This window comes from Lynx canadensis, chromosome C1 (genome assembly GCF_007474595.2).
Source record: "Lynx canadensis isolate LIC74 chromosome C1, mLynCan4.pri.v2, whole genome shotgun sequence".
NCBI classification, from domain to species: domain Eukaryota; kingdom Metazoa; phylum Chordata; class Mammalia; order Carnivora; family Felidae; genus Lynx; species Lynx canadensis.
The window spans coordinates 175,548,639-175,808,232 of NC_044310.1; the positions used below are offsets into that span (position 1 = coordinate 175,548,639).

At 36.2% G+C, this 259,594-nt stretch overlaps 2 protein-coding genes and 1 pseudogene across 2 annotated transcripts; 1 reads left to right on the forward strand and 2 right to left on the reverse strand.

The window, feature by feature from the left end:
* The first annotated feature begins 11,643 nt into the window (after positions 1-11,643).
* Positions 11,644-51,823, forward strand: COL3A1 (collagen type III alpha 1 chain). Its single transcript, XM_030326568.1, has 51 exons — positions 11,644-11,857; positions 22,182-22,384; positions 22,869-22,919; positions 23,360-23,473; positions 24,939-25,019; positions 27,037-27,090; positions 27,737-27,790; positions 28,585-28,638; positions 29,283-29,336; positions 29,504-29,557; positions 30,237-30,290; positions 30,713-30,757; positions 30,895-30,948; positions 31,414-31,458; positions 32,029-32,082; positions 32,485-32,583; positions 33,128-33,172; positions 33,327-33,425; positions 33,625-33,678; positions 33,768-33,875; positions 34,090-34,143; positions 34,746-34,844; positions 35,156-35,209; positions 35,368-35,466; positions 35,841-35,894; positions 35,999-36,052; positions 36,384-36,437; positions 37,211-37,264; positions 37,595-37,639; positions 38,227-38,325; positions 38,413-38,520; positions 38,780-38,833; positions 40,567-40,620; positions 40,707-40,760; positions 41,456-41,509; positions 42,085-42,192; positions 42,629-42,682; positions 42,909-42,962; positions 43,138-43,299; positions 43,418-43,525; positions 44,449-44,556; positions 45,707-45,760; positions 45,856-45,963; positions 46,398-46,451; positions 46,833-46,940; positions 47,240-47,293; positions 47,390-47,497; positions 48,360-48,657; positions 49,728-49,915; positions 50,406-50,648; positions 51,402-51,823. Exons 1-51 carry the CDS (start codon positions 11,779-11,781, stop codon positions 51,546-51,548), a joined length of 4,401 nt encoding a protein of 1,466 aa, XP_030182428.1. The 5' UTR covers positions 11,644-11,778; the 3' UTR covers positions 51,549-51,823.
* A 15,828-nt stretch (positions 51,824-67,651) lies between these two features.
* Positions 67,652-214,886, reverse strand: COL5A2 (collagen type V alpha 2 chain). The gene is made up of 54 exons (XM_030324729.1): positions 214,597-214,886; positions 141,560-141,784; positions 138,565-138,578; positions 134,273-134,305; positions 132,928-132,960; positions 131,906-131,959; positions 126,657-126,767; positions 124,983-125,060; positions 122,650-122,694; positions 121,644-121,697; positions 120,946-120,999; positions 119,809-119,862; positions 116,870-116,923; positions 113,687-113,740; positions 112,489-112,533; positions 111,994-112,047; positions 109,030-109,074; positions 107,877-107,930; positions 105,537-105,635; positions 105,005-105,049; positions 104,789-104,887; positions 103,515-103,568; positions 103,118-103,225; positions 101,998-102,051; positions 101,338-101,436; positions 99,648-99,701; positions 98,835-98,933; positions 98,673-98,726; positions 98,509-98,562; positions 97,063-97,116; positions 96,228-96,281; positions 93,883-93,927; positions 92,996-93,094; positions 91,882-91,989; positions 91,513-91,566; positions 89,255-89,308; positions 88,983-89,036; positions 88,510-88,563; positions 87,994-88,101; positions 87,823-87,876; positions 87,240-87,293; positions 86,365-86,526; positions 85,392-85,499; positions 83,729-83,836; positions 82,214-82,267; positions 80,218-80,325; positions 79,667-79,720; positions 77,490-77,597; positions 77,068-77,121; positions 75,942-76,049; positions 73,742-74,033; positions 72,831-73,018; positions 70,111-70,350; positions 67,652-69,351 (listed from the first exon to the last, which is right to left on the reverse strand). The coding sequence occupies exons 1-54, from the start codon at positions 214,691-214,693 to the stop codon at positions 69,205-69,207; spliced, it is 4,500 nt and encodes a 1,499-aa protein (XP_030180589.1). The 5' UTR covers positions 214,694-214,886; the 3' UTR covers positions 67,652-69,204.
* On the reverse strand, positions 115,060-116,368 carry LOC115521517 (annotated as a pseudogene).
* Positions 214,887-259,594: the final 44,708 nt, after the last annotated feature.

Here is a 259,594-nt window from a genome sequence, read left to right on the forward strand (position 1 = left end):
AAGTGAACAATGTCCTTGAAAATCCAAATTTACAGAGTGAAAGGAAATGGCACATCTATCAAATGATAAAAGTATAAAAATGAAATAAAATTTATGGGGCACCTGGGTGGCTCAGTTGGTTAAGCGTCCGACTTCGGCTCAGGTCATGATCTCACCGTCCGTGAGTTCGAGCCCCGTGTCGGGCTCTGTGCTGACAGCTCAGAGCCTGGAGCCTGTTTCAGATTCTGTGTCTCCCTCTCTCTGACCCTCCCCCGTTCATGCTTTGTCTCTCTCTGTCTCAAAAATAAATAAACGTTTAAAAAAATTTAAAAATATGAAATAAAATTTAAAAATGAAATATAATAAAAATTGGAATTTGGTTAGCTGCTTTAATTTATTTAATTGTTAATCCACAGCTGTCTCCCAGTTTGTTTTATGCATTCTTCACTTGCTTCTTGTCACTAATAAACATGTAAATCAAAATGAAAATTTCTCTGAAGAAAAAATTTTCTTTGAAGAAATTGAAAATTAAGCAAGCTCTTTTTTGAAAAAATGATCAAGAAAGAAAGTGATAAAGAGAAGGTCAAGTTGAGAAATGCTGGAAAAGTCTAGGGAATTCTGTTGTAAAGAAAAACCTATGATCCTTTGGAAATATTTGTCTAAGTATGTCATTTCGGGACAGCTCCTGCCACATATGTAAGTTTGCTGGAAACTGTTCATTTCTGCACTGTCAGGATGGGATCATCTTGTACAGTTTACAACGTGGACAGGGCCTGAGGGGAGGGAAGGCCTAATTTTTCACTTTCTGGTTTTGCTTGGCTAATCCTAGCTTAATATTGACTACAATAAACTTGGACTGTCCTAGCAGATTCGGAGAAAAACAGAAATAGGATTAAAAATATATCATTTGGTAGAGGAGTGAGACTCTTCTCACAAACAGACCTCTCACTTTACAGACCTCCTCATTCCGACGTATATTCACACCATCTCAATACAAGACAGTAGGTTCAAAGAACTCTTATACTGACTTAAATTCCACAGAGCACTGAGATTTTTTTTATCCTTTCTCTCCTTTTCTTTTTACTAACACAACAGAAAGGATACATCTTTGACTATATCCTCACATTATTTTTTAGAAAAAACACTTTTGGATCTACTCTATGGGATTATCTTTGGAATAATTTTAGGAGACATGCAAGAAAGTTGGAACTATTACCTTATATTCACATTAAAACAAATTTTTTAAGGTTTATTTATTTTTGAAAGAGAGAGCATGAGCAGGGTAAGGAGCATAGAGAGAGGAAGACACAGAACCTGAAGCAGGCTCCAGGCTCTGAACTGTCAGTACAGAGCCTGACACAGGGCTCGAATTCATGAATCGTGAGATCATGACCCTAGCCGAAGTCAGATGCTTAACCGACTGAGCCACCAAGGCGCCCCTCACATTTTGTTTTTTGATGCAATTTCACTCAACTTGTTTACTCCCATTTACTCATCGGAAATTGCAGCAAATTGTTTTTGGTAGTCTAAAAAAAAGAAAAAAAAATTAAGCCTGCCCTTAATGGATCCGCCAATGGAAATATTCAAAATAATATATTTCTAACAAGTATGCAATTGAGAAAAAAAGCTGAACTAAATATAGTTACCCAAAATATTTCATTGAAGATGAAAACACTCATTTCAAGTTTTTGATCTCTTTCAAAGAAATTAATGCTACTCAATTCAATATAATATATGGGGATAAAAAGAATGCATTCCAGAACCAGACTTCATAGGTTTGAATCTTGCCTTTGCGTTCACTAACCGGGTGATCTTTGGCAGGCTATTGTACTACTCATCTGTAAAACAGGTATAAAAGTATATGCTCATAAGGTGATAGTGAGGATTAAATGAAATATATATAATATTTTTATATATTATATCTGAAATACTTTAAATATATATACAGTAAAACCTTAGATTGCAAGTACCTTGTTCTGCGAGCGTTCTGCAAGATGAGCAAACATTGCTAATAAATTTTAACTTGATGAACAAGTGATGTCCTACAAAATGAGTGGTACATGACGCCAGAAGGCAGATGACAACAACTGAGCCAATGGTTCTTGAAATTTACTTTGATACACAAGTGCTTTGGATGACAAAAATGTTTCCATAATGAATATGCCTGCAAACCAAGGTTTTATTGTATAAGAATTGATTTTATTATTTTTATTAAGAAAGGCTTTGTTTATTGTTTTAATGACAGACAACCATCCACAATTATTTTTCCCTGACAATACCCTTCTTCGTACTAATAAAATAAAAACGTGTAAACCTGCTTTATAAGTCATTCATTAAACAGATATTTACTGAGCACCTACATGCCAGGTATTAGGTATTAGAGATTTAATATTTTTCAGATTTTATTATGAGATGTTTGGAGCTCTCTGCTTAGTACTTTTTGGGGCTAAGTGCTTAGACGACACTGTCAACAACAATGTCTGAGAATATTTTCATTGTGGGAGACTCTCTTCCTCTTCTTCACTCAACCCCATTCCTTGCCTTTATCTGTGCAAACCAGCACTAAAGGGCCAAGCTTTTTCTTATAAGGCTTTAGAAAAATTATCTCTTGGATACAGATCCAAAATAAACAGTTCAAATAAGATATGCTTTGGGAAAATGTTAATAAACTTGCCTCAGGCAAATTATTTGAGTTTCCTTCATTTCTTCCATTTGGCAGAGATTTTACTTGGGATTAAAAAAAGAAGAAGAAGAAATGAAGAAAAACGTCACTAGATTTTATAGATGAATACTTTTATTCTAAAGTGATGACTTTCTTCTAAAACCACTATTCAAGGTTGAGAATTGGGAGGTCTTTAATTTAAATTTAAATTTAAATTATATAAATTAGGCCAGAAAAACAGTGAAATCACCAAAAAGCTTAGAGTCATTGGCATTGGACTAGATTCTCAGCATCTCCTCAGTGTACAGGTTCTTAGGGAGAGCCTTCCCTGTGAGACTGTGTGCCAGGTGCTAGAGAAATGGTGACCACAAGAACAGGCACAATCCTTTCCCCATGGAGCTTGGTTTTGCAGGAAATATAAAATAATAACTATGAGTGATCAAGTAAATTACCATAATAAATAAACAAATACCAGAAAATAAATTAAGCAGTTTTGGAATGTGATCATTCAATATGGCACATACTTTGGGATTCTTTCTCAATACCTCAAAATCCTGTGTCTTACAATTTCTTTACCCCAAACTTTTGATGCCAATTTCCCCCCCCCAATTCTAAGTTGTTGAAAAGAGAAAACAAGAAGTGTTGCCCTTATCTTTTTTAGCTGAAGATGAGAAAATTTAACTGCACTAATGTAGTGCTAGGAAGAACAAGAAAGAAAGGGAACACCATGATGGGTACACAGAGACACTAGAGATGGCTGACATGACTGCTGTTGTTTCTTTTAGTTCACTTGTCACCCTTTCTTCTTGTGAACAGCAAAGAAGGATTTTGCTAACTAGTATTGGCCTCAATCGTTAACAATTTGGTGAGGTTCCAAAATCCACAGCCCCTAGAAATTTTCCTGGATCCCCTACTTGGAGAAGCACTGCAAGCAACTTACAGCACACTAAATCAGAAAGGTTGGCCTGGAAAACCATTTATGTAATTTCTCTGCCTTTGTTTTGGGGAATCTTCCAAAAGAAGTGTCTAGAGAATCAGATATAATTTTGAGCAGGGTATGCTAACGTGGCTTCAGCAATGATTTTACTTTTCTTGTAATTTTGCACTCGACATCATTTTTTCCAGTGGTGTGTCCCAAATGCTGTCCCAACTGACTGTCTGGCCATATTTTGCTCCATTGTTTGCTATAGCAAAAAGTGCAGATATACAATTGCCTTCTTCAACCTGATGTTAATTTCAGTGAAGTCTCCCAAGATGTATCCTCTCCCCTTTTCCCCTACTAAATTTACATGATTTCAAAGAGCCCATTCGTTTTTTATTATATTTTGAATAGGAAATAATAACTCTTTGGTATTTTAAAACAATCCAAGAGCCTTATTTTAGCTATGGATTTCTTCTTATTAACTAATCATCGTAACTAGCAAACATATTTTTTTCTTTTTTCTTCCTTTCTCCAGCATAAATGTATGTTGCTTACACCACTTCAAGCCGGGAGATGGAGAGAGTCAGGGAATTGTCACACAACCCTACTCAGTTTAATCACATACTGACTCCAGCTACTAACCATTAGCTACTGGCTTCCCATTGCCAGTCACACCCTAAATGGAGTTTTAGGAGTGACTGCCTCAGTTCATACCACCAAGAGTGATACAACGCTGACGCGGAATCTAGGTCAAAGAAGGTGCCCACTTGTGAGTTAACCTTGCCCCTAACGACCAAGAACTGGATTCCAGTTCCCACACACAAGGGACCTCTTGAGAATACCATTATCTGACTTCTATCTATTTTTTGGCATGCTCAAGTAACCATACTGAAGTTTCCACACTGCTCCACGGAATTTAAACCAATAGAGCAAGCAATATAAAACAAAGAATTAAACAGTTGTGTTACATTTTGTGTGGGTGTTTGGATTTGTGGCAGGAAAGGGAAATTTCAGTATTTTGATTTGATATTTTACACTTTTTTTTTTTCCTTTTTAAAATTTCAATTGCAAGGAAATTGAGTCAAGGGAAGTAAAACAGCTCAAACAAAAAAGTGTGAGAACTTCTTTTTCAAGTATTTTGTTCTTATGATACTCATTTATATGCCATTTTTTTTTGTTTTTACACCCCCCCCAAAAAACACGTTAAAATTGTGATGAATTTCTAGTTCAATTATTTAAATTCATTGTGAAATGATGTATGGATTTTCTGTCATTTTCTCTTACAATCCTTGGTAAATTACCTGTGTTTCTTTCCATTGTACAAATTACTTTTTTTTAGTGGTCTCTTACTTGTAATACTTGTGGTAAACACAGAGTTTGACTGCTTTCCATTTGTTTGCTAACCACTTCTATTGTTTATTTTTTCTTATTCTAGAAATAAATTAATAACATCTGGAAGTTTTAAAAACCCATTATAAATCCAAAGACTTCCTTTGCTGGAAAGAGTGACCTTTCTTCTTTCAGAGTGATAGAAATACTGGGAGTTATTAGCTTTTTGAAAATTACATGAATTCTAAAGAATACAAAGGAAATAGAGTATTTCATATGTATTTTGTTGAATTAAGTGTTTCATATTTTAAATCACATGTCACTTGATATTTATTAATCACCTACTGTATGCAAGATTCTATAACAACTGCTATGGGGTATAAAAAGATGAACAAACCTAAATCTTACCTTAGAGTAGCTTTTCATTTAATAAGGAAGATAAAAAGCTGTAAATCAAAAGAAACTAACAACCATGGGAAAGATCAGGGAAGTTAGGGGAAGAGGAAAATATTTCAACAGGGTGTATCAGAGAGATTTCCTATATTAGGTGATCTGTGGGTTGAGTCTTAAAAATGTGGTAGAGGAAAGATCATACAGAGATGCATGTACAGATATAGGAAAGATCATGTCAGACAGAAAGGCAACACAAGAAAAAGCATGGAAACAAATAAACATAGGTTAGATATTAGAGAAAGAGAGCTATTCGATTTAAGAAGGCAGTGCCTAAATCAAGATAAATTGCAGATTGGAAACTATCTAAGAGAATTTGCCTCTTGTTGGGGTGGGGATGGGAAATGGAAAGGGTAGATGGACTTGAAAGAATAGAAATAAAGTAACAGTAATCTATTCAGTATCATCATCCAAAGATTAGCGCTTTGCATAATCATGATGGCATAATTTTTATGTGGAAACTTTTTACTTGGAGTGGTTATTTTCATTAGTCAGATGTTTTGATTTAATCACATCATGAAATGTATCTAACATCTGTAAAATGGTGAAGGGTGGAAGCAAATTCTTAATATGATTCCTATAAATTTTAAGAAATACTTACATTATTAAACACCTAAAATTTTTCCACACTTTTATTTATTTACTTTTCAATAAGTTTAAATCCTTGAGGGGTGCACCATCATACAGATTCTGTGTCCAACGACCTTAGCAGGAAGATTGCTTCAGAATTTGGCAGGAACTATGCCTCTGTTTTCACTGGCACCTCTCCCCAGATTACTTTGATTTTGTTTGGTTGGCCACCAGGAGTCACTGTGTTGTCCTTTGTGTGCCTAAGAACATTTCTTGTCCAAATAGAATTCAGTTTTATCTCAGGGATAAGTGCCTTCAATTTAAGAAGAGCTATGTGCACCCTCTGGTTCTGGAGACTCCACTTAAACCATCAAAAATGGTCTTGGACCATACTCTTGCAACCATACTTTCATTTTAGAAATCCTGTTCCCAGCAGGCTTCCATAGGCCCCAAAATGGCAGGAAGAGAATGCCTAATATTTTAAATACTCCATTCCAATGCCATAAATTTTTTTCACATTTCCCAATACCTATTATGTTCAAGGGACTGTGCTTGCTGTTGTGTACGATTTTAAAAAGAAGATGGGGTAATAAATAAGAATGACCTATATGTAGGAATAAAATAAATACATAAATAAATGTAAATATAAAGCAAAGCTATTAAAATAGTGTTGCCACATGAAAGCTAAGATTCCAGAAGGCTGAACTTGGATCCTTGAAAACAAAAGGAGCCCATTTGCCATAGCTCCCTCCCACCAAGAATTTAATGTTGGTATTATTTCATAGACCAATAACATACCTAAATACAGAGCTTTTTAAAACTTGATTTAAGGCACAGTCAAAAATAAAGTCTTTAGGGGCGCCTGGGTGGCGCAGTCGGTTAAGCGTCCGACTTCAGCCAGGTCACGATCTCGCGGTCCGTGAGTTCGAGCCCCGCGTCAGGCTCTGGGCTGATGGCTCAGAGCCTGGAGCCTGTTTCCGATTCTGTGTCTCCCTCTCTCTCTGCCCCTCCCCCGTTCATGCTCTGTCTCTCTCTGTCCCAAAAATAAATAAACGTTGAAAAAAAAAATAAAGTCTTTAGACAATTAAAACAGGATATTTTTTACATGAACACTATAACCTGAAGACAGGTTAGCTGTATAAAGTAATAGTCACAAAGTTAAACAAAGAAAGGCCACATTTTCGTTCATTTTGGGAAAGGGAGGCCAATGGCTTAAAATTTCTGTGTCCTAAAGAAGAATTATTTGGATCAAAAGATCCTAAATCTAGGCCCCCTCTCCCCCAGTGAATATCTGAATATAAAAAAATTGATAAGAATTAAAGTTAGTCTGCATTTGAAGCATGCAAATCCAACAAGTTCAGCTTTGGCCTATCTAATGCTTCTATCTGTAGATCGTGATTTGGGCCTCCTTTTTTTATCTGTAGACAGAATTGGCTACGTTTAAAAAGCTATTGCAGCTGTGTTGGATATTGCTGAAAATTCCTAAGTATGACTCAAATGACAAATTATATTTGATATAGAGTCTAGTGGGATTTGCAGAGAAGAGCTTCAATCCTGAGAATGATTAAGTTAACTGAAGACCCAACAGGGAACTCCTAAACTACAAGATGTTGCATCCAAGCCTCTGTCACCTTTGTGGCAAAATTTATAAAGTAATCACACTGTTCTGGATGAGTCAGTGTGTTAGGTAATGAGATGAATTTCAGTTTTCTATGAATTTTCAAATATAGTTACCATAATAATTATGATGGCAAATGAATCATCACTGAAACACAAGTATATAAAGACTTCATTCAAGAGGACATACTGACAATGCTTCAGAAACTTTCACATGAATTAAAATATGTATATTAAGGCAATTTCCAGGAAATTGCACTTGCTCAAATTTTTGTCAATCCTTAAAAGTGTGTGTGCATATATATATATATATGTATATATATACACACATATACATATACACATATATATACATATATATGTGTGTGTGTGTATATATATATATGTATATATATATACACACACACATATATATATATAAACGTACACACAGACACACATGTAAACACACTCAGACACACGTGTGAATTCTCCTGCATGTCCTAAAATTGGACCCCATCATGCAGTGTAATGGGGTTATACTGAATATAGTATACAATATTTACTCAAAAACTTTTAAATTATAGCAATGCTGGAAATTACATAAAATTACATAAAGGTTAAAGACAAGCCAGAAATCAGAAGAATAGCAGTTTTTAGATTGGCTATTAACTCTCCAACTTCATTCTGTCTCTTCTTTCCAAACTTTTACAATCCTCCATTAGAAAACATACAAAATTAAGTGCCAAATTTGTGTTCACCCAATTCTTAAATTGCATAAAAATATCTTTACCACAATCAGTGACTAATCCAAGTGGAAAACATTTGAAAAAAAAATTGGAAAGTGTGCTATTTAATTCCAATCCCAATGAGTAATTTTGAGAGTCGTGTAACCTCTTTGAACTTGGGATGATTTTCAGTAGAAAAACATAAGGATAGAAATGCAGAACCTCAGTCAGACCAGCAAAGGATATAAAAAGAATAGATTTGAATAAAGCTATTTAGTGTTTCCAAAATGAGCGTGTGGTAGCACACTTCATTTTACTAAATGGCAAGGAAATCTGAGTCTTGTCCAAAAGTAAAACTTCAAGGCTAGAGAGAACAGGTTATCAATATAGTTCAATGGGAACAAGAATAAGAAGACAAATAATTCTACCTTGTGCACTAAGAAGAAATTAAAGAAAGGAATCTCAAAGAATTAGTCTTAGTAAATCACTCAAATATTTGTCTGTCATGTGCCCTACCAATGTCATTGCTTCAATCTTGGATTTATCTATGGTTAGATATGCCCAAGTTCTTTATCTACAACATGACATTTTTTTAGCATTTATTTATTTTTGAGAGAGAGAGAGAGACACAGAGACAGCGTGCGAGTGGGGGAGGGCAGAGAGAGAGGGAGACACGGAATCCAAAGCAGATTCCAGGCTCTGAGCTGTCATCACAGAGCCCAACACGGGGCTCAAACTCATGAACAGTGAGATCTTGACCTGAGACGAAGTCGGACGCCAACCGACTGAGCCACCCAGGCGCCCCACGACATGACATTTTTCAACCATATTTCTAGCTCAACTACACACATAGTGTGTATTTGTCCAAAATTTTTTTAAAGGGACCATAACTCTCCAAATGTGTTTTCACACGTGTAAACTAAATGAACTGATCCATCCCTCCATAAATAGCAAAGAAAATCTGCATTGTGTTTTACAATTGGATTACAAATTACCCTATCGTAGGGTGCAATTCTGCTATGGATTTGGTATGTTTTTAAGTGAATCCCATCATAGATACATTTTAAAGGACCTTACAGTGATTTGAAAGCACATAGAAAATGTCCATAAAAATCATGTATCTCCTTGGCTTAGAAAAGAAAATCACACAATGAAGCAGTACAAGTAGGAGACAGAGTTCTCCTCCATGTGTTTCTCATGATGGAGATAATTGATTTTCTTATTGCAATTGTAGAGAGCACTGCTGACATTCACTGGTCTACTGAGTTCATCACAGCTGTGTTGATGCATCTCTCCCAGGCTGCCTTTTCCACTGAACTGGAAAAGATTTGAATTTTTGGTTGATAATTTGCCACACCCTCATTTTGCCTCATCTTTCCAGTCTCTTTGTTAAAGGAGAGCCACATTAATCAGTGCTTTGAAGGGTACAGGTGTTTAGATTTGTGTTAAAGCTCCAAATGTAATCCGGAGAACAAAATGACATGTCTGTGTGAGCTGGTTAATATCAGTGGATCCAGGGATGTATGGAAAAGAATGATAAAATACAATAGAAAGGGTACATATAATACTTGAAATAAAGCATAAAAAGCATTATTTAAAAAATAATATAATTTTTCACACCGCAAAACGATTTTAATGAAGAAATTTAGCAAATTTCAACTTTTATTGACCAAAGCAGTAAGATAATAAATATAGATACATGAATTTTTTTTTCTGCAAGTTTCAGGGGCACCTAGAGAAAGATGAATCACATTTCTGGCTTAGTTTGAATGCAAGGTCTTTTTTGTTCTGTTTTGTTTTTATTTTTTAAGTATAGGGTGAAGGTTATTGGAAGACACGAAGATGTATGTAATAGTCTTTTCCCCAACATCTTCACAGTGATCCAGTAAAACAACTTATTTTTTTTCCCTGTTTACTTTTTTTTTTCCCTCAAGTGGTGATTCTCCAATCTAAAATCAGAAGCCTCACAAGAGATTGGTCCAACCGGTTCTCTTTTCCTGTCATCAGATTATGTCATCTACACTGGGACATCTCTGTGCTTTTTGTAACTGGGCCTGGGATTCAAGCCTACCACTCTCCATCCTTACAGAATAGATATATACCTGGGAATATACATATAGCATGTAAATTGAATAAAAGTTGGGCAACATGAATCGAGAGAAAGAAAGAGATGAAGGCAAGTTTAAAGAAGGACAGTTTTGAGCTGGGTCGTAGAGAAGTGACTTCCATGAATTGGTGTGAGATGGAGAGAATTTTCTGGGCACATGCACACATGGAAATGGCCACAGTTGAGTTAACACGGAAAAAATAAAATAAATACAGAGGATCGTGACTAGAATTGAAGAACCAAGATAGAATATACAGGTGACTGGTGATTCAGGTGTAAATAAATGTCCTCCTTACTAAAAATATCTGGATACTGCAGACATGCATGTTTTTCTGGCAAAGATTTATCAAAGACTTGCAGATAGTATTTACACCCCTTTCAAATATGACCCAGAAATTACTCTTTAGATCCAGAACTGCATTGAAAAGCTATGTTAATGTGGCCTGGAAATTGTACGTATGAACATCTAAATTTAGAAACTTATGCCCATCTAGATAAAATGAGAACTTCTACTGGTACTCTTTTGATATTCCATGAGATAAGCCCTTTCCCTTCCTTTTTCTTACAAAGTCAAATCATGAAAAAGCTAAATGTTTCTCTAGAAAACTCTGTTCTGGCTTTCACAAGCAGCATGAAAATTTGAAATCTCACCAGAAATCACTCTTTGGCTTGCCAGAGACATTTGTGAGAAATAGAAACAGCTATTGGTAAGTATCTAACTTTTAAGATGCCACGCAAACATAGCTCAGATACTTAGTCTTTTGACATTCGCCTGAAACTGAACTTCTAGGACCCAGAGTGGGTGGATGAGAAGGGACAAACAGAGGCTTTTCTTCCAGTTAATCTCTTACAGTTCCCTATTTAAATTGAATGAGGGTGGATTCTGGCAAAATCCCAATATAAAAAACTTCTAGGAAGATAAGATTTGCAAATTAGCCGTGCCCAAGAAAAGGGCATCAAGCAATTTCTCAAAATCAACCAGTTGTTAATGTTGTCAGGGGAGATGAAAAATATATACATTTAATTCTTTCATCAAAACACAGGGCAGAGCATGTGGACATACATTCTTAAGTTATACAAACATATATGTATATGAATAAAATATGTAGCAAACTTGTACACAAACCGATGCACACAAACTCCAGATGTATTCTTTTTCTTACTTTGTGGGTTGTGTCTTCTATAAGGGGAAAAAGACATATTAATCACTTCTTTTACTGCTAAGGGGATGGGTGCTGCTCTCATATTTCAGAAAGGGGCTGGAAAGTGAGGGAAGCCAAACTTTTTCCTATTTAAGGCCAAAGCAAAGGAATCTCAGTGGCTGAGTTTTATGACGGGCCCGGTGCTGAAGGGCAGGGAACATCTGATGGTGCTACTTTGAACTGCTTTTCCTTTCTCCTTTTTGCACAAAGAGTCTCATGTCTGATATTTAGACATGACGAGCTTTGTGCAAAAGGGGACCTGGTTACTTCTTGCTCTGCTTCATCCCACTGTTATTTTGGCACAACAGGAAGGTGAGTAGGTACTGCTTTCAAGAAACTTCATGCGGTTTTTGTCTTTACTTCTCCGTACAAACAGGTATAAAGGGGAAATTAATCTCCGAGAAGTTAATTGCCTCTGTAAGCTCCTAATTGGGGAATGTAGAACGGACTGTGATGGTGCTTTTTTAGACTTGCTTAGGAAGAATGTTGTCATTTTTGTATTTAAAAGTTTTCTGGTTGTCTAAGATAAAGATGTTCTGGTACTAACTCATTTTCATGTCAGCGGCACTGGAAACTTTTTAAATGGCTTTAAAAAAAAGTGCCCCTCCCGGATTGTTAACATCTTGGAATGCTTCCTTAGGCAGTCTGGAAGTTATTGGTCTCTTGTAACACTTTTACACTCTTTTGTATGCTGGATTCTTTGTAAGGATAGAATACTGAGCATTGTTTTCTCAATAAGATAATGCATTTTAAGGACAGCATGCATTTAGAATAATTTAAAGGAAAATAGGCACTATTAAAGTTATTGAATATATTTCTGTAAAATGGCAACAAGTGAGTATCTTCAGTGTTCTTTAAATGGACTCAAACGGCTAAAAATGTTTCATCATTCCTATATTTATTCTGTTTCAAGCACTTACACGGTCGATTAATACATGTTTTCTAATAATTTATTGCTAAGGGTCTGGTGTTTTCCACACGTCCTACATTTTAACTGCATTTGCATTAATGAAGAGAATATTTAAAAAAATGTTTTCAAAAAAATGTTTTCAACAGGAATGTTTGACTTTTCTGCAAACAAGGTAAAAAGATACTGGTACTGTTTGAATTCAAAAAGTTGATTTGTTTTATTTTCTAACAACTGCAAACAATGGTTTTTCTGCTCTAATTCCCCCCAAATCACATTTGTTTTCATTATTTGATTGTGTGAAAATATTTCTTTCAATTCATGTTTCTCATAGTCATGAAAATCCTGGACGCATTGGGATACAAACTTCCACAGAAATAAATATTTAAATGCTAAATTTAAAGATGTTAGAAGAAATTATTACACATCAATTTCTGTTTGCACGTAATCAAAAGGATTAGTATTTCAATCTAGTTTTTGCAAACATGTGTCTGAAAATAGTTTTTGTGTTTAATTTCAAATCTTTGATGTCCTTGAAAGTCATATATAAGTGGGGGAGGGGGTGGGGGTGGGGGTGGGGGGAGACACCCAATGACATCTCTTCAGTTACAATCAGCCTGTGGCCACGAAAGAAAAGAAACATCCATATTGCTTGTTCCTCTCATTTCCTCTCCCCCTTATTCCTCTTTTCCCTTTCTGTCCCCTCCTTCTTCATCTCTCCACCCCTTTGGCTCTTTTGCACCTCCTCCCCCTTTTCATTCCTTCACTAGTCACCCCCCTTTCCTAGGCAAGCCCATGTTTCCTCATCTCTCCTCCCTCTCTTCCTCTAGCACTTCCTCCCTGGTCCCCATGTGTCCTCCCTGTGCCTCCATCTCTCCTGTTTCTTCTTTCCTCTTGCCCCCTCCCACTGTCTTTCCCTAGGACTCTAAGTCCTCCTTCCTTCCTCATTCTTCTCTCCTCCTCCTTCCCACTTTGTCCCTCCCAGAACCTGCTTCAGCTCCTAGTCCTTGGTGAGGGTACCAAATGCCTCCTGCCACATCCCTAGCCCAATAAAGACATTTATCTCTTTTAAAGCTCTTAAGTTCTCCTGATTTGGTGGGGGGAGGTAGGTAAAAATCACAGAGTTGCCATTTATTGGAAAGACTAACAAACCTTTGGTGTTTAGTTCAAAAGACTGACAAAATATTTGCAGTTGCCCGGTAGTGACCATCTTATATCAGCATTATGGCTGTTTTTCTTCTCCATCCAACTTTAGAGGGAAAATAAGTGTTTAATACCTTTGTTATCTCTACATCACACAAGTTCTTTGCATTTTTCCTTTTCTCTTTAGCTACAGAAAACAACAAATTGTTATGAAATTTGCCATTATATTTGTGTGCTTTTAAGCTCAAAAGAAGTTGAGAGGGATTTTGGTCAGCTTACGATTTTTGTTTGTCATGAAAAAAAGTTTAAGTATTTTAAGATAGTAAGTACTTTTTGCATTCCCTATAAATTTAACAAGAAAATTCTGCTGGTAGATTAGCTTTGGGGACAGTACAGACGGTGGCTGAATATACAGCAGGCTGAGAACAGAAAAATTCAGTTCTGGGATATAGGTTTCTTATATCTGCTCTGAGAATTTCAGAGACAAATAGCCCAACCCGAAAGAATACTAACTTCTAATCCACTCACACACGTTTTCTGGAGCATAAAACATCTCCCTCCCAAATAATTTTGGTCCCTTTACAAATTTATAAAGTTCTATTTAATTCATGTATTTTATTCCACCAATGGAGAAATGTGGTCTGTTTTATATTTCCTGTAGTTTATAAACATGCCAAATTTGTAGCACAAAGACTCGCCACCTAGTGGCTGACAGTGTTACCATTTACACAACCAATGCCAACATAAATGTTACACAGCTGGATTCCATATTTTAGAATGAGATTTAAAAATATTACATGTGCGAATTTTAAATATGAAACATTACTTTCCTAAGGAAATAGTGTATCACTGATAAAATATTGCCAAACACACATACACACAAACACATGGTAGCAATAGTCAAAGACTGGAAATGAGCTTGAATGTTATGGCCATTTTCAAAATTCCACATGTAACTATTCCACATATAACATATAACTATTTTTTTAATATTTGTCAAGTTTTTTATGTAGTCCTTATTTTACATAAGTATTTTGGTCACTTATTAGATGGATAAACTAATAGATATTATTAAGTAATATTGCTTCTTTAGGGTAAGGAGATAAACTTTATTTTAATTAAAAATGTTCTAATGATTGAACGTATATTTTGCTACCCTGATAATTCCACTGTGATAATGAACTGTGGGACTTTAATTATTTTAGGATTACAAAATAAATGGACTTAAGAGAACCAGTTCCTCATTACAGGTTATGAGAGTCTATTTTCCATTACGCTTAAGGAGAGAATTTGTAACCCATAAAGTAGCAATCAAGTTTTCTGGTTGGTGCTGCTCCCCAAGTTAAACCTATCTAATAAATAAAATATGGCATAAAATCACAAGAAACACTTCTCCCTTTAAGAGGAGAGAAAGCATAACTGCTCATGCATTTCAGGGTCAGTAATCTCACATGAATTTAGTGCTTTAGTTGAGATTATACAACTAGGAAATGACAGGGTTAAGACTAGGATCAAAACTCTGTTAAATCTTAGGCAATTAGAGAACACAAAACATACATTAATTCTAGAGCATCTAACTTTGCTCATTCTTGTAACTTTGTCATTGAAAGGGAATACTAAAAAATTGTATATTATCCTAGAAAATATATGACAGAATGCATTTCTAAAGGGGAAAAACAGTAGATTTTTCTCTATTTAACACTCAACGTTGAATTGGTAACCCTATTTTTAAACAAGAGAAGCAAAATCTCAGTTATGATTTAACCAGAAATTATCTTCCGTTCTGTAATAATATAAATTTTAAGTAAATAAAGTATTGATACAAAATTTTGTGTTTTTCATTCATGATACCTTGCATTTTTTACCATCCACAGAGTATTCAACATCAGATGATCTAAAGACCTATGGGTAATTAGATATTCTGATTAAATTCTGGAATTAAACAACTCAGTGTCATAAGCAGAAAGAGCAAAGCCACTGGAACAATTCTGGGAAAGAAGGAAATACTGTGATAATGTGCCTAATTTAACTAATTTAGGTTCCTGGTTTGATGTCTTACCTACAGGCTTATATTAAAAGGTTAAGAACTGTTGGCTCCAGGAGTTTTCCAGGAGTAGAGTTGAGACAAAATAAAAGAAAAAGCCCCTGTTTTACACCTACAGAGTCACTTGCCAGACCTTGAGTAGTCATTCAGAGAAGAGTGCCATCTACTGAAACCTCATGGTTTTCATTGCCGATGACTGGTGCAGAGTTCCAAAGGTTTTGTAGCCCAGTCTTTTATTTTGTAACATCAAATGATATCACCGCCTTGAAGTCATTAAAGTGGATTGCTTAAGAGTTAAAGTTTTAAAGATGAAAGATGTTATTGCCTTTGCTGGACATGAAGAACATTTGTAAGGTTTCCAGGTCTGCAATAACCTTCTGGAAACGTCTCAGTGGACTGTTTCTTGTAAAACAGTCTTCCCTGGAAAAAAGCTCAGTCCCATTGTTTTCCACACTCAAAAAAAAAAAAAAAAAAAAAGAAGAAGAAGAAGAAGAAGAAGGAGAGGGAGGTGTAGTGTAAAAAAAAAATCCAGAGTTTTCAAAGGGGAAACTGCCTGTTTCATATCAAAATGACAACGGAAAAAATGAGATAGCTACTCTTACACAAATCATTTGTTAACTGCAGCTTGAGGAGTTACATGAACCACTAGAATGTCTGTCTGTGTCTAATGAAAACACAGCAGAAGTGGATTCCTTTCAGATTAACTAATAAAACCCTTGTATTTTCCATGGCTGAGGTCAAGAACTGCCATTTAAAATGTAAATTAATGAACAAAATGAAAAGTTCAAAGAAGAAGGCAAAAGTTAAAATGCCCAAAAGATCTAAAAATCAAAGACAAAGGATCCAGAACCTATTAAAAGTTAAATTTGCTTTAAAAACTTGCATTGAGAAATTCCTGTTTCAGTGAAATGGCATTTATTTTTCTGAAACTATGCTTTCTATCGTATTTGGTGTGGAGGATGACAAACAGGGAATGTGTTTCTCAAAATTAATTAAAATCAGAGGAACGTTCTTTGGAGCTGAAGAATATGTTCATAATGTTTAAGCTTAGAAGGGAAGCTCTAATGAAGTTAGGAGTTCATCAATATGAAACATTTAGAAAAAATAGATTTGCAGAATCATTATCTTAGTGAGACACCCTAATTATGATTTTTTTTTTTTTTTGCATTGGATACTTAAACCTTACTGTTTGTGGCTTTTGCTGTGAAGATAAGGCTTCTCTGTATACAGTAAAACGTATGCTGGGTTTCCCAATCACACATTAATCGTGTTGGTGGTCTGCATGTCATTAGGGTGGCCTTGGAGATATATCTCTTTTTCCTAAGGTCAGGAGAAAATAAACATCAGAATTGAACTCCAGATGCTATCTTCTTGTTTTGAGACCAGATAGAAAAATATTCTGCAGAAGAATGTTATCCCTTAAAAAAAAGAAAAAAAAAACAAAAACAAAAACACTGTCTTGTTAGACTCTGCTTTTAAGCGTGCAGGGCTTAGAAACCATAATGGGATAGGGTTTGGAAGTTGCCCTTGAAATTGCAGGAAGAGTTAAGAGTATCAAATTTAGAGATAGCTTTTCCAGGTTCAACTCTTAGCTTTGCTTCTACCATGTAACCTGGGAAAAATCACTCAGCTTCTCTGGGTCTCAGATCCCTTATCTGTAAAATGAAGATTATAACAGCACTCAGCCATAGGGTCTTGGGAAGATTAAGTAAAATAGATGTGCAAAGCACTCAGAACAGTGTCAGTGACATAGGCAATACTATACCCGCACTGCCTAGTATTAGTTTTACTGGTAGTGCAAAATAAAATTACTGTAAGGAATTAAAGCACTTAGTGACTTAGTGATAAGTAAAGTAAGATATAAAATCTTGGTGATGAGATGCAAAATTTGAAGATGTTTGGCAACTGTAATAAAATAAGTAGAATATATTTTCTTCAGTATTGCTATAATTTGTCACTAATCAGTTTATATTATAATGAGATTGCTGATTGTTAGATACTTTTAATTCTAATTCTCTAATTATTTTTATTTTTCACAGGACAAAGTCTTAATCACCTTAAAGGAAATTTCTAATGGGAGACATAAAAACTCATATATCTATAAAGAATAAAACAAGGAAACATCTAGAAATGATGATTCATAAAGCTTTTTGTTTTGTGGTTTTTCTGATGGGGACAAGAATAATCAGGATCCACCTTGGCCATGTAAAACAACATTTTGAAATTGAAGTTACCCACCTATATAGGTGTATAGATATTTCCTTGAAGATCTTTTTGTTAACTCATCTAACATATTTTAAAATATTTTGGTAGATGTAAGTAGCAGAAACATATTTAATAAAAACGTGTGCTTTCCAAAAAGTATCATTTAATAACAGTTGGAACATTTAATAACATATTTCAGTTGGAAACTATATAAACTTTATATATTCACACCATATTCAACTTTCTCAAGTAACAGGGAAATAATGTTATGATAATTTGCATATCACATCTGCTATTTTTAATTTTCAGATTAAAGAACACCTTTTCACAGAAAAGAATTCAGTAAGAAGAGAAGAGAAAAAAAATGAAATCTATCATTCAGGCTAAATTAACAATTTGATTGGATGCTTTGGGACATATTACTTTTACTCCAAAAGTGGAATTAAGACAAACATAGTTTACCTTATTTTTTTAGTTACAACAATAAAACTCTAGCAAATCATCATAAATTAATGTTTACAGAATGGAAACAAATACAATAAAAAGGAAAGTGTTACACATATCTAAAAATATTAGATTATGTTACTTGATTTTTTTTTTCTCTGGAGTTTTGAAACAGAGAGCTAAGCAATAAAAGAAGCTAAGAGTGGATTATGTCATTTACTAACTTCATTTTGTTTTATAATTTTGATCCCAATAAGGAGATGGCTTAGTCTAATGCATTGCGTGTGTGGCCACAATGAATTTATTTGAAGACTGTGCTTTGTAATAAGGAACAGAAACATCAAGTGACATGAGAGGTGGAGTTTAAAATTAATTACATATTGAAACAGGGAGACTTAGCTCAAGCAATAACAATAAAGGAAGTAACTGGAAAATCTATTTCTTGTTCAGTAGAAAAATGAGATTATTTGTCTTTGATTTACCACTTTGAATTTCTGAATCCCATTTTCTAAATGCTGCAAGTGACAAACTAGAATATTTTATTCCTCTTGAAAACAAAACATTCTTTTTCCTGACTCTCCCATACTTTTCCCACATACAATCAAACAAAGGTACTAACATTGAGGGCCTTGAGTCATCTGTGTAAGAGGTTTAGCTTCTGGGAGAACATATTGCCAACCATATTTTGTCATGCACGGAACAAGAAATTAGAGGAAACTGCACAAAAGTCTCCATTCTTTCAACAAAGGTGATTGAGCTAGAGTAACAGAGAAAGGTCTTTCAACCACGTTTCTATAGAAACTGACTTCAGGAGAGCCAAATTTCTTTTAAACAGATGTGAAATAAGTTATGGCAATAAACAAATTGCATTAATTCTTATTTTTCAAACATCCCAACTTTCTTCTTTTTCCTTAGAACAATATCACTTATTAAAAAAAAAAGAGATGTACAGTAAGGTAACTCAACCTTTATATTGGGACCTCTGTGTTTTAAAAAGCATAATAAGCATAGTTGCTAATAAAATGTGGAAAAAAGAGGCAAAGTAATAATTTTCATTTAGATAGCATTGGGTTTAACCTAATTCTAGCAAATTCATATATACAATTTTAAAAAGTCAATATTGTGCCTACTTAATAGTTTACAGAGCAAAAGGAAAACACTGTATTTTTAGTGATGTGATGATACTTTCTTTCAATGAGACATAAACATGGGAGGATGAATACACAGGGAAAATTTACGTTAATTTTAGGGCAGATTAAGAACATAAGAAAAGCTTTCAAAATATGAGATGCTTGACTCTCACTTTAACTGTTATCATTTGTGTTTAATAAATCATTAGTATTCAATATCTATGTTTTGTAACATAGGTCCTTTGTTACATGTAGAAAGATATTCCTGATCCAGAGACAAAGACTTGAAAGAATCATTTAAATAAATTAGTTGTATTCTTTTTTTTCTCCCCCACAGTTTTATTGAAGTATTATTGACAAATAAAATTGTATGTATTTAAAGTGTACAACATGAAGATTTGATAAAAATATACACTGTGAAAAATTACCACAATCGAGTTAACTGATAGTCACCCACATAGTTACCTTTTTTGTGTGTGTTGGGTGTAAACGCTTAAAATCTACTCTCTTAGGAAATTTCGAGTATACAATACACTATTATTACCTGTAGTCAACATAGTGTTCTACACTATGTGGCATTTTCAAGAAGGCTGGGGAGCCTGAAGTCCACATTATTAAAAGGGAAATCTTGAGCTAAAACTAATCTTTTGGAATGTGACACATAATGTTAATTTAGAGAAAGTTTTAAAATGATTCATGTGAAGAATGAGAAGCCAATGCTAAAACCGAAGAATGCATTTCATGCAATTTTGCTAAACAATCTTCCATCTCATTAAAACATTCAGACTTTTTCTGAAAAATAGTGAACTTAGTCCCTAAATATAAAATGTCAGTTCCACTTAGAGAAAAATGAGTTTGATACCTCTATCTTTTAACATTATTATTGTTCACAATAATATGAAAAGGATTATGCTTTTCTGAAGCATATCTTTCATAACACCATTTAAATAGACCTACTTCATTTGCATTAGGTAAGTATTTTGGCATTCAGCTTTTATGCTCACTAAGTAGAAAAGAATGTTCCTCCAAAAGCTTAGACAGTATTTCTTTCCAATATTCTCATATATCTGCTTCAAACATGGAGGAAGAACTAGAATAACTTTTTAAAATAAACAGATTCTTGCCTTCTTAAAATTGCAATTAAACAAACGTGCTTTCTTTTATTAGCTGTAGACCACGTTGGGTAATTGTAACACATTGAGAACAGACTTCTACACTTCCTAAATTGATCAAGGATATTGCGCAAGATCATGAAAGTTGTATCTGCACACAAAAATGGAAAGGAGGAATGGAGGCAATTTCAGTATGCTATAGAATCTATAGGTTCTGCGAGGACCGTTTTTTGTGCGTGAACTTTTGCTAAATCAGCTAAACCTCTGAGCCCAAAGTATTTAGCATGAACCTAAATCAATATTACTTCAGATATGAGAGGATGTAGAAATGGGAACTTATCAAGGTGATCTTCATGGCTGTATGCAATATCCAGATGGAAAAACTTCAGCAGCCCCTCAAAGGCCTCCGGGCCACAAGGCAGCAAAAAATATGGTTGTTAAACCACTTGCTTCCTCCCAAGCGGGCCTCTTTCAGCAGACATTTTAAATCTCTTGGCTCTCAGAAAATAAAATTTCACTGTTTTACAAAAATATAAATCCTGAACAGTACATCATTTGTTGTTTGCAAAAATTTTTGCAGATGTTTAGAAACTTCTTACTTATTTACTCAAGTACTGGCAAGCTATCACAGTAATCCTCAAGAACTGAAGTTGTATTTAACCACAATCCACAGCTAATGCTTTAAGAATTGAGAGCAGGTTTTGTTTTGGCAATCCCTGAGCTGATTCATTGTTAATGGCTGCTGAAATGTGAGTACCTTACATATAATTAGGAAACAAGTTTAAAACTTTGGTTGAAGCAAATTTTTGACCATGTTAAGCCACAAATACACATGGTCATGATTCATATGTTTCCCTATTATTCTTACTCATTCCTTGCCCATATTTATTTTTTAAAAACGCTGTTTATTTTTAGTGATTTGGAAATCTCTTTACATTCATATGGGATATACGATACATTATGTCATATCATCTTGACCTACTAATGCCCAGTGGAGTGGCAGTGATAGTCAATACATACAATAAGCTTTGCTAGAGCTTTCCCAGGAATCTGGAAGAGTGTTGTGCAGCCAGGAGTATCTGTTTTCCCCTGGATTTCCTAATTAGCTTAATAAAATCCAGAAAGTTTTCAGAGTTAGTGACAAAATCATCATTATAGTTTAATACTCTTATCTACTGTTAAAGCAAAGGATAGTGATGGCTAGAAAGGCTTGTTTTCAATCACACAAGGAATAAATAAATGTTTAAGTGCTTGGTGTGATTTCCATTGGTATTAAATTCTTAGCTCTAATTGAAATTGAAACACTTATTGGCCTTAAGGAGAATTTACTATGATGTACCATTTTGAAATTAATAAGCAGATTTGGTATTTTAAGCAATCTCTTACCAGTTAGCAAATTATGTAGAGAGAATGTGATGCTCTTGGTAATTTAATGTGTGGATTTTTGTGTTTTTTGGGTTTTTTTTTTTTTTGTGTGTTTTTGTTTTGCAAAGGCATGCTTATAAGAACATACAAGTTAGTTTACTAAAAGGAAGAAATCCTTTGTTTCAAACTCTCTCCACTTTGGTTATTGGAAAATCATGATAGTGTAACAAAAATCATATTTCAGCAAAACATAAGATAACAACACACCATCTAACTTATTTTCCAGCTGTTGATGGAGGATGCTCCCATCTTGGTCAGTCCTATGCGGATAGAGATGTCTGGAAGCCAGAACCTTGCCAAATATGCGTCTGTGACTCAGGATCTGTTCTCTGCGATGACATAATATGTGACGAACAAGAATTAGACTGTCCCAACCCAGAGATCCCTTTTGGAGAATGTTGTGCAGTTTGCCCACAGCCTCCAACAGCTGTGAGTTTACCAAAAATCTGTACATCTTCAAGATTTGTGTTTTTTTTTTTCAACATTTATTTATTTTTGGGACAGAGAGAGACAGAGCATGAACGGGGGAGGGGCAGAGAGAGAGGGAGACACAGATTCGGAAACAGGCTCCAGGCTCTGAGCCATCAGCCCAGAGCCGACGGGAGGCTCGAACTCACAGACCGCGAGATCGTGACCTGGCTGAAGTCGGACGCTCAACCGACTGCGCCACCCAGGCGCCCCAAGATTTGTGTTTTAATACATGAACAGTTCCTATATCATAGGAGCCTGAAAGGAAAAGAAAGTAATGTCTGCCAAACAATCATGTTGGTATTACAAGTAAAAGGTGAACATTCTGGCTTAAAACTAGGGATTGGATGTGATTGGGATAAGAAATAAATATGCAAATTGGGGCACACTTCATGGGAAAGATGTTCTTATGTCTTATTTAATATGTATCTTTTCCATTTATTAGCCTCCTCGCCCTCCTAATGGTCATGGACCTCAAGGCCCTAAGGGAGATCCAGTAAGTAAACATTCTTCAGGGGATTGAAATGAGTTCCTTAAGTAGTTTGCTTTTTTTCTTCTTCTTCTTCTAACAGCCTTTTCATATTTGAGCTTTCATCATTCAGATATTTCCTTTACTACCATATATTTAAATGACACAAAAGAAGGCAAACAGAGGATCTATAATTGTACATGTGAATATTTAAGTTTCCCAAACTTTAATAATGTCTTCATCCCCAATATCAGTTTGAAAAATAAAATATACGTCAATATACAAAGAAATAAATCATACTGAAATTATTCACATGATTTAGATAAAAGTGTATGAATTCGCAAGAAAATATGTATCACGTATATTGACTCCTCATCTTATAAAGTAGAGAGGCTACAATTCGATAATGATTCTGAATCACTAGAATTTTGCACTGTTTTATGAGTTTTTGTCTCTGATTCTTTTAGGGCCCTCCTGGTATTCCTGGGAGAAATGGTGATCCTGGTATTCCAGGACAGCCAGGTTCCCCTGGTTCTCCTGGCCCCCCTGGAATCTGTGAATCATGCCCTACTGGTCCTCAGGTAATAAATTCCAGGACAAAAAGATCCTCCCCTCTTTCCCCCTTTAAAACTACCTACTTCATTTTCTTTTCTTTAGCCTATGTTACATCTCACTTTTGTGGATTCCTTATATCTATTCTCTGACTTTATGTATTTAACAAATCCTTATTTAGTGTTTATGAGTGAGGAACAGTATTTTAAGTGCTTCATAGATTTTACTTTTCCTCATAATGTCAATGCTGCTGCTATTATCTTTGCAAAATTTCCCAACTTCTCAGCAGGCATATATCACTATGGTTGTGAAATGAGCCATTAACTCCCAAAATAATTAACCTAGAGTATTTAGGAATTGCTGCAACTGTGCCTTATTCTATTCATAACCTCAATGGTGAAGCCTCTGAAAGTTTGGACAAAAAGCAGTTGAAGAGCTGCAAACACTCCTTGTTGACTTCAACAGGATTATTCAAGCTTATGCAGCTACTCTTGCCAAGCCTTCAGAGCACATCCTGCTCCTCATGAAAAACATGGCAACCAACTACCTCTGCATTTAAAGCATCTAACCAAAACAAATAAATAAGACAAGATTTCTGCTACATGGTGTTAGGAGAAATAAGAAACCACATATGCACAAATCACTCTGAGTGCAAAAAAAAAAATGCTGTACAAAAGTCAATTCAACAGAAAGCAAAGCATACCATCTAACTTATTCTTATCCTGGTACCAAATATAACCCATTTGTAGGCCTGGGATTCAAAACAAAATAATCTGCAAAGAAATCCAATAAGCACATGAGCTTTTCTATTATTCTTGTGCCTATTTTCTGTGGGGATGTTTACTTGGGGGGTAAATTTGTTAGGCATATTTATTCTTATCCTGGTACCAAACATAACCCATTTGTAGGCCTGGGATTCAAAACAAAATAATCTGCAAAGAAATCCAATAAGCACATGAGCTTTTCTATTATTCTTGTGCCTATTTTCTGTGGGGATGTTTACTTGGGGGGTAAATTTGTTAGGCATACTAACCAGAAGCCAGGCAACGCAAATTTTACTTGCATCATTAAATGTTGGTAAAGTAATTTGACTTCTCCATTTTTTCTGCTCAAAATGAGAAGATCAGACTATATGATCTCAAGACTCTTTCAGCTTTCAAATAGTCTGTGATCCTGTGTTTCTAATGCTGCAGATATCACTTAGAAATAATAATTTGAGTAAGACCATATAGAAACAAGTTATTTGGAATTAACATTGCATAGAGTTAGTTGAAAGATTTGTGCATTACATAAGCAAGTATTTCTGTAGGGTATCTACTATCTGAAGCTACAGACAGGATAAGCAAGATAATTAAATAATGCATACCACATCCTCTGGCATGCAGAAACTTTTTATCAGTGAATAATAGATGTTACATGCACCTCTTCTAAATGCTTTTGGAAACAACTATAATCTATATGTCAAAATGATCATATCTGTTCTCTTTGCTGCAGAACTATTCTCCCCAGTTTGAATCATACGATGTCAAGTCTGGAGTAGTAGGAGCAGGACTTGCAGGCTACCCCGGGCCAGCTGTATGTACAAATGTTTCTCAGCATTTTAGAGCATTATTTTGCTTCCAGTTTGTTAATTCTTGAATGGTTGTTTTTCTAGTAATACATTATTATTGCATACTTGTACAAAATAGCTCATTTTCCATTAAGGCTGGGAATGCACATGGTAGGATTATCACAATCCTTCCATCCTCGCTCATTTTTTCCTCACTCCCCTTCATCCCATGCCTGTTTTGCCACCCCTTCCTTCTTTACACAAGCACTCCTACCAGGGGCCCACCTGCCTTCATGATTAGGTCTCAGACTCATGTATTTCCTCATTTTAACCCAGTTTTGTTATTTTTCCCTTTCATTTTCCCTTTTGCTCCCTAAATTGTTCAGAATCTTCTTTTCATGAGCTTTCATCAGTTAAATGCTCCCTTCTAGATGACAATCCGAGTGATGAATTGTCCAAGATTACAATCTGCCTTACCTCAAACCCTAAAATCTAATACAAATATTTCCAGAATGTATTGAGCCTTTAAGTTCTTCTATTACAAATGGTAGCTATTCACATTGAACCCAAATGGTTTCCCTGAATGTAAATGACCTAGAGTTTTAACAGAAGAAAATAGAAAAAAATCACTGAAACCTGGGCACCTTGACATGATGCATAGCGTCCCGGGTAAATGACCCTTATCATAGAACAGGCTGTCAGGAAAAGCAACGTGGGGAAGATTATGGTTTTACTGCCAGTAACAGGTATGTAAGTGTAAATGAAACAGGACACTGGATTTTCAGGGATTATGGAAGATTGCCCCCCGGATTATTAGACACCACGTTTGTGACTTCCAAAACTACAGAAGACAAAATTTTAACTAATAGATCCAAATGACCAGTTTGGAAAGACCCTTAAATTTGATATAAGTTATAAAAAGAGAATTTTACAAATCTCTGAAGTTTTGAGGAATGTGAATTTTGTTTTTGGTTTTCAAAGCCAGAAGGAGACCTATTTTTTTTAAGTTTATTTACTTATTTATTATTGAGAGAGGGAGAGAGAGAGAGAGAGAACACAAGTGGGAGAGGGGCAGAAAGAGAAAGGGGGAGACACAGAATCTGAAGTAGGCTCCAGGCTCTGAGCTGACAGCAGAGAGCGCAATGCAGGGTTTGAACTCACAAATCTTGAGATCATGACCTGAGCTGAAGTTGGATTCTTAACCAACTGAGCCGCCCAGACGCCCCAAGATGGAGAACTATATTAACAATATAAATACCTGGTCTTACTCAGCTACATTGAAATTACGAATTCATTTTCCAATCCTATATACAGTTTTTACTAAAAAACAAAAACTAAAAAGAAAACACTACTTATTAACATTCCAGAAAAGCGGTTACAAGAGAAAGTTTAATTATATCCTGTAGTTTTATATCTTTAGTGTCAGTATTTAGATACAGCATGCTACAAAACTGAAGGTTTTCTAATGTAAGCTGTATTTCTGAGAAATGATACATCGATTGGTTATAATTGTAATGTATCATTGTCCCACGTATGATGATTCTCAAATACACATCTAGACCTTCATATCAACATAATTCAGTGACGTAGTTAAGAACTTCTGGGTTGATTTACATCATTAGTTTTAGAAACTTGGATTTACAGTATGCAGATAAATATTTTTCCACAGGGAGTTGGGCTGGCAGGCAAAAAAAATACTTCTTTCACCAGTACCAGTTTAATCTTAATATTGCAGGGACTCTCTTAGCATTTTGCATGGATTTTTCCAGATTTTGAATCCCCTTTTGGAGGGATTAGCAATAATTTTAGCAATGATTTTTGTTGATTCTGTGGAAATTCCATTTAGAGTGATGTTTTTAGTGATATCTTTACTGTAAACCTAATAAAATTAATCATATCCTTGAATAGTTACCATATAACAAGGTATGCTATTCTCATTGTTTTAAATGTATCATTTCTAAACAGAGGCATCTCTTTGATGCCTGAATAAAGTGTATTTCAGATGCATTTATTTTATATTTATCCCTCAAATTTACATTCCAGGGTCCCCCTGGCCCTCCTGGTCCCCCTGGGACATCTGGTCATCCTGGCTCTCCAGTAAGTATAGCCATTAGTGGTGCTTTCTATTTTCATGCATATTATATAAATCAAGGTAACACAGACCTTGCTGTAATTTCACCATTCCAGCATGCATAGTCACAATTAAGTACAGATATCACATCCAAAAGACTATCATTTCTTCAAAGATGTTGGAATTTCATATGTAATTCCGTTCTACCAATAACTACGAGCAATTAAAACCTTTGTAAAATTAAGTCATAGGCTTTTCAAAGCCAGAAGGAGAATTATATGTTGTTCTTAAGTTTGTTTGTTTGTTTGTTTGTTTGTTTATTTATTTTTGAGAGAGAGAGAGATTGAGAGAGAGAGAAAGCGCACAAGTGGGAAAGGGACAGAGAGAGAGAGAGAGAGAGAGGGAAACACAGAATCCAAAGTCATAGGCTTAATGTGCATGTGTTATGGCTCCAAGTTCAAAACAATTCAATTTCAATGGAATGGAGTGGATAGAATGGAATAAATATGCTTTATTCTAATCTGAAAAATTTTGGTTTCAGTATTTATAAAATGGAATAAAATTCACTGACTGCCTACACGAATCCTGATTTCACACTGTCTTCAAGATATAAATGTCTGGTATGAATATTACATTACTTTTAAAATATTTACACATTATTCTACTCATTAGGGTTCTCCAGGATACCAAGGTCCCCCTGGTGAACCTGGGCAAGCTGGTCCTGCAGTAAGTAACAATTATATCTACATTTAAGAAATTGACAGTTCTACATAGAAACCAGCTTCATTTTCTGAAACATAATCACTATAATGTCCTATAATGTATAGATTGAATTTAAGCTCAAATTTTAAAATAATAACTGATATTTTCTTATGAGAGTTGAACTGGTTTCAAAGATCTTTTGGACTCATTTAATGGCTTAGATTTCTTAAGGATACTTGCTATTTATCTAAGAATTCCCTGGCTAATTAGCCACCACAGTAGTTCCCCTCCTAGTGTGGATGCAAATCCTCTATCTCTTAAATATAGATTTAATTTTTCTGTAGCCACTCAGTCCACCTTAATATCTACTCAGATATGTCAGAAGACATATAATTTTTAAAAGAAATTTTTAAAAGAAATAAGCACAATCTACTTAGAGCCCTGTGAAAAAACATGCTGTGTAAATAAGCAAGTGAGGTGAAGTTAGTTTAATATTTCAAAATATTTGGAAATACCTAGATATCAAAAATTCAATCTCTTACAAAATGTAAAAGTGCACATTGGTGTATAAATACTTACATGTGATGTAAAATACAGGTATGCGATATTTTTAATTCCTATTAAAAATAAGTTCATTAGAGAGTAAAAACTTGATATAATATAGGTGTAATATTAACTCAATGTGTCATTATCATAATGAAAACTGTTGAGAGAATTTCCTAAAAGGAGGTTCCTTTGAGGAAAACGCATAATATATAATCATAAATTGTAACAGAACAACCTACAGATATATTTGTATTTTATTTCCTTATTTTCAGGGCCCCCCAGGACCCCCTGGTGCTATAGGCCCATCTGGTCCTGCTGGAAAAGATGTAAGTTTTTAAAGATTGAATGGGGATATGGCAAAATTCAAGTTGGCATATCGTAAGTGGCATATGGTGTGTACTAGGCTCAGAAGAACCTCACTCAAAGAATCATTGCTATCCTAGTGACATTTTAGCTCATATGAATCTTTGAACGTATAGTATTTGTATAGCTATAGATACATCATATTTTGAATTCCAAACTAACAGAACCCCTACATGTGCTTCTTCACTGTCAAGAGGGCCCATCCAGTGAATATATCACTCAACTGGAGGAGAAACAAGTATCTTCTCTCTGCCTCTTGTAATGGAGAAACTGATATCAATACTTTATGATCTTGGACACTTAAAAGCACCTTCAATATTGTGCCATTCTTCCTTTCCCATTTAATTTCCAATGGCAAATTTTTCCCAGTGGATTGAGAGAGAGTCATAATGTTTCAGCGAAGAGTAATGCCTGCATTACTCACAAGTTCATATGGAGACGGGAGAAGCCCTCCCCGTTCCTTCTACCAGGAAAGCTGTCCTAACAACATATGCTTAGCTTCATTTTCATGAGTCTTTGGGGAGAAAAAAGCTAATTGGTTTGCTACTTGGCTACAATGTGTTTACTCTTACACAAGCACCTATGTATTTTTTATTTCTCCACCTAGGGGGAATCAGGAAGACCTGGGCGACCTGGAGAGCGAGGGTTGCCCGGACCTCCAGTAAGTCTTCAGCATCTAAAGAAATAGTTGGAGTAATCACAGTGATCTTAGCTTGAAAATTATGATATAATTAAATGGCATTAAACTTAAAAATAGAAGACATCTTACTACTTCATTGTGATTCTATTTGAAAATTCCTTAATAACTTTTCTATTCCTTATTTTTAGGGTATGAAGGGTCCAGCTGGCATGCCTGGATTCCCTGGTATGAAAGGACATAGAGTAAGTAGAGTTTCTAAATTGACTATAAACTGTTTCATTTCTCTGTGTTTACTTGCTTAACCAATTTTATTGGGCAATTGAGTATGTGTCATATATATATATATATATATATATATATATATATGTTTGACAGCCAGTTGATTAGATTTTGTAAGTCCATCAACTTTGTTGACCAAACCAACTAATTATTTTACAGATAGTAATGGGACTGTTTTTAAATGTGTGAAAAGGCTTGGGAAAAAAATATTTAATTTTCTTATCATCACTGTCAGAAAAAAATGAAAATATATTATTGAGAACTATATGTTATTCATGGACTTGGTAAATGTAATTTACACTTGAATGAAGCAACTTTATTCTATGCAAGCATTAGGTACATTCAACCAACCGACTCCCAAATCTAACAACTTAATAGAATTAAATCTATGAAGCTGATATTTGCTATAGTTAAGGCAACTTCCTAATTGAACTAAATTGTACTTGCTAATTAGTTCAGATTTTTTACTATAAAATCAATGTCAAATGTCTTCAATCAATTTAAAAGAGCTTTAAATTATTTATGTCAGTGTTGAAAATAGTGCTGAGTGGTAAAAACTAGTTATGAAAAATTCAATTGTTTTCAACCATTCTGGATAGTTAACAGATCTTAATATTTTTACTACTTTTATACATTTCCTAGGGCTTTGATGGACGAAATGGAGAAAAGGGTGAAACAGGTGCTCCTGGATTAAAGGTAAATCAAAACAAAATCACATTTTCATAAGCAAATTCATTTAAATGTTATAGCTATAATTAAGATTTAGATTTTGGGGTAAACTTTTTCTGAAATTTACCTGAATTTTGTATTTTAGGAGCTGAATAACAGTGACTAGTTCAGATGGTCTGTTCAAGCTTCCATTAAAGCAGATAACCTGAACTGTCTAGATTAGAAATGATTGTGCATCTCTGAGTAACTCATTGATTACTTCTGTTTCATCCTAAAGTTTTCAAAATGCTGACTGGGATTTATGATAAATAAAATGCTAGCAAAAGTTTGATACTGCTAAAACATACATCTTTTTCTTAGGTTCTGTAATATTCTTCATAATACTTCATAAAACTATAAATTGCTCTCCCTGTTCTACAAAATGGTAACATATTTTTACATATTTCTAGGGGGAAAATGGCCTGCCTGGTGAAAACGGAGCTCCTGGACCCATGGTAATTGTATTTCTCATGTAATTTTCAGTTTTATTTTCTTAACCTCCATCTAAAATTAAACTCGCCTTACTCCTTCCCCAGCTGTTCTTACACAGGTCGGTTTAAAGTACGACCATTGTTTCCGTCTTATTCTATAGGGTCCAAGAGGAGCTCCTGGTGAAAGAGGACGGCCAGGACTTCCCGGAGCCGCAGTGAGTATAGCCACCCACATTGCACAGTTCCAGCCCAGATTCCCAGATAAGGGTCTCAGCCAAGTTTTCAGGCTGTGACAATCTTCAGGAAAATCTTTTCTATAAAATAGCACTTAAAGACGCCTCCGTAAAATTTTAGTCTTAATGGTAGGAAAACAAACAAGGGTTTTATAGTTATTCTCTCTTTTGAAAAAAAAAAATTTAAGGGTTATCTTTGCATATGCTGTTAGAACCATTAATTCACATTCAGTTCTGTTAAATGCAGAATCCAGTTCTTCCACATCAGATCATCTCTGTATGCATCAGAATTTTAAAATTTTGACTCTAAACATATATAATTGGTAAGCAGATTTGAATACACTGGAGGAAAAGTCAACACACTGGAGTCAGCATTTTAGTCAGAACATTATCTGTGACTAGCTTTTCAGAATTAAGAAGATATTTGAGACAAACTTCTCTTTTTAGGGGGCTCGAGGTAATGATGGTGCTCGCGGAAGTGATGGACAACCAGTAAGTAACTTTTGATCTAACCCTGAGTTGCCTCAGGGTAATGACAGATTACATGGTATGGAATGTTGGAATAATATGAACTGTAGACTCAAAGCTCAACGCTGTTTATAAACATTTCACTCAAACTGACACTAACTCCATAAACAAAATCTAGACACAATGTAAAGAGACTGAACCCAAAAATAGAATTCTGATACTTTCTATTATACTTGGCCAATTACTAACATCTGTATAGTGCATACACAGTCAGTTAATAGCCAGTACTGGACATGACAATTAAACGGGCCCTGCGAAACAGATAATAGTGTTAACTCGATTTTATAAACAAGAGGACGAGAGCCGAGGGCTAAGAAAATTGCACAAAGTCACAGAATTTGTGGCAGAAAGATTTTACTCTCTAGTTTACCACATTGTTTCTCCACATCATATTCATCCAAGAGTGACAAATACTATTTTGTCTGCATAATTGTCTTCAGTGCTGTGTATGTGCTAACTTATTACTTACTAGTTGGTATAGTGTTAGATTTTGTTTACTCAAGAGCTCTTGAAATTGTATTTAATTTTTTTCAGGGTCCCCCTGGTCCCCCTGGAACTGCAGGATTCCCTGGTTCCCCTGGTGCTAAGGTAAACATAGTATTTCTATAATAGAATATAAAATAGATCTTGGAGAGGACAACAGAAAATCATTGGATTGCTTCTTGAAAATAATATTTTCTTTGTTACCCATCAAGTAGATATATTTTTACCGATTCAGTTTTTTAAAGCCTTATGTTTTTATTCCAAAAAGGGTTATCCCTGGCATTCAACTATTCTGATATTTCTTTTCTCTTTCCCCAGCCTCTTTCTAGAAAGCAGATAACATAGTCACACACATAGTTACCATTTTTCTCCGCCTTTGTGATTCAGGATTCTTTGCTTGTGATAAAGTGTATTGTCCTGCTACCCCAGCCTTTGGGAGATGGGTTTGAACTAGCTTAGTGATTAGAAATGGCAAGAGAAAATGACTTCTCGGGGTTTATCCCCTAGGGTGAAGTTGGACCTGCAGGATCTCCTGGTTCAAGTGGCTCCCCTGGACAAAGAGGAGAACCAGGACCTCAGGGACACGCTGGTGCTCCAGGTCCTCCTGTAAGTAACAAATACAGCCATTGTGAAGAGTTGCTACACTCATTTCATGGAACCATATGTTTTAATGTTGCTATCAATTAAAATATTTTTTTGAGAAAAAAATGTTGCTTGGTCCTCTGAAATGACTTTACTGTGATAAATACTGATTGGATTAGTGCTAAAAAATCATGTCTTTTGAGGTTTAAGCTCTTCTAGAATTTATGAATTATCTGTTTATACGACTAAGTGAAGTTGAGGATGTCGAGTTATCAGATACTTCAAAGAATGTGCCCCAACTAATCACCAATTACAGAACTTCAGAGAAGAAACAGCATTAAAAACTGCTTCTATATATTATTTAATAATTTAGACCATATACATATGATCTTTAATTTATTCAGATTATGATAATTCTTTTGCCTACATTTTATGTGTTGTGCTGTAGTTGGAGGAATCACGAGGAATCACCGAGTCTCTATAAAGCACAACACCCACCAATATATTTACTTTACAAATGTATATTCACTATTTGCATTATTTTTAATATGCTATTTTTCCCCTCTAGGGCCCTCCTGGGACCAATGGTAGTCCTGGTGGTAAAGGCGAAATGGTAAGGTGCCCTCACCCCTCACTCTTATTGCATCCACACACATTATTGGCCTCCCTTGCATTTTGCATGAGAAGACATTTGCGATGTTTAAGTTAGCTATTCAGAAAAGAAAGTTCAAGTTTGACTAATATTAGTGTCCCTCGGCTATTTTTAGGGTCCTGCTGGCATCCCTGGAGCTCCTGGACTGATAGGAGCCCGGGGTCCTCCTGGACCATCTGGAACCAATGGTGCTCCTGGACAGCGAGGTGCTGCAGTAAGTTGCCTATTTTTCCTTCATTGCCTGACAGGTGTGGTTTAACTCCCCCAACAAAAATACAAACAGCAGACTTTTTGTACTTGTTCAGCTGAATTTATGTTGGTTTCACCCCGGTTTTATAATTGGATCAGCCGTTGCTGCTGCTGACTTTGTAGTCTACTCTCCCTGTTTTTACACCAAGATTTTGTTTCACTAGGGTGAACCTGGTAAAAACGGTGCCAAAGGAGAGCCAGGGCCACGTGGTGAACGTGTAAGTATTTCCCCAACGGAACTAGTTATTTCTTACTTCGGATGAAAATTGAGCAACCAAATTATCCCTTTGGTGATATCCCCTCATAGGGTGAAGCTGGTTCTCCAGGTATCCCAGGGCCTAAAGGTGAAGACGGCAAAGATGGTTCGCCTGGAGAACCTGGTGCAAATGGACTTCCGGGAGCTGCAGGAGAAAGGGTATGTTTCCCAGGAACATCTAAAAGGAGAACAACATCACTATCATCCACATAGAATTTCACCTTCATGGTGAGACAACCGTGATTTTTCTCGAGTACTCTATCTCAAATACTGGTTTTGAAACATTGTGTAATATGGGAAGATATTGCTACTCAAAAACTGTGAAAAATTTTTAATGCTTTGGGCTGAAACATTTGCCTGTCACTATTTCCAGGGTGCTCCTGGGTTCCGAGGACCTGCTGGAGCGAACGGCCTTCCAGGAGAAAAGGTAGATAATTTATTTTCTATTTTGTAAGTGCTGCTACTACAAATAGTTATATTCTTCCGTACAGTTCCCCATTAACTGAAACCTAAATATCTGAAAGAAATATATTAGAGTTTAAAAATAATAAAAATTCCCAATATAAAACAATGATTGCAGCCCGGCTCAGCCGTTCTCCTAGCTCTGTAACTAAAGCAAATCACTTAACTTCTATGAGAATTCTTGAGGTTATCTGAGAATCATTTATTTCAGTATGATTGCAAGAATAAGAGAAATTAAAATGCCTGAAAGTTCTTTGAAAACCCTGAAGTGCTATACAAATATGACTTTACAACATCAAAGATATTTGACTTTATATGCACAGAAATATGTCGCTATGCCCACTGAATATTGCTGGCATGTGATGTGCATCAAAGTTGCCTCCAAATATTCCCACTATGATCATCCAAGCTAATAGATAACAGTGATTTTACACAGGGCATGTAAGCAGCATACCAACTCTCTTTAAGAGACAAAAGGAAGTGTTCTAGTTATAACACCTAAATATGGTCAATGTCCAGGTCAATAAAAGTTCTTTTACATATTTGCTGATTTATCTCACCTCTTAGGGCCCCGCTGGGGAGCGTGGTGGTCCAGGCCCTGCAGGGCCCAGAGGAGCTCCTGGAGAACCTGGCCGAGATGGTGTCCCTGGAGGTCCAGGAATAAGGGTACAGAGAAACACTCATTTGATTGACACAGCCATTTAGTAAGAAGAAAGGCAAAGAAAGGATTAAAGGCAAATCAAAGCAAACTGTACTTTTATAGCCTCAAAACAAAGCAAAATACTCTTAAGATAACTTAAGGTTAGAATTGATGGAAGAAAAACGGAAAATAGAACACTTGACTGAAACACTTTATAGGCAGAAAAATATGTGCGAATAAAAGGCTGCACATGAAATCTCAGAATTTTACAGATGGTTATATATATTTTTTAATTATCCTTTTTAAATCACCTGACTGACTGACTTCTTCAATTTAGGGCATGCCTGGAAGCCCAGGAGGACCAGGCAGTGATGGGAAACCAGGACCTCCCGTATGTACATTTTGACATCTCGTTTTATAAGCCCAGTGAATAATGGAATGCACAGTTTGGCCTAGCCTTGATGTATACTGTATAGCCTTTATATGTATATTGTATATTTTGATGAGATCTTTATCAAACCTCTATTAATGTAATTTTTTTCTCATTAGGGAAGTCAAGGAGAAAGTGGCCGACCAGGTCCTCCAGGCCCATCTGGTCCCCGAGGTCAGCCTGGCGTCATGGGTTTCCCTGGTCCTAAAGGAAATGATGTGAGTTCCTTCCTTTATTTCTTCAATAAATATTTGACAGAAGGCTTTTACTTTCCATATGGGAGTGTGGAGATGGCCAAAATATGATCTTCACTTCAAAGCACAGAAGAATATATGAAAATCAAAATACCATGTGAGACAGGGAGCTTTGTGGGGTTTTCTTTCTTTCTTTCTTTCTTTCTTTCTTTCTTTCTTTTGGGGGGGAGGGGGTTCTGGGGGAAGAGTGGCAAATTTATGGAAATCAAGTTCTGGAAAGTTGTTTTTGGTTATGGATGTATGTATGTGTGTGTGGAAGAGGCAGATCAAAAATAAAAGGGAACAAGACAATGAATGATTTCTTTTTGAGAATTATTAACACCTGGCCACTTCTTTAGGGTGCACCAGGCAAGAATGGAGAACGAGGTGGTCCTGGAGGTCCTGGCCCTCAGGTATGTAGCTTTCATTAACTTCTTTCCAACTTTCTATCGATGCATTCATCTCCAACCTATGAGTTCTATTATCTCTGTGACCTCTTCCCTGCTTGATTTTTTAGGGTCCTGCTGGGAAAAATGGTGAAACTGGACCTCAGGGCCCCCCAGGACCTACCGTAAGTTCACTCGCAGAAGGTGAAGGAAGTGAGTGGGAGTGGGGCGGGAAAAAGACCGCGGGAATTGTATAATCTTTGACACTAACTACATCACTCTAGTTCACCAGAGCAGTTATGAAGTTTGGTTACTTAGCTAGCTGAATGCTGAGGGACTAGAAGTAAATATTAGATTACATGTCTCCTTTGCATCAGTTCCGCAGAGCAGACTCTGGCCTGCTTCCCTCCATTAAGTTTTAAATTAAGTAACGAGCCTGTTGAAAGGAAAACTGTGTCCGCTAAATATAAAAGGGTATTTTGTAATAGAACTTCTCATTATATCTTTCTACATTAGGGGCCAGCTGGTGACAAAGGAGATGTAGGACCCCCTGGTCCACAAGGATTACAAGTAAGAACTTGCTATTTAAATATCACTTGGCTCCTGCTTTAACCAGACAATTCAGTACTTTCCCTTGAGAGCTATATCTTTGTTGAGCTAATTGAGTTATTTTTTTGTGACACTACTAGATTGTAATACATCTGAAGATGTGTGGGTCTGTTTTCCACCTTGAAATAAAATGACAGCCAATGTTAATAGACAGGCAAAACTTCCATGTCTATTCCAGAATTATTTTTTTTAATTAAGAATGCATAATTCTTTTTTTAAATATTTTTTTAATGTTTACTTATTTTTGAGAGAGAGAGACAGAGTGTGACGGGAGAGGGGCAGAGAGAGAGGGAGACACAGAATCTGAAGCAGGCTCCAGGCTCTGAGCTGTCAGCACAGACCCCAACGTGGGGCTTAAACTCATGAACTGTGAGATCATGACCTGAGCCAAAGTCAGATGCTTAACCGACTGAGCCACCCAGGTGCCCCTAAGTATGCATAATCCTTTATGCTTATACTTAATTTTATCATAATTTAAGTTCACATAGCTAAATCCATTTCACCATACTCATTAATTCATTTTTATATGCAGGGAAAAATTAGAGGGAGATAAACATAAGTTTGGAAGATATGATTGTCACATCTCTGCCATTGAATTTTGAGAGCCACAAATATCCTAGTCTTAAAAAGATTGCTAAAACCATTTTGAATACCTTGCAGAAGCATACATATGAGAAGCTTTTCTGTAAGCAGTGTTTGAAGTGATTACACAATACAAATATGATCCCTTGTAGGGCTTACCAGGAACCAGTGGACCTCCAGGAGAAAATGGAAAACCTGGAGAACCAGTAAGTTGCATGCCTTTTTTTCAAAACTCAGAAACCAAAAGAATAAATCATAATCATTTATCAGTTATTAACTTTTGCATTTTCTCATGCCACGGTTTCTGAGTTTTAACATTAAGCTTTTAAATATTCATTAACAAAATAAACAAAAATTACTTAATCATAGCTATCACATGGAAAGTTTCAATTTTACCATAAAATAAAAGAAAGACTACATAGCTCAAGATTTAACAAATTGTACAAAATGCAAACAAATCAAATGAGTACTTTACTTTTACATTCATGTAACATGCATTCTGATATAGGCCTAATCATATAATGCCAATCTTCTAGGGTCCAAAGGGTGAAGCTGGTTCACCTGGAACTCCAGGAGGCAAGGTAAATATCTCTATTTACTTTCTAATTTCGTCAGCCTGTTATAGAGCAATTGATTAGTGATTCATTTTTAGTATATCAAGGGAAATGGTCTTTTTTTTTTTTAGAAGCACAACATTGCAAATATCTGGTGAATACATTCTGGGTAACTCAAGACATTTCTAGTATATTAGATTTGCTTCATCTGGAAAATCAAATTTTCTGACATGAATAAATGCTACAGAAGCAACTAAGGGCCTGAAGTGGCAAAAGAAAAATCTTTCCAGTGCATTGATTCTGCAGAGGAAAACCGTTTTGGTAGAAAAACTTTATTAAATATTCGCCCTTGTGAATAAAATAATAAGAACATTTTCAGAGCAAGCTCATCAGATCAGGAATCAAAGTTACCTCGTTGACACAGACTCTTTTCTGGTTTCCATTTCTCATTCAGTTGATCAAATGTCTTTTTGTAACTATAAAAATTTCCATATTGTTCAAAAATATACAGTAAGAAGCGAGAGGTGTGCATCAGAATAATACAATTCAGGGTGGTTTGTTTTGGTTTTTAGCATTGGGTTTTCTAACAGAGCTATTCCATTTTCCTCCCACAGGGTGATTCCGGTGCCCCCGGTGAACGTGGGCCCCCTGGAGCCTTGGGGCCCGCTGGACCGAGAGGTGGAGCTGGCCCCCCTGGTCCCGAAGGAGGAAAGGTAACTCTACATCGTTCATTTTACCTAGATTTCACAAAATGCACTCGATCTCCTTCTTCTGGTTTACTATTTGTCCCTTAATTTCAGGGGCCTGCTGGTCCCCCTGGGCCACCTGGCGCTGCTGGGACTCCTGGTCTGCAAGGGATGCCTGGAGAAAGAGGAGGTCCTGGAGGCCCTGGTCCCAAGGGTGACAAGGTACCGACATAGCTGCTGTTAATTATGTCATGAAACAGACTTCATAGTTTGAAGGAAAGAAACATTGTTGTAAAGTAACCTCTTTTCAAAACTAATGTTACCGTTTTAATAGTAAATGAAAATTGAGATGTATTGCCAGGACAACTATTAATCGGAACACCTACTATACATCACAGCAGACCTTAAGGGTTGCTCTTCTTCTTGACAGATTTTCATTGAGGATGCTTCTAATGGGATGACATTGGCTTTTATTTGACAGGGTGAACCAGGCAGTTCAGGTACTGATGGTGCTCCAGGGAAAGATGGTCCAAGGGTGAGTATTCGCACTGGCGAAAAATAAGACTTACCCGTATGTGACAAGGAATAGTTCCTCTCCTCAACCTATATTTGCTCTAAGAACTCATCATGATAACTTATACCATGTTTTGCCATTTTCTGGCCATTAGGAAGGCCCAAATGACTTGACTGTTAAAATTCCTGTTTTATATCTATCATTAGCTGATAGTTCAATAGTGACCTGAGAATAGAAAAATCTCAAAATTGTGATAAAGGTTACTTACAAACTAAAGTCATAGTGACTCACTAAAATCCAAGATAGTCAATACTGCTCATGATTTTATGAAAATTATAATTCTGTGGTATAGTCATACCATGGGATACTACTTAGCAATAAAAAGGAATGAACTAGTCATCCATGCAACAACTTATACAGACCTCAAGGACACCATGGTGAGTGAAAAAAAGTCAACCTCAAATGGATACACGCTGTGTGATTCCATCCATGTAACACTAATGAAATAACATAATTAGTGATTGCCAGCAGTTAAGAATAGGGGAGAGGAAGATGGGTGTGACTAAAAGAGGTGATGTGAGGGAGTTTTGCAGTGATGGTACGTTTGAGTATCTTGATTATGGTGGTAGTCGTATAAGGCTGCACTTCATAAAGTTGTGTAGAGCTTAGGCACACCCACCCTCACAAGTGAGTGCATATAAAACTGCTGAAACCTGGGGGCGCCTGGGTGGCTCAGCCGGTTGAGCGTCCGACTTCAGCTCAGGTCATGATCTCACCACTTGTGGGTTTGAGCCCTGCGTCAGACTCTGTGCTGACAGCTCAGAGCCTGGAGCCTGCTTCAGATTCTGTGTCCCGCTCTCTCTCTGCCCCTCCCTCGCTCATGATCTGTCTCTCTCTCTCACACACAAATAAATAAAACATTAAAAAAAAAAAACTGCTGAAACCCGAATAAGCTCTATAGATCATACCAACATCAGTTTCTTGGTTTTGATATTGTATGATGATTGTGTAAGATGTTAACATTGAGAGATGCTGGGAGACAAGTGCACAGGATTTTCCTGTAAATTCTTTTGCAACCTCCCAGGAATCTATAACTACTTCAAAATGGGGGTTAAAAACAAACAAAATGAAAAAAAGTTACCATCAATATATTCACATTAGCAAACACATTGTAGAAGACTGCAGCAAATAAGCACGATAATTAAGTCATTACATAGATGTTACATTTACTATAGTTGCCTTAAAGAAGTTCATAAAAATTTCACTTTTAATAGACTTGGGTAAACCATCATCCAATTAAGAAAAAACTAGTGTCTCATTTATGTAACATGAGTAAAACTTCAATATTTGAAAATGTCAATCTGAAAACTTTAATATGTGTATTGATACTCTGCGTAGTTAAATTAAACATTTTGGATTATCAAGCAGTTGTATAAGGCAATGTACCTTAATTTTAAAAAGAGATTACTGTAAGATCTTACAGCACATCATTTATCTTCTGCAGTGGAAAGAAAAATGAATCAATAAATGGTCACTGAATCTTACAGTCTTTTAGAGGCATCTCCAGAGAATCTTATATTTATTAAGGTCTGCAGTATTTACACTCCAAGTGAAGCATATCATTGGAGTCATAAAAAAAGTCCTACTATCTAGTTCGGTAGATGAATGTTATGTCTGTATTCTCTCTGTTTGATTAACAGGAAAAAGGATGCTTTTCATCTTTAAAATTAAAAATGTATTTCTATTTTCTCCAGGGTCCTACTGGTCCCATTGGTCCTCCTGGCCCAGCTGGCCAGCCTGGAGATAAGGTAACACTTAATACTTCCTAGAAACAAAAAGAAAATATCCTCGGCTTTTTGGATGCAAGGCAATCCTTTTTCCCTCTTGTTTCCAGGGTGAAGGTGGTGCCCCTGGGCTTCCGGGTATAGCTGGTCCTCGTGGTGGCCCCGTAAGTGTTAAAGGCATCTTCGGTGTGCTTGTTAACCCCACACGGGCAGGCGGCTGTGCGGGCTTGCTTCTTTGGCAATTCTGCCCGGGCCGCTGAATCTCAACGGCGGGATACCGTTTTCTTAGGAATCATACGACGTGCCAAGGAAGGCCAAAGTCCTTAAATCTAAAATTCACAAGAGACAGTTTTAAATCACACTTTCTCTCCGAAATAATCCTGGAAAAAATATAAAAAACTCACAAGTAATATAACGTTTGTAAATAAGTATTTCTCAAGCCTACGGGATTGTTGCCTGAGGCACCTTCTAGATCTAAAATTCTCTACCTTCACAGTTTGCAACTCAGGACAGATATATACTAAATGGTTTTAAGTGATTAATCGATTTATCATTAACTCTTTTACTACATTTTTAAATACTTCCATTGTTTAGAAGTTCTGTGATTGCACCTCAAAATTCTCAAATTACTTTTCTTGCAAATAGTAGAACAATCAGAGGCAGAAAGAATCCAAGGTTTTGGTGTTGTCCACTCCTAATGTTGTTGAGAAATGGAAAAGTCTTCACAAGTTAAACCATGTCAGCTAGCTTGGCATACTTCCTGCTTGAAGGAAAGAAAAGGTGATACAGAGGGTGATATAGCATTGTCCCTTTGGAAAGATGTCTTCACTGTGACCAATGAGAATATTTTTCACTTCAGGGTGAGAGAGGTGAACATGGGCCTCCAGGACCTGCTGGCTTCCCTGGTGCTCCTGTAAGTATGAACGCATATGAGTCACACAGCCCAGAATCACTCTCTTGCTGGAAAACACACGTTTGAATCTGGATTCTAGTCAAGCCTCAGCTGGTCCTTCCCTATAGCGTTATTTTGCCCACCCCTTTTTGTTTTTTACTTCATTCATACTCTTTAAAAGATGGAGATAAAAATACCTTCCCTGCCTTTATGCCTCATCAAGGAGGCTCCCAAGATACCCTAGATTTTAAAACACTCTGAAAATTTTTAAAGTTATTCTATTATAAAATGATACTAATTAAAATTCGCTCTAAACCTTATCTTTCTCAAATGAATTTAGGGGTGCTTATTTATAAAGCATAATCGTTGGAAAGACTTTCTCCCTTAGGACAAATAACATACATCTTAACATTTTCTTGATACTTTTATCATGGAAGTATTTTGATCGGCTTTGTTTTGCCATGTCTTCAAAAAACCTTCTCTTCCAATTCTATTTCACCATCTCTTCCAATTCTATTTTCTGAAGAAAGAGTATGATAGGCCAAGTGTATTGTGAAGGGTGTCAGCTCACAAATGCTTGTCATTTCTGAATGCAGGGACAGAATGGTGAGCCCGGTGCTAAAGGAGAAAGAGGTGCTCCTGGTGAGAAAGGTGAAGGAGGCCCCCCTGGAGTCGCAGGGCCCCCCGGAGGTTCTGGGCCCGCTGTGAGTATTCTCCTTCAGTGAGCTTTTGAATAGAAAGCCCTCGGGTTCCTGGATAGTCTAATACTTTGTACTGAAGGAGATTCTCATGGTGACAAGCTTAGAGTCTTCCTTGGAATATAGTTCGGAGTTTGAAGCTTGGCTCCAACAGCCTCAATCAAGTTGCTTTAACCACCTCGTGGTTACTGTCTTGTTGATTTGCGTTTGTTTGTTCATTTGTAGGTCTGCTGTAGCTTTTTTCCACAGTTTTATTTAGATATAATTGACAAATAGCAGTGTGCCAGTTTAAGGTGTACCACACAATGATTTGATACGGGTTCACGCTGCAAAATGATTATCATTATAAGTAGAGTTAGTGTTTTTCAAAGACCTAATGCTTCTGTGAAATTTTGATTTTGGTGCTATTCTGATCAACCGTGTCTACCTCTATTCTATATAGGGTCCCCCTGGTCCCCAGGGTGTCAAAGGTGAACGTGGCAGTCCTGGTGGTCCCGTAAGTATTGATTCTCTTAAACTGGCATTCTCTAAACTCTTATTGAAAAGCAAGAATTAATATCAATCTGTATAAAAACTGCATTGAAAGCACTAGATCCCTGTAGAGGGTGTAAAAACTATAATGCAGAACCTAGCACGTTTCTCACACTTGATATTTGTTTTTAGCAGTTTGTTAGTCATTCTCCTTAACTTCTGAAATTCACAAACATATTCTCATTTCCCAGGGTGCTGCTGGCTTCCCCGGTGGTCGTGGTCCTCCTGGTCCTCCTGGTAATAATGTAAGTATTTTTTAAAATATTTTTTCTTTATTCCATGAAGAACATTCATATATGCCCAGAATGAGAAACCTACCCTTTGCAACTTTTCTGTATTAAGTCCCATATAAAATGTGAGAGGGAAGACAAATCCACTTTTTCATTAGAAAATACTCAAGTTTCAAAATTTTCTTTGTAGGGGAACCCAGGCCCCCCAGGCTCCAGTGGTGCTCCAGGCAAGGATGGGCCCCCTGGTCCACCTGGTAGCAGTGGTGCTCCTGGAAGCCCTGGAGTGTCTGGACCCAAAGGTGATGCTGGCCAGCCTGGTGAGAAGGGATCTCCTGGCGCCCAGGGCCCCCCGGTGAGTGGTTTAACGAAATACTTTCTTGATTGAAAATACTGTTTTCTTTGTAATGACGAATTCAGTAGAGGAAAACATAGTCACACAAAGAACTAAGGCTTTATTATTTGCTCAACAGGGAGCTCCAGGCCCACTTGGCATTGCCGGGATTACGGGAGCGAGGGGTCTTGCAGGACCACCAGGCATACCAGGTCCCAGGGGAAGCCCAGGCCCGCAGGGCGTCAAGGTGAGTGTGGCCATCTCTCACGCAACTCTGGTTTCCTTTGGTAGCCTTTGGAGAACGCTTAACCATAATAAGTATGTAATGAGCAAATTTTCCTCTCATAGAAGCAAATTCTTGATCTTTTCATATTATTAAAAGGCTGCAGAACACAAAAACAACACACATCATAGGGCAGCCTTGAACGTAAACACAAATAAGTTGATATCACAGAAAATATCTTGCCATCTTAAATACTTCTATCAGATTTGTGAGCATTCTTTCATTTGCTGACTGTCAGTTTTGAAGAGGGAAATAGTTTATAGATCTATGAAAGCCTTTAATTAATACCATTTTTCCATCAACTCAATTTATTTTGCACTCCTAGTGCTTAGCATCTTAAATACCCATTTAAAAATGGGGTAATATAATTCAGTATTATTAGGGCTCACATTTTGACACTTTGAGTGCCTCTTTAAGTAAAATGTCATATAATATTGTAATGAAGTTCAGATATAACATTTAAGTGGATTCAATTTATAAGAACATATCTGATAAATGTATATTCTTTAAATAGAGCAAATGTCCAAAATACCCTAATTCTAATGGTTGTTATAAACCTATAATTTCATGATGGTTAATCATTATTTTTTTCTTACAATGGTTATGTCTATTTATACATCTCATATTGGGATGTATTCTGAATAATATAACCATGTAATTACTTAGCTGTTTGGTATCCAGAGTCACTGCGCAATGTGGAAAATGCAGGAAACTTGCTTCCCTACAGCTTTTCCTCAATGGTGGGGATAGTTTTAGGAAAAAAATCAATAGAATTTTAATAAAACAAAGTTTTTCCTTGAAAAATAAGGACATCTCATAACATTATATTGATCGATTGCTTAAGATAAAATAAGAAAACAAAATGTCTTTGATTTCTTTGTGCACAGGGTGAAAGTGGGAAACCAGGATCTCCTGGGCACAATGGAGAACGTGGTGCTCCTGGACCCCAAGGTCTTCCTGGTCTGGCTGGTGCAGCTGGTGAACCTGGAAGGGATGTAAGTGCTCTTAGTAGATATCCAATTATCCAGATAGTATTTGGCAATCTATTTAAGCAAGGGTCGAATTGTGCCTTAATGTCTAAGAGTGTAAATATTGCCAAATTCCAGAGTTCTCCTTTCCTTAATAACAATATAACCTTTCTATTACAATTTAGAATAATCTTAAATGCTCCTGTTCATTAATATTTACCTGATGAATGATCATTAATGTAGAAGCATATGAATGCTAGCCAAATAAAGAAACAAGTTGAGGATGGGGAGACCCCAATTTACAGCATCCCTCCTGTGTGAAAACGTGCTGTGTGTTATCCGTGATTAAGGTTCTTCTTAAATTGTAGATTTCCATTATCAGCTTAAATTACTATTTCTCAAGCTTTTTAAAAACAATTTATTTATTTTGAGAGAAAGAGAGAGAGAGAGTGAGAGAATGTGAGTGAGGAGGGACAGAGAGAGAAAGTGAGAGAGAGAATCCCAAGCAAGCTCTGCACTTGTCAGCGCAGAGCCTGATGCAGGGCTTGAACTCACAAACCATGGGATCATGACCTGAGCTACAATCAAAAGTCAGATATTTAACCGACTGAGCCACACAGGTACATCAGCTTCTCAAGCTTTCTCTATTATCTCTTTCCTAGGGATCCCTTTTAGACATTTTTTTCCCTAATCACTTCTCCCCTTCTCATCTGTGAAATTTTAGTGACATAGGTATACTGCTTATCTATTTACACATTGTGACCCTTTGAAGCATCATAGCCATTGGAATATCTAAGATTTTTCAGTCCTAAGCAAGAACCAGGTTTAAAACAAATTTTTTTTACTGTTTATTCAGTCTTGAGAGACACAGAGAGAAAGAGGGTGAGCGGGGGAGTGGCAGAGAGAGAGGGAGACACAGAATCCGAAGCAGGGTCCAGGCTCTGAGCTGTCAGCACAGAGCTCGGTGTGGGGATGAACTCATGGACCTTGAGATCATGACCTGAGTCGAAGAGGACCACTTAACCGACTGAGCCACCCAAGCACCCTGCTGGGAACTAGTTTTTATGCTCTTTGGATGCTGTTGCTACCATTGAGAATACATGGCTTGGATAGTATTTGAATGGTTCCAAAGAGTTTGATTTCTTTTCTCCTTTTTTTGTTTTTTTTTTTAAATCAGGGAAACCCAGGATCAGATGGTCTGCCAGGCCGAGATGGAGCTCCTGGTGGCAAGGTATAATAAACCCATAACCCAGGTAATCCAAGTTCGTGTACTTAAAGCAATAACTACTGATCATATTTATTTGGGGTCTGTGAATTTGTCCTCAGGGTGACCGTGGAGAAAATGGCTCTCCTGGTCCTCCTGGTGCTCCTGGTCATCCAGGCCCACCTGGCCCCGTCGGTCCGGCTGGAAAGAATGGTGACAGAGGAGAAACCGTGAGTTCTAATGAGCACTCTCTTTCTTTGCTTACCGCCTTTCCTCCAGATCTGCCAACCAAACGACCTACTATCATTCATTTCAGTTTTTATCCTAGTTGTTCCTTAGGTAACTGTGGTAATAAAGGTGTCTGATAAGTTTCTGGCAGTAGTCAATGAGGAATTCATTAGTAAATTCAAAGCAGCTTTAATCAGACCAATTGTATATTCACTGGGTGAATGCAAGGCTGAATTAACAAGCCTTTCTTGGATTTCCTGTTTGGAGCCCTTGGTAAAGATATACATAGGGAAAGCTCTTTGAAGGAGAAAATGGCACTAACTTTCAATGCTAGTGTGCATACTATTCTTCCATCACTGTGAAACTATTCACTTTTAAAGGAAACAAACCTATATCAATTAATAAACAATTCCCTGTGTGTTTGGTTTTATTTCAGGGCCCTGCTGGTCCTTCTGGGGCTCCAGGTCCTGCTGGCTCCCGAGGTGCTCCTGTGAGTTGTTTTTGTTTTTGTTTTTTAACTCATTCCACGGTATAAGAAGTGTTCTATTTTCCAGCCTGTTCAGAAAAGGAGATGACAAAACACGCCACTATGGGACAGAATTTTAAGTTTCCTTTCATGATACAGAAAGCAGTTCAGGATCTAAAAGTTTCTTGGGGCCAAGGACTTATATATCAGACACTGGAGTTTCATGCCATTATCCATCCAGAAATGAAAGTTACAAGAACAATCTTTATTGTTGCATGTATGCAGTGTCGATGGGATCTGTAGCTAATAGAATGTCATCAAATAGACTTAATTGCTATAAATTCTGTTTTGTTTTACTAATATGTATGTGTGTTTATGACCTTAATTTGAAATGTGTTTGTAAAGGGTCCCCAAGGCCCACGTGGTGACAAAGGTGAAACAGGTGAACGTGGTTCTAATGGCATCAAAGGACATCGAGGATTCCCTGGTAATCCAGGAGCCCCAGGTGCTCCAGTAAGTGCATCCATTTTGTTAGAAAATCCCCTTCGGTGTGTGTTAACTGATGAGATAGGCAAATGGTAGAGACCGAAAGTAAAAAAATGCCCATCTTTAAGAGAAGATGCTAACAGAGAGGTGAGAAAGGGTTCAAGGGCTTATCTGAAATAGTAGTTGGCGTGAGACAGTGGGGAGATTAAGGAAAGAGAAAATCATATTCCACCATGATCCCCATGTTTCTTGATTTGATCGTGAGTGTACAGTTTCATAAGTCTTTCAGAAGTCTTCATTTATATCCACCCTTCTCTTCCTTGCAGGGTCCTGCTGGTCACCAAGGTGCAGTTGGTAGTCCAGGACCCGCAGGCCCCAGAGTAAGTGCCACAGAATGATATTGGAAAATCAGTGTCTTTAAAATGTTAGCACTGGAGAAAGATATTCTAGCACTGTGATATCATGACATTTTTTAGGGACCTGTTGGACCCAGTGGGCCCCCCGGCAAAGATGGAACAAGTGGACATCCAGGTCCCATTGGACCCCCGGGGCCTCGAGGTAACAGAGGTGAAAGAGGATCTGAGGTAAGACATCTCTTACAAATATGTCCATTTAATGTGCTGCAATCTTCATATTTTCAGAAACACTTTGCAAGACTTTAAAACTGAGAGAGTGAGTTAAACACAATGTAAGCATCCAGTTTAATTTAGAAAATGAGCAATGGCTTTAAGACATTCTCTACCGCATTAAGACTTTCTCCAGCACACGATAGCCACAAGAGAAAAAACCTTTTTGCAGTTTGATCGGAGAGCAGTTGTATCAGAATAAAGGCAAAAGCCCAAGTAACCAAATGAACTCTGCCAGTGTTGATTTCACACTAGAGATCTCACAATCACGATAATCATAATAATTTGCAAGCGTGTGGTACATCTCACTTCTCAAACAGCTGCCATGACTCCTGTTTTGCTACTGGTACCGTCATTCCTACTGCCTTCCTATCTTACGTCTTTGGCATAAGTGGAATGAAACCCTTATCCCCCCAAGTTAACACATGTGGTAATTGAAACGCAAATAAGTCATCAGCCCAAAGACACAAAGTTAATGACAAATCCGGGGGCAGAATCTAGGTTCCTGGTCATATTTCCTCTGTCATGTCAGAATTAGAGTTGTTTACATCATTTATTCAGAAGGAAACATGATAGAGTAAAATTTGTGCTCTAACTCCACTGATTCGTATACAGGGGAGCACAATAAATTTCATGACAACAAATTGAATGTATTATAATTCGGTTATCATTTGATTATAAAACAACTCAAATAAATCTTTCTTAAAATAATTTTGATGACATAACATGACTGTTTTTAATGCATTTTATTGGCCTAACAACATGTTCTTTCAGCAAAGACCAAGTACACCTCAATGATGCCTGTTCTTACCCATCCTAGGGCTCCCCAGGTCACCCAGGACAACCGGGTCCTCCTGGACCTCCTGGTGCCCCTGGTCCATGCTGTGGTGCTGGTGGGGGTGTTGCCTTCGCTGGTATTGGAGGTGAAAAAGCTGGCGGATTTGCCCCATATTATGGAGATGAACCAATGGATTTCAAAATCAACACCGAGGAGATTATGACCTCACTCAAATCAGTCAATGGACAGATAGAGAGCCTCATTAGTCCTGATGGGTCCCGTAAACACCCTGCTCGGAACTGCCGAGACCTGAAGTTCTGCCATCCTGAACTCCAGAGTGGTATGTTGGGGAGTCTTTTGTATTCATGGCAACAGGACTCCAGAGAAAGCTGCTTATATTAGAATTGGGGGAAAAGAAAACTTTCACTGAAAATAGAAAAAATGTTATAGCCAAAACAGTACTTAAAGAATGTTAGTTGAATTGAAACTGCTTGATATTTTAAGAAAATAGAAACTGAAGGTGTACTTTGGCTGTAACATAAATGCCTTCAAAATATTCCAAACGTGGGAAAATTTAAAGACAGTTTTGCAGAAATTTTAATATAAGTCATAGTTTGGTATGTTTCCATATCATTCCAAAGTTATTTGAATGATAAAGCAACATATATCACAGTGTTTTCAGGATAAAATTTATATAACTTGATAACAGACATCATTTGCAATTTAATTTTTGCAGTATTTATTTAATGCAATTAATTTTTAATAAATCTAACTATTAGATTAAATCTAGATTTTTCATATTAAGAAACAATGAAATGAAAAATCTCAGACTTATATAAAATAAAATCAAATATTGTAATATTGTAAGGTTTTGCATATATTGGGTTAATTCTTTCTGAGAGGCAAAGATTATTTCAGGCTTTCAAGTATCTCGGCAATGGAACATTGTCTTTGTTAGGAGTCATTTCTGAAAATTACTTAAAATAGAGACTAACCATCAGTGGGTTAAACCTACTGGCAAAGATCTAGATTAGACCAAAAGCTTACATTAGTTAGTAAACCCACATTAAATAGATAATCATCTTAAAAGAGAGGGAGAGAGTTCAATAAATACAAAATACCAATCAAAATGTCTTGGCTTACTATATCATTATTTTTCAATATCAAGATGCTATATTGTACATCAGTGCTTTTTAATTATCATAGCTAACTCTTTACCTCAAGAATTTCAATCTAAAAGTTTCTATATTATATTGTACTATAAAATACGAATGCATTAGCAGGTAACATTTTGCATGCCTTACCAGGTAAACAAACAAAATCATTCTGGCCCAAACTTCATTACTGGATTTTATAACCAATTCCCATTCTTTTGTGTGTGTGTGTGTGTGTGTGTGTGTGACTATTCAGGAGAATATTGGATTGATCCTAACCAAGGCTGCAAGTTGGATGCTATTAAAGTATTCTGTAATATGGAAACTGGGGAAACATGCATAAATGCCAGTCCTGTGAATGTTCCACGTAAGAACTGGTGGATAGATTCTGGTGCTGAGAAGAAACATGTTTGGTTTGGAGAAACCATGGATGGTGGTTTTCAGGTAACAGAGGATATTTTTTTTAACTAAATCATTCCTACTTACCTGACTTTTCTGGTTCCATCTACTTGTTTATCACAAAGCTAAGTTAGTTAATAAATAGAAGAGCCCAAATGATTTTATGTATTCAGGTGACTAATTTTATAACTTTTATAACTTCTCTCCCAAAGCTAGGTTAGACTGAATTATTTTTTTTACTTTAATTTTATTTTTTTAAAGTTACATCCAAATTAGTTAGCATATAGTGCAACAATGATTTTAGGAGTAGATTCCTTGTTCTTGTATGCAACCCCCTTTCTTTCAATTCTTAACACCTTTTTTACTCTAGCGTTATATGTTATACATGCAATAAAACATATTTGTATATAAAATATTCATTCATAAAATATACGAATAACCTACATTATAATCACCATATTATACTGCATGAATCCCTTAGGAAATATGGTTGCAACTAAGATATTCAAGCAGTTTTGTTTGTTACCTTCCACAGTTTAGCTATGGCAATCCCGACCTTCCTGAAGATGTCCTCGATGTCCAGCTGGCATTCCTCCGACTTCTCTCCAGCCGGGCCTCCCAAAACATCACGTATCACTGCAAGAATAGCATTGCATACATGGATCAGGCCAGTGGGAATGTAAAGAAAGCCCTGAGGCTGATGGGTTCAAATGAAGGTGAATTCAAGGCTGAAGGGAATAGCAAATTCACATACACAGTTCTGGAGGATGGTTGCACTGTAAGTAATAACACTTTTATAAGCAAGGGTCACAATGATCTCAGCATTTTTAGTTTAATCATGCTATTTTGAAAAGCAGAAAGGAAAATAATGAGGGTGAACAAAAGATAGCATTTGGTGCAAGTCACATAGAATCTACTGATTCGTTGCAGGGAATGTTCAATACTACACAAAAAAAAATATATCTTCCCAACCTCCAGGTGAAATCAGTTGAAATGAAAGCAATTGAAATTTAAATCCATAACATAAACTTTATCAGATAATCTGGATGCTTACTATACATTCTGCATAATAGCCCTCATATGGACTCAAATCTAAAATCTCTGCTTTCTTCTCAATTTTCAAGGTTAACCTTAAATCTATTCTTTGTTTTTACCATTTATGACCAAAGGGAGAAAACACTTCTAGAATTACAAATTCCATTATGAGAGACCTATCCACTTCTAGTAAACCTGTCATCTACTTGGTAGCTGTGACCAGACAGAACCAGGCCTCCTGAGAATGCACTGGCCTGTAGCGATCTCTCTGCTGGGTTTTCTTTGAAGTTCTATAAGGCTTTTGATGAACAATATGGTTTATTATCTCGTATGATTATAGCTTTAAAATGGAACAGGTCTCATATGCATGGTAGATAACATGGCAAGTTAGCAATTCCCTTAGAGCAAACTATTTTTTTTAACTTGGTCAGTCAGAGGAAGTGTCTGAGTAATTATAATGTCATAATCACTTACATTGTTTTGCTCTTTTTTACAGAAACACACTGGGGAATGGGGCAAAACAGTCTTCGAATATCGAACACGCAAGGCCGTGAGATTACCTATTGTAGATATTGCACCCTATGATGTTGGTGGTCCTGATCAAGAATTTGGTGTGGACATTGGCCCCGTTTGCTTTTTATAAACCAAACTCTATCTGAAACCCCAGCAAAAAAATTCACACCCCATATGTGTTCCTCTCGTTCTAACCTTGTCAACCAGTACAAGTGACCAACTCGATTCCAGTTATTTATTTCCAAAAGTTTTGGAAAAAGTATAATTTGGCAAAAAAGGATACTTTTTTTTTTGCTGTTACACCAAATACAGTTCAAATGCTTTTTGTTCTATTTTTTTACCAATTCCAATTTCAAAATGTCTCAATGGTGCTATAATAAATAAACTTCAACACTCTTAAAATAACACTGTGTTACATTCTTTGAATCCTAGCCCATTTGCAGAGCAATGACTAGGCTTACCATTAAAAGATAACCTTTCTTTCTGAAATAGTCAAACATGAAATTAGGAAAGACCTCCCTGTTTCAACTACCTCAACCTGGTCAGAAATACAGATGAATTCTAGAAGTCCCGGAAGACGAGAAAAATTATATAAACCGGCAAAACTTATGAATTTCATTCATTCACTTCCCAAAAAAGTGATAGCATAAGAAAAAAGTATAGCATAAGAATTTAAAGAAATATTTTAAAATCCACATTTGAATCTTGGATACCAACTGCTTTTAAAGGTGCTTTTCTCTTTTCTTGTCATTGCTGAAACGATCAAGATTACTGATATTTGGGAAGGCTTTGAAGACACATATTATGGTGCTAATGTACTTTCACTTTAAAAACTCTAGGTCAGAGTTGTTGCCTTGCCTTCAAAACATAAATGCACACCATCTGTACATGTCTCCTGTCAAAAAGATTTATTGACGTGTCACTTCAGAGGACTCTCTCCCTTGATCCTGTAAAAGTCAACAACAAGAAACAAATGAGGCTGCTGTTGTCACAGTAACACAGAGAATGTGTTGAAACTTAACTTTGTAAACTTGTATGTGGTTGTTGATCTTTTTTTCTTACAGACACCCATAATAAAATATCATAATAAAACACTCCTGGTTTTTGTCACTTTTCATAGCTACAAGAAATGCATGTGTACACTCATGAACTCTGGAGCATATTGAATTCTTTAAGCATACTTGAAAAAAGGCATATTGAATTCTAACTCTCTAGCTTAATAATGTAACGAGCTCAGGAATATGAGATAATAATCTCTGTTCAGAAGAGAGAGAATGCTCAGTGGGGAATCTCGCAGATTTTTACATCAGATTTTTACATCAGTGAAACTCCTGGGGCATATTGAAAACTGAGGATGTTCTATTTGAGTCATCCTTGGAAATAATAACATTGTAAATTCGACGGTTCCCAAAGTGGGAGTAATCAAGAAGGAAGATGCTGGTAATTTAGCGGAAGAAAGCAGGTCTGGCAAAACAGATGTTAATATTAAGAATAATTGGAGGTTGAGGCTTCTCTACCACATTTTTACTGCACACTGCCTCATTGCCCTCTTGAGTCAGGTCCTTTTCTACCATCAAATTCTTATTCTTTTAGTTACCATAAGTATAGTCTTGCACATTTGACTTTATAGTTTGAAGTTTGCTTAGTCTATATGATTTATTTATTTAAAAAATTTTTTTTAATGTTTATTCATTTTGAGAGAGAGCAGGGGAGGGACAGAGAAAGAGGGAGACAGAATCCCAAGCAGGTTCTTCACTGTCAATGCAGAGCCAAATATGGGGCTCGAAACCACGAACCGTGCATATATATATATATATATATATGTGACAAAGAGACAGAGACCGAGAGAGAGAGACAGAGAGAAAGCTGAGTTTGCATTATGCATTAAAATTAAATGATGTGGAGTTTTAAATTTAGGCATCTTCGAAGACAGAAATATTTGGCTAAGTCTTCTTCACATTGCATCACTCTGGCATTGACTCTCCTCCCTCTTTTATTTATACGGATTCTTATAATTACACTGGGTGCAACTTTGACAATTTCTGATAATCTCCCCATCTCAGGGTCAGTTGATTAGCAACCTTAATTCCATCTGCAGCCTTATGCCCAAAATAGCATCTAATGTGCAGTGCTATGATGGCTTCACCAGGCTGCTTTTGGGGTATGATTTTGAATACGGCACTGAATGTCAGCGTTCTCTTCATTTCTGTTTATTTATGAGCCTGGCTTCTATAGCTTTCTCTGAATTTCCTTGAACTTTGGACAAAATCTATAAATTACATTTCTACTTAAAACAACCAAGTTGATTTAGGCTGTTTGTAACAAAGAACCCCGACTAGGTCAGCAATTGATAACAGCGGTGATGGTGGTGAACAGAAATTCAGGAAAATGGAAGAACTCTGGGATCAAATGTTTGAGCTGGTTAGGGGTAAATATAGGAAAATCCAATGTGAATGCAGAGATGAGAACTTGGCAGCCTAGGGAGATAAGACTCACATCTGTCATCACCAGGAATAATTTGCACTTTGAAGCTAAGGCTGAAGAGGATGAATGACATCTGCTACACAGCAGGACATTTAAATTTCATGAGAAATTGCAGTCCTGCATGTGGGTGTGTCTGCTTTATTGGTGATGCACAGGAAGAGAATGACAAGTTCAAACCCCTAACTTCTTGGCTCAAGGTGCAGGAGGAAAGTTTCGGCCTTTGTCTGACTGTGCTGAAATAAGTATATAAATGTGAAAAAACACATTTTAAAACTCATCTATTTGCACAGGTTTGAGATTACCAAAAAGCAAATATAAACCTTAATTTTGCAGATCAGCAAACTTCAACATAAATCTAAATGGATTTTCAAATTCCTTGTTTGACTGATACATAAGTGGGAAATAATAGGACCCAAAAATCCGCATGGGATTTTTGAAAGAACTCTCTTCAAATATTCCTGTTTCATATTAAATTACTCTAACCATGTAAAATAGGACCCTTTATTTTCTGCCTGGTAATATTTTTGCCTTTCTTGAGATGAAAAGATGTCTATAAGAGAACAATTCTTCTCATACTTCACTCCCACCACCGCTTATTGTCTACAGATTTATAAATAAAGCCAGATCCCAGAATGCATTGAAGAGCAATTATAACAACTAAAAAGTCAATCTCAGGAGGAGGCTTACACATAAAAAGAAGGAAAAAATTTAATTAAACAATTTGTTCTAAAATCTGGACAATATGTGTGGAAGTGGGTTCTGAGGTACTAGACAAAGAAGAATTGTGCAATTCAGATTTGACAAAATGTACCAATATGTGAAAGTTAACAGAAAATTCTAGGTTATAATTATTAACATGGTTGGTTGACTGAACCAGGCCTCTAAGGCAGCCCAAATTAAATGAACAAAATGATTTGAGACATCGCAAAATTCCTACCAGATGGAGAATTAAAGAACTTAAGATAGAAATGTTGGAATGGCTTATCCTATGTGAGACAAGATATACCTTCTAACTATAGTCTCAGGATGGACCACCAAGATCTCAAGAGATACACAGTGAAGTATTGCCAGTGCTTTTGAAAGCCTCCACATAAGTGTGTCTTTAGTCTGGAGATGGAAGTGGAAAACAGACTAGCTGAAATAAACTCCTTGCTTCAGTGGAGATGACAGGAGTGAGCAAAGGCCAAAGAGCATCTCTAGATCTCACCAGATCACCAGAAACAAAGTGAGAATAACTGTTGAAAGCTGTTAAGAGACAATAGGGTTAGAATGGTTAAAAAAAAAAAGCCTAACTGTGAAATATAACATCTTTGGTGATGAGTAATTGATAAAGGGCCTACTATTTGGGCCCTATTAGATGGGCTGACTGTGAGAGCTGGGCTTAGTTTTTTCTAAACAATAATGACAAAAAATTCCAGTGCAGCCCAGGTAGAAAGAGAGCTTGGTTGAACAATCATGTAAGACATGACTTTCCACCCAGTTTCCAGACCATGAGACACTTCATACAGCCAGAACCTTGAATGAAATAGAAGTTCAGAACTTTTTAGAAGTTCAGAGGAATTCTCCTACAATAACAACATAACTAATGAGCCAAGCATTGTGAATATGGCCAAACATTGTTCTAGTCACCTTAAACTTATCAATTAATGTACAATTCAATTCTATGAGTATTATTATCTTCATTTTACAAAAAAGAAAAAAAAGAAGAAAGAAAGAAAAACATCATGAAAGATTAGGTAAATTGCCAAAGGTCACTTAGCTAGTAAGAGGTTAAGATTTGGGGTTAATTTAACACAAGCAATATGAATTTAGAGCTAATACTACAAATCATGACAGCAGTCTAACAGTTACCATGCTAGTGGTACACTGGAGAAAGGGTAAATGCATGTCTTGGGGGAAATTCCTTCTCCATCTCTATCGTCTTCCTCTCATCAGTCATTACACTGCCATTAGTCTTTCTAATATCTCCCCTGCACAATCTTATTTATGTCCAAGACTTCAGTCAGCACTTTCACTGAAGATAACTCACAAATTTACATCTGCATTTAGTAGAACAAATGAGCCATGTATTCGGTGGTCTAACTGAGATCCCCACTAAAGTTTCCAAATATCTTTCAGGAAGCAAGCAATATGGAGACCTTGAAGAAGATTGCTTCAGACAGAGGGAACAGTAATTGCAAAGGTCTTGAGAGTGGGATGTTCTTGGTGTGTTCAAGGGACAGCAAATGTAGCATGGTAGGAGCAGTTAGCATGTGGGAGAGTAATATAAGAAAAGACCACAGAAATAGACAGGGAAGCAGATAGTATGGACTCTTAGAGGAAGGGTGACCATGGGTCCATAGTTCAGCTTTGCCTGGGAAAACACTAATTGTAAGTATTTTCTGGATGTCTCATGACATTCAGCATCTTAGAACTCTTGTAAGTATTCTGATTTGATGATATTATATGGCCACTCTACTTCTATTTGGCCACTGCAAGGATCTTGGCCTTTGCCCTCAGTAATATAAGAAGTCATTGAGCAAATGGACAGCATGATCTGACGAACAGTTTTAGCATGTCGCTGTAGTTGCTCTTTTGAGATAACAGTGTGTTGGAGCAGAATCTATGAGAATGATTAGGAGTCCATCACAATAATCTGGACCAAAGATCATGGTAGCTTCCACCAGGATGGTAATAGTGGAAGTGATGAAAAGTAGTTGAGTTCTAGATATATGTTGAATATGGAGGCAAAAGGAATTGCTAATAACTTGGATGTGTGATCTAAGAGAAAAGGAGATGTCAAGCATGAATCCAAAGTTTTGGCCTGAGTAACTGGAGGAAGAGAGTCGCTAATAGCTGAGATAGAGGAGACTGTCAAGGTTAGAGATTTGAGGGGTTCAAGATTCTAGGCTGGATAGGCTACATTTGAATGCCTATCAATTATCTAAATAGACTTGCTGAGTTGATGGTTAGACAAATTCGGAGGTCAGAGGGGAGGTCCAGGTTAGAGAAACACACTTAGGAGTTTCAGCATATGTATGGCCTTTACATTCATGGAAGGAGATGCAATCATGAAGTAACTGAGTGTAGAAAGATAAGAGAAAGTGAATAAAAACTGAACTCTGGAGTATTCCAATATTTACAAAGTGGGAAAAATGAAGAGGAAGCAGCAAAGAAGATAGAGAAGTAATGAAAGTAAACCAGCCAAGTACCTAGGCAGCAAGATGAAAAAAAAAGTTTGTTGTTTCAATTTTAAAATCACAGCATACTATGAGGATAAGTAAGCTTAGAATATGTATTCCAAGGTCACTAATCACAGATTTTAAAAAGTGAGATCAAGTGAGGTTCTATCAGTTTTCCAGTGTCTTATAGATTACAGTGATGTGATACAATCCCCCAATTCATATTATCATTTTAAAACCATACTATCACTTTATTATCTCTTACTCATTGAAGGATTGAATACAACTCTCTTTACCTTCACACTGGCATTTAACAACAACTTTATTATTTGAAGTCAAATTCATTTTATAAGTCTTGAGGATGAAATTTATATAGTCATTGTAACATATTGGGAACATGCAGACAAGTAAGAAGGAAAATCGATTATCCTTGTCCCATACCAGTGGATATTTCCTTAAAATATTTTATGTATATTCTAACATAACTGTGACAATATCACAGAGGCAATTTTGTATTCCACTTATTTCGTTTAACGTGATACCACTTTATATAAAAATATTTTTTTGATTTTGGGAATAATTAGGAAAAACACAAAGGCAATTATTTTTAATGAGTAATGGCTTCAAAGTTAGAAATCACACCAAAATGTCTTTACTTTTATCTAGTTTATGCTAAAATTTTACTTGTCTGGGTTCTATCTTAGAGGAATGTGCTTATTTTTAAAAGTGAGTCATAAACTGTGAAAAATGTTTTCCTTTCAGACACAATTCTCCATTGAGTCATAACTCACTGAGTTTGATATAATATTAAGGAAACATTCTACATGATAGAACATAGACAAAAGCGCTCACCAAATCTTTGTGTTTCCCAGTCTGCCACACTATGGTTTTCACAGCCCTTATAAAGAATCACTTGTTGAATTCATGTCATAAAGAAAAAAAATATATATCATCTATGGCCAACATTTTTTAAACAAATTCTTCTCTGATGATAATTTTGCTTCTCTTTTTTCTTCTCATCTCTTTAAATACTGTCCTAAAACATACTTCCTTTTAAAACTCCTAAATGTTTTACTAAAATGTACAGAATTACTTGGCATCTTTTAATCATATCTGATATGATTCTTGTTAACAGAAATCAGACTACCTTTTGTGGTCCATAAAACTTATTTCACATCAGTTTAATGATGATCTGAAAACAATGATATGCTTGTTGCAATGTTGAAAATGAGATACTTCATAATTAAATAGGAAGAGGAAAAAAACCCCGCCCCTCCCCCCCAAAAAAAACGATTTAAGCTCATTCTTAGATTGAGTTCTCTGGAAACAGACTCTAAACTGGCAAAGTGTGAGCACAAGATTTATTAAGGAATCATTTCAAGAGATACAGAAAAGCAGGTTTGGACAGAAGAAGCTGACCCACATGCAATTGACACTGAGGTTTCAGACAACCCTGTAATAAATTCTGGAACTGAGATGTCCTTTCAGAGTTGTTATAATTCACAGTAAGAGGGATGGGTCTGTGCATCCTTGAGTTAGTCATTGACTGGACCCGGAGGGAATGGAACTTACCTTCAGTAAGGCAGTCCTGGTGACTAAACGCAATTCTCAATGAGGGGCATGGTTGTGAATTCTCAGTAACAGGTACAGGTATTCCCAGGTGCTGTTGATGCTTTGGTTTTGAAGAGAAAGTGTGAGTGGAGCAATGTATTATCTACAATAAGCTCCTACTCTGTGCTCAGCACTCTGCTAAACACTATAGGGGGATATAACAAATAATTGCTTCTCCTTAGGAATATGTTGTCTAGAATTGGTAAGTTGAACTCTTATGAAATAATGCAAAAGCATTCATGGTGGTGAACAATTAAGTGCCAAGATGTGTGGGTTCAACTAAGGAGATACAGACATTACATGAGAAAAAGAAATGGTCAGTGATGATTATATTGTCAGTACAGTCTTCAAGAAGATAAAACTTGAGTTGTGCAATAAAAAAGGAGTATGATTTGGGCAAATGGTGGAGAAAAGGGAAGTAATTTCAGACTAAGAAACAAAAGAAGAAGAGAAATAGAGGCAGGAACAATTATTCTATGCCCATGGAATAGTGAAGAATCCATACTACCTAAATCCATTCATTTGAATTCAGAAACATTATTGAGCAATTATTTAATGCAAGGCCCAGAACCAAATGCTCAAGAAGGCTCAAGGAGAATGAGAGACCATGAAGTTTAGAAAACACAAGACTCAACATAATAAGTTGTGTTAAAGAGACATGAGGTACTAGAAAGGCACAGGACGGAACAATCATGTCCACTTAGCAGAGCTCATGAAAGGTTATATACAGAGGGTGGCCTTTGAGGCAGACTTTTTCAGGGAGAGAGAGAAAAGAAGTTCACAGGAAATACTGTAAAGAAACAGGTGCAGAGTTATGAGGTATATTTGTTGTTTAAATTCATCCAGTTTCAGATGGAGCATGGGTTTCTTGTGGTGCTGTAATAAGATAAGGCTGAAAGTATAGTCTGGACCAAAGAACTTAGAAAGGTAAGGTGACAGGTTTTTTTTGTTTTTGTTTTTGCTTTTTATTTGATTCTTAATGTAGAGCCTTATAAAGGTTTTAATTATTGGAAGACTATTGCCTGAGGAGAGTACAAGACCGAAGGAGGTGTGGGGGGACAGGATCAGATTTACAGGCAATTAAGGTATATCTGTTTTGAAGAAGGAAGAATGAATCACCATTTTAGGGAAGAAGTGGATAAGACTAAAAAAATTTGACAAAAAAAACCAGAGTACTTTTTTTTTTCAAAGACTAGACAAACGAGTCACAGAGAGTAGACATACTTGACGGGAAAATTGGGTTAAGAGGAGAAAAAGGGGTCAGCAAAAGGAGGACATCAAAAGTCATGCATGAGATGTTTCTGTTTAATAAGGGAGGACTAAGTGGAAAGTTACATAACTTTCTACGTGGCAGTTCAACATAACAGTGATTCATCTGGAAGAGTGGTTGAACGTGATAAAATGTGTGACTGATTGGAGAATACTAGGTCAGGGGCGGCTAAGTAGATTTGGAAATTATCCTTCTACAGATGGTCGATGAAATCATCTGGCTCCAGATGAAATCATTAGGGAGCAAAACTTCCAAAGGAAAGGGGAAAAGGTCAGCATGGTGTATACGTGGTGGGAGGGAGGCTGTGGAGAGAGCATCAGCAAGAGTCTCATTTGGCATCCTGTAGCTTTTAATGGTTGAAGAAAAGGAAGATTTAATTTTAAGGGCTAAGATGGTGATGAATTCAAGGGCTATGAGCACAGAAAGGAAACTGAACAGAAGGCAGGTATTGTTAGTGCTGTTGATAAAAATGATTTGGGCCTGATTTTCAAATTTTGTCTTGAATTTAAGCCACCTGGAGACTATTCTCTGTGGAGGCAGCAAGAGCACATATTTGAAGGAATTAAGGCATTCACTGCCTGGAGGAACCCACAGAGCACAGCATTATGTAGCGAAACACGTCAGATGTCCCAGGGAGGAGCGTGGACTGCATTGCACCTTCCTATCTGAATCTTTGCGGCTTACATTTTCATTACAGATGTCTTCCATTTCTGTTATTAGTGGCTAATAATTGTTATCATTCTGTATCTCCAGCTGCCTTCCCTTGTATGATCTATCTTAGAACAGCTTCAACTGTTGGGAAAATTGTTCACATTGACATTGCTGTTCTACCTTCCTCTGTTTATTACCATTGAATCTGTATTTTTTATTTCACATACATGCAGACAGACCTCTTATGATACCTGTGGCATTTAAGCATAATTGCTTATATGCATAGGCTTTTGGTGTGCCATCCTTGAATGGTGGTAAATCATATTCTTTGATTCAAAGAAATGCAGTTTGGGTTTTTGGTTTTTTACCTTGTAAGATAGTCACGTGGCAAGGCATTAATATGAATTAAATATCATTTGAAGTGCTTCTTGTTGGCATCAAAATAAAATTCATCAAAGACTTATAAGCATAATTTATATAGAATTATTGGGGCTCCTGGGTGGCTCAGTCTGTTGAGCATCTGACTTCAGCTCAAGTCATGATCCCAAGGTCAGTGAGTTCAAGCCCTGCATCGGGTTCTGTGCCGACAGCTCAGAGCCTGGAGCCTGCTTCAGATTCTGTGTCTCCCTCTGTCTCTGCTCCTCCCCTGCTCACACTCTGTCCCTCTCTGTCTCTCAAAAAAAATAATAAAACATTAAAAAATTTAAAAAATTATATAGAATTATGCTGAATTTCATCTTTAGGGCTTCATATCGTAACAGCCTCACTGGTGCCTTTGCCTACATTGATTTTCAACCAGAATTTTCATCCACATATTTTCTTCTGTTGGGTCTTCATGGCTTTAGTCATGAAAGTGTAAAAATGAGAAAAAGAACTGCATTACAGCATCAGAGGTGGCTTCAAGCTCTCTTTTGCAAAGTTTGTGGTTACTTTTAACAACTAAGTTTCAGGATGCTGTAATTAAAAAATAATACTGGTAGTAATAGGAATATAACTTTTCTCTTTCTCTTTTTTCCCCCTTAAACGTCAATGTTCCCAGTGATCTGTCCTAGTTCACTGCTCTCCTTTTAATTCCTTCTTGAGTGATCCAAAGCTTTAACAGCTCGTTGATGGGAAGGCTCAAATGTCTTTAAGTATAATACCAGCCTACGTCCAGCTGGATGTTCCTTAGGCACATTGCATGTGTCCTCGGCCTGTCCCCTTAACTACTCCCCATCTTAGTAAATGCCACCATCTTCCATCCAGCTACCGAGCCTAGAAACTTGAGAATTATCTGAAATTGCTTGCTGCCTCACCCCCTTCTTTTTCATCATATTCTATTGATTCTATTTCTTAAATATCTCCCAAATCCATCCCTCTTTCTCCATCCTCAGTGGCCTTGACTTATTCCTTGTTTCTTTTTCTCCAACATTGTTCTAACTAATCTATTTTCAGTCTCACTCATTTTGAAATTTCTCCCTTAAGTATTGTTTCCAAGGTGATGTTTCTAATATGCAAATCACAATATGTGTCTTCATTTCATTCAGTATTTTTCAATAAGCATTCTATTTATATTTTGGATAGTTTCAATTTCGCTCAAAGGGATTGGCCTGCATGCAGGATATTCAGCATCTTTGGCCTATCCACAAAACACCTAGAATATCTCCCAATTTTTATGCTAAGCACAAACACCCTCTTCACACACTTCCAAGGGCCCTCTAGACGGTATGCTTACACTCTCCGCTGAAAACCAAAAATAGTTTCCTAAAAGAAACTCCTCCAGGATAATTTTCATTCTCTTTAGCTTGACACGCAAGCTTCTTCAGGATACCTCTTTCTGCTGCTTTTATTTATTTCCCAACAACTGCTCACATGCAGCCTATGGCCATGCCAGCTCACCTGGGGCTCCCCACACAGGCCACATCTTTTAAGAACTCCGTGCCTTGATCTATGTTGTTCTCTATTTCTGGTCCCTTGCTCAAGACAGTTCTTATCCTTCAAGACTCAGGTATCCCTCTCTGCTTCCCCTTCTTTGCAAATCCCTGCCTAGTTTAGATGGCTCAGTTCTGTGGTTCCACTGTGAATACTTGCTTCATCAAGATCAGCTGTCACCACGTATTTATCCAATTCAGTTGCTGGGTTGTTCTGTTTCACCCACTTAACGGTAAATATAAAGCTTGAAGTGGCTTCCTGTAGCATCGGCTGGATAATCGTTTCACATTCCAAATTTGAAAAGTGCCAATAACCTTACATGAAATACACATGCAAATCATGCACCCACAACCAATTCCTAGGCTATAGCCTAAATCAGTCTGCCACCATTGTAAAATTGCTTTTGTCATGTGGATTTTAAGTTCCACTCTGTTCGATATCTGTTCTTGTAATTTTTACAAATGATGCTTTAAGTTACTTGTCATCCTGTAAAATTGATGGTCCTGGAAGATACCCCATTGTACACCTGCTCTTTCTCTTCCCTACAATCCCATCTGGCCACAGCAACTCTTCACATTAATAGGAATCCAGATAAACCAATTTGAGAAAATGACTTCCACATTCAGTTAAAAAAAAAAAAAAACAGACAAAAAGTATGTTTTCCTGCATCTTCTTTTACACCTACTACAATCAGACATTTTAAAATTTGTCAAATTCTGATAGAATTTAGTATCTTAATGTTTTCATTGCATCTTTATTTCTAATAATATGAAATATCTTCCACATATTTGTTGGCCTTTACATTATGGACTCTGTGAATTATCTAGATAGGATTTTGCATATTTTATTTGCTTTTTTCTTATTGATACCTAAGAACTTTCTGTAAGTAAATCTATTAAGCCCTTTCTATCATGTTAATTACAAAAATTTTCTGGACACCTGGGTGGCACAAGTGGTTAAGCATCCAACTAGATTTTGGCTCGGGTCATGATCTCACGGTTTGTGAGTCTGAGCCCTGCATCGGGCTCTGCCCTGACAGTGCGGAGCCTGCTTGAGATTTTCTCTCTCCCTCCCTCATTCCCTCTCTCTCTGCCCCTCCCTTGTTTGTGCACTCTTCTTTCTCTCAAAATACATTGTTCTAATAAATGTTCTAATGTTAAATATATATATACATATTTATATATATAACATTAAATATAAATATATATAAGTATATATATATATATATAATTATAAAACTTTTCCAGTTTGAACATGCATGTAAGGTTTTATAATCTAGATTTAAAATGTCTTTGAGAATCTGATCTTCCAATAGTTTATTATTTATATATTTGTTTTCACTCCCATTCCAAGATTATTAAGCTGCTCAAAATATTTTATTCTAATATATTTAGAGGTTTTTCTTTTCAAATGGAAATATGCAGTTCATTTGGGAAATTTCTTGGTATGAGGATTAGAGAAGGAAACATGCTTAAAATTATAAATGTATATTGGGTGCCTGGGTGGCAATCATGATCCCAGGGTCATGACCCCAGGGTCAGCGGGTTGAGCCCTACGTTGTCCCCTGCACTGAATGCTGCGTAGCCTGCTTAAGATTCTCTCTCTCTCTACCTCTGTCACTTCTCCCCCACCTGAACTCTTTCTCTAAAATAAAATAAAAATAAAATAAAATGATAAATGTCTATCAAGTGCCTGTAATATCTTTTAGTAAATGAGAATTTAATTATATGTTAAATTCTAATATAGATACATAGATTCATTTCTGAATACTCTTCTTCCACTGTGGCCAGTAGCTTTTTTTCTATATTTTTCATCTAATTTTATCTAATAGAGCCAGTGACCCATCTTTACTCATTTCTGTTTTGAGAGGGATTCCTCATCATTTTCTTGCATATTTTTTATTCCAATGAACTTTAGAATGATTTTGTCATGTTCCACGTTTTTAAGATTCTATAGGGATTTTGAGTGGGGTTATAATTAATTTAGACATGAATTTAGGAAAAACAATTACATTTCTCAAATACTGAGCTTCTCTATGTCAGAATAAGTCACAGTGATTCCCATTTTAACCTTATTTTACATATCTTAGTCAAATGTTATAGTTTTTCTAGTCAGGTTCAACAAATTTATCATCAGGTTTAGTTTTTAGTGTTATATGCTGTTATTGCCATTGGAGATAGAATCATTTATTTTTTTGTGTGTTTCCTATCCAGTAATACTAATAGAAACAGTAACAATAATACATAATAATAATTATATATACTTCACACTAGTAAATCAAGTATTAATACTCTCTAAATGTACTTTTCCAATTACACAGTATATAATTTATCATCATTCAATGAATATATTTTGGATAAACACAAATACCAGGCAGTATGTTAGATCCTTATAAACAGCTCCTGCCCTTGTAACAATGAATAGAGAAGACTGACACTAACTGAATAATCATACAACTGTATAAAGCATTGTAGTTGTGCTACAAGGAAAAGTACAGAGTGCCAAGAGAATTTATAACAGGGACTTTATTTAACCAGGGTGATAGTGAAGGGTGAGGATGTATCTAAACAGAATCTAAAAGATGAGTACAAGTAAACTGAGCAGAAGGAATACATATCCAATTAGATTTTGACAGGCTGGGGAATCAGCCTTTCAGGAAATGGACATAAATCCATTGTGTGTGGAGCAGAGAGTAAGGCTGATAGTGGCAACATGAAGCTTCAACAGTCAGGTGTCAGGTCATGGAAGAGTCTCAGAGTTTAAGGATTTTTATCTTTATCCTAAAAGTTTCTACTAAAGTTTTTTTAAGGGGTGTGTGTGTGTGTGCATGCACGCATGCACGTTGGAAGGAGCAAGGGAGAATGAAGTGACATATTCAGATCAGTATTTCAAATGGACCATTCTGGCTCTTTGGGAAGAATGGATCAGAAAAACACAACAATGAATACCTGAAAACCTATTGGAAAGCTACTGAAGGAGCCCAGGTGAGAGATAATGATAATGTGGACTAGCATAGTGGCAGGGGACGCAGAGAGAAGAATATGGTTTTAAGAAACATTAGGCTGACTTAAAAAAAATACAAAAGCACCAGTTATTTTACTCAAAATGAGTTTATTTGGAAATAGCAGAGGAATTGCAATTCGGAACCAGCAAACTGCTGTGAACCCATAAGCCATAGCAAGTCTGGAGTCTTGTTTTTATAGCTGAAGGGAGGAAGCTGGGAGGGACTGTTTCACTGAATTCTCATTGGTTGTGCTGTTGCTAGGCAAAGAGAAATTCTTCCTTCCACCTGCTGGGGTACATAAATTATGCTTCTTTCCTGCTGGGAAATTCAAGATATACTTCTTACAACAAGTGGTAGTTTGTAAGAGCTCTCCCTTCAGGGCTTCCCAACTCTGTTATAAATTAAGTTTCCTTTATTTTCACAAGGCAAAATTGAAAATACTTTGCAATGCCAGAATTCTGGCTTGGTGAGGGAGGGAGGTGACAAGAACAACTCCCAGGTTTCTAGCCTGACTAAATGGATGGATGGTGAGGCTATTGTCTGAGATAGGGAACACAGAATATAAAACCAGCTTTGAGATAGAAATATCAAGAATTTTTTTTTAAGATGCTGAGCTACAAGTACTTCTGAACACTGAATGAAGATGGTGAGTTAAAACATTTATGTACGCATTTCTCGAACTCCAAGGGATTTGTGCTGTGTATATGCATTTTGGAGCTACTGACACATGGTAATTCAAACTGTGGGCATAGATAATGGCCAGTGATGACAGAATATTGTGTGTGAAGGTAAAGAGAAAAAGACTGATCCTTGGGGAATGCCAACAATTAAATTTGGATAAAATGATGCAAAATGGGAAGAAAAGCTGTTCTTGGGTAATCCAGCCATTTGATTAAAAAAAATCAGCTTATGGACATGCCTTGTGCTCCACAGGCTTTTGGTTGTCATGTGGTATCATTGCCTTGGTTTACCATTGTTGGAACTCTGCCCCCAAAATTACCTTTTAAGAGATTATTCTTAGTCTTTCCTGAAATCTTCATAATTTCAAAGAAAAATGTTATTTTAAGATGCTCTTTTCCATGGTGGGATAGGGACTCTGAGGTAGTTCTAATCAGTGTTCTTTTTCTCCTCCAGTATTTTCTTGCATCTGCTTTCTGCCATATAACACCACTCTATTGAGAAGGAATTTTGACTATAATTTCTCTGAATCTGTTTTCAATTGGGAATAAATTATTCAACTTGGCCATAATTTAACACATTTTATGAGTTTGGGACTTTTTCAGCATTCTTTATGCTTTCTTTGCTATTTTTTATTCATTTCTGTTAATTAGACAAATTTTCACTTGTATTTTTAATAAATTAATATTAAATTAATGTCACCACCCTCCCTAGCTATAGATTAGTTCACTTTTGATCATGTAGAGTTTGAAATATCATTTAGAAAGGTAAAGAGGTCCATGAGTCTAGTGGGACCTATCGATCTAGAACTCAGGCAAGTAATTTGAGGGCTTTTGGAATTGTCTGGGGCAAACTTTTATTCCTGAGCTCCAAATAAGAGGTGGTATTTCTATAGCTAGAGATTATTTAGTGTTTTTGACTTAAGAGAATCACCACATATTTCTGGTTTATCTATCTAAACTTGTACAAGCTTTATAGGTTGGATTTGAAGGAAGTTTTAATACAAACAAAACTCACAAATGTCCTTAGGTATATAAATATTCAAATGTAAGATGTAGAGCTCAAATAATAACCAACTTGGGGAAAAATAAAGTTGTGAAATAAATACTGAAAATAAAACTCTGAAAACATTTAGGCTAAATTCATATGTGTTATACTTTGAAACAGACATTTTATTATCACAGTTTATTCAACCATGAAAAACCAGTTGCATTTCTCTTTTTATCAATAATACTACCCGAGATTTTTAAGGGCAAAGACAGTGATAATTAGTGTCATGTTGCCTTTGTGGGTGATTTTAAAATTGATTTTCATTTCTAAGCCAGTATGTACACAATGGGAGGTATTTGTTGTTTTATCCTTTAAATAAATGGCAAGTAAAGAATACCACAACACTTTACTTTTCACTATTGGAAATAAAATGGATCTAATATGTTCAAAGGAATTTCACAAAACGAAAACCATTGACATGACAAAAGCGTGCATTTAATTTGATGCTTTGCAGAGATACATGACTAAAGTTGCGTGCATGGCTTGTCCTTTGGGATGGTCCCAGCTGTTTATTTTTAAAGAAAAAATAAAAATGGAGCCAACAAATGCATTTAAGGGGGAAAAAAACCTTGAGACACAAGGGGACCTACATGTTCTGGTCTAAGAAACATGCAAGTATCACAAAACATTCCAGATACAGTATGACAGATGAACAATGAAAAGGCACTGGAACAATGCTCCTTCTTTCAGAAATGGGAAGTCTAACAGTTATTTTTTCACAAATGGTATTGGTGAAACCATCTTTATTTTTAAAAAATTTTATAAAAGGAATTTTAGCACCATCATTAGAGGAAAAATAATAATACATTTTAGCCCTGCCTATCTCCAGTCTTGGAATAATAACAGAAGCATAGCACCTTTTAGTATCTAAAATATAAACAAGAATAGTAAGTCCATCCCAGCTTCTAGAGATGAGGTAGCTCATGCTAAGAAATGTTGGGTCACTTTTCCTATGAGAGTTCAAAGGCCAAATGTTCTACTTCCAATCATCACATTTGATTAGAGTCAGCTCCACCACTTGAGTTTCTAAATCTTTTTCTTCATTATAGCCTTCAGGATGATGAGATTGTACATGTGGAAGACTCTTGACTTTGGGTCCTGGACATATGTTTATAAAGTTGTACATGTAAATTATTTTTCATTCAATGTCTTCTTAAACAAGAAAGTGCAAATGTATTCAATGGTATATTCATGGTAACTTCTATCTATATTGATAGACTGAGTCAAGAGGGAAAGGTACCTTTAAATTTGAATGAGAAAAAGTCTGAACTTACCACCCTTTACAAAAATTTCAGATCACTTTGTTTTCCAGAATTTCCAATGAATGTATAGTATTTAAAAATTCCATTTAATACAGTGAGAAATTGATGGGGTTTTTTTCAAGTTCTCTTTGAAGAGTCCCTATGGTAGTTACACAATCTCTAGACATGCATGTGGGTTTCAATCACAAGGGTAAACATTCTGATTTCATTTTTAATTGATAATTTGGGAATGAGAGGTCACAAAAGGGCACTACTTTGTATTTTTCAAACTACAGTCAAGTGAAACAAACATGTGTTGTGGTTTTACATACCCCACTCTTTAAGCTACCTGCCAGGAAGAAGAATTTTCTCATAAATACTAAGCAACTTTGTCATTACATTGAAATAAATTGAAGAAAACGGAGATTCATTTTATTCAATCAGTTTACTTTTTTAAAAGGTGGTCAATGTCATTGGTCGTCTTAAACCTAAACTGCTGTATTGAAAAATATTTTAAATCAATTAAAACTTGAGGATTGTAAGTAAAATAAATATTCTGAAGGATAAGGAGGCCAGGCACTTAAGACCATATATACAATGCTGATGCAGGATCAGCCATTACTTCAAGAGTCTCAGGATCAGCTTCAAACAGTCAAAATTCTTGTGAATGGTGGTGGTCATTGATGGCGGGGGTGGTGCTCATTGTCGATGTATCTTGGCTTGCTTTACACAAAACAAACTGGCCCAATTTCGATGCCAAATTCTTGGTCTGTGCTGCCAACATCCACAGGGGCAAGATCTATGATGGGCAAGCGTGCCACATTCTGTGTTCTATATTCAAAGATGGTCTTGCCCACATTTCCATTTCGTTTCTAGAATTAAATGGTGCAACAGGTTAATAGTATATACAAATTATTCCAAAGATGTTAGGCATAAACTTCCAAGCCAAACTTGATAATGTGAAAGCAATTTCTTTTAGTGCACTACTTGAAATTAAGAGCACTGTTAATATCAAGCTGTACTGGCATAGCTGGAGGCATTTCTTACATACTTTAAATTGAGAAAATGCCTTTTGTTCTTTTGCAGCTTCCCAAATGGTCACTAACAACATAAACTGTGAAAGCCTTTTTTGCTTTTCACAAATGAAATAATTCACCATGAAATATTTTCCTTTTTTATATCTATATATACAAATGGGGAGACATACAAATCAGTGAAAAATACAAGGAGTATCTCAGATTGATTATCTGTTTTAGAATCAAGGAATTTTAAGCATGTAACTGAGCTGAAATAAAGTGACTTGCAGGAGAACCAAAGTGAGTTTGCAGAAGAGCTGGGTTGAATCCCAAGGATCCAGTCCTTTGTTAATTATCGTATTAAAACTTCTACCATGCTTCATGTACTAATACACATTCACATTTATGCTAAAGAGTATAAGTGAAGCTATACTAAGCTTCACTAAGCTATACTATACTATTCACTACAGCTATACTAAGCTATAAAAAGTATAAGTGAAGCTATTATGCATAATCATATACTGGGTAAAATTGCCCCCACTTCTGCCAATGCAGCATTTTTAACAAAATACATTTTTACTCAACCAGATCAATATATAGATTAAAAGTACTTACAGAGCAAGTATCTTGAAGAACTATGTATCTGAATCTAACATTTCCCTCTGCTTTGATTTCCAAGTCATTTGACCCTTTGAGAACCACAGCTTTCTTGAGGTTTTTGGCTTGATCATCCATGTATCCTACACTGTTTTTACAGATGTAAGTAATGTTCTGGGAAGCTTCTTTTGATAAAAGGCGCAAGAAGGTCATTTGAGTAATGGCTGCATTAGGTGACCGATGGTCTCCATAAACAAACTAGAGAAACAAAGAGTCTTTGTTATAGGAAACACTGAAAGGTTTTAATAAGTGCTGTGTGTGTGTGTGTGTGTGTGTGTGTGTGTGTCTGCGTGTCTGTGTGCATGTGTGATTTCAGACATCAATTTCGAAGAGTATTACTTTTATTCTTTCATATAACAACATACTCTACCTATATATAAAAATATTTTAAAACTTCTATGAATACTCACAAGGGAGAACCTCTGTCTTTATTACCCCAAACAAAAGGTAATGAAATGAATGACAATTACAACTCACTAGAGAAAATATAAGTATTTTAGAAATCTGCTTCTGTTTAAAAAAATCTTGCGTATTGGGGCGCCTGGGTGGCTCAGTTGGTTAAGCATCCGACTTCGGCTCAGGTCACGATCTCACTGTCCATGAGTTCAAGCTCCGCGTCGGGCTCTGTGCTGACTGCTCGGAGCCCGGAGCCTGTTTCAGATTCTGTGTCTCGCTCTCTCTCTGACCCTCCCCCGTTCATGCTCTGTCTCTATCTCAAAAATAAATAAATGTTAAAAAAAAAATCTTGCGTATTGCTTTTTAGCAGTTATACTTGAGCACTAGCTCAATCATGTATCAAAAATAACTCACTGTCCTTATTGCTAATTATAATAAGAATTGGAACTTAATTCTTTAAACCCACTGTTACATACTTACAGGAAATATGAATTACAAGCTTTCTATCAGCTAACAAAAACAGATAATCAAAAAAATTTGAAACATAAAGAACCTTCTTTTCTGCTCCTCTTCTCTTTTAAGCTCTATTTTCAATGCTCCTATTTAAGCCTTTTACATAGTATATTGACTAAATTACATTTCAATTGGGTGTATTTAAATGTTAAAATTTCCTACCCATTAAATAATTGTAGATTCTAGTATATCCTGTACACACCTATAATATCTCATTATGTTTACTAGTAACATGAATTCTGAGGAAAGGTCAGAAGCAGAGTTGAGAAGAAAGTTTCAGAGTTAGGCTGCCATAAAGAGATCCAGAATGAAATATTCTTATTATAATAGGAAATGGCAAGGCTGGTTGAGAATCTAAATACAGGACCGTGAAAGAAACATAAAGGAAAAATATTAATAAATTCATATGCAGTTGACCATGAATAATATGGGTTTGAACTGCATGGGTCCACTTACACATAGAATTTTTTCAACATACACAGTACAGTGCTGTGAATGTATTTTCTCCTCCTCCTGAGTTACATTTTCTTTTCTCTAGCTTACTTTATTGTGAGAATAGAGTATATAATCCATATAACATACAAAATATGTGTTGATCAACTGTTTATGTTATTGGTAAGTCTTCCAGTCAACAGTAGGCAATTAGTTGTTAAGTTTTGGGGGACTCAAAAGTTGTATGCAGATTTCTGACTGCACAGATTTTTGACTGGTTTTTGTCCCTAACCCCTGTGTTGTTCAAGGTTCAAGTGTAATTACAAAGACACCTTAAGTTTAAATAATACTACAAAGCTTACAAAGTGATTTAATTATTAAAAATACTATTACAGTGATTATCTAATATTTATTTATAGCTTATCATGTACCAGATATACACAGAGACTGCAATATATTATCACTTTCACTTTAAAATTGCAAAACTGGGGGCACCTGGGTGGCTCAGTCAGTTAAGTGGCTGACTTCGACTCAGGTCATGATCTCACAGTTTATGAGTTTGAGCCCCAAGTTGGGCTCTGTGCTGACAGCTCAGAGCCTGGAGCCTGCTCCGGATTCTGTGTCTCCCTGTCTCTCTCTCCTCCCTTCCCCAGCTTGTGCACTCTCTCTCTCTCTCTCTCTCTTTCTCTTTCAAAAATAAATAAACATATAAAAAAAACAAAATAAAATAAAATAAAATAAAATAAAATAAAATAAAATAAAATGGCAAAACTGGGGCACCTGGTGGCTCAGTAGGATGAGCAACCAAGTCTTAATTTCGGCTCAGGTTATGATCTTATGGTTCATAGGATCAAGCCCTGTGCTGCACTGTGAGCATGGAGGGATTCTTTCTCTCTCTCTCTCTCTCTTCCCCTCCCTGTTCATTCTCTGTCTCTCTCACAAAATAAATAAATAAAACTTTTTTAAAAATGCTAGAACAAGGCTCCAAAAGGTTAAGTGACTTCCTGAGGTCACAATGTCAGCAAGAGATGCAGGTGCTTGTCACCAAGGTCTTCTGACACTAAGGATAATCCCTGTCTTTCAACTCTGGCAAGATCCCTTTAGATATACTCCACAATCAGTGTCACATGCATTAAAGGAACTAATATTAAAAATAGTTACTTTTCCACATTCCATGCAAAATTTGTCATGCAAAATTTATGTTAATATAATTTATAGCAAAATTTGTTTATGCAATAATAAATTTGGTCAAAAATAATAGCATAATCCTAAATAAAGAAAGTACAATAAATAATGAAAAGCAAAGAATACAATTTTAAGTAAGCATATTAAATTACCTGAGATCCTCTATTCATATCAAGACCATACCAAATAGGCTTATGGTCAGAAGATTTGCTGGCCCACCAGGTTTTACGAGGCACACTGGATGGGTTTGCTGAAATACATGTTTCTCCTGTTTCCATGTTGCAGTAAACTTTGATTGCATCTTCAGCAGATCCCTGGTTAGGATCAATCCAGTACTCGCCTATTTTCCAAAATAAAAATATTTGCCACATAAAGAGAATTTCAAGCATGATTATGAGTCTCTAGAAGAATTAACAGAGGGTTTGAAAATATGAATTCACTGATTAAGGACTTTTTTAAGAGAGAGTATCTCAGTTAAGAAAATACTCTGCAGTTAAGGAAAAAGTAACTGGTACACATTTGAGTCCTTTCTACACAGAAAACACTGTTCTAAGGCACTTTGCCAAATCATGTGCTAAAGGCTCAACATATACATGGGAAGGAAATATCATAATCCTCATTTTATAAATGAGAAATCTCTACCAAAAAGAGATAATCCACCATAATTAAGTGGCTTTGCCAAAATGGATGTGTTCTCATGAAATTTATAAGCATAATATTTTAAAGCAAACTATAATTGGAATGTAATAAAATAACATATTGTCAAAACTATGAATAAAATAAGTAAATGAGTTGAAATACAATTAGAATGCTATAAATTATCTCTGTAACTACATGAAAATGGATCAATAGAATATGTCCTCTTTTGTAATACTTATCATCTCGTCTTATAATTTTTCATGTCACTGACTGTCCCCACCACTAACGCATAAATTCTGTGATGTTTGCCATTTTGCCTTTTGTGTCTGTCTCTAAGTAGAGAGTCAATCAAATATTTTGGGATGCAGTCGAGAACACAATGGGAAACAATGGACTTTGCTCAAATGGGCACGTGTGTACTCACCGCTCTGTTTTGCAGAATGGCAAAGCTTTAAATCATCACAAGTCCGGGCTGGATGCTTTTTAGAGCCATCAGGGCTGCGCATAGTTTCAATCTGACTACTGAGTGACTTCAGGGTAGCATGGACCCCTGGGTCAGTTTTGTTTTTGTCATCAGGAGCCGCCTGATCTTCAGTAAACTCTGGAAGTGGATCTGGCATGCTCTCATCGTAGTGACCCATGATATCCCCAAGAGCAGCGGTAAGGTGGCCGGGGGGACCCGGGGGACCAGGTGGACCAGGTTCACCAGGAGGACCCTAATTTTTAAAAAACATCAGAAATACAGTTAATATGTTTTTTTTGTTTTTGTTTTTCAGCTGGACACAATGGCACTGATGGGACTTGGTGCATAGGGAGTTACACGGCTATACTGCAGTCTGATGGCACTGACCGATCTATGACCTCATGACCTTTTAATGAAACTAGATGGCTCTGGCCTGCCAACCTCTAACTTCCTAAGGATGAGAAATGATGTGTAACTTTTATCAGACAACATTATCTGCAAGTCAGCATCTGAGATCAATAAAAATCAAAGTGCAAAACATTTGCTCTTAAAGATAACAATATATTTTGTGTTAAGAATGTATAGATATGTATATTCATTTCCACACTATTTGGGGCAAAGCACAACTAAAACGTTTTAAAAGGATTTATGGACACAAGCTGGAAAAGGAGATGTAAAAGAGTTGTGGGTGCTATTTCTTTAAGACCTCACATCTCTATCAAGGACATACCACAAGAAACACTCAGAGAAGAATTCTCCCCGTCTTCCAATTACAGGGGAAAGTATAGAAAGTCGTTTTATGTGCATTAATTGGTGTGTAGATCAAAATTCTCTGTACTAAACAAAACTGGAGGAAGTTCTCCTTAGCCTTTTTATCAACAAAAGTAAACAGCTCTCTCTTTCTCTCTCTCTTTTTTTTTTTTTTTTTTTTTTTTTTTTTTTTTTTTTGTGCCAAACAAGAACTATTGGAATAGTAGGGAGATAAGCACAAAAAGTTTCAGGGGCTTGGAAGTGGATCCTCGCCATCAATCTTTTCTGCAATTTCCCAAGGAAGAGCTCAGTGACTTGAGAGAATCAGCTGACAACCGGAAGAGATGTGGCATCCATGTCTCCTGTGGGGAGCACAGTCCTGGCAGTCAGAGGGCTGGAGCTCTGAACTTGCCATGCCACTCGTCAAGTGGCTCTGGACAAGTTGCTTCACCCTTCAGTGCCAACCCTGCTTCATCCTCAGCAGACCGTTAAACCGTTTTTTCTTTCTTTCTTTCTTTTTTTTCCCCAGTAAGGTCATATCATGATTCTATGCATTCCTTTCTGATAATGAGGGGAAGAGTTTTTTTGGTTTTTTTGTTGTTTGTTTGTTTGTTTGCTGTTTTTTCTATTAAGGACTGCTGACCCACAGAATAAAGTCAAACAAGAGCCACATAAGTCAGAGGTATTCCAAATCTGCAGCTGTTCTCCATGCACAGAGAAATAAATAGGAAATATTCCTCTTGACCATAGAAAAAATAAGGCTATTCCATTCATATAATAAATAATAAATATTTAATTTAATGATAATACCAGTAAAAGGAAGAGACAGGATAAGGAGGGAAAGGTAAATAAGACCAGAGAGGAAGAAACACCAGAGAGGGATGCAAAACTCGTATACATACATGCACACACATATACATGGGCATGGCAGATATATGAGGATGTTTCCCGAATTCCTGCTGTTTCCCAACTTCATATTGTTGGAAATTTTCTCAAAAAAGTTTTAATTTAAATCCTTTCTAAATGTCATTTTCAATAGAGAAAAACTTTAATTTCATACTTTCCCCTTTCTAACATTTCCATGAATGACTATATTTATCAAATCTCACATTTAGCATATTGCCATTGAAAGCAAAGCAACATTTTCATAATTTTAATTATAATTGCTCTTTTCTCTCCTTGATGTCACATGAAGTCAAGTTACATTTGGTAGCTTGGACTCTAATTTTACATACTCTGAATAATCGGTATTAAAATATTTGAGTTACTTAGACAAGCTCTTGTGTGACTTTTAGGTTTGTTTTCAGAGTTCCTTAAATCTCTCGTCCATCATGCTGCACAGATGTTCCCTGGATAGAATCTAAGCGATGGGAACCAATAGCATCACCTGCATGCAAACCCCTGTGATTACCTCAGGTCCTGCTTCTCCAACACTGCCCCGCACACCAGGAGGCCCTATAGGCCCCAGTGGCCCAGGGTTTCCTTCTTTACCTGAAGGACCAACTGGGCCTGGAGGACCCTGCCAGAAACAAAGACTGTATTTTAGATTCTATGAAGAAAACATTTACAATGACCATCTAATCAAAGAATTATTTTCCTTATGGAGTTGTCACAAAGGTTTCTCATGCATATTCCTAATGACTAGTCAATAGAGTTCTGGCTCTCTAATGTTCCCTGTTTCATCATACATGAACTCTCCATCATACAAGCTGCTCAAAGCATTCAGCTTTGGTTTTAACCAGCATTCAGTTAAAAACTTTAATGGACTGGTTATCTACTTTTTTTGGAAGAAGGCTGTTTCATCAAATCTCATATATTGGAAAGTTAATTAAAAACTTAATTAACGTAGGACTAAGAAAATGACGGAAGTTATAGGGATTGATATAAGTTAAATTTGTGTGTATCCCCCAGGATCTCATCACATCTCAGTGTTATGTATGATTTGTTTACACTGTATTTAGACATAGCAGAAATTCTTTCCAATGATTTTTTAAAATAATTATGTATCAATTGTCTTATGACATTAATTGGAGGCATATTGGAGGCCTATTAGAGGCAGGATTAACACTAATGTAGAATTTTTAAAATCTTCAAATATTGGTTTCATTTTATGATTTGCTTCCAAATTAGGCTTATGCAAACTCATACTTTCTGGGAAAGTATCTCACTTACTTAAAGAAAAAAAAACATATCCAGCCTCAAAATCTGTTTCTACTTCATGGTAAGTCCTATTATATATTCTCAAAGAGTACAAATGTAATGGAAATTTCTATGAACACAGAGTAAGAAAATGAAGTAACAGATGAGTATATGCACACTAGGTACTTCATGGTTCCATGAAGTAATATGTCATATTTCAGAAAATTTCTACATAAAGGTAATTGCTGAATGGTTTGTCTCATGTATTTGCTTCCAACTGCAGACAGCCTGGGCCTGACTCCTGCTTCAATGCCATGAAAATGATACTGAAGCCCAGGCATTTTGTTACCAACAGCATTATTATTTACATCAGCAACCTACTAGGTTTCGTTACTTACTCTAGGGCCAAATGGTCCAGGAATTCCAGCACTGCCTTGTTCACCATTTGGACCCTAAGTAGGAAAAAGTAAAAAATGTTGCCAAAATATTTACACCTACATTTTGCCATTCTCAGCTTTTAAAAATGTGCTCTCATTGACTTTAGCAGCATACGCTAATTTCTTAAAGTCTTCAGTCTCTATGATGTATACATAAGTTGACTAATACTAAACTGTAGGAGTAAGGGAACATATATCCTGACATATATACATATTGGCAAATTATAATGGGCAACTGGGTAATTAAATATTCATCAAGATATGCTTCAAAATGAAAATAAGATACAAAAAGTCCAACCATTTTATAGACAAATAAATATTCATGTCAAGATACCTGTGTATTTTCATATAGCAGGCAAATAATACTTCAAGGAATAACTTACGGGAGGTCCAGGAAGACCTTGAAGACCAGTGAAACCTCTGTGACCCTTCTGACCTCGGTCACCTCGGTCTCCATGATCACCTTTGTCACCTCGAGGTCCTTGAGGTCCCTAGAAATAGGGTCATGGAATGGATATTGCTTAAGATTACAATTTACTACAATTTTAATTTTTACAATTGTATTTAGTACAATCTTGCAGTAGTCCCCCCTTATCTATGGGGGATAAGTTCTACGATCCACAGTGGATACCTGAGCACTATATATACTATATTTGTTCCTATACATACATACCTATGATAAAATTTAATTTATAAATTAGGCACGAATTAAGAGATTAACGATAACTAATAATAAAATAGAACAATTACAACAATATACTATAATACCAGTTATATGAATGTGGTCTTTCTGTCTCAAAATATCTTATTGTACTATATTCGCTGTTCTTCCTGTGATAATGTGAGATGATAAAATGCCTATGTGATGAGATGAGCCAGGTGAATGATGTAGGCCTTGTGACGTAGTGTTAGGCTGCTATTGACCTTCTGATAATATGTCAGGAGGATTAATTGCTTCCTGACTGCAGTTAACTATGGGTAACTGAAAACCGACAGAGCAAAATAGGGGAGGAGGGACTACTGTATGAACTAACATAGTTACTTATAGAATTAGACCTAGAAGTTTTTGTCCTTTTTTCTCAAAAAATGAAGGTGATCGCTAAAAACATAAGATATATAATACTGCTTTCCTAATGATTCAGTTTTTTCAGTGTTTATACTGCATTACACTAAAATGATGTATTTTAAAAAAATTTAATGTTTATTTTATTTTTTAGGGAGAGAGAGACAGAGTGCGAGCCAGGGAGGGGCAGCAAGAGAGGGAGACACAGAATCCAAAGCAGGCTCCAGGCTCTGAACTGTCAGCATAGAGCTGTGCTGAGGAGCTGTGCCTAGAGAAGAGGTGGGAATGAACAGATCAGTCTGATCAGTCTTGGGCCGCCCTTTTATTTGGTTGTTTTTGTTTGTTTGTTTTTTAAGTCTTAGGAAATACAAGCAGCTCCAGGGGTCCAGTGGTTCATGGTAAATGGCCAAGAAGCATAGGGTCATGTACTATATAGCAACAGCTTCTGCTCTCTTTAGTTTTCCTAAAGACCATTCAAACTGTCAGTCTGACTTCAGAGAATGAAAAATATCATCAAATAGACTGGCTCTCAGGTTAATTTTTCTCTGAATATTTCTTGTTCTTATTTTTTTGGCTCTCTCCCCCCCACCTTTTTTAAATTTGTACATCCTAATTGTCAAACAGTATGTGAATCTTTTTATAATAAAATTAGTTCTCAGTTACTTTTACATATTCTATATAACAATACAAATTTAAATACTAAAATCAGCCTGAATGCTTTCATGTTAGAGAGGTTCTTTTATTTTGGGAATGCCCTAAAATGTTTAAAATGAAAATAAACTAAACCAGAAACACCTACTTAAATTATTAGCTAAAATTCATTTAATCATGAAAAATAAATCACGTTGTTTTTGTAACTATTTAGAAAATCATTCACTTGACACGCTATGTAACTATGAAATTTCCAGTCAGGCTCAAATCAAAGCTGAGAAATATGAGTTAATAACAGATCATGAATTTAGTCTATAATTTTTCTTCATCGATATAGAGATTAATTCATATAATGAGTGTCAAAGGAACATGGCCTATTAGACTGCCCATCAGACATGATTCATTCATTGTAAAACATTTATATAATAATCATTAACCTGGAGGCAACTGCAAATAGCAAAAAGATCAGAACATGGGCAGGGTAGTTTAGCTGAAATTAAAACATATTTGGCTAGCACATTTCAAGTTTACAAAGAGATTTCAAAACCATTTTCTATGTGATTCTCAGAAAATCTCTGAGAAAAGGGCACTATTATTCCTATTATTTTGGGAGAAAACTGTGACTCTAAAAGTCTTCATTGATCACTGAAAGAATTAACAGTGAAACTCAGAGGACATATGTTTGAATTATAGAAACAAATACAAATTCCTGGGTATTAAATTAATATTTTTGTCCAAAGTTTGAAGAACTCGCTGATTTTCATTGATGAATCTTAAATTGTGCTTCTTCAGCAGTGTATTTTGTGTGAGATGACTTTTATTTTTAAAGAAAAACAGAGAACTTACAAGTAAACCACGTTTTCCAGTTCGACCAGGTGGTCCTATCGGACCCCGAGAACCCTAGAAGAAATTTTCACAAAAATTGGTATGTAAAAAAATATGCATATACTATATAGATATAGGATTCACAAATATGTAAATTGTATATCTATGTGTATACTCTTATGGCTAATTGATTAAAATCAAGCTAATGTCCTTAGGTATACAATGACACTTACTTAGTCCATTTATTAATTTACTTCACTGAATGAAGATCACGTTAGTCGACTATGGTAGGATATTACTTGCTTAAATTTAACACAATGCATACTTACTACATTTCCTATGCATCACAACATTTTTAGATGTTGAAACTCAAAACATCAGGATTTTTGAATATCTATTAGAAACCAAATGTTTTCCATTAAGATTTAAAAAATTAAATCATAATTGGCTGTCATTCTTTGTATAGAGTGCTTAATCAAGTGCACGTGTATGATTGTATGCAGGCGTACCTGTCGCTCACAATATGGCCTCCTGATATTTATAACTGTCAGTATGAAATTGACTCTCCTTACCGGATCTCCTCTTTGTCCTGCATCTCCTGGAGCACCGACAGGACCAGGAGTTCCAGGGGCACCCTGAGAGCCTGGCAGACCTGCAGGCCCAGGGTCTCCACGATCACCCTGATGAGAAGATCCATGGCATTATTCTTTCGATATTTATTCTAAAATAATGGCATTCTATATGCTCATGCTATTCATGAAAATAAAATATATACCTCTTTTAAAACTCATTTTTATTATTCAACTTATACTTTACTTAAATATTTTACTTACATTGACTTGTTAACCCCAATTTCAGATGTCCTCCCCCCCCCACTCTCACCCTACTCCTCCTATAGTCAGGATTGCTGGAGCATAGCAGCGTCAGCTCCCGAATTTACGTGTTTCTTACACCAGCAGTCTTCAAGTGTATCCATTAACTTGGGGTAAACAGAGACTTTCCAGAGTGTGAAAGCTGAGAAAATTTTAAGGAAACCACTTTCTAGATTTTCATCTCCATAAGTGATATCTCAGAAAACTGATCTAAAGCATCCTTCCCTACTTCCTCTTTAATAATCACTCCTCTCCCATTTTATGAAAGAAAAAACAGACATTAATATCTGTCTGCAATCTTTTTATGATGCAATGCCCCCAAGGAGTAAACACCTCAGGGCACAAAACTAAAGATTTTTCCAGAATTCATAGTTCTCTTGAGAATAAAGCAGAGATATTTGGAAAGAAAGAGGATGTTGCTTATTTTATCCAGGTGACCCAACTATGACAAGGCTCCAAATCTTATTGTCTCCTTAAGAAAGTCAGAGATGAGATTATTATTATTATATAAACAATGTTATATCATAATTATTTGACTTGAAAAATGGAGTCAGACCTATTTTGCTGACAGAAATTAAGTCTTATTGGACTGATTAGTTTGGCAACCAGGATAAACCTTGGCCATTAGGTTAGAGAATGGACATATAATACATTGAATAAGCTAAATCGGCAAATACAAGATTTTGAAAAAAAATATACTGAAAGCACATAAACATTTAGAATTTACCAGGAATTACTCCTTTTGCAACTATTTAAATTTAGAATTAAAATAAAATGTGATGACAACTTAAATTGTGCATAGGGTTTCACAGACTATCGAAATTAAACCAGGGAATGCATCAGAAAAATCTTTGAAGATTATTGCACTGCATAATGTATACTGACCAAGGGAAAAACCCAGGTGCCAAGAGAATTTGCATTCTCTGGCTTTATGGTAGATGAGGGGAGGGGCTTACTCCAAGAGTCCTCAAAGCTCCATACTCTACACATGTTATTTAAAGCACAAATGTCCAGTGGAATAGGTATTGATCATATTTAAAGCATTTGAAAACTGACGTTCCAAAGATTTGTTCAAGACCTCATTGCCAGTAACTTAAGGAATTAAGATTCTACTTGAGGTCTATCTGACTGCAGAGCCCATTCTGCTACATGATGAGCTCTCAGAATGAAAAGAGCCGTTGTGTCATAATAGACGTTAGAGGAGGGATTGGAACTTCAAATAAAGTTGGTGATATTTTCAGTTCAGCAGTCATGGGATTTCAAATACATCATGAGATATATAAATATTTAGGTAGCCACATGGTTTATTTCCTCATGGGGCATTCACTTTAGGAGATGAGTAGAGAAATTTAGATGTCACACAACTCTATTTCTGCTTCCATACTTTTGTGAATGAGTTTGCAATTTAGACTACTTTATCTGTATCCTCATCCAGAACCTTCATGTTGCACCAACTATGAAAGCAATTTGCTTTCCCATAGTTAATAAGAAATGCCATCTCACTTTGCTGCATATTCAAATCTCATTTCATTTACAAGATCTATCTAAATTATGACATTAAAAAAAAGTAGCTACTATCAGAAAAATCAGGGCTGCCCCGAAGCTATGAAAGAAAAGGCAGATTTTACTCTTTAGTATTACAAAAATTTTAAAAATACATGACTGCAGATTTTCTAATTAGTGAAGATGCCCTTACACGTTCTCCAACAGCACCATCCCGTCCCGGAGTGCCATCATTACCAGCTGGACCCTATAAAGAATCATATTTGAAAAATGAGTTAACTGAATAATGCAAAAAAAAAAAATAACCCACCTAATTCCAATTGCCAGAAAAATTACAGCATGTTTTCCACTTCTCTTCTATAAACTATAAATTAGCACTTATGGAAATTTTAGTCAAAGAAAGTCTTCTGACATCTTTTCTATTACTTGGAATTGCTTGTAAAATTATTAACACATTCTTACTTTTTTGTGCCAACTTTAATACAGTTTTATTGAAGACATTGCATTTTCCACTTACAATACAGTGCTTATAAAGTGTAATGTTATTACCTTCCCTGTGCACATATTCCATATTGAAGCATGAAGAATGCCCAGTTATTTACCATGGCAGCTGAACTTTAAAACTACCATGGAATTTGCTACAAATTTGGGTCCTTCAGTGTCTTGTGTGGAACAATACTTAATCTATGCTCAGGTTGGCTTAATGATCTTCTTCAATAGTGGGGCTAGAGGGGGGAGTGCCAGATAGAGGGAGGAACTCTACCAGCAGGAACCACCCACCCCCTCCAGACACTCCTGGCATGCCTCCTGCACTTAATCTAAATTCTTGATTTCTATTTTTTATTTTAAAACAGGGCAAGGGGAATCCTCAAATCCTTTGAAATACATAGGCAACAATTATATTCTTGCCATTTTATGTTTTGTCTGTATTACCAGTGAATGGTTTTCCTTACTTTCATATCTTAAGTTTATCCAAACAATACCCTTAGAGTTTTAAAATAAAACAACTATGTTTAGATATTAAATAACTTGGTGAAATATATGTTCTTTATTATTTTTTTTCAGAACTCTGTTTTTATCATTTGACCAAAAACTGCTCTGAAAGGCATTGACTTTTTCAAGACAATGCGACACTGTCCAGGAATGGACTCATTAAAGCACTGTACAGAGAGGATTCCAACCTGTAACTTCTCAAATCACCTTTCAAAAATTGAGTTCCTCTCAAATGACACTTAGGGATCAGGACATGCATCATGTTACTTTAGAATGATAATTAAATAAAATTCTCTTACTTCTCTGTTTTTGCAAGCTGCAATAGTTATATTAATCCTATCACCACAGAACTTGGCAATTTTGACAAATATGCCATTATAGAATGAAATAACAAGGAAAGAGATTAATGAACATGTCCTTTCCCCTTCAAAATAATTTGGCAACAGCCTAAATCAACTAAAATACTTGGCTCTAGACTAGATGAAGGGTCAGTGCAAAGTACCAGTCTTATTACCTTCTGTTTTTGTCATCATTTAGTCTACTTTCCTGGGAAATAAAGGACATCAAATAACACTAAGAAACTTCCTTCACATCACATGTGCAATCAATTTCTAAATTTCTAAAATGATTTCTAAAACAAACAAACAAACACACAAAAAACTGTCTCATGACACCCAGATAAGGAGAGGAGAGTTATTTTCATTGCAGCACTCACTTCCGGTCCAGGTTCCCCTACGGGGCCATTTGAGCCTGGGGGTCCCACAGGTCCAGGTGGACCTTTATCTCCGGGTGCACCAGTAGGTCCTACTTTTCCTGGTGTGCCCTGAAATCAAAGTATAAACATGTCAATGGCTTCTGAATAAATGTAAAAATGCCAGTTCACACAAAGGCTGTGTTTTTTTTCAAATGGCACTTCAGTCCCTCCTTCTCCACAATGATTGTCCATTATCCCACAACATCCACGTCATTGTAGTACCTCCTTAGAGGCATGCTCGCTTATTATCACAGTCATTCTGACATATCCCAGCGACTAAAAAGCATCCTTTGCCATCAGTTCAGGTGTGTGGTTTGGATTCAAATGTGTTATATAGTCAGTTCTGGCTGCTCTAAAGGAATCTGCATTGCTGGTAAGACATGCTCATCCACATTCACTTCCACTTTGTTTACTCACTTTATTTCTGTATCCTGGCACTTTGATCTCACTATGGGGAGATTTTACTTCTGGGCTTGGCTCACTTTTTTTTTTTTTTTTTTTTTTTTTTTTTTGAGGGAGGGAGAGAGGGAATGAGCTGCGGAGGGGCATAGGGAGAGGGAGAGAGAGAATCTTAAGCAGGCTCCACGCACAGCGTAGAGCCTGACTCCGGGCTTGATCTCACAACCTGAGATCATGATCTGAGCCATAATCAAAAGTCAGACAACTTTTTTTCTTTTTGTCTTTTTTTTTTTTTAGAAAGAGAGCACATATATGCATGAGTAGGGTGGTGGGCAGAGAGAGAGAGAGGGAGAGGGAGAGACAGAATCCCAAGCAGGCTCCATACTGTCAGCTCAGAGCCCAACACAGACTTGATCTCACCAACCATGAGATCATGACCTGAGCCGAAATCAAGAGTCAGAAGCTTAACCAACTAAGCCACCCAGTCGCCCCTCCTTGGCTTACTTCTGAAACAAAAAAATATCCCCTAACTCCTAGTTTGCTGGATTCAGACCTCTATCCACATTCCCCCAGTTCCAAGGTCTCAGCAGTACATCTCCCTGTCTACATTCCATATAAAAACATTATTTCTTTTCCACAAGCATGTAATCTTTCAGCAGTAAAATTTAGTTTCTTCAAAGCTAACAGTGAGGCAAACTTTTATCCACATCCCAGGGAATATGAAGTTCTTAGCACCCTCCAGGGAAGAGAAGATTACTTTCAGAGTCATCTTTATAGCTCACCCCACTTTCACCTCCAATATTACTTTAGCTCAACTACTCTTCCCTTTGATGATTTATGAAAACTTACCCTCTGAACTGTGAAGTATGAATGTTTTTGTCAGGCATGTTTATTTAAAAAGCAGCTACCTACTCACCAGAGGAGATTATCCCCCTTCTTTAGCTCCGTGGATATTTTTAATCTTTGAAGAAAGCTTTAGAGTCATCAAAAATCCAGATCCTTATTTGTCTACTTCTCTAGTCCCAGGGTTAAGTAAATATATTTTTCAAAATTGTTGTAAGGTACTTAAGTAAAGAATTTGACATTCAAAGTCAAAGGTTTTTAAGATAGTCAGAATTTGTGTCTAAAAAAGACTTTAAATCTACTAAGCACACACTCACACCGATAAATTCTCTCTTCACAAATTATATAATCAGATAAAATATTGACCAACACAACCACTCACCGCTGGGCCTGGCAGGCCGGGCATGCCTCGCTCTCCACGCTGCCCTGGCATTCCGACAATTCCTCTTTGCCCAGTAGTTCCGGCTGGACCAGGGGGACCATCCGGACCCTAATTGTGAGGATAAACTATAATTAGAAATTCTCTGGGACTTCATAATAGATCACGGCTTTATAAATTTTTCAGTAGAAGAAAAAAATCCTCTGTTTCATAAAACCATATGATACATGAGTAGTCCTAATTTATACTTCACACAGAGCCTCTAACATTGTTTCGAGGTGAAAATGGCTCATTAGTTGCAAAGAAACATGAAGAGTGATGTAAATATTAATGGAATAAAAGAGATGCTATTCACGCAAATATTCTTCCTCTTTTTAAAAAGATAAACAAAATTTAAAAAATAAAATAATGACCTATCTAAACACATTAGTGTTGAGACATATACATATTAAATAAAATAATGTACTTTTTAAAAGTTTATTTATTTTTGAGAGAGAGAGAGAGAGACACAGAGAGACAGACAGAGAGAGTGCACAGCACATGGGGGAGGGGCAGAGAGAGACAGAATCCCAGGCAGGCTCCACATTGCCAGCACAGAGCCCTATGCGGGGCTCGAACTCACAAACCGTAAGATCATGACCCGAGCAGAAATCAAGAGTTGGATGCTTAACCGACTGAGCCACCAAGGTACCCCTAAAATAATGTACTTTTTAAAAATTTACTTTATCCAGCTCAGGTATTTAACAAAGAATGTTTTCTTTTTGGTTTTTGAACACCACATCCATTGCTGTTATATTTTATACTTACACTTTTTTTCTAGAGCTGAGAATTGTAAATTAAAAACATATAGGGCATAAGGATTTATGAAAGGACCCAGGTTAATGTATAAACAGCTTCCTTGTGGCAGTGAATATTATGGATTTCTATTGTAAATATCTCTATTCGAGGTGGCCTCGAACAAAGATGCGAAACTTACAGGTTGCCCATCTTCTCCTGGGTCTCCTTTGTCTCCTGGGCCACCAGGGGGACCTGCTGGTCCTCGATCTCCCACTCGCCCATGAGAGCCAGGGTCTCCACGAAGACCTGGGGGTCCCTCCTTCCCAGGTTCCCCTAAGGGCCCTGCAGGTCCTGGAGCTCCCTAGTATAAGACAGAAAGAAACCCGGGGGCGGGGGGGCAAAGTGGAAGTCACATTAGAGGACTTGATGCTTGATGCAAAGGCCTCTCGGGTCCATTTTTCCTGTTAGATAATCAGTCATCCACTGGATTTAAATAAAATTAAACCAAACACAGCTGCAGATTCATTTCCCAGGATGAAATCTAAATTATTTGCAGACAATTACCTTTGAGTCAATACCAAAAGTGTGCTGAAATTAACTTGACTTTTCAAACTTCTTAAGGTTCTGCTCCATTAATAAATATATAACATTTAATTCTATCTGGCCTAATCTTATAATGAAAGAATATCATTTATTTAACTAAATTTCAGAGATGCCGCCTAACTTAAGGAAATGATTATTAGCACACCATACTGTTAGTATTTAGTACCCAAATGGAATAATGGTAAAACATTGGGGCTAAAAAGGACTTTTAAATGAGTTTTTCATTTAAAGATGATTAAAGATGAATTTACTTTTACAAGATACCAGTATGTATGAATTCTTAGGATAAGGGTTGTTTACATGGGTTAATCATTAAGAGATTAAATAAAAGAACGAAAAATAACTCAATATATATATATATATATATATATATTTCTATATAATGTGTACATATATGTGTGTTTGTGTGTATTATCGTGTGTGTGTGTGATGGCTTCACTACTAATGATCTGAATTACTGAAGTGACTTACAGGAGGGCCTGGAGGTCCAACTCTGCCGGCAGAACCAGGAAACCCTGTAGCACCCTAGAAATATAATATCATATAAGAAATTTTAAAATAACTATTAATTACATATTCTTTCTGGGATCTAGTTTTTCACAGGGATACTTAGGCCTTTAGATTCCCTTTCGTGTTGTAAACAATAAATTTATTCTTGTATCCTATACAAGAATGGATCAGAATTAATCAGTTGGAAAGATGCTATTTTTCTCTTTCCACCTTCCATTTATCTTGAACATATACAAATGTGCGCAAGACTAGAACTAGAATCACATTAATATTTTGCATAACAGAGTTCTGTAAAGCAATTCCCTGTTATTCATTACCTACGTCTTCAATAGGTAATATATTATTTATGTTACATATGAGGTGGCTGGGTCTCCAAGATCATAAAACTGTAACCCAGATCTCCATTTAAGTGCCCTTTCCATTACAGTTTGTTATCCAAGTAAAAATTTGTTGTTACAGCTTCAGATGAACTTTTATATGGTCACAAAGTGCCACGTATCTGTGACTAGCTGCGTGTAATTCCCAGAGCTTCAAAGCAACTTACAGGTGGACCCTGAGTTCCTCGACCACCTTTTAGTCCAGGAACACCATTAGGGCCCTATATAGAAAGACAGAAACAAAACATCATTATAGTAAAGCAAAATGGGCTAAACACGAAGTCTAAACATTGGGTACTTGACTCAAGTTTTTGGTTTTTATTTTTCTTTTAACTTACATGAGGGCCTGGGGATCCTGCTAGACCTTGTGGTCCAGGTGAGCCGGCATCTCCCTTCTGCCCTGGCTCTCCAGGTTCACCTTTTACTCCAGGCTGCCCATCAGGACCCTATATCAGTTGTATAAATAAGCAACTGATTATAATACTTGTAGGCAAGTTATTTCACAGTAATTATTACTAACATATCACTTAACCTTATATTGTAAAATGGTGCTTTGTGATCGGTATTAAAGCACAGAAGGAAAAATGTCCTCGTGGGATCTTTGAAGACAGTCTGAAAAAATAAGTTATCCCACCACATTTTTATTAAAACAAATAAGTATAGAATTTTAAATAGTGCATTTTAGTGCCACTCATGAGAAAAATGTATTGAAAATGAGAATATTGCCCAGAAACCTGTAAACTTCCCAGAATCTTTAATATATCTTCAGTACATATCACAATGATGATTAATTAAATCTATTGCTATAGTAAGAGGAGTGCCCACTGTAAATTAGAGATATTTGGAAATTATACCTGAGGTCCAGCAAAACCAACAGCCCCAGTTGGGCCATTTTCACCACGAGAACCCTAGGATAAGAGAAGTGTTATTGTTGTTTTCACACGTTATTCTAAATGGGAACAGTATTTAAAAATACAATTATATAAACTTGTAGGATCTTGAAATGTATATGTAGATGAATCAGACTTATTTCTTAAGGAAGACTTTTAAGGGTGAGATAGAGATAAGGGCCATATAGCAAAATTTCCAATGTCTGAAGTCTCAAAAAAGCTTAATTATTTGGTAAATGAACTGCTTAGTTGGATTTAATAGATTGCATAAAAATTACAGACTGTTAAGTTTTTGAGTCTCCTGTAAACACTGAAAACTAGGAAGTTCTAAGTAGCCTGACCCAACAAGCAAGGTTTTATATAAACATCAATACAAAATGATGAATTGTTTTTCTGCTTAACCCCATTCTAAAGAACATCAAAATACTGTCACTTACAGGATTGCCACGGGAGCCGGGAGGCCCAACTAAACCTCGAGGGCCAGGTTCACCCTAGAAAGCAGATGTCAGATGGTTATGCTCCAAAGCAGGAACAAAACATAATACACCTGGGGGAAGCTGAGCCCTGTGTGTAGGGCAGACAGTGGGGGAGAACTCTGAGATGATCTGGCCCAACTACTACATATTAGGAAAGAGAAAACATTATGAGAAAGAGCTATCATCCAGACTCCATGATTCTGAGTCCACAAAATACCAATTTATGATACTACCTTTTCTCCAGTGGGACCTGCAGGACCTGGAGGGCCCAAGGGACCTGGAAGACCCTGTTAATGAATAGAACATAGGTATGTTGAGGAAAAGAATGCATGGAATTTCCCAGGATTATACAAACATTCAAAGAAGGTATTATTTTGTGATTGCTTTAGTTGCCTTTGCAAAACATTGTCTATAACAAGTCATATAATCTGTATATTGTTAAGATTTTTCTAGTTACTCTAAAACAACTTCTGGAATTTTCTCCATAAAGTGTCTTAATATCTTTCATCCATACATAATACAATACTGTGTTCAAACATTAGCTCTAAATTAATGTTATTTTTCCACAATATTTCTACGTTTCTTAGCCTATTTAATATTGAAATTTGCGAATAGATTGAAAAAAAAACTTTTCTTCTTTTGTATAGGATACTATATTCTTAAATTATACAAACAAAATATCACTCTATTTTATTTTTTTTAAGTGAAATTCTGATAAAGCATTGAGTTTTCTACACTCTCCTAAGATCACAAGGAGTGTAACTACCCAGCCACACTGAGGCTGAGTCCTTTAGGCTCAGAGCTTAGGGCGCTATCACATGGGGGTTCAAACCACGTCTTCTTGGTATGTGGTCACAATCTTTAAACTGCTTGACTGTATTGGAGGCTTTTCTAAAATGGGTTTTCTATCTGATATTTGTGCATTGCCTCTACATATGCAGCCTAAATATTCTTTTGTCTTTTAATTTTTGTATGTATTATGGAAGAAATTTAAAAAACAAAAAATTACTTCATGTTTTTATGCTCTTATAAGGACATAAGAAAACTGTGATCACATGTTCTCTAGATCTATAATGGAACAATAATCTTTCAACAATCTCCCTAATCTATTTCCTTAAAGAATTGGATTAAATATGAGGATCACTTCATTAAATTCACATTTTTTTTTCATGCAGAGAAAGCATGTTATTCATTTTTCCCCTTTACTATGAGATTACAATAAATGGTCTGCTCTGCTTCCTCCCTAAAGCAATGTATTGTCATTACTAAAAATAAACCAGTCATTGCTTAAGTCCTGTTCCTATCACACTGCATTTTCAAAGTTAGTTCATAGAAACAATAGATATGTATTTCAGAATTCACCTTAAAATACAGTCAATGCAACATGCCTTCAAACAGTACTGCACTACTTTACTATGCACTATAGACCATCTATGACATAAAATACAAACAATATGCCAGATTTACCTAGACCATTTTTGAAATATGAAGTTAAACATTAGAGTTAACTAAAAGGGAAGAAATATCTTGTGTTCATAATTCGCTAAATTAAGCGTGTCACGCTTAAGTAGATATTTAGAAAAAGAAAAAAGGGTTAATTACCGCTAAGACTAAAACTTGTCTGTATTTTACTTTTTTTTATTAAAAGCTAATGTAAACAATGTATTAACAGTGGCTCAATGTGCAGCATCAATATGTTAATGATGGTTCGATGTGAGCTCTTTCTGTGTGACACAACTGCTCTTGCCAGGGCACAGCGTGACAACTAATAGCAAACCATGTCATCAAATATCAGGAATTACTCCAGGGACTGTTGAATGTCTAAGCTCTATCTTACATGAGAGAATCATGTCATTAATGTCTAAAAAATCATATTCAGTCTGTCCTGAGAATTGCAAATGCATTCTATTTTTGAGGACCTAAAGCTTATTAAAGGTCAATTTCTCACATGACATTAAACAATGCCTTGGTATCAACCATCTTTCTTTACATTTCACTTCTTCATCCTCTTTATTGATGAAAGAATTAATTCATTGGGCAGTAATTTTCTAATCCTTAAATATACAGTATATCGGGAAATATTTATCTCAACTTGGCTGCTCTGCAAAACTCTAAGTGCCTGCCCTGGAATGAGGTCTAGAACAGCTCATTAGATCAACACTTTAACAAAAATAAACATTGCATGAGAAATAAAAAGATGATAGAAAAAGATAAAGAGGGCCCCCCTGCTTAAAGCACTGGTCTCAGATGCACAGGAAAATGTGTTTTATTTCATTCCCTCAACAATGACTGCTTTTTGGCTTGCTCTAATTCAAAGTAAGCAAAATGAGTATCCATGATTTTTCAACATCAAATCTCAAAATTCATCATTTTCCAAATCCTGACTATTATAGAAACACAATGAACTTTATTTTGGAGAGTTCAGGCAAATTCACATAATAACGATAATATTGATTCCTTGCTTAGCTGGGAAAGGAGAGATTTCACTTACTCTTGCTCCGTCATTTCCAGCTGTGCCTTCAGCACCTTTCTCTCCTATGCCACCCTGGGAAAACACACAAAACACCATTATTCATTTAATTGTCTTTTTTTCTCTCATTTGCATGGATGCTTCATGAGGGCAGGGGCTTATTCCTCCTGTTCATAGATAAATCCCCTTGAACCTAGAAAAGTGCCTGGCATTCTGCGTTCTGCATTCTGAGAGAAAGAAAGAAAGAAAGAAAGAAAGAAAGAAAGAAAGAAAGAAAGAAGACTGATTGACTTGTGACTCAGGATGGTAGAAGTAAAAGCCTGCCCAGGAAATCATTTTCAGTAGAAATGTAGAAAGTCTAAATGAATGAACTAAAAAAAACAGACTTACCCTGTCACCCTTGGGGCCAGGAGTTCCTGCGATTCCTCTTTCTCCTGGCATACCTTGAAGACCTGGTGGGCCTGTATCTCCAGGGGTCCCAGATGGTCCTGGACTGCCCTAAATAAACCAACAATAAGTGACCTCATCAATATAATATTAAAATTCAGCCACATTAAATTTCTCTTCTGGTAGGCCAAAAATAGTTGCATGTCAGCAATTTCATATGGTTCAACTTAGGCCTTACATTTTTCATTTGTGAAAATTGTCTCTGAAGTGATATTTTGAAATAAAAAAAAAGATTTTGCTGTTTTGATTTTTGGTTTATATGTTCAAGTTTTTTCTTTGGGGAAATTGAGCGTCAATTCAAATAAAAATAATGGTTGCCTTTCTTTTTCTTTTTTTGACATCATGGGGATCCTAATAAAGAATGAAGACATTAAATTTAGAGAGTATTTCACTCTCTCTCTAATGAACCCATGATATTAAGCTTGCTTACAAGCTAATTAAGTGATTAAATTGAAGCAGATCCTATGTAATCACTCTGGACCTTGAAGATGATAAAGGATCTAATGTTATACGAACATGAAAAATTCTACTTTAATTGTTTACACTGAAGTTGTCTTCTTGTCTTCTACCAATCTTAATATGGCACCCAAACCAAATAGTACTGATTTTTGCCTTATGATGTATTCTACTTTCATAATTAAAATATAACATCCTTGCGTATGATTAGTAAGCAGAACTATGGAACCTGAGACAGAAAAACAATGGAACACATAATTAGGAATACCTCTTAATAAATTATGCAATTTTCTATTTATTGCTTCTGCTTATTAATGGAAGTCACTAGTTAAAGCTACACAAACAAATATTAGGAATGGATTTCTAGATGAGAATGTATTACCATGTACACTAGACCATAATTTGCATCACAGAAAAGAGGCTTCTTTTCAACTGATTCTTTAGTGCCAAGGAAAAAGCCTAGTAGATGTTCACTCAATATTTGTTGAAGAGGAAAATCATATCATCAAATTATGTTGGAACCATAAGGGAAACACATTCTAGTTCTGTCATGTGTTTACAGAGCAGTAATCTTGGGACATTTGGTCAGGGCCATACTTACTTTTGGGCCATCAGGGCCATGTCCTCCAGCCATTCCCTTCTCACCAGGGAGTCCGGTTATTCCTGGTTCTCCTCTTTCCCCTGGATTTCCGCGTTCTCCCTAGTGCAACATTGGGATGTCAGACAGTCTTAGCAACTGATCTGAAAGTAGGTTAAAAAGGTTTCTGGAAATCTGCAAAACTGCTTCTACTAGAGAAAAATTGAGGAATGAGCAACTATTGAGGCTCAATTTTCCTTTAAAAATTTTTTTAATGTATATTTATTTTTAAATTTTTTTTAACGTTTATTTATTTTTGAGACAGAGAGAGACAGAGCATGAATGGGGGAGGGACAGAGAGAGAGGGAGACACAGAATCGGAAGCAGGCTCCAGGCTCTGAGCCATCAGCCCAGAGCCCGACGCGGGGCTCGAACTCACGGACTGCGAGATCGTGACCTGAGCTGAAGTCGGACACTTAACCGACTGAGCCACCCAGGCGCCCCAAATGTATATTTATTTTTGAGAGAGAGAGGCTGAACACAAGCAGAGGAGGGGCAGAGAGAGATGAAGACAGAATTCAAAGCAGGATCCAGGCACCGAGCTGTCAGCACAGAGCCTGATGGTGGGGCTCGAATTCACGAACCATAAGATCATGACTTTTGCCGAAGTCAGATGCTTAACTGACTGAGCCACACAGGAGTCCCGGGGCTGAATCTTCTAATTTAGTGTTAAGAAATGAACCTGGAATAAGGATGTGCTAGTTTCACAGCACAAGATTTTCTCATAAGATTGATTTTCATCAGGTTAAAGAAACTGCATGCTTAAAATAAAGCCCAGTTTATGGTGAAAGATGCTTTTTAAAACTAAAGCCAATGGAAACAAAGTTAACAACGAAGGAGAAAATACTTACTCTAGGTCCTAATGGGCCAACTGCTCCAGGATCTCCAGGAACACCCTATAAGATATAATTTTAAAAACCGGAAGAATTGCTTTGAGCTAAATTTTAGGTATTTATTACAAATCTTTCCATATCACATGCCTAATTTCTTTTAATTTAATATTAGAAGTTTTGACTAAGCCCATACATTAGATGGAAATATTTTTCTAAAAAAATGTTTATTATACTTGAACATTTGATTTTGGGCAATTAAACATGCAAAATATTATCTCAGAAATATAATGCATTGGTTTTTTTTAGAGACAACAAATATACAGTAATTTTATTTCCTAACATGAACAAATTTTAACAGATTAAACTGAAATAAAAAGCAATAAAGAGACTGATCTTTTAAACAGAACCAATTCAATTTAATAAATATTTTTTGACCATACACTATGGACAATGTACTGGGAACTGTGGGTTCAAACTAGTGCAGTCATGATATATTACAAGTTTCAGTTTGTTCTTAACTAAAGGAAATTTTGTCATGAAGTTCAAAACTTTTCTCTTTGATTGAAAATAATAACTAATGACAAGGAAAGATGTTGTGTAGAGAATCATGGTTGTCAAAGAGTGAGATGAAAAGTAATTTAGAAGTTAGGTTGGTTCTGAATGAAGTTTTAAGGATAATTTAATCAAATTATTTTTCTTTCATTTTCTTTGTTTAGGTATGCTGATGAGTGATATATGGTTTAAAAGAAAATCTAAATATAAACAAATCTGAGGGTTCTTTCAATAATATTTTATCTCATAAGAAAAATATTTTATCTCATAGTTTAATCAGCTTTATGTGGTATTTTTTAGTGATATGTAGTTAATGGTACATCTTGCAATTACTAAATATAATATTGCTTACAATTTTGTGGTAGATAGTGCACTATTCATAGTGTCTTGATTTATACCATTACACCCTGCAATATTTTGAATAGAGTACTTTTTGTCAAAGTAGCATATTTCTGGCAGTTTGGATGGTGACAGATAACTATGGTCACTACAACCTCTACCGTCTATGTTTATAAAATCACAAATGTTAATCTCAATATATTCAGTTATGTTTGCTTCCGTCATAATCCTCCATCATGAGAAATTTTCATTTGTCTGCTAGAAGAATTCTCTTGGGCATATGGATATGTCTTAACTTTAGATAAGGCATCAGTGTCCACCTTCCGTCCCCAACCCAGGACCTTGCCAGGCAAAGTGAAACATGAAGAAGCGTAAGCTGTCCTTGGATGGTAACTTCGCATCCTCTGAAATGGAGGGCTGGCATTTCCTGTGCATTTAGCACCAGCACATAGGCTGGTAGCAGCCACACTAGAACGTCACTGCTACTACTGACTTAGGGACCTGCCTCTTATGTCAATTCCTCAAACTCTGCCTTTTTCTAAAAACATGAAACAAAACAAAAACTGTATCAAGTGGGCTGCCAATCCGAAATGTATTGTTCTTCATGTGGTGTGGTCTTCATAAAACCCAAATCTAGTCGTACTACTCCCTACTTAAAAGCCTTTCATCATCTTCCATTAGAAGAATAAGAGCAAATAATATTCAAATTCAGACTTTCTATAATCTGGCTCCTGATTCACCCACCAGCCTCATCTCTACCTCAAGTTATACTCTGCATTCCTGACTTACCAAATTTATTCAGTGCCTTAATTTGATCAGCAAAACCTTTGCACCTGCTGTTCCCATTTCCTGGAGTATTTTATTACCTTCCCTTCTCCTCCCTTACCATCACACATCCTTCAGATCTCATAAAATATATTACCTGGTCTGGGAGACTTTCCCTAAATCCCCAAGTCTGAATTAGGTGCACCCATACACACAGTGCCTCCCCAGAAACTCTATCTCATGTCCATCTTGTTCAACTGGTGGGGGCCAGGGATGATAAATATTTGTTGAAAGGTTAAGTGAATGAGTGAATCACTCACAGAAAAATAAATTAAACTGATGTCTTAATAAAATAATAGAAATAAAATGGTTAGTATCTGTTCATAACCATTTATAAAGCCTCCAGTAAAACTCTGTAGATATGACAAGACATAGACTTAGGGATTAAGAACAGTCTTGGGAAGCACACTACCAGGATTCAAATCATATCAGCTGTGTCACTTTGGGAAAGTTACATAACATCTGTGTGCCTCATTTGCCTCATCTGAAAAATGGTTATAATAATTATATGGATACCTAGATATATAGGGTTGCTTTGAGGATTAAGAGAGATAAGGCAAACCAGAACAGAACCTCAAATATAATAAGTGATATTATGAACCTACAATTTTTAGTATTGTTATTGTTACTATTACCTTAAAACTTACCTGATCACCTGGCTTTCCACCTTCCCCAGGAGGCCCTGGAGGACCAGGAAGCCCCTAAAAAAAGAAAAAAAAAATTGTAGATTTGTAAAAGTTTAATAGGCCACTAGCATTAACAGGTTACCTTTTATATATCATGGAGTCTCCATGACTATACTTTCAAGCAAAATATATTGTTTAAACACAAGCAAAACAGAATGAGAAAACCATTATCTTCTATGATAATGCAGCAGCCAGTCAGCTTCTAGGTTTAGATTTTCATTTGCACACCACTTAGCAAAAAAAAAAAAAAAGAAAGAAGAAAAAAAGAGCTAAGACTCTAACAGGAGATTCTTAACATTGGTCCAGTTTTTATGGGTCAGAAAGCAATATTTTAGGCTGCTAGAATAATAATGATAACAATAATAATATTAAAAGTCATTCCTAAAAGGTTTTTTTTGCCAAATTATGATTATCCATGCTATTAAATAATAAACAATTTCCCACACCATATATATTTAAATAAATCATGAAACTTTGTTCAAGAAAAATTTTAAGACATTTTGTCAATAAAACTAGATAAACCTTAAAATAGTTCAATAAAACTTCTTGAGGTATCAAGAACACCTAAAAATTTTAATTTGTTAATAATTTTGGATTTTGATCCATTTTTCAGGGGAAATCTATTCCTTCCCTTTGAACAAAAATGTTGGGTTTTATCCAAATCTTTATTTACTAAAAGAGGGATGACTTTTTTAAAAAATTGTGGAATTTCACATCATTTGATCATATCTTTTTATATTTAAAAAAATCAGTTTAATTAATGGTAGAAGACATGGAAAACTGAATTATTACATACCTGAAAGCCAGTGGGTCCTGGGGGTCCCTGTTCTCCTCTCTCCCCAGCTAGACCCTAAGTCATAAAGGAAAGAAAATCATGAAGAGAGCCAGATCTTAACACCTGCTTCCTGTTTATGTGACCCACTGGAAGTATTGATATTTGCTTTTTTTCCAATCACATGCTTTTCACTTTAGCCAGATTATAAACTAGCATTACAGATAGTTTAATGAGATTCTTTGAGGTCCCTGCTGGTAAGAAAATGTCTTCTAAAACCAGAAAAGAGACTGAGGACATATGTTTATTTTTTGATCCAAACATAAAATTGTCTGGAACCAAACACAAACTTCTGAGGAAATTGGAGAAATTGAACATGGAAAAATTCATTACTTTCATACATCGAATAGAAATAGGTAATACAAGTGTCCCCTGCTTTTCCAAAGTTGGCATTATGTCACTTTGCTTTCATGAAAGACCTGTATTAGTACCTCTTTGTGCTAACTCAAAGGACTCTGAAGAGAATTTTTGCTTTTATGAGAAAAAGGCAAAAGGCATTCAGAGTTTGTTTTGCAGTGAGCTGTAATAGAGGCAGTGCACACCCAACTCTTTCTGGGGAACTAGACTTAGCATCTCAGCGTCATCTGTGTCTGTGAGCATCTGTGCTTTATCTGGATTTATTTTGCGCACCTGTTAGAGCAAGATATAGCCTAAGATATGTCCTAAGATATGCCAGAAAAGCCTAAAAGACGTTATTTTGGGATTCTGGGAATCTTAAGAAATTTTTCACATAAATTAATAATTGCTTCTTTGCTTTACACCATTTTGGCTTACAAAAATTTTCACAGGGACGCTCTAATTTCTGTTCCAATTTAGTTCGCAGTGTTAGAAGAACTATTAATCAAGCCTTCAACACTAGAGCAGCTGAAGAAAGCAAAGCTAACATTTTAGAAAGATATTTAAATTGCCCCATTATAAACAAATAAATATGCCAAAATATTTCTGATAAATATTTAATTTTAGAATCCTAGGATGCAGATGCACCTCAAAGGACAAAATACTTTCTTTTTTAGTCCCTCTAAAGAAAAATCAGCTAGCTTAGACAAATTTATATGAGACATTATCAGAAGAATGTAAGTATAGTTCAGTACTTATATTTTTCAATAAGAGACAGAACAAAGTATTTGTCAAACATGATTCTGTTCAGTTGATATGTTCCTTAACTGTGACACATAAGGACAATGAGGTTGCTTCTGCCATCAGCATTTTAAAGAAGTTTAAAATGAAAAGTCCAATCGTTCCATTTAAAAAGGCAGAAGGTGCTGGCACAGGGGTCAGAAGAAAAGATTAGAATTCTTCAATCTTGCACTTTCTCATTACTTCCCCTGAAGCTTACTCATAAGTAAAGTCTTAAACAAACATCATCGAAAAGTGCAATGTGAATGTAATTCTCGCTAAAAGATCACATACCGGGGGGCCCACAGGACCAGAAGGACCAACTTCACCATCTTTTCCAGGAGCTCCCTAATATCACACAGAGATAATATGTGAAGTAAGGCGTGAGACATTTGGGTCATTTCATATATATTTATATATATTTCCTCCCTTTTGGCAGAAAATGTTTGTATAGTTACCCTCTGCCCAGGAACACCAGCATTTCCTGCTTCTCCAGGTTTTCCAGGGTCACCCTAAAAGAAAGAATAGAAAACTACCTTAAAATTCAATCAGTTTGCTCATAACATGCCTACTTCAGGTGAGGATGATGATGAGATAGCAAACATATGCACTGTACTCACACTGCTACCTTTGGGGCCTGGAAGACCCATACTCCCGGGCTGCCCTCTGATTCCTATGGAGCCTGGAGGACCTGGCCGGCCATCCTCCCCCGGAGCACCCTACAAAATTGACAGGCGCAATGTAAGTTTTACGTAAATTCTCTCTGAATATCAGGTCACCCAAATTGTCACTTGCCTTTCTTTGCTTACTTATGAAAGTTATATAAGTTTTAAATTATCCTTCATCTTTTTCTCAGTGAATCAGAACAGTTGAGTGTTTTAAAAAAAAAGTGCTGAAGGATGCTGAGTATTTAGAACAGAGATTTTACTCTGGTTCTACACATGACCCTCATCTTCACAGCTCCGTACACTCTTCTATTCATAGGGGAAATTGTCCTTTTACTCTTTAATTTACTCTAGCTTGCGGTAATGAAAATTTGGGACTCCATTTCACATTTTTTGGTATAAAGGAAGGGCCTAGAATACATAAGTTACCAAAAGTCATACCTACTTATCTCTTAAACCTATAAAGTTGGGAGGACATTTATGAAATGAGAATGTTTCCAGTAGACAAATTTCACCAATACTGGAAGAATACATAATTTCGACTTTTTCCCCAGATGTTAGAGAAGCAACTTCAATCTCAAACATTTATATCAATTAAACTTGATCAATTTTTAGTGAATTTTAAAATATGAAGATCCTATGAATTTGCTTCGGCATTTTAAACACGTAAATATGATCAGCACTCACATGATTAAAAACATTAACCTCAAATAAACATCTTACGTTATATGTCTATCATGGCTATGGATTTCTGTTTACGTCACTTACCAAAGGCCCAAGCTTTCCTTCAGGACCTTGAACACCAGGATTTCCTGTCAGACCCTGAAAATTAAAAGTGATTGTCATTTTGTTGCTGACCTGCAACTGAGGTAAAGATTCTAGAGAGTAGGGGCACCTGGGTGGCTCAGTCCGTTAAACATCCAACTCTCGATTTCGGCTCAGGTCATGATCTCAGAGTTTGTGAGTTTGAGCCCCATGTCAAGCTCTGCGCTGACAGTGTGGAGCCTGCTTGGGATTTGCTCTCTCCCTCTCTCTCTCTGCCCCTCCCCTGCTCACTCTCTCTCTCTCTCTCTCAAAATAAATAAATAAGCTTTTTAAAAAAAGATTCTAGAGAGTAAAAATAGCACTTCAGTAAAAGGATCCAGTTCCACTACGCAATGCCCATTCTCAGTGGCCTTAGGCTCCTCTAGACAAACTTCACAGGCTAATCATGGGCCTCCCCCAGCCTGGTTTTGGAAGGATACAGGGCAGAAAACACAGCATGCCAACAGGCAGCATCACGTGGGACTCTCCACTGGGGGGCAGCCCCCACAGCATGGCCTCCAAGGGCACCATCTAAGCCTTCTACAATGGACAGGCCAGATGTCAGGAAATGAGTCTACGTGGCGGGGACAGGAGCCACTTTGGCTTAGAAATCTCAGGTAACCAGTATTTGTAACAGCACCTCGAACACAGTATACTGATCCTGGCAAGGTGAATGTGCAGGTACCAGTTTCTCCAAACTCAGGATGCCCAAAGCCATGCTCCCCTATAAGGTTTTTATAATTTATAGTCCTCCCAGGTCCAGATGTGGTCTACAGTCGGGCATCATTTTTACTATAAGCAATGCTGACTGCTCATTCACCTGGCATTCCAACTTTATTAGGTATCTAGGGAAGAAGTTCTAAGAAAGTTCCAGTTTCCTACATAGAAGGAGAAAGGGCTGTAGTAGACTTTTATTCATATATTTAAAAACACTGGGTACGGGGCACCTGGGTGGCTCAGACAGTTAAGGGTCTGACTTTGGCTCAGATCATAATCTCAGTTTGTGAGTCCGAGCCTTGCATCAGGCTCTGTGCTGACAGCTCGGAGCCTGGAACCTGCTTCAGATTCTGTGTCTCCCTCTCTCTTTGCCCCTCCCTGCTCATATTCTGTCTCTCTCTGTCTCTCAAAAAATGAAAAAATGTTAATAAATACATACATAAATAAATAAAAGTGTTGGGTTCAAGATTATGTGGAGCCAAATGTATATTTCCATCCAACAACTTTTTGTATAATTCCTTTGTTTTTAAGGAGCATTGTGGACAACTGAATGTAACAGCAATTACACACTTCAAATGAATTTTCAAGTAACATTTGTTCAGGATGAAATTTATCAGGAATTCTCTCTGCCAAAAGCCAAACAGGTTTTTGTTAGCAAGTAAAGAAAAATAAAAATTGGCAAACAGGATTTTTTTTTCCATGTCAAGTGGCAAAACTATTAATGCATACTCCTTTGAGAAAGGGAGACTAGAAATTACCATGTTTTTCTATATGTCATGAAAATAACAAAGCAGTTTTTTTAAAAATAGTAAATCAGGTCAAAATCGTAAAAACAAAAGAAATGATCCAACTTGTCAAAACTAGCTTAATTAAAAAACACTTCACTGAGTACCGACGAGCTGTTCTGGGTCGATGTAGCAAACTGCTGTGTTCTTACCCGAGCACCTGGAAGGCCAGGTTCACCTGGACGTCCTGGGTCCCCCTGCCCTCCTTTAGGTCCTGAAGAACCTACAGGACCCCTCTCTCCTTGAGCCCCCTGTTCCAATGCAAAGCAGAATGTGTCAGAAAAAAGAAACAGTGCAGGAAGCTAAAAGCAAGTGAATATCAAAATTGCCTGTTACAAGTCAAAGGACTAGAATAACATACAAATACTTTGTCAAAGTGATTACAAAGTTACAAAAACTATCACTACATATTTTGTTCTAACTCCTAGTTCTTGTAGAATAATGGTTTTTCATTATTAATAAAAATTGTATTTAGATTATCACTGCAATAATCTAGATTTGGGTGAGGGGGAACACCAAAATTCTAGAGTCTAAATTTCTAGATAAAGGAAAGGTCTGTGACCTTTTTTCTCAGCTGGGTCTCCAGGAAGTCTGAAAACAAACTCCTACATACTTGCAACCATTATCCTTCTCCCCTAGCCGTCTATAATACATAAATTGCACAAGAGGGATTTGGCATTAGGCTTGACATCTGTGTCTGACTCTTTTCTGGATCTGAAGCCATGTGGACCAAAGCTAGATCACCATTCTGGACAACGGCATCTTTTGGGGCACCACCCACGTGAATGTCAACATGGATGGGATAACCTCACCTTTGGTCCAGGTAAACCATCAGAGCCTGGAAAACCACGATTGCCAGGAGCACCCTACAAATGACCAAAATGAGATTCTTAATTGTTGTTGATGTTTTTGTAATGTATAATGAGTGGGTAATTTTTATTTTTGGCATTACAAGGTTTTAGGAGTTGTGATCAGCCAACATGGCAAAAGATAAAGTGGAAGGGACAAAACCCTAACTACATAGAAATATTTAAAAATTTAAAATTTTTGAGAATATGTAAGTACCAAGCCAAAAATTATTCAAATTAAGAACTATCCTAACAATTAATTGTAAAATAAACATAGAGCAAAATGGTATCTAGATAAGCAGCAAAGGAATGGCACCATCTACCATGATCAAAATGTCAGTGATGACATACATTAGTATTGTCTTGTATGTGAAGTACTGTGTATTCTTTGAACGTCTCTACAAATGTAAGGTGATATTATCATTGTCCCCTACAGACCTGTTTCATTATACTCCAGTCACAGCAACCTCTTCTAATCTCTAAAATCACCAAGCCCTTGCTGGCTTTGCACTAGCCGTTTCCTCTGCTGACAGTGTTCTTACTCCCAAGGTCTCTTGCTGGTTTGTCCTCATCTTCAGGTATCAGCTAAAATGCCATCTTCCCAAAGAATCCACTTCTTAACCACCTAATTTAATGTCACACTACTATCACATACTCAAAGCTACTCTCTACCACATCACCCTGTAATTTCTTAAGTGTATATGGAGCTCATTAAAATGTATAATTATATTTTTGTTTGCCTGTTGACTTGTTTATTGCTTTCCTCCCCACTAGAATAAACTGTTGCTTACTAGCCCCCACATGAAGGCTGGCACCATAGCCTTCTTGTTCACTGATGTATCCTAAGTACCAATATATCGAATTGACACGGTGTCAGTGTTGGCTGAATGAATGAATGAATGGGCAATAATTATTAGACAGTTGGTTCCTTTAATACACAGTTAACCATACTTAACTGTGCAATGCATTTGCAAGCAATTCTTTCAATGACTCTAGCTTTCCTTATTATCCTCAAAGCTCCCCACATAATCCCCCCCCCACACACACACAACTCTAAGAATTTATCTTATTATTCAAATTTTACCCTTTCTCCCATTGGGCCTGGAGGACCAACTGTTCCTGGATCACCTCGGGGACCTCTTTTGCCTTCTTCACCAGGTGGACCTATTGGACCCTGAATACCATGTGGCCCCTATTAAAAACAGAAGGACAGTTACCAGCAACAGCCATTTGACAACTGAATTATAGTCAAAAGCTTCATTTAAATAAGTCAATTACAAATTTTAAACTATATTAAACTATTTCCATCCAAAGTAATGAAGTCAGTTACAAGTTTTAAACTAAAGTATTGCCACTCAAAGTTATATTTCTCATTGATATTATTTTAAACACTTGAGCATTTTGACCTGTGCACTGCTGGACAATATTCATGGTCTTCTTATCATTGAAACAAACAAACAAACAAAAAAACGAAGACTTACTGGTTCCCCTTTGGGGCCAGCTTCTCCTTTGAAACCTGGAACTCCTGGATCACCCTAAAATAAAAGTATCAATAGTTATAAAACCCAGGACTTTTAGCCAGTCCAACTTGCTTTAATTAATTACAGTTAACAGGCCCTAAAAACTTTCTGCAGCTGAGTCTGTATTAACATTTTTTCTAATTTTGCAAATCTTGTAGAATGTATGTGAAATTTTATAAAACCCAGTATAAGTAGTTTATAGAAGTCTGTCTATTTTACAGTGGTCTTCAAAGGACTTATTTTTAAAATCTTGTGTGTTTTATCATGCATACTAGGAAAATTAGAATTATTCAGTTATTCCAATTTGATAATTAAAATTAGAACTAACAGTGACAACTTTTACAGATAAATCTATTTAGGGTATAGTTTAGGAAATAGAGTTATTTACCCAGAATCAAAATAACTTTATATTTATGTTCTATTTATTGAGAGTTTGACAAGTTCAAATTCAGCATTTCATCTTCGGAGTGTTCTAGGGTTTTGGTGTGTATGTGTCTTTAAATACCAGTTAAACCTGTGGGAACCAGGTGGCTAAGAGAACATGATAAAATCAAATGTGAAATATCAGCAACACTCATGTTTTAATAAATCTGCCACCAGGATTTAAAGGGATTTATTAGCATAACTAAGTTACTTGGAACAGAATCTAAAATATTTGTTTTAGGTAGTGCTAAGAAAGAAAGTTTTAATTTTTATACAGAAGCTAAAAATATATAAGCACAACTTCTCAATGTGTTTATTTCTTATGGGTTTAGCATAACATTTTTTCTAATAAATAATTTCACAAAATACGGAAATTTCATTCAATGTGAATAATATGGTGGAACCACTCTTCAAGATAACTCTCAAGAAATAGCTAGTGAACCCATTTTTAACCAAATTATCATTATAACCTCCACATTTCTTCACACTGGCTTGGAAAATATTTCTATAATGTGTACTATTCAACCACTCATAAATATCTATGAGATAGACTATAAAGTTATGACCTTATTATTTTAAATTTTAAAAAACCACTAAAATTTAACACAATGTAATAATGTTCCCTTTTGAATTTAAACACCTAAATTGTACATTAACATGTGGCTTCCACTTTACAAAGATTCCTATCTTCACTTGCCTCACTCAGATATGTCCCATTATCCATGTTTCATTGGCTCTCACTGAATATTATTTTGCGTGGTGATCTTAGTTGGATTATACTAATGGATGATAGTTATTTGAAAGGACATTACCGGTTGGCCTCGAATTCCTGGAGGTCCTGTGCTACCCTGAGGTCCTGGAGATCCAGGGGGCCCTGCTAAGCCAGGAGGACCAGAGGTACCTGGAGAGCCCTGTCAGAGTAGAAGAGTGACATGATGAGCAGAGAACCCAGTAGAAGTCTACTGTCAATGTCCAAAGGATTGCATCCATTTGAACTTCACGTGGCATTGATGCAGTTAGTTACTCACCGTTGGGCCTTTGGCACCAGGTGTACCATCAGTTCCTACTGCACCCTGAAAGATCCATGAAAAGTTTACAAAATATTAAGCCATATCTAGGATGCTATCCAGATGTCCACCCACATCCAAAAGGAGGCAGAAAAATTATTGTAAAAACAACCACCATGGGGAACCTGAGTTCGAGCACCATGCCAGGCTCTGTGCTGACAGACAGCTCTAAGCCTGGAGTCTGCTTCAGATTTTGTCTCTGTCTCTCTCTGCCCCTCTCTAACTCACACACACACACTCTCTCTCTCTCTCTCTCTTTCAAAAATAAACATTAAAAAAATCAACCACCATTATATCATAAAACTCGCTTTATGACTAATTCCCTCTTCCATAAAATAGATAAAATTTTGCAGAGTTGACAAGAGAAATAGGTTTCTTTAATCAGTTGGAAACATTCAGAATTCAAAGAGGATATATTAAAACTGTTCTGACGTTATAAAAGATGTCAAACTTTCTGTCAAGAACACAATTCTTAAATGTACTGGGAACTTACGGGAAGACCTTGAGAGCCCACTGGACCTGGTGGCCCAGTTTCACCTCTTTGTCCCTGGGGACCTTCAGGGCCTCTTGCCCCAGTGGGACCCGCTTCTCCCTAAATGGGTACAAAAAGAAATGTTATAAGAAAAATATAAATGTGGTGTCATTCAAAGTTTATTGCTTATCTGGAGCCCTACATGCTATACTCAAGTATTTTTAAAGGGTGATGAGCACTAATCAGTTTATAAGGTTGTTTGTCTAACCTAGCTTAAGGAGTAGACTCATTTTCCAACCCATCAAGTATGATAATATCTTCAGTATTAACAGCAGAGTAAAGTGGTCAAGGTAACCTGATATCTACCCTTATTTCAACCCATGAAAGTAGTCCAGATAGTAAATAAAAATACAGATGCCTCGTTAAGTTTTAATTCAGATAAATAACAAATAATTTAAGTGTAAGTTTGTCCCAGGCAATATTTGGAACATATCTATACGAAAAATTTATTCTTTACTTATCTGAAGTTTAAACCTAAGTGGGTTTCTGTATTTTATCCAACATATTAGGTCCCAATGTAGATCTAATCCTAGAGAAACCTGGACCTAGAATTTCAGAACTAAAATTCTAAGCCTGAGGAGGTTCATTAGTGCTAATAAATATATAAAATCCCTACTGACTCTCTGAAATTCGAAGAACTGGACATAGAAGTTTATTTTTCATCCAGAGAAACAGAGACCATGGAAGTACTTTATAGGTATAGCAGAATCGTGGCCAAAAATGAAGATCTGGAAACTTTATGCTTGGCAGGGGAGGATGGTAGGATAGGCAAACAATTTCTGAGAAAACCAGTTTTGCTAAGCATTTGACTTTATTAAACAGTCTTTAGTAGCCAAAAGCCAGTACTAGAAAAACCCAGGAGGAGAAGGAATTATGCAGAGTGAGCTGTTATATAAATTGCCATTGCTAATGAGGTCTTCACTAGATGCCATAGTAGGAGCAGAAACTACTTTCTGCCAAGTCTTAGTCCTAGGCATTGTGAGTATTCTTTCCTTAATTCTCTGGCCAAAGCTCAGTTTGAGGGTAGAGGGTCTCACAGGAAGGAGAGAAGGAGTTTTGTATATTTTGATGGGAACATGGGAGGTTGGGCCCTCCATGGCCAGAGTCAGTGGTGGTAGGATTAGCACTTCAGGGAGATCAGAAACAGAGGGATCTCAAGAAAGTCTTATCTGCTTGAGTGCACAGTGAGCTCTCAGTGAAACAAGGGACTGGTTGATGAAACGACTTAGGGACAGCATCATTTTAAAGTAGCAGCATTCCTGTGGCACAGAGTTTAAAGACAGTGTTAGAGAGAGCCCGAAGAATAATTTAACCCGATGACTCTCACATTTGAGAGTATTTGAAATGTTAGCTATGGACTTTTTGTTGTTTTTGTTTCACAGTTCAAAGCCCATTTGTGTAGCACTACCAACGAGAAGCAAGGACCTATATGGAGGGCATCCTCTGCATCAGGCAGTATTAGAGTTTGCATTGCTCTCTCATGTAATCTTCAACAAAATCCCATGAGAAAACAAGACTTACAGAAGGAAAGTGACTGCCATGGCCACAATCATTTTTGTACAGCAGAATCTTGTGAGTAAATCCCTTCTTTGAGATGAAGAAAATTATGGCCAAGGGAAACTGGGCGTGAGGGGTAATCCAATGTACTGTGTTGTTTAAAGTGTGAAAACAGTGTTCTGAATGTATTCACTAATTTAGCTAATATAATCTTAATAACCTCTTACTGTAATCCTTGAATTTATCACCCAAAATACTGAAAGAACACATTGTGACTCACTACAGATGTAAATCATCCCAGCAGAATGCTTTAATCCAGTCCCCTGTGAAAAGCCAAATAGCCTCCCTGCCTATTCCTTTCATGGTTGTGTCAATGGTAGGGGGCCTGGGTTGGAATGAAAGCCAGCATTGTGTGAAAGAACAGCCTTTTGACAACCTTTGATTTATTTTAACCTCCTATTGTTTAGAACATTCTGCTATTTATTACTGCCAGGCACTGTATCCAAGAGCAGAGTTCCAATTCAGATTAATCTCTTACTCTTTGCAGCTGTTACAATTGTCTAGTTTAGAGTTCTAATGCAGCGGATTCTTTGATATTACAATTGTATGATTAGCAGTAATTCTCCTTTAACTACGTATTGCATAGTAATCTCATTTTTAAATTTATTTCTTTTCCTACCATTATACACACTGAGAATGCTCTAGGTTTTTTCATTAGTTAAGAGTGACTTCCATACAATTAATGACATTCTCATATCATCAAGTAATTCTTATAATCAAGAGCTAAATATATTAACATTTTACCTTCATTCCAGGATTTCCTGGAAAACCGGAAGATCCAGGGATCCCAAGAGGACCCTATTAAATGAAACCAGAAAAGTGATCAGATTTTTAAATTAATATCTAATTAAGTCATCTTTTATTCTTTGACAACATTCTGTATTTTGACACATGAGAATAATCCACTTAGTACTTTAACATCACAAAGATAATGTAATTTTATTATAGTATCTTCCAACATTGATATGAAATAGTGCTAAAAAACTTGTCCAGTGGTATTAAACACAAAAGAATTTCTTAGTTCTACTATATAAGAGAGTAAGTCCATCAAAACACAAATTGTTTGAAACAACTGCTTCTTGAGAGATGTACTTTCTTTGTATTAACGAAGTAATACAGTTTTGAGAAAGTTATGTTTTATACCATAATCTAGGTCTCTTTAAAAAAAATGATGCTTAAGAATCATTAGGATATTTCAAAGTGATTTTTGAAGGGCTAATATGTGGATATTTGTCACCATCCTACATTTGGGAAGACATGCATAGAGTTTAAGCCATTGACTTAAAGGTCAGATTTAAAGGAAATGAGTATAAGAGGAATTCCATTCTAGGTTATCCTGATTCTTCTTTGAGGATTTGTTTTAATTCCATCAGTTTTTCAGTAACAAAATCTCTTTTAAACTATAGTTATTCTTTTCCTCCCTTCTTTTGTTTCCTTTTTATGAATAACAAGGGAGAAAATATCCTAAGGGCAAATAATTCAAATCTGATTTACCCTCCTAGTATTCCCCTGAACTCATCATGTTTTTTTCATCTACCCATCCTATAAACCATGCTATATTCCTGTTCATTTTATATACTCATCTTTCAAATCTTAGCTTGAAAGTTACTCCTTTTAAAGTCTTCCTTGATATATTTATCTCACTATAAACGTAGGTTCAGGTACTCTATACCATGTTGCACTCTATAGCATAGCAGTTAGCAACAGCATTATGATACATTATTAATCGATATATCTCTCTTCCTTGATAGACAAGGCAGTTCCCAAAGATAAATTCTGTGTGTTTATCATCTTTTTATTCCAAGTGTCTGAGATACAGTGGGTGCTCTGTAAATTTTAATGAATGTACAAATGGAACAATAAATAAATGAACAAATATGAAAGTCATACAACTCACCATTGGCCCAGGTTTTCCAGGCATACCATGTGTACCTCGTTGTCCCTAATTAGGAGAAAAAGGGACAAGATAAAATTATATTTTCTACAGTATTTGCTCATAATTAATTTGTTTTATGAAAATTCCCATGTTAAAAACTGAAGAATAAATATTTAAAGCTAACCAACAACAACCTTAACTAGGTCAAAAGCAATTAAAATACATTTTTGTACAACAATAAGGTAGGAATAAACACATCTACCCTTATAACAATAACAAAGAACAATCATGACTTAAAAAATGAAACTGATTAAAATGATTCTTCTTACTTGAATGTATGACTTTCCATCAAATGAGCTCAAAGACAATGAAATTTTGTACACCTCAGTCTTTTTAATAAGCAGATTAACTCAGAGGAGTTAAGACCCTCCCACAAACTGCCCTCAGCTAAGGTAGCATTCCCAAAATTATGCCTCTTCCAAGGTCAATGAAGCAGTACAAAGGATTGGCCCTCATTCAAGACAAGTCTGAAAAGCCATCCCGGTCCCATAGTTCTCATGGAACAGAAGACTCATGGAGACTGGGGTCTTTGTTGTAATTATAGTACAGTTTATATTCTCCATGCAACAAAGCCTGTTTTTTATTCATTTCTTCACCAATGTAGTTTCTGAGAGCACTCCCCAATAAATTTCCTGCACACCAGTCTTTGCTTTGATGCTGTTTCCTGGGAAACCTGAACTGAGACCAATACCATTGGTACCAGAAGCAGTACAAAAAAGCAGACTCTAAAATGGAATTTTAAAGCTGGATTCCTCACTGACCAGCTGGTGATCAATGAAGTCTGATTCACTCTTGACGTCTGGTGGTAATGCAGCAATAAATATTGCCTCCAATGGTAAACTAAGAGAGGGCACAAGTGTAAGAGAAAGGGCTATGGGTACAATAGCTCAGGCACTTGAAAAGGTTTAGAAGAAATAGCAATTACAAAGTTGATGGAATTGCATGAACTTGTTGAATGAATACACTGGAGAAAGACTTTGAAAGGCTAATCGTGATTAATCATCAATATAAGATTCCTTGGAAGCATTTTAAAATCTTGTGATCTTCTACAGTCTGAGGGAAGAAAATCCTGAAGGTTGGGCCCAGGGCTTGATAAAGGTTCAAGAGTTCTTGAGAAGGCTGAATTCTAAAACATGGAAAGGCTGTTATGCCATGGTCAGGGGCTTTGATTAGAAGGAATGTAATTTGACATTGGGATATCTTAAGAACTTTGAAATCTCAACCCTGAAGCCTATGGGCCTGTAGAAATTCTCACCATTCCCACCTTTAACAGCTTATACTTCTCCCTTCCTTAAAGATATTGCAGAAGCCTCTACTTTATCGGACAACATATGCTATCACCACCAACACCACTTGCCCCTGCTCGTTGGCCACCAGACCAATAACTACCATCAAGTCACAAAATAACTGAGTTGAGGAAAATCTTCTTCTGATAAAAGAGGGAAAATACACCCCAAAGGAGCTTTGAGTCCTATACATCATGTAGAGCCAGAATCCAAAAGAGAATGTGTGGGAGTAGGTCCTGAAGGTACTGGATCGTGAGGGAAAGGATATAAAGTGGAGAACTTTAATGATACGGAAATACTCTCCCATGATACACATTTAACACTCTCATAAATATCCTGAAAGATGGTATTAACATGGAAGATGGTTCTTGGAAACTCAGAACGAGCAATGCCCCACACTAAGTGAGGTAGAAATGCCAGAACTGTCTTGGCAGACAGCAGAAGAAAGCACAGAGAAGTGAACATACTAGATCAGATATATTATGTAAGGATGGATACATCAACAGTTGACTATATTCTACAATATTTTCTATGTTTCCAGAGGACAGTCTATCTTCAAGGGGACAAGGATGGGCCTAGTGAGAAGGTCTCACTTCTCCCAAACCAGGGCCCTGACTTTGATACCATTGAGAAACTCTAAACTGGTTTTCTTCTGTAGGCTAAGGGTAACATCAGGGGATGCTGTAAACCTGAGTGAGATTCCTGATACTAATGGGGATGATAAATGTAAAAATAATAGAGGCAAGGTGGCAGTCCTTAATTGTCCAAATGAAAACAGGTAAAATATAAGGAATTGCAAGGTTGAAATATTAGCTGCCTAACCTTCAGAGATCTATGAAGAGAATTAATAGAATATTCCCCCTTTCTATCTAGGTTCAAGGTACATAGGCAGACAGTAAAAGTATTTCTCAATCTATGCATTTAAAATAAATCAAAAACAAGGGTGCCTGCATGGCGTAGTTGGTTGAGCTTCCGACTTCAACTCAGGTCATGATCTCACTGTTCGTGGGTTCGAGCCCCGTGTTGGACTCTGTGCTGACAGCTCAGAGCCTGGAGCCTGCTTCAGATTCTGTGTCTCCCTCTCTCCCTGGTCCTCCCCTACTCATGCACTGTCTCACTCTGTCTCTCAAAAATAAATAAATGTAAATTTTTTTTAATAATAAAATAAATCAAAGACAGATGATAAAGAAACTCAGCTCTTGTAAGGGTACACTCAGTACTTACCTTTCAGGATTATGATGGATATAAAATAAAGATAATGGAAGAATGCTTGGCATATAAAACCTGCTTGAAAAATGTAACCTATTATTATAATTTTACTACTATTCCCAATTTCATATTTTCCCATGGACTATATTCCATGTTGCTGTAGGTTTTTATAGTTTTCTTAACTTCAGCATTCAGATAAGTAAGCAACAAATATACTGTGGTTATATAAGATGTTAACATTAACAAAAGGTAGGTGAAGCATACACAGAAACTCTCCATAGTATCTTTGCAACTTTTCTGTGAACCTAAATTTATTTCAAAATAAAAAATAAAGATAAAAAAATAAATTTAAATGTAGGCAACCAGTGCCATAGTCTCATTTAAAAGACATGTTCAGTTCATTTGAGAGAGTTGAAATATACATACTTACAGGAGCACCCTGTGGCCCAAGTCTCCCTCTTTCTCCTGGCATTCCCCTTGGACCCTACAGATGAGAGAGGGGAAAAAAAACATCTCTTAAAGCATCTTATTTGAATTCTAAGGTAGTTTGACTACATCACTCAACTCAATCGAGACTCAATATTATTAGCTACCAAATAATATGACCAAACAAGGAGCAACTTCAGGTTTGAAACTCTCTACCTGTGGGGATACATAACCTACCACCTCTTACCTAAACAGATTTCAATTTATATAGCTTCAATGGGCTAAGTCTGTAATAATCCTGATTTAAACACTAAGAAACAAGAAACTTTTTCTATTCAAAGGGTGCAATTCTCTGAGTGTGCTGGTCTGCCAGCTGGTAATCAAGATTACTTCATCAGCTATCATATTTCCTCCATGTGTTTTTTTATTTTGCATTTAAACATTCACTTAATATAGTCTAAAAAGCAAAAAATGCTCAAAGTATTAAATTGATACATACCATAGGACCCATGGCACCCATTGGACCAGTAGGGCCAGCTTCACCCTAAAGCAAAAATGAGATTACAGTACAGTATAAGAAACCTACAATTGATATTCACATCACTTTTTCTATGCGTATGTCATTTTAAAAGTATATTTTCAAACTGGCTATTTGAAAGGCATACTTGAAATGACGGACCTCAAAATTCTGCTGTATTACTTTTTCTCAAAGAGCGATGGCAATTTAGTTTCTATGGAAATAAGTATAAAATAAATTGAGGATATAAACAAGATTGATGGAACTATCACATTCGCCCACATTAATTAGTATCAACAAATTAATTATATGTTTATGTCTGATGATACTTAAGCTCAAGTAAAACTTTATATAAAGTTAAAATTGATTAATATTCCTTTAAGATCTATTATAGGAAGTTCAAAAATTAAAAATTTAAAGCCAACACACACACATACATATATGTATGTACATATATCTCACATTTATATATATTTCACATGATGCTTCCCACTAAAAAGTCCTCTGTACTTCTTCTATGGTCTCTCTCTCTCTCTCTCTCAACATAAACACATCTTGGGAAGAAACAACAATGGCTAGAAGGCCCTGGAATCGAAAGGGTACTTTAAAAATTGAGCTAATCGGGGCGCCTGGGTGGCTCAGTCGGTTGAGCATCCGACTTCAGCTCAGGTCACGATCTCGCGGTCCGTGAGTTCGAGCCCCGCGTTGGGCTCTGGGCTGATGGCTCAGAGCCTGGAGCCTGCTTCCGATTCTGTGTCTCCCTCTCTCTCTGCCCCTCCCCCGTTCATGCTGTGTCTCTCTCTGTCTCAAAATAAATAAACGTAAAAAAATTTTTTTTTTAACTGAGCTAATAAACTACCTAAACCTCTCAGATATTTTTGAAGGAGGAAAAAAAGAGTGAATTCGCAGTACCATCTTCATCCACCCATCTACACCCATCCTACACTGGTATAAACCCAGTGCCATGGTGGCTACTCTTAGGGGCAAATTTAATCCATGTCACGTACCCTGCTAAACCTATTGCCACTCATCTATGAAAAATTATATTTATCTACTCAACTATCCCTTTTCTATACTCCTCTTTCCTCCAGAATTTAAGGTGGTTCTGAAAAAACTGGTAGGGACCTGACGCAACCCTGAAATGCAATTGTGGGATTAGATTAAGCTACTGTACAGTTACCTTGGAACCAGGTGCTCCAACTTCACCTTTAGGGCCTTCAAGACCTTTGTGTCCCTAAGAAGAAAAATATAAATTTGTGTTTTTCTGCTTTTTTTTGATTATTAGATGTGTAAAAGAAGAACCAAAAATAGGCTCACAGAAAGTGTCTTATAAAAACAGATATTTAAAGTCGTTACCCAAAATGTTTACAAATTCTCAACATTTTGTGAAAGCCTATTCAAAGAAAATTAAATTAAAGGTTTTTTGAAAGCCTATTCAAAGAAAATTAAAAAGGTTTCTCCCTTCAAATAACATTTTTAATTTATGATGTTCTCACCCTTTAAATTTTTGTGACTTCATAGAAATTTATTCTATAACTACAAATGAAAAACTTATGGTGGCTTTATAGAAGACAAGTAATTATAGAGTTTATATACCTACAAGATATGGGTTATAGCCGGGTTGATGTTCAAAATAATTAATAACTAGTAGAGCACCAAGCATTCTAATCAGAAACTCACTACTCAAAACAGAGACCAACCAGTATATACTTATTAAATATCAGCCATGCTTTGTGATAGATAGATGATAGAAAGATGATAGATGATAGAAGATAGATAGATAGATAGATCGATCTATCAACCTGCAGTTTTTGGAATTTTGAGATTTGCTTCATTTGAAGGTAAATATTAATGCTGTTACATTCACAAATATGCTAACTTAAATACCCAATTCTATTTATCTAAAACACACATTGCAAACATACAAATATCTATTCACTCCATATGTCAGAGCGCATTCATTTCATGGTTTAAATGCAGAGAATAGACTCCCCTTAAAACTGCAAGTCAGGAGGTGTTTCTTTACAGTTAACTTTAACAAAATTCATATAAACTAGTAATTAACAATGATCTTCTTTACTTGTTAACTCACAAGGAAACACATTCAAAACTGCATTGTGTTAAAGTTTCTGTAGTAAAATGTAGAAAAACTGAACTATGCAAATATTGCAAAGTTAAAAACTCCTGAATTTTTTGTTCCTGGTACCACTACCACAATTTACTAGGCAATATACCTGATGTAATGAAAGACAAAGACAAAGACAAAGCCACAACAGATAAAAGACCTCAGGAACATACATCAATTTAACACCACGTTGCATTAGTCAATAACTGCACTGTTTGCAAACTGTGGCTATGACAGACGTGAACAAAAAGGGTTTCCTGCTTAAGCTGAAGTAACTTTTCTGACTATGGATCATCACTCCTCTCTGGCAGATTTTTACAGTTCCTCTCAAGTATTTGGGATGACTGCCTCAAAGTAACCTGCAGCTTTCCTGACAACTCCTCGCTCTCTCTCCTGCTAAGAACTGTAGCTTTTCCTTCTGAATTATTTTAGCAGCTTGTACCACCATATCCACCACTTCCACCACCAGATCCATAACCATTACTGTAGGGACAAGCCCACGTTTCTTCCACCAAAACTGCCCCCTTCATGAGTCTATAATTTGATTGCTATTGTCCTCTATAATTTCCAAAATCATTATGGTTCCCACCACCACCATAGTTGCCTCCAACATTTCCTCCTTCATGGTAAGCATTATATCCTCCACCACCAAAGCCAAATCTGCCTCCTTGGTTTCCATATCCTGGTCCACCACCACCATAGCATCCTCTACTATTGCAAGCAGGACTACCCCCATAGTTGCCACCATCACCTCCAAATACACTTTATCCACCATCACCTCCTCCAAAACTACCTCTGCTGCCATTGTCTCCACCACCATAGCCTTCTCTTCCACCAAAGTTTCCACCATGGCCAAAGCTACCGCCACCTCTAAAGTTTCCTCCACGACCCATAAAGTTGCCAGATCCAACTCCATGACCTCTTTGTGATCTAGCAGACTGCATTTCTTGTTGAGAAACGGCCTTTTCCACTTCACAATTATGCCCATTAGTAGTATGGTATTTCTGAACAACAATTTTATCAACCTTATCATGATCATCAAAAGTTACAAAAGCAGGGGCGCACTGAGTGGCTCAGTCGACTAAGGGTCCAACTCTTGATATTGGTTCAGGCAGGTCGTGATCTCACACTTCTGTGCTGATAGTGCAGAGCCTGCTTGGGATTCTCTCTCTCCCTCTCTCTCTCTGCCCCTCTCCTGCTTGTGCACATGCGTGCACTCTTTCTCTCTCAAAATAAATATTTTTTATAAAAGTTATAAAGGCAACCCTCTCTTTTTTCCACTCTGCCTGTCCTCCATAACTTCTATGGTTTCAATCTTGCCATACTTTTCAAAGAAGTTTCTCAGGTTATACTCTTGTCTATCTTCTGTCATGCCACCAGTGAACACTTTCTTCATCGTTAGATGGACAGAATCCTCTCTAGAAATACCTCTCTTTGGTTCCCCTTCACACCCATCAACCTTTTGTTGTCAAGCACACATTGCTGTTGCCTCCTCCTAACACAAGAGCAATTCACAAAACCCAAACCCCTGGGGTCTCTCATCACCACGAAATCTGTGAGTGTGCCATGTCTCAAAATGTCCTCTGAAACCATCATCTGTAGTTTCAAAGCTCAGACCACCAATAAACAGTTTTCTCAACTGCTCTAGTTCCTTTGGATCTTCTTCTCCTCCCCCTGCTGGCGGCAGCCACTGCTGAAGTCAGGCTGGGGGTTACTGGGCAGCAGTTTTACCTCCATTTTGAGTGATATGTAATTTCCATATATGTAGATAATATATAATAATTACATATTAATTATCTTGAGTTATAAAGACAGAAGCATTCCATGCCTTCCACATCGGGGTTGACTGGGCCCATCCTATGTTTTAGTGCACTTTCTAGTATCATGTCACTTATTTCATTATGGAGCAGTTATTGTTTCTTAACTGTAAACCTTATTAGCCTGAAGCTGACAACCATGGGATTTTTCTCATTCACCACTATGTCTTCTTTTGCACCACAGTAGCCAGCATGAGGGTAAGAACACAAAATATATTTGTTATAAAATCAGATAAAATTCAAAGGAAATAGAAAAAAGCATTGTGAAGTTGGTGACCAGAGATGAATACTGACACTACAGCCAGTTAAAGACAACTGACAAATAGAACTGTAAAGATGTTAAAGGTAATGCCCCCCCCCACCCCAGACCCTACTGGTATAAGCCATGGTATCTGCAAGGATTATAAAGGATTGAACTTACTCGGTGACCCTTCAGGCCTGGAAGACCAGGAGCCCCAGGAAATCCTCGAGCTCCCTGTGGGAAAAAATAGAGAAGGCATTTGAGAGTCATTAATAAGAACAGGAAACTGCTTAATACACTTTTTGTTCAAACTGAAAATCGAATACATAGTTTTCCACTAACATACCAAAGAAGAGAAAGGGGCAGTGTACTTTTAATCTGTCAAAATACACCTAGATGATCAAAAATTAGCAAAGCAAACTCACTGTTAGGTATGGAAACATGACTTACACAAAAAGGCATGGATTAATGCCAGGTATTGATTTGATGACATTTCCAAATTTTGAAATTATATCACTGCATTATAATTAGTAGCAAAAAAACCCCCACAACATAGAAAAAACAAAGAAAAAACAAGAAAATAAGCCTGAATCAACATGTTCAATGTCTGAATCAACTAAGTCACTGTACATGGAAAAAAACCAGAAAAGTAACTTAAGGAAAACTATGCTTTCTCTATATTGTGCTTTACTTGTGGCAGAAGAATCAATAAACTTGTACACACCAATGTGTTTTATTTTCTCTGAACTACTAAATATTGGCAGCAGAATATGATTGGGGAGATTGCATTAAAATGTGATCAGAAATTGATCTCAAGTAAAATGTTTATGGATTTGTGATTGTTTAAAAGATTAATTGAAGAAATGAAATATCCAACAGAAGGGATGGTCAAGAAATACGGAGAGAACAAGTTGGTTCCTTGACTCAATAACTCCTTAATTTATGCTAATTTTATGCATCCTCCACCTAAGCATAGTGAATAAAAAACAATAGAAATCAAACAGAAAATTAAATCCAAATGGTATGACTACTTTGAAATGATGCTTCAAACTTTTTCCTCATACCCTCTTAAAATAGATAAGGACCCGGTGACTTAATTATTCAGTTATTCTCATTGCCTACATTAATTTGGTGTTGAACTGAATGCTATTACCACTGGTACCAGTCGATTGAGTACACTGATAGCATAGGTTGCTGTATCAATTATTAACAATTGTTACTATTAATCTGCATATGCCTGGCACTAAGCCTTACGTGAGTGGGCATTCAAGGAATAATCATTGTATAAACAACTGAAGAAATGGTTTAACATTTCTTTTAACACTCAAGCACTTTTCCTAAGCCTTTCCTAAGGAACTTCTCTTATTCTAACACAATCTTACACAGATGGAAAAGTCTTCTGTTTTGTACATCATCGCCTTCATTCACTGTTTCCTAAATGAGTGAATACTCCTTAAATGAAATTCATATGATAAAAGCAAAGCAATCATTCCTCTGTGACCTCTTGTAGGGAAAATGTCTCAGTAGTGCTTTAAGGAAGGATTATAACAGTCAGGGCATATCAAACCACGTTCTCTGGACAAATAAAGTTCCACTAATTCTTCTGTTTACACAGCCCTGCTTAGGAATTCCTCACTTCAAGAACTTCCTTTAAGTTTTTCCACTGGAATGCTCCCCTTTACGTAGATTTGCTCCCCCTCTTTCCTGAGCAGAAAACACAGTACACTGAGCCTATAGGAGAATTACTGAACTATGTTATTTCAAGTAATTAGTTAACTTTGAGTTTTTGTGGTCTGCAAGGAAATTCTCAAGTGATTACATATCTCTAATGCAACAAGAAAATGAACCAGATGTACCAGTACTCATAAAATTTTCTCTTTCTGCTGACCCAAGACTGTCATCACACCCCAATCACATGTCATTGCACAGCGCTCACAGAGTGCATCTGTGACATGCTGGCAGGGCCTGCTTCCTCCCCATGGAGGGCCCACACTGAGAGGATGTGCAAGAGTGCAGCAGGGTGGGAGTTCAAGCCTGGACCGGCTGACGTGGACATCTGTGCTAATGACTAAACCTCATGCCTTCGTCTGCACTGACTCCCCAGGCTGATGGGGGAGGAAAGGAAAGAGAGAGCAGGGACCTGGGAAATTGGTTTTATATTTGAAACTAATCCTTACAGCCCTGTAAATTCCCTTAAAAGATGAGCACTCATTTATTTAAAAAAAATCCAAGCATTGAACCTCAATACTTTTCAGGAAGTAAATGGAGACTAATTCAGCACTATTGGTTGTATTGATTGCAAGAAACATTAGAAAATCATAGGAAATGCAGGGAGTAGAAGGTTAAATCCATTTAGAGGACACCAGACAAGAAGAAATTTTAAGAGCAAGAATGTTAAGAGGGTTTCACTTGCTGATCTCTAATTTTCCCCATTGGCTGCGTAACATATCCTAGGAGAGGGCCTATAAAAGTAACATGAGTGAGGACAGAAAGGTGGGTTTAGAATATGGCCAAGGGGCTCAGATCCTGAATTCTGGTGGAGCGCGTCACCAGGGACGTGTCTCTGTAGTAAACCAAGGGGGGGAGAAACAGCTCTGTTAGGAGTGCTGGCCATCAGTATATCTTGTCATAAGATTTTAGGGTCCAGAACACCAATTAAGGATTTCAGCCAACATTAGGGTTTGGAGAGCAGCCAAAGAGGCATAATTTATTGCCCCTATCATATATAAAAGGCAAATCAATAAATTTTCAAGCTGTTCTTTTTGATATGTGAACAACAAAAAATAAAATATTAAAAAGATAAATGGGATTAGGATGTTGGGAAATGTAAAGAGGTCAGGCTGGTGACTTTGCAAATTTGACAGTAAGTTTGGAGAGTATCCGTATTAGGTTATAAAATGACTATCTGATGCCAATTGTTCATACGGGGCCAATGCAAAATAGGAAATTGGAATTAGCTATCACTCTGGCAAAATGTACTGCTTCACGATGACAGAAGGGAACATATGTTGGTGAGAGCTACTAGTCCACATGCATAGAATGAAGCACAAGGTAATTTTAATGTTCTTTGCCTTTCAAAGTTGGCCTTCATGGCATTGTACTGACAATTATAAACTTACTGGAGATCCTGCAAATCCCACTTCACCAGGGTTTCCATTTCTACCAGGTTCACCCTTTAAGGTAAAAAAAAAAAAAAAAAAAAAAGGCAAGGTGAGGGAGAAACAAAGAGGATTCAAATGTTCCCTTCTAAGACTAGATGACAAATCAATTGCAGACAAAAGACTTTTTAAGAAAGCTCATGCCCAAAGCTCTAAACAGTATAAAAGTACTGGCTCTACTCCTGATGGCAATCCATTAGAGCAAGTCAGTTTGTGAAGTTCTCATTAATTTATCCAGAAGAAGAAATTAATATAAATTATACTAGTCTGACCTAGCTTACCATTTCATAAACGTTAAAATTTACACACGTGTACACACAGAGGCATATGCTATGAAATTCTATATCCACATGTGGCACTGAATTAAAAGTTTTTAAGAGTACTACTTGTCATTTCTTGTGATAAACTAAGAACTACTAGACATATTTTCCTTATGACCAAATTCAATGTAATCTCCTTAAATAAATCTCACGACACACAAGGAGAAAGTATTTACTTGGTGTAGTATCACAGAGAAATTAATGATTTAACCATGGTTTTATCCTCAACTTTGGTACAACTAACAAAAAAAATCCAGAGAAGCAAATCTGTTTTTGCACCCTGTTTTTAGATCACATGTTATTACTGTTAAAATCTGAAGTTGAGTCTCAACTTTAAAAATGAGGAAATGGCTTTTTCAGCATTGGAGAACAATATTGGCACTATACTCTCAGCACGTTAAAAAACTCCATTCAATGAAGACCTCGTGATGATGGTTAGCCATCAGAGCAATGTATTTTTCTTTAAATTCATTTCAAAGGTTCCACCAGCAAAAGTTGTGGCTATCATGACAGCAATTCTAGTATCTTACAGAGAAATTATAATGGACAAAAAAACCTGGGGAATACAAGGAAAAAGAGAATACCTAATGATATAAAACTATCAAAATTAAGAATACTTTTAGATTTTGTAAAACCACACTCTGAGTTCTCCAGTTTTGTGTGCATTTAATGGAAGCTAAAAGTGGAGAAAATAAATTGGGAATTAATGAATAATATTCATGTAGCTCCTTCTTAACTTCTGCAAAATTTCAAAGCAAAATGAAGGATGGCAGCTTACATCTTCACCAGGTTTTCCAGGAGGGCCCTCTGGTCCACGTGCACCAATTGGGCCCTAATAACAAAATAAAACAAAAGGAAAAAAAGAAAACTTACTTATATTTACCTATACCTACCAATGAGATAATCTAAAATATTGTTGAGACAAATGAAAAATATCACAGAAAATAGCTTTATTAATATTCTGAATTTTATGTTGCATGCCTCGATTAGGTACTCAAAGGAAAGAATTTTAATTTCATGAATGCAAATATCTCAGCATGGTCTGCTAACCATATTCAAAGCCTCTGAACTTAAATACTCTACTACAGGGGCACCTGGGTGGCTCAGTTAGTTAAGCATCCACTTCAGTTTGGGTCATGATCTAGACACCTGTGAGTTCAAGCCCACGTCAGGCTCTGTACTGACAGCTCAGAGCCTGGAGCCTGCTTCAGATTTTGTGTCTCCCTCTCTCTCTGCCCCTCCCCCACTCACACTCACATTCTCTCTGTCTCTCAAAAAATACATAAATATTAACAAAATTCAAATACCCTGTTATAAGAAACATATATCTTAAGCACTGTCCATAATACAGGCCTCCTGAACTGGACTGTAATTTCTTGCTACTTTAGGAAAGAGCTGGTAAAATAAATAATTCACAACATTATTATAATGCTGGGCCCATATTTAACTGGGTCTACATGCTTACTTGACATTTACCATTGGTCCAGGTTCACCAGGTTCGCCAGGAGGTCCTGTAGGGCCAACACCACCCTAAAATTGAGAACAAATTATGTAAATAAATATAATTATATGTTTATTATATATACAAACCAAAGAAAAACAGAATAAATTAAATTGTTGGCCCTACCACTTTCCAACTTTGCGTGAGTCACTTAATGTCTCTATACCTCAATTTCCTAATCTTTGAAGTGAGAATAATCAAGCTACCTACTTCATTAGGCTGTTGTAACTCTCTTAATAACAAATGCATGTTAAGAACCTAGAATAATGCTGGCATAGAGTGTTCCATTGATGGGATAGTTATCATCATGATCATGATTGTCATCTTCTTCATCATCACCAACAACTACATTTTCTATTCACCAATGGCAGTAATATAAAATGGCGTAAGGTAAAACTCCACACACATGATAATGACAATACGGTAAAAGCTAAGAATTCTTTCTTTCCCTTTCTCTTGAAAACGTCTTTCCTACTGCTGGTTAAATCACCACCAAAATTAAAAGAGCACTACATTACTATTTTATTGGTATTTGATATGCTATAGAAACAAAGTATAGTATTATATTCTTCTTAAAGATTCCATGGATTGATTACCTTGACTGTGATTTCTAACACCACATGGTGGTAGCTTCTGTGATCTGATTTCACAGCCTCAGAGTTAGCACATAACCAAATATGAGAATTTTCATTATGATGTGAGATAATGATCTGTTATTTCAGAAGCGAAGGTACAAAAATTCTTTGCATTGGAGGCCAGTCACATAAAGAATCCAGATGATGGAACTTCAGTCCCATGAAGAAACTTGAAAAACATATTGCATATATTTCTGAGCAGAAGTTAATTAAATACAGCCTGTTCAAAGTGAGCATTACAATATGAAATTTAAAGGCTGGCCAAAAAACACTCATGTCACAGAGACCTTATTTGTATTTGTTTCTTTTTTGCTATAGTATGTAGTTTAATCATAAAAAGACTTACTTGCTGCCCTTGTAAGCCTTGAGGTCCCCTTGGGCCAACAGGACCCTTAAAAACAAATGAGAAGAAGAGTTGGATAGTGTTCATGACAATTAGGCCAAACATTTCAAAAATGTTGAATCAGGCTTAGAATCTGGAAAAGTGAAGCTCTGACAGCAGAAGATGATGACATTCTCCATTTGTACTCATCTGGAATGCAGCTAAATTCAAGAAGATTAAAGTCTGGACAACATTTGGGATGATTTTATACATACTTTCAGTCTCATAAAGGGAAAAAAGGATATGCCTGTATACACCCAATGTCTTTGGAACAAGAGCATTTGCATGCATGAGGGTGGTTCTGTTAAGCCAGAACAGCCAACAAAAGAAAAATCTTGGCAGGCATTATTAAACTGTCTATATCAAACTGTTCTTCAGCTTCATGGCAGAAAACTTGTGAGCACATCGAATTAAAGACTTATGAAGCCATCAACAATATTGACTAGATTATAGTAAGTGTTAATTTACAATTATCTATGGCACTGAGATTTCTGGATTCTTTTTGTCTTTCATAACATACATTTAAAGGATCAACACAGGCTTTCCCCTATTAAACATGAAATGATTATACCAAGGTATGACAAAGGGAAGAAAAGGAAAATGCAATTTGAAACATTTTATTAATAATATATCTACCTAATTTTACCTAATTTTGTAAATGTCAGGGAAAGTGAAATCAAATCAAAACCATTTGTTCTTATGGCAAAAAAAATTAAACTTTTATTCTGAATTGATCAGATTTTTAGCTAGTAAGAAAGCAAAAGCCCCATTAAAAAAAATAAACATAGGGATGCCTGGATGCCTCAGTCGGTTAAGCTGACTTTTACTCAGGTAGGGATCTTGTGGTTCCTGAGTTCAAACCCAACATTGGGCTCTCTGCTGTCAGTGCACAGCCAGATTTGTATCCTCTGTCCCCTTCTCTCTCTGCCCCTCCCCTGCTCTCTCTCTCTCTCTCAAAAATAAATAAACATTTTAAAAAATTAAAAAAAAAGATTCTCCCTCTCACTCCGCCCTCCCCTGCTCATACTCTCTCAAAATAAATATTTAAATAAACAAACAAATAAATAAATAAATAAACAAACATATATGCAATTGAACTTCAAATGGATGAAAACTCATATATTTCAGAAAAATATCCCAAGATAATCATTGTATGAGCCCATACTGCTAGTGACTTAAAAAGTATACAAACAATATTTTTTTTAATTTTTTTCAACGTTTTTTATTTATTTTTGGGACAGAGAGAGACAGAGCATGAATGGGGGAGGGGCAGAGAGAGAGGGAGACACAGAATCCGAAACAGGCTCCAGGCTCTGAGCCATCAGCCCAGAGCCTGACGCGGGGCTCGAACTCACGGACCGCGAGATCGTGACCTGGCTGAAGTCGGACGCTTAACCGACTGCGCCACCCAGGCGCCAAAACAATATTTAAGTCACTCATAATGCTGGCCTTAAGGATGGGTAAAGGGGGTGGTTCTGTGGTCTAATTTTATACTTGCTATTGCCTTGAAACTCCATTAATCTGGGATGCCTTTGAATTATGTTATGAACAAGAAAAGCATGGGATTGTTGGTTTGATAAGTATTAATTCATTCAGTGAGCTTGTTTTCTCCAAATACCCAGGTTAAAGTACTTGCCCAGAGAAAATGGGACTCTTTTTGGCAGTTGAAGAAATTCAAAAGAGGATGGGAACGGTTAGCAGGTCCAGTCAGGAAACTTCAGAGTTGTTGGCATAGGCATCCAGAGGATATTACGTAGGAAATAATGAAAATTAAAATGGCAAAATTTCCCATGTCAAAATTTTGCCAGATCACTGTTTCTAACACCATTAAAAGTACAGTTTTTGTTGTAGTAGGTTATATGTTTAAATTCTTTATTTTCTTCCAATATTAAATAAAATATATAGGCAGCCCTTTATTAAAGTCAACAAATACTTCGCACAGTTATGAATGGAACACCCACTAGGCTTTTTTAATTGGTGCATGGCAGGATTTGATACATAAATTGAATGAATTAATGGGTGGATTTATTTAAGAAGACACATATTACTTCTTGGGGTGCCTGGGTGGCTTAGTCAATTAAGCATCCCACTTGATTTCAGCTAAGGTCATGATCTCATGTTTGTGAGATTGAGCCCCACAGTTGGCCTCCAGGCCAACCCCCACCCCTGCCCCAATCTCAAAATAAACTTACAAAAAAATAAGACACATATTACTTCTTAATTAGCAAATTCAAACCTTGCTTTACAAAATGTTATTTTCCACAAGAACCTTGATTATCAGTAAAATTTTCACTTACCACAGATCCAGGCATCAGTCCTACTTGACTCCCGAGTCCAGATTTTTCATCCAATCCAGCCATCTGAGCTGAAAATGGCTATAAATGCAATGTCTTCATGTTATTTCCAAAGTAAGAGACATATATCAACAAACTTACATTCAGAAATGCACATTCTCTGGGATTCTTATAGAATGGCTCTGTTGAGAATCATTTGATATTTTAGACTTTAAAGCACAGAAAAAGATTCAAATTCTTTTTCATCGTATGTGTTTCTGATTGAACAATCTTCCTTAGAATATTTATGACTATGTTGCTTCAGAATAACGACTTCAATGGGCCAAATGTCTCATACTTGATAAAAGCATGTATCATTCTTCCAGTCTCATCGATTTCAGCTTTAAATCTCTTTATCTGATTTTCTCCCATGCCAAAAATCTGAACAGAGCTTAAGAGATGCTTTTAAACATATTCCCTAAAGATTCCAGTTTCAATTTGAGACTATTTTACTTAGATGGTATTCTTGTTTCTTTGTTCATGGCCAGATGGTATTCTTGTTTCTTTGTTCATGGCCAGTAAACTTTACACTGTATTTATATAAGTTGATAAAGATTTTATAATCCTTCTAATCTTTGACTATTCCAAGAATTGGCAACAGTTTTACCTATTTTCTTTTACATCACAAAAACTCTGGTAACCCAACTGACCAAAATTGTCCACATATATTCCCAGAGTTCTTTCCAGATTTTGGGGGGTAAATGTGTATATTATTAAAAAAAATTAATTGGCAATTACTTCTTCAATCAGTTGAGAAATAAATGTATAAATTGTTATAAAACAAAAATCATATTTCAGGGCTCCATATGTTCCCTTGTTTTGCTATGCAATCTACTCATAAATCACCTATGTCTGCCACCAAGAATTCAAAGAAGCAGGTATAGAAAGATATTTTGCTTTATTTTATTTCTTGCAGGAAACTAAAATTTGGGAAGTAATCAGATAACATTTTTAGTGTCAACTAGGTAGCCTTTCTATATACATCATAATGGATCTGTCATCCTCCCTTCTTGTGGAGGAAATGACACAGATTTTGTGACCGTTCTGAGCCTAAGAACAGCAGAAGATTAGAGATGTTTCCCTTTTCAATTCATATTGGGAACAATATTAGCAGTCCTTTAGAATCAGCAGAAAGAACCAAACCAGTTCCAGAACTGACACTGAGAAATAAGTCATTCAAAGCGGTACTTTACAAAATGCTCTTGTGAATTTTCTGACAATTCTCTGTGGTTTTCCGAGTTCACTGCATTCACTTAGCTGCTGTTGCAGTCAAGGGCCAACTTCTGAACTAAGACAACTTAAACTCTTAATAATGTATCAAAATTTTGGGTGAGGATGGGCAAAATAGGTGAAGGGGATTAAGAGGTACAAACTTCTAGTTATAAAATAAATAAGTTACTGGAATGAAAAGTACAGCATAGGGGATACAATGAATAATATTGCAATAATATTGTATGGTGGCAGATAATAACTATACTTATCATGGTGAGCACTGAGTAATGTATAGAATTGTTGAATCAATAGGTTGTACACCTGAAACTAATACAACATTGTACGTCAACTATACTTCAAAAATAAAAAAAATTTAAAAACTAATATATAATCGAAATATAACAGTCAACAATATATAGAACTTACCCTGCTCATGCCATCAGGTCCTGGGTGGGATGGATGTCCAGGAGGCCCAGGGGCACCAGGTTGACCAGGAACACCTGGTTCTCCATCAATTCCCTGAGGACCACGAGGACCCTGGAAAAACAAGCCCATGCTCATTAGAACCCATTGCCAAATATGTACTTAAGTAGAAATCTAAAAGACAGACTTCTTGATGGAGAGGAAGTGTTCATTATGTTTAAAATGAATAGCCATACTGTATGATTCCAATTCTATGACATTCCTGGAAAAGGCAAAATTAGGGAAACAGTGAAAAAGATCAGTGGTTCCCAAGGGTTGGGGTGGGAATGGGGAGATAAAAAGGCAAACCACAGGAGAATTTTAGGACAGTGAAAACACTGTGAATGGTACTGTGATGATGATGTATGTATCAGTATACACTTGTCCAAACCCACAGAGTGTACACCACGAAGAGGAACTCTAATGTAAACTATGGACTCTGATGGGAGATGTCGATAATGGGGAAGGCTATGCATGTACGGGGACAGGGCATATATGAGAGCTCTTTGTGCCTGCTTTGATTTTTGATGTGAACCTCAAACTTCTCTAAGAAAAATAAAATCTTAAAAAAAATAGATTGCAATCCAGCCAACTACAGCAATTTCATCAGCTCTGCTGACACTGCTGACTTCAGCACGGATCACAGCCTCTGCTTAGGGGCATGGTATATTTTGGGTAAGAATTTTAGTCTTGATGTGTTAAATCCCCAGTAATGAGCTGTCTTGGAATAATTATAAAATTTTATTGAGTTCACCAGTATTCTAGAATAAGCTTCCTTATTTGGTTGGTTTTGTGGTATTTAATCAATAAGTTCTAAATTCACATGTCTGTCTTAGATTATGGTTAACTATATATGTGCTTGCTTAACCTCCTCCTACTGAAAATATATACATATATATATATACACATATATACATATGTATGTATGTGTATATGTGTATGTATATATATACATATATATGTGTGTGTACATATATATAGAAGCTCCTTGACTGGTATTTGTGGCTTTTTTAATCTTTCTAATATTTTGATGTTTTGTATAGTTCTTGGCACATAGTAGACCCTCGATATATGCTTATTACATCTTCACATTTCAATCCTTTTTATTCTACTACTTAAGTTCTGGCATGCTTTGTTTTTCTTACCACCCCTAAAGGTGGATCAGACCAATGAGAAACAGAGGAAAAGGCACAGTGATCCAGCCAAGTCTAGTTCTCAGAGAAGTGAGCAATGATTTCTAGCTGCCAAATTCCACCCTCCTCCCAACCCACATTCTGAAGGCAGCTTGGTGAACAGCCACGTCCTCAGTTCTGGAAATGTTCTGTCCTCCAACCTCATCATTCCCACAAGTCTTGTGAAGTATTTTCTGTCTGTTTAACCCTGAAGAGTCTTAACAGTCTTCAAAAAGAAAGAAAGGACCAAAGAACTCAAAGTCAATATGATTTTTATAGTTAGAAGCAGGGATCAAGAAAAATATGATAAGTGAATTGGAGTTTAAAAAAAGAAGCTTCTCTCTAAACATGAGAACACCTCCTGGCTTACAAAAGTAATTCAAATATGAGCTGATACAGCTGAAGGAGGACATATAAAACAAGATGAGGTGGGAAAGGGGGCAGCTGGCATATGATGGCTTTGGGGAGGGTGGCATAATTTAATTAATATATTCAAATATTTGTATAGATTCATATAGATATATGTATTTCTTAGAAGAGTAGAAGATAAGCAAACACATCTATTCAAATAGAAGTAGATAGTCTGAAAAACACTTTGAAAACTGATTTCTCAGGAAATTATTCTCATCCTTTATCAAGTCAAATGCTTTCTGACTCTTAAACCACTGTAGAGTCACTTAACTCTTTTCATTAGACATAAGAGGCTGATGTAAATTGCTGTCTAGGATTCCTGATCATACACATGAGAGCAACATGAGCTGGAAATTCATACTGTCAATGGTGGGACAGACAAAGTTAGTAGTATGATCTACTCAGAGCCTTGTGTGGAAAACTTTTAATGTGTTTCTGAAATATGAAATTGCTAACTGATAACCAGGTATCATTGTATACAAAAAATGAACTAAAACATCTCTCCTCCCAAAAAGATTTCTAAAGACAAAACCAAAAACTACATTTAGTTTCAATGAGAATAGAGAGAGGTTTGGGTGGTATTGATCCTCAAAAATCATATGCTTTCTCCATCCCTCTGTGATTAATTAATCTATGATTACTGCATGGCCACCACCCTCCACCGTGATTAATTAATGTGAAACATTAATAATCATGTTTCAAAGTCTTGTTCTGAAGACAGCCCACTTTTCTATTGACTTCATGATGCATTCAGTGTCTCCAAAGAATCTCCTCTAAATAGCCTACAAGAGTTACACTTCTACAAATTGAGATTAAAATTAATAAAAATTTTTTAACTTATCCAAAATTAAGTGAACATAATTATAAGTGAAAGTAAGAAAAAATATAATACATGAGCAGTTTTACTGATAAACATTGAAAACAAAAATATAATTTGGGAACACATTAAAATATATACTTTCATATTTCCAAGTGAGATGAATTACATACATTTTATATTAAGGTAAATATTCTATTTATCATCATTCTCTCCCATTCCTCAAGATACTCTAGTACTAATTTCAGGCAGCCATTTACAATACAAAGTACTTATAGATTACCACTAGGTGGCGACCTTTAAACATTCACAAATAGAAAGGACTAACTACCCCAGTAGTCAAGAACTTTATTCACTACACACACACACACACACACACACACACACACACACACACACATTATGAAATGTTGGAGTGGGTAAAATATAGCATATTTCCCATTTTACATATGTAGAAACAGATCTACAGAGGTTGAGTGTCACATGCAATTAGAACTCAGCACACCCTATCTATCTCCTGACAGATTGCTAGTTTGTCACTATGAAGTTACTAGGATTACTTAGTTAAAACTAAAGACATATGATAAGAGACAGTCCTGGGGGTCACTGACTAGTCATAAAGACTTCCGGAGAGTATTTATATCACAGTAGTTCTCAATCCTGAGCACTTTTGCTCCCCTCCCCTGGAGACATTTGGTCACATCAAGAGACATTTTTGTTGTCACAATTGTATGTGGGAGGAGGACAGGTGTTGCTACTTGGCATCTAGTGGGTAGAAATCAGGAATTCTGCCAACCATCCTACAATGCATAGCTATTATGTGGCCCCAAATACCAATAGTGTTGAGGTTGAGAAACCATGCATTACATAGTGAGCATTCTGTAGTGTCTGATGGTAACGGAAGCAGGAGGAGAAAACGGTATTTATGATAGCTGTACCACCCTATGTTGTGCAAGCCACAGCTTTAGTCTAGTTAAGCAGCTCCTGCAAGTCTTGGGACCTGAGGCAAAATGCTCTACCAATGGATATTTTGTAACATCATGCCAGTATCTTGCAATTGGCCATAGTGGAAGTATTTACACCAGGGAAATCAGCAAAAGTATAGGCACATTTTTTTTAATGAGACAGTTGTTAAAAACTATCATCCCACTGCTTGCTAGGATTAACAGAGGAACAGATTGCCTATTTGGGCAACTGCCAGGATTGTTTTTGCTTAATTCCAAATAAATAACTACTGCTCACTCTTTTAAACACACACACACACACACACACACACACACACACACACACACACCTAATTCCCATTGATTATCTCAGGGCTAACCAAGATAGGAAGGGCAGCATATCACACACTAAGTCAAGAAAAGAAGACAGGGTGACAGCAGACTCACTGAATCCTAACAAGGAATTCTGAAAATGCAATCACTATTTCTATAGTAACTTCCACCTAGACCTAGGGCTAAGTGTTATCAATTATCCTGGGCACAAGTACATTGATGCACAATGTTACTGCATGGCCACCACCCCCCACCTAATTGAAATTATCTTCGACCTGTTTATGTCATTCTAGACCCTTGGACAGGCATCTAGAGAGCTACTAACAGTATTCAGGTCACCAGTACTCGTGAGACAGCTCAGTAGAACAGCAGTGAAGAATGAATAACAGCATAAGATAATCAGAACATAGCATTACTGATTACTGCACACATATACGACTATGCCCCATTTCCCTGGGGTGCTGTCATTTACCTGCATGCCTGCCAATACCATCCATAACTCCAGCCCCAATTTTGTAGTACTGTCATCATGCAATACTTGGTCAAACGTATTCAAAGATGAATCAAGAGGCAAGAGTTCCAAGCAACATGATCTAAAATACATTTTTCTTTATTTATATATTCAAGGTTGTCTGTTGCTCTCCTGCTTATCTATTTCTCCCATCTAAATATGTATAAATACATATTTGGAAAGCTAAAAACCTAGAGAGTTGAATTTAGTAGACATTAGACAGAAAATTAAACAGCACAAGCTTTTCTGATTAAAACATAAGATAATGATAGCAATACAATGATAGCAATACAAAAATTAAGCGAGTTATTTAATACAGAAAGACATTAGTTTCTGAGGGTAAGATATAAAAAGAAACAGAATCGCTATCCTAGGACTTGCTAATAAGAAAAAACATCTGGCATGTGTTATATAATATCTTCATGTTTTATCTCCAGGGTATCAAGTTGATCATTTAAATTTAAAGGTGTTCCCTTTGTTCTGGTAACGGATTTGTTGATTTTTAAAATGACTCCTTTGATAGTTCTGCAGCAGCTGCACAGTGAAAATAGATAGAGTGTTATTTGGGAAATAAATTCATTGTACAACCACTTGAAATAAAATTTAGTCCTCTAACAATTTTTTTTCCTTTATCCAGTTTGGTTATCCCTGCAGCAACCACAGATCACAGAACTTTGGTGTTTTATCTCAACAGTACATTCCTGGCATTGTTCACTCATGATTTACAACTTCTGAAAATAACATGAGGTATTCATTATGTTTCCTTAGGTTTTCTACTTTATTTTACTTTGACCTCACGAGGGACAAAGAAATGTCATTTGTGTTACCTAAAAAGATAACAGGTCATTATTACCATGTGATACTTTCCTCTGAATCACTTCATGACCTGAATTCTGTCACATTTAATAGAGATGAGAGAGAAACAGTGCCACCAACTCTTTGTTGCATCCAGAGAACGTGGTATAGACGGGCTTACCCGGTACATGGTACACTTCACTGAAAAGGGAACTCTGCTGTCAACTTACAGGTTTTCCTTTTGGGCCTCTCTCTCCTCTTGGTCCTTGTGATCCTGGAGGCCCCTGAAATGGAAAGTGATGATTAAGCCTGCAAAACACGTATACTTCAGATGTTTTTATTTTAAATGTTTGCTTGATCTAAGAAAATCAGAAAACAAATATCACTTTTTTTTAAATTCAGTTCAGTTGAAGACTGTAGAAAATAAAGCCATGTGCATATAAAAGCTCTGTGTACACAGAAAGGCTATTTATATTAGCAATGAAGCTTAAAGGTCTGTAAAGAATTAAAGAATTAAGTGTTACATTATAGCATCATGGAGCTCAGTGAGCTAAATATATTGCTTGAATGATAATTACAAAGTTTATGAGGATCATTTTTGCTGTCTTGTCCTAAGCAAGCCTTTGTCACTACATTATGGCCATAAAAACCTACAGTTTGGATTTTTAGAACTACATAGATGTGCAAACCCTAAATTATCAATGATCTGAGGGAATATATGTTATGTGTTTTCTGTCTAGTTACCTAGAATGCTACTGCTAATCCAAACCTGAAATCAGTAGTCTTTTGTGCTAACCCAGTAATATGCTATTCTGCTGTATAATTTCTCAAATTCTATGGAAATACGATTTAATTTCATTAACAGATGAAATTAACAGTTTGTTTCATTAAACAGATAAACGTAGTCTATCTTTAATTATTGCCAAACAATAGGTAAGTGTGTCTTAATGAGTAAAGCTAATCTAAAATTAACAATGTAACAATAGATCATTTTGGCTTTTACATAGCCAATAAAAACACTAACATGGAGGAAAAATAGGGTTCATCAATTTCAGAACGAAATGATCTTTTATACATCATTCATTGCTGCAAAGGAATGCTTATACTTGAAGATGTTTCAAAACAAAACGTTTCAAGAAACCAAGCATCATGGTTTTCATTCTATTGTCTTTTGATGGATATAATATTCATAAAGATGTTCAGTAACTGTAAGAACTTAAGAGTACCATGAATGTTGGAGGAAACTACTTACTGCTGGTCCTGGACGACCACGTATGCCTGTTACCTAAATGATAAACAAGATAATCTGTAAGGATGAAGTTTCGATAGAGTTTAAGAAAAATCAATAGTCAAACAAATAAGAATAACAACAAAAGCCCCAGTGAATTTTTTCAGAGCAAACAGATGTTGTCCATTGATGCCCATGTCCTCCTTGCTTATGCCTTAAGATGTTATCTAATTTAAACTCTCATATACAGAGGCAGGACTGCTATAGGGATTAAGAGCACCACACTGGAGCCAAGAGGCCTGGGTTCAAATCCTAACTCTATCCCTTACCAGTTGTCTGACTTTGGACAAATTACTTATTACTTTATGTTTTCATGTTCCTCTTCTGTAAAATGATGATGATGATTATGAAATTACCTCCTTCACAAAGTTGTCATGAAGACAAATAAATATTTGTAAAGCACTTAAAATAGCATGTAAGACATAGTAAGTACACATAAGTGTTTTTAAATGAAAGACAACAATATGAATGGTTTACTTTTTAGGTAATCTTTGTTAAAAACAAGCCAATTTCAAGGCAAAGCAAAAAGTCAAACACTGCCAAATAAATCAACGTGCATATACTTTTCTTCTGACAGAGTGATGATAACTCCTTTGAGATCTATGAGACTGATGGTTGAAGAATTTTCATCCCACTTAACAATATACTTTTTGATCATGTACAAGTCTAAACAAGTCTTAAGAACTCTTATACAATATGGAATTTCAATCAGGAAAATGGCAAGATATATTTCCAGAAGTGTGGAATATTAAGTCATGCCTTTTATTTGGATTACATGACTATTTATACCACAAAAAATAGGGGCACCTGGGTGGCTCAGTCGGGTAAGTGCCCACCCTTAGTTCTGGCTCAAGTCATGATCTCCCAGTTCGTAAGAACTGGAGCTGGGAACTGACAGTGTGGAGCCTGCTTGGGATTCTCTCTCTATCTCACTCTGCTCCTCCCCTGCTAGCACTGTCTCTCTTTCTCTCTCATAATAAATAAATAAACATGCAAAAAAAAATATATATATATATATATATCTCTTAACTATCACTTTACATCTATATATAATATGCTTAACTTTAGAAAACCCTGATTTCCATTTATAGTCATGGGACAATAAAAGTCAGGAATATTGTAATAAATAAACATTAAATAGTATACTAAAGAATTAACCTCTTTTGGTTTGTTTGTCTTATACTATAGCTTGGTTATACCATAACTAACATCCCTTTTCACAAGAGTGTGTATATATGCAAAACTTTACAACTATACTATAGCTAAGTTTATTAAAGACACATGAAAATCAATATATACATATACTTACAACAGGCACTAATCCTGGTTCTCCTTTTTGTCCCTATGAAGCAAAAATTGTTCAATTATCAAAATATAATAGCTTGGTGAGGATAGTCATATCATATTAGAATATTCCATGTAAACACTGAGAATTTCTATGTAAGAAATGTAAAAAACAAAAATGAGAAAAGAAGCAATATTTATAGTAGTCAGGCATTGATGAAAAAAATTACTACTCATCTGAAAGACACAAAAATATCAATCCAATGTTTGAAATGCGTAACTTCAGTCTTTATAGTGAATATCTAAAGAACTGACCAGACCAAGAAATACTTGTGATTAAAAGGATGTAAAGTCAAAGCACCATAGGAAAAACTACCCAAAGACTGAAAACTCAGAGAAAATACAAAACTTGGATACGTTGAATTTTCACACTCATATTCTATGCCACCTAGTTTTAGTAACTTATCAGATGCCATTCCTAAAACTCTTGCCACCTTTTTTAAAACTCATGGAAGAATCTGAGAAATAACAAGAGGTAAGTTTGCTCATCTTCAAAAGGAAGAAAGAAAGAAAGAAAGAAAGAAAGAAAGAAAGAAAGAAAGAAAGAAAGAAAGAACATACTTATATTGGTTAGGTAATTCTCAATATCTGAAGAAAATCAAGAAAAAATATTAACTGAATAGGAAGATAAAAATAACACAAAAAACAATCATAACATAAAGGAAATAACATTGGACAATTTAATTGCCTTTTATAATAGATGTAGCAAACATAACAGATGTAGATGGGATTCTTAGAACTTCAGTCTCTCAAAAATTGTATTCTCAGAGCATGATTTCAAGTACATAGGTAAAATATTGGATGAATTCTACCTTCATATACCTTTATTTTACCTTGTATCTACTTGTATTATTTATTTTTGAATTTGTCTTCCAACAGATTTTGGTCTCCTTAAGGTTATGATCAAGTCTACTTTACATCCTCGTTTTGTCTAACAGAAAACCTCAATAAATTCTTGACCATATTAATTTCCATTAATATAGTATGAAATAATGCTTTTTACTGGTTAATTGCAAAGTATGACTACATTAAGGATTATATCCAAAATGTAGAAGAAGCAAGAATAATGAGTTCTAGGGGCACCTGGGTGGCTCAGATGGTTAGGCGACCAACTTCGGCTCAGGTCATGATCTCACAGTTCATGAGTTCGAGCCCCTCATCGGGCTCTGTGCTGACAGCTCAGAGCCTGAAGCCTACCTCAGATTCTGTGTCTCCCCTCTCTCTACCCCTCCCCTGCTCATGCTCTGTCTCTCAATAATAAATAAATGTTTAAAAACTTTTAAAAAAGAATAATGAGTTCTATTTTATTTAATTTTTATTTTCACATATATTGCTCTTCTATCTGATTATAAAAAGTATATTGGTTAACAGGGAATTTTGAAAATAGAGGAAACTTACAAAAGAAATTAAATATTATACCCAACTCCCAGGAGATAACCACTTTTAACACTGTAGTATTCTTAGTTTTCCATTGTTTACCTGAACTTGGTTTACTTAATCAATGCCTCAGTATTTTACTTTTAGATTATACTTTCATTTTTACAATTAAAAATATAATTACAATGAATATCCTTGTTTATAAATACTTGTGTAGTACCTCTAACTAATACCTTATGGTGTATCTCTAGAAGTTGAAGTTGTAGGTTAAAGATCATACATATTTTTTGGGTGTTTGATCCAGATCTCCTAAGTGTACTCCTGATAGGTACAATTTAGTTATATCCTTCCAGTAGTATCCCACCTCTGACAAAATTTTGTAAAGTGATATTTAAAAATTATTTTACAATCATCATAGTCTTAATAATGGATTCAATAGCAGAACAATACCCTGATCATCACTGCTGATTCTACTGCCAAGGTTAGGAAGTCAGGAATAAATTGATAATTCAGCCCTGGGAAATTTCTCTACAGAGGCAGGAGGGAGCTCTATATGAGTTAAGTTCAAGGTAGAACACAAGAGACTAAAAGACAACCTACAAAAAGACTAGAGAAGAAAGGGATGAACACATATGGTTAGTAAAACAGAGCAGGCTTATTTCTGCATTTCTAAGTCTCCTAACTTCTAGCTTGGGTCTTTCCATTTATAACATAATCTGAAAGTAATAAAAATTCATCTTTTAAGAGCTGTAAGGGCTTTCTTTGAGATGCTGAAAGAATTTGAATTATTTAGGAAGGGTAGGTAAATGTGTGCCGAACACCTAAAGGACTTTATGAGAATAATGCTGAAAAAAAAATCTTTATTTCTGGAATAAATAAAAAAAAAACAAGTAAAAAGTGAGGAGAAATTATTTCAACCAAAGAGAGAAAAATGAAATAGTCCACTAAGAATGACTGGGAAATCTCCATTTTATGAGACCAGCAATTACAATGCAGCCTTTGCTCTTACTTTGTGTTTAGGAGAATGGTATTTGCTTGTACCTTTCTCAACTAAATTGTAAGTTTTTTGATGTCTTATTACAAACTTTTTATTGCTCCACAATACTTGATATGGGATTCGGTGTTACATTATCAGGTTCCATGATAAATTTTTCTAATGATTCTGTGATAATTCTTATTTTGGAAATAAGCCACTAATGTAAGTATTTGTTGCTTTTTTTAAATATGGGCTTTGAAAAAATAAAAAATAATATGGGCTTTGAATAAGTTAATTTATATGCAATGAAGATTTATCTAAACTTTTGCTAAATGTGACTTTCATACTCACTGGGAAAGATAACATTCAAATACTCTGATTCAGATGTGAATTACAGTTTAATTTTACCTCTTGTCTGTTACTTATCACTTAATGCCACATGGACATGCCTCGCCACTTTTCTAGGATGCCATTACCATGGAGACAGCCACAGCGTTTTGCCCACCATTGCATCATCTGTATCATTTGCCTCATACAGGGATATAACAAAGGCTCAGTAATTATTTGGGAGTTAACATGCATGAGAGAATAGATTATAAATAACATCAGTATTAATATAAGCCACACACAAAATACATTTTTATAATATTACTCTGCTCTGAAAGTTCTGATGGCACATGATAACAAATGACAGAGTCATGAATATAGCGGCACATAACTGGAATGTGGTAAATTGGCAGCTGGTTTGAGTGTGTCTTTCTCCCAGCTGTCCCATACTGCCTTTGGAAAACTTCAGATTTAATTTCAGATGTAAATAAATGTAAGCTGGTATTTGCAGACCTATTCATTTGACATATATTCAAATCTAAATAGCTTCACTGATATTTATTCCAAATAAGACAATTTTTGGTACTGCCTTTTTAATCCAAAAGTATAAAAGTAGCCAGGACCTCCCTTGATAGCATCACTTTCATTTACCATGAAGGTGTAGCATTGCTTTATCACCTTACTGAAGTTCTACTGTATGCAAAAGTAAAGGCAATTTAAAGTCGCTGGTAATCTGCCTAATATCTGCCATGAAATTTGGGATGACTTCCCATTTCCATTCCTGATCCCTGTGCCTATCCCATCTGGATAAGACTGAAGCAAATGCCACAGTTTTTAAATTACCTAGAAAACTGAGAACAATTCCAAGGGAATGTAACTCTCTTCACTCAGGGGGATTACCCATATCCAGATGACAAGTGGCTAAACTGGCCAGCTGTATCTAGGCTCATAACAATATCATACATTGTCCTCTTGAGTGTAAGGCTTGCCTCTGGGATTAGATCTTAGGCTCCTTGAAATGGCAGAAGGGGAGGGAAGAGAAGGTGATGTGTGTTTGGTAAAGTGTTCAATTAATTCTTTTAGACATATCTTTACTTCCCAACCAATAGAAGCAGGACCACAACCCCACTGAACAACAGCCATCACCCACTCACCTACCCTTCCTCCCTTCCTCCCTTCCTCCCTTCCTTCCTTCCTTCCTTCCTTCCTTCCTTCCTTCCTTCCACTAAGCAGTTACTGCACTTCTAATATGTGCAACGTATATACTAAGTACAGTGATACATGTAAGTAATTCAAAGGCTCATGTGGCACAGTCTCAATCCCTAAGAGATTTACAACCTTCTAGAAGAAATATCTATAAACAAAAATTAACAAAGTGAATAAAATAGAGGCAGTTGTAATCTATAAGCAAAGTAGCTGAACTGTGTTTATATATTTTTATTTATATGGTATGTACTTACAAAAGACTTGTACTTTACAAAAGACTTTCAAATACACAAAGCACAGTCCTGTGTGAACAGTTATCATAGAATAAAAAAGAAATTTATGAAAATGGAACTATGCAAAGTAAAACTTACCTTTCTTCCTCTACCTATAAAAGGGAAAGAATAAATATGTTATTTTATGAAGAAACAGTAATTGAGAATCTCCTAAATATTTATTTTCAATAATAGGTTTTTTGGGGAGTCAGAATTTAACCTAAACAGGTTTCCCTATTACCAGTAAGCAAAACTCAAAAGTTGTTTTTGATCAATATTTCCATTACAGGCAAAATATGCATCCCTTTGGAAAATTCCAACATTATTTGAATATTCTTCACACCATTCATATAGCATTTAAAGTTCACTAAATTATAAAATTAACTATTAAAATTGTAATGAATTTTCAATCAATATCCTATATTTTTTTATGCTTTTTTGAGTAAGCTATTCATTCATATGGCTGAAAAACCAAAATACATTAAAGGTATACAATTATAGAGTGAAAATATCTCCTTCCATCTTGCCCCCTTCCCCTAGTTCCCCCATTTCACCCCCACCCCAGAGTGGGCCACTATTACTGTTTTTTTTTTCTATTATTAGTCTTACTAACCCAAAACATAATGGGACATTCCATTTTTTCAAGTTGTTATTTGAGTTTGTAGTGTTTTATAGTTTTCTTTTTTTAAATTTTTTTAATGTTTATTTTTGAGAGAGAATGAGAGTGTGAGCGGGGGAGGGACAGAGAGAGAGGGAGACACAGAATTGGAAGCAGGCTCCAGGCTCTGAGCTGTCAGCACAGAGCCTGACATGAGGCTCAAACCCACAATCCGTGAGATCATGACTTAAGCTGAAGTCAGAAGCTTAACCAACTGAGCCACCCAGGCACCCCTGTTTTATAGTTTTCTTCAAATAGATCTTATACATCACATGTTTATTCTTAGCCATTTTATCCTATCTGTTGCTATTATAAATGAGGTTTTTTTATTCCTATTATTTATTCTATGGGGTGACTGTATATAGCAAATTTATTAATTTGTTTGTTAAGTTTACACTGCACTTATTTTTTTAGTATTTTTTACCTCATTCCCTTAAGTTTTATAAGTACACAATTATATTCTATGCAGCTAATCATTTTACCTCCTCTCTTCTCATTTCTAAACCTCTATTTCTTTTTCTTATCTAATTGTTCAGATATTAAATTGTAATGGTAATAATGGATATCCATGTTCTATCTCTGAGTTTGGAGAAAGCAATTCTAATATTAAATATTATGAAGCTTCTATGCTGACATGTAAATATTTTACCATGTTAATGAAATGCCATTTGGTACTAAGTTACAAGCGTCTTTATCAAGAATACTTATTCATCTTTGCCAAATATCTTATTTCAACTTTTCAACCAAAAGCCCTTTTTTCATAGATCTGTTATCTATGTTATGGCAGTATTGATTCTTCCTGTGCTTCTTCCTGTGTCATCTTCATTTCCCTATGATGGCTTTTGGTTTTGCTTCCACTTCCTTGCTTATCATTAATTTTTGCTGTATCTGTAATGTAGGCCTTTCTTAATAAATTACTTCATTAGGTTTTACTTAGTTTATGGCGAAATGGTCATAATTTTTATCCGTTTTTTGGTATTTACCAGCGTGTTATTTGGTAAATTTAGCCAAACTCTCCCACCTTTTTTTCCTGAGAGTATTTTTGTATCAGTGCTCTTGCTAACTCTGTTTTTATTATTCATTTTGGAATAAACTGGACTTTTTAAACCCAGCTATTTGTAGAATGTCACATATTTTGCTGTTTTTTTTTAAGTTTTTATTTATTTATTTTGAGACAGAGATAGAGACAGTGCAAGTGGGAGAGGGGCAGAGAGAGAGGAAGAGAGACAGAGAGAATCCCAAGCAGGCTCCAAACTGTCAGCAGAGGGCCTGGTGTGGGGATTGAATTCATGAAACTGTGAGATCATGACCTGAGCCAAAATCAAGAGTCAGACACTCAACCCACTGTGTCATCTAGGTGCCCCTATTTTTTTTTTAATTTGTCACTATTGTCCCAAGTTATTATTGACATATCTCTACAGGTTTTACTTTGTTCCTGGGGCTTCGTTGCACATTGCATCAGCTTTGGATAGCCCTTAGGTGTCTTGTTTTTAATCCTTTCTATTATACCTTCTTCATTATATTGCTAAACTTTGAGTTTGGTTATTTATTCAAGGCATATTGTTACTATTGAATGATATCCAAGAGGAGAGTTGGTAAACTACTCTCTAATTTTTCCATGAAAATATGGTTGAATACGTCATTATATTTGTTGTGATTTGCAATGGAATTTTTGGCCGGGGGAAATAAAGCCTTGACACTATGTTGACAATGACGCATGCATGTCACCACTCAGGACTCCGCTAAAACAAATAACCTGATAGTTTAATGCTAATCTTACCTGGTTCACAAAATATGAACTTATTTCTCTTATATGTAAGTGTCTTTAACACATGTATTCAAATACATAGTCTATATTAAACACAGGTATTTTTCTCCAAAATAAGTTTTAAAAACCGTAATTTATATCACCCTTTTCTCCAGGAAATCTATCCCATTCTCTTGTCTTTCTGAGCCATCATTAAAAGCATTCTGCATTTGTGAGCCAATGTAAGAGAGGGTACTCTAACATTAAATTACATTAGAAATAATCATTCCATTCTCAAGAGCAAATTTGGCACAAGAGAAGATAAGCATGTTTTCTAGATCTCCTCTTGGACATTAATGTACCTCATAGCATACCAACAAATATCTTGGAGGCATCCAGCATGGATAGGGTAACAAATGACCATCTTAAGTGATATAAGAGATTCTCAAATTAGACATAACAACACCAAATTCAGCCAAAAATTCCCCTGGTTTTTAAGAAGACAGGGAATTATTTCCACCCCCCTCACTAATGTTACATCAAGTGAGTGAGCAAAACCATTAACCCCAAACGCCTCTGACTAGTGGTTTAATTATTCTCTCTGGTTGCTGAATTCTGAGAGCAGAAACCACCGCAACTATAAAGATGAGTCACTGGAGCAGCTCTGAGTTGGCCTTGAGCATTCTTACCAAAATTGGTATTGCCACCTCCAGTTGTGTGTGGACAGACAGGACAGCATTCTCCAGGGGGAGTTACAGGGTCAGCACATTCAAGTACATCCTGGCACTGTATCTTGTCACAAAGGATGGCTCCATTGTCACACACACAGATTTGGCAAGGGGCAGGTTTCCAAATGTCCCTGTTTAAGTACATCTGACCATTCTGAGTGCAGGCTATTTCTTCACCATATCCTTCTAGAATAAGAAAAAAAAGAAGGGCGGGGGGGGGGGGGAAGGAGGTTAGTAATATTCTGAAATTTTGGAATCTGGGAAATACTTAAGAAGGGGAGTCATCTTGTGGGTTCTAAAAATTCTGGGCTAAGCAGTAACCTACCAAGGAGGCAATATACAGATGAACTTACTTTATTTGGTATTTACATACAAAGCAAAATGCAATTCACAATGAAATGCTTATACTTCTAGCCCAGCATGACGGGGGAAGAAAAAAAAGTGATCAAAGGAGATATATTTAATCAGATAATGCTTCCCAAAAGATTTCATTTGTGAAGGTATAGATAACCAAACATAGGAAAATTAGTAAGAAGAGATAAAAACAAACCATTTGAAAGGGGGAGGAAAAGAATAGTTCAAAAGGGAATATATAACTTCCGGGTTTGGTGAACTTTTATGTGATTTTCAATTCCCTAGAAATTTTAGATTAGTAAATCCCACAACAACAGAAGATGATATATATTCTTGCACTGTGAAGAAAAACTTTAAAAAGAGTGTATGGGTTTTCAAAAATTAGTTTTTTGAAAACGCTATTAAAAGAACGCTATTTTGAACGCTATTAAAAGAATAATAGCGTTCCATTTCATGGACTGTATTTGCTAAACTAAAGGTGTTTACTCAAGGAATAGCAAAGCTTAAAAAGGCAATGCAGTAATTATCTTTGCATAAAAATTAATTAAGGGGAGTCCTGACCACGACAATATGGTAAGTTATTATATAATATCTGCCAAATACTTTTCTACACTTAGATAAAACCTTAATGCAGATTTAGAAAATATATACACACATTTACACACATAACAATAACAATACAATTATAAGATAAATATAATTTATTTATTATAAGATAAATATATATATATATTTAACTTTGTGACTTTTAAGAAACAAAACTATAGTATTTTAAAACACAATGTGGATCATATCATATCATATCATACCATCCTAGTTTAACTCCTGTAGAATGTTCCCAACTACTCAAATTCTAAAGCCCAGAGATTCCTCTCTCCCAGTCCTTACACAACTTTGCCCTCCCTCCTTGAAGGCACACAGAGTTCACTATTACATTTTGCTTACTGTCACCTGCCCCCACAGTTCTCTGACTACTCTATAGAAGTAGATCTCCCTCCCCCCACTCGTGCTCTCTCTCTCTCTCTCTCAAAAATAAATAAACATTAAACATTTTTTTAAAGAGACCTCCTTTATCCAACTAGTATGACTCTCAGTACTTTTTGAAGAACTCAGTCGTCCACCCATCCATTCATTAATTTTGTTTTATATGCCGGCTAATTAACCAGTTTCTAAAATGTGAACAGACAGGCAAAAATCACAGCCCTCATAAAACCTATCACAAGTAATATTAATTTACCATTTTTACTTTTTATTTTTTATCTCCTTCACTAGACCATAAATGCCATGAAAATAAGGACTAGTTTTTCTTTTTCATCATGGTATTTCTAAAGCTTGACTCCATACCTTGCAGGGAGCCAACATTCAACAAAATAGATATGAATGAATAAGTGAATCTGAATTATGGTTCACTAACTTAATTGCACCAGCATTAATGTATACTTTACAAAAATAAAACTGAAACTTTAAAAATGCATTAGTTTATAAGATAATTTATCATTTTTCTTTATTTTAATGAAGTATAGTTGATATACAATATATTTTCAGGTGTAAGACATAGTGATTTGACAATTATATGTACTATAAAATGCTCAGCACGATAAATGTAACCATCTGTCACTATCCAAAGTATTACAATGGAAAGAATTTATCATTTGCCATATAAATATACTCAAATGATAATGCAGACTACAGATAAAAATTTCAGTGTAGGATAAAGACATTGGCCCATATATCCATCTTCCTAACTTTAGAAAGCTTTCCTTGGATAACATTCTTTTCACTGCTCCATGGAATACTTGGCTTCACACATCTAGCCCTTCATCACAGCTATATGGCAAATGGAAAGTTGCTTTCAAAGCGTGACACCACATCCTGGTTTCTGTGTCATTCACAAGGAGATTCTAAGACACTAAGTTTCTAATCTGTTTCATTTTCATCAAAAGATGTTTATCACAGAACACACAGCTAATCAACAAAACAATATTGGCTCTGTGTACCTGGTGCTGTTTCACGAATTTTAAGCCAGGGAGAAAATAGAATTCCTGCCTTAACATGTAATACAGGACTATTCTGAAACAAAATAAGAAATTTGTACATCAAATAAGCCCTGTTACTTTTGTTTATTTTGTTTGTTTCATGTCTTTATTGACAAAAAAAAAAAGGTCACAGCACTTCAGACTTTATTCAGATACACAAACCGTACCCACAAGTGATAGGCATGGTCCCTAACCTCTGAGTCAAAGGCCATGCTGGAGGGTGTGGGTGTCCTCTTGGCCACCGCCCCAGCATCTCTGTCCCTTCCTCCCCTGCACCTCGCTGACACCCCTGAGATCAGTTAACACTGCAGAAACGAAGCCGCTCTAGAGGTTGGGCTGCACTCACTGCCAAGGAGAAAGCAGGTTCTGAGGAAAGACAGAAGCGTGCTATTACAGCATCTCCTAGGAGAGGCCAGGCTGCTTCCCCAGCTGGGCCTGCATTGCCCCCGGCCTCAGCCCCAGCACAGAAGAGAGAACACATTCCCCACCTGGCAGCACAGGGAAGCTGGAGATTGTGGGTCACTGGCCATGTGACACCCCCAAACCGATGGCCAGACCTCCCTCCAAAGTCATCCACCGGATTCTCTCTCCCAAGGGGAGAAGGCTTTCAGTAAAATAGATGATCTGGTTCATAAAGGGCTGGGATGGATACTTTTCCAGAAACCTTAAGAACTGAATCATCCATGGGGGCACCTGGGTAGCTCAGTCGGTTAAGCGTCCAACTTCGGCCTAGGTCATGATCTCAAGATTTGTGAGTGAGCCCCACGTTGGGCTCTGTGCTGACAGCTCTGAGCCTGGAGCCTGCTTCGGATTCTGTGTCCTCCCTCTATCTCTTGTTCGCTCGCGCGCGCTCTCTCTCTCTCTCTCTCTCAAAAAATAAGCATTAAAAATTTTTAAAAAACAAAAGAACTGAATCATCTTCAGATTCAGGAGCATTGGAACAATCGTCACTGGGTTGCCTTGAGGAGGGAGACCTGGAGAAAACCAGCCCTCTAGCAGAGCAGAAACATCCCTTGCGTTCGTTTCTCAGAGCACCCAGCATGGGGCTCAGCAGCCTTTCTACAGGATCCACTGTAGGACTCTGAAAAGAGACATGAATAACAATGCATTCCTGAGGGGCCTGCCCTCAGCTGCCCTCTGGCCACCTCACTTCACTCCTTCCTGCAGGCTGGGGAGCATAGTCTGAGGACCAGGCATTCCCCAGGGGAAAAGCAGATCTGATTGGGCTCAAGGCCCCAAATGAAGCTGCTTTCCCTCGTTAGAGTCACATATGACTTTTTTGAATAGGCCAACGAGCATGTCTTCCAAAGTCCTCTGTCCTCCCCAGGTCAGAGCAGCTTTTCCCTGATACACTCAAATCTTGTGTTTTCCGAACAATCATAGGAGGATGCCTGTGACCTTTTTGGAAGGTGACTGCTTTTACTGTAGGGGGCAGTTCCTCTACCATTTTATAGCTGTGGAAATCGTGGGCACAGGCCAGAGTTCTGAGGTGCCCATGTCAACAGGCACACTCACGCTGGTGCGTAGACACACACGTACCAGCAGACACCCCTGTACACACATTTCTATCCTGCTCTACACACACAGAGATAAGGTCAAAGTGTGAACCCTGGAGAAGAGGGGCCGTCTACGCATGGGCAGGTTACAGACTCAAAAGGCATTTAGCACTGTCTGTAAGTCAGTCCCAAAAGTTGCGGCCCCAGACCCACCTCTTAAGCACTGAGCTATAGAGCAGAAAGAACCTCACTGTGAAGGGAACCAGGAGTGAGTGGTGCAAAGTGGCTGTTACAGATGGAGCGTTCCCCAGAGGCACCTTTCCCTTCCCTGGGCCGTTTGCCACACTAGGAGAAGTCAGGATTCTCCAGTCCTTTGCGTTCAGTGACTGCTCACCAAGACTCAAGAGCTCAGGGAGAAGGTCAAGACACAAGGTCTGCGGCCCCAGCCCAAAGGAGGGCTTTCTTCCCCTTCTTGGTCAAACAAGAGTTTATTCTCCATGACATGGCACTCTGCAGATAGCAGTGATGGTAAGGGGTGGGCTCAGAGACGCGGGGAGTTCTCAGACTGCCCAGCAAACACATACACCCTACCGGGAATGGTGTGGGGTCACCGACACGGCTACGAGGCAAGTTTGCCAAGGTTAGAACCCAAGAAGAGACCATCGAACAAACGTCGATCAAAATTTCAGTCAAGGCATTTCCCAGAGATAATCACAGAAATAGCAACACTTTTGGATACTACAACAGAACACATTTGGCAACTTTCAAAGAAATAGGTGTCCCCACCCCAAGCCATCAGAGGGTACAAAGTCCCTTTATCTTTGGTCCAGTTTAAAAAGTCAGGGAAGGAAGATGGGCCAACAGAGGGTGAACAAAGGCTGCAGACCATTTGTACCAACTACCTGACGCTCCCATCTGTGTGTGACACAGTGTGGGATGCCGCCTGCCTCAAACGAAAGCAAGCTACTGGAGGGTCAGAAGCCTTATAAGTTTTAGGTGAAAAGTCACGTTGAAATAATGCAGTTTCATCAGGAAGTTACATTTCTATATGTAGCTATATAGAAATGGACTTATTTCTATAGTCTACTGAAAAGTTCAATTAGGTAAATACCTTAAGAATAATTTTGTTCGTTAAGTTTTTTTTCAAGTTGTTTCTTTAAATTCTGGTTAGTTAGCGTATAGTGTAATATTGGTTTCAGGAGTAGAATTTAATATTCATGAAGTTTTATGATTAACAATGAAATAATCCAATAACACTAAATGCCATTGGCTGAAAATGAGATTCACCATAAGATCAAGTAGCTTGGTTCTTCCTTTCTCCACCCTAAGGGGACAAAAGTGTTTGCACATATTTACTGAGAGATTTAAGTGGGTATGTGCTTCCTATTGCATGTGCAAAATACTGAAAGTATATATGTTCTGTCTTCAAAAGTTATATATTATTACTGTAAAGTAGACCTCAGTTGCACCTATGAAACAATTAGATATGTGGAAACAGAGAATATGAAAAACAAACAAAAATCAAAATGACATGCAATAAAGTTGCCAATTAGATATCATTAAAATGTGTGAGAGACCTCTTCCGGGTGAGTTATCCTGTTCTCTATGGCTTCTTTGAGGTTGCAATAAAAAGATACATTCTCTCTTTTGTGTTAACTCATAGAAGATCACTTTCTTCCTGAAAGTTTAAGACAGCATGACCTCAACCCAAGGGACAAAGAAGTGAGCCACTATATTACTTTCTTTAAATGACAATGTTAAAAGTTAGTTATATACTCTGAGTCATCACTGGTCCTTTTCCCCAGAGAATTTATAATTAAATTTAAGATGATGTGGAAAGTTAGTTGGAATGCTTTTAAATGGCAAGGAGATGAAAAACCACATTTGCTGCTAAACCCTGTCTTCTCTTCCCCCGCACAAGAATCCATACACATTACAGAGGGCACAAAAACTCAGTGAACTCTCATTGTTCATGTCTGAATGAAAGACATGTACAAAGAAACACTGAGTAGAAAATACAGGGTGTCTTGCAGCTCTCGGGTTTGTACATGGTAGTTGTGCACCTTATGATTAGTTTGTCCCCTTTGCTTTCTACATAGACGTTCACGTAAATGAAAAGAAAAGTAAAATGGAAAGCAAAATTGTAGACAATTTGCAGTGGAGTTGTCATGACACAATTATTTTATAAATGACAATATTATAAAAAAAAAACAAATAGGAATTTTCATATGACATTCCAAGACATTCAATACTATCTTGACTCCTTTACCCAAATCATAAAAATTTACCCATGCTAACATTAACCTTGATTTAAAGCCTAGAACTTAAACAATTATTGGTCTTAGAGTACGTGGGTAAACATTTTTTTTATAAAATCTGAAAAAAAATTCCAAAACTGCAATATTGTGACTCTTGTATTTTGCTATTTATGTTTCTTTAACTTTCCTAAAATTGAAGAGGACTGGTGGATGTCTGATAATTTTGCCATTACTTTGTAATCTTCTGTGGTGTCGTAACTTCCAAAAATTTTGTCTCTAAGCTATGGGGTTCTTTTACCCTTACCAATTGTTCCAACAAATTGAACCAATCCACTGTGAAGTCATTACCACAAACGTCCTGGCACTGATATCTTAGAGAGAAGAGATGTACTTTATCTATCCACATTTTATTCAAGAGTAACTCAATTGTCCTCTGTTTCTCCTACATCCTCATAGATTTGTCTTCTCATAAAGCTTTTGTGTGCTTTTAAATGTAGCTGTAAGAATTCAGTTCTTAATCACTAGATGGCAGACCAAACCCACCATCTTATTATAACAGATTATTAGAAATTCAGTTATCAGAGCTGTGGCTGACCTCTGTGCTATGCCCCAGGTCTATATCCCTTTATATAATTGTACAAAAAAGCATGCATAGGAATGGCCATATTGAAACCTTTGACTGCTCAGGAAAGATGTGATTCTCTTTGTGTATTAAATGATTGGGGTCTACCTAAAAACTCTGGAAAATATATGGAATAAAAATCCCTAAGCCTATGCGGAATATTCCTAGACATTAACTGAAGTTGTTCCTTGCAGAAATAACGTAGAGTTCTCACATGTCACAAAAATTTTGAATCTCTTTTCCAGACAAGTGTTTGTTCAGATAATTTCCCCCACCGGACTATGAGCTCCTTGGGAGCTAGAGCTACATTCATCTCAGTAACCTTCACACCCAATGTCATCTAATCCACCTTTCATAAATGTTTGCTGCATGAATGAATGATGAGTGAATGAAGGAAAGAAGGAAGTGTCCAGTAATGTACTTATTAAAAAGATAGCACAGGAAGCTCTCCTTCATCCTTCCCTAAACTTCTCAGAGAAGATATGCACTTGGGACTTCTATTTGAATGAAAAGGAAACAGGTCACTTGATGCTTCCTGTCAGGTGTGTCCCTCATATCTAGACCTCTGTGTGACCAGAAAGGAAGAAGACTGTGTCAGTCAAAACAGCTCATATTTTGGAACAATTTTCAGAAAGTGAGAGCAGTCTTTCAGCTTTCCTAACCCAGCTGGCCACGGCCCCTTCTGGGGTTATGAAGGTCTGGGCTAACATTATTTAAAGTTTCTCTGACTGCGCAAGTCCTTAAAACACTACAATCACAGCACTGTTGGCTGCTGCTCTCATTAAATGGGCAGAGAATGCCTTATGCAACAAATGAAGTAGCCGCAGGGCTGTCCCACGTGTCCCCCTGGACCAAACCACAGATGCTGCCTTTTCCAGTGCACGGCACAGCCCCAGCTGCTGGCTTTGGTTCCAGAGAATCTTCCAAGGAACTCCCCCCTCTTCCTTCTGTTCTTGGGCATTGTTTATCATAAGAGAGAGACAAAGAGGTTAGAGTATTCGAGACCTTCCTTCAGACTTTTCTAAGTAAATGCCAACAAGCCCACATTCATCATTTTCCTTTCTTCATCTGATCCCCAACATTTAAAAAATTAGATACATATGAAGCCATCGGGGATAGTTGAGGGGTATTTGTCTCATATTTGGACAATATTTTTCTTTCTTTACTTTTTTAAACGTGTATTTATTTTTTTTTTTAATTTTTTTTTTTTCAACGTTCATTTATTTTTGGGACAGAGAGAGACAGAGCATGAACGGGGGAGGGGCAGAGAGAGAGGGAGACACAGAATCGGAAACAGGCTCCAGGCTCTGAGCCATCAGCCCAGACCCCGATGCGGGGCTCGAACTCACGGACCGCGAGATCGTGACCTGGCTGAAGTCGGACGCTTAACCGACTGCGCCACCCAGGCGCCCCAAACGTGTATTTATTTTTAAGAGAGAGAGAGTGCGAGCAGGGGAGGAGCAGAGAGAGAGGGGGGGACAGAGGACCCAAAGTAGGCTCTACACTGTCAGCAGAGAGCCTGATGCAGGGCTAGAACTCACGAACCGTGGGATCATGACCTGAGCTGAAGTTGAACATTTAACCTACTGAACCACTCAGGCACCCCTAGACAATATATATATATATATATTTTTTTTTTAATTTTTTATTATTATTATTTTTTAATCTCAGCCTTGAAGTCAGTGAGAGGGTCAGGGGGTAGGTGAATATGGAGCAGACCTATGGAGTTTTCATCTTTTGTTCTTCAATCCATTTCAGACTTTCCAAAGAGCTCTCCAAATTTAAATCTCCTTTTAGGATGATTATCTAAATTTTTACTTTTGTTGTACCTACCTCCACTCTTTTATTGCACCAACTGAACAAGAATAGACATTCAATGATTATTTGAGCTGAGTTAAATTTCTATATTACAAAGAATAATCACATTTTACCTTCTAAAGCAATAATCTTGAAAAACTACCTTGAAATCTGAGAAAGTAAAAAGAAGACAATTCATACACAGGATTTCAATGAAGAATACAGATAAAATGAAATTAGATAAACTGTCTAAAAGGTGATTAGTTTCTTCAGTGCAGCCAGTAAACATTCCTCAATCTCATATGTAAAGGCTTCTCAGTTAACTAGTAAAACTGCTGTTTTCACTTGAGTTAAAATGGAAAAAAATTAAAAAAAGGAAAATCTCTCATGTTAGGTACTACTTAAGTTTCTTTCCATGTATCATTGGGAAATCTAAATGATTGTGGCCAAAATGTGAAACTACAATTACGCATAATGCACATGCAATGCTCATCTACAGTTCTGTCTGGAAAACCAACTTACAGTCTGCTAATGCATTTGACATGGATTTTTTTTGTCTCCACAAACATGGCTCAAACTATTGAATAGCTGTAAAGACACCACAAAGAAAATTAGGCCTGCCTTGTGTTGAATACACTAGAAATTTCGGTAGTAACTTCTATCACAAACCCTAGTCCTTTTCTCAAATGTTAATCCTCATGAACAAGCACAATTTGTGCTATGCCAAATGTGTCTGCTGACCTAAATGCATAAACAGCTTTGAATTGCTTTGAATCAATTTGGTCTACTTAATCTCTCCCCAGCATGATATTGCTTACAATGAAGAGGGGAACCAAAAATCTGCTTGGCTATTTTTCTGTCAAATGAGTGGTATCGTGACTTTTATATATACAATCTGGAGATAAAGTAAGTAAATAAGCAGCAAATTCTGGCCAAGATATAGTACTCACATTCCAGCTTCCCATCATTTCCTTCAAGTCTTAGCTCAAATGTCACCTTTTCCATGAAGCTTACTCTGACCACATTACAAAAAATGTAAAAATTCCCACACACATGTCACTCTCAATCCACTAGTTCCTACTCCTTCTTTTTTCTTTTAATATAGTTCTTTCTTATCACTTTTAAGCCTACTATAATACTGTATTTGTGGTTATTATTTGCCTCCCCATGATAGAATAATAGCTTTATTAGCACAGATATAATTTATTCTGGCTTGTTCATTGATATATCTCAATATCTTATAATAGTTTCAGGATCCAAGTAGATGCTTAATAAGTATTTGATGAATTAATTTGTTGAATATTCAATTGTAAGAATACCAAGGAAAAGATCTAAACATTTATTTGCTTTGATCCTGGGATTATTACATAATTTTTTAAAAAGCTTCATTTTTCACAACTATTCAGATGTGGGCCCTCTCTACAGGGATTTAAAATAGCTGGCATTGTGGGAATATCATGTGTTAATGTTATTTATTCCAGATATGATGCCCTGAAAAGAACATATATTTTTATAACTAAAAAGAGTTATTTTTATATTTTGAGAGAATCTGGGAGACTCAGATGGGTGATGAATGGTAGCTATACTTGTAGTGAACATAGAATAACGTATAGAGTTGTTGAATCACGACCCTGTACACCTGCAACTAATGTAATGTTGTGTGTCCACTATACTAAAAAAAAAAAAAAAGACTATAAAATTAAGTACTTTACATGATGAAACATTTTTAGAATGATTTCAACTCTTTATCTTATGATTTCTTTGCAGCTGAATTTTGCTTTCTTTCCTTGTCTTCCCTAACACAGAAGAATAGTTAGGCCTCCAGAGAAACTCCAGACGTTGTAGCCAGGTTATGTCTTCTAATTTATTTTTGACTGACTTATTCTTTATTCACTGCCCTTGCCCTGACCAAACTGAAATTTCGTTCACAATCAACCCAACATTCTCAATGGCTCTTTGATCGCATTCATTTGACTATCAAATATTGTAAAATATCTTGACGCACTCTTCTCTCGGGAGTTCATTTCTGGGGGAAGCCCCCCCCCAACTTTCATCCTGAAGGCATAATTTCTAATTTTATCCACATGGGTATATTTAGGGACTTGAATTAATCCTAATAATACCTACTTTTGTCCTGATCTACCTAGGTTTAATTTATGTCTATTTTGTGGCCATTACATATTAGGTGATTTCACTGAAGAACATAAACGAAAACGGATTTTATCCTTATTTCTGGCATTCCTTACTCAAGTCACTTCCAGAGCAGGTAACAGATTCTTTAAAACAAGACTAAAACCATTAATTCTGAATCTAAATCCATCTCTTCGTCCTCATGTTCAACTGACCTTCTATAATGCACATTCATGGTTGTATGCTGGCCCTCTTATTTGCTGCAGTTTGAAGATCAAGCCCCAATATGCACCGAATCTCAATGCCAGACAAATACCACAGTAATATTCAGGAGAAGAAAGAGAGACTGCTGCTTTACTGAAAACTATATTAATAACTTTCTATATCCACTGGGAAATTTCTGTGTTTGTAGGGGGAACAATAGACAAGAAAAGCAAAGAAAGAAGAAGAGGAGGAAGAAGGAGCGGAGAAGGAGGCTGAGACCAAACAAGACAATATTTCCCCCCTATATACTTTTACTACATTGAGAAGGAAGATTTGCAAGTTTCTTCAGCAAAACATAGAACTCAGCTAGGAATATCTTGTCTTATGATTGAATAAGAAAAATTAAAAAAAAATGGAATCCAATATTTTGATCTGTAGATGTATGTGCTTTTGAGAGGTTATTTCCCTTAATAAGTAAATGAATGGAGACGAAATTAAAACACTCTTTTGTAGAGGTAACATGAACATGACAAGCTTTATCAAATTTTAAAAGCTTTAAATTATTTATAATTGTTCAAAATTATTCCTTTTGGCTCTGTTAAAACTCTGAATTTTATCATTATTGTTTAATTCATATGTTAACTTCTTAAAACATGGTGGCTATGAATATATGCAAAAGAAAAGAACACTCATTACCTTCTTAAAATATCTGTAGTGAGATTTAGAGTTTTCAAAACTTTTAATTATTTATTCAATCCCAAATAGCCATGGAACGCTTATTTTGTGCTAACAGTGACTAACAGGAGTTAAGATCAGAGAAAAATGTGGGACGTTTGCTAACCTATGGAATGTAAAATTTAGGTTGTACAAAAAGAGTAACTGGGTTATTTGCTTTAGTAAATGGAAAAGGAGACTCGGTGTCTCTGTTTATCAATGTATAGGAAAAATAAAATATGAGCCTTCACTTTTAGGTGAAATGAAATATTCTGGGATATCACAAGTATGTTTGCCTTCAACTGTTGCTAAAAGTTAATCTAAATAAATTAGTCAATCTGGCACAAGGAATGGAGGCATTATTTAATCCATTTAGTCAATATTTATTTATATGGCAAATTTTACTGAATACTTGTCTAGTACAAGAGTACACTGTGGATCATGAAATGAGACATTTGGAGCCCAGCTTCCTTGCCAAAAACAATCAAAATATACAGAAGCTACAAAAGGTAATGAAACTTTCTTGTAGGAGAAAAATAAGTTTGCGTATATGTGTATTCCAGCAGCACATTCTGGAAAATTTGCATACACATTGAAATTTTATAAACTCAATTCTGGATATTTTCCTCTGTGTTTTGCAAGGTCTTTGCCTAACGCTATTCATTCTCATTAACCAAAACTAATTATCAGGAACATCAACCTGAGGATTTTTTTGAATCTGAAGCAAAAATAACCTTCAATCATATAAGGGGGAAAGTTATGTTTATAAAAGCAGACTTCAAGTAAGCTAGGAGTAAAAAGAATACAGAATTCCAAATAGCATTAAATTATCTTAGGAATACACTGACCATTTATTTGACTGTCCTTCGGTGTCCTATTTGGTAATAAAGTGTATTTCAAATTCTAGGGCAGTCTGAATACATATCAGTGAAAGAGCAGAAGCCCACACATGCATACCACCTAATGAGTTCTCATAATATAGCAGTCTTATGCCAAGGCCAGTTATGAGATCTCCTGTGTGGGTTTCAGCCTTCTTTGTATGTTTTAGTTTCCAGAATCTTTGGCATTAAGAGTGATTTCAAATGATAAAGTAAATGTACTTACTCTAGAAGCAAACATAAAAATAACATAATGAATACATTTTGATAACATAAATTTATTCATTCAACAAATACTCATTATCTATCTGTTACTTTGTCAAATATTGGGAATTCAGAAATAATGAAACAAATTAACTACAAAGAAAATTTTCCAGAATGTACTGCTGAAATGCATACATATGCATTGTTTTTCTTCTCTCTTTTTCTTTGAGTGAGAAAACTGAGATCCAAAGTGGTTCCTTCCAAAAACTCACTTCCGAGCCATATAATATTGTCACTCCTGGCTCATTGCTGGTAACTGGCAATGGACTCCTTCTCTTTGCCAACTGGCCAGGATGGATCTGAAGGAGTACAGCACTTCCTCTCCCTCATTGCTTCCTATTTTCATTTATTTTTGCCACCTCTTCTCTTGCCTGAGGGTAAAACAACAGCACTCTTGTTTCTAAACAAGAGTTTAGCGCCTCCACAGCTAGGTGCTTTGGAGAGGACTGGAGGCACAGGTCATCAGTCGCAGAGCCAACCAGCTGTGCAGAAGCCAGGAACTGGCGCACAGCAACATGGGAGGATCCAGTTGCCCTAATGACTAAGCCTGGCAATGCTGAGATGAAGTAGAAATGCGTTTTTCCAGGTCCAATTCTACAACCATTTGGAAATTGGGCAAAGCCAAATTTAATACCACTTTTAAAATTTAGATACAGAATTCTTAATTATATGGCCTTGGCATTTTAGGAAGTCAAACATAGCTGTATTGTCTAACATTTAGTTTGAAAGACACTGAATTTCATCCATGGATGAATGCAAGTTTATAATTTAGAAAACAGTGAAAAATAAGGTATCAAATATCTATGCTAGAAGTTCTTTATGTTATTCCTGGCAAACCCATTCATATCCATTTTCACAGATTTACTTAAGGTAGCAAATAATTTATGTAAAATACTAGCTTTGAAAAATTATGTATAAGAAGTTTTAAAAGATGGGATCACTATGAGCTGATATTATCTGAGAAAGGATGAACAGAAATGGGTTTAAAGTAGGCCTTGAAAAATGCAAGGTGTTTGAGATGGTGAAGGTAAGGAAGACTGCCTGAGAAGGGAGAAGGGGCCACCTAAAAAAAAGCATGGAGAGGAGGGCAAACATGTGATATCAGAAAAGGATGGTTCCATCTAGAGTAATGTGAATTCTGGGAAGAGTAATGCTTCTACCTCTGGAAGGATTCCATGACTTGCCCCTTCCCTATATGTGATTTCTCTTCTCTGTGCTCTGATTTCACCTTGCCCATACATCTAACAAAATATCTGCAACAATCTATCAAACTTACTTGTTTGCTTACATGTAAACTCTACCAGAGTATACATTTGTCCCGGATAAACATTTCTTTTACCTCTGTATCATTAGTGTAGAACAATGCCTGATGCATAGAAGATGTCCAATAAATGCTTGATGGGTAAATAAGTGAATGAATAGAAGAAAATAGAAGTAACCTTCAGGAACATTAATCTATAAACAGAATTGAAGATGAGCTGGAAGCAGATGAGACTAAAGGCACCTGGGTGGTTCAGTCGGTTAAGCGGCTGGATTCTTGATTTCAGCTCAGAATATGATCTCACAGTTTTGTGAGTTCAAGCCCCACATCAGGCTCTATGCTGACGGTGTGGAGCCTGCTTGGTATTCTCTCTCTCTCTCTCTCTCTCTCTCTCTCTCTCTCTCTCTCTCTGCCTTTCCCCTGCTCTCACTGTCTCTCTCCAAATCAATAAATAAACTTAAATTTTTTTAAGTAAAGGCTACCAGTTGAAAATGTTATACTGTAGTTAGAAATAGTTATTCTGGGAATGAAGAAAGAGGGGTAAATCCATGAAACACCAGATATGAAATATGCAAGGTCTGATTGACTATAGGTGGGACAAGATATTAGAAAAAATTTAAAAATGACATTCAAGGTTCAAGAATGAATGGAGGAAGTAACACCTATTGGATATGGTTGTGAGTTGAATTATGTGCCCTAAAAAGATAGGTTGACCTTATTTGGAAATAAGTCCTTTGAAAATGTAATTACTTAAGATGAGGTCACATTAGAATAGGGTGGTCGCTTAATCCAATATGCCTGGTGTCCTTATAAGAAGAGAAGACACAAAGAGACACAGACACATGTGATGGAGGCAGGGGCTGAAGTGCAGCTGCAAACCAAGGCAGTGAAGGACTGTGGGCGACCACCAGCAGCTAAGAAGAGGCAAGGAAGGATTCTCTGTCTACAGGTTTCAGAGAGACCATGGCCCTGCCAGTATCTTGATTTTGAACTTCTGACCTTCCTAATTGAGACAATAGATTTCTGTTGTTTTAAGCCACCCAGTTTGTCATACTTTGTTCTACAGCAGCCTAGAAAACTAATACAGATACCTACAGGAAGGAGAATGGTGTAGACATAGAATAAAATAAAAGTTTTTGGAAGATAAATTGGAAGCTTGATTGGAAAAGATTCTAAATTCGATTGAGGCATATTAGGATGAATATGTAAGGAAAAACAACCCAGTGTAAATACTAATAGCTATGGGGTACTGTGTTGTGAGAGTTATGCTAAATGTCATAGGGAAAGTTTATACTTAATCCTTACAACCACTTGGGGAGAGGCTTGGAGTCGATCATCACAAAGTCAGTGAGTGACAGAGCCAAGATTTGAACAACCACACACTCTTAATGACTACATTCTAAGTAAGACAGTTGCACTGCTACCATAGAGAGAAAATAAAGGGAACACAAGTTTTTATATATAAAACTTAAAATTCACACTCTGAATGTGGATTTTGCATAAGTAAGAGTAATAAACTGAGAGTCCATACGAAGAATGAAGAGGAAGAGGAGTCTGGATTAACTTGAAAGGAGAAAAAGAGTAAAGCATGGTTTACCTTAGAGATAAGAAAAGAGAGACCACGATGTTTTGGGGTTTTTTTTAAGCTGAATTTTTTATCAAAGGGAAGCAAGTGAAACATACTAAGAATGTAACTCCATTCTTTCTATTCAGTTCCCAATTCTAAACAGTCAATATTTCATTTCCTGATGTTATGTCTGTGTAGCCACCAAATGTTACCATCCTAATATCCTGTGAAATTTCCCCTAGCTTTCCTGAGGCTTCACAGGATATTGATGGGGAAAAACTATCTCCATGACACAAATAAGCCTTCAGGCATCTTGATGAGTATGAATAGTAAATGACTGCATACCAATATTACTTAGTCCCTTTCAGACTCTTTTATAGGACACAGGAAATGAAATTTTCCCCCAGAAAATTCAGCTTACACTGTATAAATATGACTCCCCTAATAACAAACATTGTACTTCATTCTACCTACTTTATTTAAACTAAAGAGGTGATGCTGAAAAGGCCAAATGGGAAAAATTCAATAAAATTCAACACTGAAAATTACAATTTAAAACAAACCAATAACCACTAGCTATACCTTATTCAGGTTTTCCTTTCCTTTCATTTTTCTGAAGTCTAAAATAGTCTTTACAAAAGTTCTTAACTGTTTTCTTCTTTTTTTGAAATTTAATCTTCTGTTAATTGAGAGCTTTGAAAATAGAAACCTCCCTCCAAGGACCAAGGTACAATTGCAATTTTCTCCTGTTCAGTAATGATCTGTTCAGTCACAATTAATCTGAATGGCAGTAATGATTAGAAATAAAAGCAAACAATGGAATAAGTGTGACTGCTCATTTTGTTTTAAAATAGGGCATGTGATCTAAAAAAAAAAAATTTAACCTGATCATTTGCATGCTGATTTAATGGGAGGTAACTGGATGAAAAGATATTCTTATGATGTTAATGGAATAGCTGTGATTTAAGAGTTATTTAATGCAACTCTATAGGTTAAGTATCAACCATAAAAGCTAATGGAATTTATCATGAGCTCAGCTAAACTTTTCATGACTGGCCCACATGACCAAATGAGATGACAAGATGGGGAAGATACTTAATGAACTTTAAAAATTTTTTTTTTTTTTCAACGTTTATTTATTTTTGGGACAGAGAGAGACAGAGCATGAATGGGGGAGGGGCAGAGAGAGAGGGAGACACAGAATCCGAAACAGGCTCCAGGCTCTGAGCCATCAGCCCAGAGCCTGACGCGGGGCTCGAACTCACGGACCGCGAGATCGTGACCTGGCTGAAGTCGGACGCTTAACCGACTGCGCCACCCAGGCGCCCCATTAATGAACTTTAAAAAGAAACTTAAAACATTGCTAACCAGGACAGTAAATTTAGAAGCATTATTTCATGCCTATCTATATTGACCAATTATCTGGGAGTTAGGAATTCTAGGAATAGACAAAATCATTCTCCATATGCATAACAAGCAGCTTGTACACCAGAATTCATATATTCAACATTATTCTACCTCATTCACAAAATGATGGACCTCCCCACCTTTGCATTCCTTTAACTATCTAAGAGTGAGTAAACAGTTTATCAAGAGCTTATAGGAATATGAAGTATACAGTGATAATGCTCTTCCAGACAGGACTTTAGGCTAATTTGTGCCAGCCCATATATGATGAACTACAAACTCCACTATTTAACATGCTAAAAATGTCAGCATCTTTAAAATTTTATTTTTATACAGGACCTATATTATATTTAAAATTATTTGGGATTAATTTAATCATTCAGTTTTTCCAGCTTAATAGTTAAATAATTTAAAATATCAGTAAAGGAAAAAAGCCAATGTGACAAAAAGGTAGCAACGTGTCTATAATCTAATAGTCAGTATAGGTAGATTCTTTATAATGGTAGTATTTTGTATGATGGAAAGAGACTATGGCAAATTTTCTCAGTTATCATTGCTAAATTAAATTATTATTTCTTACTTTTATGAATATTAATACTTAAAAAGTATCTTATTACCAAAAGAAAGTACTTCTGTTTCCTAATATCAAAAAAAATTATAAAATTTTCTTTCTTTTCATGTTGCTATACAAGAGTGGATTTCAAGAAAAGTAATTTGGCAGCGACAGCACATTAGGTCGGACATTCTGCAGAATTTCTTAACAAGAAAGAGGAAATCAGCTCTTTGGCAATTATAGTAAAAGGTCAAAGAAATCCTAAAACTCGGGAGGAATAACATGTTTTTTAGTAAAGCATGTATAAACAAAATAATGCAAATCAAATATCATTTCCCCTATTAAGTGACCATTTAATAAATGACCTATATAAAACCCAGTGTGCTGTGTAGGGGCCTGGAAAGGTCTTGGCAAGGTAAAGGGATGATTTAGAGTCTCCAAAGAAATAATCCACAGAAATACTCCAAGGAATCCTAGGGACATGAACAGGGAGAATATGATCTTTATCCATCCAATAGATGTTGAGTCCCTACTATGTGCCATTTCCCCACTGGGTACTAGAGTTGAACAAAATAAAGGACAGCATTCAATTTCCAAGTAGCTATAGCCCAAAGAAGGAAACAGATAATCAAGCAATTAAAGTCCATAGTAAGTACCTTGATGGAAATAAATATAGGATTTCAAGAGAGCATACATAAGCCTTGTTTAAGGCATTTTGCAGGAGGGGTAGGTTATTCTTGGGTAGGTGGAAGTGTTGGGTCAACTGAGAATTGAGAAAGAAGTAGAATGTATCCAGGACCTATATGGAATTCACTACTGTTAGAAGGAAGAGAGAGAGAGAACAGAAAGCAGGGGAAAGAGACTGAGTGGTGGGTAAAGGGACCGAGCTAGAAGAAATGGCAGATTGGGGGTTTGGAGCACAGATTTCTGATGCACTTCAGGCCTCTTACTTTGCCTTCAGCTTCAGGGTAAGTAGCACTTGCTCATTTACATCAAGAGAACGAAGAATGAGAATGAAAGGGCAAACGTGCAGCTCTAACTCAGACACCTTTCAGTTGTACTTTGACTCTTAAGCTAGCTACGGGGAACTCCTAAAAGGCAAAGTGATGTAGGGGAAATGGAAATTAAGGAGTCAGGGAAACCTAAGCGTTTTGTTTTATTTTGCTTTTTTTAACCCTGGCACTGAAAATCCCTTGTTATACAACATTTGGCAAATGGCAACTTTTTTGAACCTCAAATTTTTTCATCTAAAAATGGGAGTGATATACTCCCCCTTCAAGGTTGTTTTGAGAATCAAATAGATGTGAAAGTGCTTTGAAAAAATCATTTTTTGTGTGTTATTTAAACACAACCATTATTATTTAGCACAGAGGTCCCAGACTTCTCTTGCCTGCCTCAACCCCACTTACATGTATATCAACAACAAATTCATGCTCACTTCTCTCCCCTCTATGGGAACCTATCAGAATCTGGAGTAGGGTGAAGGAGAGATAAATCATGCACTGCCTTATATTGGCAGAAATCCATTTGTATAGGGCTATGATGACAGTGGAGGAATCCTGTTTCTCCCACAAAACACCCTGAGGTCAAGTATTTAATCGCCAGGCTTTGGGTCTGTCCACATAAATAACATCCCAACATAGGAGTGTGATCAGATTTCAAGAACAGCAGTGATAACACATAGGGAAGAGAGGAAATAGGGCAAAGGAATTTTTCTGAGTTAGCATATTAGACAAAGCCATTGTAGTAATTAGTATGACCTGTTAATGCCACAATACCTGAGCTACCTGCCCACAGCAATACACCTGTGTTTAATATAAACACAGATGGAAAGTTTTTGAGACTAAGTATATGGTATCCTTGACAGGAGGCTTTTTAAGCTGTCACAGAATATTTAGTGATTTCAGCCAATATATCCACACCTTGCAAGTTATGTTTTTATAAAGTAGGTGGCATTGAGCCTGCAGGGTTGGGAGGCAAACCCCAGTATTATCTTTCAGAGCCATTGAAAGCTTCAGGTTATTTTTATGATCATATTTTATGATCTTTCAGTTCTTCCTCCATTCAAAGATTTCACCCCAAATCAGTCCCATGAAAATTATATGTGTTTTGTGACTTTAAATGCTATGTATTCCTCAAATTGAAGAGTTTTTTTTAATTTTAAAAAATTTTTATTTTAATTTAATTTTACATTTCAGCCTTGATTCTGTTTTAAATTCATGCTTCTCAAATCTGGCTGTGCATCAAAATCCCTCAAAGAAATTATTTGAAAATATCATCTCCTAGACCCTACCTCTTGTGATTCTGATTTTGTTTTGCAACTGGAAATCTGTATTTTTTAAAAGCTTCTCTAGTATTTTGATGCCAGATTTGGGTATATTACTTTAGTCATTAAGGGAAGCACCTGCAGTGATGCACTGCTTTCTTTAAATGGAAGAAACAGCAAGAAAACTATTGTTTCTTAGAAAGATCATGCATATGTGGGGACTTGCCTTCCTTATGTCCTGTGGTTAGAAAAGAATATATTTTCTGCTCCTTAAGACAACACAGATAAAAGCTAAATGGCACCCCCCCCACCCCCAAAGGAAAATTTACCACTAAAAACTACCACAAATCTGAAATCTCAATAATCTTTTTTTTAAGGTGTAAAAACTCTTAAATTAAAATCACTTTAAGAACAGCATGACTCCTTGGTAATTTCAGAAATCTATCTCCCTGGAAATAGATCTAGCCCAAATTAGATCAGTACAGTGAGATTCTGGTGCAAGGATCAGAAGTTACAAAGCTCCCCCAGAATCCATTTGTGCCTTCATGATCCACTAGTGAGTAGAATCACTGGGTAGAAGTCACAGACCAAAAAAAGAAATCTCAAGAAAAACATTTCACAGGGAGAATTTAACAAGAAAAAACAACAACTACCTTATAGGAAACAGATGGGTAGCGTTACCAAAGCTGGAGGCTGCTAGCTGTGCCTTCAGTCTGTTTTCTGTGCTTTTATAAATTGGCAGGAAAAAAATCCATTACATTTTACCAAAAGGGGCCCAGTGCATAAATAATTCACTAGAGAAATAAAAAAATCCATATTTCAAATATGAAATATGTAAAATGATTGAAGAATGACCTTTTAGTTTCTTTTCTTTTGAGAGATGATCTTGAGACATTCCTTAAATATGCAAGAATCAAGAGAAAATGATGTGGACCAAATAATAGTTTATATGTCAAGTATCATTTTTGTTTTTATCTTTTAAAACTCTGTTCTCTGCAAAAACTACTAGGTGATGTTTACTTTCAGAAATCACCTATTTAATCTAAAAATGGACAAATTATAGTATGTGGCCTAGGAAATTATTTTCAAGTTAGGAATTGAAGGGTGATTTAACTGTATTATGTGCATCAACTCAAATTTCATTTGTGCTAAGATTTGGAGACAGTGGTTGGATTATAAGTTAGCCACTTATTAAATAAACACATTGTACAGCTACAATATAGAAGACAGTGTGCTAGGAGGTTTATAGTGATAAGTTCATGGCCTCATGTGGCATGAACACTTTAGTTGTTTCAAATTGTGCTCTTTTAAATGGCTCTGTCTATGGCCGTTATGAATTTTATGCCCAGAACTGACCCTGAAGCAAAGAGAGTGAGTCTTCTAAAGAAATGAACAGTTAACTGAAGATGCCTGTATTGTGATATTCTAGAGATCATTGTGGCCACAGAGTTAAAGTATTTTTCCCTCCTTATATTCCTTCAGTTCAATTTGACAAAATGCATTTTCTTGTCTTCTCTGTGCCAGACACTTCCCTGGACACTGGTGGCAGAGTCATGGACAACACATTCCTGAACTTTTACTTCTGAAAGGAATTGTCTCACCTGATTTTGCATGAGAATTTTCCTTTCTCTGGTAATTCATGGAAAGATGGCAGTATTTTATAGGTAGAATCTGTGTTGTATGTTTTGGGCAATTTACCCCAAATCCTATTAATCACAGAGAAATTGTGAGATGAGAATCTATTGGAAAAAAAAGTTTGACTTTTCACTTACAGAAATAAATTAAATTTTGATTTAGAATTTCTTTAAAGTTTCATTTTCTTCATTAATCTAACAATTATTGAGCACCTAATATGTGCTCAATTTCAAAAGGATGCTCACTTCTATAAAAATCTGACCATATTCATCCCTAATTTTGTTCTACCACCTCCTAGACTGCACTCTCCACTCTGTCTTGGGTAGCATGGCAGGGTATCTTTGTCTTGTTCAAGGCTATATCATTGACACCGAGCAGGGAATCTGAGACATAGTGGATGTTCACTGTAGAGCTGCGTGAACTGTAAGGGAAGGAAGGAAATAAAATCAGAGGATTGCTACCATACTTAAATAGCCACTTTGGCTTTGAGAAGATTTTACACGTATCTATCACCTCTTCTACAGGGATAAGTGTCCATTTCATTTTATAGATTAATAAATACTCAGAAGATAAACCAATCTACAATCCTGCCTTTTGCACAAGTAACTATGAACTATGAGTCCAGTTTTTAAATCTCTAGTCACATCAAGAAGTTCAATATATTTCTTATTCATTCTTTCATTCTTATTCATTCATTCAATGTATCAATGTACCTGCTATACATTAGGCACCATGTCAGTGTTAGGAATGTAAATGTGAACAGAACAGGAAAAGTTTAGTCTTTAAGGAGTTTACACACTAGTAGAGGGAGACAGAAAATAAGTAAATAAACACAGAATCATATATGTCTAATAGTCACAAATGTCACAAAGAAAACTGCAGAAAGGTAAAGGCAGAAAGTGCTAGGAGAGAAATGAATTGAGTGGGGAGGAGAGACTACGGTTAATTTTAAATAATCAAGGGTAATCTCACAGATAAAGCAGACTGAGCAGAGATCTGATGGAAATAGTATATTTTTATTTATTTATGTATTTGAGAGAGAGGGGGAGAATGCAAGTAGGGGAGGGGCAGAAAGAGAGGGAGGGAGAGAATAGCATAATATTTTTAAATAGAAGAAATGTCATCTTTAAGTATTATCATCATGAACAGCAATTTCAAGTTCTTTCTTCGGTTATAGGAAATGATTTTGACAGTTACGTGCATTGTAAAGTTTATGTAATGAGATACTTTTCCAATGTAACTTAACAGCAAATATAACACAAAGCATCAAAAAGTATTCCTTTTGCCCTTAAACCATTCATGCCATTTCAAAATTTCATGAAAATATGGCAATCATTCAGTGAAAAAATTTAACTTTTGCTTAGAGTTCTCAGCTAAAAAAGAAAAAAAAATGTTTAATAAATTAGATGGTCTTAAGACACCAAGATAGTCTTAGGACACTTTATTGGGCAAAAGATTTGACTCAAAGGTTGGCTTCGAGCTGCCATTGGACATTGACAGCCACTATAAACACTTTGCTTAATCCATAGAGAAAGGTATGCATCATGACCAGTGGGTTTCTGTTGGGCAGAAACAGTGAGCAACTAGGTTCGGAACTCACGGATGAGACACTCAGCCTATTTGGACCTGGAGAAAGGAAAATATATGATGATCCTCCATGCAATTTGGCTTCAGGAAATCGCAATGATGATACCCTCATTAGCCCAAAAAGGTGAAAATTTAGCAACTCTAATGAAATATGAATTTAAGAACTGAATTGTTAGGGTGCCTGGCTGGCTCAGTCAGAAGAACATGTCGCTCTTGAACCAAGGGTCATGAGTTAGAGCCCCATGTTGGGTGTAAAGATTACTTAAATAAATGAAAAATAAAAACTTTAAAAAGCAACTGAATTATTGACAAAAATAAATATTCAACTATGCTTCAAATGTTCCTTCCAGAGTATTTCATCATATATGTGTGTGTATGTGTGTGTGTGTGTGTGTGTGTGTGTGTGTGTGTAGCCTTTAGCTACACTCACTTCTTGTACTTATTAGAGTACAAATTAGAGAAGAAAAGGAGAAATTCTATGTGTTAATAATCACATACTTCTCATGCTAAATTTTACTATTTTGAAAAAATAGTTCCATGTAATGTAATTGATAAAATTTAAAAAGGAATACTGAAGTTTTGATTAATTCAGAGCATAACAGATTTTGATTGTGAAGTATCAGTTCATCCACTGAGGTTTATGTTTTCTTGTCTTATATTAAAATGTCTGTTATTTGAAATATTAAGTCACTGAGATGTACAGACATGTGATTAAACATGCTCATGGCAAGGTTCTCTGACCTCAAGAGGCCAGAATAGCCACGTTTTACATCTATTTTTATGATATGTAATCATAGCCTACTTTTTAGAGACATAAGTAGAAGTTTCCTACCACATCAACATTCCAGAATAACAGTATCATTTTAGTACAAACAACTTCAGAAAATCTGAGAAAAAAAAGAGAACTTGTTTTAGAAAAGGTTACAAACCTGATTATATATTAAAAACCTTTGTAAAAAAAAGAACAGCTTTTGTTAATAACTAAAATTAATTTTGTGTGCTTAAAGGAGTTGTAGAAATTTATTAGCCCTTGCTTCAAATATTTAGTAAAAGCTATCGTAACTTTTCAATAATTTGACAGTACTTCTATGTAAACCAAAGTCAATTTTAGAAAAGCATAATAGAATTGAAAAACAGTGAATGAAATTCAAATAACCAAATCAAAATGTATAGGAAAAAAAGGTGTATAATTTTAACTATCCATCTAATTTATTGTCAGACTTCAATAAAACAAATTAGTTGAGCACTCACTGCCTTTGAATGTCTGGCTAGGAGCTTTGGCAATAACAACTGGGAAGATACTTAAGCAATTACTCAGAGATGGGGTGTGCTTGGGGAGCATACTCAGATTTGGTTTGTCTCATACTGAGTATTCCATCTAGGGAATAAGTGGAAGAAATGCCAGAAAGTGTCAGTTGCCTCCAATCATAGAAATCCTGAACACCAACTAACAGTGTTGTGTTTAACTGGGTTGATGGTAATGTGATAGCATTGAAGTCTTTCCCTTCATTGAGCAGCAAAAGGAAAGAAGGAAGATTGAGTCTTCTGAGATTGTAGAGTAAGTGGGGAGAATCATAGAGGAGAGAAAGATTCCACGCAGCAAACCAGATAAGTAGTCATTATTCTCGTCCTAGTATGAATCAAGGAGGGTTCAGCCTAAGGACAGAAGGGGAAAAAAAAAAGAAAAAAAGTTAGAGAGGCAGGTGAAGCCTGATGTTGGTGACAAAGTCAGAGGAGTTCAGAAGTTCCATTTCTTGCAAAATGGAAATTTTCTGGAGCATTTGTCCTGCTTTGAAGAGTGGAAAGACAATTTCTTTCAGTTTTCTTTCAGGTGTCTATTTCCAAACAAGCAACTGGGTAGATATGCAGGAAATCACTGCCTTGCCCTCACAGACCTTACAGACTAGTAAGGACATAGCCATACAGAATTGGTTCACCATTCCAGAAAGCTCTTCTTTTGCCAATAAAAAAAGAAACAAATGTCAAAAATGGTACGCTGATCAATGTTCTTTTGTAGTGAGACCGATTCCTAGATCTAACATCTTCTCCGTGCCATTCTGAGGGTTATTTAGTACCTCTAGACCTCCATTCTGTTCCAATGTCAGTCACTGTAGCAACTTTTCCTGTCACCAGCAAGGAAGCTTTTACAGAGTTGATAGTAATCATAACCTGAGCCTGAAAATTATTCTATTAAAGTACCTGAAAATATAAACATAACAATCCCTTGGCAATTTGCTGGAATGCATTGGATTACATCATTTTCAACAGTCTCACATAAAACAAATTCAAATTTGATGAACTATAAAGTAAAAAAAAAACTACTTAAAAAAAGATTTTGGAATTTAGGAGTTACCAAACACCAAGAAATAAAGGGCAAATTGTATCATAAATGGCAATGCAAAAAGTTCTATTTATATCTCTTAAGCCTGGTCAAATGAGGGAGATGGGGTGGATAACCAGTTTTAAGATTTACAAAATGAAATCCCCCTAGTTCCAATTAATCCATCATTAGTGAAAACACTACCTCCTACATGCCTTATTAACCACATGAAATTAGTACAACCTGAGAAGTTATAAGAGGGATTATTTTCAAAGCCATCTTGCCCATATCTCCAGGTCCACAACCTAGGGTTAGCTGGAATATGTATAATGTATATAATAGATCTTCAATTTATTTCACAATTTTCCTTCTACTTTAGTTTTTCATTTCAGCTTACGTTTATGGCTGAAGTCAAATAATAAAAGCACTAGCTTGATTTAAAAACAACTAACTTCTCATTCAAACCAACCAAACAGCAAAAACAAAACCTACCACAGACAAGTCATGGATTTCTAGATTATTATCTCAGCCCCTTAGCAACTTTTTTTCTTGGATAATAACATGGATAATAACATGTAATATGTAATTTATAGTGAAAATATTTTATGACCAAATATTGCCACACAGGTAACTGTGTGTTATTTATAGTAACACACACATTTTCAGTGCTCCATGAAACCGTAGAGTACCTATCTGCTAAGAGAAACACTACCTAAGCTTGCAAATATAATAACGCAATGATTTCTAACAAATCCTACTCATTTGTGTCGTAAATAGTGGTTACCAACAGTGATCTGAAAAGCTAAAGGCAGTTTATTGTTAATGATAATCTGCAGGGCTAAAGTGTTTCAATTGTTTCCATTGTTTCCATTTCAAACAGTTGCAAACATTATGACCATACCTACATACTTATGGAGGTTTCCAGACTGATGACAATGAACTAGTGACTCGGAAGTTGTATATTGGCCTTTTTTTTTAATTTATTTTGTAAGAGTTATTAAAATAGAAGACAATTCAGTCTAAAAGGACTTTCTTTACTCGATAGCTGTCATAGTAGTGGTAGCTGAAGTAGCCATCGAATATGGCTTTGAATTGAGTACTTTATGTGCTAATACTGTCCAGAAGTTTTATATACTTGATCTCATGAAATCTTCAACAGAGTGTCATTCCCATGAGGTGACAGTAGTGGCTCACGGCAATTAAACAGCTTGTCCTGGGTCAAGATTGCCACACTTTAGAAGTGAGAGGCCCAGATCTGAAACTAGACAGTATTTGTAGGTGTGACCTTTTCCATCAGGAATGAAGATCAACAGAGAAGTAAGATTTTGTTAATCATCCATTCTTCATCAATCACATTCACTCCCTAGATGGGAAGTGGTCAGGTAGATATTATAATAAAATCACTGTTAGCATGGAATCTGCTGAGACAGAGCCCTGATTCAATTTCTGATTTCTCAGCACTGAAAGTCTAGAATCTTAATGTTTCATCCAAGCTGTATTCATCAAATTTATTTTTTAATGTTAATTTATATGGCAAATATTCCTAAGAAATTATATGAAAAATCAACATATTCTGCATACCAGAAGTTTCCATTGAGTTTATTATCATAGTCTAATTGAAACATTACTGTTATATATGTAAACATATATAAGAAATATAGTTTTGAATTTTTTTTTCAACGTTTATTTATTTTTGGGACAGAGAGAGACACAGCATGAACGGGGGAGGGGCAGAGAGAGAGGGAGACACAGAATCAGAAACAGGCTCCAGGCTCTGAGCCATCAGCCCAGAGCCTGACGCGGGGCTCGAACTCACGGACCGCGAGATTGTGACCTGGCTGAAGTCGGACGCTTAACCGACTGTGCCACCCAGGCGCCCCAAGAAATATAGTTTTGTATGTACGTGTTGTGGTTATAGATATTTTCTTTTATAGAAATGGTTATATACCCTCATATTAGGCACTTGTAAATCTTTAAAATAAATACATATATAGACAAAAATATTACGTATCTATAAATATCAAATTGTGTGTTTATATATTCATCCATACATGCATATAGACATGCATAAACATGATAAAACTTATGATGCCAACAATTACGCAATGATACTGGGGGGAGAGGGAGGTGGTCAAATTGTCAAACTTGGTTTATTTTTTTACGCTCTTAAATTTTATTTTACACTATATTTATTTTTATACTTAAAATTCTACCTAAATTCACTTTTTTCCAATAAGTATAACCTTTTTTTCCTTCTTGCCATAAGTTCACTTTCTTGATAAATACATTTAATTTGGTACAACCAGTAAAACATGGCAAGCTTCAAGCTTCCAGCCACTTGTAGCCTAGACTTTATTTTCATTTAGCCACTAATGGATCAGACATTTTATTTTCTCATAATGTCATCATTTTGAAAACAAGACAAATGTCAAATAAAATGCTTAGTCCATATTCCATCCACATCTTTAGCATACTAGAAATCTATAATAACTTCTTTCTTTATTCATGTCCCTTCTGAATAAAACTAACTGAATAAAACCAACTGGACTGAATGAACAGACAAAATCACAAAGACAGTACTTCAACATAGCAGTAAAATGTCGTTTTTAGATCTTGGGTAAATTATTTTTTATTGGCCTTTTACATAAAATAATGCGGTTCAAGATTTATAAAAACTTTCATAGAAAATAAGAACATAGAGATGGCTTCTAAAGATTTAAAACTAGGTCACATAACAATGATATACATATCAACTCCACATCAAAATCCAAACTCTGTGTTGGATCATATTACTTTATGAAGTTACTTTGTGAAGTGGCAGGAAGTTTTATGTTCTGATTCTTATTGGAGAACGAATTTACTGGTTAGGGTTCATTTTGCATTGGAATATTAAGCAGTATTACTTTGATACAGTCACATTTTGCATATTAAGCAAATAGGGATATTTCCTACTTGCATAGAGAAATATGTGTTCTCTCATTTTACTTAAAAATCTATATCTATATCTATATCTGTGTCTATATCTATGTATCTATATCTGTACCTGTATCTATATATGTTACAGACTATAGATATATATATGTTATAGGCTATCTTTCTTTTTCCCACTGTGTTATCCATGGATTCAAAAAACATTTTCCTCTCCTCCTCATCATGGGAAAAACAACAGTACATGTGGGACGGAATCTGAGCTGGCTCTTCCGTATCCAGGAGAAAAAACGGTGGGGGTGGACAGCAGCTTGTGCAGTCCTCACCAAGATTTGAGCCGCTGTTCAATGCAAGGCGATCGGTGAATGAATAATGAGGGTCTAGAGTTTCTCAGATATGATAAACTTTTAAAGAGAACCTAGAAATCAATATTTGGGGTTTTTTTTTTGTTTTTTTTTGTTTTTGTTTTTTGACATCTCTCACTTTTTTTAATGTTATGTAATTCAAAACGTTTTAAAAGCACTGTGTGCACGAAACAAAACATACGTGCAGGCCTTATTCAGCCTATGAACTCCAGGTAGGATTCTCTGGTTTTAGGGTATACTTTTATGATATATTTCCAGACTTTACTTAGTTCTACCTTTAATTATTCATTAATTTGTTCTAATTTGCATCTATTTTATATGATACCCCACACATGGGAAGTTTAGGAAGGAACGCTGTGAATGCTGTGAATGAATAGAAACATAATTCATTAAAATATTTATAGGTATATGTATATACACCTGTTTGTATAAACACACATATTTCCTTGCTCTGTCAACTGAGATGGTATAAACAAAAAATGACTCCCCAGTAGCAGTGAACATATCTAGGTCCCAAACTGTGGTTTTAATACCATACTCCAATAAAAGAAGGCTCTTTGGAGAAAACACAGATTCTATGACCGAAATAGGAAATATACAATATATGCCAACAGCATCTTATAATGCTAAAAAGTAAGCACTAACAAAAGAAAAAAGAAAAAAAACCCACAATGATGGGGGTATAACAAAGATATACCACAGCCACTTGGAAGAATTCCCAATGACCAAAGTGGGAACAATTTGACCAACAACAAAAAAAGAAAAGTAGCATTAAATTATTACCCAAAGTTTAAAATAAATACCCATGAGTACACACTGATATAAATAAATGAACAAATGAATGAATGGATGAGTGAATGGAATGTGCAGAATTGCAAATAATTTATGGAGATACTCCACCTCAAGGAGATGGAACATAACTCTCACTCCTTAGGTGTGGGCTGCACATAGCGACTCTCTTCCAAAACAACAGTAAATTTACAGTAGAGACAACTGACAGACACAACCTCAGCCGGGGAAGGAAGTTTAACATCAGTAGAACAAGTCATGTTGATGGTTGAGAATGGCACTTTACCTCTGAGGATGTCCTCCCCCAAATCCACAACCCCAGTCTAATCATTGAAAGAAAACTTAGACAAATCCCAATTAAGAAGCATTCTAAACTGTCAAGGTCCTGGAAAACAAGGTAAGTCTAGGAAACTCTCACAGCCAAGAGGAGCCTAAGAAGACATGACAACTAAATGTAATATGGTATCCTGGGTGGAATAGTCCTGGAACAGAAAGAGCTCATTAGGTAAACCCCAAGGAAACCTGAATAAATATGAAATTTAGTTAATAATAAAGTGTCAATATTGGTAATTTGTGTTAATGTAAGATCGTAAGAAGAGGGGAAATTGAGTCGGGAGTGAATCTCTACAATTTTTCTGTAAATCTAAAACTTCTAAAATAAAAATGTATTTTAAAAAATACATTTAATACATAGTTAAATTATGCCAAAATAGAACTGTTTAGCATTTCTATAATTATCAAGTATAACAAGCAAGAATGAAAATAAGCATCAAAGTTAAGAAAATCATTTATAGTAAGAAAGAGAATTCATTTTAACATATATACATACTCCATTCAACACTATATAGAATAAAAAACAAAACAAAAGTTTCCCAGTATATTAAAACACAAAGAACATGCCCAAGGCTTCAAAGATAAACACAGTCCTCTGACTCCCACTCCAGAGCCCTTGCCTGGGGAACAAGTTGCCTTCTTTCCTTTACTCAGTCTTAGATTAGAGAACTATTGTGAACACCAGTACATTTTAAGCCAGGAGGCACATTTAGCATTTGATCATAAAACAGAGATATGTTTATAGAACGGAAAGCTAAACATAGAGATACCACTGCATTTCAGCAAAACTAATGATAAGGATACAGAAAATGTATGGATATGTATGTATATACAGAGAGGAAGACAGAGAATGGGGAAGTTTATCTTTGCTCAGATTGTAAAATGCCATATTGTCAGAGCTTTAAATCTTCATAGTCCTTTCCTTTTAGGCTGTTATCTTTACCCTTTCTGATTTCTGTAGTAAGTCTTATTTTTCACTGTAGAAATTTAGTACACACTAGGAAAAACAGTGTCTTGTATCAAAAGAGCCAGGCTTAGTAATTACTACACCTTGAGTAAGTTATTTCTTTTCCTAAGGCTCAGTTTTTTCTAATTTAAAAACTAGGTTTACTAATTCTCACCTCAAATAAAATGAGATAATTTACATTAAAAAGAGTAAACTATTAAGTATGACTTACTTTAATATTTTGTTAGTTGATATAATTCAAATATTCTATCCTAAAATGTCCTAAAAAATCATACCTTGCCCATTTGAGATTTAAAAATATTTTTAATAATAAATAATTATTATTTATGAAAGGAACTTTTTTTTTCTTTTTTTTCTTTTTTTTTTTTTTAATTTTTTTTTTCAACGTTTATTTATTTTTGGGACAGAGAGAGACAGAGCATGAACGGGGGAGGGGCAGAGAGAGAGGGAGACACAGAATCAGAAACAGGCTCCAGGCTCCGAGCCATCAGCCCAGAGCCTGACGCGGGGCTCGAACTCACGGACCGTGAGATCGTGACCTGGCTGAAGTCGGACGCTTAACCGACTGCGCCACCCAGGCTCCCCTGAAAGGAACTTTTAAATAGCCAGGTGTATTCCTTTTAATAGAGATGTGCTGAAGTAAGGCATTTTGCGAATTAAAGCAGGATTGACAGGCAGAGAGATGGGAGTTGAGTAACATGAGCTAAGGAAATTAGCTGGAAATATAGTGTGAAACCGACCAATGAAGACATTGGTTAATTCATATGCATAAGGTCACAGTAATAATAAGAATCATTTATTAAGTGTTTACGTTATACAAGGCATTTTTCAGATGTTATCTGATAAGTGTTCAAATTTTTATTTGAGGTAGAAATTATTTTCCTATTTTCCCATATTGTAGATAGAAGGACTGCAGCTCACAGAGGCATATGATTTCCCCAAAGTAGTAAAGAGTCACTTTTCAAAGCCTTATTTACGTGACTGCAGAAGGTGTGTTCTTCATATTACTTTAGCTAACAGCTATGTTGTTAATATACAGTAGAGTGCCCTTCTGACTAGGATGATTTATTTGTGGCTCTGGTTAAAGATTTCCTCTTGCCCAATAAATGAAGTAAGTTTATAAAGTCACATGGGTCACATGGTTAAAGCAACATTTAAAGTTAACAAATTCTCATCTCTCAACTTTCCCCTGAATTTTTGAAATCTACCAGTGCTGCAGAGAAAGACTGAAATGCACTGCTAACTTTCTTCTGGATTCTTAGGGTATATTTTGACCTGTAAATAAAGTTAACTGGCCAGTTAATTGGATCAAAGTGATTATAGGATTTAGTAGTAAAGCTATCTCTTTTAAAATCTTTTTAAAGATCCAGTTGTCCAGTAATATTTTAGTTATTTAATTTCATAATGAAGTTTATGTCAAGAATCAAAGACCAAAAGTTAAGCTTCATGATACTAAGGAAATAAATTGAGATGTTTTATGGATAATCATTGTATAGATACTATCGAACTCTTTTCTGGAGTCTCTTAGGTCTTATGCTAAGTGACAATATAAATTTGATGTAATTTTTCCCTTACCTATGTAAATATTGAAAACATTGGATAGACTTGGCAAACTGCAGTTGGAATAGATGCAGACTAGTCTAAAAGATTTATCTTTTTAAGTTTATTTATTTATTTTGAGAGAGAGAGAGAGAGAGAGAGAGAGCGAGCAGGGGAAGGGCAGAGAGAGAGAGGGAGACAGAATCCCAAGCAGGCTCCACCTGTTAATGCAGAGCCCTACTTGGGACTTGAACTCATAAACTGTGAGATCATGACCTGAGACAAAATCAAAGAGTCAGATGCTCAATCGACTGAGCCACCCACAGCTCTTCTATAAGATTTAAATTAAAACTACATTTTGAGGGGCGCCTGGGTGGCTTGGTCGGTTAAGCGTCCGACTTCGGCTCAGGTCATGATCTCACCCTCTGTGAGTTCGAGCCCCGCGTCGGGCTCTGTGCTGACAGCTCAGAGCCTGGAGCCTGTTTCCGATTCTGTGTCTCCCTCTCTCTCTGCTCCTCCCCTGTTCATGCTCTGTCTCTCTCTGTCTCAAAAATAAATAAACGTTAAAAAAAATTAAAAAAAAAAACAACTACATTTTGATAGTTGAAAATAACTTTAAACCAAAAATCTCTTCAAAATAGTAAAGTTATTTCTACTACTTTCCAACTAAATATGTCTACTACTTTCCAACTAAATATGTCTAAATATGTCTAAACATTTATAATTCGCAAATTCCTTTTTTTCTGATTTTTGAGATAAATGCCTAAAATCCACAAGTAGACTGTAGACTAGGATTTTCCATATGGCAAGCTCACCATAATTTTAATTTTTCTAAATTAGTACATACCACATACCATTATTTCTATGTATTTTCCATTAAAATCTATTTTAGGGCACCTGGGTGGCTCAGTCGGTTAAGCATCCGACTTTAGCTCAGGTCATGATCTCACAGTCCGTGAGTTCGAGCCCCGTGTCAGGCTCTGTGCTGACAGCTCAGAGCCTGGAGCCTGCTTCAGATTCTGTGTCTCCTTCTCTCTTTGCCCCTCCCCTGCTCATGCTCTGTCTCTTTCTGTCTCAAAAATAAATAAAAACATTTAAAAAATTTTTAAATAAAAAAAATTTTAAAAAATCTATTTTAAGTTGACTCTTCCATTTTTAACCTTTAAAACTTTAAACTTAGTTCTAAAAAAAACCTCAGATTTGACAAACTATATAGTTTTTCCTAATATACATGTAAACATAAAACTTGCAAAATATAAAATGTTATATGCTACCTAAAATTATCTCATGTACCATCAAGACTAATGTCTTATGTTAGATCATAGAACTTTAGACTGTAATTTTTAAAGTTAGCTTATAATCATAAATGGTTTATAAATTAGGGAAAATAAATCATCCTACAATTAAAAAAATACTTTTTAAGTTTATTTATTTTTAGAGAGTGGGAGAGAGAGAGAGAGGCAGAGAGAGAATCCCAAGCAGGCTCCACACTGTCAGTGCAGAGCCCCATGCAAGGTTCGAACTCATGAACCATGAGATCATGACCTGAGCTGAAATCAAGAGTCAGATACTTTAACTGACTGAGCCACCCAGGTGCTCCTAAAAAGAATACTTTAAACCCATGCTGAGGAGATCATATTTTTGAATGCCACCTAAGCACTATGTACTTGCTTTACTTGTAAGGATGCACTGTATGTAGGTTTAATAATTGAGTTCTTATTATTAAGAACTCAATAAACTGTAGTCTCAAAATAATAATAATAATAATTGTTATGTTCATGAATATCCATTAAGGAATAATAACTTAAATCATTATCCAATCCATTTCCTCAACTTTCAGAGCACTCATCCTCAGATTTTATACTCACATAGAGTCAACCAGAAATTTCTCTCCATACTTCACCTTGATCATTTCCCTTTCTTTCTACTTTCAAGATCACAGACATCCGGCAGATTTCTTTCTACTATTGCTACCCTGAAATCTATTTTAAATGCAGCTACTAAAACTGTCTTCTTAAGTGGCACTCCAACCATGTCACCTTTCTCAAACCTCAGCAGTTGCCCTCAGTTGCACTCTGTCCCAGTAACAAATTTGTCCACACCTTCAGAATTGAGTCATTTTCTACATTCTGATCATTGTTCACACCTTACAGACCTTATCTGCTGTCCCCTTACCTGTCTGTGAATTGGCCTATTCATTCTCTTAAATGTTATTTTGTATGCTAATTAAAAACCTAGATTCTTACATAAATCTTTCTCACATCTCTCTCCCAATTTGTGACCCATAATATTCCCTGGGTTCTTAGCCTCTAGTTTTGTGCCATGGAGTATGCCATACAGAGTAAGTACTTCCTAAACTACCAAGCTTCCTATACTTGCATGCATCATCTGTACCACTATTTGGAGAGCTGCTGAATATTGTTTGCAGTTTGTACACTTCATAAAGTCTCCAACTGAGGGAGCCAGTGGGAGCTGACATTCATTCCAAGCTCCCCTTGTCACGCTATAAGCCCTAGTTTGAAGGCCGCACCTACTGGAAGAAGGAAGCCCTTTTTGTTTGCACAAGGTGCAAGGTGTAGTACACAAGGTGTACTACTTGTACAACTTGTACTACTATCTACTTGCCTAGGGTCACCGAGAGGTGATGCCTTCTCTAATTCATACAAAAGCTATGTAAAGGCTAGACTTGGCCCTGTAGTCGAGGTTAATATTTCACAATGTAGAATTTTTCCTAACTTAATTTTTTCCTAACATAGTCGCTTCCACATTCTGTATTAGAGTGAGGCTTCTTTGATGGTATTAATGCAGTCTTTATTCAACAACTAGGGCCTGAATATCCATTATGTCCCTTATACTTTACAAAAAAAAAAAATCTTGTTATCAAACGACTTAAGCTCTTATTGGAGAACCAAAGCACACACATGAAACATTCAAACCAACATACATTTTGATTTCAGTGTGAAGACCAGTGCTCCAGGCAATGAAAGAGAGATGCATGAATATTAGATTAACCCTCCAAAACTTCACAGGGGAAGCAAGTCTTAAACCAGCCTTTGAAAATAGAGTAAGATGTGGCTAGGCTATAGAAAAGAATGAAGACATTACAGCACCATGGAAAATGTCCTACAAATGGAATGTCACATGTATTGTATGTTCAATCTTTAAAAACATATAGCTGAAGAAATTAATTCTTAAAAAATTTGACATGATAATGAAGATTAATATTTTAGGGATCAACAGGGTAGAATTTTAGGTCCAATCTGTTTCCCAGATCTTTAGGGAGAGAAAAAAAGCCTAGTGTTTGTATTTATCATCTGCAAACCAGATGGTTATGGAAAGGGGTGCAGGCTCTCAAAGGCATTCTTCCTCTGTATGAAGCATGTTGCTGTGATGTAAGACTCTTGAGCCTCTAAAAACAGTAAACTCAAAAGCACTTGAGGGTTTTCTGAACAAATCAAATAATCAAAAGATAGATAAATAAAGAATATGCAATGTGATACAGATTAAAAATAGGAATCTCTGTTTCAGTAAGCAAGTACCTAGTTGGGAATTTGCTTACGTTCACCTCGTTAGGACAGCAAAAGCTTTGTTTTGAGTAACAGTTTTCTTAATGGAGAGGAAGGGAAAACAAATAATCAGTGCTTGTTTATTATAAATGTTGAATTAGAAAACTGTACAGTGATTTTATAAATATATCCTTAGCTTCATAAGGACTCAGTAGGCTGCAATGTCCTTGTTGTAACTACACAGTGCTGAAAGATTGGGACCAAATGAAAATATATGACCAAACATAATATATATGATCATTTTTCAGATAATCTGACTGGATGAATTCCATGAGGCGTCTTGTTAAATTTTAAAAATACACACATTTTTTATCAGGCTTTTTTTAATTGTAATGAACCTAAGAAATGAGAAAGTGCTTAAAATTCCAAGTAATGTGAAACACTAGATACACCAGCTAGTCTGTATGAGTAGAATATCCTCAGTGGTAAGTACAATTTGAGTACTGAGCAGCCCTGACTTGCTGATGTGAATGAAGAATTCTCCATTTGGTTCTGAGTAGGAACAGATGCCTCATCTTCTTTTAGAAAGGAAATTACATTCTACATAAGAGGAACTCTGCACTGCCAAAATAATAAGATAAGAGATTTCATCATCTCCTGGAGTACATTAGCACGCAATTTCCCTACTATTACTCTTACTGAACTAGCTCTTCTTTGAGTTTGGAACCTCATGGAATGCTGAACACATTGCTAGTGTTCAATGCTAGTTCAATGCTAGTCCACAAACAGCATTACCTTCAGAGCATTGTAGAACTGTTTTTAAATCTCTACACTATGGAACACTGGAAGCCATGTGCTTCCTTACCCCAGACTCTGAGTAAGTGGTGTATAAGGGGATATAAGGATTTTTGCATATAGAAAGCATTAGAAATACTACATGGGTACTATTGGAGCACCTGAGTGGCTCAATCTGTTGGGTGTCAGACTCTTGATTTCGGCTCAGGTCATGATCTCACAGTTCGTGCATTTGAGCTCTGCACTAACAGTGTGGAGCCTGCTTGGGATTCTCTCCCTCTCTCTCTCTCTCTCTCTCTCTGTCTCTGCCCCTCCCCTGTTTGTGCTTTCTCTCTCTCTCAGAAAAAAAGAAAAGAAAAGAAAAAAGAAGAAAAAAGAAGAGAAGAGAAGAGAAGAGAAGAGAAGAGAAGAGAAGAAGAGAGGAGAGGAGAGGAGAGGAGAGGAGAGGAGAGGAGAGGAGAGGAGAGGAGAGGAGAGGAGAGGAAAGGAAAAAAAGAAATACTACAATACTATGCAGGTACCATACATCTAATAGATATCTTACTTAAATAAGTAAAATAATGTGAAAAAATCACTTACATCAGGAATTAAGAATAACTTATTCCTTGAGCATCTTTTTCTTGTTTAATATTTTTCCATAGGTTCATGGCAGTGTTCACTGAGTTTCCTATTTAATAGTAAAAATATGGTAATGCAGATATATTATAGCTCACTAAAATCATGCAACTAAGCTGAAAATACAAAAGATTCATTCATACAACCCCAAATATTTATTGAATACTTATATTGAATATTTATAGCATACTATGTAGGTTTTATACTGAACTCCAAGAAAACAAAGTGAATTAAGACATCATCCCTCCTTTGAGATTTACAGACTAATAGAGGAGATCAATTCACAAATAATCAGTTATAATAGTACATGGTTACATGTGAAATAGAAGTATGTACTAGATGCTGTGGTAGCCAGAGGAGTGGCATCCAAATCAAAATCAAACTGGGGATCAAAATCAAATAATTTGTAATTATGTACAGTTTCTTGGATAACATACTAAATTAGGAACTCTATGAAGGCAAAATGTTTATCTGCACTTACACTACTGTATAATCAGTGCCTACTACATTACCTAGATCATTGTAGGCATTTAAAAAATTAAATGAGCTAAAGAAGATTTCATTCAGTAGAATTTCTATGGAAAAAGTACAATATTTTAAAGAAAAGAATATATTTTCTGGGGTGCCTGGGTGGCTCAATCTGTAAGCAGCTGACTGTTGATTTCGGCTCAGGTCATGATCTCACGGTTTTTGAGTTCAAGCCCTGCATTGGGCTCTGCACTGACAGTGTGGAGCCTGCTTGGGATTCTCTGTCTCCCTCTCTCTGACTCTCTCTCTCTCTCTCTTCAAAAATAAGTAAAATTTTGTATATATAATATAAATATATGTAAATATATAATATATATTTGCTAAGTTGCCTATCAGAGAAATTCTGTAAGAAAGGTGAGTTCAAGCTACAAAAATATATAAGATAAAGAAAAGTTTTGTTTTTTTTTCTGAGAATGAAGATAAGGAAGAAAAAAGAGAGTAGAGATATAGAGGCAGAGAGAGAAAAAAGAGAGAGAGATGGGGAGAGAGAGAAGAGTGAGGAAGGATGGAGAAAGAAAATATTGAAATCTTATTCCTTAATAATGTGATCTTTGTCTAGAACCCTAAATCTTCAATTCAATTATTAAATCTTCACAGGCTTGGCATGAATGCCCTTTATTGTGTATGAGTGAGGTGCTGACTCTCACATCTGGAATCACATGTGTCAAGACAGTAGAATTACACAGAAGGCAAAGGATCATGGATTTAGGGAAGTTACATGCAATTTAACTGGAAAGTGGCCTACAGCTAACATTTTGATTATAGTGAAGACATCTTGATCTGATTTGAATATGTATGGGCAATGAAGAAGATGGGTAAAGGTATTCTAGGAAGGTCTTGGAGAAGATACAAAATTGTGAAATGATACCACTTAAGAACTATGCTGGGAAAGAAAAGAAAGCATTCATGTGGGCAGTAAGTGAAGATAGCATAATTAGGAACCAAATTATTAAAGGCCCTGGCTGTTAACTAAAGAAAATGAACCTTATTCAATGCTATAGGGAACCATTTTAAGAAAAATAATCAGAACAGTATACAACAATTAAGAAAGTGGAAATATCTAACACAGTAATAAAAATGTGGATTTATATTGTCATTATCTCAAAGGCAGATGGTATGCATACTGGAATGCAAAAATACAGGCCATTACAGACATCTGCTTGCTAAAATTGAATTTTAAGCATCTAGACAGATTTGAGCAGGAATTGATGCCGGCTGTATCATGGGTGCTTATTTCTGTCTACTAATTATTTACAACAATTCAACTTGGCATTTGGGTAAAAGAAGGAATGCTATATAAATCATTTAATTTTAGGAAAGGGAGCTTAGGAAAATGTGGTCATTATAAAAAAGTAAAAAGGAATAGTTTAAAACAAAATAAACCACAGAAAGTCTGGAGACTATTTTAAAATACACCATTAGAAGCCCAAGATGAATTTTTTGTCATGAATCATAAAAACAAGCCAGATGCAAAAAAAAAAAAAAAAGTAAAAAAAAAAAAAAAATGCTTTCACAGCAAAATGTTACAGTAAAAGCTGACTTCACAGAGAGTAATAGGCATAAATTGTAAAGATTTCCAAATCAAAGGGAAAAAGGGGAACTTCTTAAAGGTGACAGATCAGATACAATTAGAAATTAAGCCGACCAGAAAAATATTTGTGAAACTATCTTATAAGAAAATTCAAGGACAATAATGAAAAGAATCCTTAAAAATGTCAAAGAGAAGAAGGAATCCAAGTCCAGAATACATAGGAATCCTAAATATAAAATCATACATTGGAGTAATACTCAAATAATGTTTAGTTATTTTCTATTTTGGTTTATTCATTTGAAGATTTCAAAACTTTACTGTATATTGAAGTAGGCATGCCACAGGTACTGAATTCAAATTGCCAAAAATGCATTGTTTTATTCCTTAGAAAATCTGGCCCAGGTAAACATCTATGAGGCAATAGCATCTACAAAAAAAAATTATGAAAGAACTTAAAAGTGAATAGGGAATCAAGGCATGTTATCTTTCAATAACAAATTACACCAAGCCAGAAAAGGTAAATTGTCAACATGACCCTCATTCCAGAATCCATTGAAGACCTTGAAAATCTAAGACTCATTTCACCCAGTCAATTCAATGGACTCTGTTATAAAGTGGGGGATAACTATGTTCTTAATACAACAGAACTCACTGGGAATGGTCCTAAAAGAGGAAATGATGCTTGACTAACCTATTAGAGTTGTCAAGCAAAGTAAGTATTTAGACAGAAGACAATTGGTGAATATAATTTATTTATATTTTCAAAAGTTCTCTGACAAGGTCAGACCAAAACTACTTGAATGTTGAGTCACCATGGGATTTAGGAAGATGTTTTGACATGCATAAGGTGTCAGCCTAGAGTCAGGAAACAAAAAATAGGGCCAATTAAGTACTTCTTCACGTAGAGAAGTTCAAATGTTGGAACCTTCCAGGGAGTAGAGTGTTATAACTTCTCTAGAAAAAGCAGTGCCTACAAAATTCTCTGGACTTATAGATAACATCAGAGAGATTTTTACCTTTGAGTCTGACCATAAGACTTCCCCAAAATTCCAGCACCCCAGCAATGTCTCATGAGTAAGGCAATGAGAGGAGAAGAGGAAGGAGTGGGGAGGAGAAGGAGAAGATTTATCTCCTCTCTGGTACTTTCTGTTCCTCTATCAAATGAGCTGCTAGGAAATTTCTTGAACATTTTATCACAAATCCTTAGAATCACTCCTGGACAATCCTAAACTCTTCTAGGAATTAAAAAACCAAATTGTGAGTGATTATCATAAAAAAGTTCCATGATGCTCTTGGTAGATAGATAAAGGACTAATGAACTTCTTTGTGGAAAATATATTTGCACAAAAATAAATTTCTATCCATGTGGGGGCTGGGAGATCCAAATTTCCCTTAGATGACAAGCTACATTATGATGGGAAAGACTCAGAAAAATAATCTGAGTTCTGCATAGTCCATCCTTAAGATAGTCCAGCAAGAAGCTAGTTTAAAAAGCCAACATATTTGTGAAGAGAGAAAAGTATACAAGTAAAGTAGTATCTGATACTTTACAGTCATAAATAGCTGAGCGTAGAATATGTCATGGGACTTGGGTTGTCACATCTAAGGAAATATCAATAAAGAAAGAATCCAGTGAGGGACAGGCACAGATCCAAGGCAGGTAAGCTATCTGAATAAATCCACAGAGAAGATGTGGGGCTTCCAGGCTGAGAAGATGAGATCAAGAAGAGTGTGATAGGCCAGCAAAATATACTAAGTCTTGGAGGGTGTAAACAGAGACTGGAAAGATGTAAATAGAGGATTAAAAAGAAAAGAACATTATAGAGTTGGTATTAAACAAAATCCATACCACTCTCCAATATGATGCTAGAAAATTATAAAATACCGCAAAAACCAAGATTTAGCTAAACCTAGGAATAGTAGACAAGGTGTAAGATACTTAGGAATACTTTTAAAAGTCTTTTACCCTTACATATTCTAGAATCATAGATTTAGCTGAGTCTTCATTTTTTTGCAAAGAATCTTCACTGCACAAACTTGATCCTACATACAGATTACTAGTTCATACAGACCATGGCCTTAATCAAAGATGAAATACCAAAGATATGTGAATGCTAATTAAGCTAATTTTAATTGTGATATGGTTTTCTATAAGAAATACTGATTGCACTCTATAAACGTTGGAAATAATGGAAAATGTTATCCCTCCATCAAGGCAATTTCACTCTCTTTTTATCAAAAAGAAAAGTTGATACTAAATTTTTGTGAAGATTTTCTCACCGTTACATCTTCAGAAGCTAGTGATGAAAACAACTAGAACTAAATTTCTACAAACTTCAAACAAGACTGTTTTAGAAGTGAAATAAATGCAGTAATACTTGCTGATTAATAACCTTGTAACAATATTTGATTGATTACTAAAGTTTTTGGCTTTCCCTAATGTGAAATATTTACTAATATACTTGATATTGGATCTAAATTCCATTTATTTCTGAAAGTCTATGATACTTTTAATAGCCACATGAAATGCAATTTCATTGGCAGAAGTCTAACAGAATCAAAACAAATGTAATACTTTATGTTAAAAAATAATAATCCACCATACTATTAACCAAAAAAAAAAAAACAAAACCCAAATTACACATGATAAAGGTTGATTACAAAATTAAATTAGACTTGGCTAAATATCAACATATTCTGAAAATGCAGAAAATGAAGAAACTATAAATGCTTAAAAATGACTGATTTTTTTAGTGAGTTAAGATCTACACTCTACATTTCCCCTTTGCTTCTTAAGTATTTAGTGGTTTCAAGATAGTTTGGAAGGTTAGCATTAGAAAATTCCATTATCAAATCATTAACCTCCAGAATAAAATGTGACCTTCTATACCAATATTCTTTTTCCATAAACAATTTTTCTAGAGAAAAAAACTCCATGGTAACACTTATTAAAATAGAACCTTTTATTCAGTGTTCTTTGTAAAGTCTTAGTAGAAACTGAAAACATACACTTTTCAAAAATGATATATGTCCTATATGGCTATGTAATTTCAAGCTTAGTGCAAAGCAAGGGCTTTAAAATCCCTCTGTGAAGTATATTTTATGTGTATCCTCAGTTGTTATGGTTTGCTTTAATTTATGTAATTATGTATGAGGTCAATATGGAAAACTAGCCCTCACTCATTACTGGCAAACATTCCTGAACAATCTGTGTGCCTCCAGGAATCAAACTAACAGACTCACAGAACACAGCAAGGTCAAATGAAAGCAAGCAATTGTTTAGCCACTAAACGGTTGTGATTGTTTCCTATTTTACAATTGTACTTTGGAGATGGCTTAACAGGCAATAAATTACATCCAAAATGCTCTCAGATGACAAGTAACAGCAAAGGAAGTGAACAGAGTTCATGCTAATTGTCACATATAAGGCCACAAACACAAATCTCATTCTGTTAGGTCAATATAAAAATCCTTGAGACACAGTGCACAGAAGGGGTGTCTATTTGAAATTTAGTCAACTAGAATTCTTTGGGACAATATTTGAAGATGCAAATTTTAAAGACCCATAAAAGTTCTCAAAGATTAAGGGGTGCCTGGGTGGCTCAGTTGGCTAAGGATCCAACTTTGGCTCAGGTCATGATCTCACAGTTTGTGAGTTCAAGCCTCACATTGGGTTGTATGCTGACAGCTCAGAGCCCTGAGCCTGTTTCAGATTCTATGTCTCCCTCTCTCTCTGTCCCTCCCCCACTCATGCTCGTGCGCTCTCTCTCTCTCTCTCTCTCAAAATAAATAAACATTAAAAAATAAATAAATAAAAGGTTTCAAAGAGTAAAATGTTAATTTGAAATGTAAGTTGTCTCTGTGGTTTACCATTATTTTTCACTCTAATCTAAACCAGGCTTGGGGGGGCACCTGGGTGACTCAGTCGGTTAAGCGGCCTACTTCGGCTCAGGTCATGATCTCGCGGTTCGTGAGTTCAAGCCCCGTGTCGGGCTCTGTGCTGACAGCTCAGAGCCTGGAGCCTGTTTTGGATTCTGTGTCTCCCTCTCTCTGACCCTCCCCCGTTCATGCTCTGTCTCCCTCTGTCTCAAAAATAAAATAAACGTTAAAAAAAATTAAAAAAAATAAATAAACCAGGCTTGGATTTCATCACTTCCATTAAAAAAAAAAATCTTTAAAAGATAAAGAGTTTCATATATTTAATAAATGTTCCATGATTTTTGTTGAAAACTCTATTGTCCATTCTTTTTTCTGGAATGAACTTATGGAGCTTGTCTTTGGCTTCTTGAACATGAATTCATTTACACAAATCATCAGAAGAGAACAAGAAGTTACTTAGTCCAATTTCTTAGGAATTCCTTCTGAGCATCCCTAAGCTACTATAAAGCCTCTGCTTGGTTGCTTCCAGAGATGGAAAATTTACCACCTTGATTGGAGCCCATTCTATTTTTAGTTAAGTCAACTCATTACCAAGATCTTCCTAGGGAATTCCACATGTCATTTTAGAGAGGGTTTCTATACATAAATACTGAGCAGAGTCCTCTTTAATGTAATTTAATCGACATTGTATGCACTACCTGGCAGCCAAAATTGACCTACCTACACTTTCTACTACACGGAGCTACCTTGGTCTGTTAGAGTTATAAGAAATAAATCTAATTCATTTCTACACAGAAGATCCCTTCAAATATTTTATAAGACACACTAACAGGGACCCTACCTTGTTATCTTCCCTTCTTATCTTCTCTGATATGAACTCAATCACTTCACCCTTTGAATTACAAAAGAATTATCATATTCTTCCCTGGACATACTTCCAAAACATACTTTCTTTAAACTAAAATGAACTCTATGGAAAATGGTATTGTAGTCAGTCCCAAAATTATTTTATGTTTATATATAATAAAGGCATAATGACAAATGAAGCAATCTTCAGACTGAAGACACTTATAATCTAGATAACAGATCCTCTCAAGAAAAGCAATAATGAAAATAATTGTGTTTTGATTGTCTTATTTTCTATTATACCCATGACTAAAGACATGAATGCATGTAAAATGCTTAAAGAGAAGTGATGGTCTAGATAACCTGCAAATTAAATAAAAACCTGACATATAGCCATTGCTTTTATAAAATGCCATATCACTTAGCTTACTCTCCTTCCACAATGGATTGCCAACATGTATTTAAATTAAAATCTTAAGATCAAGGTGTGTTTTAATTAAATTAAAAGACCATAAAAACATATATTCCTCTATAACTTTTCCTTACATTCTTTTTTTTAAGTTTATTTATCCATTTTGAGAAAGAGAAAGAGACAGAGACAGAGAGAGAGTGCTGAAGCCAGGGGAGGGGCAGAGAGAGAGAGAGAGAGAGAGAGAGAGAGAGAGAGAATTCCAAGCAGGCTCCACACTATCAGCACAGAGGCCCAATTCAGGGCTCGAACCCATCAACCCTGAGATCATGACCCGAGCCAAAACCAAGAGTCGGACACTTAACCGACTGAGCCACCCAGGTGTCCCTTTTTCATACGTTCTTAACTTCAAAACCACTAGAGTACCTTCTCAAGTTTTATTCTCTACTATTATTTTCAAAGCTCTGCTATAACTGAGTTTTTCAACTGACTGCACACATCTTACATGCTTCTTAATAGCTTTGATAAAACTATATCCTAGTAAGAAACGACGTAAAAGCCATTTTTATTTTAAAAGCCATTTTGTCTTTTTAAGAAAACATGCAGCTATGAAGTTCATCTGAAAACTGTATCCTTGGGTCTATGATCCTAGTATTTACATTAAAAAGAAAACAATGCCATTCAGTGTTTACTGAAGAGCCTTAAAAAGATAAAACCTTATAATTCAAGGCATAAAACTGTTTTCAAACTTCTAGGAGAAAAAAAAGCATAATCATCTAGTATAGAAGAAAATTTGTATTAGGTTACAGAAAATCTCATTGGTCACATTTTTTTTTAAGTATTGAGTACCTATAATAAAAATAAACCTGGGTGCCTGGGTAGCTCAGTTGGTTAAGTCCCTGACTCTTGATTTTGGCTCAAGTCATGATCTCACAGTCAAGAGATCAAGCCCTGTGTTGGGCTCCACATTGAGTGTGGAACCTGCTTAAGATTCTGTCTCTCCCTCTCTCTCTGCCCCTGCCCTGCTAATGCTCTCTCTCAACAAACAAGCAAACAAATAAACAAAAGCTAAGAAATTTTGTAAGTTTAATCCATACCATGAATTGGGTTAAATGCTTTAGGTGTTCTCTGATAAAGGAATTAGGTAAGCAGTGACCCTCATCCCATTTTACAGATGAAGGAATTAAGACTTAGTAAGGTTAATTGTCTTGCTCAAAATTACATACAAGGAGGTAGCCTGAGATGTGGATTTGTTGCAGCAAGACATCAGGGACCCCACTCATAAGAATGTTCCATATACCTCTCCTGGACCAAGCATATGCTAGGTATTGGGGTTGACACAAATACACAGAAAAAAAAAAATTATCTCTCCTTTAGTCACTAAGGAGAGAGAGTCAAGTAATTACAATGCAATGTGGACAGATTAATTCAAAACTTCAGAGAACTGAGATGAGAGTCATCTACTCTGTTTTATGTACTTTGACGCACATGATTCATTCAATCGTCATACACTATAAAGTAGTCAGAACAAGTATTTTATATCCTCTATGTTTTATAGATGTGAGGTCCTGAGGTCAATGTGCATGATTCAAAATAGAAGATCATGCAACTAGTAGGTGGAGGAGCTAGGATTTATGCTAAAAACTTCTAATTCCAAGTATAATAATAGGCAAGGTCAGCATTCTATGATGAAGTCATGATACCAAAAATTCTGAATTGTATCTCTGTGATGCTTCTTCAGAGAAATTAGGATGACAAAGGGCAGGGCAACTAATGTGCTAATTTGAAGTGGCAAGCAGATCAAAACACAATGTAGCTCAATTCAAAATTTAGACTTCAAAGCTTCCCCAGCAAATTCACAGTGGAACACGGCCAGATGTCCAGGTGTGGAATGAGCTAATTCCCCACAGGATCTCTTCCTGTTATCCTGGCTCCCGTTACTCCACCCCTTGGGAAAATAGTTGGAGTATGAATTAGGTTTTTAGGTTCCAACTCTTGCAGAGGCTGGCCTTTTGGAAGAATCTGGCCTTTTCTGGTCTGGGACCAGGTTTAGCACAGAGATTGGGAAAAAAAAAATCTCTATTTCAGAAAAGATCTGGTGAAGAGAATGTGATAGAGGGAAGGGGAGAAATCAAAATTATTTAGAAATGAAAGTCCAAGATCTCACCAAGATATGGTGGCAGATGGCAAATTTCATTATCTTGAACTGCTTGGAACTGGTTGACTAGTTTGGGATGACAATTAACAGTCTACTTTTTAAAGTCAACACACAGGTTAAAAAAATATTGGAGTAAAAGAAGCACAATGGACATCTGGTGTGTAAAAGGAAATACTCCAATGAGGATGGATATTTATTTTCCTATTTTCTTCACCTTTTAGGAAACAATCCCAAAGGAATGCCTGATATGTAGACAGAATACCTGGCTGCCTATGTGATTCTATTACAAGAGCTTAGAAAAAGCCAACCTGGCTAAAAATATCTGATCTATGAGTCTGCCAACATTATATTCAATTCTCAGATGTCTTCTGAAAATGTTTTTCCTAACTGGACAAAAACATGTGAATTCTGGAGGTTTGTTGCCAGTGGGGGGGGGCGGGCGCAGATAGGAGGAGAAATTTATTTATGTGTGTACTTCACATACATTATTTCATTTGATTCTCACAATAGGACTTTGGCAATGAAATTATAACCTCCCTTCTATAGATGAAAAAATTGGACCGTTTAGGGGTTAAGCAATTCAGTCAAGGTCACCCTGGCAGTAAATAATGAACCCAGGATTTGAAGACAAACATGTTTAACTCCAGCCATGCATGCTTTACGAACCCCATAATATCTAACAAACAAATTAGCTGGGAAGAGTTTCCCTGATTAAAATATTAACATCAATTTTTACAGGAAAGATAATGAAGGTAGAGGAAGGGGTAAGTGGAGTGTATAGCAGTGGTAAGCATGTGTGTGGATCCCACGACAGAAGCAAACATGCTTTCACTACATGCAACTAACTGGAGTTCCAGATCTTGTTTTCTTGGCTCAACTATCTTCCCTGTATCTACACTTTCTGGGTTCTGCTTGCTTTGCTTGCTGTGTGCCTGATCCCTCTTACATCAGTGCTTCACATCCCTTCTGGTTGTTCTGGCAAGACGTGCTTCAGTTTTCTGTAGCAGTTGCCAAAACAAGCATTTCAACATCTGGAAATCATCTTCCATCACTTTCACCGGTAAGATGCATTTGCCTTAAAAGGTAGTTCCCATATAGACCCCCTGAGATTCCACATTACCTTTGAGTAACAGCTTTCCAATATTCCCTGGTTATATTGGAACCCACTGACTGCAAACTCTGGCACTTTCTATCACGTTAATAATTACATATTTTATGGATCAGTGTTATAACATCCTGAAGTAAAAGAGTTTAAAAGGAAAAAATTAAAACAAATGATCAAACACTCAAAAAAGCACACGCGTGAGCACACACACACGCGCGCACACACACACACACACACACACACACACACACACACACAAATTCTCTGGATTCCTTAAAGGAAACAACCATCCCAGAAACTCTTTTCTTTTTTAGTACATAAGACATGATCATTGAAAGTCAGTACAGTAATGTAAACTGCAAAAGAACAGTGAAATGAATATATAGCAACAACAAAAAACATGTACTATCAAGATAAAGTTCTAGTTCAAGACTTATTAGTAGCAGGACTTAAAGTTTACTAGAGATGAACCTCATTTGCTGGGTGAACCACAATTCATGACTCCTACTTTCGCTTCTTCCATTGATGTGAGTTGTGTTTTTGCCCGGGTTAATCAGTTCCACAAAATGACCAGGCACTTATGGCTTTGCGTTTTGCTCCTTCAACCTGCAGTGCCCCTCCCATGGCCCTTCACATGCCCAATTCCCTCTTATCATTCAGATCTTCACACAAACTGAATCTGCCTTATGCAAAGTAGTGCCACTCTCCAGAACAGCACTATCCAAGAGAATCTTCTGTGATGACGGAAATGTTCTACCATCTACACTATCCCATACAGTAGTCACTAGCCACACTGATAGCCCTTAGATTTTAATTAATTTTAGTTTAATTTAATTCAAATAGCTACAAGTGGTTAGTATATATTATACTGGACCACAGAACTCCAGAACCCTACTCTGTTTTAACTCCTTTATGCCAATTACTATCAAAAATTATCTATTTTTTAAAGAAATATTTTGTTTATATATTGTCTTATCCTGTTGTCTTGATTTTCAATTGTTTCTTTTAACAAACTATCACAGACTTAGTGGCTTAAAGACAACACCGATTTTTTATCTTAAAGTTCTGGAGGTTAAAAGTCCCAAATGAGTCTCACTGGCTAAAATCAAGGGGTTGGCATTCCTCCCATGGGCTTTAGTGGGGTAATTAATTGCATTGCTTTTGTCAGCTTCTAGAGGTGGCCTACATTCCTTGGCTCCTTGTCGCATCCCAGCTTCAAAGCCAGTGACATTAGGCAGTCCATCTCGCACTGCTGTTTCTCTGGTTCTTCCAGCCAATTCCCTCTTCCTCTTTCATGTTGTATTAGTTTCTTACTGCGGTTGTGACAAACAACACAGATTTGTTATCTTACAGTTCTAGAGGTCAGAAGTCTGAAATGAGATACAATGGGCTAAAATCAAGGTGTCCTCACGGCTGCTCTCTCTCTAGACGTCCTAGAAGAGAATCCATTCACTTTGCCTTTTCCTGCTTCCAGAGGCTCCTTGCATTCCTTGACACGTGGACCCAGCCTTAATTTTCATAACCAGCCGAGTAGCATATTCAAATCTCTCTCTCTGACTCTGATCCCTGCTTTCATCGTCACATCTTTTGCAACTGCATCTTTTCCGCCTCCTTCTGATTGCATTGGGCCCACCCAGTTAACGCAGCTTAATCTCTCTCTCTTAAAGTCAGCTAATTAGTCTCCACAATACCATCTGTAAACTTAATTATCCCTTGCTGTCTGAGGTAACACATCCATGGGTTACAGGGATTAGAACTCAGGCATCTTTGGACGGCTCTTATTTGCCAGCCATACCCTGCAGGAGAATTCCTGTTCCATGTGGTCAGAAGCCTATTCACTGTTGTATCCCCGGAACTCAGGAATGTGTCTGTCACATTACACTCAATAAATATTTGTTAAATAAATGAATTTTAACTTTCCTTTTTTAGGGAAACAATTTTTGGCTATGGATTTTGAAGACCATAGGACTTTAAAAGAATAAAAAACACCATAAAATTATAATATATATTATATCGGAAACAAGCCAACATATTGTGTCTTCTTTTCAACATATTTCCTTTTCACAAGGACTTGTCAAGACTTGGAACTTTCAAATATGCTCAGTTTTCTGAGATGTATTGATGGCCTCACCCTCATATATTAATTCTGTAAGAGTCTGGTTATTTTGCTTTGTTAGAGACTGCCCCAGTGAGACATATGCATTAAATAAGCAGAATGTTATCACACATTGATGCATTAATAGAAAAAAATAATGTAATTTTTGTATATCCCAAGATATATATTGATGTGTCCCAACTATATTTTTGTACCAAATATTTCAATCTGTTATCTAAGAATAGATTCCATTAAACTGACAGTGTAAAATTACATTATCATCTGAAACTTCCAAAACAGCTAGAACAAAATCCAGTATTAATTTACACCAGGGAATATAATAAGCATATGCTCTATTAAGTTACTCTAATAATTTGCAATAAAATAGTGAAAATATGATTGAGGATTAGTTGCCATGGTAGCTAAAATATAACATCTGGTAACAAAATGGAAATTCAGCCGAGGCAACTGTTAATAAGACTATGTAATGGCTCTGACCACCTTGTATATTTTTCATCCATCTCCCCAGTGGACAGCACTCAGCACTCAGGCTATAATGAAGCAAGCAGTTAAACATTCTGTACCGTTTAATGAAAATTATATACAAATATATACAGATCTCTCTCTCTCTCCCCCATATATATATATATGTGTGTGTATATAAAGATGTAAATACAAACAACTATTAAATCACATTAAAAGCAGTACTAATTTGGTAACTTAAAAAAAATTGTTTCTTCTGTGTTTACCAAAGCATATGCAAATAATAACACATCTAGAGATTTAACCCAAAACAAAAGGAAAAAAGCCCGCAACAGTGGTACAGAAAAATTTAAAATATTCATTGACTAATTCGAGCATGTTAAAGACATTTGAAAAAAGGTCCAAAAAGAACAGAAATATAATTTTATCATTCATCCTGGACAATAATCACACAGGATTCTGCTATCTTCTCCCACTAGAAGTGACACTTGTACCACTTTGCCAACAATGACTGGGCAGAACAGGCAACATAGAACCCCAACCCAGACTATTGTCTACTTCAAAGTGGATTTCACATGTACCAGTAACAGAAAATTTGGAATGTAATGTGCTTTTAATGACAAAAATAAAATGTGGGCTAATTCTTCAGTGAACTAAATGTTTTGTGGTATTCTTGTCTGAAATAAAACTTTGCCAAGACTTTGGTCAAAATGCCCTATTCTCCCTGGTACATCCTGGTTTGAAGAAACAACTTACCATTCTACCATCAATGAAATCGCTGAAATAATAAACTTTTCATCTGATATTAACTATAATATGTGACTATTTCTTTATCTAACTAAGAAAAAAAGTTTGTGACAACTTAATTTTTAAAACATTCACATTCTATATGCTGGTTTTCCCTCTCTCTCTTGACTATGAATTCAATGAGAATAACGAATGTGTCTCAAACTGTGGTATTCCCATAGCCTTGCACAATACCTGAACACATGTCCAACAAAATGCTTGTTGAATTTTAATTAGAAAGCCACAGTTTTTAGGTAATCATGTCAGTAATTAATAGGAGGATCTCTGAGAATCTGCATGGTAATACTGAAGGTATGTGCTTTGACTTACTCCATAGTAATGACTTTATTGACGAATCTATGGAAATTTGTGTTAGTTTAAAACAAGTATTCTTATCACATATAGATTAAATATCATCAACCCAAGAAGGATTTTATGTAATTTTCAAGTATAGCCCATTGATCACAGTCCTCTACTTTTGTACAGTACCTCATCAGCACTACAAATTATTTCTTAGCACTAAAGATATTAACATTATGGGAACACCAACAGACTGGACACTTCATTTCATTAATAATATCCAGTAAGTCCTTTAGAAAAAGTATAGAACTTAAAAAACAGAAAGAAAATGGTAAAGAAATAAATTAGCTGATTAGAATTTTACTTCAATATATGACTTAAATAACTACTATATGAAATTAGTTCAGAAATCAATATATTAGAATGTATAAGAAGTCTAACCTCTGCAAATTTTGTTTTGGTTCCTAACTATTTGGACAACTATTCTCTCAAAGGTCATCAGAAAACTCCATACTGCCTGGTTCCCTACCTTTCTTCCTTCACCCTTCCCTCGGACCTCTGTGACACAATTACAGTTACTCTAAGAACCTTTCTGTTGGCTTTCACAACACCCTATTCTCCTGCCTGCCTCCTCTCTGAAACCTCTCATTTTGTAAAAGCTCTAGCCAACATTTCCCTTTCCTAAATTTACTCCAGGCTTATTTTCAAAAATTAATGTATTTGTGTTCAGTGCTTATATATCCTATTTCTTAGCTTAATTATTTCAAATGTTTACTTTGAAACTACATTAGAAACTTCCTAAGGTTAGGAACCACAGCTTCGAGTTCTGAATTTACTACTAACTAACTATGTAAGTTGAGTACACCATATAGCACATGACTTGGTACACAGAAATCAAATATTTGTTACTATAGTTTGATTAATTATCAATGGGCAGCATTTACACTTCTAGTTCTGAATTTGTTACTAAATACATAGATTAAGTAACTATAGTACATGGCTTAGTACACATAAGTCAAATATTTGTTATTATAGATTATCAATGGGCAGCATTTACACAAATGTAAAACATTTCTGCAGGTGATTAAATTTTTAACTGATTTGTAACTACCTTCATGGAATGGTGAAAAAATATTATGATAAAAAATGTCACTACAGAAGGAAGAAAATATTTTCATTTTTTTAAAGGAGAAATCAAGTTTTTATTGCTAAATCTCTCATGAGTAACTTTATTTTTCAAATTCTTTCTTTTTTAATGTTTATTTATTTATTTTGAGAGAGAGACTGAGAGAGTGTGAGTGGGGAGTGGCAGAGAGAGAGGGAAAGAGAGAATCCCTCACTGTCAGCACAGAGCCAGACTGGGGAGTGGCGGGGGGGGGGGGGGGAGGTGGTTAATCTCACAACCAGGAGATCATGACCTGAGCTAAAATCAAGAGTCAGACGCCACCCAGACACCACCCAGACGCCACCCAGGCAACCCAGAAGGAGGAAAACATTTTCTTAGCAAATAAACATTTTCACTGGAGATCCTTCTACCGAAAACGTTTGGTGCAAATTCTGCTTTGTTTTTATTTTGACAGAGAGAGAGAGAGAGCAGCATAGGGGCAGGGAGAGAGAGAGACAAAAGATCCAAAGCGGGCTCTACACTGAGAGTGGAGAGCCCAATGTAGTGCTCAAACTCACAAACAGTTAGATCAAGACCTGAGCCAAAGTCAGATGCTTAACTGACTGAGCTACCCAAGCTCCCCTAGCAGATGTCTGGTTTTTATAGATTTTAACTAATTTATATACCAGCGTAGGCAGATATGTATGCATGCTGTTACCTATCTATCAGTTCTCTTTACAAAGTTTTACAGCTGGTTGTATCTCCCATATTGGGACTCTGTAAGTAAGAAGACCATTTCTTATTTTTCTTTCTACTTCTAGTGTCTGACCTGGCGCTTAGAATCCAGACTCTGAGGGAGTGAGCACACAATAATATCTGGCCAGTGACTTTTTAAAATTAATTTTATAATAAATGGAGTATATAAAGCCAGGACAGAAAGCCTAATAATTAGAGGTGTCTCACTGAGTGCTAAACCCGCATATTTTTTTTCTTTCCAAAAGTCATTTTTGGCTCTTACCCGATAGCACATCTTGTGATTACATCTGTTTTCATCTCTATGCAGACTCCTGCTTACAAGGTTTCCTATTTCATCTCAAGTAACATTTTTAGTTGGGTAAATTAAAAGTCGCTTGGTTATTTCCTCATTATAGGTCTCCATGAAAATCCCCAACTTCCATGTCTGAAAAAAATAAAATCTAAAAAAAAAAAAAAAAAAAATCTAAACTTCTTCAAGATCGAATAATACTTCCCCTAATCATTGCCTGCCACAGGTTTGGTCTCACTGAGGTCTCTAAGAATCCAGCACTAAACAAAAATGATTTCCATATAGGGTGGGGTGCTTTTCTTGTTGACTAAAGCTGTCTCACTCCCTTCCTTTTCTCCTTTCTATAAGATACAATTGAAAGAGCCATGGATCAGGAGTGAGAAAACCTAAGTTCTATAGCCCTGTCCAAAATCCACTGCATTATTTATCTGTTATCTGTTGTGAGTCTCAGTTTTCTCATCTGCAAGCGAAGGTACTTGGGTTTTATGTGTGCATCAAATGAGTAAATGTACTTTGTGAACTGTACAGTCCTACCTATAGTGTGATATTACTTATAGAAGCAGAAAACTCTACAAACAAATGTCAACTGAATATAGATCACTGGCCAGTACAGAAAACCCTAGCCTTACCTCTGAGAAAGTGAATCTCTTTTATCATTGGGATCTAGTAACATGCAGTGAGGGCAGGTAGGGGTAGTTAGGGACTGACAGAAAGTTGAAGCTGACTACCCAAAAGAACAGCACGTCACCCAGTTGGGAAAAGAAACATTATGCATCATCATGCAGAAGCATTTTGAGCAACTCTCTGACATTGAACCAACGTTCTCAAAACAAATAATTTACTGATAATTTAATCTTCATCATGTTAGCACAAACAGAGCAACAGTTAGAATAGTCTCGAGGGACAGTCCAAGATATGTAATTTAATTAATTACATTACATTAAATTAATTTTGTATTGAATTACATTGATGCATTCAAGTAACTAAGCATTAAAATAATGTAGGCAATAGGGGCGCCTGGGCAGCTCAGTTGTTTGAGAGCCCTACTTGGGCTCAGGTCATGATCTTGTGGTTTGTGGGTTCAAGCCCTGCGTCAGGCTCTGTGCTGACAGCTCAGAGCCTGGAGCCTGTTTCAGATTCTGTCTCCCTCTCTCTCTGACCCTCCCCCACTCATGCTTTGTCTCTCTCTTTCTCAAAAATAAATATTTAAAAAATAAAATAATTGAGGCAATAAAAATAGTTGATGTATCAAGCATGAACTATCCCAACCTTCCACTCCCACCTCTGGGACCCTCAACAGACTGCTTTCACCTGAAGTTACATCTGTATCTTTGCATCCTTGCATCTAGTGTCAAAGATATAATATCCCCTCATCTCTTTGAGGCTAATCTCTACCTTTACACCAAAACTGTGCCTTTCTATATGCTGGTCAATCATCATTGCCCGTTCTTTCTGTATTTTCAAGATCTCTCTGTCCCTGGGACACTTTCTTTCAGGCTATAAACATCCCATTCTGTCATTTGAAAATAAAATAACACAAACATCCTCACTTGACTCTACCTCCTATCTCAACGATGGTTCTATGTTTCTTCATCACTTCACAAGTCAGCTTTTTTTTTTTTTTTTCAACGTTTTTTATTTATTTTTGGGACAGAGAGAGACAGAGCATGAACGGGGGAGGGGCAGAGAGAGAGAGAGACACACAGAATCGGAAACAGGCTCCAGGCTCTGAGCCATCAGCCCAGAGCCTGACGCGGGGCTCGAACCCACGGACCGCGAGATCGTGACCTGGCTGAAGTCGGACACTTAACCGACTGCGCCACCCAGGCGCCCACAAGTCAGCTTTTTAATGGCTAAAGGAAAAAAAATAATAATCTTTATCTGTTATCTCTACTACTATTAAATACAGAATTTATAAATAATCAATCAATAAATTGTCTAAAAAATCACATTTCTTTTTTTTAAAGTTTATTTATTTATTGAGAGAGAGGGAGGGAGAGAGAGAGAACGAGTGGGAAAGGGGTAGAGAGACAGAGGGAGAAAGTGAGAATCCCAAGCAGGCTCCATGCTGTCAGCACAGGGGTTCGATCTCACAAACCATAAGATCATGACCTGAGCTGAAACCAAGAGTCAGATGCTTAACCGATTAAAGCACCCAGGTGCCCCGCCTCAAAATCATATTTCTAATAATGAATGAGATGATTACGCCTTCCATTCTATGCACCAAGACAGGAAAGTAGCTGCAGTTTTCTGCAGTTTTCCTGCAAAGAAATGCTGATTAATACTTCTTAGTATTTCTTCATGTCTTTTTTCCCCAACTAGATGCACCCTCTTGCTCCTCTCTTGTCTCCATTCTGCTGGTTAGCACACATCCATCATTTATGTTTGGGGTCTCTCTCCTCCAGGAAACCAACCCTTGCTATATTAGAGTAGATACCTCTATGCCATTCTTTTTCACCAAATTTATTACATTATGTTTCACTTTTTTGTTCATATGTTGATTCTCCTCATCATGGATGTTCCTTAAATACCAGCTAGTGTGTTAAATCATCTTTGTGTCCCTAAAGCCTGACTAAAGTCACTATAAATAGATAAATTATAAAATTAACTTTTGTTTCTATTTTGTACACAATATGTAGGCTTTGAAGTATGTATTTATATGAGGCTTCAGACAAAAAGCCACCAAAGATAGCTAACCTATACATAAAAGCTGATTCCACCTAAGTTTACTATTTATATAACAGCTTAGGCAAGATTGAGTAATATAATTAGAAAACAATCTGATAATTAACTGAGAGAAGCCACTTGATTTTGAACCATCAAAAAATATATTTTGCTTGAATTATTTTTTTAATTTTTTTTTAGGGAGAGAAAGAGAGAGCATGTGAGCTGGGGAGAGGGGCAGTGGGGAAGGGAGGGAGACAGAAAGAAAGAGAAAATCTTAAGCGGGCTCCACATTCAGTGTAGAGCCAGATCCCAAGACTCTGGGATCATGACCTGAGCCAAAATCAAGAATTGAACACTCAACCGACTGAGCCACCAAGGTGCCCCTATTTTGCTTAACTTATTAACCACAAATATTTATTGAGTATCTACAATATGCATAGTACTGGAAATGTATTTAACTTTTAAAGAGGTTAGAGTGGGAGAGAGCCAAAGCGTAAGAGACTCTTAAAAACTGAGAACAAACTGAGGGTTGATGGGGGCTGGGAGGGAGGGGGGGGGTAGGTGATGGGTATTGAAGAGGGCATCTTTTGGGATGAGCACTGGGTATTGTATGGAAACCAATTTGACAATAAATTTCATATATTGAAAAATTAATTAATTAAGAGTCAATAAATAAATAAATAAATAAATAAAACTTTAAAAAATAATAAAAATGTATTTAACTTTCTGGGATTTGAGAGATTGTCTTCTTCTTCTTTTTTTTTTTTTTAAGTTTTTATTTAAATTCCAGTTAGTTAATGCACAGCGTAGTATCAGATTCAGGTGTACAATTTAGTGATTCAATATTTACATACAACACCTGCTGCTCATCAAAACAAGTGCCCTCCTTAATACCCATCTTTATTCTCAAGGAGCACATGATAAAACTAAAGATCAATAACATCTATTGATAAATGAAACTAAAACAATGGACAACACAGAAAAGTTTCTTTTGAATGCTAAAGGTGTCATAGAAAGGGGAAGTGCTGACTACTGTCATTTAGACAAAAAGAACAAAGATATCTCGGATAATCAAAAAGGTTTTCAATGGGGCACCTGGGTGGCTCAGTTGGTTAAGCATCCGACTTCAGCTCAGGTCAGGATCTCAAGGTTTGTGAGTTCGAGCCCCACGTCGGGCTCTGTGCTGACAGCTCAGAGCCTGGAGCCTGCTTCGGATTCTGTGTCTCCCTCTCTCTCCGCCCTTCCCATGCTCATGCTCTGTCTCTCTCTGTCTCTCAAAAATAAATAAATATTTAAAAAAAAAGGTTTTTAAGAGAATGCACATCAGACCTGATTAGGATTTGAAGGATTTGTGTGTATGACAAACAGGATGGAATGCAGATGAAGGAGATAATGGAAGAAACACAGGGGAATGACTCTGCTCCGGTGTTCCCTCCTCTCAAATCTTCCCTGACCTCCCATCCCAGCCCTCCACCTCTGAGGTATTGAATAGTAGGGGTGTCTTCCTGGTGCCCCTAGTATCCTCTGTCTATCTCTGTCTCAGCACAGACCACATGATATTGTCCTTTATTTCCCTTGTGCCCATTAGATGATTAGCTCCCTGGGGACAAAGATTAAATATTTGTTTCTGCATCATTCAGAAAAGTGTCTGGTAAACAATAGGTACTCAGTAAATGTTCACTGAATAATAAATAAATGAAGGAATGCAAGTAACTGCCTCATCGGTGTGTGGTGAGAATATCTTCTGTAGAGAAAAGCAAGTCAAAACCACCAGCAGCATTATTTGTTTTTTAAAAAAAGTCAAAAATTTCAGAATCATCTGAATTAAATTCTAATGTCACTAACACACTTATAATAGCCTTTGAGGGGGATTTATATTCCCCCCAAAAGTAAATTATGACAAGTGCTATAAGATGACCAAGTGGATCTCACTTATCGAAGAGTACATTCATCTAGAACCTGACAGTTCTTTCCCACTGGCCTCTGTGATTTGAACATGGAGGTGAGCATTTGTGAGTATTTTAATCTTTTCAGATTTTTAACCTAAATTTTTCATGCACCTGAATTAGACACATACTTCTTATAGAGACAATTTTAAAAGGGCTGTTTTCTACCCCTAGGATATCTGGGAGCAAAATTCTAGCAGGACTTGGGGACATAAATGTTTACAAGACTCAGTCAGTGTTGTTGAAGGAAGGAAACTGGGAAAAGAAGCATAGGAATGGAGTCTCGTTTTCCCTGAAAAAAAAGGACATGCAGCATGTTCCAAAAGTCCTGTGTGTAAGAAATATCAATGGGACAAATCAAATCTTCTAGATATTCAAACTAAACATGTACATATCTCCCAACAAACATAATTGCAAAAAAATAATAAGGACTCCAGAATAAGTTTAAAATATGGACTCAAGAACAAGCATGACTACCCCATGATCTACTCCTCAGGTGAAATCCCATAGCCTCTTAATTCTTCTTCTCCTTTTTTTCCTTTTTTTTAAAGTCTGGAAAGAATAGCATTTTAGTAGGTTCAATTGTCAGGAAAAGTAGACAACATTCCCGCTACAAAGACAAATCCATCAGTTATGAGATTGAGAGTATACGATGCTGCTTAACTTTGACCGCCTATTCCGCCAAAAAAATATCTAAAGAACATGGAGTCTTAACGGTTGTAATGGTGTAATACAATGCATGACACATTTACATATTTTCTCTGTCGTTGGAAAGCTCAAAATTATACGAAACCCACACAATTTGAGGCCATAGTACCATAATTTTTTTCCATAAGCTCCTTTTAGAAATTTTGCCTAGAAACTTTGCTTTTAGACACTTCTCTAGAAACTTTGTTGTAAAGCCATTCACTAAAAAGCATACCATTTTCCAAAGTTATAAATTGGAAGTTGTATTCCTGAGATGAACCCATAGTTAGGTGAATAACCAGAAACCTGGATAAGAACTATCAAATCTTAATTTAAAAGTACAGCAACACATCGTTTACAGAGACTATGCGTGATATCTCAATCTACCCAAAGAATGCACAAGAGTCCTCACAGTAGAGCACAAACCTGACCTATGTGAAGTAACTTTATGTAAACCTTCTACAGTCACAGATTTTCAGGGCAGGAAGTGTCTCTGGGTAATATATCACAGGTTTTACAAAGAAGGAAACTGAGGCCCAGAGAATTTACGTCACTTCCACAAAATCACCAAGTTAGTTCATGATAGAGCTGCAATTAGAATGAGATTTCCTGTCCTGCTCCAGTCTTAATCTAGAAGCTTTTCTTTAAAATTACTTCAACAATTTATTCATGAAAGAAAGTAACAGTCTATTTAGTTGAGGCCCTCATCTCTTTAACTGCATGTTTCTCTCTGTACAAGTAGAGAGTCTTAAAATATACCAGAAAGTAGACAGGCCTGAGGGCTGATGGAACCTTTGTCTAAACACTTGGCTCAGATTGTTGTGGATATTTGTCACCAGTTTAAACTTTTAGTTCAAAGTCACCTTCTGACCTAGGGAAAAGAGATACCATGCTACAAACAGGCCCTTAGAGCTTAACTTTGATTTTGAGACAGGCTTCCTGATGAGAGATGAATAGGGGAAAAGTAATGATAATAGTGGAATCAGCTTTCTGCCAGGAAGCTACATTTTTGCTTGTAGAGAGACTACAGTCCAATTATATTACAAGAATCATGGTGGGTTTTTTTTTCCATCTGATCTGTTTACCCTCACATCAAAGCCTCTGTTCTTATTTTCTCCTTTTCTGGGGCTTTGGGAGGTTCCTAGATAGTTACATAAGCAGGTATTTCACTTTCCTCAATTCGAGATTTAAAAAAAGAAAAAACACTAACTTTGCTTTCTTTCACTTCTATGGAGAGTCTTATATTCCTTTGGAGCATTAACATGATCATTTGCTTAAAAGAAAACATTTAGTCTGCATTCAGCTAACTGTTCATCACAGCAAAGGCATGCTAAGATAATAACACTACCCTTACATTGGCCTTTCTAGCTAACCATAGAATTTCCACACATACTATGAATTCTTTATTTTGAACCTGAGAAGTGATAAAATAAAAAATATTATTCCTGCTTTATAAATGAGGAAATTAAGGCTCCAAACGTTGTATTTATAAGAAATTTATAAGCAAAGAGTCAGGACTTTATTCCAGTCATCCAGCTCAGGGCTAGAGCTCTCTAGGTCCCACTGCCATGTTGAGTTAGTAGAAGCTGAGTGACACACACACAGCGCCTTCCTTACCCTTCAGTGGCCACCCAGGTGGAGGCGCCTGCTTTCTCTCACAAAAACATTGCCCAGTGTTCAAATAAGTATGTCTTGACATCAGTAAAATTTGAGGAAAGTAAACAGAATTGTTATATATTAAGGATAGTTTCACTTTTCTTGAACAACTCTACCTGAACCAAATCTGCAAACAGTTGCCAAAATCATTATATTAGAAAAAAAAGAATAAAATTAAATGAGTATGTATACTGCCAAGTTTGTGAAATGCATCCTGATACCAAAGTATAACTTTCAGGGTTTTTACTGCTTTGCTTTTCCTAACTTGCTTTGTGAATAATCAAGAGTTGGGCACAGTCCTGTCTCAAGGGAAAAACACGAGATAAATAAAAATTCTTTATTGCCCTTGCAAGCCTCCCAGTTATACCTCTCCCTCCTAACCACCTCTTCTGCCCCTGCACCCCCCAAACTTTTTCCTATAAAACCTAGTAACTGGGAACAGATTGATGGAAATTATTTCAGTTATGGAGAAGGCAGTCTGCAATGGCCTAATCAGGGAATCTATCCAAAGTATTAATAATATCTGTTTTTCTTCAGTGCCTATAAAGTGCCATGAATTTTAACTCAATTCTTCAATATGCAAATGAAAAAAACTGAATCTCAAAGATGAGCAACCTGCTAAAGTTCACAAGGTTACCAGGCAAAGTCAGGACTCAAATGTCAGACTCCAAAGACCCACGCCCTATTAACTGCTTATTGAAAGTGAGTGGAAAAGGAGAAATTCGAAGCATAGAAATTGTTAACTGTTAAAAACCCTAAGTATTGAAAAATGGCAATACGCGGGAATTGAGGGAATTTCACAGAATCAAAAAAAATCTCACTATGAAACAATGACCTATTCCTTTTTGTCCACAGGCTTGTTTGATAGTATATATGCTATTGGCTAAAAAAAAAAAAATAGATATAGTATTGTGGTAGTGTTTATTTATTTTATTCTAAAATGGCTACATTTGAGGAACATAGAGTAAAAAAATAGAGGAATTAAAGAACAGAAATTAAGAGATATCACAAACTTCCCCAACCTCTTTAAAATTCTAAATAAATCTCACAAGACATGATACAATCATGAAGTCTCATGTTAGCTTGGTGCCTGACACTTCAGTGTATTACAATGAAGTTAATTCGCACCCTTACATAACCACAGAGAACCCATCCTTCCATGCTTTTATGCCTTCCATAGGATGCACTATCATAGGGTTCTATCCTGAAGAAACTCAAAGTTCCTCTTCAGAAACAAAGGGAATCTGGTGGGCAAATTTCCATTTTGATTATACTAAGGCAACTTTTAGTTTCTATTAGAATGGATCTGAAGTGATTTTAATGTCTTGATTGTGGAACCTTCCATGGGCAAGTACAGAATGTCCAGGACAGCCATGTTTCATCCACCTAAAGCGTGAGTCTCAGAGTCCATCTGATGATACTGGAGTTTTCATCCACAGCCATGATGTCCACTGATTCTGATGGCCAGAGAATAGTGAAAAAAAAAGGTTGCAAAAGGCAAATTACCATATAATGGCTCTCATTATAAGGGAGTAATATTACTAACACTATGCATTAGAATAGTAACTAGGGGGGCGCCTGGGTGGCGCAGTCGGTTAAGCGTCCGACTTCAGCCAGGTCACGATCTCGCGGTCTGTGAGTTCGAGCCCCGCGTCGGGCTCTGGGCTGATGGCTCAGAGCCTGGAGCCTGTTTCCGATTCTGTGTCTCCCTCTCTCTCTGCCCCTCGCCCGTTCATGCTCTGTCTCTCTCTGTCCCAAAAATAAATAAACGTTGAAAAAAAAATTAAAAAAAAAAAAAAAGAATAGTAACTAGGGGAGCATGTATTATATATTAGTTTCCTATGGAGTAGGAAAGAAAAGGACAACAAACAGTAAGTTCTGATAGGAGAACAGGCTCCAAGGAAAAGTCTGTAATTTAAGGCAAAATTTGGGAAGGTGACATCCAGGTGGAGTTGCAGTGAGACCCTGATTTTCATGCAGAATTCTGAATGCTTTCCCTTCAAACAGAAAGGAGGCTGAGAGCATATTTTCCTAAAACAAAACAAAGCAAAATAAAATAAAAGTCATCTATTTCCAAGTTGTTTTTTCTAGAACTGAACCTGCTCTTTCCTCTAGGACTTTGCAACATTGCCTCCATAGAACAGATGTGGAAAGAAGACAAGGTAGCTCAGGTAAGTGTTCCTTTGGCAAGTTTATGGAACATACTTATCTATATGCTGCAAATGCCAAAATAACATTTAAAAGTACAAGTTTAATTATCAATATTTTATCATCCTCTGTGTACCAAACCATCACGAGCCTTGCCAATGGAACTTCAAATGCATTCACTGATTAATCTCTATAGCACTAATTCTGTTTCAGTTTTGTCTCTTTCTCTACATAAAGGAATTACCCCACTTTTTTAAAAAATAAAATAAGCAGATTGCAAGAAGACTGAATTCTTCCCAGGCTAATGAGAATTCCATTTGTTCGGGAATTTATTAGTTGTTTCTCAGCAAAATCCAGTTCAGTTTTACGATGCTTGAGGGAGAAAAATAAAAGCACAAACCCTTGCCTAATCTCATCAGTGGACACCACGACTTGAGGGGATATGGGAAATGGTTGGAGAAAGAAGTGACATTTTGTATGAATACTCAGAAAGACATAACACTTATAGCACCTGAAGGTCTGAACACAAGAACTCTGATGAAGTGTTCAGTTGTTCCTCCTTCAAGGGCCCAAGGTTATTTTTTTTTACCAGTATAAACTTGTGTAAAAGAAAGTTCTTATATCAGAATCACTCATTTACCTTGGAATGACCAGTACCCTTCTGCCTTCTCAAAATAAAGTATAAGGCTTGTTTATAAAGCTTCAGAGATTTAGTGTTTATAGCCAAAGACCTGAAAACTAGGCAGGTTTTTTGCAGTTCATCTACTATGACAATCAATTAACTTCACTGTCCACCAGCCCATCCTACCAGAAATTCTAGTTCAAAAATTAGCACTAACATGAAAAACATGGTGTTCTGAATTAAACTGTAACTTAATCATTTCTTCAATATAAAGCTCTGCAAAGAATGAGACAGAAATGTCTTAAAAGTAATTTCAAACTAGGGGCATCTGGGTGACTTAGTCAGTTAAGCGTCCGACTTTGGCTCATGATCTAGTGGTTCCTGAGTTCGAGCCCCGCATCGGGCTCTGTGCTGACACCTCAGAGCCTGAAGCCTGCTTCTGATTCTGTGTCTCCCTCTCTCTCTGCCCCTCCCCCACTCATGTTCTGTCTCTCTTTCAAAAATAGATAAACATTAAAAAAATAATTTCAAACTAGCATAAATGAATCGGATAGGTTCCTCTACCTCAGGAGCAATAAGCATACAACTACTATTTAAGATAAATAAAAAGATTAAAGCTCTATAAATGAATTTATTTGCTATGGAAACCATCCATATTTTTAGAATTCCATAATGAAAAAAAAAAATCTAAAGCTGATGGCCACAGAACAACCATACTGGATAATAAAGATTTAGTTAAAGAAATTCATAGCTACAAATTATCTGGTAAAATTCCATAAGCGCGCCTCCCTCTAAGTCAAAACCATCATTTTATTAAAGTGTGAAAAACTGGGAAGAATGAAAAGTGCAGCAAACTAGGGAAAGCATGAGTGTGAATAATGTGCCTACTTCCTACACAGTTTCTGCTTTCTGGAGTAAACTTCACAAAAATCTCCTGGGAGTAGGAGTGAAGAAACCAGCAACCTTTGGAAAATGAAGAGACTTGCTGCGAAGTCTGGGAAAAGATAGGTCACCCCACTTCTGTATCCAAATAGTCCTGGAAGCTGCCTTGTAAATCCCTGTGCAGTGAAGCAATTCCTCTCATTGCAAATGCAACCCAGAGCAATGCAGTTTGGAAAATAAGCTTCCAATTTTTAATAGAGATTTTTATGACTCTCATATTTTCAGAGAATAAACTCTGAAATAGACATAGCTGGTAGACAGGCATGAGGTAGCACTGGGGCATGGAATGAATCGTGCTTGGCTTGCTCACACACTGGAAACCATTGCACAGAATGAAATGTGTGTGTGGGGGGGTGTGAAACAGGAAGTGGGGGGTGATGCTTCAGACCACATGGCCATGAGACAGTCTCCAGTCTGCAGTGGAAAGATGTTTTTGTTTCTTTTGTTTTTTCCCATAGTAAACCTATATAAGGAGCCAATACAGTAAAACTCTACTGTTTGAAGAATAAAAATTTTAAATAGGTTTAAAATATAGCCCAATTAGAAATCAGGTAAATACATCGATGTATTATCAAAATGACCATAATACAATGGTAGGTAAAATTTGCATTTTAAGTTTTACACTAGACGTTCATCTCTTTGAGAACAAAAGTTGTTTATTTTTCCATACTAACAGTTTCATCGTCATAATCACCCAATAAGCATTTATTATTATTTCTATGTTATTAAGTAGTAATGGAATAATAATATCAACTATCATTTAATGAGCTCCTGCTATTTGCTAGGAGCCATACTATATAGGTGGTTTATATGTGGGATAGTGTTCATAATAATTATTTGAGGTAAACATTATCATTCTAATTGTATACATAAATAAACTAAGACAGAGAAATAAAAAAAATTGCTCAAGAATATGCAAATTTGCAAAACCTGAGTTTGAAATAAGTGCACTGATACTTGAATAAATGGCAGGGGGAAAAAAAAAAAGAAGGGCACCTGGATGGCTCAGTGGGTTCAGCACCGACTTTGGCTCAGGTGATAATCTCACAGTTGGTGACTTCGAGCCCCGCATCAGGCTCTATGCTGACAGTGTAGAGCCTGAAGCCTGCTTCGGATCCTATGTGTCCCTCTCTCCCTGCCCCTTCCCCTGCTCGTGCTCTGTCTCTCTCTCTCTCTCTTTCTCTCTCAAAAATAAAATAAACATAAAGTAAAATAAAATAAATGGTGGGAATTTTTTTTTAGATTTTAAAAATTAATATTCCATTAAATTAATAATGGAATAACTATCATGTACCTAATACATAAAATGAATTCATAACATGGAGTGGAATCTGAAAAGCAGAGGTAAAAAAAGGAAAAGTGCATGTGTGTATGTGCAGTGGGAGGTCAAAACTACAAGCAATTTCTTATTTTGAGACATGGAGTTACAGCTGATCTGACTCACATTCTAGAAACAGGCCAGATCTTAGAAGGTCTTGTGTGCCATGCTTAGGAGCTTGAACATTATTCTTTCTCCAAATTATTGGAGTCAATGGAAGGTTATAGGGAAGGTAATGATGTGATCAGATTTTAGGTTTTTTGATTTAGATTTTTATATCACAGTGGCAACAGAAGAGGTCTATACACATGCAAGTGGGAAGTGGCCACACAGGAGGCAAGGCAGGGAATTTAAATGCTACTGCAATTATCCAGGGATATAATGTAGGCCTGAACTGAGGTGTTTGGAGAAGGCAGGGAGAAGAGGTATATTGAGGAAATATTTAGTGGATAAAACGGAAGAATTTAGTAACTGATTGGAATTTTGCTGGAGTGACCAGGTAAGATGATGTTGCCATTAACTGATATAAGGAATACACAGGAAAAATGATCTTGTCTTAGGGGAAAGATAATGAGTTGAGTTTTAGATACACTGAACTTGAAGTGGTTATGGCCCATCAGTGGAGAATTCTGAAGTTCATGTAGAAGTTCAGGATTGGAAAGAGATTTGAGAATTATCAGCAGTTAGTTGTTAAGCAAAACCCTGAGAGTGATTGATTCCTAGATGGATCTAGGAAGAGAATATACAGGGAAGACCAGTGAACTAAATCCTCTGAGAAAACAAAGTGCTAAGGGAAAAAAGGAGAGAAGGAGCCCATGCTGAGAAGAAAAGGTAAGGTAGCTAGAGGAAGGGCTTTCAGAGAGTAGTCTTTCAGGAAAGCTGGAGTGGTTAATTGTATCAAATAAAGGCGAAAGGCCTGATAAGACAGGTAAAAGGAGCCCACTGGAAACATCGCCATTTTCGTCTTCATCTTACTCCACTAGCTTCACTGGAATGGGGCAGGGAGCAGGCAAAAGTCAGAGTACATAGGGATGAGTGAGGGCATGGAAGGAGAGACAGAAAACTATATTACTCTTTTAAAGCAGGCAGGGTAAGAATTAAGAAAGGGTGGGAGCCACACAGGGGCCCTGGGAGAGAGCTGAGATTGTTTATAAGATAGCGGGAAAAGCACCAAAGAAAGAGAGTGGTTGTAGTTATAGAAAAGAGAACATGATTGATGGAGCAAGTTCCTCTGGGAAATGGAGAATAAAGAAAGTACAGAAGAGGAACAAATCCAGAAGTTTTCTCAAAATAAATTCAAAGATTAGGTAAAGTAAAAAATATACCACTAAGGTTTGTATCGGTGATGACTGAAATCAGATTGTAATATCACTCTCTGTGTCTCATTTAAGTGCTCTAAAATTACCTTCAGGTAATTTTCCCAAATGATCTGCCTAGGAGTCCCATCAGATTGACAGGGGTGTGTACATTATCCCTGATTTTAGATGAGGACTCAAAGGCTTGGTGAGACTAAAGGACTCTCTCTCTCTGCAGGTTGCAAAACAGCTAAATAGCAGAGATGGACCAGAACCCATGTGTTTTCCCAGTGATTGTTGGACTGGGCTTCCTTTCCTTACTACAGTATGCAGACTGCAATAAGTCTATGATGCTTATGTTGCAAGCAACATTTCCACTGAAAATATATTTGTTGCCTCTTGAAACTGGGTTTATAACTCTGATTGAGCAGACACCCAAAAAAGAAAAAAAAAAAAAAAAAAAAAAAAAAAGAGAGAGAGAGAGAACTGTGAGACTGTCTTTTCTCCTTCCTAGGAGAAACTTAAAAAAAAAAAAGGATGCAAACATTTTTGAGTTTGAACATTATACCATAGAGCTATAGGGACAAGTTTCCATTAATTCATTAATCTTAATTTATTAATATTGTTAATATCACTACCTTCTCTGTAGAAGGCAACATGGGGATAAGAAAAATCTTGCATTATTGTGATTTATCTTATACACTGTTCCTTAGAGAATATATTATGTATAAGATGAAAACAACTTGATTTCTTTGGAAGGGCTTAGTTTTGAACATCAATAAAATATAATAAAAACATCAAAGCTGCCAATGTGGCCACAATTTTAAGGCATAATATTCCATAAGACAGTCTGCTCCTCTCGTCAAGCAAATGCAAGAGTAGATTAAAAATATTGTTTTAAAAATATTGATTATAACAGCTCAACAGTCTTAAAGGAAATTTAGATGAAATACATGTAAAATTTACATGGAAAGAAATTAGGAGGAAAACTGAATTGTCAATATCTTCCCAACTCCATTGTTTTATACAAACTTGTACAACTTGCCCAAATTTATATAATAAAATCAATTCATAACTAATAATTTTAGTCTTTTCCTCTATCATTATTACATCTTTCATATGTAAATCTAAATTTTTGAATGTTGTGATTCAAAACAAAACATAGTAGGTCAAAAAATGACTGATTTTTAAACATTTTATGAATGTGATAAAAGGCCACTGATGATGTATGGATTGTCCTTCAAGTAGGAGAACATTGTTTAAAAAAGATTTTTTTCTGTGGCCATAGATTAACATTATTCCAAACTTGTAAGTCCCAGCTACTCAAAACAAAGATTTCTCTTTGTGTTTTTACCTCACAGTCAGCATTATGTGCATTTCTAGACTGACCAATACAATGAATTTTAGACCTGTGGTGAAAAAGTGTGCTAAAAATGTGAAGACAGGAAGCAAGAGAGAAAATGAAAATTATATAACCACCTGGAAATATATTTTAATAAGATGTACTCATTGCATAGTAGAATGATTTACCTAACTGCCGTGAAGAAGATTTGGGCATTGAGTTATTTTTCCAGAAATGATGGTGAATTTGCCACAGTTTCTCTGCAAACTTTAATTAGGCAACTTTGTAAGTGAAAGGAATAAGTAGAATAGCAAGTTATTTCTACACCACAGTTGTGTAGTCTTGGAACAAGAAGCCAACTGGTCCACGTCAATATCAAAAGGATGTTAGGCAGAGATGCAGTATAGTGGTTAACCAACAGGAATCAGAATCACCTAGAGAATTCCCAAATCCCATCCAAACCATCTACATCAAGATATCTGGAAAAGAGGGAAGCCTAGAATCTATATGAGTAACAAGCTCTTCAGATGATTATTCAGCCAGCTCAACGTGGATCTGTGGATTGCTTACCCACTAACCTAAAGAGTCATGGTCAAAGCACATGTTGTTCTGTCAATATAAAAACTTATCTGTATCTATCAATCTACCAGTCTACATCTATAGAGAGAGATATAGTCTTCAAAATAAAGCCTCACTTTAGTTTGGATAAAAGTTATAGGTACTTCTAAATGTATTTTAAAAGAATTAGAAAGCAAAAAGCTGCAGTCTAATTTAAGTGCCATCCAATGTTCTTGGCTTCATGGACTACTTGGAAGTGACCAATAACAAGGGTACATCTGGTCACACAACTATATCCTGCCCAGTGAAACTAGATCTATTCCAATGAAAGTGGGTGACAGTTACACTCATTGCGGTTGGGACTATATTTGCCTCCTAACAGCTATTCTCTCTTTTATTTCTTTCGTAACATAATTCTATTCAGTAGAGTATACTGCTAGTGCTACTCACCTAAAAGACTGCATTTCCCAGCCACCCTTGTAGCTTTGTGTGACCATATGACCGAATTCTGGCCACAAGTAAGTTGAAATGGGATGAAGACTTAATAGTCTCCATGAATAAAGAGAGAATCACAGCCTTCGTCTCTCATCCTCTATCCAGATGCCTGGAAAGTAAATGTAACGGCTGGAAATTCAGCAGCCATCTAAGACCATAACATCAAGGATTATACCCCAGGAATATGAGAGTAGAGAACTAGAAAGAGACGGGGTCTTTGATGACTTTGTAGAGCTAATATACCAGCCTTTCACTACCTAACTAAAACTTTCTTTTATTAAAAAAAAAAAAAAAGCACTTTAAAAAAAATTTAAACAATTGCATTCTGGTATATGCAGCTGAATCTAGATTAAAACATCCACTATGAAAGAAAAGGTTGTATGTCCTACATAATCCAAAGTATCTATTTCAATAGTAATGAGTTTAAAACAATTTATGAGTTTTCAAGTATCTTAAGCTATGTATTCATATTCTCTACTTCCTATAAAATGATTCAATCCAAGTACTACTTAGTAATGTACTCAGTACCATTTAAAACGATCTGGGCCAAGTAGTACTAAGTAATGAGCACTTGTGTCTTCAAGTTTGTATTATAATAATGAGATAAATGGTAGATGTGACATAAAAATGGAAGAAACCATGATATAAAAAGGACTCTGAGCCCTTCATCTCTTAGTAATCAGAAGCTGGCTTGGGTCCAGGATATCAGTGTAGGGTTGCAACAAGAGGGTTGCAAATTTGTGGTCCATGAGCCAGACTTGGCACTCAGAGATATTGTATTTGGCTTATGCAATGCTTTCTGGAAAACACTGGTTTTGAATGCCTTAAAGTGGGCACATGCATCTTCAGTTCTCCACAGGCCCATCATCCCCTGTTGATATACAAACACTCACTTGCTTCACCTGTTTATGTCACCTACCTGGTCTCTGGAAATAAATGGTACAATGTTGCACCTTTCCTTCTCCCCATTCTTTCTCTGTTGTTGAAATCAACAATTCATATCAAAGATTATATTCTCAGATTAAGTCTGTCCATTTCTAATAACAAAAATGTGCATAACTCAATAGGTGTTAGACCTTTGTTTAGGAGTATAAAAATCACTATAAATTCATAGTATTTTCTCCTAGAAAAAACAAATGGGGAACCTTTTAAAGCATCCCACCACCACCATCACAAACACATATACCCCAAAAATCATGAAAAGCTGATTTTGTCTTCTTAACTCTGCTTCTTGTTACTGAATAGTGTCAACCAAAGTTAGCCCAACTTCCCTTCAGTTCTTAGGAATGTGAAAAATGAATTCAGTTCTTATATTTTTGATAGGTAGTAATTATCTGGGCCTATATGTCCCAAAACTTTATTTATTTACTCTTATCTCATCATTCATAAGTATTTCTATCAGGCAGACATTGTGCTTATGTTGACATTTCTGGTAAATAAACACAGTCAAACAGATAGTATACCTTGAAGTCTTGAAAAGAAAACTATAAAAGCTTGTAAACATGTAGTTACCTGTGATAACACGTGTCTACATTTCAAAGGGGACATATTTTTACACAAAATCACTACCACATTATATCACTTAGTTATAGCCAAAATTTGAAAAATATACTTGTTTTGCCTGTGAACCTTAGCTATTTCTTTAGTTTAAAGCATTTACTTGAACTTACTCTTCCCCAAACTTAAAATCACATGGAGTTTCAAAATTCTGACACTGTTATTAAGCTTGTGTCAAGCCTGAACAGGGGGAATAAAGTATTGCCAAGTATCCATTCAATATAACTGAAACCAAAATATGAACAGTAAGTAAGTACAATACAAGTTACAAAACTCTGAATATACTAGATTCTGGAATTCTTGTGTATATTACCTTTAATTTGGGCCATACAACTTTCTATTGCTATTGAATTTTTATCACATATTTTCTCCTGGGTTGAGTAATAAAACAGAGGAATTTAAGTTTTACCATGTGTATGTACGGAATTATACTTTTTCTGTAAAATCTGATGTTTGGGATTCCGATTGCTGTGCTGTTTGGTTATATAGGGGGAAGAGGGGTTGGTATGGAGATGGAGACTGTTTTGCACCAAATATAAAATTTCTAAAATTTAGGTAAATTAATATTAGAAAACATTAAACTCTCCTTATTTTTCAATAACACCTACAGAGTAATTACAATTATTTGGGAAAGTCTTTTAACATATGCCTATTCCATATACCTTATGAAACACTCTTTTCATTTATTCACATGATCAATTATTTCCACACTTTATAAAAGTAAGTTGTTTATTTTAAAGTATATTGACATGGAAAATTGTGTTAATTAAGTTTTAAACTAAAGTTGTTGATTGTTTTGGTGGGGGAGGGGAGTGAACTGTTCCTTTTATAATTAAATTTGCTATTTCTATTGTAATTTTTCCATATTTTTTCCTCCCCTTTCCTGACTCCTAGTACCTATTCAATTATTTTCACCTCCCCTCCAAACAACTAATGTTTTTCACACCATTTCAAAGAAACTCAACAGTTTTACCTTTTATGAATTGCCTCGTTTTTTAAAACATAAAAAGTAACGTAAAAAGTTACAAGATTTTAGAAAGTGCCCCCTCTATGGGACTCTGGACAGATTGTTGAGTATTCATCTCACATTCTTATTTTCACTCTTTAAATGATTTTTAGACCTTGTGGCCTGTAGATTAATTTTATGAACATCTTCAGAGCAAAAATACACAGAAGCAGGTATTAAAAAATATACACACACATATGCATATATCTGTATATATATATATATATATATACACTCAAAATATATATAAAAGACAATAACAGAAAAGTTTAAATGTGCTAAGTTTTAAAAGCTTGAGTTTGATGTTAAATAGTTATGAAAATGTATATGGTCTATTATGAAAAAAAACATGTCTGGAGAATAAGGATTTAATAACCAGTGGAACCAATTTAAATGTTTTCTTATATTCTATAGCAGCCATGCGTTTTTGCTTAACCATACCATGCCACCCAACTCTAACCATGAGCAAATTGCATACGAAAAAAAAATCGGTAACCAGGCAAGATTTGCCTTAAATCATTAAAAAGAAATGAAACTTGTGTCTAAAGGATAATGCCCATGCAAATACTCCATGATAAATACATTATATATAAGGCATGCCGATTTGCAGCCTTCCGCCATCCAGCAGGGAGCCACCACTGTCCTGATAATCAAGTCAGTAGGGTGGGAAAATACCACTGTTTAAGAAATCTGGCTTCTATCAGCCTCTGTCACGGACAAGTAAACGAGACTGTCTCTCAGTAAGCAAAAGTGGTTTAAGATCACAAATGAAAATGGGAAAGAAGTAAAAGCCTGTAAAGAGAAAAGAATAAGGAGCCAAAGACAAAGAAAAATCAGTTATCAGAGTGGCTGCAGAGGTTTTTCTAAACAAAGAATTGTATGAAGCAGCTGAAGTTCCGTACAAAAAAGACTCCACCCTACCCAGCTCCTGCTGCGACTTTTCCTTGCTCTGAAAACTCCAGCCCACAGAACAGAACTCCTCTGGCTAAAAGTGCCTTTAGTGCTCCGTTTTAAGCACTCTCCATTTCTTTTAAAGTTCCCACTGTCCACATTCAGGCAAAAGGACTTCTCCTAGGGTTTCCCAGAAACATGCAGCCCAACGGCAGATGGAGAAGCTCCGCATTTACAAATATCCTGATTGTCTTCCGAGAGAGAGCCGTTTCCCAGGTGCAAATCTGTCAGCCCCCTTCTCAACTTCAAACCAGAACTTCCTCTTCACGCTCTTCCTTCCCGAGGCTTAACATTCCACCTATTTCCCAAACCGTGCAGTAAACACCACAAGCAAAGCAAACAGCAAACTCACCATCCTCGCCTTCTTCCTGGGCTTTTATTGAGACAAACTGCCCTAATAAAACAGTAAGAATGAGGAGAGGTCTTGCTTCCACCCAGTTTGCCATCATGTCTAAATATTAGACATGTGGGTCCTCCTGGGAGTGAAAAGTAGATTCTAAGGTTATTGTAGCACCATGAAGTCAGCTGCGGGCTCTTTTAGCACCAGCCCCAGGGCAGCCTTTGCAAACCCCCTTTTTCAGCACCAGCTCCAGCACAGTCTGAGAAAACTTTTTTCAAGCGATGCAGCTTTAAATAGGAAGAATGCTGCCTCCACTTCTTTTCCTGCCCCTTTTCAGCTTGTTCAGGCTCATAACCATCCAGTGTCTGCCAAGCAACGGTCTGATTGATGGTAAACAACCAAATCAGAACACGCGCCTCTGTGCCTTGAACTGTCCCTACTTCACTTATGTTTTAAACACAAATGAGGGCTTAATCACAGGAACAAATGTTTATTTCTCTTTCTCTTTCTTTCTTTCTTTTGTTTTTTAACAGAAAGCCTGTTAGAAGGAAATAGTCCTATTCTCCCCTCCCTAATCCTTCCCCCAGACACACACCCCTTCACTTTTTTCCCTATAAGCTACACAGCCTTTTTGCCTACTCTTTGGTGTCTAGATAATTCAGGACTCTTGTCTACCTTAAACTTTCAAAGGATCAAATTTTAACCCTTTCTTTTCACTGAAGAGGAAGTATTCTTGTCTCCTTGACAGACTGTGTTTCTTTTTCCAGATTCAGTTTCTTTTCCCAGATTCTGGAAGGGGACTATTAAAACTGTGCCCAGGTAAGCTTCAGGTGAAGGAAGCTGCTTGAGACGAATGAATTTGTGATGCATCCTACTTTGAATTAAGATGATCTCCGCATTTCTCCACATCTCTTGTTTAGTGGAACACATCTGCAGATCCCTCTTGGCCCAGAAAGTTTTATTATGTAGAAAACTAGTCGACTAGGTTAGTGTAGAGGAATGGGAAGTATACTGCATTTGGATCCAGCAAGTCTCATTTTCAACAACAGCTCTGCCACTTACCAATTTCGTAAACACAAAGTCCTTTATCTCTGGGCACTCCCATTTTCTCATTTGAGAAAAGGGCACTGCCTTGACCAGTGTTTAAGGTTTAGGGACACTAAAATGAGTAGTGTATTATTAACTAAGTTCCAAATTGCAAAGAGCTACATAAGAGTCGATGGTGGAGTTATTATTCCTACACCAGTCTTTCAGGGACTGTGGTAGTCCCAGTTACACATGCCCTTTAAGAGCGATATTCACGAATTTTTGTGCCACCCCTCTTGCTTGCCAAGATCTTAATGATCTCTGAGTGTTGTACATGATCTAATACATTCACTGCCTTGAGTACACCTAGACCCAGAATGGCTGTCCTATACAATACAGGTGAGTCAACTGCTTATAGTAACTACGCAGTGATCAGGTACCTTGCACCATACGAAGCACTGAGGGAGAAAACGACACGAAATAACTGAAGGCCTTGTCCCACTGTCATCAAGGAACACAAGTAGATGCTAAAAAAGATAAATTTACATGAAACAAAGAAACATAAGCCAGAGCATATAAATACATTGGGGAGTGCATTAAGGCCAGTAGAAATTCAGAGAAAGGACAGATTATAGAGTGCAATTAGTTAAGTAATACATGATCACTTTTAATAGAAGAAATCCAAGAACCTTTGAATTTTAGCTGGGAGGTAGAATCTCTGGAGAAATATTCCAGAGGGGCTCAACTCTCCAAGCACCTTGAGACCTGGATGTCTCAGTTTAATTTTTCACTTTTACAAGAAAGATTAAAAACGCAATTCAGCCTCTCACGGTTCCCTCCAGCTTCAGCCTCTTCTTCCTATCAAACCAAAAGCACATGGTATGATGGGGACACAGCAAATATTCTCAGGACAGCTGTGATAAATTAGCTCGTCTCTGGGAGCTTTGTGACTCAGGCTTTTCCTCTATCATCTATTAGGATCCTACATTACAATTTGCAAGAGTAAAATGTACACAGGTGTTCACCAGGTGTGTCTGTTTTATAGATGTGGTTGCATTCAGGATAGAGGACTCAACCATTTCTTAGTTCTTGAAGAACTGATTCTAGGCCTCAGTGCTTACGTGGGGAGCTCATAAATCCATCTCAATTTCAGTGAAGCCCTTCCCAAGTATACACATGATAATAATACACACCTCTTGAGTAAGCATTTACCAATTCAATTTCCACAGCAACCCTGAAAGTTATTATTTTTCTCAAATCATATATAAGGAATTATGATTCAAAGAAATTTACCTGCTCAAGTTTGCTCAGCTACTAAGTGGTAGATTTAGGGTTTAGGGTTCTATATCAGAGATATCTGACTCCCAAGTGAGTATGTTTATTTCTTCCTACGTCTTAGATCTGCCTGACACCAATATTTCCAGTCTCCAGAGAAAAGATGTCTCAGCACCCTCACAGTTGATCATTCCTTTGACACTCCTTTTTTTTTTAGTTTACTTATTTTGAGAGAGAGAGGGAGAGAGACAGCAAGAGAGAGCATGAGCAGGGGGAGGGACAGGAAGAGAAGAAAAGAGAGAGAATCCCAAGCAGGCTCCATGCCTTCAGTACAGTTCAGCTTGAACTCACAAATTGTGAGATCATGACCTGAGCCAAAACCAAGTGTCAGACACTTAACCAACTGAGCCACCCAGGCACCCCTCCCTTGGTCCTCTTTATCCCATCCCTTCACATCCTGCAGGACATTTTTCTGTGTCATCTCTATCCTCAAAAAAGAAACAAAAAACCCCAAAGATTTCCCTTAAGTACTCATCTTGTGTAGTCTCTTTTTTCCCCTTCTACTCCCTCACCCTTCAGTTATACTTCACCCTTTGCATTAGAATATCATCGCCAGCAGTACCAGAGACATCCATATCTCTATTGATAAACCCAAAGACTTTTCATCTTCCTTCCCTATAGTATTTGATACTCTGACTATTCCCTTCTTACTGAAACTCCTTCCTCTCAAGACTCCCTGGTCCTACATACTCCTCTTATATTCCTTGCTTTTCTGGTCAAACATCTTTTTCTAATTCCTTTCAGAGCGTTATTGTGTTTTTCCAACATTGTCCCATCAGCATGTTACCCATGCTGCCCATTCTCTTGGGCTATATTAATTATTAGCTCCCTGGAGTTCATTTTCATTTACATGCTAACAACTTCCAGTCAAGGCTTTCTTCCTGAATTACAGATCTGCAGACTTGTATTTCTTTTTTTTAATTTTTATTTTTTATTTTAAGATGGTGCTGCATACACAAGTGGGGGTAGGGGCAGAGAGAGGAAGACAGAGGATCCGAAGGGGCTCATCGCTGACAGCAGTGAGCCCTATGTGGGCCTTGAACTCATAAACAATGAGATCATGACCTGAGCCAAAGTCTGATGCTCAACCTATTGAGCCAACCAGGTGCTCTTGCAGACTTGTATTTCTAAGTGTCTGCACTGAACATCTTCCTGTGAACAAGTTCACCAAGCTCAAAGAGTCCAAAATGAAACCATTATCTCTCATTGTTCTTTGTACCCATTAACACTGCCACCATTATTATAGTCCCAAAGATCAGGAACATAGGAAGACACCCTTCCTTCTCCCTCAACATACATCCAATTGATTGCCAAGTCTTGTTGGCTTTATTACATGTTTCTCCACTCAATTATTTCCCCCTTCTAAAAAAAACAAACAAACAAAAAAAAAACACACAAAAAAACCCTAAACTACATTAACTCCCAAGTACTTACAAGATATAGTGACATAATATTTTAAAAGAAGAGGGAAGGAGGAGGAGGGGAGAAAGGAGGGCACAGGGAGGAGGAAAATGCCTACTTCTTGGTTCCCATCTCTTTCTGTTTTCCTCTTTTGGCTTCAGCCATTGGAAACATAAATTTTCCCAGGCACATAAGCAGTTTCACACCTCAGAATTTTGCTCAGGCTCTGACCTTTGCCTGAAATAACCATTTCCCTTGTCTAGTTCATTCCCTCATTCAACAAATATTTGTTGAATACCTATTATTTGCCAGGTTCTACTCCAGGAACTGAGGATATATCTGTGAACAACACAAACAAAGTCCCTGATGCTGGAGAGCTTACAACCTTGAGTGGAAAAACAATAATAAATGAGTAAATATGAAAATAGGTAATTCCAGACAATGATATGCCATGAAGGAAATAAAGAGTGTGTTGTTTTAGAGTTGTTCAGGAGGTGGTGGTGGGAAGAATGCTGAAGATTAGAGCCATCTGAAAGAAGTAACAGGGAATCTGAGACCTAAAATTTGAAAAAGGCTCTATCACTAGGGAACAGGGGGGAAAATGGCATTCTAAACAGAGGTAACAGCAGGTGTATGTGGCTTGGACTTATATATTAATTTTCTATGGCTGCCATAAAAATTATCACAAACTTAGTGGCTTAAAACAATACAATGTACCATCTTATAGTTCTGTAGGTCAGAAGTCTGGGTCTCATTGGGCCAAAATCAAGGTGTCAGCAGGCCTGCATTCCTTTTTAGAGGTTCTGGCAGAGAATCCATTTCCTTGCCTTTTCAACATTCTAGGGGTCACTCACGTTCCCACAGCCTCTTCCTCCATCTTCAAAGCCAGCAACATAGCATCACTCTGACACTATTTTTGTGACCACATTTTTCTCTGACTACAGGCAAGAAAGGTTCTCTGGCTCTTAGGACACATGTGACTATACTGTTTCCACCTATATCATCCAGGATAATTTCTCCCATCTTAAGATCCTTAATCACATCTGCAAAGTCCTTTTGACATGAAAGGTAACATATTCACAGCTTCTGGAGATTAAGACATGGACATCTTTGGAAGGCCATTATTGCTCCTATCAAACATAGGAATAAACTTTGAATATGCAAAAATAAAAAGAAAGCCTTTATGGCTATAGTCTGTTGGTAAAGTCTCACAGGTCATGAAGAGGAGTTTAGATTTTTTTCTAAATGCAATGAGAATCTATTAAAGAGGTTTTTTTTTTAAAATTTTTTTTAATGTTTTTATTTACTTTTGAAGGAGAGAGACAGAGCATGAGCGGGGGAGGAGCAGAGAGAGAGAGGAGACACAGAATTTGAAGCAGGCTCCAGGCTCTAAGCTGTCAGCACAGAGCCCAATGCGGGGCTCAAACCCACAAACTGTGAGATCATGACCTGAGCCAAAGCCAGACAGTCAACCGACTGAGCCACCCAGGCACCCCTATTAAAGAGTTTTAAACAGAGGAATAACGTGCTCTAGTATTAGTACTGTTTTTTTTTTTAATCTAAATGACTTATGAGAAATATATTTTAGCAAGGTGAGAATGGAAGTGAGGACACAAGTTAGGAAGTACTTTTACACCAAATGAAACATGATGGTTTCTTGGACTAGGGAAATGCAGTGAAAATAGAAAGAAGCAGAGGGATTCAAGATGTATTTTGGAAATAAAATCACTGAGAAATTAGATAAAGAAAGTTGAAAGGACACCTCTGCCAACGAAGAGGATGATAGAGCTGGCAAAGCTCAAATTTTACCACCTCCCTCCGCGCGGACAAACCAGCCTGTTCCTTCATAGAACTGGCCACCATGTTCTGTACAGACTACTCTAACACCACATTATATTTACATGTCTGTTTCCCCTATCAAATTGAAAGCTCCCTGATATTATAGATATTGTTTGGTTATTTATATTTGCCCAATGATTATTTGTTGAACCCATATTGTTTGGTAAACAATCAGTAGAACTTGATGATTGAAAGGCCATGACAGAAGTGGCAGTGAAACAAATGAAAATGATTCTAAGATGTCAACACAGAGCACTAGGAAAATGATGGTCCTGGTGAAAGGAATAGCTCAGCTAGGAAGAGCAATGGGTAACAAAGTAGAAGAACGGCACAGAACTGATTAGGTGGATCGCTGCACATATATGCTATGAAATACCATAACCATAATTTCTGAACAGAAAAAGCCTGCATATTATGAATATACTCTCTTTCTGGCAGAAAGTCACTGAAAATAATAACCATAACAATAGTAATAATGGTAAAATGTATTAAGTACTTGTTGCAAAAACTATGTAAGCATTTTATATGTATTAACTTAATCCTTAAATCAATGCTATGGGGTAAGTGCTATTATTTTCCCTGTTTTACATATGAAGAAAGGAAATTGAGGCTCATAGAAACTAAATAATTCATGGCGTGTCATACATCAAGAAATTACCAGATCCAGGTGTAGAACTCTGGCTGCACAGTCTTTTCATAATAAGGAGCTGAGGTTCAAAGACATTATATGATGTTTATTTCCTTAGCTTAAACTCCATCACTGATTTTTTTTTTTAAACAAATGACAACACTGGGAGAATCCCTTGAAATGTATTTAGCACCACATTTTTCCAAGTAAACAAATATATGAATCAACGTATTTAGTCACGAATGCTATCCATATCCAAACTTTATAAATATAGGTTACCTCTAGCTGAGTATTTGTAATAAAAATACATCTTCCTACACCTAGGCATAATTAGAAATAATTTTTTTGTATTGGAAATTGTTAACTTCTTATGTTATGAACTTTCATTTTTATGTAAATATGTTTCAGAGTAAGTCATATTTTGAGAAAAGTTTGCAATTTTACATTCCAAAATACAGTCTTATCTCCTGAGGCAATCAATAGTCACATTTAGAAGTTATGGAGCGTTCTGTGTGCCAAAATTGTAAGTGACCTGATAAATAATGTTGGCTTGTGTGGCATCCTACTCTTTACATACCATTTGAGTACATACATATTCTTTGAGACTCACAATAACCCAGTAAAGTAATATGGTCAGGATAATCACATTTTATACTGGGATTCAGAGAGATTAGTGACTTTTCAGAAGTTACACAATGCAAACAGTCTCAAACATAGGCTTCCGAGTCCTAGCACTCTATCCATTGTACCTCATGATAATTAAACTATAATTCAGATTTTTACTAACTGGAAAGGCAGTATCAAAAAAGTCTGCAGAAATGAGATCTGATGTACAGCATAGTGACTATGTATACTTGAAATTTGCTAAAAGAGTAGGTCTTAAATGTTCTCACCACACACACAAAAAGATAATTATATGAGATGATGGATGTGTTAATTAACTTGATTATAGTTGTTATTTCACAATGTGTGTATATATATATATATAAAATCATCACTTTCTACACCTTAAAGATACATAATTTTATCACTTATACTTCAATAAAGGTAAAAAATATATAATATATTTTGTTATATAAAATAATAACAGTAGTAACAATAAATTCTGCAGAAGTGTAGTGGTTATGAGCACAGACTCTGAAGCTGGACTGACGGTGTCCAAATCCTGGCCCACTACTTACCGGCTAGGTGACCATGAAAACATTGCATATCTTCTCTGCATAGTTTCCTTGTCTGCATAATGAAAATATAATATTGCCTACCTCACTGGGTTGTTAGGAGGATTAAATAGTTGATATTTGTAAAGCTTAGATAATGTCTGGCATAAAAGTAATATCTAAGTGCCAGTTAAATAAAAACACATAACCTCATTAGTGCTTCTTTAAAAAAAAACACGCATAATTTCTCATTCTATTCTCATTTAATTTCTCATTACAATAGTTTAAAATTTAACTATTGGGGAGCCTGGATGGCTCAGTCAGTTGAGAATCCTACTTCAGCTCAGGTCACAATCTCATGGTCCAGGGGTTTGAGCCCCGCCTTGGGCTCTGTGCTGACAGGTCAAAGCCTGGAGCCTGCTTCATATTCTGTGTCTCCCTCTCTCTCTCTGCCCCTTCCCCACTCGTGCTCTGTCTGTCTCTATCTCTGTCTCAAAACTAAATAAGTGTTAAAAAAAATTTTTTAATAAAATTTAACTGTTAATATATATATAATGGAATATTACTCAACCATAAAAAATGAAATCTTGTCATTTAGGACAGCATGGATAGAACTCGAAGATACTATGCTAAGTGAAATAAGTCAGACAGAGAAAGACAAAGACCATATCATTTCACTTACATGTGGAATCTGAAAAAAAAAACAAAAACAGGGGCACCTGGGTGACTTAGTCAATTAAGCATCCAACTCTTGATTGAGCCCGCATCAGGCTCTGTGCTTAGCAGATTTTCTCTCTCCTTCTTTATCTGCCCCTCCCTACTAGCTCTCTCTCTCTCTCTCTCTCTCTCTCTAAAAATAAATAAACATTTTAAAAATTCTTGATAAAATAACACTTAATTGTTAACATTTATATAAAGATGAAAACCTAAGGTAAATAGAAGGAAGTTTAATTATCCACAACAGTATGCTCCACTAATTCAATCCTCATTCTTTTTTTCTTTTATATTATGTTTATTAAGGCATGATTTATTTTTTAAAATTTTTAAAATTTTTTAAAGATTTTTTATTTTTAAGTATCTCTACACCCAACGTGGGGTTTGAACCCACAATCCCAAGATTAAGAGTCACATGCTCTATTGAGCCAGCCAGGTGCCCCAAGGCATGCTTTAAATAGAGCAAGATTCACCTTTTTAGGTGTACATTTCCTTGAGTTTTGACAAATGCATACAATCATGTAACCATCTTCACAATCTAGAGGATATTTTATTACCCCCAAAAGTCCTTCCATTTGGAGTCAATCTTTTCCCATCCGCATCTGGGAACCACTGATCTGATTTCCGTCCCTATAGCTTTGACTTTCCAGAATATTATATAAATGAAATTACACAGTGGGTAGCCTTTTTTGTCTGGTTCTGTGATTTCATCCATGCTTAGCATGTATCAGCTGTTCATTCCTTTTCTTAAATTTCTATGTTTATATTTTTAAGTTTATTCCTTCATTCTTAACCATTAATCCATTGTTTACTAAGCCTAATAAATCCTAAAACATGGATAATTGTTTGTATTGGAATAGACAATTCTCTGTAGCTAAAATGAGAGTCCATGAGTCAGGGCTTCCCCTGAGGGAAACTTTTTAGATGGCAGGGCTAGGTACAGGCTACAAAGGAGAAATTGTCCAGAAACTCAATGACACCAAAGGCCATTTATACCAAATGAGCTTGTTATGTTCCATATACTCCTTTTAAAAAATTAAAAGCCTCAGAGTCAAGTTGCTTCTCAACAAAATAAGGAGTCATTCAGTCCATCAGACTCAGTTCTTACATTGTTCAGTTGACAATTATCTGGCCGTCAGAGGTCTGGGAATTGTGTCCTTGGGATGGAGAGGGAAGTAGAGGGCAAGGAAATTAATGTAACATATTTTATCACCTTTCCCAAGTCCATCAGCACTTTGTTTAATATTTAAAATTTTCCTGTGTATTGGGGCAAACTACTACTTCAGCCCCTTTAGTAAATTCAGTGCTATCTGCTGAGCTGTGGAGTTCTCTGCCTTTGAGAAAATATGCAAGAAGTTTTTGTAAATTGGCTCTTAGGAAAGAATAGCATTCTATATAAAATTGCCATTTGAAGTTCATTTATGCTGTAGTTTTGTTTTACATTTCATATTTGTGTCCAGTGTTTGAATAAAAAAAATATACCAGTTATCAATATGTCAGAAGCATTCCAACCAATATCTTTTAAGTATTTATTTTTGACAGAGCGAGCACAAGCCGGGGAGGGGCAGATAGTGAGGGAGACAGAAGATCTGAAGTGGGTTCTGTGCTGACAGCAGTGAGCCGGATGTAGGACTCAAACTAATGAAAAGTCAGATGCTCAACTGACTGAACCACCCAGGGGCCCCTCAAAATGATTTTTTAAATACTTTTTTAGATAATCTGTGAGTAATAAAAAAATTCATCCCATCTCTCTCTCCCCAGTGTAGATACATCAAATGGGAAATGACCATCAGTAGTAAGTCTTAAATCAATGTTGAAAAGCAGGAATTTCACAATCCCTACTATCAAAATTATTTATAGTATGCAAGTACTTTAATAATCATTAATAAGATAAGATGACATTATTGAATAAAAAATATAGGGGCGCCTGGGTGGCTCAGTTTGGTGGGCATCCGACTTCAGATCAGGTCATGATCTCACAGTCCGTCGGTTCAAGCCCTGAGTTGGGCTCTGTGCTGACAGCTCGGAGCCTGGAGCCTGCTTTGGGTTGTGTGTTTCCCTCTTTCTTTGCCCCTCCCCCACTCACGCTCTGTCTCTGTCTCTCAAAAATGAATAAATGTTTAAAAGAAATTTAAAAAAAATATATGATGCACTTGGATTATAATTTTTATTTAAATATCTTCAAGTAACAGTGAGCTCATTTTTGTGTAAATACAGTAAAACCTTGAATTGGGTTAACTTATTCTTGTGAGTGTTCTGCAAAACGAGCCAACATTTCTAATAAATTTTAACTTGATAAATAAGCGATGTGTTGCAATACATACAAGTAGTATGTGATGCTGAATGTCACATGATCACATTTGAGCCAATGGTTCCTCCCTCTCTCTCTCTCTCTCTCTCTCTCTCTCTCTCTCTCACTGCAGGATTGTGGGTGATCATCTCCCCTGCCCGAATACTCAGTCTCAGACCATGGTGTTTGGCAGAAATCAGTGATTTTTCTGAACCTTGGAAGGTGCCCACAAGTGGCACTAGTGTATTTTTTGTCACTTCAAAAAATACAGTCCTGTGCTTTTCCATTCAAAAGTAAGTTTGGGAATGCTTTGTTTCATTCTAGGTCAGGCTGCCTACAGATATAGATCCTTTCCTCTGCTGCCTTATTGCCAGTTACATTAAATATGGTTTATGACAAGAGTTTACTAATACTGCACTGTAGTCAACATCTGTGCGAACATATACAATGGCCCCCATGCAGGAAAAGATTCCATTGAGTCAATAGATAGCAGTGATTCTGTCAGTGATAGTGAAAACCAGGAAGGTTTTCAAAGGTAAGTGCAGGTTAATTTGTTTTTCTTTACATTTTGTATTTTCTTTGTTACTTTGTATTGTATTATAGTATTGTAATCATTTTCCTATAAATATTTTTGGGTTGTGGAAAGAATCATTTGAGTTTCCACTATTTCTTATGTGGAAATTAACTTTGATATACAAGTGCTTTGGATTACAAGCATGTTTCTGGAATTAATTATGCTCACAAACCAATGTTTTACTGTATATAATTATGAATTCAGATAAGCTCTGACCACAGTAATTGAAGTCTTAATTAAATATTAAAAATGTGTCACTATGTATCCAAGTTTTTCAATGTTCTTTTATTTCCTGTTACAATTTTTTATTTAAATTTTAGTTTAGTCAGTTAAAATTTAGTTAGTTAACATATAGTTTCAGGAGTAGAATTTAGTGATTCATCACTTACACATAACACCCAGTGTTCAATACAACAAGTGCCCTCCTTAATCCATCACCCATCTAGCCCATCTCCCCACCCCTCCCCTCCAGCAATCCTCACTTTGTTCTCTATAGTGAAGAGACTCTTATGGAATGCCTCCATCTCTTTTTTTTCCTTATATTCATGTTCCATTGCTTAAATTCCACATATCAGTGAAATCATATGGTATTTGTGTTCTCTGACTGACTTATTTCACTTAGCATGATACACTCTAACAAATGGCAAGATTTCATTCTTTTAGATGGCTGAGTAATATTCCATTATATACCACATCTTCTTTATTCATTCATAAGTTGAAGGATATTTGGGCTCTTTCCAATGTTCTAAACACCACAAGTACCCCATGGCTCATTGATTATACTGCTTTGAAATCAGAAACATCCTGTACATTTAGATCATATTGCCATAATTACTATTTAAGTAAAATATGTACATATTCATACATAAAAATATACACCCATACAAAGAGAGTTGGTGAAAAGTCAACTTATAAATTTCATTTTGCGTATGATATGAAGTTACTACACTCATATAAATCTGAGTCCTCCTTGGCACCTAAAGATGGGAAAATCAAAGCCTCCTGTGAAAACTTACTACAAAAATTGGGTCATTATTCCTGATGCATAGAAAATACTAACACAGGCTTCACTCACTAGTTGGAGAGTATATTATTTTAATTTTTTTTTAAGTATGTGAATGATATCGTCTCCTGAGATTTGGAAGAACACATGGACCTCATTTCCTTGTTTTACACAGACTTACTTTTGTTTTCTCTGGAATAATTGCAAGCATAAGATATTATTCGATGAGTGAGATTTTATAAATGTGCCTTGTCTTCCCTTTCAGCATCATCTCCACTTCCATGATTTTGGAATGAGAGGAATCTGGAGAATTATACCTGGAACATCTGTAATCTCTTTTTCCACAAATATTATACCTAGCTAAAACAATCAAGGGACACTTAAAACTTTGGCAATTTCTCTCCCTGTTACCTTAACTACAATTAAATGTATACACATTTAATTATAAAAAGAGATTCTTTATTAATTTGCATCTTATAATCGATCTCTAAGGCCAATTAGTTGGCTCCAGAAGCTACGGTGCACTTAATTTACTAAATTTGTTCTGGATTCTCTTCATTTTTTAATGAATCTATTAAACACTCTCCAAATTATTTCAATTATTTGGGACATGAAAATCATCTGTTAAAGAAAGAATTAAGAAGTTATTGTGCTCCTCAGGCACGAGCATTGGCCACCGCACCCTTGTTTCAAATGTACTTGGCTCATCCTAATATATCCATCCTACCTACTTAAGGAAGTGAGGATTCTGGTTTCAAAAGTTATATGCAATCCAACACAATGCACATTTACTGAGATATTACTCCCAGGATGCAAACGTATATAAGACATAGTCATTGCCCTCCAAGGGCTCACTTGATTTGGTGGTAATAGATACAAGCACTGATATCTAAAATCCACATAATACCAGGATGAGTTCTATTATAGAAATGCACACAACAACAGATAAACAGGGTAGGGTAAAAGGACATAGAGTCATAAGGAATCTGAAAAGAGCTTATGGATGTGGTAGACTTTAAGCAGACCTTCAAAGAATAGATGGCACTCCAACAAAGATCAGCTGAAGGGAACTTAGCAAAGACAGAGAGGAAAACATTCAAATGGCTTAAAGAAATTGTTAGTAGCCTAGCAGAGTTAAGTCATGGGTCACTCAATAGTACAAAGTGGGGGAATAAAACTTAATATTTTAAAAAGCATATTTATATTTTATATTTTAATACTTAAAATCTTCTTAAGTAAAACACAATATTTTAAAAGCTTAAAGTATTTACAGTAAAGGAGGTGGGAAGAGGGGCCAGGAAATATTTAAAAGCCAATTACAATAAATCCCAACTTTAATAATACTTTCATCTTTTAATAGCCTAGTCAGTATTTCAAGATAATATCTATGCTAATTATTCTATTTCAAGGTACTATGTTTTTTTTTAAATGATTTCACTAAACTAATATACTACTGGACTATATTCTCCAGAACCCTCTGTCAATAGAGAGGTGCAGAAAGACATCAATAACATGCCTACATCTTTATTCTTGTAGAAAAAAAAATGTATTTCTAATATTCTGTGTGGTTTCCTTGTAGAACCACACCCATATCTCTGCTTCCAAAAGAAGACATAGCTCAAGAAAAAATGTGCACGAATCAGTAACCATACATAGATTTGAATTCTGTTTTTCACATAGCAACCTCATCTCCTTTCCTAGGTTCACTCCAAAGTGGTTTTTCAGCAGCCTGAGAGTCAACACAGAAAAGAGAAATGGAAAACGTATCTTTAAGTCCCTCTCTGATGCAAGTCTGAGTGTTACTAGCCCTTTAAAGTATTTAGAGAGATAAATACCATTCCAAATTCCAAATCCTGAAGAAAGGGAATGAATTGCAAGTATAATCTAACTAATTTTAGGTTAAAAAAAAAAAGGAACCTAACAAAAACTCCTTTATTTTCATTAAGAATTTGAAGTGTGATTTCTCTGAAAGGACTGTTCTACCGAATATTCTCTCTGGCAATACTGGGCCATGGGAAATATGTGCTCTGGTCCTGGGGCAGCCTCTGACTAACCACGTGACCTAAGGAGAGCTCCATACATCAGCAAAGCCCAGTTCCTTGTTTGGGAAATGAGCAAGTGAAAGCCCCTTCATATTCCAAAGTATTACTACAGGAACCATTCATGAATGAGTTTTATAAATTCTAAAAATTAATGAAATATAAGCTATCATTATTCTTACAAGCAGACTGTTTGAGAAGAACCTTATTCAATTCTTTGCTTAATAATGGACAGTGTGGGATCCTGCAGTTATTTTTAGCCATTAAAAACATATTTTCAGTGGGTAAAAGGACAAGACAAGTGAGCAATCCCTTAGTTTGGCAGGGTTCCCTTCAGACTGCCTGAACTCAGAAAGAACTTCCATCTGAGCGCTGATCAAATAGAATGAACTAAAAGGAGAGTGCTTGTAGAGAAAAGATGGGAAAGAATAATGAAAGTGTCTGATATCCTCCTGAAAAAAAAAACAGACTTTCCATTTGCCTAAAAGTAATGTACATAACGAAATATCATTCCTTTACTATCTATGACTATGAGAGTTTCAAACACAACTATCTATAAGAGATTTTATTTGGTTACATAGAGAAAACACAAAAATGACCTGTGTGGATTCCCAGATATTTGTTTTGATACTGCAAAGGACTTTCACAACTACACCCCATTGAATTTTCTCAAACATCTAGTGGGATAAGAATCTCATTTTATAGGTAATTAATATTAAGTGCAGTAGGGTTAAATGACATGCAAAAGTTAAACAACTAGTAAGTAAAGCATGCAGGACTAAAACCCAGATCTGACTTCCAGTTCATCCCTACTTCAGAAGGTCTAAGCATTCCTGGGTGCTCATAAGATCTTCTTTTTTTGGGTGTTACCGGTGAGTCTGTGAAGTTTTCCCTTTTCCAAGTACATATATAAATGAGGCCAGATTTTTTCATATACTTTAACCATTACAACAAATGGCAACAGATTGAAATCAGATGTAAATATGAGAATCATGCTGTTTGCTTTTAAGCCTGAATATAAAGAGATTTGCAAAAATGTAAAATAGTGCCACTCTTTTCATTAGCTTGTTGTTCTGTTAAGTATAGCTATTTTCATAATAATACACTATTTGTGTTAACACAAAATGGGTATATTATTATTATTTTCAATTCATTGATAACAAAAAATTTCTTAGTTTTAATTTCTAAAATAGTGAATATCAATAAATATAATCTACTAAACTTTACTTAGGATCCTCAATAATTATAAAAGTACAAAGGGCTCCTAAGACCGAACCAAAAATTTGAGAAACACTTATTTATGCCATAGTCCAAGCATGTCCATTTTTCTTCTACATGTTTATACAGTATTTAATGTTCAAGTTTACAAAGTAGGACATGCTTTCCCTCCCACACTAGAGAAGAGAAAATGCAGAAAATATTTTAAAAACCATTTCTCTATAAACCCACCACCCACCTTAATACAATCATTGGTTAACATTTACAACATTTATTTCTCTTCAAATACTTCTTATTCAAGAATACATTTTAATATGTAATATCTTTCTTAATATACTGCTTTTTTCCCAGTTAACATAAGAATTTAATGCATGCTACTAAAAATTCTATGAACAGCTTTTAATGACTGTATAATACTCTATCACATCCATTCTATAACATATTGAGCTATTCCCTTATTATTAGTTACTTAAACTGTTCCCAATCTAAAATATTACAAATAAAGGAAAGTAGAGAGAGTTCCTAGTAAGATTCTCCAGCTTCTGGATGATAAATGAAGGCACCTGGAGGCACACACATACTTTGTTGTGGATGTTACAGCTGTTGAACTGGCTTTAAAATAATGTTTATTCAGGTTTATCTATTTAGTTTATTAGTGATATTTAAGTTGAACGTCAAATGACAAACATAGCTAGCCATGAGAATTTCCAGGGGAAGACAACTCCAGCAAAAGCTCATACAAGTGCATGAAGACTGTATTTGCTCAATATATTTAAGGAATGGAGATAACCCATATGGGATTACTGCTTTTCTCTTATGTGGGAAAAATTTTCCATAGGCTCTTGTTGGTTTTTATTCTGCTACCTTAACCTTTAAAACCTTGGTATGATATATATTTAGATCTAGGACTTTATTACTCCTCCCTGGAAGAAGTATATATTACACTTTATCCTGCCAATTTTCCATATGGAGGCTGGGATGATGAATGTTATTTTTATATAATAAATATAACTATATATAGCTAAGATAATTAATGGATTTATAAGTATATAATCTAGTCTGGCAATCATTCATATTTTGTAGTACTGCTGGAATAAAGTGAGCTCTCTTACCACCACTCTGTGATTATTTGACTATGAGCAAAGGACCTTATGAATACGAAACTGTATGAAGTTCATTTTTTAACTTGGATGACATATGGATAGTAAAAGAGGAAATATGTGGTAGGAGATACCAATTTTGTAGAAATCTAGTGGTAAAGAAAGACAGGATAGAAGGCTTACTAGAAAGATGGGAGGGACAAGAAAAAGTTTTATTTATTGGTTTGTAGACCTATAGGCTAGAATCATTTATTTTCTTCAATGATATGTGTGAGAAGTCAATTTAATCGTTTGAAAATTGCTTTCATAATAAATGAAAAGGAAATTACAGGCCTGAAAATTGAGTCCTTACCTGTCATTTCAGAACATATACGTCACAATTTTGAGGGGTATAGATAAGTAATAATAATAAGTAATCATTAGAAATGATGGCCAACACGAGGATGCGGAGAAAGAGATCTCTTTTGCACTGCTGGTGAGAAAGCAAACTGGTACAGCCACTCTGGGAAGCAGTATGGAGATTCCTCAAAAAATTAAAAATAGAACTACCCTATGACTCAGCAATTTCACTACTAGGTATTTATCCAAGGGATACAAGTATGCTGTTTTGAAGGGGCACATGCACCCCAATGTTTATAGCAACACTGTCAACAATAGCCAAAGTATGGAAGACGCCCAAATGTCCACTGATGGATGAATGGATAAAGAAGATGTGATATATACAATGGAGTATTACTTGACAATCAAAAAGAATGAAATCTTGCCATCTGCAACTACTTGGATGGAACTAGAGGGTATTATGCTAAGTGAAATTAGTCAGAGAAAGACAAATGTCATATGACTTCACTCATATGAGGACTTTAAGATACAAAACAGATGAACATAAGGGAAGGGAAGCAAAAATAATATAAAAACAGGGAGAGGACAAAAACATAAGAGACTCTTAAATATGAAGAACAGACAGAGGGTTACTGGAGTGGTTGTGGGAGGGCGAATGGGCTAAATGGGTAACAGGCACTAAGGAATCTACTCCTGAAATCATTGTTGCACTATATGCTAACCAACTTAGATGTAAATTAAATAAGAATTTTTAAAAAAGAAATGATGGCTAACATTAGGCCAATTTTACCCTAATATATAATTTATTCATCAACTATTTTATTTAATCATTCACTCATTTAACCAAGTTAATACTTTTCCTTCTCTAAAGTCCTATGCACCTATTAACCTGAATAGTTAATTCCCCACATGTAATATGGTGATGTATATTATTATGTATGCTTTCACATAATGTTTTATCTCTTTAGTAGACTATGGCTAGGAGAAAGAATCAAGATTAATTTTTTTGTAACCTTCTGTGAGCTGGATTCCCATAAATATGAATTGTTGGGCAGGCCTATGATCAAAAAGGAAGATTGGGTACTTTTTTTTTAAGTTTATGTATTTATTTTTGAGAGAGGGAGAGAGACAGCGCAAGCAGGCAAATGGCAGAGAGAGAGAGAGAGAGAGAGAGAGAATCCAAGCAGGCTCTGCACTGTCAGTGTGGAGATCACAAACCATGAGATCATGACCTGAGCCGAAATCAAGAGTTGGACGCTCAACCGACCCAGCCACTCAGGCACCCCTCTTGGGTACTTTATTAATTTTGTTCTTACTCAGCAAAGATTTATATAATCCACATATGAATGGTCATTAAACACTTAAATGTAAAAATATCTGATTAATGCTGGCAAAAAATATGAACCAGGGGACATTGCTGTAAGTAACTACAGAGTAAGATTTATTAAGGTAACATTTAGTTTTTTCTCTTCTCTTTAAAATGTTAAACAACCTTCAAAACTGTTTTGAATTAATCAAATCACAAAGCTGTAGAGTAGCCAGTTAAGAAATAGAACTCTAAAAATTCAGTTGATAAAGGTTGTTTAATTTAAAGTCTAAATTATGTACAAATACAGCTCTACAGAACTTTGTACAGTTAGTTTCTATCCCAATATAATAAATTCCCAAAGGAAGCAACAGATTACTTGGTTTTCTCCTTTTGCCCCTTCAGATTCACTTGCCATCCTTTTTGCACATCTCTTTGCCCCAAGAGGCTGACATTTATAGGTTGCATCAGCAGACAATCTTGTCCTCTGGCTACTTGTTATGGTTTGGCCATTGGGAAGCACAGTAGGGAACTGGAAAGCAGGAAGAGAATGAGGTCAGAGTATTTATTCTCCTGGCCCCCTCCTGCCAGGCTGTGGTTAGAGAATGGCTACATTCCTGTGGAGTAGCTTTTTCCTACAGCAATATTTCTCCAGGTTCCAGTAACTTCTCTCCTCTTTTTCTCCTTTAGGATTAGAGGTGATAAAATCAGGTCCTGGGTGCTTTACCATTTGCTATTGGTCTTACTTTCCTTCCCACACCTTTGTTAAGAGTGCTTTCATTATCCTCCTTTACCCCTTTGGAGGATTTCATTTCTTGTTGGCCAGGATCCTGATAGATACAATCTATCAAAAACAGAATGCATCTAAGTGTTGGTTGGATACAGAAGAGTATTGGTGAGAGACATACAAAATGATAACAGAAAAAATGAACCAGGTGAGATCAAGGCAAATATTTGCTTTAGCAACTTGTGGATAAGGATTTCACCCATTTAAGAGTGCTTAAAAGCAAAACCGTATAATGAAAATACAGAAAAATTACATTTCTTGAACACTTTGTGCCAGGCATTCTACTAAGTGCTATCCAGGCATTATATCATTTAAAGAAAACACTATCTTGAGATAAGTTCAAAGATAAGAAAACCAAAACTTAGAATGGTTAAGTATAATCAGCAAAGACAGTGGTTGGAATTGGGTTTCAAACCAGTATTTTTTTATTCCAGAGTTCATTCCCTCAACTACAATGCACTATCACCAAATAGTAGTTATTCAGCCATATAGTTTCTACTTTTTTCAATAATTATATCTATCTATCTATCTATCTATCTATCTATCTATCTATCTATCTGAATGAGGAGGTAGCATAGCATCTTAATCAAATGATCTTTAATATCTACCAGATCAAAGCTCAAAAGTCTATGGGAAAGGATGGGTTGGCAGAAAGGAGAAGGAGAGCTTCACTACAAATGTCAGAGTCAGTCATGCCAATCATGGATCCTGAGAACTAAGTGAAGACGGACCTTGACAGAGTGTTTAAGAAAATAAATCTCAATCAAAGCTATAGACCTTTCTACCTTGTTTCTTTGCTAATGTTCTTTCTCTACTTTTCTACAATTTCCAGCCCTGTTAATTGCCAACATGGAAACTAAAAAATAAAAGGAGAAAATAAATGCAAGCAGAAGGCAGAGGAAGAACAGGACAACACATAAGAAAACAAGGGACAGGGGCGCCTGGGTGGCGCAGTCGGTTAAGCGTCCGACTTCAGCCAGGTCACGATCTCGCGGTCCGTGAGTTCGAGCCCCGCGTCAGGCTCCGGGCTGATGGCTCGGAGCCTGGAGCCTGTTTCCGATTCTGTGTCTCCCTCTCACTCTGCCCCTCCCCCGTTCATGCTCTGTCTCTCTCTGTCCCAAAAATAAATAAACATTGAAAAAAAAAAAAATTAAAAAAAAAAAAAAAAAAAAAACAAGGGACATAGTTTACACAAAGAGTTCTTCAGACTCTCAACAAAATTAGTATATGCTATTTCTATTAACAAATCACACAATAAATTATGAGACCAAAAGTTTATATATTAATAGGAGATATAAAATAAGTTTATCAATATTCAAAAAAAGAAATGGAAGATAAAATTAAAAATATTTAACACAAAAGTCATATGTGAACATAAAAGAAATGTAATAAATATTACTGAAAACAGAGAGATAGTGAACAAGTTAGAGGTCCTTACACAAAAATGAAGTGGAAGATAATACAATTATTCAAATATACAAAGGCAATGATAAATATTAGATGACTAGAGAAATCAGAAATTCCATATATACACAATTGGTGCTCTTGAATTATAAAACAGAACAAGTGGAGGGACACGAGGGCAGCTCAATCATTTAAGCATCTAGCTGTTGGTTTCGGCTCAGACATGACCTCATGGTTCATGTGTTCAAACCCTGCATCAGGCTCTGTGCTGACCAGGTGGAGCCTGCTTGGGATTCTCTCTCCCCATCTCTCTCTGTCCTTCCCTTGCTCATGTGTATTCCCTCTCTCTCCCTCTCTCTCTCTCAAAATAAATAAATAAACTTTAAAAAAATAGAACAATTGAAACAGAAAATATATACAAAGATATGAGAGAAAAGAACATTTTTAATTAAAAGAAAGAACATCATAAGTATACATATAGAAAGAGTACATGTATCATAACAAAGTTGTTACTGGATGATCAACACCAGGTCATATCTTGTTGGATTTACTGAATTTTCATGATATATAAAAATTATATAAATACTGAGGCAGGTGAAAGTTCAATACAAAGGAGAAAAATAAAATTGGCTTGGAAAATTTTTATAGTAAAATTCAGCACCACAAAAAAAATTGAGTGATGTCCACAAAATACTGAGGGAAATGAAAAGTGGCTCAATAATTAATCTTTAAAAAAAAAACTGCAGTGATCAAATTCAGCTAATCAAAAGATGGCTTTAAGTACAGTAAAATGGGGATTCCATGTGAAAAGATTATGCATGCTACAAACTGAAAAAATTATGACTAAAGGAAAAGAAAAACCATGTGTTTTTGATGGCCTAAATAACAACTAATCCAAATTAAGGAGCTGGAGAAGAGAAAGGAAAATAAAATGTACTAATTTTCACATCTTCCATCACTAAAAGTCATTACATACTATCTCAAAATGAATTTCAGAACAAAAGGGCATCTCACTTCTAGGTAGGAAGTAGAAAGCTAACAAGTGCATTGCTCCCATTCTAATAATAAATAAAAGCCAGATAACCTTCACAATCATATTTTTCTTTAACCCAACAGAAGCCTGAGGTTACAGGGCAGCCAAGCAGGCAGCATTCCAACAACATGAAAAGAAGATGGGGTTGTAACACAAATTGAAGAAGAAAGAGATAATGGGCAAAAGTAATGCTTGGGGAGAGAGTGGATGAGAGTTTCTCCAAAACAATAAAATATATTAAAAATATTGATTCAAGAAACTCAGAGAACACCAAGCAGGATAAATACCAAAGAGGAAAAACAAGACACCTAGCTATATTACATTCAAACTTCTGAAAACCAAAGGTAAAAGAGAAAATACTTAAGGCAACTAGACTAAAAACACAGAAGACGATAGAATATCATTTTTAAAGTAGTGAAAGAAATAAAAAATTCTTTACCTAGTATAAACATCTTTCAAAATAAAAAAGAAATAAAGATCTTTTTTTAGACAAACAACAACTGATAATTCATTACTGGAAGTCCATTACTGGAAGCCCTACACTATAAGAAAAGTTAAAAGATTTATTCAAGCAAAGCAATAGAATAGAAATATTGTGTGGGTCCACACAAATAAATAAATATCTCTGGAAAAGGTTAAAATAAAAGTAAATACAGAAGATATTTTAGTATTGTTTTTTACTCTAAAATACAACTGAATGTCTAAAGCAACAAAAATAGCAATTATAACATATGAAAAAGTAAACTATATGATAAAATAGTATAAAAATGGGAATGAGAGAGTGGAATTATAGTGTTGTAAAGTTTAACACTGCATATGAAGGTTGACTTTGATTCAAAAATGTATATTATAAACCCTAGAGCAACCACTAGCAAAGTATTAAAAAGAGGTATTATTCATAAGTTCATAATGGAGATAAAATGGAATCATACAAAATATTATAATCCAAAAGCAAACTAGACATAGCTAAGGAGAGAATTTGTGAATTGGAAGACATAATTTAAGAAAATATCCAGAATGCAACATAAAAAAAACAATAAAATAAGAAAAATAAAAGGGACATTAAGAGGTATAGAGGTTAGGGGCACCTGGGTGGCTCACTTGGTTTAGCATCTGCCTCTCTTTTATTTTAAATATTTATTTTTTTTTGAGAGAGAGAGAGAGAGAGAGAGAGAGAGAGAGAGCACAAGTGGGAGAAGGCTGAGAGACAGGGAGACACAGAATCTGAAGTAGGCTCCAGGCTCTGAGCTGTCTGCACAGAGCCCAGGATGGGGCTTAAACTCACAAACCATGTGATCATGATCTGAGCTGAAGTTGGATCCTTAACTGACTGAGCCACCCAGGCGCCCCAAGCATCAGACTCTTGATATAGTCTAAAGTCATGATCCCAGGGTATAGGATCAAGCCCCACCTAGGGCTCTGTGCTAAGCATGGAGCCTGCGTAAGATGCTCTCTGTCTCTCTGTCTCTCTCTTTCTCTCTCCCTCTGCCCCTCCCCCACTCATGCATGCTCTTTATCTCAAATTAAAAAAAAAAAAAGATATACATGTCAGAGTAAGAAACTATAACATATATCTAATTAAAATTCCAAAAGAAGAAAATCAAGAAAATGGGAAAGGGGCAAGAGTTTAAAAAGATAATGGCTAATAATTTTCAAAATTGAAAATTAACCTGATCCTTAAAGTTAGAAAATGTTAAATAAATAAATAAATAAATAAATAAATAAATAAATAAAGGAAAAGAAAAGAAAACCTGAAGCACATTATATTAAAACAGCAGCACACCAAAGACAAAATACTATAAAGGCAGCATTAGAAAAAGAAAGGCAAATAACTGTGAAAGGAACAATAAATAAACTAAAAGCTGCTTTCTCTACAATATAAGGAACCAGAAGTCAGTGTAGTTACTTTAGGAATACACTTTAGGGAGAAAACAAAAGTTATCTCAGAAAAGAAGTCTGAGATGCAAGCAAAGAAAATTTTATATGTATGGGAAAATCTAAACAATTATTCACCATATAAAACAATTTCTAAAAAGTCAGATGGGTTAATAAAAATAAATCAAAACTAAAACTGTATATACCTGTTGGGATTGGGAAGTAAAGCATTTTAAGCTCCTGGTTTAGTTGGTAAGAAGTTAAAAATATTAATTTTAGAGTATTAATTTTAATATGTGTGTGAAAATATCTAGGATAATAATTAAAAGAAGAAATAAATTAATGTATAAAATACATTATAATTGGGGATGGAGGATTAAAATGTGAATAAAAACTAAACTCTATTACCTCTTCCCTGAAAAAGCAAGAATGGAAAAAACAGAAAAAGTAGGGTAATCAGAAGAATAAAATGCAATGTTAAAAATTAAGTTGTAGTAAATGTAAATAAACTGAATTATGCAGTTAAAAGCTATATGTTATCAGAGTGGGTCATGAGGAAAGGTAGGGTTTGAATAAAGGGGAAAGAGGTGAGAAAAATAAGTGCAAGGAAAGTGTGGAGGATGGAATAACTTTGACTTAGTCAAGAGGCAATAAGTGAACTGGCCAGAACTAGGCAGAGGTTTCATATTCAGAAGCAGGAGAAGTTAATTTTTCCAGGTTTAGAATTCATGTGGTAGAAAAGAGAGCTGCTGAGCAAAATAAATGATACAAGTAGTATATAAGCATGTAGCATAAATGAAGGAGATAGATTAGAATATGAGATTCCACCATTCACTTTGAGGAATGATTCGCTTTAAGGAAGAGTCACTGTGGGCATAATGAATTTGAGAATCATTAAAATCATTATCTTTGTTGGACGATTTGGCCAGAAAGTATGACTGAGAATGAGGATAAGGGAATTTGGGATCAGAGACATAATGGTCATTCATTAACCTTTCCTAGAGAACAATTTCAATAACTCATACTTCACTGCTTGTTATACTTAAATTTATCAATGTTTAAATGAAATCATTTACTCTTTAAAGAGTTTTGTTTAAGAGCTCAATTGTTTCCAGAACCATATTATTACAGATATACTCTAAACTTCTCATCTGCTAAATATTTTTTTCTCTAGTAGCATGGAAATATGTTAAAATGCTAAGAAAGAAATTTAAGCTCAGTAACTTTGCACTGGTACAGATAAAGTATAAATCTGAAATGGAGTTTTTAAAGTATATTTTGGAAACAAGAGAAAAGATGTCCTTCAAACATACATACAAGTCAAGGAAATAAAATGAGGATATATCATGACTATAACATAATTATTCTGCCTTATTTTTTTGCACCCTCCCAAATCTAAAAGTGGCATTGCTTTCAAGTTCTAACCAAAAGAGAAAAAAAAAAAAAAAAAAAGAATGAACTTAAGTACAACGTAGTCAAGAACCAAACACCAGAACTCTAACTTACAATCAACACACCCATCCCATAAATACAGGAGAAACTCTGGTGGCACAGTAGAATTACAGGGAGCAGACCAGTATTTGCTTTGGCAGATGTGGGGTCTGTGCAAATAGGAACACAGCTGTATGAGGAGTATTTTAGTGTTTCTAAAACTGCTGAATCAGACATAAAAGAATATCCAAAGTTGCAATGTATCAGCAAGTTTAGAGAACAGAGTGCCATTCTGAGTATTTTTTTTTTAATTTTTGTAGATTAAGTGACCTACATTAAGCATTTTTGTCACCATGTCAGTCGTAACATAGTACTTCCAGGTTAATATTGAGGGCCACACCTTACATGACTATAGTTCTTGTTCCAAGTTAGATATGTTACTATTTGCCACAAATGTAGCACAGGCAAACTTCAGAAGAGCTGGTGATCTTTTAACCTAAGAGAGACTTAACTGAATGCATAATCAGTTACATATGTCTGAGAATTTTAATAAAAGTGAAATATCTCACGTTGAAATTCTGAAGAACAATGCTGGAAAATTACTGAGAATAGAATTGGAGAACTTGGTCCACAGCTCTCCCTGTCAACCTTAATTCCACATAAACGTTATTTCTCCAATTTAATAATTTATGCTATTTTATGGAGAAGTTTAGGTCTTTAGCATTTCAAAATGGAAATAAAAAAAAGAAGTACCTTTTCATTTACCAAGCAGGGCTTTGCCCAAAGACATTTGCTGAGTGAATAATGACCAAATGGTCCCTTAGTGCTTTACTTGTCCCATTTTTGGAAATCTTTAGGACTTCTTTCTGGACTAATTAACCACAACCTATTACACCTTACTTTGTTTCTAAATTGCATGTTCATGTGTGTCTGACTTCCCTACTGATTCAGTTTTAGACCTATTTGCACTTCAGTAATTGTCGAATTGGCTTAAACTTACTTTCAAATTATCAAATCCATTTCATCTTTAAACTTGAATCTCAGCACCCTAGAATATTTCCCTACTTTATTTTTCCCTTTATATTTCTTGTCCCAATACTATTTTCTTTAATGAACATTTCACAAAGACTACAAATAGACTTCAAAAGACTTCATCCTGTGGGCTGACTCCTGATTGATTGATAGTGACCACCTGGAACATTTTACTAGGAAAAGCTTTAGGACAAATCTTTGCATTAAGCAGGAAATAATATTGTGCTGGGTTAATTATGTCTGCTAGGACTTGGAATGGTGGGGTGAAAGTGATAGAATACTTGCCATTCATTTTCTTTTTTTTTTTTTAATTTTTTTTTCAACGTTTATTTATTTATTTTTTGGGACAGAGAGAGACAGAGCATGAACGGGGGAGGGGCAGAGAGAGAGGGAGACACAGAATTGGAAACAGGCTCCAGGCTCCGAGCCATCAGCCCAGAGCCTGACGCGGGGCTCGAACTCACGGACCGCGAGATCGTGACCTGGCTGAAGTCGGACGCTTAACCGACTGCGCCACCCAGGCGCCCCATTCATTTTCTTTTTTTATGGAAATCAGTTTCCTTTTTATTGAATTATGTTTGACATAAAACATATAAATTTAAGGTATGCATGTTGACTTGATAAATTTGCAAATTTTAATATGATTACCTTTGTAGTGATAATTAGCACCTCCATCACAACACATAATTGCCATTTCTTTTTATGGTGGGAATAACCAAGATCTAGTCTCTTACCAAGTTTGATGACTACAATACAATATTGTTGTCCATATGCTGTATATACTATGCATTGGAGTTCCAGGACTTATCTGATTACTAGTTGCAAATTTGAACCTTTAAACAATATCTCTCCTTTTCCCTCACACCCTGGACCATGGTAACCATCATGTTACTTTAGGTTTTTGTGAGTTTAGCTCCTTTATACTCCATATATAAGTGATGTCATGTAGTATTTGTCTTTCATTGCCTGACATATCTCACTTTGCATAATGTCTTCAAGGTTTATCCATGTTGTCACAGATTGAAGAATTTCCTTCTATTTCATGTTTTCTTTTTAAAATTTATCTTGTTTTTATCTTGTACTTTAATTCCAGTATAGTTCACATATAGTGTTAGTTCCAGGTGTAAAATAATACCTATTCAACAATGCCATACATCACCCAGTGCTTATCATGACAAGTGCACTCCTTAATCCCCATCACCTATTTCACCCATCCTCCCACCCACCTCCCCTCTGGTGACCATCAGTTTGTTTGTTCTCAATAGTTATGAGTCTGTTCTTGGCTTATCTCTCATTACATCTTTCTCTCTCTCTCTCTTTTTTCCTTTGCTCGTTTGTTTTGTTTCCTAAATTCCACATAGAAGTGAAATCATATGGTATTTGTCTTTCTCTGACTGACTTATTCACTTAGCATTATTCTCTCTAGCTCCATCCATGCCATTGTACATGGCAAGATTTCATTCTTTTTTTTGGCTGAATAATATTCCATATATATACACACACACACACACACATAGATAGCATATCTTCCAATATATATTCCAATATATATGGAATATATGTATATATATACCACAATCTTTATTCATTCATCTGTTGACAGACACTTGGGCTGATAGACCATAATTTGGCTATTATAGACAATGCTTCTATAAACACAGAGGTGCACGTATCCCTTTGAATTAGTGTTCTTGTATTTTTTGGGTAAATACCCAGAAGGGCAATTCCTGGATTATAGGGTAGTTCTATTTTTAACTTTTTGAGGAAACTCACAGGAAGGTTGAGATCCCTGCCTTGAACAAATAGCTTTTTCTATTTCCTATGTTCTATTTTCTATTTCCTATTTTGTTAGCCAAAAGAGAAGAAAGCTATTTTTAAGTCAAAATATCTGAATTAATAAAAGAACAACTCTTTTGTGTTTAGTTTATACCAGTCAGCACCATGCTTTGCATGGATCATCTCCTTTAGCACAAACAATTCTGGAAGGAAAACCTACTTCCATATTTACCATCATCGTCTCTAATTTAGAAATGATGAAATTGAGTTTGGGGATGTTAAGTAATGTGCTCAGAGCCTCAGCACAGTGAATAGCAGAGAAAAGTTATGAAACCCAGGAAATCTAATTCCAAATCCTATATTCTTAATTACTATGAGGGCTATGTCTCTAAATGAGAAAATAGGCCATCTCTAAGTCTTACTAAAATTATTGAACTGAATATTAATGTTTAGAAACAGCACGGTATTTGGCCTTGGGTTAGATTTCTATGTCCATGTTGTACTTATGACCTAACCCCATCTCTATGAGCCATTCTTGCCTGTGTGTAAAATGGATATAATGTTCCCTAAATGGTGAAGTAATTATAAAGATTAGTAAAATAATTGCATTATAAGATATTTGACCAATAGTAGATGTCAATAATTATTGGCTGTCTACACTCCTATTTTAATTTCCTATAATTCCTGTAAGTGATCAGATCATAAGGGTTTTTTTTTAAAAAAGGATATGTAGGGGCGCCTGGGTGGCGCAGTCGGTTAAGCGTCCGACTTCAGCCAGGTCACGATCTCGCGGTCCGTGAGTTCGAGCCCCGCGTCAGGCTCTGGGCTGATGGCTCAGAGCCTGGAGCCTGTTTCTGATTCTGTGTCTCCCTCTCTCTCTGCCCCTCCCCCGTTCATGCTCTGTCTCTCTCTGTCCCAAAAATAAATAAACGTTGAAAAAAAAATTTAAAAAAAAATTAAAAAAAAAAAAGGATATGTAATTTACTAGAGAAGCAAAAGTAACGAACATTCTTAACTATGAATTTGTATAACACACCAGAATCAAGATATCACATAAAGAAAAGCTGGTGGAGTTTTTAAGTAATTACAGGACCAAACTCATACTACCCTGTCAAAATCCGTATTTCCTAAAATGATCTGTTTCAAGTAGAAAAGCAATTACTCCCCTCCCCTGCTACAAACTACTCTTAGCCTCTCCTAAGTCTACAAAAAAACTTTTAAAATGATTATTAGGTGTGCATGTCACACCATGGCCTAGGAGTGGAGGAACTGAGTATGGAGTGGGAGAAGATAAGAGGAGATATGTGGAGATAATGGGCCCCTGACATCACTGATTAGGAATAGAGAAAGAGATGATTCAGGTGAGTTCAGGCTCATTGATGGACTCCATAAGATGGACAAGTGGTTAGAAATATGTCAAAGTCAGGTTATATGACTATAACCACACAAAAGATGGCAAGAGCAAGAATATCCTACCTCAACCCAAATGCTGAAAGGAGCCTCAGGGGAGTAAATTCAACAAAGGAGGACAAGTACAGCACTCAGAATCTTAAGGACATACAACACTCAGCTTGCACAGAGAACACAAGTGGACTCACAGTGGGTGTATATGCCCTCCAGGACAGCTACATTCAGAGGCAGAAATAGTAGTTGTCTGTACATTGTGATTTGAGGGGAAATAAGAAGTTTCTTCTCCAAAAATATATCTTGTGATGAATAAAAGTCCTTTGAGCTAAGGAGTAGTTCCCTGTTAACTGAAGTGTTAGAGCCAAGCCTGAATACCATTGAAAAGGAAGGAAAATCCACTAACCTTTGTCATTTACAACACACCTGAAACAGTATTTGCCCAGCATATTCACCCTGACAGCAATTTTGTGGAAGTTGTTAGAGATTAATAAAATGTGGGAGGTGGAGAGGGGAAGAGCTGCCACAGGGGACCACACAGCTTTGAAAGGTGACATTAGATGGCTTTGATAAGAATGTCACCTACTTGTAAAGTTTGTAGAATTATTTTCAACTATATTGTGAGTAGCAATTCACTAAGCATGTCTAGGTAATATGAAACTTGGAAGCCTAAATTAAGATTCCTTGATTGGAAATATTCAAGATAATTTTTACACATAGTTTAATTTATACTTTTAAAAGTAGCAAAGGTGATTTTGTAAACATAACATTGGATTTGTGCAATTAAGGACTGAAAAATTGGCTATGTGTGCTCCTACAAGATTGGAGTATATTTAAAAGAAACTAGCAACATCATTGCAGATCAAACAAAAACTTAAGTTTTCTTCTGTAGTAGATGTTAAAATGGAATCAAACAAGGGTACATGTATGACTTTTCAAACTTAAACAAGAGAATGTAGGGGTGCCTGGGTGGCTCAGTTGGTTAAGTGTCTGACTTTGGCTCCGGTCAGGAACTCACAGTCTGTGAGTTTGACCCTGGCGTCGGGCTCTGTGCTGAAAGCCCGGAGCCTGAAGCCTGCTCCAGATTCTGTGTCTCCCTCTCTCTCTGCCCCTCCCCTACTCACGTTCTTTCTCTGTCTCTCAAAAATAAATAAACATTAAAAATTAAAAAAAAAATGTAGACTAGAGTTGTGAAGTTATATTTTGAAAAATTGGCTATATTTTCTAATTGGTTTCTGCAACCCCTATTGTTAACTTTAAGTATACAAAGTATTTTTGCCTACTTGAAACACATCTTCAAAATTAGGCCAATAGTAACTCAGGGAAAAAAATTAATAAACATTTCAGCTTCCATTCTGTTAAACTTAAACCACAAAGAGCTTGCTCTGTGCTATGGGCTGAATGTCTGTATTCCCCCAAAATTCATATGTTAAAATCCTAATCCCTATTTATTTATTTATTTATTTACCCTGAGCAATTTTATTTTATTTTCTTTTTTTATGCTACTACTGGGTATTTTATTATTATTAGTCCCATTACAATACCCTTTGCATTGATGCAACTATTTTCCCTCTCTTATAAATACATTGTGACATAAATCTAGGTCAGTTTCATCCTAGTGCCATAAATCAACAATGTATTTTAAAATACTAAGTAAAATGCATGACAAATTGAGACATAATAGAATTATCCCTATGTAAACACAAATTGATTATCAACAAACTTACAAAAGGTTAAGTAAATCCAATAATAAGCAACTTGTTGACTATCAAATGATTTTTGTAATTACAAAACATTTGATTCCTCAAAAAATTGTTTCATAATAACATTTTAATCTAATGATCAATCTGTTTTTAATTTTAAAATAATAAAGCCTCCCCATACATCAAAAATAATTTAATATATGAACTTCATATTCATTTGACATGTAATTACTTTAATACATTAAAACTAAAATAAATGTAGCACCTACACTAATTCAACTTATTTATTTTATTTTATTTTATTTTTTTAATTTAGTTAGCATATAGTGCAACAATGATTTCAGGAGTAGATTCCTCAATGCCCCTTACCCATTTAGCCCATCCCCCCTCCCCACCTCCTCCAGTAACCCTCTGTCTGTTCTCCATATTTATGAGTCTCTTATGCTTGTCCCCCTCCCTGTTTTTTATATTATTTTTGCTTCCCTTCCCTTATGTTCATCTATATTGTATCTTAAAGTCCTCATATGAGTGAAGTCATATGATACTGGTCTTTCTCTGACTGACTCATTTCACTTAGCATAATACCTTCCAGTTCCATCCAAGTAGCTGCAAATGGCAAGATTTCATTCTTTTTGACTGTCGAGTAATACTCCATTGTATGTATGTGTATATATATATATATATATATATATATATATATATATATATATCACATCTTCTTTACCCATTCATCCATTGATGGACATTTGGGCTCTTTCCATACTTTGGCTATTGTTGATAGTGCTGCTATAAACATGGGGGTGCATGTGTCCCTTCGAAACAGCACACCTGTATCCCTTGGATAAATACCTAGTAGTGAAATTGCTGGGTCGTAGGGTAGTTCTAATTTTAGTTTTTTGCGGAATCTCCATACTGTTTTCCAGAGTGGCTGCACCAGCTTGCATTCCCATCTTAATCCCTTTTTAAAAGGTATCACTAGGTGGAGCTTTGGGGAGGTGTTTAAATCATGAGGGTAGAACTCTCATGAATGGAACCTCCTTAGTAAAGAACCTCCAGGGGTGCCTGGGTGGCTCAGTCAGTCAAACACAGATTCTTACTTTCTGCTCAGGCCATGATTTCATGGTCCTGGGATCGAGCCCTGTATCAGGCTCAGCATGGAGCCTGCTTGGGATTTTTTCTCTTTCCCTCTCTCTCTGCCCCTCCCCTGCTCATGTTGTCTGTCTGTCTGTCTCTTTTTCAAAATAAATAAATAAACTTAAAAAAAAGAGAGAGAGAGAGCCTCTAGAGAGATCCTTAGTCCCTTCCATCATGTGAGGATACAATGAGAAGTCTGCAATGCAGAGGAGGGCTTTCCCCAGAACCTGACCATGCTAGCACCCTGACCTTGGACTTCCATCTTCCAAGGCTGTGAGAAATAAAGGTCTGTTGTTTATAACCACCAAATTTGTGGTATTCTGTAATAGTAGCCCAAACAGACTGAGACATGCAGTTATTTTACAGTTTCAATGAATCTGCTTTACTGACCTTCATCAGTCATACAACTTTTTTTTCAAGTTTCCAGTAGGTGCCAGTTTCTGGTCTAAGTGCTAACATTACAAAGATCAATAAGCTGCCCACAGGAAGTGCACATTCTAGCAGCTTAGAAAAGCTGATAAATAAGTATAATAGAAGGAAATAAGTGCCCTGGGTCACTGCTTTTTCTGGCCAAATTTCTTGAACAAGTTCTCTACATTAGCTGTCTTCACTTTCACTTCCTCATTCTCTGCTCTACTCTGTGCAGCAGGACCACCTTCCCACTGAAGAGGGTCCCCCTGTGATCACTAAGTCCCATGCAGAAGTCCACACGGTTACCTTATCAAACCCTGGGAGCATTCAACACTGTTGCTACTCCATATGTTTACAATTTTTCCTGTTTCTGTTTTTACTCCTGCTTCTCTGATCACTCTCTCCTTTTGGTGTCATTTTCCCTCTCTCAACCTTTACTTGTTGCAGTTATTAAAAACTTAACTATCACCTTCTTTTCTTTACTCTCCTCTCTCTCCAAAATCTTAATTGGAATGTGTATGCTAGAGAGTCTCAATATACTTTTCTCTTACTTTTGAGCTACACACTCATTTATACAACAGTTCTCTTAATTCTCCTCTTGGTTGTTTTAAAGGAGTGTCAAACTCAGCTTATCTGAAACCAAATCCATTAGTGTTCTCCTCCAATCCACCCTTCTTTTCCTACTTATTTTCAATACCAGTTCAAAAGCCACTTCCTCAGGAAATTCCATGCAACAGAGACCAAGGGCATTTGGTTCACCATGTATGTACAATGCTTTGCATAATATCTGTAACATAATAAGGGATTAATGCATACTTGATTTGAATGAATGGACAATCTATGGGAGTACAGAGGAATCAGTCATTAATTTTATCTGGAAGTCAGTTTGATGGAACAGTTTACTCTTGAAGAATGAACAGGATTTTGTCAAAATATAAAGGAAGCAGAAGAGGCAACAGAAGTAAAACAATGGAAGTATTAAATGTTTCAGGAGAATGAACTGAGGACTATAGAGCAAAGGGCATGGGAAGCAGGGACTAGAAATTAGGAGGTGGGGTGGGGGTAGTCAGTCATAAGGGAGGAGAGGGAAGATTAGAAAAAGTGATGAAAAAAGTAGATTGTGACCAGAGTATGAAGAGTCTGAACTTCATCCCACAGTCAATGAGGACCCACTGGGGATTTCCAAGCTGAGGAGGAGAGACGATCTGTGTTTAAGAAAGCATACTGTATTGGTTATTAAGCTATTGATACTCATCTCCAATCCATCCATCTATACTTTGTTCTAGAATGCTAATGCTGAGACTGCAAATCACTGTCTTGCCAGCTGTTTCTGTTAGAATCTGCCAGTAGGGGACTGGAAAGGGACACTAGAAGACTCGTAAAAGAGAAGTGAACTCTCTCCTTCCTGTTTGCTTCGTATTTCTGTCAGAGTCGCCCTGCCATGGTACTTGGGCTTCTTGTGGCCTTCCCAAAGCCAGTCTTTTCAGGCCCCCATGGAGGTACCAGTAACTTCCAGGCACTGCCCATTCCCCCAAGTCTGAGTTTCCATCCATAAAGCCATTCCTCTAATTTTCTAGTTTCTGAATACTCCAGCCTCATGTCTCTTTCCGTCTTCTAATAACTTATTGTTCAGTATGTCTCCAATTGTCCACACGTGGCTTCTGTTTTTCTTACTGGACCCTGATTGACATAAACACTTCCCTATGGGTTGCAAAATACAGTGATAAGAACCAAAGTTAGAAGACCAATTAAAAAACAATTTTAATATTCTAGATAAGAGATAAAGTAAATCAAAAAAGCTGGGAGAAGTGAAGATGATGATGAAAATAATAGTCAACATTTATGGAGCACTTACAATACACCAAGCACTGTGTATATACACAATCCCTATGATATAAGATACTATACTTATTTCCATTTTATAGACAAGAAAACTGTGAGGTTTTAAGTAACAGGCACCAGGGCACACAGATACTAATGGTGGAGACAGGATTTAAACCCCAGTCTTCTGGTTCCAAAGTCTTTCCTTTTAACAACCAAAAAGGGATTGAATTCTTGAATTCAAGGAATCATAGAAAGGGAGAAGTGAAAAAAAATTAAATTCAAAGACATACTTTGGTGACTGGGTGGATGATAAAACTATTAATGATAATGGAAATTTTTTTTTAATATCAAGTTTGGGTACCTCGTATGAATAATTAATTCAGTTTTGAATATTTTGAATTAAAGGAGCCTGTGGGACATGTGAGGCGTGATGTCAGTTGAAAGCTGAATTTGAGTCAGATCATTTAAATGGTTGACATAAAGATACAAATTTCAGAGCTCTCAGAACAGAGTTCTTAGAACAAAGATAAAATCATGAAAGCAGATGGTAATGCCTGCTCTGAAAGGGAGACTACAGAAAGAGAGTGAGCAGAGTTTTCGAGCTGTTAAGTATAAATCCTATGGCTCTTTTTTCTACATAAAGCATAGCAAACAGTCTTCAGAAGAAATATATATTAAGCAGTGAAATGGAGACACAGAGAATGAAAGGAAATATATGTGCTATGACACAGAAGAAAAGTATGAAACTATTCAAGAGGTTTTTTTTTTTCTTTGAAAGGAAACATGAAGCAGAGGGAAAAGGGAGATAAAGACAGTTCAGAACAAAATGCTTTAGTTCCTACACTAAAATGCAGGATCCCCTAGATTGATCTTAAGCCTTAGAATGATTTGGCGGCAGAAACTAGGATGACATCAGCAAACCAATCCTCAGCCGAGTAGAATGAGTCACATTTTTGTCTGTTTCCACTTGATTAAAATATTTTACATTTGTTGAGCTTGAAAAAAAAGGACAGAGGAAGCCATTGAAAGTGGAAAACTGAAAGTCCAAATATGGTTTGTTTCTGACTCACCAAAATTGCAGCATCATAGGAACTAACTTTGACTTAAACGGACTTTAACAAAAACAAAACAAGCCAAAAAAAAAAAAAAACCCTCTATTCAAGAAATAATTCCCCAAATCACATAAAAGTGTTATATGGCTTTCTTTAACTTTTAACTTAATACCAAACAGAGAAAACTTTAAAAAGTATAATCTTCTGTAATTTTTTTAAATATAGATATCAACTATAGAAAAAAGGGGTAATATTTAAATATCATCTGGTCTTTATAACTTATCTTGGTCAGTTTAGTATAAACACCTAGTTTGGAGGATTCAAATATATCTAAACATTTGCTTCTGTGGAACAGAGCAGGCAGGAAAAGCAGAGTAAAGGAGTGGGAACAGATTTGCTTCTCTACAGGGATTCATGCCAAATAATCTGCAAACAATCCATTTCCTGGCAAATGTCTGCTAACTGGTTTGCTCATGATTTTTTTTTTACTATAGTTGCTAATACTGACCTTCAGATCCTTTAACAACAAGAAAGATTTAGAATTAGTCAGAATTCACTTGGAAAGGAAATCATTGCTGCTGACTTCAGGCAGTTATTTTTCTATTGTAAGGCCCAAATTTTGTAAGTGAAAGAAGTCTTTAAATTATAAGGCACTGAATAAACCTTAGTTATTATTTATTTAATACACCAGAGCATGTAGAGATCATCTATGAATGGGAACAACACTTTGGTATCATTTCATATTAAGATAATAGGCTGTTTTCCAAGACTTCATTGTTCTTTGCCCTGTAGTGACATTAGTTAAATATTTTTCATCAGTAAAACTTATTAAATTCTTCAACAACCAGTAGGCAGGTCTCTCTAAATATAACCAAAAACCACAAAGAAAAAATACTGAGAAATTGATTCAGCTAAAGTTCAAAACTATATTATTTCAAAATAAATTTAGATGACAAGTGCCACACCATTACAAATTATTATTACTGTTGTTGTTGTTGTTGTTACCATAACTTGTGATAGACAAAGAATTAAGATTGATATTTTAAGAAGAGTTCTTACATATCATTAAGAAAAAGGCAGACTCCAGTAAAAGAAAAAGGGGGGGGCAAAACTATGAATAGGCAAATTACAAAAAAAAAGGCCAATAATAAATAAATACATATGAAAATAATTATCAGGCTTACTAAAAATCAAGTAATGAAAAGTTAAAAACAGTAAGCTACCATTCTCATGTCATACTGACAAAGATTAAAAATTAAAATACCCAGGGGGATTCTGGGAAAATGACAAAAGTAGAAACAGTACAGTTTTTAGGTCTTCCAGGAAACCTGCCCAAAAATGGAAGGAAGAGTAAAACTAAAACCCATTGACTACATTTACAACAAAATTAGATGGCTAATATCCAAATGTATGGGGACAAACCACCAACAGCCTCAAACCTGCATGGGATAGAAAGTGGTGCACAAGAAAGTCAAGGGAAGCCAAGAGGCATCTGATTACTTGAGAGACAAGATAATCCCCAAATAGTTGCCAGCAAATATTCACTGAAAAATCCAGTACCCTGATTTGAGATCAATTGCTTGGAGGGGGAGGTGGCACAGTGAGAGTGATCCACCCAGGTGGATAGGATTATTTTGTTACTGACATTGTTTAGAATTGCCAGTGGAGGCTGATAACATAAAGCAGATCATCACTCAGTAGTTTAGTTTTTAAAAATTCTCTATAGACAATATGACCCCTTTGAGTCAAGCCAATAATCTCTACTGGCTGTTGTTATATTCATTCATCAGTTCACTAACTCACTTATTCATGCAGTATTCTTTTCTCTAGGTTATAGAACATGAGAATTCAAAGATACAAAAACTATCTGCTGCCTTCAGATATCAACATCTAGATGTAAACAAACAAAAAATATTATATTGTTACTAGTGCTAGAGATTGTATATTCACTAGGATGTGTTAATAAGATTAAATAAGTCATATTACAGAGTAGCTAGCAGGATTCTAAAGAAAAAATAGCATAATAAAATAGTCAAGATCACAAACTGGGGTCAAGCAACTCTAAATTCTATTCTGGATATTTGTACACACTAGCTGTGTGAAATTGGGCTTCTGGGCTTTCTCAGTCTCCATTCCTTCAAACAGAGAAAATAGAAATACCACCTCAGAATGTTATTAAGGAATAAATAAGCTCAGTAATACTCTGAGCCCTTAGCATTGTTTCTGACGTATTATGTATATTCAAAAAATGTACATATTTTTATTATTGAATAGATCTAATAAAATCTAAATTTGTTGGAGAAAAAGGTATGGACCAAGCCATGAATATTTAATTGATCAGTGAGGACCAACATGAAGAAATTGCCAAAGTTTACTTTGAAAGAACACTAAAAAGAAAGGGGAGGGGGGGAGGCAAGAGTAAATTTCCATGTGACAATATTGTAATGGGCCTTCCTCCTTTAATAAAAAAAAATAATAATAATTCTTTTTTTTAAACTATAAAGCTTCTTCTTTTTTTTTAAATTTTTTTTTTCAACGTTTATTTATTTTTGGGACAGAGAGAGACAGAGCATGAACGGGGGAGGGGCAGAGAGAGAGGGATACACAGAATCGGAAACAGGCTCCAGGCCCTGAGCCATCAGCCCAGAGCCCGACGCGGGGCTCGAACTCACGGACCGCGAGATCGTGACCTGGCTGAAGTCGGACGCTTAACCGACTGCGCCACCCAGGCGCCCCAAGCTTCTTCTTTTTTTTTAAATGTTTATGTATTTATTTTGAGAGAGAGAGAGAGCACATGCACATGAGTGGGGGAGGGATAGAGAGAGAAGGAGAGAGAATCCCAACCAGGCTCCATGCCATCAGCCCCTGCGGAGGGGCTCAATCCCACAGTTCGTGGGATCATGATCTGAGCCAAAATCAGACATTTAACCAACTGAGCCACCCAGGTGCCCTGAATTTAATAAAATAATTATTTAAAAAATTAACACTGGTTCATTATTTAAGAATGAAGATTCATTAGTTACAAATAATATTGAATAGCTCCCTACAGTCTTTGCATTTATTTACTTCCTGAAAAAAGACGGCATCAGCATCTTATTGTCATAGAAAAACATCAACTGTGGAGGTCAGAAATTCCTTAAAGAGGATCAGGTCTGTAATCAGTGTAAACAAGTTCAGTATATTTACTCTTCTGAATTCTTGCATGTGCCCTAACAATGTGTGCACACAATCATATCTTTACAAAATCTGAAAAACATAAGATATTATAACTGTAATCAATTAAGGTCACTTTCCATGCTGACTTCTTTGTCACACTTTCCCTTATGATCCAGTAGTGTTGGAGCAGCCATAGGCATACTGAGAATTCAACAAAGGAGTTGAGTTGGGGATACATTTATTGTTGATTTAGTGGGATATATTTATTTTTTCACAGTCCCTTCCAACTACAGTTAAGATATTGCTAGCAGACCCAGTATAGGAATGACTTCCAGAAATACTCCTGCCCATTGTGCTCACAGGCCCAGCAACTAACACAAAGGCTCAGGGCTAGAATGTATATGTTAACATGAACATGTCCTACGGTGCCTTGCAATGAAATAGTGGAGAAAATATAAGCTTTGAAATGCATGAAAGCAGAAACTAGTCTGGAAAATTCTTCCAATCATCAGCTGTGTACAAGTGAGTTGAACTATTAGTTTGGTATATTTTTCACAATTATTAGTTATACCAAAATTCACATATAACAAGAAGGAAGTATCCTAGTAGAAGCCAAAAACATTAACTTAAAAAGATTGGTTAAAGCTCAGTCAGAAAACTCCTATATACATGGCATTTGTCTGGTTTTTAAATTCATATTTACTATTATTTCTTTTCTCATTTTAAGCAAATATTAATTTGCATACCAAATTTGTATTTGTAATTTCATACTGTTTTTCTTATAGAAGCCTTCTCTCAAATTGAGTAAGAATCTGGAGGTACCTCTGTGTAAGGGCAAAAATGAACTGGATGAATAAAAGCATCATATTCATGATGACTTAGGTAGGAAGGCAGAGATTACACTGTAAAACATTAGGATATAACATATAAAACAGAATTATAGATACCAGAGTTGTTCATATCATGTTAGTTAGAGCTATAAGTGAACCAGCAGAAGTATAGTTTATATTTTTTAGGATAAGGTAATTGGTTGGTTACACAAGACTTGGCTTGGAATCCAGGTTGAACTGCAATGCAAGCCTCACAGCACCTTGGCCAAGCAACCAGGGATGCTGTGGAGCCAGGGTCAGCTTTACAAGCTGTGTAGGTGCAATAGAAGCGCCCTGTGCTTGTTCATTACTCCACTGTCATCTCCTTGAACTTCTCAGTAAGTTTTGAATAAAGTGGTCCACATTTTCATTTTGCATTGAGCCCTGAAAATTATGTAGTCAGTTGTCTGTAGAATACACATGGCCCATCACAACAGTCCATGTGGGGCTGAAATAGTAGACTTTTTTAATGTCTGCCTGGCTGTCGTGAGTTGTGGCCTTCTATAAGAAGGACATGACATCAGGTAAGGAGACACTCTGCAATGGAGGCCCACCCTGAAGGAGTTGATAGCTGGGCAACAGTCTCCTGGAGGGGGACATAGGTAGCCTATTTTCATGTCCATTATTGGCCCAAAGCCCATTTACTCGATGTTGTATTCAGATCTTACTGCAAGCACTCTAAAGATAACTTAAGTTGCCCAATTTTCTCCTTCCTCATTCTGAGTCTAAGCCATTTTTCAAACCTTAATAACTTAGAAAATTTTTCACTGAAATTTATTTCTTAGTGAGAAGAAAATTCTTTAGTGAGAGAACTCATTATTTTAAATGCATTTTAAATTTACAACTTCAACATAAATTCAGTGCACTAAAAAAAAAAAAGACAAGTACTAATTTTCTACTGGGGTTTAATATGCCAACTCGTCCCACTTTAACCAATAGAGACAATTTTAAGTGTCTGTCTTTTTAAATAAAACTTCACTTAGGGACACCTGGGTGGCTCAGTCAGTGAAGCATCTGACTTCGGTTCAGGTCGTGATCTCTGGGTTCATGAGTTTAAGCCTTGTGTCGGGCTCTGTGCTGACAGCTCAGAGCCTGGAGTCTGCTTTGGACCCTGTGTCTCCTCTCCTGGCCCCTCCCCTGCTGGTGCTCTATCTCAAAAATAAATAAGCATTAAAAAAATTTTTTTTGACTTCACTTAGCTATACTTTCCAAGTAGACTATCCAGATAAGGCCATATTTTAGGAAAATTTTAAATTCAGGGGATTCTTGAAACACATCAGTAATCCCAGTTATAAATGAGAAAATAAAACACAGGTATCTACACTATATAAAGTAAAAGACCCAATGTAAATAATATTTAGCATCCCAATGTTAATTCTGATGCTCTGTGGTATGTAAGCAAGATCATAAGCATGAAGGTCATCACCAACCTTTCCCACCCCTCTTACCCCACTCTTTTTACCCCATAGCAATATTTTTTTTAACTTACAGTTCATATTTGCTATTTTCATTGCCTATCTCCTCTCTCTACAAAAAGCTCTATGAGATCAGGGTTTTTTGCCAATTTTGTCTTCCGTTGTATCTCCAGTACAAAGAAGAGTGGCTGACCAACAATCAGTACTCTAAAATAAATTGTTGAAAGAATGAATAAATGAGTACATAGTAATTTATAAAAACCTTCCTAAAATTGTAATTAAAAATATAAAGTCCATAAATCCACATTTACACAATTAACAAAGGCAAAGTGCTATTACACTATAGCTCAGCAGAAATCAAATGGAGATGATAAAGTAACACCCAAACTCTTAAACACTCCAAATTATAAAAAGTTACAGCATAAACCAGTTTGAAGTTCAGTTTGTGGATGATTATGCTTTTGGTGCTGTCTAAAAGTTATCTTAAATAGCTGAGAGACGTTATTCTGATTCTTTTTTTAAAATAGAGAAAAATTCAGAGAATAGTATCTGGTACTAGTAATTAAGCTTGGTTTATATTTTGTTAATCAGGATATAATTAAGATTTTACCATTCACAGAGACATGGAAAACTTAAATTCTCAGGGTAGGAAGTGACAGCAAGGAAAGAAATGTTAAAAAGGAAATAATACTGCTAAGATTAACACTGAAAGCACATGTTTGGTATGAAGCCAAATCCAAACATTATAACTTCTTTTTTTTTTATAATTATTTTTTTTTCAACGTTTATTTATTTTTGGGACAGAGAGAGACAGAGCATGAACGGGGGAGGGGCAGAGAGAGAGGGAGACACAGAATTGGAAACAGGCTCCAGGCTCTGAGCCATCAGCCCAGAGCCTGACGCGGGGCTCAAACTCACGGACCGCGAGATCGTGACCTGGCTGAAGTCGGACGCTTAACCGACTGCGCCACCCAGGCGCCCCTTCTTTTTTTTTTTAATATTTATTTATTTATTTTGAGACAGAGAGTGTGTGAGTGCATGTGAGCAGGGGAGGGGCAGAGGCAGAAGGAGAGCAAGGCTCCCTGCCAGCAGCACAAAGTCTGGCTGGCATGGGGCTTAATCCCACAAACTGTAATCATGACCTGAGCTGAAATCAAGATTCAGACGTTCAACCAACAGAGCCACCCAGGCACCCCTAAACTTCTTTATGAAAAGATACTGTTTTTAAAAATCCTAATTACTTAACATATAGTGTAGTATTGGTTTCAGGAGTAGAATTTAGTGATTTATCACTTACATGTAAAACCTGGTATTCATCCCAACATGTGCCCTCCTTAACGCCCATCACCCATTTAGCCCATCCCCCCATGCACCTCCCTTCCATAACCCTCAGTTTGTTCTCTGTATTTAAGAGTTTCTTATAGCGGCTGCCTCCCTCTTTGTTTTTATCTTACCTTTTCCTTACCTCTTCTATGTTCATCTGTTTTGTTTCTTAAATACCACATATAAGTGAAATTATATGATGTATTTATCATTTATATTTATTTACTACTTATTATTTGTCTTTCTCTGACTAATTTCACTTAGCATAATACACCCTAGTTCATCCAAATTGTTGCAAATGGCAAGGTTTCATTCTTTTTGATTGGCAAGTAATATTCCATTGTATATACATATATGTACCGCATCTTCCTTATCCATTCAACAATAGCCAAATTATGGAAAGAGCCCAATGTCCATCAACTGATGAATGGGTACAAAAAGATAATTATTTAAGAAATGTAAACAGATAAGCTTACATATAGGTTACTAAAAAAAAAAGAAGGCGCATGGAATTTAGACACGAGCTCCTCTTAACTCTTGTAGACCAGGTTTCCCATTTAATAGATTAAAAAAAATTCATTCGCTTTTGTCTTTCTCTTCTCTCCTCATCTGCTCCTCTATGGCAACAAGAGTGAAGAACAGTTCATGGCAATGTTATAAAAGTTGAACTAAAATGTGACAAAGTAATGACGCTAGACAAAAAAGTGCGTCCTGGAGAAGACCTCAGCAGCCTAGCTCCATGTGCACCATGTGTCTACCATAACCTTACTGTCTACAGAATTGAATTGTATATAATGCAGGTATATTCAAGATCAAATTGAAAAGCATTTAGCTTCTGATAAATGAATGTGTTCATGAGACAGTTACACCACACAGAGTCCATTCTAAGTTATATCTCTGAAGCCTTACAAAAAAATTCTAGGGCATGACTAAAATTAAACAATTAAAATGCTTAACTATTTCAATTGATCCAGGTAAATTGGTATCATTTTGTTGTCACTTAAATTTCCTCCTATTCTCAAACAGATTTTAGCTAGTAAATTCAGCTGAGTGTGCTTTGGAGTTTAAGCCATATGTCTTCATATGTTAGTGTACATCAAAATTACCTGAGATGACTGATAAAAATGGAAATTCTTAGGCCCCTTTCCCAAAGACTAGTCCCAAGGACTAGGGCTTTGGTCCATATACTAAGAAACATTGGAACAGATACCTGTAAATTTCAAGCTTTTGCTAGAGTTTTGTGGGAGTTTCTAACACTATTATGTGAAACAGACAAGGAACACTTGGATAAAAATATTATCGAGTATTATTTTTCATAATATATTCTCTAATACATCTAGGTCAATACAAAATATTTTATATCTCCTACCAGTTGTATCCTCCTCTCCAGGAAAAGTGCCAGTTCAAGTTTGTTCTCCTACAAAATCAAAAGAAACATCTGTGTACTGGTAAATGCCAGAACAGAAATGACTGGGTAATTTCCTTCTTGGGCTACCAAACAGACCGATCCTGGGCACTTGAAAAAGCACTTAAGGGCTTGACTCTGGGCCATTAGACTTTGGCCAAGGCAAACCTGTCTGCTTTCCTCCACAGAAGGGGCAGTTGTGTTTGCAGTTTAGGAAAGGAAATCACTGATGCCCAGTAGAAAGCCTCCCAGAATTAAGTGGTACGGCTCTGCCACAGGCTGAATGCAGAACATCACTGAACATATGAAAAACAGATCTCAGGGCAAGAGTCAGTCACACTGGTCCTGAGAGCGACTTCACATGAGGTTGTTCTAGTCTCCTGCGCTGAGAAATTCTCATTCACTCAACACAAGTGTTCCCAGGATGTATATCACAATAACCCATGGATAACACTCAAGAACTATAAATAAATTAATTCTACAGTTCCATCAAAAAGGACAAATATCTGGGTTTTATCTAAGTGAAACCAGCTAAAAATGTGCTCCTGTATAAATTAGTTTTATACTACAATATCTTACTAGCTTATGTTGATTAGGAAATAAATTTTCCCAAATGACTTAGTACATAAGAAACCTCAGCCAAAACAACTTCCAAATGAAGCCGTGTCAGAAAAGGCACCTCTCTCATCCAAATTTAAAGTTTTTTTCCTTATCCAGACTATTTCACACACAAGATTTAGTGCAAAAAACTATATGTTTGAACAGTATTATATGCATATAACCAGGCTGGCCTACATTTGCCTAAACCATAATCCTGTTTTTCAAAATTCAAATTTGGGTCTTCAATCACTGGGTTTCTGGGAATAGTAGACCAATCTAGGCAGTCAGAAGGTCAAAAATAAGGCAGGAAATCTAAGAAAAGCTAATCAGGTTGTAATGATATGTACATGTTCCCCTAAAGACATGTATTGGAATATTCATAGCAAAATGATTATTTATAGCCAAAAATCAGTAATCACCCAAATGTGTACCAACAACAAAATGGATAAATTTGTGGTTATAATCACATAGCAATGAGAAGAATGATCTATAATTATGGAAAATTATGCAAAAATAAGCATAATGCTGAGCAAAAAACCAATATTATGTTGTTGGTACATACTGTATATTTCTATTTATATAACACTCAGAAAAAATTAATCTATGGTATATCAGAACAATGGTTAATTTGAGGGAAGAGTAAAGATACTGATTGGGTGTTGGCAAAGGGGGGATTTCTGGGTTGTTCACAAGACTCTTTAATTATTAGGGTCCTAACTACATGCGTTTTTTGAGAAAATATATGTACACTTTTCTGCATATAATACTCCCATAAAAAGTTTATTAAAAATCCTATGAGATTGGGGGCGCCTGGGTGGCGCAGTCGGTTAAGCGTCCGACTTCAGCCAGGTCACGATCTCGCGGTCCGGGAGTTCGAGCCCCGCGTCAGGCTCTGGGCTGATGGCTCGGAGCCTGGAGCCTGTTTCCGATTCTGTGTCTCCCTCTCTCTCTGACCCTCCCCCGTTCATGCTCTGTCTCTCTCTGTCCCAAAAATAAATAAAAACGTTGAAAAAAAAATTTTTTTAAATCCTATGAGATTGGGATACTTCTGAGGAAAATTACATGAAAGTGAATCATAAGTGAGAGTCAAGAGCAAGGAAGGGTGGTGCCAAGGAGAGCTAAGAGAGAAAAGGAAGACGGTGGAAGAACTATCTCATAAAGTAACTGCCAGTCTCCTGAAGGGGGAAGATATGGGGATTGAGAATAAAATGTAAACCAAAATGCTTACAGAACATCAAAGATCAAACCAAAAACCAGTTTTTCCCTTAATGAGAAAATACAAAAATCAAATGTATTCAAGAAAAATAAATGGCACTTGGTTCTCCAACTCACAGTTAAAAATATAGAGTTCCCTAGCTCATACAATGTAATCTCCCCAGAAATCAGTTGTCCTCTTAATTTAGATGA

Coding starts and splice junctions, on each gene's coding strand:
- COL5A2 (XM_030324729.1), bottom strand. CDS start 214,693: ATGATGGCAAACTGGGTGGAAGCAAGACCTCTCCTCATTCTTACTGTT. Junction 93,095..93,882: donor TTGGCCCATTAGGACCTAGA/GTAAGTATTTTC, acceptor ATGTTGCACTAG/GGAGAACGCGGAAATCCAGG. Junction 77,598..79,666: donor CTGGAAAACGTGGTTTACTT/GTAAGTTCTCTG, acceptor CCCTATTTCTAG/GGACCTCAAGGACCTCGAGG.
- COL3A1 (XM_030326568.1), top strand. CDS start 11,779: ATGACGAGCTTTGTGCAAAAGGGGACCTGGTTACTTCTTGCTCTGCTT. Junction 29,337..29,503: donor GAGGGTTGCCCGGACCTCCA/GTAAGTCTTCAG, acceptor CCTTATTTTTAG/GGTATGAAGGGTCCAGCTGG. Junction 43,526..44,448: donor CAGGCCCGCAGGGCGTCAAG/GTGAGTGTGGCC, acceptor CTTTGTGCACAG/GGTGAAAGTGGGAAACCAGG.